General features: G+C 44.3%; 2 protein-coding genes across 4 annotated transcripts; both read right to left on the bottom strand.

Annotated features, from left to right (window-relative positions):
* Positions 1-59,170: 59,170 nt before the first annotated feature.
* On the bottom strand, positions 59,171-62,733 carry RASSF10 (Ras association domain family member 10). Its single transcript, XM_054635796.2, has one exon. It carries the CDS (start codon positions 62,211-62,213, stop codon positions 60,882-60,884), a length of 1,332 nt encoding a protein of 443 aa, XP_054491771.1. The 5' UTR covers positions 62,214-62,733; the 3' UTR covers positions 59,171-60,881.
* A 42,202-nt stretch (positions 62,734-104,935) lies between these two features.
* TEAD1 (TEA domain transcription factor 1) lies at positions 104,936-264,172 on the bottom strand. 3 transcript variants are annotated; one of them, XM_077179480.1, is made up of 14 exons: positions 263,878-264,172; positions 263,162-263,308; positions 209,449-209,702; positions 150,292-150,356; positions 147,422-147,484; positions 147,271-147,333; positions 137,544-137,678; positions 137,317-137,363; positions 136,797-136,858; positions 134,661-134,785; positions 125,316-125,489; positions 113,151-113,291; positions 111,855-112,007; positions 104,936-110,765 (listed from the first exon to the last, which is right to left on the bottom strand). In XM_077179480.1, exons 3-14 carry the CDS (start codon positions 209,594-209,596, stop codon positions 110,652-110,654), a joined length of 1,290 nt encoding a protein of 429 aa, XP_077035595.1. In that variant the 5' UTR covers positions 209,597-209,702; positions 263,162-263,308; positions 263,878-264,172; the 3' UTR covers positions 104,936-110,651. The 3 variants fall into 3 exon arrangements, with proteins under 3 accessions (XP_077035595.1, XP_077035596.1, XP_077035597.1); XM_077179481.1 differs by lacking the exon at positions 263,162-263,308; XM_077179482.1 differs by lacking the exon at positions 147,422-147,484 and having other exon boundaries at positions 263,878-264,171.
* Positions 264,173-288,358: the final 24,186 nt, after the last annotated feature.

Below are 288,358 nucleotides of genomic sequence, written 5' to 3'. Positions count from 1 at the left end.
ATATTATATATAAAATTTATATTATATTATATATTATATATAAAACTTATATTATATTATATTATATATGAATATATATTCTTATAATATAAATATATAATAATAAATATATATAATATTATGTAATATATAATAATATATAATATATAAAATATAATATATAAATATATAAAAATATAAAATATATATGATATGATATGATATGATATGATATGATATAATATAATAATATAATATAATATAATATAATATAATATAATATAATATAATATAATATAATATAATATAATATAATATAATATAATATAATATAAACAGAACTACAAATAAAAGCTTTGATAGCTGCCTTTGATAATTCTGGCACAGGCTATTGGTAGAGAAGGGCAAGAACCCCTGGAGCAAGGAGGATGCACAGGAAGTGGAATTCCTGCCTAGAACAGGCACCTCACACTGTGCAAGCTTTAACACTGCTCTTAGCAAAGGCTCTTTAGTGCAGGCAGTAACCAGAGAACTCAGCAGCTCCATTTCTGCTGCTCTGCCCAGCCCTTCTGGGCCCTTCTGACTCCCCAGCAGAGGTCAGGTAAAATCCCTTCAAAAGCCTTGCTCTGACAAGAATTACAACTGCTGCACCATGGGCAGGGGGGCAGCCAGAGGGAACTTCTCCTCCAGTGGGGCTTTGGGCTGCTGTCTGTCTGTGCAGTGGCCACACAGTGTTAGCTGTGTCAGAAATACAGATTTGTGCTGGACCTGGCAGAGTCAGCATCACAGCAGAGCTTTCAGTTTGTGCTCTTGCCCTTTTCTGTAGTTAGTCCATCAAGAAGAGAGCTAGAAATAATTGAAGCAGTGGGATTTTCCTTTTCCTGGGTGTGAGTTGCTAAGCAGACACTTTTGGTATCTTAACACATTTATTTAGTCCCTCAGGTCTGTTTAATGTTGCCAGTGCTGCCTGCCCTGGAGAAGACCTGGAGGTGTTTGGGATCTCTGGGGGTGTTGAGGTGTTCCAGAGCCAGCCCTGAGGAACTGTGTAGGAGATTTCCCTTTGCTCCATGGAAATGGCCTCCCCAGAGCTGCTCAGGTGCAAGCACAGACATGCTCCTGTGTGAAGTGTTAATGCATGGATAGATACTCTTTGGAATAATTGCTTGCACTGTATTAAAAAAAGGAATGGGCCACAAAACAGCTGGTGAGAAACCAGTAGTTGATCTGTAGTAGAGCTGTGATTGTTCAGGTACATTTTAGAATAACTTCTGGGCCAGAAAGAGTTCAAAACACACTCTAAAATCTGCTGTGCAGGAAATAGTAGTGCTAAAAAGTTTGTGTGGGGTAATAAGCCCTGACTTTGTTGTGGAGAATTCTCCGGTGTTTGTCCATGAGTCACTGCAGAATAAATTTCTGAGAGCTTTACCTGCTCAGATTGTTATACCCCTTCAACCTGCCCAGCTTTCCATGTGTGTGATAACTCAGCATTGGCATTTTTGATGTTTCTCTTTGCAGTGGCAGCATCAGCCTGGGGACACCTCTGTGTCTTGCTCTGTAACCTGTGACCTCCCTGCCTGGCTTTGTGCCCCCCTGGCTCCTGCAGGGTTCCTTCCCTTGAACCCCAAAGAAATCAAGCTCTCTGATTGATTTATTTTGCATCCTTTGGATCCAGAGACCTACTCAGAACTGGGAAGGCCTGACTTGCTGGTTTGCTGATCTTACCCTGATGAGCAGGGATGTGCCTGGGGATCAAGGGCAGGCTCTGGGATCTATAATTGGCATCTAGGGGAAAGGTTCAGGCTCCGAGAGCTGTCTGGGTTTGTCTGCATCTGATTGAAACAATGAATGTATTTTGCTTTGTTATTGCTCCTCGAGAAACACTGTGTCCCCAAACTTACTCCAAGTTTCATAGAAAGATTCTCCAGTATGGCCAAGCTCTGGAAATTTCTTTTCTGGGAATGTTTGGTACCAGTGGTGGATTCATCAGTCACCAATCCTCTACTAATCCTCTTGGAACATGACAATTATCACTTCTAATATCACATAAACGTTGAGTTATGTTCAGAAAAGTTTGTCACCTCTCCCTCTTCCTGGTTTGAGCTGGGAAGAAGCAAAGCAAATTCCACTACTATGGAGGAGGAGGAAGAAGGTGGAATTCCTGCTTTTGCAGCAGCTGCTGGTAGGAAGGAGTGAAACAAAAAAAGCTGATGGCTCTGGGGTTGGGCTGGCTGCTGCTGCTGCTGCTGCTGCTGCTGCTGCTGCTGCTGCTGCTGCTGCTGCTGCTGCTTAGGGGAGCAAAGCTTTGAGTGTCTTGTGGGGACACACAAATACCACTTTATCCACTGCTCCCGTGTCAGTTGAAACTGAAGAAAACTACAGAGCACCTCAAATCCATCAAAAAACCAAAAGAGGCTTCTCAGCCCATTTTCCTTGAAACGCCATCCACAGTAGTGTCACGTTTTGTTGTGTGTGGTGTTGTTAGTGGTTTTTTTAAGGGGCAGTAAGGCTATAAAATGTTTCTCGTAGTTCTCATTTTTGTTGTGATAGGATTTAACATGAAATTCTGGTTTGTTTCACCCTTTGATAGCCCGTCCGAGTGATTTACAGAAATTGTACAGAGGCACCACCATCTCCGGTGCTTTGTTAGGAAGCCAAATCCCTCCAGGTGGCTCAGGCAGATGCTCACACCTCGGCGACGCCCTAGTTTGTATACTGCTCTAATAGTTACTAATTACCTATTCAATGTCATTACCACGTTGCTGCTTTTGGCACAGAATTGCAGAGCAAGTTGCAACAGTCCCACAGCAGCAGCACTGGGGATTCTGCCAGCACCAGAAAATAAGGATTGTTAGGGTGCTTGCAAGGTACGTTGAGCAGGCAGTGTGTGTACTCAGCTCTTAGAGTGTGTGCTTGTTTTGGGCTTTCTGCATTCTTTGTGATTTGTTTCTTGGCTGCAATTGAAGAGTGCTTGCTCCTTTCTGAGAGCTGGAGAGCACATCTGCTTTGGGAAAACGGCTTTGCTGCTTTTTTTTTTTTTTTTTTTTTTTTTTACAGTTCGAGATCACTCGGTGAACAAAATGAAATTCCCCGGTGTCCCTGGGGCATTCTTCAGAAATCTCTGAATTTTCAGAAGGTGTATGCTGAATATTATTCCAAGTCAAAGTTACTAGGAAATAAAACAAAAAATCCCACCCCAAACCACATATAACTCAGTTGCTTATATTGTTAGAAAATATTTATTGTGAAAGGAAGTAATTTTTAAGAAGATATAAAGGAGAGTAAGGTATTTTTCATTTATTGCCCTGATCCTGCCATGTGTGTGAGACCCATTTCTCATCAGGGTTTTAAACCCTCTTAATCCCCTTGTTCCTGCTCCTTTCTGAAAAGGGGCTTGTGGTGAAGGCCCCATAGAGGGAGGTGAATCCAACAGGGCCAAATACCTGGGACAGAGCCCTCTGTTAAGGCAGATTCTCCTGGGTTTGGTGCTGAACAGCCCCAAGCTGCTCTGCACAGGATAACCACACATAAAATGCTTCATCTCACAGGCTGGGCAGAACTCCTGCTCTGATTAATTGTACATCTGCAGCAGGAAGTTTTCCTGGCATGGGATGATTAGTGGTGTAATTTGTCTTGGGAGCATTGCTATGCTGATAACAAGACTGGTTTATTTTTATAAAAAGCAGCAGTGTTGAACACTTAAGAGAGTTTGGCTGGCTTTGTTAAACAGAAAAAAGATTAGAGCAAGGAGTCAACCAGTCCCCCTCTAGTAAGATCTTATCTAGAGTGGAATACTTAATTTTTACATTTAAATTGCTGTTTAGTTTTCAGAGTTCACTTCCACGTGAAAGATGCAATTAATAATTACCAAAGCTATTGTCTGGACTGTCTTTGGGGCAAAAATCCTTGTGTTTGAATTTATCTACTCGTAGAAAACTCACATTTTGAAATGTCTTTTGTGTCTGTGCCATCTAGTGACTGATTCCTTTGTCCTTCTTGGTTTACAAATAATCCCTGGAAGAATAAGAGTAGTGCTCAGTGTGAATAAGAGTAAAGGAATCAAGCCCATCATCTATGAAAGAAAGTACAAATTCCACATCACAGGACTTGAACCCAGCCCTTTGCTGCTGCCGGTAGGGAGCAATGTGTGTCAGCCAGGACAGCCCAATCCCATGTCTTAATCATCATGTTACAGAGATTTATTTGACTTATGGCATCTCCAGTGGTGATGCTCTGTGTGCCATCAGTGCTTCTGGGAATGTAACTCTTTTCTTCTGCACAGGAAACAACAATCAAAGCTTCCTTATGTTGTTTGGCACACTGAACTGTGGGGAAAGTTCATTTCCTTGTGAGTTCATTGGGGAAATTTTGTGAGAGGTCAAGTAACAACAATGTTCAGACTTAGGTTTTTAGTCCTTTTAAATATGAAAGGAAGATTTATTGGTTTTTTTGTGGGTGAGAAAGGGCAGCAGCCAAATTGGTAACTCTGCAGTGAGTGTCCTTGGGGTCAGCACTGCCAAGAGCACTGGACACTCTTCTCTGCTGTGCTTCTTTTTGGACAGTGTCCTCTGATTTATGGACTCATATTCACTCAAGGGCTAAGTCAGAATATAAAATTTAATTATTCTGAAGTGGGAATACATGAAATTCACCTTTCAGGCTAAAAAGCAATGTGTATTTTGTTCTAAAATACACAGAAAAATCTTTTTGCTCCCTTTTAGAACAAAGCTGTTGGCTTAAACCTTCATTTTAAAACATTACAATTTTATAATTCCTGCCTGTTTCTTGGCTAGGTTAGGAGCATGCAGATGCAGAATGCCCCATGGCTTTAATGGAAGCAGGAATTTGCAGCACTTGGAGCCAGTTGTGTTTGTAGTTACCCAGTCAAGGAAGCTGGCAGATGATGTTACAAATTTTGGGAGAATTGTGGTTTTGCAGACAATGGAGGCAGCAGTTAGAGCACACAGAGTGGAGATAGCACTGCTGAGAACATAATTACCATCAGCTTTCCTCTGCTCAGCTGATAAGTGATACTAAAACCTCAAATAAATCATAGTTGTAGGGCCATAAAGCAAACTGCCCTGAAGTCTGACATTTGCAAGATCAAAAAAGCCATGTGAGACCTTGCATACTTTTTTATTTAAAGCAACAGTTCCACGACACAGGAACTGTGGGCACTGAACCATCCAGGCAAACAAACCTCACAAAGACACTGGTTTTGAAGTAACAGTTTGCCAGACAAGCTCTGAAAATCCAACAGAATTTGCTTAAAGTGTTGGCATTTGGAAATTGTTCATTTCTATGGTAATATTATTGATTTTTATTTTTTAACATGTGCTCTATTTTTATGTTCTTTTTAAAGTTATATTTACATCACCCAGAAGACTTTCAACTATTCTGAGTGCTGGCTGGGATGTTCTTAATAGTATGTTTTTAATGGTATGTTTTAATGTTTTCAAAATTAAAATTTTAATGTTTTTAAAATTTAACGTTTTATAAAATTATATGCAGCAACACGGTTGTGGCTTAAAATGTTCCTTTCTAGTCTATTTATTCATATAGGGCTAGTTGCAATTTTTCTTGTACAAGATTTTCTTTTTATTTTTGTACTTGGAAGTTGGAAGTCTTCTAAGAATTAAAGATTCTCACTGGAGAATTAGATACCCTCAGTACTTTTGTGTTGCTTTAGCTATTGTAGAAAAGAGTAAAAGATGGGAAAATGGGGACAAGAGCTCTTGAGAGCTGCAGGTGTTCTCTTGTGCTTGGCACCTGGCATGAAAGGATTGCTTGAGAGCAGAGGGATGCCCACAATGCCTCCAGAAAATTCAGATTGTAGCAAGGATATCTGATTTTCTGAACAGTTACCGCTTTGGTGGGAAAAAGTTATTTGTTCTTACTGCCTTCTCTGTGATGAGAATGGAACAGGCAAGCTCAGCTCTTCAAAATTTCCTGATTTTATTTGTAGCTGATCTTGGCTTGCCTGGCAAACGTTTTCATTGCTGTCTGCACTTAAAATTAAATTTCAGTGCTCTAATACCAAGCAGGGATCAGTTCCAGAGTGCTGGCCAGGAGCCAGGGCACTGCAGGAGGTGAGACAGGGCCTGTGGTAGGAAGGTAGATAAAACACACCTGGCTAGAAGGGAAGAAAGGCTATTAGAACATAATTTCTGGGACTCTTGTCATTTTAAGAGAGTGATTTTGCATCGTGCTCAAAGTGCTAATTCTTGGCAGAAGCACCTTGTAATACTCTTAAGTTAGTTGAGCATCCTGCTGTCCACCTTCAGCTGGTGTTTACCTGGATGATTTTTGAAAGAGAGAAAATATAAGATTAGATACCTAAAAATGCAAAATAACTGCTTGAGACCTAGAGACAGAAGTGACAAAAGTTTTCATAAACTGGGCAAATGGGGGCCTCTTGAGATACTAAGCCTAAGTGTTCCCATAAATATCATAAAACCGCTTCAGAACTTGAAATTTGAGTTCTTCCGTGGTGGAAAAATGTTGATTCAAAGGAAGATGGGTAATATTAAATATCTTGACTTCATTCAGTGTTTCAACACATTTCAATATGATTATTTCCTAGATTTTACTCACGTGCTATGTGTTATTAAGGCTTCTTTCCATCTAAAATCCCAAGCATGCGTGCACATAAACCTAATTTCACAGCAGATTTGAAGCAGTGTGCCCCCAGCACGTGTGCAAACATTTCCTTGTCCCATCAGCAGCACCCACATGAAGTGTACAAACAGAATGAAAGCAGCAGGGAGAACTGGGATGTGGTAGGGAAAGGGTTAATTAATGACAGGAATAGCTTCTGCATTTCAAGGGATAAATCAAAGAAACTGTTGGGGTCTAACAGCTGGCCAAGTACGTGGCGTTCACATTTTCTGGAGAAATCCCTTCTCCCAGGATTTTCTCCTGGGAAGCTGAGAAGCCTCCAAGAAAAAGGAAAACAACAATTTCTGATTGCTGCTCCTGTGTTTTGCTGCTTTGGAATGATTTTGGAGATTGTTTACCCACAGGTGATTGTTCCATTGCATTCTGCTGTGAGTTGTTTTCACTCTTTGGCCAATCAGGGCCAAGCTGTGTCGGGGCTCTGGAGAGAGTCAGGACTTTTCATTATTATCTTTTTAGCCTTCTGTCTGTATCCTTTCTCTAGTCTTTAGTATAGTTTAGTGTAGTATTCTTTAATATAATATAGCATCATAAAGTAATAAATCAGCCTTCTGAGAACATGGAGTCAGATTCATCATTCCTGCCTTTGTCAGGACATTCCCAGCAAACACAATACAAGTATGTCCAGGAAGACTTGCAAGCTCCCACAGCAATTAATCCATATCAGGAGAAGAATGAATTTGAAGTTTAAATCATCCTCCATGCCCGAGGAGGGACCAGTGAAGTGCTCATGAGTGGAGTAAAAAGCTGTTTTGTAAGAGTGGGGGTTAAGTTATGGATGTGAAATCTGATTTTTTGAATTTCCAGGCTGGACTTTTATATCTTAGTCTTCTGTAGTAGATCAGTAGCCTGAGTGAATATGGAGTGAAAAATATCATAGATCATCTTAGGTTAGTATAGACCATAAGAAATGTAAATTACTTGACTTTCTATATTTATTGCCAGCTCCAGAAGTTTGAGTTCTTCTACCTATGGTAATCAAGATTTCTTAAGTAGACCAACAGCTTGAAGAATTTAAACTCTTTTGGTATTCTTTTACAATTTCACTCTATTTTAGGTCAGAAATGAAGTTAATTTGTTTTGAAAGGAACTCTTGGGTGTTGGGCAAACATTTATAATGAGCAGAATATGTTGTTCACTGTAGACTAAAAATTGGAAATTTACCTGCAAGTGTATTGGTAAATTTGTTGTAAATTTCTGAAGATTAATTTATTTTTTTTTCAGGAAGTAAAACTGCAATAGATTATTAAAACCAAAAAAGTTAATTGAGATAATAATGTGTATTATAATATCAACCACAGTAAATAACCAGCCATATGGGTAAGATTATATTTTTTCTATTTGACTGATCCAAACCCCAAAATTATAGTGAGATTTTCACATTTGAGTAGGAAACTTCCTCCAGCCCTCCTGTTGTGGCTTTGCATTTTGATGGGAATATTCTGTTCTGAATTTTTGCCACTCTTTGCCTTTCCTACCATGATTTTTGGTCTTACAACAATGAAATGCCCTCTGCCCTCTTCATCCATTTCACATCTTCCCTCCTCCCTTCAAAAGCCCAGAGTGAAGCTCCTAAGCAGAGGGAACTGAATCCTCTGACAGCCTTCCCCTGAAGACCAAAAGCAGCTCAATTTTTGCCTTCCACATGAAATTCTGCTGTCTTTTCTCCCCTGGGTGTATCCTCCTGTAAAAGTCTTGTGCACCTTGATGAAATATTGCCTGCTTCTCTGTTTATAACAATATGAATTTTTGCATACTTGGCTGTAAGGCCAAGAGCCTCTCATGACAAGAGAAAATTGAGGAGAGGTGGTTGGGAGCAAACAGCTGAGCTCAAACAACACCTGAGCTCAAACAGCTGAGCTCAAACAACTCCTGAGCTCAAACAGCTGGGCTCAAACAACACCTGAGCTCAAACACCTGAGCTCAAACAAACTCTTGAGCTCAAACAGCTGAGCTCAATCAGCTGAGCTCAATCAAACTCCTGGGCTCAAACAGCTGAGCTCAATTAAACAGCTGGGCTCAATCAGCTGGGCTCAAACCCCTGAGCTCAAACAAACACCTGAACTCAAACAAACTCCTAAGCTCAAACTCCTGAGCTCAAACACTTGAGCTCAAACTCCTGAGCTCACCTGGCCCAAAAGGACAGAGGTGGCTCAGAAAACTCCTCAGGGATAGAGCCACACAGCTAAGAGCTTGGGCTGACCAAGATCCTGGGGGAAAACGAAATCTTACTGCCTAGTACAAGCTAGAATTGCTTTTTCTTCTTTCATTTCCCTTTCTGCAGAGTAACATTTTGCTGTGGTAGACTGGGACTCACATTTCCTTGTGTGAACATCTCACAGGGTATGGTCTTGGGTGAAGCTAGCAGGATTTTCCCTACTGTTGCCTGAATCTAGACTCCCTATTAGGTCTATGCCATAACATGCTCCAGAATCCCCTACGGAAGGTCTTCTGAGCAGGATTTTCAGAGGTGTCCTGCTGGACACCTCTGGGGGGATTTGCTCAGGAGGTGGGAGGGTCTTCTGAGCAGGGAGGGGAATTTGCTCAGGAGGTGGCTGTTAATCAGTTTTGGGCTAGAGAAGAATATTTGTGCTAGAAAATAATATTTGTGCTCCCCCAGTTTGGGATAAAACAGAGGCCTTTGAGGAATGAAACTGCCTTGGAGTCTTGCCCAGTCCAGAGAGCTGCTGGGTTTGAGGGCTGATGTTGCTGAGAAACATCAGAACTTTCCTGTGTGGGAATGCCCTGCTTGAGGAGAAGGAGTGAACCCTTCAAGCTTCTGGCAACAACTCACACAGTTGTTATTGTTTCCCATTTTAAATATATTTTCTTTTCTAATCTGCAAGATGAGTTAAATAGATTTTATGCAACTATAGCATTTTTTTATGTCAACTCTGCACCAAGTGATTTATCTTTATCACCCACTAAAGCCTGAAAATTTGCACTTACTTTTCATGTTATTTATTTTGGAAAATACACCAAATTGCTCTTCTATCACTAGTTTAAATAAAAGAGAACAATTTGGCATCTGTAATAATCAAACTGACTGACTTAGGGTGGAATAGCAATTCCTTCAGCACAAGCCTAAACCAGAGGATTTCAGAAAAGTCAGCACCACCATGCACTGAGAGAAGCCACACCAGTTCAGGAATACAAATATTTTAAAAGAAATATTGGCCTGTACTGTGTATTAGCCCCTGGCTGGCTTAATTTATCTGGCACATGCTCAACTCTGACACTAGCTGATTATACCAGTCAAAAATAAAAATAAAAGAGGGAGGAAGTATAAAATGTCTGCACTGTTGTTTTTATATTCATACCCCTTCTGTGTCATGGAATGAGATGCTGACAATGGTACTTAGTCACCTGTTATGTCTGTTGATTAAATGCTTTGATCTAAAATTTATTTTGCTCTTCTTGGCAGCTGAGCTGCTCCTTAATCCACTGATAAAACCTGCTTAATAAGCACTTGCAAAGACTCTGACATCACTGCACCGCTGAAATCATGACATGATGCCCATAAACCCTGGAGAAGCCTTGGATTCAAGGCTTGAAGCAAAATGATTTTTGGGAAGCAAGTAACAAGCAGTTTTAATCTTGCTTGGGGTAGTTGAAGTCTGATGCTTCCTTGTATTTGTTTGAAATGTATCAGTAAGGAGAGGACAGGTCAAATGGCTGCTTTCCTGTGAAGAACTTGGATTTGCCATGCTTTTCTGTGTATTGGGACTCTCAGAAACCTTGTTTCCTCTTCCTTAATTATGTGTGTAAATACAATTTTCCTGCCATGGGACAGTTTTGAGAGCCATTACCTTGTCCTGAGGTGACTCTCAGTGCCCAAACAGAGCTGACAGCTTGCCATGAGAACATAGGGACATAAAATGTGCTGTTTGGGGGTTTTTTACCTCTTTTGGGGGGTTTTGTTTGGTTTTGTTGGGGTTTTCTGCAAAAGGTAAAGCTTTCTGGGTTTTTGGTTTGAAGATCCTGTCACTCATTAAATTCATGACTAATAAGAACCAGTTAAAGTAATCTTAATATACAAACCTTGGCAGGGGGAGAGGTCTAAATTTCTGCTATCTTGAGGACTTTCTTGCATCAGCACTTTAGCACAATCAGGTCTTTCCTCCTAAGCTGCTTGGCCATCTCTGGGCAGCTCTTGCTGTCACCAGGCTGCCCTGAGAAGGTCCCAGGGCCCCTTGCCATCAGCTGTCCCCTCATTCCATGACCAGGCCAGCATGGAAGCAGCGTCTCCTCCCAGCCTTGGGAGTTTCCCAGTCCTGGAGGCCTGCAGGGCTGCAGGGTAGGGAAAGTGGCATTTTTTTTTAGCATTCTCTTTGTCTGACAGCTTGCTGGGTGTCCTGTGAAGGAGCCTGTGTAATTAATTTGAGCTAGGTGGGTAAAACCAAGGGGCACAACACCATCAGGGACTGGCTCCTCTTCAATGGCCCAGCCTCTGACAAAATAGTGAAGTATCAATGGAGTGTGGCAGACATCTTTTCATTAAAAAGCTTTTCCTTAAGGTTTTTTCCTCCTGAGAAGCTGGGAGGCCTCAGGGACAGAATGTAAGCAATGGTTATCTGCTGCTGTGCAATGCAACAGGTGCATCTGGGATTGGTCTCATGTGGTTGTTTCTGATTAATGGCCAATCACAGCCCAGCTGGCTCGGACAGAGAGTCTGAGGCAGCTGCCTTTGTTATCATTCTTGCCTTTATATTCTATTCTTAGCCAGCCTTCTGAGGACTTTTTCTTCTACTCTTTTAGTATAGTTTGAATGTAATATAGATCATAAAATAATAAATCAGCCTTCAGTAACATGGAGTCAGATCCTCATCTCTTCCCTCATCCTCAGACCCTTGTGAACACGGTCACAATGGAGATTATATATTAACTGTGGACAGAATTCTGGGCTATTTAATTCTGAGTCTGGCTATAACAACAGATGGAGTTGCTGCTCAGATTCTCACTGAGTTCAGAAGAGCTCTTCTGTCCTCTAAGCTAAAGTGACAAGGAATTAGAGTGTCTTTATTGACCCTGTGACTGTTCACTTGAAAATAAAAATGAAGTATTTTTATAAATTTTGTCCTATATAATTATGTAAGGGATGACTTTATAGGCATCTTTGTTCCTATAATCTTATTTTATTTTGATAAAGCTAAATCCAATAAAATCCCTGAGCAAATATTAAAAATTAGTAGAAATTTTACAATTAAAAAAAATTACTTTTTTTTCTGGCAGAGGAAAGGCCAATAAGAATAGGCTACAGGACTGATGGTTAAACTGTAAATTACAGAAAAGCATGTTAAGGCATGACATTGTTGCACAGCTAATGATCATTCTTTTTTGGCCTGTTGCCTCTAGAGGCATACTAAAAAGGGGAGGAGAGGGGGCGTGAAGCAAGCAAAGCAAGCAATTTAGAACTTATACTAAATAAATACTGATAGGTTTGAAAAAGAAAAGCAAATAAAAAAAAAACCCCAAACACAAAAGCCAACAAACACAGCCCTCCAGTGACTCTCCAGCCCCTGGAAATCCAGGAGAGAAACAGTCCCAGAACAGAAAATGCTGCTCCCCATCAGAGAGCTGGGCCTGCCAGGCCTGGGGACATGTGAGGTGCCAGACATGCCATCTGTCACACAGCCCTGGCACTGCCAGGAGAGGCTGCACAGCTCTCACAGGGGACACCAGGGCTGCAGGAGGGCTGGCAGGGGCAATGCTCAGCTGAAACTTGCTGCTTCTGAGGGAAGGAAAAGGGATTTCCATGCGTGTGTTAGGGGAGAAGGTAATGTGTTTTATCTATCTCAGGAAGTTCTCAACTGAAGAAAGAGACTTTGTGAGTTTTTTCTTGCCTTCTTCTTGGGAAGGCTTTGGGCTTCCATGTGAGATGATGTGATAAACATGAGAGAAAAAAAATCCAACCCACTATTCAAACATACAATTCATGTATTTTTAAAAATCATTTACAATAAATGTTCATCCTCCTTACTGTAAATGTCCATTACTATGAATTAATCTGACCTTTAACTTCTGGATAAGAATATACACATTTAAGTGGTATAAGAAAGTTAATTAATTGGGGAAGTTTCAGAATTGTTCCTTCTCTCCTTGCTTTGGTTATGATAGTAACCCCTGACATAGTGAGCCAGAGGAAGAGAGATTTTCTTCCTCCCTGTCTACCACTCCTTGCACCAACCTCCCAGCTCTTCTTTCTGAGTCCTTTGTGTGAGGAATCCCTTCCTGCTGTCCCCCAGCTGCCCTCCCCTCCCACACCCACACTTGGATCTGCAGCCAGGTCTGTCCTTGCTCTCCTGCCCATGGAGTGCCCAGCTGCTGCTCCTCTCTTCCCCACACATCTCCACAAGCCCCAGGGGATTTCTTTCCCTCTCTGCCCCACAGCATCTCTCCCTTCATCCTGCTCGTGCCTGCTCTGCTGCCAGGGCAGCACTGAATTCTGCCAGAAAAATCTAAATTTATCCATGTCTACAGGAGTCAGTTCCAGGTGGAGCTGCAGGGACCTCAGCTCCCCTTTGGTGCTGATGCAGTTCAGTGCCCACAAAGTGAACATCCTTATTTTAAAGCTGCAGTGGAAAGGGACCCCAGTGAGCCAGTCCCCAGTTTACAGGCAAGGAATTACAGATTTTCAGGGCTTTGGATGAGGACAGCTATGTAGTTCCATATGAAAGATCTTAATGAGAAGATGAAGTGGTAAATAAGCAATTGATGCTGTAATTCTGTATCATCTAATTTATTTTTTTTTCTTGATGGTGCTCCCACCCGCAGGGAGATGTAAAAGTTTTAACTTCAACATTTTCTAAATAATAAGTGGTCATGATTGCTGTTTTAGCATCTAAAAAAAGATGGAAAAAATTGAGATCGTGGTATAAACCAGATTCTTAGCTAAATGTTGTTGTGAGCAATTTTACACTTTGTCACTGGAGTTGTCATCTTGGATTCCACCACTGGCAGTCCTCTCAGATGATTGAGCCAATTCACTTTCCCAGAGTGTCTTAAAAATAGAATATCTTGTCTACCACCATCTTCTGATTAGAAAGTATTGTTTTACAGCTGTAAAAAAAACCAAAAAGGAAATGTTTCAAGCTCAGATTGAAAACACATGTTCAGCTGGAGAGAATGCAGGGATAAATTCACCAGCTGTGGATTTGCCATATATCTAGGGCTATGACCATGAAAACTTGAAGTAGTATTTTTGGTTTGGGTTTTGTTGGTGGTGTTTGGTTTTGTCTTATTCCTTTTAGATAAGCAGATCTTAATAAAAACTTCTGGTTTTTTCCTCTCTTTACAACATTAATGATGAATGTGACACAGTAACAGGCAAACGCGTTGCAATGCACTTGGTGAGGAAGGAGGCCTCAGCCAGGAGTCAAACATTCCACATCAGCCTGAAGATTAAAATGTTTGTAGTTTAGCATTTTACAGTTTTGATTGGAGTCTATCCAGATATTTGCATGCAAAGAATTATTGCTCAATGACAAATTGTGTTGATACAATCTCGTATGTCAGGAAATTTCCACTCTAGCATGGTTGCGTTCCAAGTATGATACCTCTTGGGAATGGTACAATAAATGATGTATTTGGGCCTTGAAAGATCACTGGACAGCAAAAGCAATTTTCTAAAATTTGGAAGAGCCACAGTTTCTGTATCTCTAATCAGAGGTGATTGTCATTTTTGCAAGTTTGTGCTAAGATTTTAATACAAAAAGGTGAAACCCTGAACCCTCTTACAGGGTTTGTGGAATACTCCTGCCCTTAGGAAGAAGGGTCTGTGAAATAGCATTACTTGGGTTATTGTGCTCCAAAGTGTCATTCTGAATATGTGGTGCTAAACAGCATCTTCCTAGAAAGATCAGATACCACTGAGAAAATTTCTGCTATTTAAAAATTCCATTTAAAACCTGATCTTTTCCCCTTTATCCTGTATATGTCCTACCTGAAACCAACACTGTTTTCTACTCTGTACATACTTCTGTGGAGTTTGTTTGTTCTCAGCCTCCCTCACCTCCCAGAGCTCTGCTTCTCATCATGGCAAAGCCCCTGCAACCTTTGGGTGACAATCACCTTCCCTTCAAGGGAATGCAGCACCTCTGGGAGCACAGAGAGGTTGTTCCACACCGTTCAGAATAAACCCTGGGCAAGATTCAATACTTGGGAGGAGCAATCTGATGCTGAAGTGCCTCTGTAGGAACACTCTGCTTTAGACAGCCTGAGCTTACTGGCCTGATGTGGTTTTGACAAAAATTATTTGAAGGAATGCAGATCTGGATTTTAGCACCAGCTACTGAAAATAAGTGACACAAGATCAGTCAGGAAGTTTTGGTATGAAGTCCTTAAGAGCTCCTCAATGAACTAGACTTAGAGCTAGTAGTGATTGGCTTCCTACAGTTTTCCTTTCTCCTCTTTCCTTTGCAGCAGAATCTGGATGGAGGAAATTAAGCCTGGAAGAGAGATGTGAAAATTAAGTGTATTTGTTGTATATAACATCAGCATTCATCGGCCTTTTTGAGAAAGAAAACATGTCAACTACATAAAATGCTAGTTCTTAAGATGACTGGCTACAAAAGAAGGCATCTCACACTTTTCAAATTGAGTTTTGAGTCTGAAAATTCATTTTTCTTAACTGGACAGGTGATATCTGCAATTTCAGCACTAACTACAGTGGGAATCTTTCAGATTATTTCATCCACTTGTACTCTTTGCAAAGGTTTTTTCTTTTGGCAGTAAACCAACGGTAGGAACAAGGATTATGTCGTGTGTTTTGTGATGAGATTAAACTTAACATTTATGGCATTTCATGTTCCTGTTGGAATATCACTGACATCATGAAGTAAGTTGAAAAGGCTTAACTTTGAAAATGACAGCTGAAGTCTTAACACCAAAATCTCTCTGATGATTAGCTGAAATGTTCTCTGTTGAGAAAGAGCGATATGGGAAAGGAGAAAGGTGCTAGGGGGATTTAGGTCTCTGTCAACATTTTAATTGCTCAGCTCATGGGTTTTAGTAACTCTCCCTGATCTTGCTTGGTGCACAGCTTCTCTCTGCTCCCGTTACATCCTCGTGTGCTGCTGCCTGCTGATCTCTGGGCAGGTCACACTAGTGCAGGGAGCAACAGGGTCAGCACTGCTTTAAAGAGACCTGGGATTTGTTTTGGTCTTGGTTTGGTGTTTTGGGGGGTTTGTCCTTTTTTAGGCACAGGGAAGGGAAAAGTTTTCCAAGTAACTTCTTAGTAGCTGGCAGGCAGAGGATTATAGATGTTTTGTCAAGTCCTGTGTAAACTCCCACTTTGTGGTCTGTTCTGTGTTTTGAGCTTTATTTTGTTGGCCAGTCTGGATGGTGATAGCTCTCATGTGGTGTGTCCCATGGTTGCATTTGTTTCTTAAAATACTTTTCCTTGTGAGAAAAAGAAGTGTCTTCGCTTTCAAGGGCTAGTTTTGAGGAACAGAGACAGTGATAACACTTTTAACCTGTTCAATACCTTCCTCAAAACAGCAGCTAGGCTCTCTGCCTGTCATGAAGCGCTTTGGCTGTGCTGAGAGCACAGAAACAGCTAATAAATCTGTCAGGCTCTTAGGACACTGTTTTTAAGCAGGGATAATAAATATAAGTATAAATATGCACAATCCCATGTCCCTTGTCTAGCAATCCTGAAAGGCTGGAAATACCCACATTTAAACTCAGTAAATACACCACATGTATCAGTGGAAATGCAGTTTTAGTAGCTCTCCAACAGTTCAAGGTAGTTTATTTACACACTGAACTCCACAAACTCCAATTTCAACTATTCATAAACAGGATGTGAAGAGGCCACTGCAGAAATCTCTCTGAGAGTGATGGAAACTGGTTAAAACAGAAGAAAATCAGAACAGTGGGAGTTTACAGTGTTTAGTAGCTTAGAGTCAGTCAATCTCATAGCTGTGATGATGTGAGCACAGCAGCTTGTATTTTCACAGACTAGGCTGAGCTTCCTTGTAACACAATGCATTTTTCTATTTGTGTTGTCCTTTGAAATGTGAATCTTTTTTCTACATTTATATTGCTTTTTTACTCTGTTATCCTAATTTTTGATGTCTTCCCCAAAATCTTTCTGCCCCATTCTTTTTCCCCCAACTCTTGTCATTCCTCTGTGTCTACTGAGAAGATTTTGCTGACTGCTGGCCCAGAGGTTCCTGTGAAACGAGTTCCTGGCTTTTCTGCTTCCTCCAAGGCAGTGGTCACTTCCCAGCTGCCATGAACTGTGTAAATAAAATAGCTGGGAGCTCTAGGAGCAGAGGGAGGAAGCAGGAAAACTCCACGAGCTTGTGGTTCAGCCCAGGGCAATGCAGCCAGTGTTGGGAACAAGGCTTTTGGCTTTTCCTCTGCTTCAGGAGCTGGGGTGAGCAGCCTCGTGCCTGCTCTCCACAGCATGCAGGCAGGGAAAAAATCCAATATCCCACCTCCTTGGTCTCTATAGATGGCATCACAAAGTGCTGGCACCACCAGGCATTTCTCCACGTGGTGTTATTTCACAGACTTTGCTGCAGGATATTTCAATAAGAGGGATAATAACTGGTTTGGACTGACTGGTTTAAGATCTGGTTTTGTTATGGACTGAATGACCAGTTGCAATTTTCTGTAATTGCCTGTAGTTTTCCTTGGACTTATGCAAGCTCTTTTCAATTAGCCTGCTTTCTGAAGACTTTTCAGGAAACAAATCTCTTTATGTGCAAGAAGAGCAAGAAGTCAGATCTATGAGGAACTGGGAAATAAAAACCAACAATAAACCAGCAATAACCCAACATTCTGTGTAATGCAAAACACTGCTGCTGTCATTTTTGCTGAATATCATGGAAGGATGTGACAGGGATACATAAAAAAAAGCTGCTTATTTTTCAATAGTAGATCTCATAGCATTTTTCTCGGAGATTGTACTCCTCCTCCTCCTCTTACAGATAATTTTTTTAGACAAATACCTTTGCTCCTTCAGGATACAATTTCTTCTTTAGTGGGCTCTCCTAACATGACCTAGCATTTCTGGCTGCAGAAGTTGGTAACACTATCAAAACTTCCCTCAGTTACTCACCCTCATGAAAAAGTGTTGCTCTGTTTTTTCTTCCTGCTGTGGGGTTTTTCAGTGATTCATTTCTCTTTGGAAGTATTATTGGGCTTGATCTCATCCTTAATTTGCTCTGCATTTCTCATAAGCTCACAGCCTGTTGGTTTCAGAAAGGTGCCAGTGTTCATTTTTCATTTGAATTGGTTGCTGTTTACAAGCCAAGTGCTGACAGATGTGGTTATGAGAGCCTCACTGTTTTCTTTCAGCAAAGAATGTTGATTTTTTTTTTGGGGGGGGTGATGTTTATGGATATATTGATACCAGGCCTGTTGGTGTGCACAGCAGAGCCTGCACAAGGGATGCAGGACAAGACCTCCATGGAGTTCCAAGACCTTTTGAGGAAAGTTCCAGCTCCTTGACGAGGGCTTGGGCAAAGCTGCTCACTGGTAAAACTTCCACAAGTGGAAACTTGTTGGGAGGAAAGCAGATCCAGGTGGCTGTTGTGTAAATGTGGGGAGACCTTGTCTGAAAGGTTGTTAAACAGAGGGAAAATTAGAAGAGGGCAAGTAGATGTTTTAGCTTGTCCTCAGTTCCAGGTGCCTGTACAGAGGGAGAGTTGTCTGTGAGAAATTGGCCATGGAGATAATTTTGCACTTGTGACCGAATAAATTTAATTAAAGTGATTTATTCCTCCTTCTCCCATAAACCTTTAGTATCTTTCTGTGCCTGTTAGGGGCTCGCTAGAGTAGAAGCATATGATTTATCCCCCCTTTCTCTTTTACTAGAATTAATAAAGATGTCAGATTTCAGATGTGCTCCAAAACACTGGGGACATGGGAGTGACCATTGATGGGGAGATGGCTTCCCCTTGTAACTGGCTGTTGGATAGAGCAGCTTTTCAGCCCACTTTGATCAGAGATGTTGTAAAGAAATTTTTCTTATTACTACATTGTTTTTAGGATTAGTTGGAGATATCATACACTTTTTAGATTTTTTTTTAATTTTAGGAACTACTCAACTTCATCCCTCAGTGAGATGAAGTTCCACCTGGGTGGTTGTAGTTTCATTTTGTGCAAAATATGGTTTTTACTTTGTCACCTCACACAAAAATACCCACATCAGCCTTAAGGCAAAATATCACTTTGCTTTCCAGAACCTTAGTCAGAAGATGATGCTCCTCCAGCCCCAGTCACAAAGCTGTAAGGATTTCAGAATTTTCCTATCATCTCTGTTGTTGACAATTATTTTCCTTCCTACAGCATGGAGAATTTGGATATGAAAAGTTTCCATCCCTAAAAGAAATTTTTGGTGAATTTTGTATTGATTTGATTTTGAGGACATAAAAATTCATGAGTAAATGAAAAAGGCACCTGAAATATGATAATAGCTTTCTGAATATATTCAAAAGTATAACAAGTTGACTTAACTTTGGCTTCAGACAATGAACTAATAGTGAGAGAATGTCAGAATGTTGACCTTGTTAATTTTTAAAGCATTCTGATGGCAGAGTTTAGTCCATGGCATTTAGTAGCTAAGTAGCTTTGCCTTTTCTCCATGTCTTTTTGGATTGTGGAGCAGACTTTCTGGGACATAACCTTCAGAGAGCTGTGGGCTGTGATTGCCAGGTTACCACTCTCTGGTCTGAGTTTATCAACACAGCTTCACTTTTTGCTCCTGTTTATCCTGCAGGAGGGTGGGAAAAGGAGGAACAGCTCAAGGTGGGCTCAGTTCCTGCTGAATTAAAGAGGAACAGCTCAAGGTGGGCTCAGTTCCTGCTGAATTAAAGAAAGAACAGCTCAAGGTGGGCTCAGTTCCTGCTGAATTAAAGAGGAATGGTTCAAGGTGGGCTCAGTTCCTGCTGAATTAAAGAGGAACGGCTCAAGGTGGGCTCAGTTCCTGCTGAATTAAAGAGGAACAGCTCAAGGTGGGCTCAGTTCCTGCTGAATTAAAGAGGAACAGCTCAAGGTGGGCTCAGTTCCTGCTGAATTAAAGAGGAACGGCTCAAGGTGGGCTCAGTTCCTGCTGAATTAAAGAGGAACAGCTCAAGGTGGGCTCAGTTCCTGCTGAATTAAAGAGGAACGGCTCAAGGTGGGCTCAGTTCCTGCTGAATTAAAGAGGAACAGCTCAAGGTGGGCTCAGTTCCTGCTGAATTAAAGGAGGAACAGCCCAAGGTGGGCTCAGTTCCTGCTGAATTAAAAGAGGAACAGCTCAAGGTGGGCTCAGTTCCTGCTGAATTAAAAGAACCCTCCCCTCATGACTGAGATGAGTACAAGCAAAGCACAGAATCTGCTCAGGTTTCCCCTGGGCTGGTGAGCTGTGCAGTGTGTGGCTGCCTGAGCAGCAGCTGTGCCATGCCCTGGGAGCCCCAGTTTCAGGTCAATAACCCTTTCTCTGCACAGCACACAGGAATTCCAGAGCATGCCATCCCCTCAGCTGAAATCAATATGGGCTCTGCCACTTTTGAGCAATACACTGAATAAGGAACCATGCAAGGCAATCCCCTGGGGGGGTTGTGTTTGGTTATCACTCAAACCATTTGTAACAAGAACCACAGGGAAAACCCCAGCTTTTCAAAGAGCATATTCACTGCACTCCTCGGTGGGTTTCAGCTTTGCCTTGAAGGACAGGGTGTAAACCATCTGAAAAGTGCAGGGGGAGGAGGGAGGCACACAGAAGCTGATTGTAGCCAGTCACCTGAGACAAGTGTCAACAGCTCCACGCCACCTGAGCCAGGTATTTCTGTCCTGATCCTTACATCAGACAAAAATAAGTGTTTTCTTTCAGGGTGGTGTATACAAGGTATAGAAAGATTAAATCACTGGCTGCAATTGCTGTTAAAAAATAAATACAAGTGCAGCAAGACAAAGGATTGCTGCATTATCTTATTGTTCACATCCCACGGACAAAAGTACTTCTACCTTTGGTGCCAAAGGTTGGGCTGGCTGATCTTGGAGGTCTTTTGCAACCTAAATGTTTCTAAAGTTCTGTGTTAAAAGGGATTGTGTAGTTCAATTTATAGCAACAAAGTGAATTTAAACAGAAAACATCTGCTGTTTATCAAGTGCTTCCAAAACTTGTGTTTTGAGGAGGTACAGAGCAGTTAACAGCAAACAGAAGAGAGTGGTCTTGCATCTAATAGTGCCATCTGAGCCCTGTGCTAGCAAACTTGGACACTGTCATTTGAGCAGAGATGCAGAATGCAGGTTTTTAGAGCTCTGAAAGGGTGTTTCACTAGGATAGTAACTACTGCAGCAAATAATTTTTATTTATTTTGATGAGGGTGATTTTGAATCCTTTTTGTTTGTTGTATTTCCAGCTGTGCTCATGCTCTGCCCTTCAGATAGCTGCTCCCCAGCAGAAGAACACATGGCTTGCATATCTGAATCAACTGTGAATTTTTGGCAACAAAGCTGTTCTCTTGCACCAGGATAACGAGTTATATTCAAACAAATTCTATTCAGGAAAATGGCTTGGCCTTAGAGATAGGTGGTGTGGCTGTAAATTCACTTTTCTGGCTAACTGGTGACTTCCCACTGGACATGAGGAATTGTGGGACACTGCCTCCATATGTTCCTCTCCTGAGAAAATGCTTTTCCAGAGCTGATGTATGGGATCAAATCTGAAATGGGCAAGACATTTTCTTCCAGTCAGTGAAAAGTCACTGGATATTTCAAACATTGTTCTGGGGATTTGGGGAATAAAAAAAATTTCATTTGAATGCACAGATTTTCTTTTGTGAAATATGGGAAGGCCATGTGTGGAATCTGGTGTTGTTCTCATTGGAAGAGCTCTGGGATTTTTCTCATGCTAAGACTTTGGCTTATTTCCAAAAATGTTTTTCTATTTCTCATATATGGAAATATTTTAATCTGTTCTTTAATATCTTTTTAAAATTATGTTGGTTCACTATTGTCTTTTTCCCTGGAGGTCACATATTTTAGCTCTTCTCAGATAGTAAATTATATCTGTATAGACATTCAGATCATGCTTTCTAGTGTTTGTCATTGTATGGAAAAATGTGGGGTCCACAAGTTGATAACTGAGAAAATTTACCACAGCTTTGATTTTTCAAAATGGAGAATGAATTGCTTCATTTCTCTTGTGAAACTTCTCAGTTTTGTGGTGTAAATGCTTTCCCTAAGTTATTTATACTTCTTTGAGAAGAAGGATAAATTAAGGACTTGAAAGATTGGGACTTCAGTGACAGAAGCACTGCCACCCAAAATAAACTGGTAATGAGATAATCAATGTGACAACCAAATGCAATTAATTGCAAAAGAAATTTATTCATAAAATACAACCTTAAGTCAAATAATTTCTATTCAGGTTCATGAATGACTTATAAAAATACAGAAGGGCTTTGTGATATTTAGGTTATTTCAGTTGTGAAAGTGAGATAAGTGAGTTCTTCATGGGTTCTTTAGGAGAGAGAATTTTTTTATGATAATGCAAATATCAGTGGTTTGAAAGGAACCAAGAATGTGTTTCTCACATCAGGCTCTTCCTCTGTGTATGCTTTTGGTTTCAGATTTCCTCACTATTTCCTCTGTTTAGTATTTCCAGATATTAAGTGTTTTTCACAAATTGCTTGCTGTAATGCAATTGGAAATATGTATTCTATTATTAGCGTTATTGGAATAATAGAAAATTGGAAGAACATAAAATAGCATAAATATGTTTTGCAAGTGCCTTGAAATGAAGTTCCCCCTTTCATCATGCTCAGCAAACACCAGAATGGTTTTTCCCAGCAGTCTTGAACACAAATCTATAAAATCGTGAATTCTCATAGGCATTTACTGTTAATAATCTTCAATACAGCTATATCAGGAAAAAAACCCAAAAAACTGTTAGGTGATAATAGCAGAAAATAACCAAAATCAGCTGAAGTGTATTTAAATATAGGTTAATGTTTAGGGAAAACCGATTCACTTTAGTCAGGTTGGAAAATTAAAGGCAGTGTTTGTGCATGGTGCATCTTTTGGGGTTTGTTTGCTTTTTTTCTCTCATTCATCCCAGTCTCTGGATCTGAGCATTAGTTATGTTTATCCTTTAATCCCACTGTCTGGGTTTGTTTATGTAAGATTTATTATCTAGCCAGGGTGGGCAGTTAAATGAAAAACCAAAGCTGACCCCCAGTCAGTGCAAGAATACCTAGAGATTACATTGCTTTACACAGACAAGTTAAATTTATTCTCAATCCATTATGTAAGAGTTGGGCTCCACATTTCCTGAGCCACCAAGAGGCTGAAATTGCTGCCAGTTGCATCCATCTTTTTGCACTTCATTCTCCAAACCAAGGAGAAAAAGAAGCTGGGTGCATTTTCTACAAGTATTTCCTTGAGACAGAGCCTCACTTCATGGTCATGTTTCATGGTGCAGTTAAATAAACACTATCATAATTGAATGTGCTTGCTGCTGGCTCTGTACAAATCTTAGCCAGCAGGAGTTTTCTTGCTCCCTGGTGAACTTTACAGAAAATAATTGATAGATACCAGTAGCACAGGACTTGGGTGAATGAATAGAAAATTCACCACACTGGGAGTGCTCCCACATTTTTTGGACACAAACCCACTTTCAGAATGTATGAATACATTCAGTCCCTAATATAATTGATTTTAAAATACTTGTTGATGTTACAGCTTATTCTGCTAGGGCACTGTGGTTGGAGGGTGGCTTCCTGGTGCTTCCCATTGTTTTTTCCCTTTATTTGATGAATGTGCTGAAGCAGACTGGAAATAACTAGATTCTCTAGTTGTCTGGACAGTGTGCCTGAATTAACAGCTGTGGGAATCACAGATGTTTTCACTCCCTGCTTGCTGAATTCTGTACTCCTAGGGCAAGTATAGAAAAACGAGCTTGTCCTGATGTGCTGCTGGGAATTGCAGATTAAATTCATCCTGCTTTAAAAGACCTACATGAGGTTTATTAATCTTTAAAATCCCACTTAAATCCTGTTTTATTGTCTTAAGTAGGATTTAAATGATGTCTAGTACTGGCCCTTTGTAAAAAGGGGAAAGAAGTGACCCTGCAGGTTACTAGAAACATAATATTTTGCAATTTCATCAAACCATATTTAACAGGATTCCAGGGCCATTGATGGACTGACCTTTTGTGAGACTCAAACTGCATATTTTATGAGGAAATACATAATTTCTGCCTCAACAAAAAACCTAAAGGAATCCTAATGATTAAATGACCAAGGTTAAGCTCTTAAACAATGCTTAGTGCCAGCTCCAGATATTTGGCTACTCTCTGTGGCTCCCTGTACATTTATTTAATTTTAAAATGTTTCAGTTTGGTTTTAAATAATGCTTTGGGAGGTTTCTTGTTCCTGGAAGTTTTTTATTGCTGCTTGTGAAACATCTCTGCAAGCAAAAGACAAAGTACATTGATTCCAGCATTTCTCCTCCAGTTATGGGATTTTTTAAAAGCTGTATGAAGTTACTTGTGTAAAAGAACAAACAGGATCCTTTCCCCCAGCTCACTTGCTTTCATGCCTCTATCACTGATTATTCATAGAGCTCATGGAAAATCTAGGTGGAAATGCCAATTTTCACTCGTGGCACCATGAACTGGGAAACCAAGAGGTTAAAAACTCCAGAGAACACTGCAAACCTGACAGCAAATACCCAAGGTATACAGCTGGGCTTGGCTGCACAGGAGAGAGGAAACAAAAGCTTCACTGGAAATGGGTTTTCAGTGCAGGTTTGTGGGTGATGTGGGTAACAAAAGCTTCACTGGAAATGGGTTTTCTGTGCAGCTTTGTGGGTGGTGTGGGTAACAAAAGCTTCACTGGAAATGGGTTTTCAGTGCAGGTTTGTGGGTGATGTGGGTAACAAAAGCTTCACTGGAAATGGGTTTTCTGTGCAGCTTTGTGGGTGGTGTGGGTAACAAAAGCTTCACTGGAAATGGGTTTTCTGTGCAGCTTTGTGGGTGATGTGGGTAACAAAAGCTTCACTGGAAAGGGGTTTTCTGTGCAGGTTTGTGGGTGATGTGGGTAACAAAAGCTTCACTGGAAATGGGTTTTCTGTGCAGGTTTGTGGTCCTGTGGCCAGCACAGGCACAGCAGCAGCTCTGACTCTGCTCCAGCTCTGCCATTAATGCTGGGCAAACCCAAATCCTCTGCTGCTCAGCCAGACTGCATCAAATGCTGCCTGCAGGAAGGTCCCATGGCCTTCCTGAGCAGACATTTGGTTCTCACAGATGAGAGCTGTGGAAATTTCAAAAATACACATCATTATTCAACTAGGCTATAAAATTTTCTGATATCCCAGCACAGCTATGCAGTGAGCCACTCTGAATTTTCCTGCTGTACCAAGAGTAGGTAGTTTTGGCTTTCAAAAGCCAGAGGAGTGTTTGATTTGCAGTTCTGATGAATTAATTACTAAGTCCCCCATCTTTGCAGGGTATTATTACTATTACAAAAATATTTAGGTTAATATTGAGTACTTTTTGTCAGCTCATGGATCATTACAAAGTAGGTCTAATTAATTGCTGTCACACTCTTTAAGGTGTGGATGAGTGCAGGTTTAATTAATTTCTCCCCACAGGCAAAATATTTTCCCTAAGTATGTGTAATTTTTTACGTTTTTTGCTCATCATCTTGTACTAACAAACAAATCAGGACATATGTTTGTCAGCAGGAGCATGAACTGACAGAAGGATGACAAATCAGTGGGGAGAAGTGTGGAAAATGGGTTTTTTGAGGCTTTTTAGGCAGATAGATTTGAATTCCAAGACTGACTTTCTGTACCTGAAACAATTCCTGAAGTAATGAATCAATTTTGAGGCATAATTTAAAGGGAGGAGGGTTTTAACACAATGTAACAGGCCTACTAGGAAAACTAGGATGTGGGGGTGTGTATCCAAAATAGAAATGAACCCTGTCAGAGCAGGTGGGATGCTTTTTTTCTCCATTAATTATTCTGCTGAAAAGGAAAAAATACACATTTAACCAAATGGTCACTAAGGTATTAGGTCAAGACATAAAATAAGAAGAAGATGAAGTTATTACATCAGGAAAGAGTGATTAAATTTATTTGTGCCTTGCTAAATGCAGGTATTTTGTTGGGGGGGAGGGAGGAAATGTTGCTGATGGAGATTATTAAAACAGGATGGTAAAACAGGTTTTCTCCACGACTGCCTTTATTTGCTAATTAGTTAGAAAAGTGTGTTGCTGATTGTCTTAGGAAATTGGGCTGTAAATCATTAAAGTTTCAGATGCCCAGGAAGTTCCAAATCCAGGCTGTGATTGGCAAAGTCTCTGTTTGTGCCCCATGCAGCAATTTGGGTTTTACAGGATTGCAGTGCATCTGCCCTGACAACAGGAACTGCAGCTCCAGTAGTGCTCAGGCCACCGTGGGAGCATCACTGGGAGCAGGACAAAGTGTCCTGGCCCTGCCTGGAGGAGCCTGAAACTGCAAATGCACTGCCAGCCCCAAGGGCAAGGCAGCAAAGGGCTGCAGGCAGGGGTGAGATGTGTGTGCAAGAATAAAACTGCTCTGTGTCCTGGGTTTTTATAATTTCTCAAGGGCAGTCATTCTGTTGACACTCATGAGTTCCAGAGCAGGATGAGAAGAGGAAAATGGGAATGGGGATGTCAGGAAACACAGATTTTGAGAGGGGTAAGCATTTGGTGAGCTCTGGTGGAGCTGATGGCCTGACCTGGATGGCAGAGCCCTTTGCATGGCATGGTCACACCAACATCAGTTCCACAAAAGATCTGACAGCAGCAGCATCAGGGCAAGGAGGACATCTTTGGTAATTATTAGTATCTGCTGGATATTTGTACCTAATTATGTGTAATTTTCTACAGTTTTTGCTCATCATCTTGTACTAACAAACAAATCAGGACATGTTTGTCAGCAGGAGCATGAACTGACAGAAGAATGAAAAATCAGTGCGGGGGGGGAAGTGTGGAAAATGGGGTTTTTGAGGCTTTTTTGGCAGATAGATTTGAATTCCAAGACTGACTACTAATAATTATCCAGCAGATTCTAATAATTTGAAATCCAAACTAATAACTGGAAACCAGCTTGGCATTCTCTGGGAAAATGTAGGGGTGGCATGGATAGCAGAGCTCCCCTCCATACCAGGGAAGGTTTTTTACTCTGTCTTGCATCTTTATCAGGCACCACCTCATTTGTTACCTGGACTTGCTGAGGTGATTCTGAAATGCACATCCTGGTTGGCTGGCAGAGCATGGTCAAGAAGTTGCTGTCACTGATCCTTTGCCAAATGAGAAAGTTGTTTTAATGGCATTTCTGCAGGATTTCCCTTTTGGTTCTTGTACAATTCCATTATTTCCTTGGTGATAGGGATGGTAGCATAGAAAGAGTGCATCTTAAATTTACAGGTGATGCTATGCTACAAGCAATTGGAAAAACAGGGACAGCTTGGAAAACTATGTAGTAAAATAACATTGAGAAAAAGAAAATTATTAAGAAAAATGTCAGATTATGTCCTCAGGACCAGCTAGATGGGTATTTTGAAGAAAAAGGCATTAAAAATTGCTAGGGCTTCTGGTGGATTATGATGCAAATGGTGTTTAACATATTTTTTGTAAAAATTACAAGCAGTGATTTTTAAGTAAATGACTCATTTGCAGCAGATGTAAAGTAACCTTCCCCTCCATTTCATGCTCTTATAGTTTCATCTGAGCTGCTGTTTCCTGATGTTAGCCCCAAGTAGCTAAGAGAGGAGGAGGTTAAACATGAGGAGAGGTTTTTGTTAGTGCTAGGAGCAGTGTGCTGCTGGAGTGATTGCCAGGCTGTGGAGCTTCCACTGGAGAGCTCCAGAACTTGCTGGATTTTCTCTAGCCAGGTGTGAGCTGTCTGCACCTGAAAAGAAAGGGTGGGGGCAGCCCAATTGAAAATTTAAGCCTCCTTCATCCCTGTCTTCTGTGATCCTGGGTATCATTCACACACGGGTATGAAAACCCTGCCGTGGAGCTCCCTTTTAATCCACTGTGTGCGCTCAGCCTGCGGATTTGTGATTTCAGCAGGAGCCAAAGTGGGAATCCTGCCTGCATTGCCAGAAGGCACTGCTATTCTGACACTTCCATTCAGTAACATTGCCTGGGAACACTTCTGAGCAGTGACAGGCCAGCACACCTTGGATTGCACACATATATATATATATATGTGTGTGTGTGTATATATATTTACTGACACTGTACAAGCTGGGTGTATTTGGTTTGTGGCTCAAGTCATTGTGGTACACAAAGCTCTTTTATAGGTCCTGTGAATTCTGTGAACTTGCTAAGGGGATCCTCCCATGGCTCCACCAACATTCACATTTTTCCTGGGGTGTGATGTTTGTTTGGGGAAAGTTGGAAGTAAAACAAAATCATGTCTGAAGTGGGGATTTTCTTAACGCAGTGAAATATATTCCAGATAACTGAGATTTACTGCATTCTGAGGAGGGTGTGATTCTGTGTCTAATTCCTGTGGGAAAGGAAAGGAAATTTTCTTATATTTTTGCGATCTCAAGTGTAAATTCTCAGGTATTTCAACAGAGCAGCACTGAAGTTGTGTCAGGGGAGGTTTAGGTTGGGTATCAGGAAAAGGTTCTTCCCCAGAGGGTGGCTGGGCAGTGGTCACAGCACCAAGCCTGACAGAGCCCTAGAGAGGTTTGGGCAATGCTCTCAGGCACAGGGTGTGACTCTTGTGGTGTCCTGTGCAGGGCCAAGGGTTGGACTTTGGTGGTCCTTGGGCATCCCTTCCAACTCAGGCTATTCTGTTACTGAAGGTCTCTCAGCATCAACAAATCTGTGAAATACCATCAAATTAACTGTAGCTTTAAAATGTAATGTCATGTCTCCTGGATAATGCAGGGGGAAATGTCATTTCAAAGAGCTAATTAAACAGTGAGGACCTTCTGAGATGTTTTCACATCATATCTCTAATATCAACCAAGAAACTCAAGCAGAGATCCTTGTAAGGAAAGAATACGAGGAAGGCCAAGATGTGAAAATCTGGTTGGGTGGTAGCTGGCGTGTCAGAGCTGTCTCTGGAGCTCTGTCTTGTGCCTGGGAAGGGTAACTGCTAAGAAATTGTGTTTAACAAGGTTTAGCAAAAACTCTTCCCTAGCTGTGTGTCAGGCTTTTAGGTGGAGTTGCACGAGCTGGTTTGTCATTGTGTCCCTACTGCACTCTCCCAGCCTTCTCCATAACCCAGGCCATGAATTATAGATTATTTTATAGACATTGTTTCAAAGAACTCCTAATCCCCTAATAATTGCCTGCAGACATGCTGATACACATTGAGTTCTAAAAACCAAATAAAACAACCCATGGGTATGACCTGAAGAAAGCAGACCTTTGGACTGCTTCCCTTCAGGTTACATCAGGTAATACTTTGCTGCATTATGTCAATTGTTAGGAAGTTTAGGATGACACCATTTCCTAGGGTTTAAATGATTAATTAGAAGCCTGGGTTGAGATGTAAAATTAAATACTTGTACCAGTACAATCAGCTTTACTTTCTGTGCACTGGAGCTGTAATGAACTGCTTTGTAAGGCCAGACATTTCCTCTAGCAAAAGTGGAAATTCAGCTGGTATGCAACGCTTTGGCAAGAGATTAAACAAAACTAAATTGCTTAAGTTATATTTGCAAAATAATTCTAAACCACAGGACTGTTTCCCTTTTCATTTTTGCTACAAAATTTAAAGTTCTTTTCAGTGGGTTTTTGTTCTTCTTATCCCTATAATTTTATAGTATCTGATACATATTTAAAATGTCAAATTTCATCATCTTTATCACCATTGAGGTAGCCTTGATTTACAGTATGAAAAACCAAAGGAAAGCAAACTAGGGAAAATTCATGAAGAAGTTTCTTATAGTTTATTGAGCCTTATGGTTAATTTCTAATGGGAAAAACCCAATTGGAGCTGACAGTCATGGGATTTGAGTTTTTGTTTCTTTCTTTTATTTCATGTATTCAGAAAAACTTCTAGATCAAGCAATGTAACTTTCAAAGCAAGTACTTTATTTATCTAATTTTTTAAGGTTTTTCTTTTTTTTTTTAATGTACACAATGTGATGGTGCTGGCCATGGGTTTTAGAGGTGGCCTATCCATGCAAAACCTTGGACAAGTGAATAAGCACATTTCATGGATATGTCCATGAAGACCAGCAGCAAGGAGCTGGATTAAAAGAGGCAGTTTTGAGAATAAGCAAATCTGAAGCCACAGAAGTTTTCTTGCTGCTCTGGTGGAGTAACAGCTTAACCCCTGAGGACACTCCCTGACACTGAGAGAGGATTTTTGTGTGCTGCTCATGATTGCTGGAAGAGGAGCATCCTCCATGAGAGGTGGGGCTTGGCAGCGCTCTGGGGCAAAGCCTGGGCTCTTGGGACTTCTGCTGCCCCATTTGCTCTGCATTTCTGCTGGGGTTTTCTCTCCCTGCTCAGAGCCCTGGCATTGGTGGTGTGATTCAGGTGTCCTGAGCACCTCCATGCTCCTGATGGTTGGAGCATTGGAATGTGGTTGGTGGTGGGAATATTCCAAACAGTTTTCTAGGACACAAAGAGGCTGCTTTTCCCTGCCCAGTGTTTCAAGTGGAACACAACACTCAGTGGGGGCAGACAGGTATTCCTGTCATGCTGAGGAAGGGCAGCATGACAAAACCAAAGTCCATCATGGTTTAGTCTCTTCCCAACATCCCCCCAGCAGTAAGGGAACCTAGCCAAAGTCTTTTTTTTACAATTACTAGCTTTTTTCAATGCTGAAAACTACCTTGAGATTCCAGGCAAGTCTCATGCAGATGCAATTTTAAACCACAATAGAATGTCTGTTCCAGTTTAGAGAACCACAGAGGCAGCACACCAGAAGGTCGACATTGCAGAAATGGTGATTTTTGGAACAAGTAGTAGTTAATTTAGATGAATAGTTTTTACCAAACTGCCCCAGAGAAATTATCACTAACAATTAAGTATACTTCATGCTAGTGAATACATTTTCAAATATCAAAATGTTACTTACTATCAGTTATGCTTAATTTAGTGGTTCTTGATTAATTCATCAGTTAAATTAAGCTTCGTTAACTGATTCTTGCAGTGTCATTCAGAAATGTTATAATTATTTCTCTTTTAAATAGAGGGAAACCAAGATCAACAATTCAGGTGGTTTGCTGATGGCTGTGTCCAGAATGTACTCTATAAATAAAATTGAAGGTTAAGTTCCCACGGCTTCTCCTCTGGTATTAAAACCACTAGCCCTGATTTGATACCTATTTAAAAAAATAAACCAAAAATCCAACAAAGAAAAACACCACTTCAAGAAAAGACACACCACAACAAACAGACAAAACCCAAACACACTCCACAGAAAAACCCCAACCAAACCAACCAACCTTCAATCTTGCTTTACAAAATCATCAATTTCTGTACTGGCTACTCTAACAGTATCTGAAAATTATTACCATTAAATATATTTTAGAAAAGTCTTTGAAACCCAATAGAAATGAAACCAATAAACTTTTGGTTTTCAGATTTATTTTTATTAGTTCATGCTTTTCCCATTTGTTGACCCTATAGTGTTAGGTGTGTTTTACACCTGGTTTTTAGACTGGAATTGTAACACCTTTTCTGTCAGGAATATTTCTGTAAAGTCTGCATTTTAACCTTTCCCAAGTCATCATGGGAGTGAATCCAATTTATTTCCAGATTTTAAAAATCCCTGTGGCTGGATAAAAACTCCCACCACAGAGCTCACCTCCACCTCAGTGGAATGACCTGCAGAACTGGTAGCACTGAAGAGCTGAGAAACAGCCTCCTCAGTCTGATTTCCCCTACCACCCCTTTCAGATTTCCAGCCTGCTGTAAAAAGACAGCAGGACTGAACTTGTGCAGGCAGGCTGCTGCCTTTGAGTGGGGCAGAGAAGCACGATGGGGGAAGAGAAAGATGAATAGAATTTCTCTGGCTCTTGCGTAAGCGCATCCCGACCCGCTGGGATGGGCTGCCCCCATCCCTGGCAAAGCCAGCCAGAGCAGCAGGGCTGGACTGCTCCCCCTGCTCAGCCAGCACTGCCAGCATTGCCTCCTGCTCCTGACTCTCCCTTCCACACGAGGAAATCCACTCCTGGCTGAGGTCATACTGAAAAGCAGAATTTAAACCACAAATCAAGGCCGATTCTGTCTTTATTTAGTGACTAATATTGTTGTTTTCTAGAGCAGGGGGAGGCAGCAGCCTTTGAAAGCTGAGTCATTTCACCCCAAATTCAAATCAAAGTGAGTGGGAATCAGACTCACTCTCATCTATGAGAGTGACACAACTCCAAGTCAGGTCTTGGAGGACACCACAACTGCAAGCTGTTGGTGGTGTCATTGCTGCTGCTCAGTGAAGCTGCTGCTGAGAGTACAGAGCACCAGTCCTCAGTACATGTAACAAATTGTTACAATTCATATTTTGCAAGGCAGATATTGAATACTGCATGGAAAATAATAACCCTTTATTCTCCTGACCAGGGCTGCCAGCTGAATGCTCCCCATGTTGCCTGAAGCTGTTCTTGCTCCAGCTGTTTACATGTAAATAATTTGTATGCTTTGTTATTAGTGGAGTTGGAGTGGGGGGAGGGAACAGGCAAGGCAGACACACAACTTGTTTTCTTCTAAGTGGGAAGGAATTTTACTGTTCTTGGAGCCCTGGGGTTTGATACTTTACAGTGTTGACATCTCCAGGTTTCGACACTGCCCTTCTTATCAGGATGTTTTGCTTCAACACTGAGGAGGGCAAAATATCTGGAAAAGTCTATCACTTTGTAAAGAGCTATCTGAAAGAAAATGAAATATTTAAAGGCTTTTTAGGTAGATTGGTGAAGCACACCTGCCATGGTTCTAGTAGAGGTGCTTCTCACCTCACTCCATCATATCTTTGCCAGTGCTTGTTTCCAAAGAAGGGAAGGAAAACTTAAGTAGCTCAGGAAAGCACATAAATTACTGATATCCTTTTGTGTGGAGTTATTCCAGAGGTAATGCTTATATATTAATATGGTCTCCTTAAACCTTCTAAAAAGGCACTTAGCAGACCTCAGGTCCCCTGACTTGTACAGCTAAGCACGAAAAATGAGAATACCAAAGATCTGAAGGGCTTCCTCACACCTGATATCATGACTAGAGACATTCTAATTGTTACTGGTGAGATTATCATCATTACTGCAGCCAAGATGGATGTAGCATTCCTAATCAAAAGGAGCTGAGTGTTTGCAGACACAAGTGGCAAGGTTTACATTTCCTTTAGTGTTCTGGAATAATGCTTTATGTGTTAGGAGTCATGATGTGCACTTAGAAAGTCTGCAGAGTTCAGCAACAGAGCTGTCTGGACCAGGGCAGGAATATTGAAATCTATAAGGGATGTCCATGTTCTGGAGAAAAAAAAGCAAAGTGCAATTGTTCATCCCCACTGCTGCTTCAGCTGCCTGATATTCTGAAGCAGCCTGAAAAATTGCAGGTTACTGATTGTCTCTGTTTCTGTTCACTTGATCTTCCAAGGCTCTGGGTGTCAGGTGCTCTGGTGTTGGGTGCAATCACTGCTTCCATCTCCTCTTGCTGCCCCCATAAGCAGGGATCCCCCTTGCACGGCAGCATGGTTGAAATGCTTCAGCCAGAAGCTGTGGAAGATGTTTCCCAAGCTTCAAGAAGAGGGTGCTTTGCCTCCAAGGAACAAATGGTTTGCTGCCCTTTCCTTGTTACCAGGAATGTTAGAAAGTTAAAATGATGTTTCCTTCACATCCTTACCCTGGGTCAGTGATGGACCCAATCAATGATGTTGAGCTGAATTGCTGTGAATAAATAATGTGCTGCAGGACTGGGGACAGAGCCTGGCAGAGATCCTAGTCTCTTTCCATTCTCTTTCTATTTTAGAAAGAATTAAGCAGCTGGTGTTTTCCATCTGACTGGAACTAGGCTTTTACACATGCTTTTACAGTGCAATTTTGACTTTATGAAAATGGAATAAATTATTGTTGTCATGATTCTAGTTTCTGCTGCTAAAGCCAGGTTTGCAGTACCAAACCAACTCAAAACAACTTTTCTTTTAAGTAGCTGCTTGAAAATCTAGATTATGAAGTGGTATGTGGTAGTAAGTGTCTTAGAAACAACTGGAGATACTGCAAGAGCTGGTTCAGGTGCCCTTAAATCTGACAAGCTGAATTTGCTCTGTTGAAGGCCTTAAAGAGCTGTCAATCCTTTAAGTCTTACTGGATTGACTTGGAAGGCTGTGAAGATCACTCTTAAAAGGCAAATAAGAAAAAGTGTATTGTTGTTGAACTCTAGGGAGGAATTGCTTCAACAGATCCAGTTTAAAATGCAGGTTTCTTCTACCTGCATTATTTTTAAAGATTGGAGGTCTCAGCAGTTGGAGGCCAAAAGCAAAGCCTATATTTTAATTCTGAATGGCTGAGGATATTTCTTTAAATGGCTTATGTATTACAGCCAAGCTGTATTTCTTAATAATTTGAGAGCAAGTTTGGAGGATGCTGCTTGCAGGGGAACTGTAATTTACCCAGCCATCATAAATGTTTATGGACAGGACTCCTTTCAATGCTTTGATTACTGCAGAGCAATGAGGGTGAGGGAATAAATGCTGTTTGCCCAAAGTTTCCTTTTGCTGGAATGTTTATTGGAAGGAGTGAGCTGGAGGGGGATTATCAGGCACTCCATTGATCTGCTCCTGTAAGATCAGGAGTGTGGCAGGGAGAGCAGGAGGGCTTTGCAGCTGCCTCACTGTGGGGTGCTGCTCTGGGCCTCTATTTAAGCTCCTTAGGTGGCCACTTACAAAATAATGTCACTATAAAGTCACTGGCCTTCTGCCCCCACCAGTGTCCAGGCTTTGTCCCCTCCTCTTTGGCTTTTAGGGCAACAAAAGGCAAAGGAAGGCGTGGAAGCTCCTCAGTGATCCCTAATGACCTGTGCTGGAGCTTCCCCACTTTTAGGGATGGAGGGGCAGAACCAGGAATGTCAGCCTGGAGGAACAGATTGCTCCCATCTCTGCTGATGGGCATGTGCCCACCAGAGTCAGGGACCCTGCCTGCTGGAAGCCAGCCTTTGGCATCATTGAATCCCTTCAAATATCCTCAAAAAAAAAACTATCAAAAAAAAAATCAAATAAAATAAAAATAAAATAATCAAAAAAAATAAAAATATCAAAAAAACTGCTCAAAAATAAAACAGAATCTTAAATAACATTAATAATGAAAATACCACTATAAATATTCATATTAAATATTGTATTTTATTATATTTATCCCAGAATGAGGATGGAAAAAGATCTCCAAGATCATTGAGTCCAACCTGTGATTGATCCCACAGTGAATGGGAATGGTTATTTGACACAGAGCTAGGATAGGGTTAATATTGCTGTTTTATTTTAATATTATATATTATTATTTATATATTATCTATATACCAATCTATACTGTTTTATTATGTTATTTAAAATTTATTATATGAATTCTATTTATTATGTTTAAATATTATATTTTATTATATTTATCACAAAATCACTGAGGTTGGAAAAAACCTCCAAGATCATTAAGTCCAGCCTGTGATTGATCCCTACGTTGTCACCCAGCCCAGATCACTGAATGCCACATCTGATTTTTTATTATTATTATAATTAGCATTAGCATTATTAGCATTAGCATTTTTAGCATTATTAATATTATTTCTATTAATACTATTATTATTTTATGCCAGGAGTTGGACTCCATGATCCTGATGGGTCCTTTCCAACTCATCAAAGCTATTTTGCCGATTTGGGATGGAGTGTGTTGATTTATTATTTGCCCTCCTAGTGCTGGTAGTGTTTTTCACAAGTTTTTAGTGAAGGCAGAAAAGTTTTGGTGTCTGTCAAATATCTCTAAAAAGCTGTAAAATATCTCAAAATCTCAAGGCATTTTGTGTCCTTGGTCTAGGAGGTGGGAGCAGGAAAAGGAAACACTTGTCTTGTTGTCTTAACTGAATAAAGTACAAAAATAATGAATGAGCGTGGGAAATAGGGGAGTTTTTTCAGCATTTTAGTTTTAATAAACCCATGCTAGTGGTATTAGAAAATATTATTATACAGCTAAGATTCTGATTTGATTTTATTCACAAGAATATTATGTTCAGAGTGAGAAGACTTGGAACAAAATTTTCATCTCCTTGCTTGCTTCTGTGTCTTGGAAAAAAAAAAAGCCATTAATTTTAGGGAAGAATTACCAACTTCAGTTTGTTCTTTCTCACATAAAAATAAACATAGTGATTGTTCTGTGGAAAATATGTCTCTGGCCAGATGCTGTGTTTCCAGTTCAAGATTTTGTAGGCAGTCTTGCCAGCATAAGGACTGGAGAATTTGATTGGTGTTTAAAAAATGGATATATATATATATATATATATATAAAAATTGTCCTGCTTGCATGCAAAGCTTATTGCATTTATAAGCAATTATAGCTTATGATTGATTTGTTGTCTTTGCTCCAAGTAGTTCATCTGTTTAAATATCTTTCCAGAAATGGAGCTCTTTGATATTTAATATATTATTCATTATACTACTTCAAGAACAAATGCTTCATTTACATAACTCATGAAAAAAGAAAGAAAATAGGTGGTGGTTCTTCTTTTCAAGTGTTTTGAGTTAATTCCAGTGAAGATAAAATCATAACAGCATAATTCTGGAGTGTTTTAAATTAAGATATGAAAACCAGACCGTGGCCTTAATTTTAAAGAGAAATAAACATGAACACTGATTATAGAGTGTCTATGAGAACTCCATCTCTTTATATCAAGAAATCCTCTCTGTCCACAGCAGTCCCATTCTCCACCTAATTAGATCAAGTTAAGTACTCAAATCATTATGCTGTGAGTTTTATCTGATTAGAGACCTGATGTGTGACCTCCGACACCTCTTCAGTTATTTTCAAAATTATAGTAGAGAAGACACAATGCGACCTGAAAACTTTGTAAATTGGACAGTCTTTCTCTGTTTCAGTCAGATGAATTAAATTAATTTAAATTAATTAATTAATTATAAGTAATATTTAAATTAATATTTAAATTAATATATGCTCCACATTCTAAGGGATGAGTCAATTTTAAAATAGTTCTCTTGTTCATTTAAATGTTGGCTATTCCTGTGGTTTCCAGTCTGGTTTTTTAGCAGAGTTAGTATCCCACTGTTGAACTTGGACTGTTGTTTAGTGCAAAGGAACCAGCAGGAAGGATCAGCAGGAGCTGGAGCAGCTCTGGCAGCCCAGCAAACAAATGTGCCTGCAATTCTTGTTTCTCCTGCAGAGGAAGGAGCAGAGCTCGTTGGCTGGGTGCTGTTCAGTGCCCCAGGAGTGGCAGACACAGGCTCTGCAGGGCTGCAATCTCCTGCAGGGGCTGGTTGGTTCATCACCACCGTGGCATTCCTGCACTGACAGAGAGATAAAAGCTCAACTCATCCCCACTCCCACGGGCTGCCTGCAGAGGGTTTTGTTCTGCAGGTCCTCAGAAGCTGTGACCGTGTTCACAGGGGTGCTTGGATGAGGGAAGAGAGGAGGATCTGACTCCATGTTTCAGAAGGCTGATTTATTATTTTATGGTATATATTATATTAAACTATACTAAAAGAATAGAAGAAAGGATTTCATCAGAAGACTAGCTAAGAATAGAATAGGAAAGAATGATAACAAAGGTTTGTGGCTCGGACTCTCTGTCTGAGCCAGCTGGGCTGTGATTGGCCATTAATTAGAAACACCCACATGAGCCCAATCCCAGATGCACCTGTTGCATTCCACAGCAGCAGATAACCATTGTTTGCATTTTGTTCCTGAGGCCTCTCAGCTTCTCAGGAGGGAAAATCCCAAGGAAAGGATTTTCCATGAAAGATGTCTGCGACAGAAGTTATTGTAGGAAGATGCATCTGGGGGAGGGCTCAGCAAAGGAAACCCATCCTGGGCATTTTCTGGTTCTCACGAGGTCTCTGCAGGAGGCAAGAGGGGTCTGTCCCTTCTGGGGCAGCTGTGGCCATGGCAGCCTGAGGGACTGGGCAGAGAGTGACCCTGGGCACCTCTCTGTGCCACTCTGCCAGTAACAGACAGGAGAGGAGGACTCTGACCCTGCCAGAATCTGCTGGGATGTGCAGAGGAGAGCTGAGAACAACTGCTGCTGTTCTCAGTGCAGTTCTCCCCCCACAGGCAAGCACAGCAGGGTGGTGGGACTGACTCACAGGTTAGCAGTGCTGGGCACAGGCAGGTTTCGAGTAGAAACACTAGAAAACAAAATCTGCTTTTCTCCATTACAAAATCCTGCTCTTAAGTTCATTCTCCTGGGTGTTCCTCAGTGGCAGGGCTGCAGGCCCTTGCCAGTGCAGAGCCATAGGTGGGACATTGCACAGCTGCTGTTTGGAGGGCTACCAAGGAAACACTCTAAAATGTGAAAGGCTGAAAAGAGCTGCATCAAATGTTATCTGTTTATCATCATTCTGTCGTTCAAATTGCCTGGGCGTGACACTGGTCTCTTCCACAGACCACACCAGGAAAGATGAATCCTCTAAGACCTATTGCTTTATCTTAGTATTAGTTCATAATTTTTGCCTGATTTTGAAGTATTTGTGGCAGAGGTTTTCCTTCCTATCTCTTGCAATTCCTGCTGCTAAGTGATGAGGGCCACTGGCAGTGATCTTTTGTTACAATGGGCAGAATTTCTGTGCCAGTTCACTGCTGCTCTGCATGCAAAGATGTGCCACAACCTCCCTTCAGCACTAGATTGCCTAAATTGCACAATGTGAAACCCACAGTTTAAAGAGAATATACTGTTCTGCTAGGCAAGTGCTGACTGGAGTCTGAAGTGTGTTTTTAGACTAATCTTTGCTTGTGGGGGATCAGTTGTGACAAAGCAGGGGCCTTCCTGAGGAAGCCAACAAGCAGCTCATACTGCTGTTCATTAAATCCTCGCTGCTCCACAACAAGCATGACATTCATTCTCTTTGGTTAGTCCTGGTTCCCCTGACAGTGCAGGGCTTTCACTCCTCTCTGAGTGGCCATCCCTTCTCTACAGCTGCTAAAAAATGGGGCACCAACTGCTGGAAATTATCTACAGACTCAGCCACCACAGCTCCACCAATTTTAGCAAATATTACAATTAAAATGCCATTCAATGTGCTAATGAACTCTTAACCTACTAGTGAAGTTGCTGCAAACACCATTCTTATCTTGAGCTTCATGCATTAAAAAAAGGTTCTTTAGTGTGTAAAAATGATGCATAAATTATACAGTCAATGTTGTGTCTATAATTCAAAATTTCCTGTTTCATGCTGAGCTTTTGTTGCATCTTTGTGTTCATGTGTGCCATTTAACATTCTATTGAGCAATATTAAAATGCCAGAACCATTCAACAATACAAGTCATTCAGCAGAGGCAGCCAGAGCCTGTTCACATTTCACTGAAATCCAGCATTTCCCAGCTTGCTCATTACCAGTTGTTTGTGGTGCTTTCAGCTTCTGCACTGCACCTATTGCTATTTCTATTTGAGTGATTTACAAGAGATCACCAAATTTAGCAAATGTAGACGAAAAGTTTCAGACCAAAGTAGAAAAGACTGTTTGCATTCTCTCATTTTCTGTTCCTGAGGTGTTTGCACATGTTTCTTGGTGTTCTTGCTTATTGCCCTTTATCCTCCAGATTCACAGGCTTTGTTTCACACAGAATCAGCAAGATTAAAATATCAAAATCAGTCACTATTTTTAGTTTTGTCACTATTTTTCAGAAGCTGATCAATAAACAAATGAAAGCTTATCAATCTTTACAGATGTTGAAATCCAAAGCATATTTATACTTACAGTAAACATTAATTCTTGCAGGGTTTAAGCAAAATGCTCAGGACCGGTCCGTGTGAAAACATCTCATGACAATTGAAATTAATGAATTGATTTCCTACTTCATTTCCCACAGCCATGAGCCTCATCACATCCCTGACTGTGACATCTCCATTGCTGTTTCCATTTAACCTCAGCCAAGGGTTTGGCACAAAGGAGCAGCTGGAGCAGAATTTCTCTACGTGATGCTGGCCACCACCAAGGCCACCAGTGCCACGTTCCCTTCCCTGATGTGAAGTGCACCCTTTGTAATAACCAGGGCAGCAGAAGAACAGTGCACAAAGACCTCCTTCATCAGACTGTAATATAGTGCATTTCACGGTGCTGAAAGGGTTAAAAGTGGCTGTTTTCTGCTGGAAAAATAAATCAGAAATTTCTTGCTCTTTTAAAAAAATCCCCTCCAAAAAATCCTTCGCACTTTGCCAAGCTGGAGTTCTTTTCTTGTTTTGTATTTCAAATGGAATATTTTTGTCATTATTGGCAAAATTGGCAGAATTAATATTTCAGAATTTGCACATGTGTTCTGCATATAACAGGACTTTTATTTCCTTTGCACACTACTTGGCATTCTCATTTATTCATCCCTTTTGTTTTTTCCCAGTTTCTTTCATTGCAGGTACAGCCATTTGTCACCTGTTTATTTCCAGAATCTGCAGAAATTCCAGGCCCAAATGTTGTCAATTGTCTTTTTCCTAACATCAGTGTACAAGAAGTTATTCCAATATATCAATTTTTTTCTTACACTCAAGGTGAAAAGGAGATTTTTGCTGTCTCCTGGATGCTGCAGCACCAAAGATCTGAGCAGCACTGAATGAATTCATCTCGGGAGGTTTTAGGGGTCTTGTCCTGAAATCTGGGCCTGCTCATGGAGAAGGTTTTCCTGGATTTCCTGGATTCTGACCAGCATTTTTTTTTGCCTTTTTGGAGGGCTGACACATGACAAGTGATGCCTGAAGAGTGTCACTTTCTTTCTCTGAGACTCTACCATGCATCTGATATTTTTATTTCAATTTTGAAACTCCCCCACTACAGAGTGCTTTAATTCAACATTGGTTTCACATACCTGCTAGTGCTGCAAATGAAAACACTCACAAGAAAGGTGGTTTTTTTTTTTAAAGAAAGGCTTGGAAATGATTTTGTGGGAAGACATCCAGTTCCAGGGTGTGAAGGGGTTCATTCGGTGCGAAGAATTAATTTCTGTTCTTGTATTTTTTAATAGCCATACAAAGGGTGAGTAATGAGGGGAAACATAACGATCCAGTAAGGAATCTGGGACACTGTCTGCTGCTCTTAAATTGTCTCAGCAGCCACTCATCTCTGCTCTTGATTCTGTTTTTCCTGGTTTTCCTTTTGACAATGCCTTGCTCATTCAAGGAACTCTATTATGATTGCATTGCTTCACCTTCTTGTACCCACTACTTCTCTTTACGAGGTTTGTCTTGTCCATGCAAGCATCTTAAATAGATGAAAAATAGGAATATATGGTTTGAAATGATCTGATACAAATGGATTTAAAATACTGCACATCGGTGTATTTGTGCCAGTGACTTTTGAAGCATAGGAAACAAGCATTTTGTGACAATGATGTAAATTCAAATAAATACATCCACCAGGTTCAGAAGAGAGAAGGCTTTAGTTTTGCCTAGGACTGATTTGAAAGATTTCTCCTATATTTTGGAAACCCTCATGTAGAATTTGTTCTGATCTGGAAAAGTAGGTGCATGAAATCTGCATGTATAAGATCCAAAATGCTTTGTGATTAATACTCCATGATATAATCAACCAAAGCAATCTGAAAGCAAGATAAAATCAGGCACACTATGGCAAAACATTGATCTCTGGATGAGAGTTGTTTCAAGCTCAGTTTTGTAAGGCTTTAAACTGGAGATGGGGGAGGGAATAAGTTGTCAATGCTTTGGATCTCTTCTGGAGGTAATTCTCTCAAGCAGGTCTCTACTACTCTGTTTGTGAATTCTCACTGCTGGAAGCTGATCTTCATTACCCTGCTGCTTTATTCTCCAGATTGCTCTGGGATCTGAATGTCAGCTCAGTGTCCTGTGCAGGATGTTTCTGCCTCTGTGCCTGCCCCATTGTAGCTGTTGAAAGGATGGTTGTCTGCTTAAAATCCTTTCCCTTGCTCCTCTATTCAGAACCATCTTGTCCTTCTGCCATGTCAGATGGTAAGATTTCAGCTCCTGGCCATTACCAAATGAGAGGTATTCAGACAAGTTGTGGACAGTTACCAAGCAGAGGAACAATGAAATATCTGTTCTCTGGGTGGGAGGGAAGGGATTCATGCTCTTCCCTTTGTCAGCTGGAGAAACACACTAAGCTCCTGCAATTCAGATTTCTTGTTTTCTCCTTTGTCACTAATCTTTTAAGTAAGGCAAGAAAGAAGGTTGCTCGAGAGTTCATCTACATGACTGTGTCATTCAGACTGAGTAATAAATCTTTTGAGCCTGTTAACATATTTGTTTATGGGCATTAATAACAGAGTACTACAAAGGAATAAAACCCACCTTTTGATTTCCAGTACACAAATCCTTGAGAGGAAAAGTACTGAACCTACTGCGAGAAATTGGGTTACATTGAGATTGAAACATATCTTATTCAAAATGTCTTTTGGGTTTTTGTTTTTTTTTGGTTTTTTTTTTTTTTGTTTGGTTTTTTTTTTTTTTTTTGTTTTGTTTTTGGTTTTGGGTTTTTGTTTTTTTTTTGGTTTTTTTTTGTGGTAGGTTTTTATATCCATGTGAGCCTGAACCTGTACTCAGTAACAACAATTTTGCCATTGATTTCAGTGGGAACAGATTAGTACCAGTAACTATTAGAGCAGATAAGTAGATTTGATGGTGTTTCTAAACTAGGAGGAGTTCAGTGAGTGAAATGTATTCCTGAAGTTTTCAAAAGATTAAAAAAATAGAAAGTAACATCTCGTAATACCTATATTTTATTATGTTTATATTTATTATTATTTTATTATGCTAAGCAGAGCTAAAGGATAAGCACTGAGTCCATTAGTGGTACTTAACCCTTAACCAGACTTTTTCAAAATAAATTGGAAAAAAGAAATGTAATATATCCAAAGGAAAGCTCTTCTGTTGTAAGCAGGACATGTTCTTGTCACAAACATTTTGTGGGCTTCATCATTGCAGTCATATCACTTAAATAGACTGTGGCTAATGTAAACTGAACTTGTACTAATCAGCTGCCTTAATTTTGCATTCAGCAAAGCATATTGGCACAGAGAATAATCAGCCTGTGCAATTCAATGCCCTCAGAGGTGCTCCCAGCACCCTGCCTGTAACCTGAGAGTTGCTTTTCTGCTCCCCCCATAAGACTGGATGCAATTAACTCTGTGGGCTGGGATCCCTCCAAGGATGGCAGCTCCAAGGAAGGTTCCCTGTAGCCTGTGGCAGATCTCTTCTGGCACCTCTGCTCAGAGCCAGGCTGCTTTGGAGGTGCCATGTGGGGCACTCTTGTTTCTATCAATCCACCAGCCCTGTCAATATTTGTCTGTTTTCAGGGTATTTTATCTGCAGAAAACCTTGCTGGTTCAGTGAAGGGCCATTTCCCTTTGTTAGCAGGGTCCTGAGGCACACAGAAAAGGCTTGAGGTGAGCTGCAGAATCCAGGGCTCTGGAGCAGGGGCTGTGAGGGCACCTGGGGACAGCCTGGGGACAGAGCCACCCCAGGGATCAGCCCTGTGCACAGCCCTTAGGAAGAGCCATCAGGAGGCCCTGTGTGAGGGGTGTGGGTAAAACCACACCTCAGGGCGTGTGAGTGGGAGAGCAGGAGCAGTCCCAGCTTTGAAGTCTCATCCAGAAAGCAGGTTACCCAGGTTTAGGGCCCTCCTGTGCCTGAGGGGATCCAAACCCACTGCTCCCACCTCCTTTTGGAGCTCCCTAATCTCTGTGCTATGGGCTGCTCCTGGGTGGCAGTCACCTCCACCCTTCCTGCTGAAGCTGTGCCCACACCAGCTCCTCCAGAAACCACCCTGGCCGTTCCCTTCTCCCAGGCCTCCCAGGAGCTGCCCTGTGCTTCTGCTCCTTGTGGCAGGCTGAGCATATCCCAGAGTCCTGGAGGAGGTGGCTGGAGCTGGCCTGACCAAGCAGGATGCCAGCCTGGCAGCTGGGCATGGACAAGTTGGGAAAAAGAAAATTTCAGTACTGTCAGCACGCATTAAAGCATCCTTCAAGCATCCTTTTCTGCAGTGAAAAAGATGTGAAACAAACAGAACTTCTCCCCTTCCCAAGGTCTCAGAAGAATGAGCATTTCTTTTGAAGCACCTATGCAAACAATGAATTTTGACTTTTTGGCATATTTTATCCACAGAGATGTGGATTTGAGTACCTTGTTGTTCAAGTGGAACCCTACAATCTCAGGCTGCTAATGCCAGCATGGCAAAGGAAATGCATCCAGGACATTGCTCTGAGCACAGAGTTAATGTAGGTCTGAATACTGAATGCTTTGGATGGGGCACTGGGTGAAAACTTATGCCAGTAAAATTGGCTAAACCATGATGGTACAGCTGTTCTGGCAGATATTCTGCACCTTTTAGGCTTTTCATGTGAAGACCTAAGAGTGCTGTACAAACAGTAATTTGTTTGAATTTTCCTATGGCCTAAGAAATTTCAAATTTCAGCTTTTTAAGAAATAAAAGCAATAAGGTATATATTTCTCTAGCAAGTAGTTAAAATATATAACCTTAATTACACCACAGCAAGGTTCTATTTTTGTTCTTATTGAAAAGAAGTACATAGGGGGGGAAAGTGATTTTTTTTTTCCCTTCACACCCATCCTCCTAAAATCAGAAGTCAGCAGTTAATTGTGGAACATTCTGTCTGATTTCTATTGGCAAGAGCCACATAGTTATTGTACAAGTTGCATCGAATTCACTGCTGGGCCTCTGAACAGGTTTCCAGCCTTTTCCCCAGGTAGGAGCAGAGAGTAACACAATAAATTGCTTAATAAAAGGAGTTGTTGTTCCTCCTTGAGCTTTTCTTGCTGTTACTTCTCTCAAGTCCTGCAAACTCCTGTATAATCCTCGGGGATGTTTTGCATAGTCCTGCAAGCACAGCCCTTTTGCATGGCTGGAGCTCATCTGGGCATGGCAGGGATGCAAATGCTCAAAATGAGAGCGTGTTTTGATCATAACATCAAAGTGTGTCTGGGGCAGAGCAGCTACAGCAGCTGCCATGCAAAGCCACTGTCACACAGATCCCACCCAATGGCCAAGCACTGATTCCCTGCCCTGCTCAGGGAGGGGAGAGGCAGGGACTGCTTTACAGCAAACTAGGGAGAGGCTGATTCCTCCTTCTTCTCCTTGGAGTTGAGTTCATTGATGGTCTCTAGTGTGAAAAAACTTCTTGGCATTAATTTACACGGGCTGTTGTGAAAAGCCAACGTAACTGGCTTGCACATCCACCTCTTTTCAACTCTCTGCTTTTCATGGCTTGCAAAAGAGCACACCCCAAAAACACCAATCCAAGCTGTGCCAGGGGAGGAAAGGAAAGGAAAGGAAAGGAAAGGAAAGGAAAGGAAAGGAAAGGAAAGGAAAGGAAAGGAAAGGAAAGGAAAGGAAAGGAAAGGAAAGGAAAGGAAAGGAAAGGAAAGGAAAGGAAAGGAAAGGAAAGGAAAGGAAAGGAAAGGAAAGGAAAGGAAAGGAAAGGAAAGGAAAGGAAAGGAAAGGAAAGGAAAGGAAAGGAAAGGAAAGGAAAGGAAAGGAAAGGAAAGGAAAGGAAAGGAAAGGAAGGAAGTGGCAGAAGGAATTGGTGGAAGTGGCAGAAGGAAGTGGCGGAAGGAAGTGGCGGAAGTGGCGGAAGTGGCGGAAGTGGCGGAAGTGGCGGAAGTGGCGGAAGTGGCGGAAGGAAGTGGCGGAAGGAAGGAAGGAAGGAAGGAAGGAAGGAAGGAAGGAAGGCAGGCACTAGCAGAGTTCAGGGTGTATCTAGCCACTTTCATTTAAGCTGCATAAATGTTTAAGCTGCTGTGCTGAAATCAAACCAAGTTAGAATTATGGATTGGTTTATGGACCATAAATTGCACCTCAGATATATCCTCGAGATTGACTGGGAGTAGTGCCAGTGTCAGCACTTTGCTACAGAGTTCCTTTTTTAGCTGAACCATTGTGATTGGTTTAAGAGCTGCCACCTTTGTATTATGTTATAGCTAGCAACCATTGTTCATGCTGTGAAAGAAAGGGTCATAACTTTTTGGTGAAGGAGAGAGGAAAATAAAAGGAATTTTGGCTAAAGCCATAAGCTAAATCATTAGAAGATTCAACAATACCCTTAAGGCTTGCTTTTCCTAAGGTGGTGTATCTGAAAAATGCTCACCAAGACATGTTATATCATCTTTGTAGTTTCCTGTGGTTTCTCTCTCAACCCTTGCAGGAATTAAGTCATGAGACTGAGCTGCAGACAGCACTGCTCCAGGTCTGGAGCTCAATTAAGTGCCTGGTAAATTGCTCAGTTATGTGGTTCTGCTCCTGGTTTAACAGCAACAAAGTGGAGCTAAAAAGCATCTGAATGAATAATTAACATGCTCCCATAAAGGTGGAATCTCCTAGGGGGAGAGTCTCTATTCAGAAGAAGAAATATTGCTATGGCACTTGCACTGTGCTGTTCCAAGGCCTTGAATTCCTGAAGAAACCCAGAATTCTGGTGGAAGGATTTCCCTCTCCTACTGCTCACCTTCCCACAGGTTTCCTGCCTCTTTCTCCTTGCTCCCAGCCCCCCAAGGCCACTGGGACCCTGAGACATGATGAGGGAACTGGAGGAGGCCTGGAAAAGCAGGTGCCAAAGGCAGAAAGGGAATAAACACAGGAGGGAGAGACCCCACAGAGGAATGCAACTGCAAGGAGAAGGTGCAGCCATGTGAAGGCAGCAGATGTTATCCCTATGGCAGGGTGCTGGATGAGCAGATTCCATTGCTCAGTGGAGATTATATCTTGTAGGGAGCCATCACAGCCCCCAAATCCTTGTCAGAGTTGCCTGCACCACAGTGGATGTTTTACATAGAAGGTTAATATGAGGGGTTTTGCCTAATAAGGGCCTTTGCCGAGATGCTGCAGCTCCTTCATGTCTTGCCTTGGCTTCCCGAAGAAAGGAGATGAGGAGGAGGGCAGCTGTCAGTGTAACACACTCATGATGGAACAGTTGGCCTGCTGGCTGCTCCGTGCTGGGGAGGAGGAGGAGGAAACCCTTGGGCAGGCTGCTTTGGATGCTGGTTATAGCAGCTCACTCTTGTTAGAAAAGCCAGACACTTCCAGGCACTGGAACAATTAGCTGATGAGACTCCTAATAAGGAAGGAATAGTTTGGAACACATCAGAGCTGCTGCTGCAAATTCTACTCTGTGATGCTCCATCTCCACATTGCTTTCCTTGGATGCTGTGGTGCAGTTGCACAGGAAGAGAGCAGCAAGTGCCCCTGTGCCTGTTGGCTGTGTACCCTTTGTACCCTTGCACCCGTGGCTTTGCTGCTATGAAGCCCCATTTCTCCCCCTGTGGCTTTTCTTAGGGCAATGCATCTCCTGCAGGCTCCCCAGACTCTCTGCACTCAGCCTCAGTTCTCCTCTCAGCCCAAGGGAATGAAGCACAGCCTGGATTTGGGCATGTTTGCAGTGCAGTTTCACCTGGAGTTAAGTGTTTGCTGTTTAGAAAGGCCAGGTTGGACACTCCCTGAATGTTTGTTTTCAGGCTATAAAGGTTTGCTGCTCGTGCTGAAGATGAGGATGTAAGAGTTGTCAGTATACATAAAATTGAACATTTTTTAATATATGAATTAGTGGTGATATGGTCTTGCCTCTTTTAACTTGCTGACATAAAGTTTTGGCAGTGTTTTTTCTTCTGTGACTTTTTTTTCTGAGCTAAGAAAGATTTTTTTAATGTTTGTAGCAATCAGTTTTGGCTACAAGTCCACCCAGCAGTAATGACTAAGATTCTCCTCTTCCTTTTGTCAAATGATACAGGAAAAAGTTAAAAAAAAAGGAGATTGATATCAATGCCTTACATCTGAGTGCAATTTCTTCCCTCTAGCAAAATTTACCAGCATAAGATTAATGTCAAGGCTTACTATAAACATCTGTTTTCATGCAGTTTAACACCATAAGCATCTCAAAACTATCAATGTAGCACATCTTAGAGATCTCTGTGTGCATTTCTACTTCCAGATTTTATGCAGTGCAGTAAAGTCAGGACAAAAATAATGACAAAGATAAAAGTGGCACACCACAGAGCATGATTCTACAAAGTCAGGTTGCTCTGGCAGTGATGTGTGGCTGTCCTGGGGATCCATTCCTGATCTCACTCCATCAGGGAGGATGGATCTTCCTACGCCACAGCAGCAATTCTGTTATCAGCACCAGCACCGAGTGATGCTAATTGCAGCAGGTTAAAACCAGAGCAAGCCTGAATGCAAGATTGCAGAGCTGAGGTTTCTTCCTTGATCCAAGGCAGTGATAGGTTTGCAAAGTTGGGGAAGCAGCAGCTGAGGGTTCCTGGGCACTGCTGCTGCCTCCAACCACCTTTGGGGATGTCTCATGTTCATCCTGCTGGAGCATTAGAGATGCCCTTAGTTAGTCTTGGCAGCTCTTGACTTGGGTTTCATTCTGTGGAAGTAAATTGGATGCAGAAGCACTTCCTAGAAGGAGGTCAGCAGCTGTGACAATTGCTGGGGTTGTTTCCTTCCTGCAAATTTCACATCAGCTGAGCATCAGCTGGGTCAGGTATCTGGGTTTGTGGAAATTTAGGCTTTCACAATAAATCTTTAATATTGTCTTGCTCAATTACTCAGAGGAGCAGCTCAGATCTGACATGAGATGTGGATGCTCAGCCAGGAGAATGCTACAGTGTCATGAATGTGAGCCTTGAACAAACAGTTCAGTGGGACAGTGCTGGGTTAATTCACTTTCTACCCATGTATTGCTATGACCTAGAAAAGATGGGCCTAAGGAAGGAGCCCTTCTTTGACTGCAAGAAAGCCACCAGTTGTAACTCTGGGCAGGTCTCAGTGCATGAAATTGCAAAAGTTTTGTCCTGGTCTAAACCCATATGCTTCCCTTCTTATTGGTTTACAGCTTTAAGTATCAAAGACATAACATTTGAATTCTGTAGCAGGGCTGCAATTTTCAAGAGTCTAAGTGACTTTTTGGCCCGTGTCCATGTGTGATTTTCAAAAGCAACAGCATTTGAGGGACAGTTCTGCCTGGAAGCCACAGTCACTTAAACCTGTGCCCCTTCTGCCAGCGGGACTCGGGCTCCCGAAGACGAGGTGGCTCTCGGTGCCTCACCCACGGCCTCTCTCCCCCCAGCAAATCCTGCAAAGGAAGCCCCTGCGGGCACGTTCTGGGGTGGAGGTGATGTTTGATGTGAAGGCACGGTCTGTCAGCACTGCCAGACTGGTTGGCTCGTGCTGGTGCTGTTCCAGAAGCAGGGCCAAGCCGAGGCAGGACGGCGCGAGTGACGATGTTTGCTCAGCGCCACGGCCGAACGCGCTCTCAGGGACTGCCGTGCTGTTATTCCTTCCAGGAATAATAATGAGTAATTGCCCCAAGTGGGGGGTACAGAGCATCATGCTGCTTGCTGAAAAGAAAATTGGCCATGGGTGTGCCCCAGTGACAAGTGAGCATCGGAGAACGTCTCGTTGCAGGCTTGTGTTTGTTCATGGATACACCGTGCTCAAATGCCAACCTATGACACTCAGCAATGGCATCAGCACTTCAAGGTTTGTACCTTTGGGCTTGAGTTTGACCCTCCTTACACCTAGGGAAACATGCAGTGGGTTGTTCAGCTGCTGTTTCATGCCAGTAGGGGTTTTTAAAAATATAAAACCTCCCCCCAAAAAGCTCCCCCAGAAAAAAAAATATTTTTGGCCAATGTTACTGTACTAAAAGTTCTTTGCATTTGAATGCTGACTGGAGCTGGATCTTTTAGCTTTTGCACTTGTACATGTTTAGGCTCGATTTCCCACTGCACATAATAATAGATTATTTAATTAAGAATCATTTAAACTGAAGACTGATTACACACTGCTTACAAACGTTCCACTCTGAAATTAAGTTAATTTTGCTCCTTAGTAATTTGAATTTTTGCTTGTCCTTCATTGACATACTTTTTATCTACTGATGTCTAAATGATATTCATACTTTAATTATGACATCAGGAAAAAAAAATCAAATTAACCTTAGTCATCTTGTGTTTACCTGAGTAGATTATGAACATGTATTCTGATTTTTTGCAAACATTACACTGTTGAAAGAATTTGTTGAGATTGTGAGGTGCTTTTGAAGCCTCTTTCTGCAATTTGAAGTGCATGTTCCCATGCAAAGGAATTCTTGACTTCTAAAGAAATCTTTGACTACCTGTCAAATTTAAAGAAAAGGATAAAAAGAAGATATTATTTTCATTGCATCTCATCTTATGATTGAGCATGATTTTAGTTCTTTTGCTCGATAATTGACTACATCATGATTAATATGAATAGTTATATTAATAATCATGTTCTGTTAATCCAGATTCAGATATATTTCTTGCATTTGAGGCTAATTGTTAATAAAGATTTTGCAAGGCCCTAATCTGTTTCAGGCAGTGTCTCTGCTGTAAGAGGAGACACAAAGCAGTAGGAAAAGGGCTTATGCATGTCATGTGCTAAATATTTATAAAGCCATGTGAAATGTTGAATGCAAGTTCCAATTGCACCATTTTCCCATGACTTCCATTATTTCTGCTTTTCCATCCAGTCAGTAACTATTCAGGGCCTGCTCTTATTAAAGCTCATAATTCAATATCTAAAATAATTTCAGACTTAGACACCAGGTTTTTTACTTTCCATTCTTGTGTCTGATGTTATTTTGTTCATTAGCAATTTGAATGAAATGTAAATTTCTCAAGTTAATTACATACTTTGTATCACAGCTACCTTCCCACATACAAGCTTTTGATGAGGGACTAAACTTTGTGGAACTTGTGGAGCACTAATCACAGTGGGTTTCTAGACAACAGAACCAGGCCTAATGTTCACTTGTACTCCATAATGGTTAGGGCTTTCATCTAGGCAGATCAAAAAATGCATGATAAAATGTCTTTGGAGCCCTTCCTTTTGAGCCCTAATGAAAGATACATTCTTTCTCAGCATCAAATATTTGTGTAAGAAAGCCTTTTGTGGCAGTACAGATCTCCATAGCATTTTCCTTCAGTCATCTAAAACACTCTGTTTATATGGCTTTTTTGAAGTAAAGATGAAAACCTCAGGACTGAGGTCAGGTCAAAATGCTCTACTGGCAACAATCTAAATAAAAAAGGAAATAAAATATCTAAATAAAACAAAGAAATAATCTAAAGTTCCCTAGACCTCCTTACCTGAAATTGCCAGGTATGGCACATGGAAAAGGAGAATGTGTTCATGTTGGCAGAGTGTCCCAGGCAGACAGCAGTGGCTGGAGAGCTCACCTGTGAGGAAGCCAGGCAGGTTTTGGAGCAGTACCAGCCCACCTGGTGATGGACCTTTGTCAGAGCCACGCTTCACAAAGTGCTTCACTTTTGTCAAATAGGAAAATTAAAATACACCTAACAGTATCAGGGAAAAAAACTGTTGGAAAATTTTGCTTGTGGACAGATCTTTACAGTATGTGTGGTTTTCTTTACTGCAGAAAGAAATGCAGATGTCCAGGAAATGGAGAATGAAACCTGTTTATAGATACAGCAGCAATTTATGCCACTAACATGTAAATTAATCAAAAATCTTCCAGAAATCATAAATTCTCAGGCTATAAAATTATGGACTTGAGACTCTCAAGAAATGTGGCCATGGAGTGCAGTAGTCTAGTGCAATGCTTTCCTTATACTCCTTGACCTCCTTGAGCAGATCTCCACACCCTGCAGGGGGGGTACAGCTCCTGTGGCAGCCAGGGGTGGAGACAGATTTGTGCCTCCTCCTGCACTGCCTGTGCCACACCACAGGCTGCAGGTGTGGGTCTGGCAGGGAGGAAAACGGATGGGGAACTGGGAAATTGGCTTCTGTTCACACCTTTGCTGCTAACTCTCTGCAGACACAGGTCAAGCCTCTGCAGCTGCTGTGCCATCATCCCAGCTGGTGCTGCCTTGTCTGCCCCAGCTGGGCAAGGGCTGCCTTGCCCTCTGGCTCCTGAAAATACATGGCACAATAAGTTTCTGCCTTGTGTGGTCCTATTGCTGCATCAATTCTAATTAAAATATTAATTAGCTCTAGCTGAAAATGTGCAAATCACTGGGTTAGCTGGGCACATCTTCAGGGTTTCTAATTTGCCTCCTTTTACAAGTAGGCTCTGATATCCTGAGCAAAAGAGTGGAGCTTGTGCCCTTTTGCATAAGCTGGTTGTCTTACCCATCTTTGAGCTAGGAAAACACCCATTCTTTCCATTCTTTACTTTCATAAGGAAAAGAAATACCAGAATACTGGTGTGGCATCTTAGATTGAACACCTGTGACTGAGCAGTTGCAAGCCTTGAGTTGAAAGTGTGTGGCAGATGATTTCTGAGCAGGCAGTGTCTCTCACCTTTGTTAATGGCAAAGATGAAGCCCAATTGCTGGTGACTGGAGGAGAAGAGAAAGGCTTGGAAGTTCTGTGGGGAAAGGTATTGGAGGGAGGGGAAATGAAAGAGAAGTTAATACTGAAATATACATTCTATAACAGTAAACTGTTCCTTTAGGCATACTAAAGCTATAGGAGTTGCTAATTATGGAGGTGGTTATGAAGGTAAAATACAGAAAGGAGTATAAATAGAGGCCCAATTAATATTGTCAAAAATGGTAATTGTGTTCATTAACTAGATTAAGTGATCCACACGTGAATCACCCTGGTGACACATGATGAGAGACTTTAAACAATTGAAATTTCAGTCTCACTCAGCTGGCTTGTTTTACACAAACTAGTTTACAAAACATGCTTGCAAACCATGTGCAATGGTTTCTAATCTGGCTTGTGTAAACTGGAGTAATAGATCTGGATTTGCTTTTTCCTTAAGCTTGCCTATTAAGTTAAGCTAAAATAACCCATTTTCTTTGTGCCACAGTTTTTTGGCAAATCACGTAGGGAAGCAGAGAACACAACATGCCAGGTTACAAAAGCAGCAGCTCTAGGAAAGGAGTGTATTGCAGAGAAACTGATGATATAAACTATGTATCATCTAGGGAAACACTCATTCCTCCACATTTACCAAGTATAACTTGAAAGAAAAAAAAATTGAGAATGACATCCTCAAATTCTCAGCACACTTGTGTGTTGCAAAATCTGTAGCCCCTGGCCTTTACAACTGGGTGAACAGAACCTCAGGAAAACACAGGAGTTGTCGCCCTGATTTTTTAAGTTTTTCTAAGCCTTCTGATCTTGACATTCTTGTAACGAACTTTCTCACACCCTTTCTGTAAATAACTCATTGTTTTGCATTCTTTTATGGAGGAGGAGAAATTTGATGGACTCTTGGTCTGTCCAGTGTCATTGGAGAGGTGGCACTGTCACCCTCCAATCCACTGTCACTTTTAGAAATCTATAAACGTTGGAGTCAGAAATTAAACTTCCCCTTTTACCTTGAGAACAGCAGTGTGTGTGTGTGTGTGTGTGGTGTTATTTCGTGTCCTGTAGTGACAGGGGTTCCCCTGATGTCTCTTTGCCCCTGTTCACCTGGCTGCAGTGTTCATTACTCTGTTATAGGCAGTGCTGTTATAGGCAGTGCTGTTATAGGCAGTTATGCTGTGAAGATGCTGTGGCCGATGTCCTGTCCCTCCCAGCTGGATGGTGGCAGTGGAACAGCTCGACACCCACGAGCTGTGGTGGCTATGACAGACTCACTGCAGGAGCTCATTCCTGCTCCCTGCTGCTTTCCTACTGCCCAGGCTTCTTGTGGGCTTTTTGTCCTTTCCTGTTGGTTCCCTCCAGGAAGCTCCTCTCCAGCTGGTGAGATCTGGGCTCAGTTCACTTCTCTTCTGGCACAGTTTCACTCTCCACACTCTGGTCCATCCCCTCTTCACTTAGGCAGTGCAGAGGCAGGAAAGCTTTCATTCCCCACCAGAACAGAAAGCAGCAAGGCCCATGCTCATTACTACCCTGACTGTTCATAAATCCCTCTAAGCCAGAATGCCATTTTCTTTTCTAAGTGTACACCTGACAGGTAGGGAGCAGGAGATGCTGTTATTAAAAATCCGCACCGTGAAATCAGAGACTCTGTCAAAATTAATTTCAAATATTCAGATTATTAGGTTACTTTATTTCCCATCGGAATCACCTGCTGAAGAGCCTTAGCCACCCCTGCTGGGGCTCAGAGTGAGCAGTTTATAATACAGTGACTTCAAACCTGTCTTTTGCTGTATGGGCTGAGGAAAGGCACTTCTGGTCAGCTCATTCCTGTGGATGGGCGCAGCTGTATGGAGCATTCTGTGTGCTACAGGACACCTGAAGCTCTCTGTGCTCCATCTTCCTGTGAAGGATGGCAAAATTTGAGTGCCTGACTCTATTTCCTGGCCAGGGTAATGCTTTTTGAAATGAAAGACAGAAAGTGGAGAACACAGAAAATGTGCAGGAACAGAATTATAGAAAAAGATGACAACCTGGTTTTAAACTTCTAACCTGTTGGTGATTCGTGATTCCTGTCATTGGTCACTCTAAAAGGAAACCAATAACAGAATTACAAAGAAACCCTTCAGTGTGAAAGAAAGAGAAACAGAAATTCGAGACATCTACCATTAAAACCAAATAATTTTCTTCTATGCTTGTGGTAGGAAAATAGGCACAAATGTTTTCAGAAAGTGATCCATGTCTCCTAATTTCCAAAGTTACTTTTCATGTGTTCATAAGGTATGTCTGTTAAGGGGAGATTCAGTGGAAGGCAGAAAATAACCATATAAGGCTACCCTGATAATTAAATGCATAAACTAATAGCCTGCTTGCATGTAAAAAACTACACTGTAAGAGATTAAAACAAGGGGATTACATTAAATTGAAACAAGGATTAAATATTTTTCCTAGAGGCTTTTAACACATTATCCAAAGACCTGCTCATGAGCACAATTTGACTGATGAAAATAGGTTCTTTTGGAGATAATAGACTAAATAATCACATAATTAAGCCATGTGAAGTGCAGCACAAGTAAGCTGATGATAGTATGTTTCAGACACGTAAGTGCTCTTTCCATGAGTCACAGATTTTTGTTTGGGCTTTTTTGTTGTTTTGTTTCTTTTTCCCCAGTCAACTCTATAAAATCCTGAGACTGCCTTAGCAGGATGCTGTTCTGAGATCACTCTGCAGTGCTTCCACGGAGCTAATAAATGGGAAAGGCTGTTTGTAAGCACTCAGAGAAGGGGAGGAGGGCACACACTGCAGTGCCCGGGAGCTGAGGCACAGCAGACTGACATTGTTCAATGTTTTTATTACGGAAAGTAGCCAGGAGGCCTTGGGCAGACGAGGCCTCCTCCTGCCAGGTGGTGCACGATCCCACAGGAAATACCTGCATCAAAAGCTCGCTCTGCCAGGGAAATCAGACACCACTCCCTGCCCAGGTTATTCTTCAATAGAAACTGTATCTTCCCAGCCCAAAGCCCCACAGCAGTGTCACCCAGAGTGTCACCCCAGGAGAGGTGCTCCCTTCCTCTGTGCTCGCCTCCAAGAAGGAGAAGGGCAAAATTCCAAAGGTAGCTTGGAAACAAGTTAAAAGGAGATTAAAAAAAAAGGTCCGGGGAGAGGGGACAAGGAAGTTGAGCAAGACCAGCACCAAAGAGCTGGTGGGAGTGAGTCCTTAATCCATATGGCAACTACAAAAATACTGCTGAGCTTGCCAGGTACTACACAAAGACAGAGTTTTTGCCAAGACACAGAAAGACTTTTCTTTTTCTCTTTCTTTCTTTCTTTCTTTCTTTCTTTCTTTCTTTCTTTCTTTCTTTCTTTCTTTCTTTCTTTCTTTCTTTCTTTCTTTCTTTCTTTCTTTCTTTCTTTCTTTCTTTCTTTCTTTCTTTCTTTCTTTCTTTCTTTCTTTCTTTCTTTCTTTCTTTCTTTCTTTCTTTCTTTCTTTCTTTCTTTCTTTCTTTCTTTCTTTCTTTCTTTCTTTCTTTCTTTCTTTCTTTCTTTCTTTCTTTCTTTCTTTCTTTCTTTCTTTCTTTCTTTCTTTCTTTCTTTCTTTCTTTCTTTCTTTCTTTCTTTCTTTCTTTCTTTCTTTCTTTCTTTCTTTCTTTCTTTCTTTCTTTCTTTCTTTCTTTCTTTCTTTCTTTCTTTTCTTTCTTTTCGCCACTTCTGCCACTTCCTTCTGCCACTTCCTTCCGCCACTTCCTTCCTTCCGCCACTTCCTTCCTTCCTTGTAGGGTTCCAATTCTGAACCCGTGTAGTCCCAGCAATTTGAACAAAGCTATTCATGAAATTCAGAGCAGGTGCTGATGAATAGGGGAGGAGCAGGTTGGCAGGAAGCAGGAAAGAAGTTATTGGGAGTGAAAACTGTTTTTTCATGGAACATCAATGACTTTCTGGAACATTTTTGACTAAGGGGATTGTAAGGTAAGGGGATTGTAATAAAACTTTCCAAATAAAGCTTGAAGTGTAAACAAACTGATATGAAGGGAGTGTGTAAAGGCTGCACAAGTTGTATTTTGAGGGTGCACTGTAATGCCCCAGCAGAATTAGAGCTGTAACACTCTAAGGAATCAGTGGCCAGCTCTGTGTGTCATTCAGCATGTGACAGCGTGTGACAATCCACCCTGCATGGAAGGTTCTGCTCTGGTGCATTTACACAGGTGATGTAGTAAATTATGTGAACAGTGTTTCTCAGAATACCATTTGACAATTCTGCTTGAAGATAGTTGGCTAATTTGCACACAGAGCCAAGACTTGCTTTGAGTTTATTAATTTTTTCCTTTCTGTTAAGCTTCCAAGTTCATTTAGCAATGAGAGTTTATAGAAAAGGAGTGACATCCATGTACGGCTCCCTGCACTTTGCCATGCTCATTTCTCTAAACTTTGTGTGTGCCAGCTCAGGAGCAATAATATCAAGTGACTTCAAAGGACAACTGCTCCCAACAATCCACAATGGCTTGTATTTCAACTTGTTAACCAGCACAGCTCACCAGACCTGTTATTTCAAGGCCTCTGCTGCTCTTTTCATGCATTAAGCTGCATTCCCAGCTCAGTGAAAATTAAAGAGGGGAGAAAAAATCCTGAAGTTGTGTAGAACTGGGAGGGAGGCTGATTTCTGCACACGTGTCTCCAGACATAGGAACACAGATTATTTTTAAAGTAAACCTGGGATGTATGTTTCATGCAAGGAGTTAATAATAAAGCTTAATGACATGTTTTCCTTTTCTCACACCCACCTACCTGCTTCCCTCCTTTGACTGTATCTTGTTTGAAACCTGGACCAGAGGTTCTTTGGAAAAAGATCTGTCACCATAAAACAACCAGACTGTGATTTGGCTGCCTACATGCTGCTTTGGAATCTATGGCAATAATTAATAGGTCATTCATTTTGCATGTCAGTGGTGTTCATTACAGTAAATGTATTTTCCTCCCCTCTTGAAGGCATCAAATGATATTCCCACAAAGTGCTCATTCAAACTGGCAGATCTCTTACACAGGCTAAGAACTAGAAATATATCAAATTCGACACAGAGTTTTCATTCTGATAATATTGCTTGATAGTGGGTTTTTGAAACAAGGTCAAGGCTAAGAGCTGTGCTGTTTGGCTTATTTTGAGTTTAATATAGGTGAGTGTAATTGATGCCAAAGAAGTTTCAGCTCCAGCCTCAGTTCCCACTTTCCAAACCTTCACTTAGACTGTGAGTGGGGCATATTTACAGCCTGAAGGAAGCTTTTACCAGCATGCAAGTCAGCATAAAACAGTGTCCATTGCTGAAAGGATCAGCTCCACCTTTCCAAGGGCCTTCAATTTCTCATTTTTACCACCCTACTTTGTCGTTGCCAAAAACATTTGTGTGACTGCACATTGAGCCCCATCAGAGCCTCACCTGAATTAAAGTTCATCTTTTTTTTTCACTACCTGCTCCCATGAACTCCTGTATAGGCACAACAGAAAGTGCCATGTAGGGTCAGAAAAAACATGGCCAAGGGCAGCAAACGCACAGGACCTGTGTGTAGGAGTGCTTTGTAATTCTTGGTAAAAGGGTGCCTGAAACGAAGGCCTGATGGTACTGTGATTTATATCTCCTGGACAAAAGTTTTGATTTCTGGAGCTATTGTCTGAGAAAAGCCTGATGGCCTCAGTCCATGATGATTCCTTTGAGAAGCAGGCTGTTGAATAGATAGGGCAACCTGATACCATACACGATTTGTAGTGCTGTTAGGTTTTTATTTAATTCATGGCTATCTATATCTGTCTTAGGAACAGAGAAAGATTAGGTTGGAATCGACTCTGAAAGACAGAAGAGAATGGTATTAAAATATCCCCAAGCCTGTGTTTGTTTGATCTCTCTTGGTGGTGCTGGAAGGTAGATTTTCTCTCATGGTGCTGGTCAGGGTTTTTTTTTCTGCTGCTATCTCCCTCTCCCATTCTGCCTGAACTGCAAAGGAGATAAAAATTCTGCCCTTCTACCTGTGGTTCTGAATCAGCTCTCCTAACCCTTGGCTATGTGCCCAGCAAAACCCCAGAGCCAAATTCCCTGACAAGCATCCTGTGGCTTGTCTCTATTATCTGAGTGAGGATATACAAGCCCAGAAGAAGGGAAGGGAGAAGTGCCTGGTCCAAGGCAAACAGTGATTTCCTCTTCTATACTAATGTTTTAATAATGATTTGAGAGAGATAGGGATTTGTGAGCATGTTGGAGTTCAATCTGTGAGCATCTTGCACTTGTAACTATTTGAACATCAAATAAATTTACCAGATTTCACCTGCAAGAACACACTCCAATAGGTGCCCCAAAGAATTCACTGTAGCTCCCACCCAACCCCTGAGACTGCAGTGCCACCTGCAGCGTTCTCAGCCCTGTCCTCACAGGGGTGCAGGGCCAGCAGAGAAGCCCTTGAGAGCAAGCACCACACGGTGCCCACAAGCCTGGCCCTCAGCAGCCTAAAGCAGAAGTGGGTTTGTCCTGATTTGATGGATTTTCCCAGCCAAGGATGAGTAGGCAGACTCTGCTTTACAACTTGGACAACAATTCCCTGCCTGCCTTCCCCTCGTGCTGCACAGAGGAGCTGCCTGATGCCTGCTCTATCAGCAGCTCAGTGATGTGCAGCCTCTTGCAGCTCATTTCTACAGCTGCTCACTTTTTATTGGCTCAGTGTGGTAATGGAGAGCTTGCACAAAGCCAGCTGAGGTTTATTGCTCACATCAGTGCCTGGGGAAGCTGTGAGCAGGTCCTTGCACCACCCAGCCCTTACAGCAGTGGGGCTCCCCCACCCCAAGTTGTTCTTCAGCTCTGCTTCCACAAAAATCCAAATTCCTCACTCTGGACATGTGCTGATGCTTCCAAATGCCACTGCACTGCCCCTGCATGGCCAGAGCTGAGGACAGTGCACTGCTGCTTGTACCTGAGGGAGCCCCTTGTGCCATCAGAAAGTGAAGGGACGATGCCATCATCCCTTGGTGTATCTTTCTACTTGCTTTGCACACAGGGTAACACCACAGAATCTCAGTCCTGGCACGATTTTTAAATCACACTCAATTGGGAACACTTTTTTTAGCCTTATTAAGAGTTTTATTAGCTCTAAAAAATAGGTTCTTAAATATTTTCCAAGGTTGACTAAATATGAAAAACAATTATATAGTCAGTGTTTAAAATAAACCACAGTTTGTTACAACTGAGACCCATTCAGTGGAATAACATTTATCAAGAGTCATAGCATATAGAAAATTGTACAGCCTCTGCAAATCCACAGACAGTATTTCTCTGCTTGCTTTCAAACTGAGCAGCTCCTGAACCTAATTTTCTGATGTCCATCAGAATTCCTACCAACAAGAACACTGCAAGCATGGAATGCAGTCTTTGGGTGAGAAGGCTGCAAGGTTTTTAATGAAAATAAAGAACTGGTCTATTGGTGTACCCCTTTTTTATATACCATTTCTTATTGTTAAATGAAAACTTTTATAAATAATCTTACATAAATAATAATCTCAGAAGTTTTAAAAAGTTCACACCATCAGTGGGACCTGACTCAACATTCTCTGGTCTCTCACCGCTTAAAGTAATTCTGCAATTATTCTGGAATACAAGAATCCTGGATGTCTCTTATTGCAAGAGCAGACCATATATTTTGGGCAAGAGTTAAGCTGCAGAGGAAGATTTGGCAGTTAGGTGAAATGCATGTTACAGCTGATGGCTGCTTTTTTGTTTTATTGGACTAACTGAAAAGATTAAGCTGTAGTGCAGGTAGGGCTTGAGTCATGCTTTTATCGTTGCATCTCTTGGCCTGATATGAACTGTGTTATTAAAAACGGTAGCTCAACCTGATTCTGTACTTTGGTTATCTACAACCAAGCTCAGCCAAAGATCAGCTAGCCTAGTGAAAAAATGTAGTTGAAGGCTGTGTACATACAGGCACTGCTAATTGCCTTCCATGACTGTCAAACGACTACAGATACAAACAGATTTCTTAGTATGCCTTTAAACAAAGCACTCTTATCTATGCATAAGGAAAAGCACTAGCAGAGCAGAGTTAATACATGTTAACCTACATCTTGATTTAGTCTGTTGTTCAGAAAAAGAAAAAAAGGAAGTGATTTATCACCCCTTTTCGTTGCCAAAAGGAACTGCAGTACCGTCCAAAAGCTGGTGCCCTGCGAGATCCCAGTGTCAGTAGGACCGACGCCTCTTTCCCTCCGTAGTGTTTAAATGATCAGCAGCTTTGGTGTAGCGACTTTTTGCCTGTATAGGAGCCGAGTGCATTTGTGACGGCCATAGAGCCCAGTATAACCCACCACGAGGCTCCATGTGAGTCTGCAATGCCGAGAACCTGTCCGGGAGATGCTGATCCCCGCTCGGGAGCGCGTCCCGGCCCTTTGCTCGGGAAGGGCTCACCCGGAGCAGCGCTGGGCTACAGCGGGCAGATCGCGGGCAGCCGGAGGACTAAAAGGCCCTGCAAGATAAGCTTCGGAGGGAAGCAAGCGGCAGGGTTTAAGGAACGAGCAACCCCAGACGTGAATGAAACACAAACACGCTGTGGGTTTTCTCTTCCTTAGATAAAAGCACCGGCGAGCCAGCCTAAATGCTGCCCGCGGACGACTAGTCAGAACAAGTTCAAACTGCAGAGCTCAAATTAAAAGGTTTCCTCTGTGTGACTGCCTCCCGCGCCGGGAGGTTCCCCACCTGCCCCACACTTGCCTGCAGTCCTCCGCCGCCCTCTGCCCCGGCATCCCGCCCGGGGTGGCTGCGGCGGGGCGGCCGGCCGGGCGCTACACGAGGGACTCGCACACGGGCAGCGAGTCCGAGTCCTGGCTGTGCATGGAGCTCAGCCCCGTGTCCGAGTCCTCGTCGTTGTCGGCGCGGTCCTTGCGCAGCGCCCGCGCCTGCTCCACCCAGCCGCCCCCCGCCGCCGCCGGCCGCCCCCCGCCCGCCGCCCCGCGCGGCTCCGCCGCCGCCTCCGCCACGTCCAGCGTGCCCAGCGTCTCCAGCAGCCGCTGCAGCTCCCGCTCCTTGTCCTCCCACGCCCGCTGCGTGCAGTCCAGGTCGCTCTTGACGGCCTCCAGGTCCGTGCTCAGCTTGAGGCCGATGTAGAGGCTGGTGCTCAGCTGGGTCTTGACCCGCTCGTGCTCCAGGTGCAGCTCGCCCTCGCCGCCGCTCAGCTCCGTGGTGTCGCAGTCCGTGTCGGCCAGCCCGGGCCCCGCTGCCAGCTCCAGCTCCTCCCGCCGCCTCTTCATCCAGCGCTCGTTGAGCTCCTCCTGGATCTCGGCGGCCAGGTGCTCCAGCAGCTCCTCCTGCTGCGCCCGCTGCTCCTGCAGCTGCAGCACCTCCTCGCACTTCCTGGCGTAGTCCTCCTCGGGGCGGCCGGCGGCGGGCTGGCCCGGCTCCCGGCCCGCCTCGGGCTCGCCCGTGCCCACCAGGTAGGTGTCCTGCACGTAGTTGACGCCGTGCCGCTTCATGCGGTCCAGGTGGATCTTGGCCTCGTACCTGTCGATCTCGCGGTCCAGCTCGCGGAGCCGCTGGATCTGCTGTCGGATGGTGTGGTCCTGCGAGAGCACCAGGTGCACCAGCGTCTCCATCCTCTCCGCCGACGAGGCCTCCCGGGCCAGCGGCTGCTGCCGCTTCTTGTTGATCTTGGCCAGTTTGCGGAAGGCTTTCCGCACCACCCGCCGCTGCCGCTCCTGCGTGAGCGCCAGGCTGGCGCGGGCCGCCCCCAGGCCGCGGCCGGGGCGCTCCTTGCTCAGCACCACCCGCGCCTCGGCGCTGCGCGGCCCGGCGTTGGGCAGCGAAGCCTCGCTGCGCACCAGCACGAAGCGCACGTTCTCCTGCTCGTCCCCCCACGCCACCCAGAGCCGCAGGATCTTCGTCTTGTTGGGCAGGATCCTCTCGAAGCCGCGCCACTTCTCCACGATGCAGTAGGAGTGCGGCGGCCCCGACAGCATCCCGCCGGCGGGCTCGGGCGGCGCCGGGCGCTGCCGCCGGTGGTGGCTGTCCTCCAGCAGCACCCGCACCACGTCCGAGCAGGTGGTCCGCCGGGAGAGCCCGGAGATCAGCTTCTCCTCCTGGCAGATCCACACCGAGATCTTCCGCTCCTCGGGCTCCATCGGGGGAGGCTGCGGGCGGGCGGCCGGGGCCGCGGGCTCAGCGCTGGCCGGGCAGCCGCTCCATGGGGCGCGCTCGGCGGAGGCGCGGCGCTGCCCGTCCGCCCGGCTCGCAGCGGCCGGGATGCCTTGCCGTCCCCTCCCCGCCCGCGGCACCCCGCCCGTGCGCTCCGCCGGCCGCTCCACCCCTTCCTGCCCGGTGCGGCGAGGCCGCCGGGGGCGGGGGGGCCCGGCCCGGTGCCCCGGGAGCCGCCGCGGTCCCCCCGGGATTTGCTGTCCCCGCGTGGGCGCCCCGCGGCTCACGGCCCGCGGCCCGCGCAGAGATCCGCCGGCGCGGACACTTCGGGGCAGGTCGCCGTCGCCTCCGTGTTCTCCCTCCTTCTCCGTGCCCTGCCTGTGCCGCGAACGAGCGAGCGAGCGAGCGAGCGAGCGGCGTCGGGGACCTTCCAAAGTGCCGAGGGACAAGAGCGAATCCTGGAGCTTCAAAGGGAAAGCCAGAACTAGTGAGGAATTTCCAGTTTTAGTAAATCATCCGCCTGTAATTAGGAAATTCATGTTTGTGAAGCACTTTGCAGATGAAATATGCAAAGGACGGGAATGTCTCTAAGTGTTATTAAAATACTAGCTGAGCCAGATTTTAATGGGAGCTTGCTGTGTACTTTGATGGGAACGGGATCGCTCTCGGAGTGCCGATTAAAATTAGAAGATGGGAAAAATAGTAATAAAAGGCAGGCTTATAGCACTGATTTTCACTGATTGCATCACAGGGTTCACGGACTTAGGCTTTTCTAAGTGATTAAAAAAGTACTACAATGGGCAAAGAAAGAAAACTGTCTCAAACCTGAAGGCTGATCTGTACCTTCCGAGGGAGTTTCAGAGCCAATAAAATCGGTGTGCTGTGTGGAGAAAGTTTTTGCCTGGACAAGGTTTGTGTTCCAGTCAGTGGAACAGAACGGAGTCCTGGTATTGCAGCCTAACTCCTGTCATTCTGCTGTTAGAAACAGAGGAGCTGGGGCACACCAAACAGCGAGGCAGCAGTTATGTAGCCTAATGTCCTCTTTTCCCCTAAAGTAACAGGCTCGCTGTGGGCAGTGCCTGTACTGCCACGGAAGGACCAGTCCTGGGGAAGGAATCCTGCCCCTGTCCTGGCTGTGTCATTCAGCTAATTGCGGTGCTGGGGTGTGACGTGCAGCCTCCTGTCCCCAAGGAAGTGGGCTGAGGGACCACCGAGTGCCAGCATTCCTGCAGCTGCAGATCCCAGGGATCCTGCCCTGCTGCCAGCGTCCCTTCCTGTACTGCTGCCGGTCACAGGATCCCAAACCGAGCTGGCCACTGTGTGTTGCAATGAGGGCACATGAGATAGGGGTGATGGTAACAGGCTGGATTTGCTTCCTGACCACAGCCACCTTGCCTTAAAGCTGCATATTCCTGTCCAACGGCAAAGCCTGGCACTGCCAGTTCCAAGGGCAAGGTGTTTTGCTGTCAGGATGTGTCAGAAGTGCTGGATGGCTGTGCTTTGTGCAGAGCAAAGTGTTTGCTGATGGCAGGGTATTCCCAAGGTGTGCAGGTTTTGTGTTCAGTGGGTTGGTTATGGCTAAAAGCATCATCCCATCTGGGTCAGAGGAAGGTGGGTCCAGCAGTGGCAGTCCTGTAAGAGAACAAAATGACCTTAACAAGGGGGTGGTCAGGACTCTGGGGCGCCCCTGACAGCTCACACTGCAGGAAGGGGATGTGAAACAGGACACTGTCATTCAGCTTTGACTCTGGGAGGTTCAAAATTTTAAAAACCCTTCAGGAGAGTAGGAGAAGAAGCCTTGTTGCTTTCATCAGGCTGGTAGAAAGTTGGAAGAACAGACCATTCCTTGTTGTCTTCTGAAGATTCAGGTGCAGCAAAGGGATTCGTGAGGCAGTGAGAAACTGTCCAACTCCTTTACCGGTGGTTCCTTGCCTTTCCCATTTAGTTTTGATCTTATTTTACATGTGTTTTCTATGAGAATGTCTTTGTACCTATTTTCTTTTGGCAAAGAACAGTACAGGAAGAGCAGGTTGTGATGTGAAGAGGCATCTTATGCTCCCCACAGGTCAAGCTGCTCCAACTTGTCTGACTGCCTGTGTCTATCCGGTATCCAAGCCTGGCTTTGTGCAATGAAATTGCCAGATGATCATTCCATCTTTCCATGACCACATCTCTGTGGATGGAAAGCTGGCTCTGCCTCCCCAGTGAAGCCCCCAAGGCAGCATTGCCAGAGAGAGGATGAAGATGTTGGTGGTTTGGTTGGAAGCAGCACAGTACAATTAAGATTAAGAAGGCAAACATTTGATTTTGGTAGGATATACCTGTTAGATGTGTGTGTGTGTGTGTGTGTGTGTGTGTGTGTATAGTCCACGGTTTAAAAGATGGCATTCAAAATTCTCGTTGCTGCATCTCATGTTTGACCCTCAGGAATCTGGGTTTAGTCTGTCTGCAAACTCAGGGAACTGCTGGCAAAGCTTCAAAAGTTTGTAGTGCTGTATTTGAAGCAAAGTTTGGGCCCTGTTGTGCTGAATCCCAAAAGGCAACTGAAGGCAGGCAACCTTTTGCCTTTCTTCCCAGGATCCTAAAGCATCCTGCAGAGGAAGGTGGAGCTCTTATCTCATTTTAAATATAAGAATGCTCTGGCATGAAGGAATCGAGAGCCTTGCCTCAGGTTGTGCAGCAGGGCAGTGAAGCAAATCAGGTTCCTTCACTCTGCACCATTAGGCACTGAACTCCATCCTCTCCTCTTCTCCTCCATCAGAAAGGGAGGGGAGGAGGAATACGGCTACAGATGGTGACAGAACCAAAGTGCAAGCTCAGCAGACAGTATTTCCCTCTGGTGAGGCAATGGGAGAAGGTGGCACACGGGCTCCTTCAAACATCTCCTCCCTGGTGGAGGCAAATCTCCTCCAGCTGACTGTGCCTGCAGACCAGCACCACTCAACAGCACCATTGGAATGGCAAAATGAGGAGAAGGACTGCTGCTCTCCTCTCCACTCCCTTCCCCACAGAGCAGGGATGCATGACGTCTTCTACAGCTTCTGCAACAAGCATATCACATAATTAAAATTTAAAATGTAGTAGCTGTGGCCTCCTGAAATGCAGAGGCTGTTTCTGTGCTGCCTTATCAATGCACAGCTGACAGCTCTTTTTCAGAAGCACAAACTTCCTTGGCAGAATGCTATCCAGAACTTCATTCATGGCCTGTATGTTTTTGGAAAAATTGCAAAAATTCAAAGTTGATGATACTCTTAAGAGCTGCCTAAGCCCCAAAAGGAGACTTTTGAGCTTAATATTTTAGGCTGTATTGAAAAGTTCAAGTCCAGGTATAGACTAGTTTATTTTTATGAACTACAGGAGATTTCCAAGGCCAAGGGATGAGAAATCATATATATTTTGGCATTTCACGTGACATTCTTTCTATTCTTTCTTTTTCATTGAGGTGTGCAATTTACTTACCAAATATGTTGTGATAAGAAGGGCATTCCTATTAGGGGGTTGGATGGTGAGGTGTCTGTTTCTGGTTTGTTGGCTTTTTTTCTTTTTTTTTACTTTGACCTGAACTATCACAATGAAATTGCAGCCCTGATTTTTTTTTTTTAATAAACAAAATTATACAAGACCTTATCTTTAATTCTTTGAAACTAAACCAAATAAATACAAATGTACTTTCTGCTTCCATAAATCATATAGCAGGAATGAGGAGGAAGTCTTAGAGCCCTCTATTTCAGACACAGAATTAATTTATTTTAAATGTGTTTAAATGGAGAAAGGCTACCGAGTCACATTCAGGGTATTTTTTCTTTTTTTCCACAGTGAAGTTGCTTTTATTTTTTAGATCACTCTCAGGACAATTTACTTATTTTTCCTGAGGTTACAGTTCAAAAGAATACAGCCTAGGTGGATGAGCAAAGGCAGGCTGGAACTGGTAATCTTTTGAGCCATCACTGTCTGGAGAAGCTGCTCTTTGTTGTGATGCTGAGCAGCCACGCTGCTTTCCCACTCCTCTTCCTCTGTTCCTGTTCATCTCATTTTGGGAGCTTATCTCTTTTATTTGTTGCTCTCCAACACTTTGCCTCATCAAACATGGATGGAGTCCTGGGACAGAATCTGACTGGGAGTGTTACAAGCTTCTGGCCTTTACAGTGTTACAAGTGGCTGCTGGCCTTTACAGAACAGGGAAGGGGCTGCTTCAGCTTGCAGGTCACTCTCTCACGGGTGCTTTTCTCTTTTGTACCCAGTTTTTCCTGATGGTATAAAGCTGAATAACCAAATCATGCTGTGAATAACCAAATCATCCCTGGTTAGCATGCACAGAATGAAACACTTGAAAAACTACCCCTGTGTTAGCAGCAGTATGCAGACTCCAGTCAAAGCAGTTGGTAAGCTCAGACTTTGACTTGGAAGAAAATTGTTCAGTTTGTATCTGAGCAGCTTTAGACTGGAGAGGGCTTTTTACTTTCAGGTGTTCTGCTGAAGACAATGAAGGAATTGCCACTTCTGTTAAAGATGACTCGTAAGAAGTGTAATGAACAGCTGAAGAGCTTCTTCAATAAGCAATAAGCTCTGTGACCTCTTGACCTGTTTCCTTCAGTTCCTGGCAGCTGAAGGGCGCTGTCCTGCTTCTGAATTCCACCTGTGCAACCAGTACAGGTGACACATCTGGAAATCTGGAGTCATTCCTTGCCTCACATGGCTGGTGGTACCTCCATCCTCTTGGGAGATCCTTTTGGGAAGACTGTGGTGTGGCCCTTTTGCATAATGGCAGCTGATACTGGGTTATATTGCTTTGACTGCTTCGTCCAACGTCTTCTTTTTTCATGTGCACACACCCAGAGTACAAACAGGTATGTCAGAAGGAAACTATCTCCAGTGAAATCAGTGGGGGCTGGCTGCATGGGTAAATCCCTCTGCAGTGCTTTCAAAGGGCAGGTATGTCTATAGACTGCCATTAAAGAAAATTGTCAAGACATATATTTATGTTAAAGTGCAGCCTGGCAGTCTTGATGGGCTAGATGTGATGTAAATGCATGGGAGGAGGCTATTCCTGCCTTGAAGGCTCAGCCAATGTCATGCAGCAGGGTGGGGGCACAGCAGAGATCAGTGCTATGAATCCAGATTTCCAGCTTCTCATCTTTGAACAGAATCTTTAGCAATTTGTGTTTGTTTCTTTGTTATATAGACTCTTGGGACAGAAAAGAATCCTTCTCCCTTCGCACCTTCTGTTTCAGATTTTCTTTTGATATAAATGAAGAGGACAGAAATAGTTGAACGGAGCAGAAAACTTTTTCCCTCTCATGTGCATAATAGGCACACAAAGCTTTGATCCTAAGGAAGTCAGCAGAGCTGCACCTGTAAGCTTTGGGGGAAAATACAAGAAAGATCAGACTCAAATGATAGCTATAACCATCCTTTTCCAAAAAGTATTAAGTGTATTTGAAAATGGTTTATTATTCCTCTAATAGATTGGTCTTGGTTTGGGTACTGCAGCCTTGGCTGCAGATGTCATGAAATGGTGGGGGGCAGCAAGGAGGGTGTGCAGGAGAGTAAAATTTGGCCTCTTCAGGGATCTTCTTGGTCAAGTCCCATGGGATAAAGCCCTGCAGGCAAGATGGGCCCAAAAAGGCTGGTTAATATTTAAGGATTGCCTCCTCAAAGCTCAGGTGTGATGTATCCCAACAAATTAAAAGTCAGACAAAAATATGAGGGCACTTGCTTGGATGAACAAGGAGCTCCTGGACAAACACAAGTGCCAAAAGGAAGCCTACAGAGGGCAGAAACAAGGACAGGTTGACTGTGAGGAATGCAGAGAGACTGTCCAAGCATCCAGGGATCAGGTTAGGAAAGCCAAAGCCTTGACAGAGTTGAAGATGACCAGGGACATCAAGGATGACAAGAGAGCTTGTATAGGTACGTTGGTGATAAAAGGAAGACTGGGGAAACGGGGGTAGTCTCCATAAGGGAAAGGACACCTGGTTACCTGGGACATGGAGAGGGCTGAGGTACCCAATGACACTTCTGCCTTGATTTTCACCAGCAAGGGCTCCAGACACACCCCCTGAGTTGCAGAAAGGGACTGGGGTGATGTAGAACCTCCCACTGCAGGCGACCAGGGTCAAGACCATCTAAGGAACTTGGAGGTGGACAAGTCCACAGGACCTGATGAGATGCAGGCACAGGTCCCAAGGGAACTGGCAGATGAAGTTGTTAATCTGCTATCCATCACCATCAGATTTGAGAAGTCATGGCTAGTCCAGTGAAGCTGCCACTGACAGAAAACAGGGAAGTATAACCCACAGACTTTGCCACTGAGGGCAAATCGTGCCAGGAGAGTGACTGACATCATCTGCCTGGGCTTGTGCAAAGCATCTGACTCTGTCCCACACAACACCCTCGTGGCCTTCCCCAGGGCTGCTGTTGGGACAGGTTTCATTTCACATCTCCCTTGGCAAAAAGGGCAGTGGGACCAGTGCACTCTCAGCAGGTTTGCCACAGCACCAAGCTGTGAGATGGAGGCAGTGTGCTGGAGGGAAGGGATTTCATCCAAAGGAACCTTGGCAGCTTGAGGGGTGGGCTCAGGCAAACCTCATGAAGTTCAGCAAGGCCAAGAAGCAGGTCCTGCAGAGCAATCCCAGGGGAAAATAAAGGTTGGGAGGAGAGCAGACCTGATTTGAGGATGCTGGTGGATGAGAAGCTCACCATGAGCCAGCCATGTGCACCTGCAGCCCAGAAAGCCAAACAATCTGGGCTGCACCCACAGCAGCCTGGCCAGAAGGTGGAGGGAGGGGATCCTGCCCCTCTGCTCTGCTGAGATCCCAGCTGAAACACTGCACCAGCTCTGGGGTCTCCAACATAAGGACATGGACCTGTTGGAGCAAGTCCAGAGGAGGGTGATGGTGATGCTTAGAGGGCTGCAGCACCTCTGCTGTGGAGACAGGCTGGGAGAGCTGGGGCTCTTCAGCCTGGAGAAGACTCCAGGGAGACCTTATAGCACCTTCCAGGCCTAAAGAGCTACAAGAGAGCTGGAAAGGGACTTTTTACAAGATCATGCAGTGATAGGACATGGGGTAATGGCTTTTATTGGAATATGATCCCAATATTACCAGACGGAACGTGCCTGGGCTCTTCTGGCCCTTGCTGCTTGGCCAGAGGTGGCAGCTGTGGTGTTTCACCTCAGAGACACCTTTGGCTGGCTGGATGCTGCAGCTGGCACTTGGAACAAGTCCAGGCAGGCAGGAATTCAGTTTTTACCTCTGGTGGAAAGGCTTTAGGCGAGATGAAGAGGAAAAGGAGACAGATTCTGCCGGAGGGTTAATCCAGAGTTTATTCCATGGTCACAGATCTCCGAATATTGGTAACAGCCCCACAGAATCCCGACCACATGGTCTCAGTGTACTTGTAAGCTTGGGGGCAAGGGGAGGGAAGGGACAGGTGTGGCACCAACCAGGTGGGAGGGGCAGGGTCTCAGGGGACAAGTGGCACTTGGCTAACCCAATGACCCCAGGGCTGAGGGGCATCTTTTGAAATTCACCAACCAGACGATGCCCTTGCTGGAATGTTAAGATTGACAGAGAGCACTTAGCAAGGGGGTAAGGGGGAGGGGAAGGGAGAGGTTGGCACACCTGAGGGACTGGGAAAGGTGAAACAGGATATTGCTTCACAGCGCAACAGGCTTTAAACAGAAAGAGAGTAGGTTTCGATGTACAGAAGAGGCTCTGCACTATGACAGTGGTGCAGCACTGGCACAGGTTGCCCAGAGAAGCTGTGGCTGCATCATTCTTGGAAGTGTTCATGGCCAGGTTGGGTGAAGTTTTGAGCAACCTAGTCTAGAGGTCTTCTACTCATGGCAGAAGTGTTGGAATTAGATGGTCTATAAGGTCCTTTCCCACCCAAAACAGTCTACAATTCTGAAATACTCAGTGCAAATATGGTAATTATTTAGCACTTGTAACTTCTTTGCTTTAACGTTAAACAGTTCTCTAACCCCTTGAGAACACGTTCCAGCGTCTCACTTCTCAAGTGCTTCTTTCTTTGCTTTTGACCATGAAGCTCAAAAGAGATGAACTAGGTCATTCATTACCTTCTTGAGATTTATCATGAAGGCTTTTAACTACTCCAAATACTCTTGTGGATTCTCCCCAAGCCAACTTGTGAATTTCCTTTGGAGTCCACCTTGTCTTCTGAGTAAGGAAACTCTGTGTTCCCAGCAGCACAGAGGATACAGAGTTTCCCATAGAAATACTCAGATGAACTCTTTTTCAGATCACTTTTACATTTGTGGAAGGGACTGGAGCTTTCTGGCCTGAGTGGGGGTGATGGTTAGTGAAGAGTTCTCCTGTTGTTTTTACTGTAGAGGCTGGGTAGAGGAGTTGCTCTCTGTCTGCTGGGATCAGTGACAAAACTCTTCACCTTTGGCTTTAGGCTTTGCTGGGAGCTGGCCCTGGAGTGCTGGGGGTTGGAACCATCAGTTAGACATGAGCAAACATCTGTTTTTGTGCTGGCAGTGTGAGTGATGTGGCTCCTGAGCATCACTGCCATGGAGGAAGAGATCAGCCTTGGCATCAGGTCTTGGCAAACGCGTCCAGCTCGCATGTGCTCACAGGCAGGCTCTGTGCAATGCCTTCTGTGAGGCAATTCCTGCAGGTACAAAGAGAGGGTTTGGGTTTAATTGCATATTATTTGAGCTGGAGAACACTCAGTGACGTGTGTTCCTGTCTGTGGCTATGAAATGGGTATGCTCATCCTATCACCCCACAAACATGTTCACCTGGAAATCTGTAAGAATCAAAAGCTCTGTGTGCACATGGGGCCCTATTTCTATATTAGCTGGGGACCTCCCTTGTGTTTAGATTAGTGACATCTTTTTCTCCAGAGAAATATCTCACTACAATATATTTTTAGAAATATTTTCTAAAAGCTCAGAAACCTCCCTGAAGTGAGTTATGGTACAAGCAGAATGCATTATTGCAGTAGGATGTTGTGGCAGATTGGAATGAGGACACATGAATTCTCAGTGCTTGAATGAACAGAACTTTCAGTATTGCCAGTATTACCACAAAATTGTTTGAAGTCTGTCCTATAAATGTACTAAGCAGGCAAATCTGTTTTACCTGTTCTGTTTTTATGATCAGTAGTTGATTTCAGCTTTTGTAGCACAGAACTGTATTCAGATAAGGTTTAAATACACAGCCATGAATCACAGGTAAGAGGTGTAATTTACCTTTCAGTTATAATGAAATCCTTACTGGATTAAGACTGTGTAGTTATGATCTTCTCCAGCCTCATTCTCTCCAGTTGTGATCTTCTAACTCTTTGCAGGAAACATTCCCAAAGCCTTTCTTCTGAATTTTTGTATTATTTCTTCACGACATTTGTATCTTTGACCCATTTCTAAATACTTTTCTTTTGTATTCATGGTAGATCATCATGCTGCCCTTGAATCAAGCCTCTATGGGGAGTTCCAATGAGTAAATAAAATTTATAGGTTAATAAATACATATGCTTAAAAAAATTTCAACAAAACATAATGCAAAAGGACTTAAAGGGAGTATGTACTGGATATAGACAGTGTATATTCACTGACCCCATCCTGGCACTGGCAGTGGCAACAGAATTAGGTCCAGAGGCCAGAAGTCTCTTTAGAAAGCAAGATTTCTATGGTGCCTTTCTTTCCCTGGAGCAAATACATCCCGAATGGCAGAAAATAAAATGAGGGGCAGCCCAAGCTGGTGAAAAAACATGACTGGTAATATGCAGTGTGAGAAAGGAGCCTAAGTTAAAGTCATATGGGAAAAGCCCTGGAGTTGGGTGCATGCAGCAGGGAAAATGAGATGTGTTATTCTTTGGAGCCTGGCTTTCCTGAGAGCCCTAAGAGGATGGTGAGATCTCAGGAAATTATGGGTTTCCCTCAGGATGGCCCAGCACAGGTCTCAACAGGAACATTGGAGGAGACACCTGAATTGTTTAGAACCTGTTGCATTGCTGTTTATATTTAAAAATACTTTGCTTTCTCCTTTTCCTTCAGCTTAGTAAGACAGTGTGAGCCCCAGCTAAGGAGTATGTATGAAACTGCAGTGGAAGTGAGGGAGAGATGACATCAAATGCAATGCAAGGAAAATATGAAAAGAGAAATTCAGGGGATGTCGAGAAAATCAGTCTGCTCTGACAATTTCTAGAGCTTTGTTCTAAAGAAAGTGACAGCAACATTGACAGGAAAAAGAATTGACACAGCACTGTAGAATATAGTGAATGATCTTGGCAGAAGTGGGGACCAGATCAAGAGCCTGAGTGTCTGCAATGGCAAATCCTCACAAAAACATGCAGGTATTACCTGCAACAAGTGGAGAAGAGGCTGATTATCACTGTGCCTGCCTTTCTGTGCAATGCTGGGCTTTTTGCACAAGGGTCTTTTCAGCTGAGTTTATGAATTGACAATGGTGTTAAAAGTAAGGTTGCGTCTAGCTCATTCCCTTGTCACTGGGGAAAGAATGATGCTCCATCCATCAGCAGCTCCTTGAGCTGCACTGGTCTCTGCATTGTCATTCCCCTGTTACTGTGAAGAGCCTCCAGCCTCAGCCTTTACTTTACACACAATTCCCAGGGAGTCCCGTGGGGCTTCAGAGGTGGGTGGAGGTTCTGCTGGCAGCTGATTGCTCTGCATGCCTTGCATGCATTTCTCCTCAGTGCTTAGAAAGTCAGTTGTCAAAAGCTGACTCTTCAGTGGGAAAAACAGCACCAGAAGGCCACATTTCTGGTGTTTCCTGGCCATTAATGACTGAAGAGCAGTAATTTTTTAATGATTTAATATGTGCCATCTGCAAAGGCTGCTGTTGTAATGGCCCATATATATATTTTACATCCAGTGTGGACTTGAGACTTATGTGTCACTAATGAGTACATGAAATAATAAATAAAGTTAATTTGGATGTGCTTTATATGCAGAAAACAAATGAGTCTGCTACTTCTACTAGGAATATTCATCATAAATCAGATTTTTAGTAGCTTAAAGTCAATTAACTTCTTAAAGCTGTGATGGCTTACATCAGCCTAAGCTTTGGTTCAGGCATCTTTTTGAAGCTGTACTGCCTTCAGTTTTTTGTTGTAATTCATGGCAACTTTTCAACCCCATAGACTTTGTTTTAGCAAGGAAATTTAATTCTATCAGGAGAAAATGCAATTTTCCCTCCAAAACTTGATCAGCTCATTGTTTTTAAGTAAGGGGCGCTGTGTAAACTGAGACTAAAAAATTCTCGACTTCAAAACTTAAATCCCTCATTGTTATGACAAGTACTCTATTCTTTTCAGCCTTTCATTCCTGCATTTCACTTCTATCCTCCTTGTGCCAACATCAGTCATTGGTTTTGGCAGTGTTTCTTAACCTTTGAGCAGGAAAATTAAGTGATTTTTCTCCATCTTAGAGTTTTAGCACTCTTGACAGCTCAAGGCCTGTTTTTCCTAAGGAACTTGTCAGTGTTCAGTGTTCTGCTCAGAGGCACAACCTCAGCCTTGTCGAGTTGTTTATGGCTTCAGAGCTGGGTGCTTTGGGTCTAGTCTCAGAACATGCTGTCCAGCCACTGCTGTGCATCATCCAGCTCCACCAACACTCTCCTCCTGGGGACTGGGGAAGGTGCTATACAAAATCAACAAAGCAAACCAATCCATTAAAAAAGAAAAAAAAAAAAAAAGAAAGGGAAAACTGAAGCCTTCACTGTGGGGTTGTTCCTTTGCTTGAAAGGAAAAGGAAGATAAAAAGAGAGAAGCCACACATATTTGGCAGAAACTCTGACATTAGTAGCATAGAAGCAGTGTCAGGAGTGAAAAATAGACCTTACTGAGAATCCTGGGAGAATTACACTCTGAATAAGTGAAGACTTGATCCTGGGCTGCTGCCACAGGTGTCAAGGAAAGCTGGAGGTGCTCAGAGCTGTAGGGCACAATCCTGGAATCTTCTCAGCCCAGGACAGTTCCAGCCCCATCTTTGCCTTGTTAGAATCCCTGCTCACTCATCCTGCAGCCCCAGTGAGTGATATGGAGCCTCTTGGCTGGAAGCTGAAATCCTAGATCAGCATGTTGGACAGGCAGGGCCCTGAAGTACAGCAGACTAAATCCTGGGAAGTGGAGCAGCTGGTTGGTGTGCTAGAAATATCTGGATATCCACAAACCTCCCACCATCTTTAATTAGAGAGGATTTGGATGAAAACTTTTAATCTGAGGATTGATATGAAACCTGAGTGCAGGATTTGCTCAATTCTTAAACTTTCTGTTAGATTTAGTTCTCTTTATTCACTAATAGGGATAATCATTGTTTCCAAATGGGGGGTTGGAGGTCTTCAGGTAAGCAGAGCTCTGGCCTGGGGTCCTGTGAGGCTGTGTAGGCAGAAAATTGACTTGAATTCTCTCTAGCATTATTTGGCTCCCACCTCCCTTCTCCTTTTCAATCAGTACAGTAGAAAGTTTGTTTGAAGGGAGATAATTTTACAAAGTGCTGAGTTCAGTGTTCCAGAGCCTCTGGCATTCAGCAGGAGACCTGCATGCTTTTAATCTATCTCCTGTGTTCCTATATTAAAGGAAATGTTTTCAAAGTGATTTGAGCAAGTTACCTGTGTGAAACCTGCTAACAAATAATAGGATATATGTGTGTGTAACAGTTACTTCACTTTCAAAGTTTGCCCTTAGGAGCAGAAAAGATTTCTCATGGCTAGAAATACTTCTCTTTTCTTAAAAAAAAAAAAAAAAAAAAAAAAAAAAAAAAAAAAAAAAAAAAAAAAAAAAAAAGGAAGAGAAGAGAAGAAAAGAAAGGCTCTTGCATGTGATTTTTCATTGCTGTCTCTCTTCTGCTGGCTTTAATTATGTAAGCCTCCCACCAAGGTCAGGGGGAGTTCTGGCTGATTTACAGGCTACAGGAACTGGGAACTGATGCAGATTTAGTGACTATTTCCATAGGACCAAAGGAAACAGTGGAGGCAAGAAGCAAATCCCAAACCCAGGAACCTCCTCAGTCATTTCCTCTTCACCACCAATGTTTCACTCCTTGAGACAGAAGATCCCCACGGATTTGAAGGGTGAATTCTTGGAGAGATCCTGCTCCTGATTGCAGCATTATCCTGTCAAAAAGCAGATCCTGCAATCCTGTGTTTGGGCTGGTGAATGCTCCCATTTCCCAGGGGCTTGGAGATTGCTGAAGAGATTCAGGCAGCTGCAGCTCTGAGCCAAGACTCTGCTGCCCCTCAGCGCTTAGCAGCATCTCATTTATTCTGTACGGTGCAAACCTGCAGAGCTGTGACCAGTCTTAGAGCACCGTGATTCCGAGTCCCCATTCATTTCCTTCAGCTGCTGGAATGCTCTCTAGGGATGCAGCAGCAGGGAGCAGCAGTGGGGCACGGAGCTGTTTGCTGTGCAGCCCGGCGCTTCTGTTGTCAGGATCTCCCTCTGCTGCCCTCCCCTGTCTGTGCTCAGCACTGGGCTCCCCTCTGGGCTTGTCTCACACTCCAGCAGGAAGGCTGAGGTCAGCTTTGGCTCTGGGAAAAGCACCGTGCCAGAGCCCAGGAGAGCTTTGTGAGTGAAAGAGATGGCCACCCAGGGAACGAGCAGCCTCTCTAGCACAGTGTCACCCTGTCTCTGAGATTTTGTAAGGGATAATCCTAAGATTATTTGAGGTTTTGTAAGAGATAATCGTAAGAGAAAAGTGAAGAGTCCGCAGAGAAAGAGAAAAAATGGGAGAGAAAGAGATATTGCTGCTTGGGAATTTGGACTATGAGCTTCTGCTGAGCAGTGTGTATGCACTGTTGGTTAACTATTTTTGCATGAGTTATTTGATCTTTCCAGTTTTACTCAAGTATATTTGTAGTGACAAAACGTGGCAATGTAACTCATCAGTCCTTCCTCCTGGAAAGCTGATTTCCTTATTCCCCTTTCTATCAGTACCTCTGCTACCACTGTTTCCTGTCAAAGTAATTTTTCTGCAAGCCTCTTCCATCATTAGAGCTCCTTCTAATTTGAACAGCTGCTTGCACAGGTTGGGCTAAGATCTAGGCCCACAGTAATAGGATCTCCTTCCTAACAGGTATTGGGGGAGAATTTCCCCCATCTTCCCTTCCACTTTGACCTGGCACCTTCATCCCACCTTGCTCTGCTCCGTAGTGTTTAGCTCTTTCTTCAACCTAGCATTGCAGCTCCTGTTGCCTTATAGATGTTTTTCCATTTTGGCTTAGTGTGAGTTAAAAATAGGCACAATCTGTTCCATTTCAGGTGTCAGAACAAGTGGAGGGAGTGGTGTCACTCCATGGCTCCCAGAGGGTATTGACCTCTCCCCAAGCCTGCTCCAAAGCCCAGTGTGGTCACTGCAAGTCTGGGGGTGCTTGGATCCACAATCCTCCTGTTCTATGGAATTAATGCATCAGTTCTGAGGTTTGTGTTTCAAAGTACATTAAATGCTTGTTCTCCAGCCCCTTCTAACACCAACAGCCAACAGGTTCCTCTGGGCCTCTGCTCAGAGGATTTTGCCAGTTTGGTGAAATACATTCCATACAGGTGTGTGTGGGAGCTGCCCTCCCAGGAGTGGTGCCCCACCAAGCTTTAACTGGCTCAGTGTCCTTTGGACACTGCTGCTGGCTGGATCACTGCACCTCTGATTTCAGAGTCCTGACAGAGCTTTGTGTCTCCTGCCTGCAGCTCCTTAGAGTCACTAACCCTGTACACATGTAATTCCTCACAGGTCTCAGAGCTCTGTAGGGTTAGATTTGATTTTGGGAGGAACTTCTCCCCTGTGAGGGTGGCAAGGTGCTGGCACAGGGTCCTTAGATGTCAGAATTCAGGATATCCCTCTGTCTGTCCTGGATTGCCAGGACCGCTGCCAGGAGGCTCAGAGACCCTGGCACAGAGCCCAAGACACCTGTGACTTTGATTATGACCCATGGGAAAAGTTATCAACCCTATATGAGGATCTGAAAGCCATGAAAGTCTAAGTAGAATAATAGGTTGTCACGGGGAGAAAAATAGATTTTTTGGGGGTTTTTAGAATGGTGGTTCAGGGGGCAAAATGGAGTAATCTGGGTGTGTCCAGCCTTTCTCCTCCTTCTTCTTGGCCTCCATCTTCTGCTGTGATGCTGGCACTTTCAGATTGGTTTACAGTAGAAGCTCACTGTCTAACATAGGTGATAGGTATTGGGAAGTTATGGTAAATAATGTATGCATAGTTTTTAGTACAAAAAGATAACACCTGTGAAAAATGTGTATTTTATGATTGGCTTTTTGCAAATATTGAAATGAATATTATATGGGTTATGTTAGAAAGTTTTGCTGTATTAATTCTCTTAAGTAGTGTGGTAAATATAATTTTAGGTTATAACATAATGTTAAAATAGAATCTAGGCTACATAGGATACTTTTTTTCTCTAAAGAAAGGACTGGCAGTGAGATAGCAGCCACAGGACACCTGAATCTTTCAGAGAAAGAGAATTTATTGCTCCATTATCAGAACGAACAAACTTCTTCCTGCCTCGCTCAGGCAGAATGATACTGTCAGGATTGAGAGGAAGAAGCTGACACTGCCCAGACAGAATCCTGTGTTTGAATGGAATTTATGCATCATGTATGAGGTGTATGAATATGCAACAGGTTATTGCTTTTAAGGGTTAATCCTCTGTTAACGTGGGTCCTTTTTCGGGCTTGTGTGGCCCAGAAATGGTACCTGGACTGTCCATAACTCTTTGTTTCTATTGTCTTATATTGTCCTAATCCAAATTGTCCAAATTATTATTACTCTAATTGTATCACTATTTTTTAAACCATCTTATTACTATAAACTTTTAAAATTTTAAAAACAAGTGATTGGCGTTTTTCACAACACTGCCCTGAGAGCAGTCAGTGTGCCACTGTCTGTCCTGCTGAACGGACCTCGGCAGGCCAGAGAAAGAATTTTATAGGTAAGAAACCATAAACAACCTTGAGAATGAGAACTGAAGAGTTCTGACTCCTTCTTCGACAGCCGGGCTGGGAAAAGAGACTTTTTAACCCATCTCGGGGTCACTGTGACCAGCAGCAGTCCCCAGACGCAGAGCAGCTGCGGCTGCCCCGGGGAGTGCCCAGGCCCAGGCTGGACACTGGGGCTCTGGGCAGCCCGGGATAGCAGGAGCTGTCCCTGTCCTTGGCAGAGGGACACATCTGGGTGATGTCCCTCCCAGCCCAGGCTATCCATGTCCCTGGTGCTGCGGGTGCCAGCACGCTCTGGCTGAGCTGGCAGTGCCCGCCTGTCGCGACAGCAGCATCGCGACCCCACCGCCGCCCGGGCCCTGCGGTCTCTGTCGGGCCCTGCGGCCTCTGTCGGCCCCCGCCGGGCCCTGCGGTCTCTGTCGGCCCCTGCCGGGCACTGCAGGCGCCGCTGCCGTCCGGTTGTGCCTCCTCGGCTCCCCCCCGAGGGTACAAAGCGGGCAATCCCTTCCCAGGGGCAGGAAAACCAAACCCCCTGCCCGCCGTGCCCTCATCGTACCCAGGGGTGCGCCCTGCCCGCTCCGCCCGCCCGGCGCTGGGCTTGGTCCGCGCCCGCCCGGGCCTCCACAGCGCTCACAGCCGGGCAAAAGCGGCAGGAAAAGTCGCCTCCTGATGCCACAGGAACGGGTTTTCCTAGCAGAGTCGCCAGAGTTCAGAATGCTGGTTCCTTGGTGTCTTTTTCCAGGCTGAGAAAGGCAGGGGATCAGCCGATTGCCAAGGGAAGAGGTGACTTGACAAGAACAGCTCCTGCTTGTGCTGGGAGAGTTCCAAACTCAGCCTCATCACAGGACCCCAAAGGGTTCATGTTGGCTTGGGAGGCTCTCTGCCATGCTAGAGTTTTCCCCTGTAACCCAGCCTGGAGAAAGCTATCGAAGTTGAAAGCTGTGTTTTGTCTTCAGTGTACCTTCACGTTACTGAGATTAACCCTGGTGATGGAGCACATCATCTTCTGGCATCAGGTAACAGCTGTGAGCGCCACAAGGGTTAACTAAAGAGCACAGCCTGCACATTTTGATCCAAACTCTTGCCTCTTCACCAAAGAAGTTTATTCTGAGACCTTGCAAAGGTGGGTAACTGGCTGCAGGTGACAAGGGAGGGTCAGGAGAGTCATTAGGGCACGGGAGTCCAGCTCTGCCTGATCCCAGAACCTGCATCCACCCACATGCTCAGGGCAGGTCCCCACAACTCCATCAGACACACACTGGCAGCAGGGAGATTTGCATAAATTTTACTGGTAATGAAGTGAAGTGAAATAGAATGTATAAACAGGAGAAGAAATTAAGGCTGGTAAATATGATTGCAAGGAAAAATTTATTCATGAAAGTAGAGAAGCGAAGCAAATCCATTTCTCATTTAGTTTTCCATGTGTTTTGCTCTGAGGATGGTCACCTCAGTTGCAGACTGCTTTGACAGTAAGCTGATTCTTACTTTACAATGTGTCACCTGTAAATCAAAGCGGACTTTTGAAATTTGTGAATTGTATATTTAAAGTTAAGGATTTGGTCAAATATTTTGACAGGCAGCCAGTTTTTGTGGTTTTCTGTTCAGCATCAGTGGGTGTTTTCTGTGTTGGAAGTGAGCTCTGTGCTTCTTAGAGCTCATGATGGTTAAAGGAAGTGCTTTTACTCTCCTAATCACATCTCTCACTCATTCTTCTTATCCTCTCTGACCTCTAGCAGATGGACAATAATTTTTATATAGCTCCAAGCTTTTTGTCCCTAGGGAGTCCTATATGATAAGAGTCAAAAGAATTTTGAGAAATATCTCTCTGTAAAAGGCTGAGTATAGCAAACTGATGACAGGATGCTTCTTGGAACTGTTAAATGGAGAAGGATCAGAAAAATCTTTATTTTGTTACAGAACATATGAGGTTTCCCACCATTTCCTATTCCTTCTTCAAATCAAACACAACTTTCTAAGAAACTCTATTTAGGATCTTAACTAGGAAAAGGACAGGAATTGATGCCTGCAAGGATGTATCAAGTGACTTTCTGTCTGCAGTTAAAGATTCATACTCTGGTACCTCTCCCAGATAGTGGAATTTTTCTCTCACAGTCATTATCTATGGTGTAGATAATTTCCTTTGTGCACACAGACTTTCATCTGCTTCCAAATCCATCTTATTTTGTGGCAGTGTGTAACACTTGACAGTGGACTCGCTGTCACACAAAATTAACCTCTCCTGTGTCACCATGATATTTTCTAAAAATCCTCTTTGCCCAGGATTTTCTCCTGGGAAGCTGAGAAGCCTCAGAGAGGAATGAAAACAATAATTATCTGATGGCTGCTCCTGTGTTTGCTGCTTTGGAATGTGGCTTGGGCATTGTTTACCAACAGGTGAATGTTTGATTGGTTCCATGTGAATTGTTTTTAATTAGTGACCAATCACAGCCAGCTGTGTCAGGCTCTCTGAGTCAGTCATGAGTTTTTATTATTTCATTCTTGTGAAGCCTTCTGATGTATCCTTTCTCTTTCTTTAGTATAGTTTTAGTGTAGCATTCTTTAATATAATATAATGTCATGAAATAATAAATCAGCCTTCTGAGAACATGGAGTCAGATTCTCATCTCTCACCTTGTCCTGGGGACCTCACAAGCACCACACTCCTGTTCCATATGTTGTTGTGGAGAAACACAGAACTGAGCAAATTTTGTGTAACTATTTAGATGTAGTACTCCACGTGGCCAGGGAGTGCCCCTTCCTTTAACTGGCCCTTTCCCTGCTTTGTAGCTCTATTAATTTTATTTAGATTTCCTAACTGAGACAGGCGCTAGCAGTCCCTGCTGGGCTGCATTAGACTCTCACCTCCTCTAACACTTCCCTGCTGATCATTATCCTTTGTTTATGGAGCTTCTGCCAATTTTCCATCCTCTGACTGCTTGTGTCTGAGGCAGTTTGAGCTGAGTACAACGGGGAGCTGCTGCAGGAAATGCCTCAGTAAAACCCCAGCTCACGAGCCTGTCCTTTTCTCTGCACCACTGATTCTGCAGTTCCAGTAGAACTGAAGTTTGTGCAACAGAATTCTCCACAAGTGCACACTGTTCATTGCTCAGAGCAGTCTGGAGGATGTGTAAATTTTGGCTCTCAGTTTTGCTGATGTTTTGCAGCTGTCTGGAGTAACTCTGGGGGCTGCTGATGCTGTCCTGGCTTTGTTCCTCTGTGGCTCATACTGTACTGAAGGTAATTTCACTGCAGTATGAGATTCCAATGAGACTCACAGTGATGCACTTCAAGGTTGATGGAGTTGTTAGGAACTGACATTAGTGTGAGGTCAGAATTTAATCCCCTGGTGCACAAGTGTTTATTTCCTGTGAATTTTACAGTATTTTTGACCTGAAACAGCTTTGGACGTGAGGCAGAGCTCCCACACTTGTGCCTACAGCCTTATCAAGAGTTCTTATTCACTGCTTTTGTAGGTTACTCTGTTGAGTAGTTTTTCATGACTATCTCACAAGTGCTCAGACACAAGCAAAACAAGCTTAATAGTCAGACACACAGACAACAAAAATCCCTGTCTTATTCCATCATCTGCCCCACTTCTAGAGTTTCGATTATTTGATACTATTTTGGCTCATGTAATTCTTTCCATCTGAAAGTACTTTATAAACATTATTAATTCCTATTGCTGGTAACCAATCCAATCTTTTTCTGTTTCCAGCCCCTTCTTCTCTCCACCCACCAAGACATGGGGATCAGTTTCTTGACACTTCACTAGAATAGGAGCTGCACTGACTAAGCAGTCAAAACATTTGCATGACAGGTTTACCAATCATCTCTGCCAAAAAACACCCACCCTTGTCTTGGTATTCAAGGCACAAAGGTGACAAAACTGAGGGTAAGTTGCTTTGGTTTGGTGTCACCAGAGAAAAGGCTAATAAACACACTCTGTGAGGGCTGGCCCATAATTACCATGGGAGCAAATTGTTATACCTTAAGGCAGATACAATTTCATTGTGGCTGTTGCTGCTGCACATTCATATAAAACTCCTTTTCTGTTTTGTTTGTTGGGGGTTTTTGAAGCAGAAATTGGGCATTGCTAAATTAAACTTACTAAATAACATCATCTTTCTTTAAAAGGAAAAAAAAAGAAAAGTTAAATTTGTCATAAAATACCTAAATATCCTAAAGGAAAGAATAATTCCTATGTGTTTGTTCTGACACTGCACCTCATCAGAGCTGGAGCTGGGGGTTCCTGTTTGCTGCTCTCTCTATCTGCTGGCATCCACAGCAGGATGTCATAGCCAGGGGTGCCTGTGAGGCAGCTGTTCCTGGACACCTGGGCAGGGCAGGATAGGGAAGAGAGTAGGACCCCCACTGCTAGGAGATTTAAATAGATCATGAGAGCCCAGTATATTTTTTTTTTCTTTTTACTACCCCATCTCTATTAGAAAATGGGACCTATTTTTAATTTATCATGTGTAACGAGGTTAAGTCATAAATGCTGGTATGCTTTTCCAAAGGTTTATACCTCTTAAGAAAGCTGTAATATATTTCTAATGTGGAAGAAATATGTAACAGCCTGTATTTAGCGAATTACCCATCACAGCCCAAGTGATCTTCAATTTCACTGCTGCTTGAGATGAAATCTACTGTCTGTAACACTTGGACTAAACCAGTAAAACTCCTGGGTGGTACAACCATGTTCCAACAGCTAATATTAAGTTCGATTTAACTATGAGCCAAATCCTTCTCTGTAACACGTCGGGCATGCTGGCTGTGAAGTTTTTGGGAGCTGTGGGTACAACATCACTGCAGCCTCGTGGTTTGTGAGCAGGCCAGCTGTGCAGGGGAGCCAAAAGCCCAAGAGAGATGCACCTGAGCAGTCTGTTTGTGCTGTGTCCCTGCAGCTGTGAGTTTGCAGAGGTGCCTGGCACACCAGGAAAGTGAGCATCCAGATCAGCAGGAAATTGCTGTGGCAAAAGAAGAATAATGCATCCCATTTGGCATTTCAGGTCAGATTTGGGATTTGATGTCAGAGTCAGAGAAGGCAATGCCATGTGAGATGTCTGACAACCCACACTGTCACTTTGGAGTGAGGGCTCAGGGTGCAGGTGGGTGCATGTTGTGCTCATTGCTTCGTGCTACTATCAGCACCACCTCAGAGGAAAACTGCACTGCAGCACAGGCATTAAGCAAGGCTCCTGCCCTGGTTTTCCCATTCATTCCCAGTACACAGCAATGACTGGCTATGGATTCTTTCAGCACCCACACCTGACAAGCAGGAGTAATTTCCCTCCTGGGAACAAAGGCACTGAGGGAGACAGGCAGGCTTCAGCATGTCAGAGGATGCTGCCCACTGGAAACTTGCAGCATCTCAGGGTCAGGAACCAGGAATGTCCTTTTCAGCCTTCTCTGTGTGCTCACCCAGGCAGTCTGCAGAAGGGACAGGGTGCTTTAGCAAGAGGCCCCAGCCTGAGGGTTTAATTGCTCCTAAGCAGACCCCTGGAATGAACAGGCTGAAGAGTGCTGCTGCCAGGTCTGAGGGAGCAGTGCTGGGAGCAGCCTCAGAGTCTCATGGGACTGGACACAGCATTCTGCAGGGATTCCATGATAGTATTCCAGCATTCTGCAGGGCTTCCATGGTATTTTTTGTTTCTGTTCCCTGCTTGATTGATGCCTGTGTGCATAAACAGTGGGAGGACAGACCTCAGGCCTTTGGGGAGTTCAGTACAGTAAATTCTTCATTTTGGTTTTTGTTTGTTTGTTTGTTTTGGTTTGGCTGTTTTGTTTTTTTTAAATATTTGAATATTAGGCATATCTGTATGTGGGTGTTGGGAGCTTTTCATGGCTTCCTGACTACACTGAAGTCTGCTGTGTTGGTACATTTTGGTCAGCTCAGGGAACTTCCCATCTTTCAGCACAGAGAAAAAGGTGGAAAACCTTTCTCTGGAGAAACATTAAAACACCATCTTTGATGGTTCCTCCGTCAAGCCATGAAGTAACCACGGGGCTCACTCCAGCCCCCCTCACTGTCCTCCCCTGCATGGTTCAGGGCTCTTCACAGCCTCAGCTGTATCAGGAAAGTTGCTGGGGGTGGGAGGGAAGAACTCCCAGTTCCAGCACTTCGACTGAAGAGCCTCCAAAGAGTTTGGAGAGGCTGACAGCTCACAGGCCAAAGCTGGAACCCAAATGCAGACGTTTTCCACACGGCTCCTGCTGAGGACAGACTCTGGAATTTGGCACTGCTGCCTCGGGCTCTCCAGGATTTCAACAGATGTAGTGCATTGATTTAATGTTTAAAAGGGAACCCTGCTGTGGCTTCCACAGCTTGTTTCATCGCTTTAGAAATCAAGCAGTAACATACAAACAATACAAGCAATTTTGTGTTATAAACAACATCCAATGTTTAGGGAATTGGGATTAAAATAAAACGTCCTCAAGACTTCTGGCATTCCCCTGTCCTCCATCTGGAGATCGTTCTCTTTTTTCCAGATTCTTCTTGCTTTTGTCTCTTTGTGAATTTTCAGTATTTTCCTTGCAGCTTGGAAATACCTCCAATTTGCTCTTTTTTAAGCCACACAACAACCTTGATAGGGCTTGTTGTTTGCCCCAAGTAATTCAGAGCTAATAAAAACTCTGACTTCCCACCTCTGAGAGAGCAGGGCTTGTGCAATGTGCACTCCACAGTGCTCCCTGCATTGGACAGTGTTCATAAGCCAAAAGGCAGCCCATAATAAGACCATTTCTGGGTTGACATCCATGCTTTTGTTTGTATATTCTGGGACCTGAAGCTTATCCTAGGCTCTCACTTTGTATGTGGGATGGGGAGGAGGTCACTGTGCTTCTGAAAACGCTTCCAGAAACATAAAAGTGTGGTGATTTGCTAAATCTTCTACTATTTGGTTTCAAGGAATAGCTTTTCAGAAGCATTCAAAGGAATGTGAGGAAATAAATTGAGGTTCCTTTATTGCTGTGTTATTGACATGATTACACCTCCAAAGAAAGATTGTAGAGCTAGAAAAGATACAGGCAGATGGAGTAATAAAAGATATCCCCCCCTTTCTGTGCTGACCATGACATGAAGTTTTTACCTTAGGAAAAAAACAACTGAATGGGCATGAGATAAAATAGTATAAAAATCATGAATGTGATTAGAAAAACATCATTTGGGATTTCTCATATTTCAAGAAATATGTGGCAAACCTGAAAGAAATTCAGACATGCTTTTTCAAAAGCAGCATAGGTACACCTGTAAGCATTCCTGCCAGAGGGTGTTGTCAATGCCAAAAGTGTACCTGGATTCAGACTAGACCTGTTTACAGAAGCAAACTCCACCAAATGCTGTGAAATACACTTGTTACCATCTGGTTCTGAGCTTATGACCCTGTGCATCTTAAAACAGAAAGAGTTTGCCAGGGAAAAGTGTATGAACTTCTGTTTTCTTACTCTTCCATCAGTCATTCAGCCCTGCTGAGACAGGATACTGGGCTGTACCTGCTGTAAAGTCCAGCAATTCTTATGTTTCTAGTCTGAAACTTTACTTCCTTCAAGTCAGCTTCTTTTCTCTCTATCTTATGTTTTGTTCTATCACTCTCCTTGGTTTTTCCACCTATCAGGCTGTGTTCTCTGCCATCCTGCCTACCTCTGCTATTTTCTACTTCCTTTAGGTCCTCCTCAGAGATTAATTTTTTTGGCCTGCAGTAAATCCTTACTGTGAGACCTCGAAAGGATTTTATCAGCTTGACACCCTTCTATATTTTCGAGTTACCAGTGATTTGGGGGTTAAGAAAGAAGCACCTTAAAGAGCAGTTGGAGCATTCCCTCCCCTCCTTGTTTAAGGAGTTTCCAACCACTTACTAAGTGCCATTACTATAATGGTAAATAATGTGCAAGAATTTTGTTGCTGCTACTATTTCACTTGTTCAAGTGCTTGTTGCATTTTATGCCTTTGGCTGAGTGGTGGTTTTTAAAAAGCAAGGTGTTGTGACTGCATATTGGGCACAGTGGGGATCATGAAAAATGCCAGATGGAACAAAATTATTCTGATTTTTGATCCACAAAGAGCCTAACTGTCAGTCATGCTGGGCATCCAGCAGCTCCCATTGAAATCAGTGGCCCCAGGCCAATCCTGCAAGAAGTGCTTGGTTCAGTTCACAGGATTGGCAGTGCTGCAGAACCTGCCTCACACCACAGCTGAGCTTTAAGAACACAGAAGGAGATGATAGTGTCAATAAGATCAGAACATGCAAAGAAGCCCTGGGGAAAGGCAAGAGATTGATGCCCTCCTGTTCCCTCCTTTTTCTTTTGAAGCTTCTTTTTGCATTTTTCATTCAAGTGCTGAGTGTCTTCTCTGTTAACCACAGCTCCACTCTGTTAGCTCTATTTTGCTTTAGTAGCTCCTGGCAGGAAACTGATTTGTAAATATAAATTTACATCTCGGATCTCAGTCTGAAGTCATACTTGTTGAATCTTTTCTCTATTTTGTAGCAAATTCTTATGGGGGAAAAAATGCTCTTGATCATTCTTACTTGTGGTACACTGAAGGGCATGGCTACCACCAGTGGAACAGCTCCTAAAAATATACTTAGGATTCACTCATGAAGTTTATTCAGGGGATTGTTTGGTCTTCTGGTTTGGCTTAGAGTGTCTTTCAGCCAGCAGTTCATTTTATTCAGAAGCACATCAAAATTCAAATCAAAACATCTGAAATTAAAATAGCAAACTTCAAACTTTAAAGTGAGATTATTTGGATGTTTGTGTCCATGTCTGGATTTACCCACTCTTGAGAACAGCAGACCTGTGATGCACATTTGAAGCACAAACCTAATGATTTTATTTTAATCTCTCTCTGTATTAAGATATTAAACCAGTTGCTGATATGTTTAGAAGAATAAGTGTACATTCTCTGTTGAAAGTGGTCTGCTGCTCTCTCTGCATAAAATAAATTGTTTGCAGAACAGGAAGATCCCCTTCAAAAGATTAACAAGCAACAGAGGATAGATAAACTTCAAAGAATGAGGCTAGAATAATAAAGAAGAAGGAAAAAAATGAAAATAGCCAGAAACCTGAAAACTTTAGTCACTGCAGCTTCTGGGTGTAATTCTCTTTCACAGGTGCACTCCAGAGTATCGACAGGTTCAGATCCTTGTTAACAGAAATGTAATCCTGTGCTCCCCTGTGAGCAGGGACATAAATCCACAGCTCAGTGAACAGAATGCTTTCTTTCAGTACCAGCTGGCTTGAATTCTGCAATCCGCGTGGTGAGACCCTTACCTGAGATGACACCATCACCCCATGGAACTCCTGCAGAAGCAGGAAAGTGGTTGATGGATTTCCCACGACGTTGGAGTTTCCATTGCTTACAAACACACACGTTTAAGCCTTCCAGCCTGGACCACATGCACTCAGGTTTGTGGTGCAAGTGTCTCCTGCTTTGTGCTGCTTGGTGGAGCTGTCTGGAGGGTGGCAAAGGTGCTGCCAGCCCAGGTGTGTGTTCTGTGTGTGCTGGAGGCCAGGCCACCGTGGCAGGAGGAGGCTGCCACCCAAGCCAGCAGATGGGATTGTCCCCAGAGCCCTGAAGCCAGGTGGCTGAGAAGTCCATGCTGGCCACCTGGAGCTAGGGATGGTCTGGCTGGAGGAGCCAAACCTGCTGCTTTATCCCAACGTTTTTTGGAGGCTACATGCAGCTCCACAAAAGGGAAGACAAGTGGGAATTAGCATGATAGCAGGTTTGTATTTTGCCAGGCTGTTTGCTTTATTTTTTGATGTCATAGAACATTATGAACAATTTCTCCAGATGGTCAGGCCTCCTTCCAACCGTCCTTTGAAGGTGAACTGTAGGAGAATGGGATCTTCTGGCAAGTAGCTGGCTCATAGGGAGCCTATACTGGAATCTCCTAACTGTCCATTTGCAGTTTTCAGCTGCCAAGCTCGGACAGGACACTTTGGCTGTGCTGGTGCCAATTTGCAGCTTGATGTCAAAAGTCAGCTTGTTCTTCAGCCTTCCTCCAGCCTTGCTCTCACCTGGAAAAGGTGGTCTGTGCAAAGTGCTGTTGTCACAGTGTTGCTAATGAGCTTTTACTCCCGTGGGAGGCACTGAAAGGGCCTGGCTTTTTTCACCTGGCTTTAATAAGTGTGTCTACAGATGAAACACAGATAAGAGGTGTGATGGCTAAAGCCAATTTACAATATTGATAGTTGGCAGCAGATAAAGAGGTGATGTGTTCAGAACTAGGCTTTGTATTATACCAGTTTGGATTTTATTTTTCTACAGCAAATAAGCAATTTATGCTACCAGGCAGGGAGGTTTTTTTCCCCTTTTGTGGGGACACGATGCAGCCTTTTCACTTTGTGGGCAGTGTTTTGAACCTTCAGAACCATTACTCGGGTTTTCTTCTGACTCTTAGCTAGCCAAAGTATGTATAATAACTATGTCTAATAACTATCCATCCATCCAGCTGCCATGAGTGGCTGTTGAAATATCCAGACACAAATCCTGAAGAGAGCAAACAGAGAAAAACATGCTTTTATTTCAGGAATAGATGAGCCCTGGACTCTTCAGGCAGCCAAGCAAATGTGGCATCTCCTTCTAAGTGCTCTAGCTGTCCTGCTTGCATTGACGCATTGTACTCTGACTATTGCTCTGGGCTGATGGTTTTTTGGGCTCTCAACACTGAGTCTAGAGCTTGGAAGAGGCACTCACCAATGAACTGGCTGCTGCCCAGCAAAGAAAGGGGCTTTTTTGTGTCTGCCTGCATGGGGTTGTTTGTCTCCATAAATGTTCACTCTATTCAGTGCTGACAATTCCCACAGTTTTATGATATAGCTCAATATTTAGCACTGGCCTAAGAGCCAGGCCTGGGATGCTGTGTGGGATGTGTAGAAGTCATATGGTTATAAATGTAAAATGGGATGGTTTCCATTTTGGGGTACAGTGGTTTGGAAGCACCAAAAAGGTAACAGCAAAGTTTCCCTTGGAATTTTTTCTTTTGAAAAATTCTACCGCATGTTTTTTGGGGTGCATGAGATGGTTTGTGGCGGGCAGAAGTTGACAAAACTTCACTCATCTGTTCCAGTGAAACTGTGGCAAAGGCAGAGCCTGCCTTGGCAGTGCCTGCAGCTCTGGGCTCCACTGTGCTCAGAGCACAGACCCAGCAGCTCAGGGCTCCTCCGTGCTGCTCTGGGCTCACTGGCTTGGCAAGGGGCTTGCGCTGGCCCCATCCCACGGCAGCTGCAGCTTCTGCTCAGCACAAACCGCCGGGGCTGCTGGATGTGAGGGCTTTGGGGGCAGAAGGGACACGGGGAGAAGTGTCCTGCCTGCTGGCCTGGCGGGGGAAGCACTGCCACAGCCGGAGGGAGTTTGTTAACTCCTCTCCTCACCCCGCGGTGCGTGCCAGGGGGATGAGGACTGAGCGGCGTGGCCAGCAGGAGGCACGGGGTGCTGTGTGATAAAGAGAGTGAGCGCCCCAAAACAGGTCCGTGGGGCACGCAGCGAGCGTTTCACTCTCGGGAAAGGAAGTGCAGGAGCTATTAGCCTGCGGCTGATTCACAGCTCTGAGCCCTGCAGCATCCTCAGCGATAATCTGATTTCCCGTGTAATACAGGCTGTGGAGTTTCCATGGTTTAACCCCTGCCCCGTGCTCTCCCTCGATGCCAGCGAGAACACGCCTGTGAGAGATGGGCCCGGTGGCAATTCCCACACTTCGAGCGGCGGCGGCTCCCCCGCGGGTCTCGTCGGTGCGGGACTGTCCCCGTGCGGTGTCGCTGCGGGGCCGCCGGGACATGAGGGACACGAGGGACATGAGGGATGTGAGGGATATGAGGGATGTGAGGGATATGAGGGATGTGAGAGACACGAGGGACATGAGGGATGTGAGGGATATGAGGGACATGAGGGACACGAGAGACATGAGGGATGTGAGGGACATGAGGGAGCTGTGGGACATGAGGGACATGCGGGACATGCGGGACATGAGGGACATGAGGGATGTGAGGGACATGAGGGATGTGAGGGACACGAGAGACATGAGGGATATGAGGGATGTGAGGGATATGAGGGATGTGAGGGAGCTGCGGGACGTGAGGGAGCTACGGGAGCTGTGGGAAATGCAGGAGATGCGGGACGTGAGGGACATGAGGGACATGCGGGAGCTGTGGGAAATGCAGGAGCTGCGGGACGTGAGGGACATGAGGCAGCTGCGGGAGCTGTGGGAAATGCAGGAGATGCGGGACGTGAGGGAGACATGCGGGACATGAGGGATATGAGGGAGCTGCGGGACATGCGGGAGCTGCGGGAAATGCAGGAGATGCGGAACATGAGGGAGATGAGGAACATGCGGGAGATGCAGGACATGAGGGACATGCGGGACATGAGGGACATGCGGGACATGAGGGAGCTGAGGGAGCTGCGGGAGCTGTGGGAGATGCAGGAGATGCGGGACGTGAGGGACATGAGGCAGCTGCGGGAGCTGTGGGAGATGCAGGAGATGCGGGACGTGAGGGAGACATGCGGGACATGAGGGATATGAGGGAGCTGCGGGAGCTGTGGGAAATGCAGGAGATGCGGGACATGAGGGAGATGAGGAACATGCGGGACATGAGGGACATGTGGGACATGAGGGAGGTGCAGAAGATGCGGGACATGAGGGAGCTGCGGGACATGAGGGAGATACGGGAGCTGCGGGACGTGAGGGAGCTGCGGGAGCTGTGGGAAATGCAGGAGAAGCGGGACGTGAGGGAGACATGCGGGACATGAGGGATATGAGGGAGCTGCGGGACATGCGGGAGCTGTGGGAATTGCAGGAGATGCGGAACATGAGGGAGATGAGGAACATGCGGGAGCTGCAGGACATGAGGGACATGAGGGAATTGCGGGAGCTGCGGGAGCTGTGGGAATTGCAGGAGATGCGGAACATACGGGAGCTGCAGGACATGAGGGACATGAGGGAATTGCGGGAGGTGCCCTCGGCCGCGCTCCGCTCTGCCGTTTCCGCTCTGCCGTTCCCTCTGTGGAGAAGCGCCCAGCAGGAAGGATTTGAAGAACTGGGAAGCGCTGCAAAAGGTTTGCACGGTCTGTTTGGTAAAGATCTGTCTGCTCTTCGTTATTCCAGGAAACTCAGAAATTGCCTCTTTTTTTACCACCTGGTTAGGAGATTTTGGTGTGACTTTTTTCCAGTGCCGTGACTTTAACTTGAAAGTCCGCCTGCTTTTTCACTGGGGTAGTTTATCCACCATCCCTGTGATATTGTCAAGCATAACACGAGCTAATGACCTGATGGGGAGCACGGATTTCCCACGCTTAGCCCATTCATTCCCAGAAGGTTTTCCCGCTGTGAGTAGCAGTGAAACAAATGTCTAAAAGGATACGCCACGTTCAGGATGCTGAGATCCGGCTGCAGAGGGAGCCAGTCCCCAGGTAAAGCTCTTCCTACGCACACCCTTTCCCTGTAAGGTTGTTCTCAATGTCACAGAAACTACTGAAAATCTAGTTTCCCCCGAAACTGTGTTTCTTTTTCCCCACACAACTGTTTTGCAGGCCGAGTTTGAGGGCTGAGGCTGTTTGTCTGGGATTTTGCAGTGAAGGAGGGGGTGAAACAGCAGTTTTGAGCGATGAGCCAGTCAGCCAGACGTATTGGCTGAGCTCTGAAGTGTGAGCACCAGCACACAGTGCAGGTCCAGAGGGTCTGGAGCAGCTTTGGCTGGGTTGGACAGATGGCTGGAGCTTGCCCAGCACGATGGAGTCAGAGCTACTCAGACCTATTGCATGTGCTTGACCTTCTGAGGGCAAATGCAGCAACTCAGAGACCCACGAGGGCCACAGTGGCCAATTAGTTTGGGATCCCAGAGTCAGCACAGCTCAGCCCTCTGGGCAGCCTCGTGGTTTCTGCTTTGCTTCTTCCTTCTGCAACGTGGTGGCAGCAGCTTGCTCTGTGTCCCTTGACTTTGGGCCTGGCTACTCCACAGCCCCAGTCCGGGGCAATGTGTTTGCTTCACTAGCTCTTAAAGAGCAAAAGGAGCAGAAAGCAGAGAAAACTGCTCTCAAGCTGCTCTCTTGGGGGTGGTGGTGGCTGCCAGCTCCATGTCCCAGTTCTGCACCTTGGGCTCTGCTCAAGCAGAAATCTGTGGAGGGCAAGAGTCTGTACCAGGTCCCAGCCCATGGCACGAAGCAGTGCTTAGTTTTCCTCTGGCTTTGGTTGCTTGGCCCCTGACTGTGTGTCTGTGTGCAAAGTGTTTTCAGTCTATGTGGGCTTGGATCCCTCTTCACCATGGAAACACATAAAATGACAAGTGAGCAAAGACTGATAGTGCCAGCAAGAGGGAATAAAATGCAAAGATTTTGTCCTCGGCTTGGAGGATGCTGTTCCTGTTTGGTGAGGCTCCTGTGGCCCACGTGGAAGGAGTCAGTGTTGTAAGGTCATGGTCTGCCCCACAGCTAGCAGGCCTTTGCAAACTATGCATTGGGAGGAGTCTCATGTCTTTATTTCATGTTGGGCTGAAGGGATTTCTGTGGTCACACAGGTGCTCAGTGGCAGAGATAAGAGCAGGTCTCTGTATTTCAGTCCCAGCCCTGTGCTGGAGTTCCCAGAGTGTGTTTGTCTCATGGCTCTGCACAGGTGAGCACAGCTGTGACCCATGCTGGCATTTCAAAACCTTCCCTCATGTTTTTCCTGCACAGGCAAGCTGATAGAACCTCTTTTTTATTTTGTCTCAGTCCCATAGCCAGGAAATCATCATTTTGTTTTGCTCTTTTTAACCTCAGCTTAAACTTTTGCTTAAAAGGGTTGAAAAAATAATATATATGTCAGTATTTATCACCATCTAGCTTTCTCTTTGTATCATTAATAGCAAGAAACTATTGACAGCAAAGCTTTTAATGGAAAAGTAAACAGTTTTAGGAGTAGTTTGTTTCAAGCTGTGGTATTTTATATATATGTGTCGCTCTAGAGCACGGCACAGCACAAAACACCAAGACTCCCTCAGAAAGGTGCATAAGAGAGATTTATTATGCAATATGTTGCCTTTATACTTTTTCAAGACATTTACATTTACTTAACAGACACATTCACTGCCCATTGGTCATAAGAAAGAAACAAGGTTCTCAAAAGGTGAACAAGGAGCCATGTCACTCTGTAAGCCAGCTAAAGTCCGTATCTTTTAACTTTCTTCCATCACATTGTCATGGGGATAGCCTTGGTGTCTTCCTCCAGAGAGATACGGGTCTTTCCTTATCTTTAGGAAGCCTTCCCTGGCTCACAGGAACAGCACAAAATGCCTTTCCCTCGTATATGTGGGTAGAAAACCAAATGCAAAGGAGTTGAAACAGGAGTCCACCTCAGGCTTATTGCTAAATGTGAAAAACAACAATCACTTGTTTTTAAGAAAGTTTAATAGTAATAAAATGGTTATAAGAATAGTAATACTATTAGAGTAATAATAATTTGGACAATTTGAATTAGGACAATATGAGACAATAGAAACAAAGAGTTATGGACAGTCCGGGTACCTTTTCTGGGCAGCACAAGCCCGAAAAAGGCCCCGCGTTAACAGAGGATTAACCCTTAAAAGCAACAGCCTGTTGTATATCCATACACCTCATCCATGATGCATAAATTCCATTCAAACACAGGATTCTGTCTGGGCAGTGTCAGCTTCTTCCTCTCAATCCTGACGGCGTCACCTGCCCGAGCAAAGCAGGAAGAATTTCGTTTGTTCTGATAATGGGGCAATAAATTCTCTTTCTCTGAAAGATTCAGGTGTCCTGTGGCTGCTATCTCACTGCGAGTCCTTTCTTTAGAAAAAAAAAGTATCCTATGTAGCCTAGATTCTATTTTAACATTATGTTATAACCTAAAACTATATTTACCACACTACTTAAGAGAATTAATGCAGCATCACTTTCTAACACAACACATATACTATTCATTTCAATATTCGCGAAAAGCCAATCACAGAACACGCATTTTTCACACGAAATGAAACCCGCTTCTCAGCGTGCTCTGGCTCGTGGGCAGAGCCCAGCACTGCCGGAGCCGGGGGTGGGGGAGCGCTGCTGGCAGCCGCGCCGCTGGACCCGCTCCGCGCTCCGCTGCCAGACAAAGCCCCTCGGCATCTGCGCCGGGCAGTCACCAATTGCCATATGTCGCTGTGCTCTGCACATGTTGGGAGGGCGCGGGCACGGCGCTCCCTGCGGCTCGCTGTCCCGCACAAAGGCTGCGCTCCGCAATCTGCCCGCCGCCTCCCCGAGCCCCGGCCCCCGAGCCCCGCGGCCCCGGCCCGGCCCGGAGCTCGGCAGCTGTCGCTCGGGGAGCCCGGCCCCGCTGGCGCCGATTGCGCGGCCCCAAAAGGACCGGGAGGGACCGGGACCGCGAGCAGAGCGAGCAAACTGCGCGCTCCGGCCTCAGCCCGCGGGAAAAATGCCTGGTTAATGATTGGCTTTTGGCAAATATTAAAATGAATAGTATACGTGTTGTGTTAGAAAGTGATGCTGTATTAATTCTCTGAAGTAGTGTGTTAAATATAGTTTTATGTTATAACATATTGTTAAAATAGAATCTATGCTATGTAAGATACTTTTTTTAAAGAGAGGACTCACAGTGAGATAGCAGCCACAGGAAACCTGAATCTTTCAGAGAAAGAGAGTTTATTGCTCCATTATCAGAACAAATCAAATTCTTCCTGCCTTGCTTGGGCAGGATGGTGCTGTCAGGATTGAGAGGAAGAAGCTGACACTGCCCAGACAGAATCCTGTGTTTGAATGGAATTTATGCATCATGGATGAGGTGTATGAATATACAACAGGCTGTTGCTTTTAAGGGTTAATCCTCTGTTAACGTGGGGCCTTTTTTGGGCTTATTTTGCCCAGAAAAGGTACCCGGACTGTCCATAACTCTTTGTTTTTATTGTCTCATATTGTCCTAATCCCAATTGTCCAACATTTTTATTACTCTAATTATATTGCTATTTTAATAACCATTTTATTACTATTACACTTTTATAATTTTAAAAGCAAGTGATTGGCGTTTTTCACAGCCCGTCACTAATCCTGCCAGAGCCTTGAGGAGCTCTGTCTGTGTCTGCTTTGTGCATCACCAGCTGAGAGTCACTCAAGCTTCCAAAATGGAAAGGAATGGGATCTTTCCTTAAGTCACATGAAGCAAATCCTATGCAAAAGGCTGGTATAGGTGAGGTGAGGAGTGGTGCAATATTTTTCCCAAAAATAGGGCTCACTGCAAGACTTCCTTCAGAAACCCTTCAGTTCAGGCCTAGGAGTCATTAAAATTGTCTGCAGTGTGAACTTCTCTCCAGCAAGCCTTGGAGTGGCACTTGCCACTTGGTGGAGAGGCCACCAAGCCCTGCTGGGGATTGCAGGCTGAGCTGCTGCTCAGAGGAGCCCCAGGAAAATCAACCCCTGCTCCTGAAGGATTCACATCCCACAGGCCTACTCAGGACACAGTAAACGGTACCAAGGCCACCTGCTGAGCAGTGAGGATCTGACAAAGTACTGAAGAACTTAAGTTCTGTGCCTTCAGATGTACCACCAACCCCAGCAGCATCCCTTGGGAGACTGCAGAAAAGTGTGTGTGTGTGTACATGGAACTGAAATTAAGTCAGGGTAGAGAGTTTTATTTTCATATTTATTTAATTCTTTATTTACTTTTTTTAATATAGGTAAAACTGGGTGCTTGTTTCACAGGCTGAAATTCCTTATGCTAACTTCTCCCAATGCAAAGCACTTGGCCCTCTGGCCTGAAGTGTCTTTTGACATACAACTTGTACAAAGCCATAAAAAAGCCTGATGTGGCAGCTTAATTTTATAACATTCACACATCTGTTTCCAGTGATGGCTTTGAAGCCCAGTAAAATGGCTAAGTTAGAAAAGAAAAAGAGGGGAAAAAAACCACCACCATGTTTGTAGAAATATGACTAATGCCCAGACCTGCCTGTACTTGTTAAAATGTGCTAGAATGACAATGTTAACAGCTTGGCCAAACAGAAAATCACTGCTTCATCTGATGCTATTAGCTGAGTTATTCAGTAAAGGCAGAGCTGGAAAAATAGTGATGCTTCCCTGGGCCTCAGGGTGGAGTGGCAGAGATCTCCCACTCATGACTGAGAGATGTGGCAAGAACCTGACCCTGTGCACAGGCTGCCCATGCTGCTGCCACCCTGCTCTGAGTGGCCTGGGAGGCTTCCTGCACCTCTCAGCCAGCAATCTGGGAGATGTGCACATGAGGGACCCCTTCTGGAATGCACCCCAAAAAGAGCCAAAATGACACTTTATATTTGGCTTGTGAGGCCATCGTGGGGCTGCACAAGCTCTGCCCAGTGTGAGTCGCCAGCCACTGCAAATGAGCTGCATGCCTGATAATCTTTCAATCTTTCAATCTTATCATGCTTGATAATCTTACAATCTTTCAAATGCCCCTCTTCCCTGAGGGTGGATTCTTTTCATTAGTCCCCATAAGCTTCTGTGGTTTAACTTGGACAGTTTTATTCCTGCAGCACTGACACCACCAGCAGGATGTGTCTCTGTGGTGTTCATCTTTGCACACCTTCAGGAGCTGAAGGAATTGATCTTTGGATTTGTGTCCCACAGCTGTCCTGATGTGCTGTGCTCTGCCTTCAGGTGACAGGCTCTGCCACAGCTCCCACTGCCTGGCTGAGAGAGGGGACATCCACCAGGTTGTGCTCATGCTAAATCCCATCCACCCAAGTGTCATCTCCTGAGCAAAAAGTGGCACAGCAGAGGGGATCTGTGATAAAACCAGAGGTGCTCTGCACTGCAGTTTCACCTTCCCTGGAAATGGCTCTAGGAATAAAGGACAGTGCTTCAAACAGCCCTTGCTGCAGGCATGTAATTCATTATGCTCTTCATGCAGGGACACATTGAAATTCAGTTCAAAGAGAAAGGAAAACCCTTCTGCACAAAGCAGAGATCAGATTATTTGGTAAGCACAAAAACCTTTTGAGTAATAACTTTTCTGTGGAGAGTCAGATGGTTTCTGTATGCTTAGCAGTCCTAGTTTCCCTTGAACTGTGTAATTCAATTGAGGTGCCTCACTCAGCTGTTAAACCATCTCATGCACAGCTGTATTCCCAGGCTGGCAAAGCCACTGGAGCATCTCTCGCAGAGCCAGTGTCTGTGGCATTTGGCCTTGATCCTGGAGGGGTACAAGGGCAGTCTGACTCAAACTGAGGTCAGTCTCCTCCAGTGACCTGCCTTCACCAGCAGCTGGGAGTAAAGCTGGAGGTAAACTGGCACTTTAAATTGCTTTTTATTCCTAGATGTCTCCAGGAGAGGCAGAGCCTCTCTCATTGTGTGTGCACAGGGTATCACACAGGCCAGGTGGCAGAGGATTCAGATTACTGTACTGGCAGTGAAGAAATACAGAGAGATAAGCAATTGACCTGAAATAAAATCAGCAGAAGTCAAGATGTTATGGTAACTGGTACAGTTTTCCCTCTTTTCAGCAGAGCTGAATGTTTAATTGATTTAGCAACTGAAAGTGACAGGGAGGATGATGATGGTGCAGAGGAGAGCTTTGCAAGAGGATGGAAAAGACAATGTATTGCATTTACTTATATTGGTAGCTTCCTAAAAATCTATATAGACTGGGGTAGCAGATACAAGCTGTTCCCAAGCACCAAACTGAGTTTCTGAGCCAGATGACAGCAGGGAGTACAAACAGGCATTTTTGTTCAGGTGAATCAAATCATTCCAATCTTGGGGCCTAATTTATGCTGATGGATGAATTTCTACTTTATGTATTCAGACTGTGCACCAGAGAAGACTGAGAAGTCCAAAAATCTTACAAAGAATCATACCAAATCCTTTTTGTTCAGAGTCCTGCTTGATATGCTCTTAATTAGGCGGGGAGGAGAAAATCCCTGTCCAAAGGAGACTCAGAAGGAGCTGCTGTGCATAGTTATCCATGATGAATGCTGCAGCTCTTCCTCCTGAGCAGAGAGCCAGAGAGGAGAAGGGAGACAAACTTCCAGGTTTACAGCAGATCAAAGGGACGTCAGTGGCTGGCAGGAGTATGGGAGGGGGAAAGAAAGGTGAGAACTTAAGAATCTCTTAAAAATCAGTGACTGCCTCTGCCTACAGGTCACAAGCATCTCTAAATTGGTAGTTCTTTTCTCTTCTGCTAATTACTAGTGGCTACAGTGGGAGTGCATATTCTGTCAGACTGAATTTAGTTAGCTGAGAAGGTAGACTGTGCCTTTTAGGTATTCTTTTTAGGGTAAACTCTTCCTATTGGGCATGCTTTCTTGTCTTGGGATCCATCCTTCAACGGCTTGATATTGTGGCAAATTTCCTGTGTCCCAGCTGAGGTCACAAGAGTGTCCAGAAAAGCCTATTGCTTTCCAGGATATCCTAGCACTGAGGGCATGCTGAACAGATGGGTCATGGTTTGTTTGTACAATCTATATGTCCTATATATCTCTATGCTTCTTATTTATCTCTGTATATATTTATTAATTCAAAGACCATTTACAATGATTCCCTTTATTTAAACCTCCACTGGATTCTATCTGCTTGTTTGTGCCTCCAGGAAAATCGATCTGTGCAGGGTGGTGAGCACAGCTGCAATAAAGGACAAAGAAATAAAGCAGACAGTGAAATACGATGTGTTCTCTCCAGAAGGGAAAGAGAAGCCTCAAGCCAAAGTCCAAAGGTTACACATGGTGGTAATGCTCCAGTCTAACCTGGTTATACCTGCTGCTTGCAGGTAAATGGATTGAGCCATTCTGCAGTCATGAAATGAGCACAGCAGGGCCTGATGAGCCTCACTGCTACCCTGTGCCCCCCTGACACTGCAAAGCACACAGCACAACCCTTCAGGGCAGAGCTGCTGCCCCCCCTGACACTGCAGTGCAGAGCACACAGCACAATCCTTCAGGGCAGAGCTGCTCTCTGGTGCCACATCATGTCCTTGGGCATCCCCAGATATCTGGGCCTCTGCAGTGGAAGGGCTGAGGAGAAAATGTGGAGCCTTCTGGGCTCCTCAGATGTTCAGATCACAATCTGGTGTGTGACCGTGTTCACAGGGGTCCCAGGATGAGGGAAGAGATGAGGGTCTGACTCCATGTTTCAGAAGGCTGATTTATTATTTTATGATATATATTATATTAAAACTATACTAAAAGAATAGAAGAAAGGATTTCATCAGAAGGTTAGCTAAGAATAGAATAAGAAAGAATGATAACAAAGGCTTGTGTCTTGGACAGAGAGTCTGAGCCAGCTGGACTGTGATTTGCCATTAATTAGAAACAGCCACATGAGACCAATCCCAAGATGTACTCGTTGCATTCCACAGCAGCAGATAACCATTGTTTACATTTTGTTCCTGAGGCCTCTCAGCTTCTCAGGAGAAAAGATCCTAAGGAAAGGATTTTTCATAAAAGATGTCTGTGACACGTGTCTGGTACTTCATAAAAGCCCAAACCTTGACTTGGTTATCACATGGAGAGACAATCCAGGTGTTACAGGGATTGATACAATCTTGAAATGGAAGGATGGAAGAATGGATGTTTCTTTTAAAGACATTTTGGCTTGTTTCTTGGTCTGACTTTCAAGCTTTTTCATTCACTTGCTGGCAGAGAAGTTTCTACTCCTTTGGCTCTTGCCAAGGCCTCTCTATGCTTAGTGTTTCCTATACTGTATTTTCCTAAATATTTCCCATATTCTCCCTCGTGTGGGGCTGTGCACTCTGTCAACACCAGGGCTGTTTCCTAGTTTTCAGCAGAGCTGAGCAGCACATGCTCTCAGGCCAGAGTTCCAGCTTCTCCTTGGGTACTTTTCTAATGGCTGAACAGCATCTTTGTATTTCACCTTTGAACAAAAAAAGCTTAAATATTGTACAGAATTCCTCTGTTTCTATTTGTTAAAGAAACTGTGCACATCCACCCCCCAGTGCCTGCTTGCATGCCTGTTATTTGGGCACTCCAAGGATGACAAAACCCCAGAGATGCCCTCTGTGATCCTGACCATCTCTTGTGCAGAAATACTCATCTCTCCTGCCAGCGGGCAGCCGAGCACGAGCTGCAGGTGATGTCCTGTTCCCTGAGCCCTGAGTGTGTGTCTGGAGGGCTGTCAGTCCCCTGCTCCCCTGTTCTGCAGGCAGGAGCAGCCACCACACCCTCCCAGTCAGGAGGGGCTGGTGGCTGGAGCTGACAGAGCCTTCACAGTTCCAAACTGAGCAGAGCTACCTGCAAGGCTTTCATTTCCTTGCTCATTTCATTCCCATCCATCTCCATTCATAGGAAACCTGTGGGCAGCCCTGATCTTGGATTCTCCACCCCCTCCCAGATCTCTCTTATCTGTACATCTGTCTGCTGCTGCATCCACAGCTTTCCCCGCACAGACACACCCACAAAAGCCCCATTTGTGCAGAGAGTTGTGATGTTGGCAGTGGTCACTTGCAGGGATCCACCTGCCCAAACCCAGAGAGCTCTGCAGCTGTTCTCTCAGCATTTCAGGTGTTCTCTGATGTTCTTCTCCTCTTCCCTAACAGCTCATTGGCCATACACAGATTAATTCATAATAATGAGCACCCTGTACTCTTTCCTCTGGCTTCATTCCTCTTTCCCAGATACATTTCCAGCTGACCAACACTGACTTTGGCTCTGCCTTTTGATGCATCTGACCAGAAGTGGTGGAAAACACTTCTCTGCAGCTCTCTGGAACAGCCTTTACCCTATCTCCTGCTTCATCAGCTTCATCTTCAGAGCATGGCTAATCCCTATGGCTAATTCTTCCTTCCCATTACTACTCCTGTACCTTCAAGCTAATTTCCTCCATTGTGCTTGCACTTATTCACTGGGTGCTGCAGGTTGCAGGGGTAGAGGGTTCTCCTTCCATCTCCTCCCCAGCTGAGAAACCACACTGGCCTAGAGCAGGACACGTGGAGAGCCTTCCTGGCCACCTGTGTGGGTCCTCTCAGTGGCTCCTGAGCCCTTAGCCTTGCTCTCTTGGAGTTCCTGTTACCTTTGTACCATTTCAGCACTGATGTTCTTAATGGGAAGTTGTTTTGTTTGCGTGGGATAAAAAAATGCTGAGCTGCTGCCATAGCTCTGTCTGAGTGCTCTGCAAGCACTGCAGTGCAGAGGAATTGTGGAGCCTGGTGACCAAGGAATAGCCTTTCAGAGAAGGGCCCAGTTGCAGAGGAGGATTCTGCAAAAATGAGGTGAGGCTGTCCAAGGTCTCAAGACACCCCTTTCATGTAATTCCTGCTCACAGGACACTGTGTCCTTTGTCATCTGGGAAATGTGTAAAAGCAGGCCGGGAGAAGAAGAGCTTGGAGGAAGTTTGGTGTTTCCTTTTTCCTGCCCCAGATCTTCCCCCTGTTCATTCAATTACCCAGAGCCTGTCCCTGGGAGTCTGGGGCACTTCCCAGGTATTACTCACCACCTCCTCCCTCCAACAGGAGATCACTGCAGGAGATAGGCAGTGTGAGCCCTGCTGAGACTGCTGTTCTGTCTCCCAGGTTACTGCTGGGAGAAGTTCCCACCCACCATGGTGTTCTGGCAATAAAACTTAGCTTAAACCCTTTTGATATTAACCAAAAATATCACATAATCATAGTAAAACCAATACAGATATTTCACAAAGAAGCCATCAGGTTCTCTGTGCTGTGGAATGCTGTGATGTGTGTGCAGTGTCTGAGTTTTTAATGTGGGTTCATGTTAAACCCAATGGAAGGGCCAAACAATAAGATCCCATTCCCCCCATCTCCTCCAATCAGGATAAAGCTGTGTCAAAAAGGAAGTGGTTATAACCTGGATGCTGTTCTTGTCCATTTTGCCAAGTAGGAACTTTTGCACACTAAAAAGTCCAACATCACAGGTGAAAGGATAAGAAAAGACAAGTATCTTGGAAAAAAAATTAAATCTCTGATAACACTGCAGAGAATATATGATTTAAGCTGAAAGGAATTTTTAGAAGCCTAGAAAAAAACCCACTTTATTCTTTGGTCTCTGCCAACAGAAAAAAAAAAAAAAATGGAGAAGTACCTTTAAATATGGCTAATAAACGTAGCTGCTTGGGGCAGGAAAGGGAATCAGTTTGCAGTTTGTCAAGCCCCTGCACAGTCAGCTGCTCATGCAGCTCAGTGCTCTGCTCAAACACAGGGCAGGTTTGAAGCTGCTGCCAGACCCTGTCTGCTCTGCCCTGAGGGGCATTGCAAGGCAAGGACTGATGCTCTCATGGACCTGTACAAGTAAGAGGAATCAAAAGGGACTCACATATTAATCACAGCTCCTGCACCTTTTCCTTTGATGGCCCCAACCACCATCCATAGTGGGACACTGCCTTGAACAGAGCTGGGAGACAGCCATGGTGCCAAGGGCTCCAAAGCTCTGTGTGTGGACACCTTTTAAAGCTGATAAAGAGGTTTAAAGGCAGATTTATAAAAAAAAATGGTTTTTGGCTTCCTGTTCCCATTTGATAACATCAAAGTTACACTTTTGTGCTCTTAGCTCTAGGACAGTGAGGGGCATGGAAATCAGTAGTTTTGAAATTCATCAACCTAAACCTATAATGGGCTCTGTGCATGCAGCCAAAGCCACAAATCTGTGGAAAGAAGGTGGTTTGAGAAATCCCCAGGGATGGGTAAATTGGGAGTGCTCACTTGCACTCAGGTGTCTTTGTTTCAGATACTCTTCTGGCCATTGCTCATTTTGCTCTTTCTCTCTCCCCAAAATGGAGCTGACAGCTCTTTATCTGTCAGGGAGGCTACAGGGTACCTTGCTGAGCTTTTTTGGGCTTTGTTGAGTCTCTCCAGTGAAGCCCACAAGAATGGAGTCTCCAGCACCCCTTTCCCTTAATCTTAAAGAGGATATGTCCCAAATTAGAAAAGGCTGATAATAAAAAGTAACATAGGAGGGGAAAAAAAACCCAACCCAAAAAGCAGCAAATTATTTTTACTTAGGTGAATATTTGTCTGTTTTGTTGTAGCTTTTATTTTACTCTGATTCTCCTGCCTCCTTCTGATGGACAGTGTTTTGATGGTGGTAGTCTCTAAATGATCCTTTTCCACCCTTTCTCCTATTTTGTGCTGTCTTCAGCTTTGCATTTTCTTTGAAAAGCAATGCCCTGCTATTCATTTTCTCACAGTCACTTGCACTCTGGTTTTGTACCATTTTCCTTTTCCTTTTCACTCCCTGCTGCCCTTCCCACCTTGCAGCATTCCCAGCAGAGCTCCAGCTCTGAGGGAACGTCAGCAATCACAGGACAATAATTCCCAGCCATTAACCAGTTCAGTGCCACACCTCCCTACAAGGCAGGGAATTATTTATGAACATTTTGGAGCTGCCTCTGCTCAGGGTAACAGATTGTTCAGCTGTTCCTGCTCAAGGGGCCCCCCACAACAATAGCGAGGCTGCAAAAGGTCAGGGTTGGGATGAACAGCTAGAGCTGGGTGTGGGGACTGCAGACATCTGCTAACACATTGCTGAGCTCTGAGCCCTCCTTTTAGGGTCTGTCAGCATGAAATGTCTCGTGGATCTGTGGGGTCAAACAGGCTGTATCTTAAATTAAAATCCACAGGAAAGTCCATGGAGCACACTTGGATTCTGTGCTCCATAAAAAAGGCACAGGGTAACTGGCCTGGCTTCTTTGTTCCCTGCCCAAGCAAACCAGCCCAGAGCCACGCTCTGCCAGGGAGGGGCTGTGGCTCCCACTGGAACCAGCTCTTCAGTAAACTCATGGTGACACTGCTGGGGACACCCAGCCCAAAATGCTGCGTGACATCTTCCCAAAGGTGGAAGATTTATGGGTTCAACTTAAATTAATTAAGAAGCAGAACCTTAATTAAGAAGCAGGTTGCTTCTGAAACAGCTAGCACACTTCAAAGGGCTGAAGCCATATACTTAATGGGAACAAAGAAGAGAAAACATGGTCAAAACAGACCATATCTGTGCCTTGTTCTCACCCCATTCATCTTGCACACGGGGGGTGCTCTGCTGACATTTTAAAAAGAGCAGTGGAACATCTGCCACCCAAAGGAGAATTGGGGAGTGTGGGAGGGGCATGTGGTTTATTCAAAAAATAAATTCTGCTCCCCCATGGAAGCAGAAGATGAGTCAGATGTACTTTTTTTCCCCTCTACCAAGTCCTGGTCTTTTTCCCATTGATTTCATTTGATCCAGAATATCCCTTTTATTTATTTTTTTCCCCCTAGCTAGGTGGTTTCACTTTGTGAATGCCAGAGGCAAATTGATCCTGTTCCACCCTCTCATCATACCAGGTACAGCTGTCAGCTGAGGGGCAGGTGGTTTAAGAAAAACAAGAAGTGAGTCTCCTGAAAACATGGCACATTTTCAGGACACCTCAGTTCCCCCAGAGCTCAGTGTCCTGGAAGAAACAACCTCAGCTAACTCCCATGCTCATCAGTTCTAGTTGCTTTGGTAATGATGTCTTTGTACCATTTATTCTGGAACATTCTGAACAGGTCATTCCTGCTTCTGCAATTCAGAGAGATGGGTGGCTTTTCCCATTGCCATGGTGTGGTTTAAAGGGGTTTCACAAAAATCCACCACCATTTTTTTAGGAAGACACACAGGCAAGAATTAGGATGATGGACTCTTCATGGAACACCAGATGTGTGTTCTTCCAGATGTGCCAGCCCTCCAGGCCTCTGCAGATCCTGCTGCATCTCCCTCACACCTTGAGGAAGGTGCACAGGCATCTCTGCAAGTCTGGCCCTGTGCTATTTTGGAAAAAGGTTCTGAAAGCTACACCCAACATTAAGAAGAGATTGAGGTAAGAGATTACGACAAATGCACAAAACACTTTCATTTTCTTTATTTTCAATTGATACTGTATGAATACAAAGTTTCTAGAAAGCTACAAAAATTCTACCACTTTATCAAGAAGGCATCAAAATGTGTCACTTTGCAAAGACATGAAAACACCTGCAGTAACCGACACAAAAATAGCATTTTTAGAGTGATGAAATAATTGCACTTAACTGTCATGGATATTAAAGTTATCACACATATGTACCGCGAAAGCTAGAATACATTTTTTTTTTTTACAAAGCACTTTATAAAAAAATTCTCTGCACACAAAACCTATAATTTTCATATTACTATCATACTAAAGATAAATTCACTTTAAAGCCAACACTTAAAACATTTTAAACAAAAAAAAAAAAGGTACCAGTACCTACACACAGACAATAACAAATACAAGAATACTGTACTGCCAAGAGGTTTGACTGAAACTCCTTTTGAAAGCTTCTGCAAATATGTTAAGAAAACATTGGAGAACATTCAGTTTTTTCCAAGAGCCTTCCCTCACTGTCTAACCTAGAGGTACTTTATCATCAAAAGGCAAGTTCTACATGAAAAGTTACCAGCAGCAGTACAATATTAAAGTAACCACTGACCATATATGAATATGCTTAAGTCACAAACCCATTTTATACACATTACACAAATAAACATAAAGTGAGAATTCCATTAAGTCATTTACAAATGTGAACAAATGCACATGGCAAAAAAACCCCAAAACAAAACAAAAACCCAACCTGTTTTACATAAAATGTACTGAAGAATTAAAGGCTATTCAGGTTTTCAATGTTATAAAATTCTTTTGTCTTTTTTTTTTTCAGGCACATATTGTATTTTTTGTCTGCAGTCATGAGCCTGAATCAGAGGCCCATAAAACAAAACAAAACAAAAACAAAAACACATATTCTGTAAGGAGGTAACAGGGATCCATCTCCTTTTAGTCAACTGAGTGCATTTAAGATTTAATTTACACACTAAAACTAATTACATGACCTCAGCAAGAATGACCTGAAAAGTTAAAAGATGAAGATGTCCAGAGTGTTTCTTGTACTTTGACTTATCCAGCCTCAATCTTTCTTGGGGGGGCTAAACATCTGGTTATGAAAGATAAGAGGGGGAAAGGAGATCATCCTGAGCAAAGGACAAAGCCGGGCCCTGCTCCACACCCACCTGTGCCCAGGCACATGTATCCTCATGGGAAAAGGAAAGGGGGGACAACACCAGGGCTCTCAGTGGGACTGACTGAGGCCTCCAGGAAACCCCCAGGGCTGCTGCTTCAGGCTGCAGGCACGCCCTGGGACTCGCAGTGGAAAAATAAATAGCTATGGATTAGCACATCAAATGTCCTATCTGCCTTGGACTGGCCAGTTCCTTACATTCAACAGTAATGTACACCCTTCATTATTCCCAGGAGCCCGTCCCGTGGGGGCTCCACGGGACAAGCCACTGCCAAGCTGAGCTGTAGCTGTGGTGGAGAGGGAAAGAGAGAAACAGGCATTGGATCTGCGATTCCTTCAAAATAGTGGTGCAGTACCTAAACAAAATCAGTTTGGAATTCAAGTAAGTAAAACTACATTTGTTAGTAGTAATTTTTAACAGCCCCTAATGGTACCATTATGCTTGTTTGAATGAGACAGAGGTGTAGCTTGTCACAAACACTGACTGGTACAGCCAAAATGTTTGGCAACGACTGAAAAGGTATGTTCTGCTTGTGGGCCAAAAGGGTCTTTGCCCTACCTCAGTCTCATTGAGTTCAACAGATTTATTTGTCTTATAGAGGTAAGTGAGATTCAGACCTTGAAGGAATAACAAAAATAATATTTTAGAGAAAGGGAATTTGAATTATCACAATATTTACCACACAGTGTCACAATATTTCTCTATATAAAAAGTTAATCTTAGTTTTCATCAAATACTTTAAAAATCAAGTTAACAATGTATTCACAACTATATAATCCCTCTGACAGCTTTTGGTTTTGCTGATATTTGTTCTTTCTAAAATGTTGCTCCTCTTCCCATTGATTTCAGTTGTGGTGGAGAGTATGGCCCCCGTTCACAGAAGGTATCAAAAACAGACACATTATTAAGAGGAGCTAATTTTTTTCCCCCAAGACATCAAGTGGGAGGAAAACAAAACAACCCTGTGTTTTGAGTCGTGCTGGCCAGAGTTTCCCCAGCAGCACCTTCATGCACAACGCTCACCCTCAACATTTCAATGCTTAAAGCCACACGATTGCATTCACCCTCGCTATGCTCAGCTCTCCTGCTCCTCTGTTCTGTGCATCTGACCTTCAGCATGCACAACTTTGTAAACAAAATCTGCTGTCTAAGCAAAGAATCTCCACAGATACCAAAATATTGTTAGAGGAGATCAACGAAGCCATGCTTGTCCACTGAAATTCTGTAGGATATGGATCTCTCATTATGCAGATGCGTGACTGGATGAAGAGAATATAAATGGGAATATTTTCATTTTTATATCACAGACGAATCAGTTGCTGGTTTGCAATGCTGTCAGAAATGGCAAACAGTAGATTTTTCTTCAGCAGGCTGATCATTAGCAAAATCCCTTTGCTATGAATGGTGCTCTTTTGTGAATGGAGGCCTGTAGATTCAACTTATTCCAATAAACCAAAGGCATTACGGTGATTAACTAAATATTTTTGGTCTCTCTACAAATTGTCATTATTATGGCAGCACTTTTCTAAGCTGGAATTTCAAACCAAAGGCACTTTCATGCTAGAGTGCAGAAGAGTCACAATTAATTATTTGGTCATGAAATTTAAAAAGGCAGCATTCATTAATACAATTCACTTTTCACGGAGAACTAGGGATCTGTAACCTTTCCTTTTGGTATAGGCATCTCACTGCAATGGGACTGACTTGTACAGACAGCTGGTTCACACCAAGCAGTCAAAGAGCATTTCTGCAGGGAAAAATACGGATATTTTAAAAATGGAACCAATTAAGAAAACAATGTATAAAATTTAATGTTAAGAGGCTAAAAGTTACTTCTAATATAATGCTAAGGCACTGCATATTGTAATGCTTTGGCAGCTCTCAATTAAAAGGTTCCTACAAAAAAGTAACAGTAACAAGATAAGTACTTCCAGCTTACAAAAGAGCTCACAGTTTACAGGCAGCCTGTTGGACTACACACCCCACACTCAACAGTTGAAGGATTAAGGCTTTTAAGAATTAACATATACAGGGTATGGATCATTTACAGAATTGTAAAGAAAAGACGATGGAAGTAGTTTCCCTAACATTACATATGTGAACACCAATAAACATTGTGACTGTTTATACCCTATAGTTATGGCATATGTAGTGTGCCAGATCCTACAAAAAAAATCAAACTGTACCTGGATTTGCAAATTGACTTACATACTTTATATGCCTTAAAGAGTTTGCTTGTTATTAAAAAAAAAAATAAAAAAATCACCAAACCCACAATTCAAACCCTAAATAAAAGACAACTTTAGAACAAAAACCAAAAAGTAGTTTTTGACTTGTAACACCAAGTGCTTAGAATAAAGGGCTACCGTTAGGCTGTTACAATGCAGTGCTTTTCCTGATGTGATTGTTAGTGTTAAAAATGAGCGTTAAAAGAGACCTTGCCATGGACATGTTCCTCTGTTCACTTCACAGAGTATCAACTGAAAGATCATCAGCCCTAATATCCACAAGCAGGTGACAGCTAGGCATCACAGCAACCACCCAAAGCATGCACCTCGTGCAGTCAGACCAGGCTGAGGGATTGAAGCAGTCTCCCTTGCCCTGGGTGATGCTTGCATCCTCCTCGAGCCCCAGACCTCCCCAGCGTTAGGGATGGTTCCTGGTCTGACCTCACCTAGGCTCCAGTCTAGTCCACACATTCCAGCAGTGGGCAATTCTAACTGAAAGGACTATGCAGGAATATATAATTTAAAGAAAAGGAATAGAGTTGCTTGTTTGAAGACTACAGCACTGGGCCTGGGAGTGAACTTGATGCTTACACTGTGCATGGGAACTGTGCTGGTTACAGGAACAAATCACAAGGGGTAGGGAGGAGGGGCCTGCTAAGCCTGACCTTTGAGTCAGGACTGCAGGAAACTCCCCTAAGAGCCCTCTTTGCTGATAACTCATCTCTGATCCCTAAGGTGGCTTGTGCCTGGCCAGGCAGCCCTCAGCCTTTCAGACAAATGTTCTGCCTGAGAAGCCTCTGCTGGCCCAGCACCTGCCCAAACAATTTGTGCTTGGGCAGTGAGGGGCAGCAGGAGGAGAGGAGCTGAGCAACACCCCCTGTCCCGAGCAGGAGGGCTGAGGCTGCTGCTCTCACCTGTGCACACCCCAGACAAACGCTCACAGCCGTGGTGCAAAGCCTTTCAGTGTTCAATATCTCCAGCTGTGCCTCACTTCCTGGAGTCTTCCCTGAATTTGTCAGAAGGATGAACACTACCACCTGCATGAACGCTTTCCAAGAGGACAGCAGGCCCCATGTGGTAGGTGTGTGTTTGTTTCAGATAGGGCCTTTGCCAGACCTGGAGAGACAACTGGGAGAGGTGTAAGAGCACCATGATTAAGAGGAAAAAGGAGAAAAAAAAATTAAATTCTCCACTTTCCAATCTGCTTTGCCTGATGCTGGTTGTGATTCTCTAGCGTCTCACAGATATTAAAGCTGCTGATCCTTTCAGAGATGTACACACTCTTCTTTCAAACACATCAGTGTTTTGCTCTCTGTTTTGAATGACTCAATGCTGTTGCAATGTCAGTTGTTTCCATTCATCTCTTGATTTCAGAGTTGCAAGTTTTTTGCTCAACTTATTAGAAAACATAGTTGTCCATATAAAATATAACCGCACACACAAGACTACATATAATGCAAGTCTAAATCTTCAGTATTTACCTACTTATTGCAAAATGAGCCATCTTTTTCATTAAATAATCAAATTTTCATATTAGTACAATACAACTTTATACTCTTTTAAAATACACTAGATATGTTAAGGGTAAGGGGTGATGTTTTCTTTCTCTGCAATACCTGTTTGAAAGTTTAATGGATTAGAAGATTAGTTTTAGCGTTGAGAAAAAAATACAAAATTTGCCTAATTTTAGGACCTGTCTGTTTCTATCAGGCATTTCTTAAGGCTATATTTTTCATTTGGTTTCAAACAGAAAAATGTTTCATTTTAAAAAATAATTTAGTGAATTACATTCGTCCATATCTTTCACCCTAATTAGTTACAAAGATAATTCTATAAAGATTATTAACTTTGTGTACTCATTTACAGTTATAGCTAAAGATTCGTTTCAATTTCACTTGCATTGTAAAACAAGTATTTCATGTTGGAAAAAAACCCAAAATAAATTCTTATAAATGCTGTCAGTTTTTCCCCATGGCAAATGCTCTGTCATACATTTTTCTATCAGAATTAAAAATAGGCCTCCACAGACAGAGGCATTAGGTTCTTAAATACAGTCTTCCCAAAGAACTGTGGTGTACAAATTTGAAGAACACTTAGTTTTAGAAATAATTTTTACAACTGTACCAGAATTTCACAGCTACAATTATATATGAACACATTAAAAATGACTTCACTAAAACAGGATTTAGAAAAATGTGGGTGAAAGTTGGGCCAGAGGCACTGCCACTTAGTGTTGAGGTTTACAGTCTGTGTTTTGATAAAGAAGTGAAATGAAGTGTATATATAAATAACTGCTCAGTCCTTTACAAGCCTGTAGATGTGATGCTGTGCTCCATGTTCGCTGTTCGACACTTCGAATACACAAGCCATGCAGAGCAGGGTTTCTTGTGTATCCCTGTTTGTTACCACCTGTGTGGGGAAAGAAGAGGCAGACAGAACATCACACACCTGGAAGCAGCAGGGCTGTACTGTATTTGCAGGGTGCCCCGTGGCAGGGAGGAGTGATGCATCTGACTCCATGTTCTCAAAAGGGTAATTTATTATTTTATGATATTATATTATATTAAAGAATACTGTACTATACTGTACTATGCTACACTATACTAAAGAATACAGGAAAGATACTTACTAAATGCTAAAAACCTAATAAAGAAAACTCCTGACTCTCTCCAGAGCCCTGACACAGCTTGGCCCTGATTGGCCAAAGAGTGAAAACAGCTCACAGCCAGAATGGAACAATCACCTGTGGGTAAACAATCTCCAAACACATTCCACATGAGGAAAAACAGGAGAAGCAAATGAGATAAAAATTGTTTTCATTTTCTCTGAGGCTCCTCAGTTTCCCAGGAGAAAAATCCTGGGTGAAGGGATGTTTTAAGAAAATGTGAGTGCCACGGGTCTGAAGCGAGGAGTGACCCGTGTCACCTCGGTGCTGCCGAATCCCCTGGTGGTAGCGGCACGTGGCTCTGAGAGCTTGGCTGGGGTGACACCACAGAGCAACAGGGAAAGCAAGCTGGGTGACTGGATGAAACTGGCTCAAAGGCCACCACGTGGCCCATTCTCTGTGCTTTAGGTCACCTGTTGGGCGTTTGCTGCCTGTTTTCCCTGCCCAAGAACTAATTAATGCCACTAACACCTGCAGCACTGTAACCCAGCCCCGCTAAGGTAAGGACACATCAGATGAACGCAGTGGTTCAAAGTTACTGCCTCAGGCTCTCTGCAAACCCCAGACTCGAATGGAAAAAACAGAAGTAAGCTGAAATTTGTGGAGAATAACAAAGATGTTTGTTCACACTCACAGCCAGCTGAGCCTTTTCATCCTGAGCGTCTTTAGTGCCCAATTCCAGGAGAATTATTCTGAAGTCAGTGGGATGGTTGCTTTGGTAAGCAACAATGACTTAGGGATTTGGAAACTGGTTCCCAACACTACCAGCTGAGCAAGCCATACAAAGCCTGAGAGTATTTTAGAAGTGGAAAAATAAAAAAGCCAGTCCATACCAATAAAATTGTGAAGTTTTCCAAGACGCTGTTCATCATGTATTTCTCTGGTAAATGCTTCAGCTTGTGTATGAAGTTGATCATGTATTCACACATGGGAGAGCGGTTTATCCTGTACACAAACCGACCATTCTCAAACCTTGCATATTCAGTCTAAAAAACATAAAAACCATTTAGAATGTCATCATTCAGAGACAGGAAGAAAGTGACTGGTAAATCTGTTTTTCCTTTTTTTTTTGTTTGGTTTGTTTTTGTTTTTGTTTTGTTTTTTTTGTTTTGTTTTTTTGTGTAGACAGGAGAAAGAGAAGTGGCTCAGACACACTCACACACTGCTTGCTGACTCCCTGCCTTACCTGTGCTATGCCTTGCTAAAAATGCAAGGGATCTTATTATATGATTATAATATCACTACTTGTTATCTAACCTGCAAATTAACCAACTGATGAGGATTATAAAGTCCCAAACTGAGTAGAAATTAATTAAGCCAAAAACTGTGATAAGATGATTTTATAGGAATTTTGAGGCACCTGTCTGCAAAGGGAACAGCAAAAATAAGCTAATATATTTGCACTGAAGTGTGCACATATGTCCTGTGTTTCCCTGCACAGTTTTTGTTTGTCATCTCTTTTGGAGCAGCAAGGGGTTTGATTGTTTAATATTGTTTAGGTTTCATTGTTTATTAAACAGGTTTTTTCCACTTTTCTCCAAGGAGGTATTTTCTCCAAGACCAGTTGGGTGAGAGGCCAAGTGAATCTGCTTTCCTAGAGGACCCCCTTTGGAGGTTCTCTCCCAAATTTGCCCTGAACCAGGACAACATACAAACATAGATATATTATTGCATGACTTAATAGGCAATTCATGAACTACAGAAAGATGTAGGACTACAGCTGGAAGAAAAGCAGACAGACTTAGATTGCTGAGGGAGGGTAAGGCTGTGACTCTTGGACTTCTGCTGTCCAGCTACCAACTGCTCAGATGGTGGTTTCTGAGGATTTTTGGCTTTCTCTAAGCTTGGAACAATAGAAATTATTAAAACATTTTTTTGTTATGGTCAGAAAACATACTTAGTTTAAGAAGGACGTAAACAGGAATCAGGACATCTGTAAAAGCTCAGCCTTCAGCTCTAGGCTAAAATTCCCCCCCCAAAACTGATTTGTACATGACAGATATGGGTCTGGGGCTTAGCCCTGAGCTGCAATATCACTGTGCAGCAAACCAAGCAGAGACCTGGCCACAGCCCACAGGTCTGGAAAGGTAAGAAATGACTAAAGGCACGTATCCCATCACAACACCCACCTCTACTTTTTCTACTACTTGCTTTCCAAAGGAGCAGACTTTGGTGGAACAGGTGATTGTCATGTTTTCCGAGCTCTCGTACTGACTGGTGACTCCGTAAAACGCTCCTGTATCATCTTGGATGTTGCAGTTTAAGTCAGCCTGTGGGGAAAAAGGTGGAAATTTGATTTTTTTATTTGACAGTGTGAATAGCATAAGCTGTCACTAGCTCACCATTCTTTTCAGAAATGACGGGGGAAGCTTAATGGTGATGACAGTGACAGTGAAAAAAGTCTGTCAGGGAAGTAGCTGCCTAACTGTTGCAGTAAAAACCTTAGGAAATCAGCAATTTATTCAAATTTTAGACAACAAAAGATGTCCCAGTATTTCTGTGTGCTACAGGTAACATTCTTGTCTGGCAGATGGCTGATGAAATCCCTGGAGCAAAGGAATGATCACCTGAGAGGAGCCTGGCTCCAGAGCCAGCCCCTCTGAAGTGAAGCTGCCTTCAGATTCAAATTCAGCCACCCCACTCCAGAGAGGCCACAGGTCACTTTCTCCTGCTCTTGTCTTAAAGCAATGAAACCCTCATGGCAGAGGAGACAGCTGGGCAACACAGGACGGGTTTCTGATAAGGCTCTGCCAGGCCATATGGCACCGGCTCAGCAGAGCACAGGACTCCAGGCAGAGGCTGACACAAGCCCCAGTTTCCCATGTGCCATGCCCAGCAAACACTGCTGCAAGGATCTGCTGGCTCCCAGCATTTCCCTGCAGCCTCAGAAACCATCCAGCTGCCTTTGATAGGCAGCACCAGAGACCAGGACTCACAGGATCAAGTGAGGAGCTGCTCTACCTTCAATTATTCATTATCCAAGCCCTGTGCACAGCAGGATTAATTTGGCTACAAGCAAGCACACAGGTCACCTGCTGAATGCAGCCTCCTGGGCCCACAGCAGTGCTGGAGCTGTTCTGCCACTCTGCCCTTTGACATCACAGACCCATTCCTGCTCACATCAGAGCCCTCCACTTAAAAGCACACTGATATGGGATATGGGTACAGGCAGACCCTAGGGATATGCACAGCTGGATTTGTTGATTCAGGCTTTAGCTCTACTGACATCTTTGATGCCCAGGGAGAGAGTGAGCAGGGTTTTCCTTTTATGTGGAAATAGCTGATCAGCTACTGCAGCATGGCAGCAAAGAATCACCTGAACTGGAAAGTTAGGCCAAGGTGAGCATTTTAGCAGGGAAATGCACTTCTGCAGCTGCTTCACTTGCAAGTCCAGCTCTGCTTGGTTCTATTCCTAATATAGAAATGGAATACATAATACTTGACAGGTACCTTCATGTTTACCCTCAGACTTTTTAAAAAACCTTATTTACAGCTATGCTTACCTGTGCCCCATCCCTGGAAGTGTTCAAGGCCAGAGTGAATGGGACTTTGAGTAACCAGGTCTAGTGGAAGGTGTTGGATTTAGGTGATCTCTAAGTGACCAAATGAATGACCAAACCATTCTATGATTCTGGTGTGGAGCACTCTCCACAGTTCAGGTCATTTGTAACTGATACTTAATTTTTAACTTGGCAACAACTCATTCATCCCCCTTAGTGTCTGCAATCCTTATTTGTGGTGCGGCCTCGTGAGGCAATATTTGATAACAGCACACACTGAGCTAGTCTGTGGCACACAGAAGACACGGGTCTAGGATTACTTGGGGCTGGCTTTGTAAATGAACCAGCAGAGCAGCCTCCTGAGGTTTGCACACAGTGACACAAGCAGCCCCACAGTCAGGTATTTTGTACAAGGGGAAGAAATCCTATCTCTGTTCCACCTTGTTCCTTGTGCCAGGCCAGCAGGTAATGTTAAATGTGCACCTAAAGCAGGGCTGCCACGGGGAGCTGTGAGGAACTGGTCACATTTATCACAGCAAATAAGCAATTTGTCATCACAGCTGGCCTGCAATCAGAGCATGGCAAACATCTCAACATGGAGAGGGGCAGCAGCCACCGGCCGTGCCACCGCTGCTCCACCGGGATTCCTGAAGGAGAGGGATTGCTCCTGAAACAGTGGCACTGCTGCCATTAATGATAATGATAATTGTGAAAAATGCATGTATTTTATGATTGGCTTTTTGCAAATATTAAAATGAACATTATATGTGTTGTGTTAGAAAGTGATGCTGTATTAATTCTCTTAAGTACTGTGGTAAATATAGTTTTAGGTTATAAAAATTGTTAAAATAGAATCTATGCTATGTAAGATATTTTTTTAAAAGAAAGGACTCGCAGTGAGATAGCAGCCACAGGACACCTGAATCTTTCAGAGAAGAAGAATTTATTGCCCCATTATCAGAAGACCCGAACTTCTTCCTGCCTCGAAGGTGCTGTCAGGATTCAGAGGAAGCAGCTGACACTGCCCAGCCAGAATCCTGTGTTTGAATGGAATTTATGCATCATGGATGAGGTATATGAATATACAACAGGCTGTTGCTTTTAAGGGTTAATCCTCTGTTAACGTGGGGCCTTTTTCGGGCTCTTGCTGCCCAGAAAAGGTACCCGGACTGTCCGTAACTCTTTGTTTCTATTGTCTCATATTGTCCTAATCCAAATTGGTCAAATTATTATTACTGTAATTGTATTACTATTTTAATAACCATTTTATTACTATTAAACTTTTAAAAATTTAAAAAACAAGTGATTGGCATTTTAAATAATAATAATAATAATAATAATAATAATAATAATAATAATAATAATAATAATAGTAATAATAGAAGCAATCTCTAGAATGCAATTATTCCTGCTGCTACCACAATTGCAGTTTTACCAGCAAAGCATTTTCTTTCTTTTCAGATATGAGCAAAATATTTGAGAAGTCCTAACTAAACCACCCCTCACAGTTGTCAAAAATCCCCTGCACAGACCTTGCATTTCGAGCTGCAGCAGCAAATGTTTAGAGTTAAAAAAGGATAACATTTTATCTGCTGCCTTCTGATTTTGAAGCCTGCTGAAAAAAAGTACCGGATTGTTCTATTTGCATGCTGACATTTAACCTGGAGAAGTAGCACATGTGGCCATCTGTCACCCTGTTGTTCACTCCCACAGCTCTTGCAGCCCTTGCTGAGATCACTGGGAGTTCTGTGTACACAACACATCCAGGCTGGGGCCTGATGTTGCAGTGAGGAAACACTGCAACATCACTCAGTTGTCATGATTTATCCTTATGCAATCACAACATGGTTGCAAAAGTCCCACGATGATGATCATACAGATGAGAATTACCTTTATTTACTTGCTTGCTCCTGGATTTTAATTTTTTTTTTTTGAGTCTAGCACACAGTAAAGGTGTTTTCAAGGAAGGAAAGAATTCTCTTTGTAAACAGTTTTCATATTCATCTAATTGCTGAGATTGCTAAGAGCTGAAGACTCTTCAAAACAGTCTAACACCAGCATTAAAAAATCATATGAGTTGGCAAGCAAATGCTTTTAAATGAAGGCTTCACCAAAGCCTCTTTTACTACTAAAACAACTTTGTCTTAAGGACTTAAGAATATTATTATGGCTTAAATAGCAAGGGATTTGTCTAAACATATACATCTGAAAGCTAAATTGTATTTTTCAAACTGATGAAATTAAAATAAATTTTTTTTGCTGGTTTTTTTCCCTTCTCCAAAAGGCTATGAGTACCCACATGGCTGTGAGAGTTGTAGATGTGGGAACAAGGTGATGTGTTATAAATGAATGCCCTGGTATTCAGCTTTAGCTCCTAACTACAGCACTGATTCCAGGCCTCGTGTCTACATTTTAGAAGGGATGTTGGAAAATTGGAAAGTGTTCAGCAAAGAGCTACAAGAATTATTTAAGGTCTGGAAAACATCCTTTGTAGTGAATGACTAATGAAACTCCATCTACTTACTTTTTCCAAGGGAAGTTTTTCCACAACCTTGTCATAGCCTACAAGTTGCTACACGGGGAAGAGCCTTCTCCTAGATTAAATCTTGCAGAAAAGGGCATTAAAAGGCAGAAAGCTAAAGCTAAGCAAAAGCAAAATGAGAAACAAGGCAGGGGCTGATAACCCTGATGGCCATGGAATGCTGGAATCATTCCCAGATGAGGAGAAATCACCTTGGGGTCTTTCTTCCCCACCTGAGTATCTGGCAAGGATGCTCTGGTTTGAGTAGCCTGGTCCTGTCCAAAGGCAAACATTACTTAGTGAGGTTCACTGCCTGAGCTACCTATGGCAGGTAGGGCTGCATAAATATAACAACAAAATTGAAATACAGAAATTGATCTTATTAGTCCTCTCCTTAGAATTTCCTGTTTCAATGATCCTTGTGAAAAAGGTGACAACAGCCAAGCCTCTGGAGTGCTGTCACCAGCTCTGGTGCATCATTTCCATGGTGCTCTGTCTCCAGCATTCCAGACACAGGTTGCAAGCCCTCCTGGGCTATAAAACAGCTTCCCTCCTGTACAGCCTCTCAGGCAGCTGTGCTCTGGGCTCCAGGCACTGGCCCTGGGGAGCACTCTTGCTGCCTATACAGATAAATAACTTTTTCAATGGTGACTTCAAATATATTGGTGTGAGTTCAAATGTTATGGCATTTCAAACATTATTGGATGATCACATGTAATGAACAGGAGTCCATTTACTCATTGAGTTTTAAAGATCAATACAATTTAGGGGGGAAAAAACCCAAAACCACAAATGGAATTTTTAATTTTTTTTTTTTTTTTTTTTTAACTTTCAAGAGTAAAACTCTAATTTAGATTTATTTCCAGGCACTGACACTGAGTTTCATATGAATGCACTTGGAGGTGGAAGAGGCACTTAGATTTCTGGCACCTTATCTCCAGTGCAAGAGCATGATTAATTCATTAATAAAGCACAGCTTGTCAATGGGTGGCACTGGAAATATTGCATATTAAGAGCACCAAGTGTTCAACACACTGAATGGAGAAGCCTCTGCCAGTGTATGGAGCTTGCACCTACAGAGAGATGGCTGCAACCCAAATAAAGAGTAAAAATAAATTTAAAATAAATTAAAAAACCCATTCCCTTCCCCAGAGCTCTCAGGCTCTGTGCTACAGGCAGGGGCAGAGGGCAGAGTGCTTGTGGAATAATAACAGCTTTGGCTAACACAAAAGCAACTCCAGCAAAAATTGCTGAGAAGAGCCTAAATCCATGCTGCTGAGTAGAAGGAAAGCAGCGCCCACTGGAAGCAGTGGGACCTGGGGAGGGCCAGGGCAGTTTGCAGTGGCCCTCAGCAGCTCCCATTGGGCACATAAATAATAAGGTCACTAATTAGCAGCACCTAGGGCTGAGCAGCTGCAGGCGGGTCACTCAGCACCCTGCCTCCTCCTCCTCCTCTCCAGAGCTCCACCAAGGAGCAGCCATCCCAAACTGTGAAGCAATTTTTTCCAGAGGGAGCATCTGGGCTGTTGGCTGTGCAGGAATTGTGTCCAGGGCTGGGTTTGGGATGGGCAGCCCGAGCTGCTCCGGACCCTGCCCCTTACCCTGCTCTGCGTCCTCCTCTCTGTGCCACGGAGTGCCCTGGGGAAAGCACAGTGCAGGGCTGCTCTCTTCCACAGCTCGCTGCTTTGCATACATTTGCATGCTGGCCTTGGAGCCATTCATGCTATAGGCCCCAGTCGTGAGGGCAGATCGTTTGGCAGTCACACTGTGTGTGTGTGTGTGTGTGTGTGGAGGGAAGTCCCAGATTCTGGATTATGCAATATAAATTACAAGAAAGAAAGGAGAGAAAGGAAGAGAGAAAGAGAAGAAAAGAAAGAAAGAGACAAAGAGAGAAAGAAAAGAAAGAGAAAAGAAAGAGAAAAAGAAAGGACGAGAGAGAGAAAGAGAGAAAAGGAAGAGAAAAAGAGAAAGCAAGAAAGTGAGAAAGAAAGTGAGAAAGAAAGAAAGAAAGAAAGAAAGAAAGAGAAAGAAAAAGAAAAGAGAGAAAGAAAGAAAGAAAGAAAGAAAGAAAGAAAGAGAAAGAGAAAGAGAGAAAAGAAAGAAAAAGAGAAAGTGAGAAAGAAAGAACAAAAGAAAGAAAGAAAGAGAGAGAAAGAAAGAAAGAAAGAAAGAAAAAGAAAGAAAGAAAGAAAGAAAGAAAGAAAGAAAAAGAAAGGAAGAAAGAAAAGAGAAAAGAAAAGAAAAAAGAAAATAAAAGAAAAGAAAAGAAAAGAGAAAAGAAGTCACAATTGTGCGTGAATGAAGGGCACAAAGAATCTCTGCACCTTTTAAGGAGGCTGGAGGCACATGGGGATAAATTCAGGAGGGGGTGGGAGGAGACCACAGGCACAAGCCATTTCTGAACACTGATTACATGGGTAAATTGTTTGTTCCAGTGTATCACAAAGAGAAGGAGCATTATTTTTCATGCCACAGCTGTTTTGAATAAGAATAGGAATAAACTTAACTATCCTCCTCATGTTACTTACCACTAATTATGGCATATATTTACATCTATAAAACAGTGAAATTTTGGGAGACATAATTTAATGCCCCTTTATTGTGTAGATTCCTTTATTTCCATCCCACATTTGAATTTCAAAAATGTTTAGGACTTCAAAGCATCTTTAAAAGCTTGCCCTAATTATAATATGCATTACTTTCTAAAACTCCTAGTTTGCATTGCAGATTCCTGCAAATAGAGGCATTCATTTTAAACATCAATTAATATCATCCACACATCTTCAGATGAGTTTGGGTCTTGGTTTCAGAGTTGCAGTCAGCTCTGGCTAAGCTTTCCTCAGTTAGAAGAATACTTCAAGCTACTGCAAACACAAAATTAAGTCAGTGGATCAGATCCATAGAAAGCCTGACAGGCCAATATTAATTGATATCAGTTGTTTTTTTCCTATGTCACCAATGAGAGGACAACCATTCTCCTTTCAGACATATTTGGTTCCCAGACCTGTCCCTGTAGCTGCAGAAATCAGAGTTCAGGCTGGCACAGAGCATTTGGCAGTGTGAGAGACACAAAACCCCAGAATTTTATTGCAAGGTGTGCTTACACCAGCACTGAGGATCCCAATGGAGGCAGGACCCACTGCACAGTGCTGTGGGTTACATGGAAAAGTCATGCAAAATTTGCCTCAAAATTTGCACTTGGGGTTGAGGCAAAACCTGAGAGAGAAATAACAAAGTTACAGCAGCAGAATTCAGTCTAGGAGGCCCAAGTGTATTGCTTAGAATTAGAGAATTTAGGAATAGGAGTGAGCAATCAGTGGGGCTAGCACTAGATATGAACATGGATAGAACCAATAAAAGAAAGCAGCACAGGCACCCTGTGTTGACTGAACTTTTAGTCAGGCTAACTGGAACTTCAAAGAGCAGAAAACTTTGGGGCTATTCCCAAGTCACAAAAGCGTTTAAATACAAACTGACCACCAGGAATATTGACCATCCTCAGATTAAGGTTAGATGGCACAAATCACTCCTGGTTGTTTTGCACAGATTGGGCTTAGCCCCATAAGGTGAGAGAAGCAGGATTGTGCAATTAACCTGCACCCAGGGAAAGGTTTCCTCCACAGATACTCTTCAGCCTTCTCTGAATTCTGCATCAGTGTTCTAGGACAGCTTTTACATTTGTTTAGCCACCTTTATTTTTGTTTTAATTCTATAACCCAGTAATCTCCAGTCTCACACCCCTGTCACACAAACTTGCTGTGCCACACCATCAGGATGTTGTTCCTTATTTACAGCCCACCAAGTGAAACTCCCCCTGTTAGTGTAAAAATCTGTATCTGTGGCAATTTCCCTGAACTCTGGGGTGCCAGTGCCTCTCTGGGACAAAGCAGAGGAACAGCCATTACATTCCAGGTGCAAGGCAAGGACCAGGGCATTGCATTGCAGGGTGTGGGGTTGCTGGTTTGAGGTGGTGTAGGAGGAGGAGTCTCTTCCTTTTGTACCTCCTGCACTTCTAGGTAGGCAGAGGCCCAGAAGTGTGACATCCAGATGTGTCACCAGGAGCAGGGCCAGAAGCTTATCCATTCCCAGCATCAGGCTGTGTTTCCCATGAGATACAATCTGCACAAACCAATAAAGCTCTGCAAAGCAAAGCAAACTTTGCTTTGTACCCCATCCCAGGGCTGCCTGGGTAGGTCAACTCCACAACTGGCAGATGTCTTCTTGCAAGATCTCAGACCTTTCCCTCCCATCTTTTTTGTAGTCAAGCCTTATTACTGAAACCAGGACAAGAGGGAAAGCTGTGCTGGTGAGCAGCCTGAGGCAGAACTAAAGGGGAAAGAGCCAGAGGAGTATTCTTTCCAGCTACCAGAGCTCAGCTGCCTTCTGCCTTAGTCATCCTCAGCACAAATACTCATCTGTGGTCTTCCTGTTTCCCATATTCCCATTCCACAGCACAATTAATGTCTAAACAAAACTCCCTTTGTGCTACCTCCAGTGGCATGCTGACTTCCCTTAAATCCATTTGCAGGGTCACCATTCCTTCTGGCACCAAATCCTCACCTTCACTTTCAAGCTTCTCACTCTCCAGCTTCCCTTCTCTGGTTTGCTTTGGCTTCTTTTCACTCAGACCCTGCCTTTTGTTCACTGACTGTCCTCAGAGTGCTTTCACACCTGTAATTATTTGCCCAAGCAAAATTCACTTTCCTCTTTTGCCCACCCAAACAAGGACTGCCACCATCACCTGGGATGCAGCAGCTTACAGTGCTGAGCAAATGATTGATGGCACAAAGGATGGGAAATGGGAAATAAATGGTGTGAGACAGAGTATTGGGACTAAGCAATAACCACACATCATGAACAGAAGCAGGGAGGAGGTGAACTTACAGAGTAGGAGGAGCTAGCAGATGATGAGAGAGTAGACACTAATTCAGATACTTAATTCAGCCAAAATGAATCTCTGCCTATATGAATATATTTGAGATTACTTACAGGGTCAAAAAACACTGTCAGCAACTTGTGCCAGCTTTTTCCTGGTGATATTATGACTTTAAAAGAGTTGAAAAGAGTTTTTAACACTCCCCATAAAAAAGGGAATGGCATCCTTTTTTTCCTAATGCCCTATTGGGGTGAAAGTAATAAAGGACACTGAGCTGATAGTTTAGGATCTAATTCTCATGACTAGCTATCTTCTGGTTTTCCTGGACATATTCCTACATATGTTTAGGACTGGGGGCCACTGGTGTGAAGTTTTTCCTAGAAGAGCATTCCTTGTGACTCTTGCAACACTCAAACACCACCCCAGGCACCTTCTCTCTGCCTCACTCACTTGATGAGAGAGAAAATCCACTGGTTTATTTTAAGATCATGGCTCAGGAAAGTGTTCTCACCACGTTTTTAATGTATAACTGAGAAGGATGTTAGCACTGTATGTTTTTTAACCTCTCAGTTAATACAGCACAAAATTGTGTTAAAAAGCCATTATGTTGGAAGGCACAGTGAGGTTAGGAAATGTTGGATTGAAGTTGCCTGCACATCCTGACTGCTGAACTGTATCACGTCACAGGCTTTTGCTACACACCTGCACACCCACCCTCTGAACATCCTCACAACCTTCCTTTGTCTCTGCTGCTCCCTGTGCTGTTCCCTGAGCTCCCCAGGAGCTGTGCTGAGCACAGAGTCACACATTTCACAGAGGTGTTTTTCATGGCACCACCTCGAGGCCTTGCAGCAGCCATGAGTCTGATGTGACAGTGAGCCCCTGAGGTGAAGGGGCTGTCAGCCCCACAGATGTGTCACAGATGTGGGGCTGGGACAGGAGTGTTAGAGGGGAGCACTGCTGGGAGGAGACAGAGCAGAGAAGGCTGGCACTTGGATTTCCAAAGTCAGGAGAACACCACAGACCTCAATGACCCAAAGAAGGTCTCTACTGGCTTTAGGTATAACTCTGAGCATTCAGTGTGCCTGAAAATCAATTTCCACATGGAGGAAAAGCAGAACACACAATTCCTCAATTACCATATCATAAATCTCTGCTGCATCCACATCTAGTATAAAGTCTGAGGCTTATCATCCTCTGTGGGAAATGAGAACAGGCATGTGAAGTGACATTCATTTTTGCCAGTGTGCTCTGCAAATATTTATTACACAGAGTGGATTGGTGAGATGATGGCCTCAGGTCAAGGCAAATTTCTCAAGGAAATGTATTTAGTGGTCACAGACCCTTAACTCCAAGCTCTGCTCCACTGCAGCCAGATTTCTCCTGCTGTTATGTTTGTCCTTTTCTCACCTCCCAGAAACCTTCTTTGCTGTACTTCATCCCTGTGTTTTCTTATCCCAAATGCTCTCTCTTCCCATTGCCTCCCTCTTTTTGACCCCACATTCTCACCTGCCTGTTCCAGACCACTGGCACCACTGTGTTTCAGCTCCCACTGCTCTGCTCTCTGCTCTTTCTGGCCTCTTTGCTCAGCCAGCCCTCAAACACTTGGTCTACAGCTCACAGGCCCAGTTTTAAGCCCTGTGAATTTCTCAATGGGTTTCTTCTGCAGTCCAACACAGCTTCTGCTCAGTGGCTTAGTCCTTCTACATCCAGATTTGAGAAAAAAAGAGTTTCCCTCATTCCAGTTTCCACTCCTAAATCTGGTGCTACAGAAGCTCTTGGAAAGATATGAAGTCTGGGGGACTGATGAGGTGTAGAGTATTTCAAATCCCATAGATAAACTCAAGGAAATCTGATCACAAGCAGTGGTTCCAGATCAACCTATTCTGGTTTCAGCCTCAACCTGTCCACCCTGTAATTAAACCCTGAATATGTCTCCCTTTTAGTGAAGTTTTAAAAGAAAAAAAAAAAAAAGCTTAGATGCTAACTGCTGCTATGAAAATGAGTATGCCACAAAATAGTACCCAAACAAATTAGTGAGCATAAAAAGCTTTAGTATAAGCATGAGGCTCAGCCTGCAGATTTGCTGATCATTTTGGATGAAACTTTTAGTAGTTTAGTGGTGGATTTGGCTGATGGTTGAACTCAGTGATCTTAGAGACCTTTTCCAACCGAAATGATTTTATTATTTTATGATCATGTCGCTAACATGATAATTCGCAAATGCAATAAGAAAAACCTGGCTTATCAATTAAATTCATCACTACTAGATCAATATGCAGCATCCCAGCCTTCCATTCCAATTATTCTTTCACCCTTGCTCTGAACATGAAAAGTTATGGAGCAGAATCCTATGGCTGACTAACAGCAAGGCAAGGAGAAAGTAGATGTGCTTCAAGAAAACAGCCCTGAGAGCCTCCCAGGCTCAGAGCTGTCTCAGCTTGGATGTCTCTGCACAAGCACAGGCTGACGGCAGGGCTGATCCTCAACACCCCCTGCACCTGGCAGCAGCTGCACCTGGGAAATACCCCAAAGCAGGCCCCACTCCCTGCCTTTTCCTGCACCACTAGATGGCAGTTCCCATCTCCAAACGGGGCTCTGGGTACCTGCTGGCTGCTGCCTGCAGTGCAGAGCCAGGCAGAGCTGGGGCACATCTGCCCTGGCCGCTGGCAGCTGCCAGCTCTGTGCAAACAGCTCTGCACGGCAACAGAGGCAACTTCCACAGGAGCAAACACCTCCCCCAGCCTGCTGGGCAGCAGAGTCCTCCCCTCCACGCCTCATGTGAAAAATGCATGTATCTTATGATTGGCTTTTCACAAATATTGAAATGAATATTATATGTGTTGTGTTAGAAAGTGATGCTGTATTAATTCTCTTGAGTAGTGTGTTAAATATAGTTTTAGGTTATAACATAATGTTAAAATAGAAACTATGCTGTGTAGGATATATTTTTTTACAGAAAGGACTCACAGTGAGATAGCAGCCACAGGACACCTGAATCTTTCAGAGAAAGAGAATTTATTGCTCCATTATGAGAAGAAATTAACTTCTTCCCACCTCGAAGGCGCTGTTAGGATTGAGAGGAAGAAGCTGACACTGCCCAGAGAGAATCCTGTGTTTGAATGGAATTTATCCATCATGGATGAGGTGTATGGATATACAACAGGCTGTTGCTTTTAAGGGTTAATCCTCTGTTAACGTGGGGCCTTTTTCGGGCTTGTGCTGCCCAGAAAAGGTACCTGGACTGTCCATAACTCTTTGTTTCTATTGCCTCATATTGTCCTAATTCAGATTGTCCAAATTACTATTACTCTAATTGTATTACTATTTGTATAACCATTTTATTACTATTAAACTCTTAAAAACAAGTGATTGGCGTTTTTCACGCCTGACTCACCCAGAACTTGACGAGGAAGAAAGCGTTCTGAGGCCCCTTCCCAAACAGCTCCTTCAGGCCGCCCTTCTTCTCGGGGAATTTGTCGTAGATCTGGCGGATGTCCACCGACTCCAGCAAGGGGTCGCTGTAAGAATGGTTGGCGTGTCCAATGTGCACGAAGAGGTGTTTGTTGTACTGCAAGGGAGGAACAGGGAAATCGGTGAGAGGAACAGAGCGGGGCTGTGCTCCAATGGACTGCAGGACTGGCTCCTGGCACGGGGATTTTCTGCAGTATGGCTCCCAGGAACAGCTTCACTGATTGTGACACACACCCTTGTGAACAAGGGTCAACATCAAAAAAACCCCACTGCGTCCCCACTGCAGGCCCCAAAACACAGGCCTCTGCAAGGGGGTCATTTACACTGCAAGGCCCAGTGGCAGCAGGGTGATAAAGAGCCCTTCACTGGGCATAAAAAGATGAATGTGCTCGGGAGGAAAGCCTATTTTTGCTCCTTTAAACAGTGATTTTTAATGGCCTGTGTCCTCAGAGCCTGAATTTCTGCTTGTGCCACAGAGCCCACTCCTGCACGCTGCAAGCCTCTAACTGCAGCACATCTCAACTAAAAGAGATGGAGGGCATTTCCTTTTGACTGCAGGATGACAAGAAGGCCAGTTACTCTGCACTGCTGTTCCTACAGACATTGTCCTCCTGTATTTCAACCCATGTAATATTAAAGAGCCCAACTTTTCCCCCTTCCCTCGGGAGCCAGCTCTGTAGATGACCATCCCTGCCAAAACACATTCAGCCTCAATTTCCTATTTCTTAACTTCATCCCATCACACCTCATTGTAATCACAGCAATCGCCTCAGCAGTGCCTCTCCTGCCTGGGGGACATCCTTGGCCCAGTGAAGTCCACCCCAAAGGAGTCCAACATGATCTTTTTGGGGGCTGCCATTCCTCCGAGAGAACCTTTCAGCACCCGAAACAAAACTGGAAGGATGGACATGAAAGACCCTCCAGCAGTCAATCAGCATCTCCCAGAGTCACCAGAGCAGAGTCAAGGAGCTCTAGAGTGGCAGGATTAAACACTTGGGGCTTTCCCCATACAGATCACAAAATTTTTTGCTAACTCAGTCAAGGGAAAGCTGATACACAGTCAATGAACACTAGAGAACCCTGTCACATTGAACAGATGCTGTACATAAGGGGCAATTCCCAAAAGCTAGGCCCAAATAAAATATTTAAAACCCCAAAGCAAACCTCATTTAAGCTATTTTGTTTACAATGTACCTGCTGAATGAACAAATTGAAGTGACAAATCTAAATGAATTGGGCAACCACTCAGAGCCTTCCTTCGGTGTGAGCAAAGTCTTCCCTAGCAGATGTCCAAAACTCTGGGGAAAAGGAAATGGACTGGCTGGATTTCTGCACTTAGGAAATGAAATTGAAATCTATTAAAAAATCATCTAGCACAGTGAAATCTGAATTTAGAACCAGAGAACACTCATCTGGGTATGGGGCCAAAAACGAGATACAGCCTCTGTTTTCTTGCAGGGTTGTATTTCTTTCTAAATTTTGTAGAAGGGAAAAGGAAAACATAACATCTCATTAAGGCATTTCCACAAGCAAAAAAAAAAATAAAAATTGGGGATTGTTTCCTCTCAGTCTTCTCTGCTGGAGTTGTTCCAGGTTGTATAAATAACCACATTTTTATGGAAACAGAACCGAGGGCTCAGATTCTCCTAATTGTCCTCCTCCCCAAAAGGGTGTCTCTCTCCCAGCCCAAAGATGGCTGGGGAGGGAAGGGGGAAGGGAGAGCTGCATTTTACAGTTTGACCACTGCAAACTCCCAAGACAATTCACACACTGTGCCTTATTCTGCAAGCCAGACAAATATACAAATTGCTTAGGATCCAAACTTCAGTAAAGGCAAACACATTTATAGGGGCATGGAGCATGAAGTCTTAATACTCTTTAAATATAAAAGCAGTTGGAGGCAGCTGCAAAGCTGCCACAGTTGTCTGCAGAGCTTGCCAAAGCACCAGATGCTGCTGCAGCAAAATTTCTGAGCGGGTACAGTAGGACAGATGGTATGACATCACCTGACAACATTCTTAGGACAGAAATGTTTATTTTGATATTGCAATGTGTGATTATTTTCTCCTTATGTTGCTGCAATTCCTATGCTAAGTACAATCATTACTAAGCTAATTAGACATGGCATATTTCTGCAAGCTAACAAATGATAATGCAGCACTGGAGCAGGGCAAATGGATACTGAAATGATCCCTATCGCTCTTAGACAAGCACGCTCCACGATAACAACTGATGCATGGATAAAGGCAAAGGAGCAAAGTTTTCTGCCTGTATTTTTGAGCCCATTGGTGCCTGAGAAGCTTAAAAACATCCTCATTATATTGAGAATTCACTGCTGATTTAGACTGAGTATCCCAGAGTCATTGAAGTACATTAGTTGCTGAGGAATTTACTCACGCCGAAGCATTTAAAGGATTTGCATCTGGCATAGGGGCAATAATGTGCTTTAGATGTCATAAACCAGCACAAATCAAATCCTGTATTTTCTGAGTACACAAGAATAGGAAGAACATTTCCAGCTCTGTCTCCTGTGTCTGCATTACACGACATGCCCTGGAGATGGCCGCCTCTTAAAGCTGAGCTCCTTCCCTTAGAAAAATTCTAACTATCCAAAGAATGCAGTAAAGCCATGAAATATGACTGTTGTCAAATAATACCACGAGAAAAATTATAATCCACTTAGGAATTTAAAAGAACCAAGACAAATTGCCAATGGCAGGGGATGCAAGCATTTAAGCTGGTGCAGAACAAAGACAAACCACCTACATCTGCTCCATCAGCCAGCACGTGTATTTGCAAAAGCTCCTCACCAGTTTTGCCCTTATATTCTGGCACAAGCACACAGATCAGCACATGAGGGGGTGAATGGCTCCCCATCCACAGGGGGATGTAGATGCTAAGCAAGGAGGAAGGCAGCTGTTTCTGTGGGGATGACCTTGCTCATGGGCACAGCACCCCAGAGCAAGGGTGCTGCACCCTCCTGCTGTGCTTTAATGCTCCCAAATCCCACTGGCACGCCTGCCCTAGCAGGGGCTGTGCTTCTGGGGGAGCCAGGTGGGGTGGGCTGCCTGGGAGCCAGGCACTGGGGTATCAGCAGTCTGTGTGCAGCTCTAACCCAAACCCTGCTCAGCCTCAGCTCTGCTGCCGTATCTCATAAATCTGAAACACTTTAATTTCCTGCTGATGTAAGAAAATCACTTGGTCTGCCAACAAGTTTTCTTATTTCTACCAAAACACTAGTAACTGAATATTTAATTCCTGCTGCTGTTGTCCTCCACTGAAGCAGATTGGGAGTTATAAACATGACATTTTAATGCTATAACTGGAGTCTGTACCAAGTCCTGTTGTTAAGGTTTTTAACACATTCCTGTGGAATGTTAACTGAACTTTCTGTGCTGTATGCTACCATACAGCTGCATGGGCAACCTGGTTCTTCATGGACCTCCCTGCATTCAGACTCCTGCCTGGATCTGCTCAGGGATTGAATCGGAAATGTGAAGTAAAAGGGGGTTTTGGGTGACTTTATGGTTGCAGAAGTGGAGAGGTAGGTGAAGAGGGAAGGCAGTTCCCTGAGACCTCAGTGTTGCCCAGCACTTCCCAGCAGAGCAGTCAGAGCAGTCCCAGCGTGAAACTGGGACTGGCTGGTTGGGCAAGCTGCTTACACAACGTTTCCATCAGCTTTTCTGCAACAGTGAAGATACATCTTCCACTTCTGGCCTGCCTGATTTAAGACCCTGCAGTCCCAGTTCCAGCAGTGCTGAGTGCTCAGATGGGAAAATTATGCCTGACTAAAGGAAGCTCTCAATAATGTTAAGTATTCTGCAAAATCAAGCTCATGACAAATCAAAGGGGACCCTCAAAATCAGTGGCCCATTCATTCTTTTGCACCTGAACTTCTTGGTTTGTCAATTGTGAGTAATAATGCTCCTTCATCCAAAAAGACTGCACCAGCACATCTGTGAAATGCAAATGGAGGGAATTATTAATTCCATTTGGAAGGGAGGTTAGACAGTGCACAGCGAGCAGGGCACGGGGCCACGCATTTCAACAGGAGAAGAAAACAAACTACTGAATAGTTGCTTATCAAAGAAGGGCCATCTACATCTCCACTGAATGCAGCAGAGGAACAAATGAGCACGTGAGCATGTCATTATCTGCTCTCTGCAGAGCAGAGCAGGGGATATTGCCCAACTCCTGGGAGCCTGGCTCTGGTTTTGGGCTGGGGGCAGGGGAAGCTGCAGGACGAGTTGGGGAGGTGCAGGGCAGAGGCACAGGCAGCTGCAAAGCCCTTGGGGCGAGCCAGGACAGCTGCTGGGGGCAGGCAGAGTGGGGAATTCACAGCCACAGCCACCCCACTCCAGTGCCAGCCCACCCTGCGTGTCCCCTGCACTTCCAGTTTTGCTGGGAGATCTCCCTGGCAGCGGGTTTGAGGAGAGGAAGAGAGGCCCATGAGGGCAGCAGTGAGAGCACAGCCAGGGGCCAGCAGGCTTTCCAGCTGTGGGCTGGCTTTGGGGGATCAATGGTGCTGGGCTCCCAACACACCTGGCCCTGCTCTGGCCCCAGCACCCTCCCTGCAGAGTCCATGTCCTGCCACGGCTGGGCTGGGGAAGCTGCCCTGGAATTCCTCCAAGAATCCATGGGGTGCCCCAGGAATCCTGCAGGATGGGAAATCTGCTGCCACGCCACAGCTTCACAACTGGAGCCTGTGTCAACACTGGACCTCTTTAAAGTGCTTTCTTGGGACTTCTAACTATGGAGACCCAAAAATGAACATTTCACAGAGGTGAATATCTGCATCCCACGGCCAACGAGCAGCTCTCCAGCACGGCAAAATAAATGAGCCTTGTGCTCAGCAAAACTTTTTCTGGTTCCAGATTAAAATGACCTCCAGTCCAGAGTCTGCAGCTCTGAGACATTCATCCTAATGTGAGTTTGCTTTCTTGTCCTTTCACATCACAAAGACACTAAAGCAAGGACTTCCTTGTGACTGAAATGCTGGACTGCTTTTTATACTGTTTACAGGGAGTACAGAAAGGATAAACAATCCTTGCAACAATGGATATTGTTCAAGGATGGAGGGCTTCTTTTGAAAAGATCTCATTTATTTTTCATCACTTAGGTGGTTTGATTAACTTTGGTGCGTTTTACTGCGTTTGGCTAATGATGGCAGGCTGGTTTTATGGCCCTTGAGCAATTGCTTTCCCTTTCTGGTTCTCAGGCACAATTCTCCCCGGGCTCACAAAGTCTTTTTACAACAACAATAAAACCTGAATTAAAACATAAAGAATGTTTTATTTCTTCACCACTTTTTAAAATACACTTTGAAATTTGGACCTAACACAATCTGACAGTTTGGATGGGTGGACTAATACTGAAAATGTCCATCAGCCATGTTCTTTATGGCCCTATATAGATATTTTAAATGTAAAGCTGTCTGAAGTGCTCACAATTTAAATAAATGTGACAGCAAGAGCAAGAAGCCTCAAAAAAGAAGAAAGGGCTTTTTTTGTTGGGTGGTGATAGAGCTTTCTCTCTGATTGAAAATCAAACTTGAGTATGTGTGTATATATATATATATATAAAGATTTTGAATTATTTTCATTTCAGTTCTAGTCTTTGAATTTTATATCTACTTGTGTAGCAGTCAGTTGCTTAGATCCTTTCTAACCTGCCTGCATGCTCAGTTTATATTTGTTAGGAAATATGGGATTGCTTGGTTTAGCATTTGTCCTGAACTTCCACAGAACCACTAGGCTAAAAATGGGAAGTCCCCATTAAGGAAAACCTGTCTTGGAAGCAACAGATGGGCCCAAAACCTGCTCCATCTGCTGAGAACAGAGTTACACAGGGCAGGGAATATTCAAAGGTAGCTGAAATGCTTGGGCCTGCAAGGGAAGCTCCTATGCACCATTTAGGAATTGCACTTAAGCACAAAATGCCACAAAATGAAAATACAGCCTGACATTTGTAAACTGAATTGATTTTCATGAAAAAGGTGGAGCAATTTCACCCATCCTCAGCTGCAGAGTCAGTGTTCCAATATTTTGCCATCTTGTGTTCCCCAGACTATCTTCTGCCATGCAGAGTTACAGTGAGGGCTGCTTATTGTTTCCTTTCTATATTTTTCTCTTTTGCAAATGGAACAATTTTGTGTCTAAACAAGGAAAAAGATCAACAGATCAACAGCTGTCCACAAGTGAGGGGACTCTATGGAGCTGATTTCCAACCCTCCAGAATGCCCAATCTAAACTAACCTCTTAAACTGCCTGGCATTGAGCTTTTAAAAAAGCTTTTAAACACCATTTGCCATTGCAAGAGCCACAGAAATGCTGCAGGCCCCACTCCTACCAGGAATTATTCCCTGTGGTTGGACCTTTGTGCCCATGCACAGCCCCACTGCAGGCTGTGGGAGTCACCACGGGTGACAAAGCTAAATTTCTCATTTCTGGCCAGGAATAGGGACTGCAAGAGGTCTGCCAGGACCAAGTCCTGTCCCCAAATACACAGTTTTCAATAAACTTCCAGGCTACAGTTTGATGTGGAATTGGTCTACTTGCCTCTAGCACTATGAGGCTTTCTGGCCTGGTTTTGTGTTGGGGGAGAGAGGGAGGAAGGGTCACCTGTGTTTAATGAAATGTTGGAAGCACATTTGATGAAGATACTAATTTGTGTAGTTTTCTGTGAAAAGTCAGCAATGTAATGAATCTATAAGTGTTCTTTTTCAGAAGATAGAGGAGAACTCCTACACATGTCTCCTGCAGCAGCACACAAATGCATTCATTTCTGAGGCCAGCAGAGGCACAAAGGGGATGCTGCAATCACAGCACATGCCTACAGGACTTCATGTGCACATTGTGGTAACACACTCAGGTCACATGCCTTGCTGGTTTCATGTGAAAAGTAATAAAACCCCATTTTTCCTCTGCTGTGCAAACTGTACCTGCAGTAAAACAGCCCCACACAGAAAGGTGTGCAAAGCTGCAGGCAGAATTCACGTTTTCTGCAGTGGCATTCCTCTGGGGTTGCTCTCACCAAGGAGAGCTCTTGGTGCCTGTTGGAGAGCTCTGAGCACTGGAGACAGGGCAGGCTGGCAGCAGGCCCACAGCTGCCCCTGCACACCAGAGCCTCTGCCCAGAAACACCCTGGGAACTGCCCACACTGCCCTGGGGGCTTTTCCCAATGCCCTCTCAATGCCAAATAACCAAATTTACTTAATTCAGTGTAAGGAACCCTTCTCCTGCTCCTGACTCCCCTTTCCCAGGCAGTGATGCTCACTCAGTGCCACAGGGGCTCATCCTTTGGGGGCCCATGGCAGCTGCCTGGATGCTGCAGGCTGTTCCCATGCAGAGCCCTGCCCCACCTGGATGAGCTAAATTGGGAATTGACTTTGCCTAAAGTCTCGTTTTTGCAGTGTTACAGCACACAAGTAACTGCTTTTTTTAAAACAAGTCTGGGTAGTTTGATGCTCTTGCTTGTCCTGTAAACCCTCCTGCATAAATGCATTTGAAGGGTGGGTTTCTCAGCAGGCTTCCTGCAAGCTGGGACAAGACCCAGTGGGCCTCTGCACCCTCAGGAATTTCAAATAATATCAGTTTACTCCAAAGAAGGCTTCACAGTGCTGGTGGGGCCATCCTGGGTAACCATGCTTCTGTTCACACCTCCACTGTCTCCCTGCAAGGCCAGAGCTGCTCAGCTGCCCAGCCCCTGCTTGCCCCCTCTGACATCAAACCCAGATACAGAGGCACCCCAGGAGTTTTGTATATAGATTTATGTCATAAAAACCTCCAGAAAAGGGAAAATTCGGTGGCAAAACAGCCAATGAGACTGCACAGAAGTAAGATTTCATTCACACACAGGCAGCAAGACAGGCTGAGCATCACGTGGCCACACCCTGTTCTCCCAGTAACCTGGAGCACACACACACATGCTGGTGTGGGGCAGGCTGGGGATGGCAGAGCCCAGAAATCAGTAGGACATGTTCCATGGGGTCAGCAAGGGCTGGGGAATCTGTGCATGGCTAAGGGTCACTGTGGGGAGACCGGGATGTTGCACCCAGGCAGCAGAAATCCAAATTGTTGCCCAGAGGGACTCAGGGCTGGGGTGGAGGGGTGCTCCAGAGGGGCCTGGAAGACTCTGAGGTGAAGCCCACTAGAGGCAGGGTTGCCATGAGACCATGGGAAGGCAAAGGGATTCCAGGGAAGCCAGGAATGCCCGGCAGTCAGGTGAGCACCGAGAGAACTGTACCTGCTGCCAAACATTTGCTGCACCCCAAAGCCCGTTCAGGCTGGCAAAGCTGCCACTCAGCAAAGCAGCACCCTGCCACGTGGTGGGTGCATGGACAGCTGAGCCAGGGTGTGTTTTCACAGGGATGTGTCCCTGCCAGGAGCATTCCTCTGTTGTAAGGTTTCTGGGCTATGTCTCCAATGCCCACAGTGCAGGGTAAACACTCCTTGGATAACACCCCTGGCCAGAGCCCATTAATGCTATGGTTTCCAGTGCTGGATTATAAAAAGAAAATGATAGCTTCTCTCTTCTCCAGGCTACTGTATTTTGCCAGGAATCTGAACAAAAATGGCCTGTCCATATCGCCCATTCAGGAGAGTATTTGCTTTTCAGAAATTATCTCAAAAAAAATTCTCAGGTTCCAGCTGAAAGAAGTTCTTTCAATTTATTTGCAATGCAGTAGAATCAGTGCTAAGCTACCTAGCTCTTGGTAAATATATGGGGATTAATGTCAAGGTTTAAGGCTTACTGGAGCAATGACACATTACAGCCAACTTCAGAAACTACCCTTGCAGGTATAGTATACAGACTAAAAATTAAAAGAAAATTTAAAACCTCATTAAAAAAAATCCAATATGCAATATGCACTCTTTCTGGGCAAGTCCTTAATTTTGTTTTGGTTAGGAAACAGATTAGGCTTTAACTTAGAGTTCAAGCACTGAATTCTTGCCAAGAACACAATGCAATTTGGTACACCTGCTAAACTAGGTCAGCAGTGAGACAGGCGCCAGAGCAAACCCTGCCTGCTTTCACAGAGGCCTCTGGCTGCTGCAAATGGGGAAAAAGAGGGCAAGAAAGGAAAACACAGTCCTAGGGTGAGAGGAATATTGCACAGAGCAGCAGTGAGCACAGAGACACCGGGAGTATTCCGTCATACGTGATGGAAGGCATGCCCAGAGGGTGGGGAGCAAAGGAGAAAAGCTGAAGATCAGGAGTAGAGGAGCAAAGCTGAGGATCAGTGGACACAAGGGCAATAAATACTCACTGATTCAGGGTCCCTCTGCTGCTCAAGGAAAGCTGAAAACTCCACCAGCCTGAGCTTGGTCGTACCGATGGACCGGCCCTGCCACGCAGGCACGGAGGGGGCTGGAGCTGATGTGGGCTCAAAGCCTGGAACACAGGAAACATCTTCATCAGGAAGCTGACACTTCCTCAGCTCATATTTTCTCAATTAAAAATAATTGGGAATTATGCATGGGGCCCTTGGATATTTATATTAATTTTAGCAAGTAATTAATTCAGGATGAGTTAAAATTGGAAAAACTCAGGGTAACGTGCAGAAAAAGAGGTGGCAGCCCAGCAATCTAATAGTGGCAGAAAGAAAATTACTACTGCTACTTTGTTTCCTTGGGGCTGTAACTGACGATTACACCGAGTCTTAAAACTTCCTGCAGAAGTTTTGTTTAAATTATGTACTAGATTACAGAGATTTATAGAGACTTCACCTGGACCTACAGCTGCACCCTTCCTTGGAAACTGGCATCAAGGCACACAGGAGACATTACTGCCTTGGGAGTCAGAGAACTGACTCCATTTCTGGCTCCTAATGTGCCACATGTTACAGGTAAATCACCCCTCTTTTTGCCTGTTTCTGCTGCCACTCTCAATTCCCCTCTCCTATTTAGAGTACAAGCTCTCCAAGGCAGGGACTGTCTCTTACTATGTATTTGCACATTGGGTCTTGACTTCTTTTGGAGCTTTTAGGCATCATTATGATACAGCTAATAATAAATAATTACTGTAGAGAGCTGAATCATACCCTAAAAAGAAAAAAAAATGTTTCAAATTGATAATAAAGAGAGAATGACATGATCTAGATAGAGAAGGGATGTTAACCACCCTCTCTAATTCACCTCAAGAGAAGGAATAAATGCTCTCTCTTGGTCCTCATTGTAGAAAATTGGACAAGAAGGAAAGAAAACTGTAAAGGAGGAGGAAAAGGCAGTAGCTCACAGGCAAAACTCATCCTGGGAGAGACACAGGCACAAGAAAGGCAGGGGAGAGGCACCAAAAGTACGAGAATAAAGATTATCCTGGACTAGGCTGAGAAGCAGGGAGGGAGCAGAGGCAGGGTGTGAACATATCCCATAAAAGGAATGTGGTACCTGACCCCAACCCTCAAATTCAGGCAATGAAGGTGTAAGGCTTGTGCAAAACAGGGAATTACAAAAGTCACTGGCTAGACATGAACAGGAATTGCAATGGAGCAAAAACTCATGCACGAGTTTTGTCTGATTTAGAAATACTGATGTTCCTATTCTGACAGAAAATATGGATGGCTAAAAGAAGACAATAGAAAATACCTGTCTTAGAAAATAATGTTATAAATTAGGGATGTTAAGAAAAGGTCATTCTCATGAATGCAGAAAAATAGCTTTAGTTCAAAGCATTAAATAGCAGCAAGTTAGAAAATCATAAAGAATTGGGTAAGGGTCAAAAACTTGCTGCACAGAGTCAGAAGCATTGGGGGCATTTGGCAAGGGAGACATAACATGAGAAATCATCTGCAAATAAATAATGAGCTTTCATGAAGTCAGGCATGGAAGGAACCTGGGAAAAGTAGCAGGGAAGTAGCCATGGGAAGGGCTTGATCAATTTGAGCAATGAAATTCAGAATAAAATTAGGTACTTATCAAAGTGGTACCAGGCAAAGCAGGACCTCCAGGAGGGCATGAGTTATAAACAACCTGATACATAGAGAAGTTTTATACTTAAGGCTAAGCATATATGATGTTGGGAGGGGTTTTAGGCTCAGTTTAAAATAAATTAAGGTGTATTCTTGTTACAGAGCTATTCTAAAGGAAACATTCATCCTATTACTCATTTTTTACAGTAATTCCTACAATACAGAGTGCTGACTGGAAATCACACATCACAACTCCTTGCATATGCATTAGTGCTTCCTACCTAAAAAAACCCCAAACACAATGATTTTCCCTAAGATATAATATAGGACACTACATATATATATACATATAATAGGACACTGGGATTGATGTTTCCTTTGGCTGGAGGACACATGAGATCCTGAGCAGTGGCTCTGCCCAGGGCAGAAGTTAATAAATCACATTCAGCACAAAATTCAAGTAATTTTAAGGCAGAGGATAAATGGGAGGATTACCTGAAATGGGAGCTGTGACTGATGGCTGTATAGGATAGGCCTGCTGAACGAATGGCTTGACACTGCAATAAAGAGGTGCACAAAAATCACACACTGTGCCATGCACAGGAAATTCCATCAGAGTCACACAGTATAGGAAAATAGGTGCCTGATGACCTTTACCCACAAACCTGTCTCTTCCTTGCAGAGCATATTTAACAGACAGACAGCACAGAGGGAATAGAGGGGGTGAGAATGACACCCAGGGTGGGCACTGCTGGGACTCCCAGAGGACACTGAACTATGGGGACACAAAGGAGGGTGCCCATCTGGTATTCAGCCTCAGTTTTGAGGTTTGGGATCCCTTATAACTTTTTGAAAGTGAGTTCACATCACTATAAAGGCTCTTTCTTTCCCTGAAACTGTCTTTACCTCCTTTTTGGAAAAATTTGCAAGTTCTTGCTTTGCTGATCTCCCAGAGTGCACAAGCCACCCTTCACACTGCATAGAGAAAAAAACACTTTTGAATTTTCAGACTTACTCTTGTGAGGATCCAGGCTGCCCCGTTTGAATCATGCCCGGCCAAAACTGAAAGAGGAAAAACAAACAAACAGGGCCACAGTTGTTCTCTTTGTTGGAAGGACTTGGGGTATTTTTGAACAAGCACCATTCCTTTTGCAAACTCAAGTCAAAGCATTATTCCACTCATTCCATCTTAGTTTTCTACTGAACGTTGTTAGGGAATACAGGGATTTTTTTGGGACTTACCCCAGGTGCCCCAGGAAATGTAGGACGGGGAATTCCTGGCAGGCCCAGCTTGTTGTGAATAGCAGTAGCTGAGACTATCTGAGCTGATGACATTGCTGCCATGTGCTGGAGTGCTTTGTCCTTTGCTGTCTGATCCTTTAATATGACAATTACACGGAGTCTTAAAATGTTTGGCACAACAAATGACATTAAATAACTGCAGCTACAAGCATGAAACTAAAAACTTAAAAAGCCACACAGAAAATGCAAAAATAGCAAACCATGCAGGGAAAAAAAAAAAAATACAGCACGGAGGCTAACACTCAAACTACCTCAAGGCAAAACCTCCTCTCAGACATGCATGGTAGACCTGAATTCTCACAGTCTGCTCTGCCAACACACAGGAAGCTCTGGCAGAGCAAACTACTGCCCAGTTGTTTATCTGGGCAAATTCTGATTTTAAATCAGGCTGGGCTAAACAGGGCGTGCTCCTGAGGCTCAGCTCTGCCTGCAGGACAGGGAGCACTGAGATTTGAGCTCTATCATTTCCATCTAGGAGAAGTCTGTCTTTCGTATTGCCCTGTAAAATGAGAACACAGAACTGCGGCTGACTCGCAAACAGGGACAGGGTTTTCTTCATGCTTAGGGACATTTTGGATTCAGCTTTACGACAAGCATTTCCAAAGTTAGGTCACAAACAGGTAAATGACATCTTAAATGTTCAATTGTGGCATTTGACTGATTTACAGTGTTCCCACAGAGAGCTACCAGCCATAAAATCCCTGCTTTTTTCCAGCCCACAGGAAGGAGTTTAGGAAAAGGTGGCTTGTAATCAGTTACTTGTGTTAGAGCAGCACTTGGAGTCCCAGCCACTGCCAGTCAGGGATGGCCACAGGACAGAAAGGGAAGGCCTCTTAATGCACAGAGTTAACCAGGGGGATGTCTTAGGTCAGGGAAGATGAGAAAACCACAGACTGCTACACGCTGGTACAGCAGGGTTCCTCATCCAGAAGTACTGGATTAATAACTACCAATATTTAGGTGTGTCACTTAGAATGAAGGAACACGAGCAGTATTAGGCAAGGATGTTTTGGGTTGGGTTTTCTTTTTTTTTTTTTCTGCTTTTATTTTACAAGCAAAGTAGCAAGCATGCTGGCAAGAGGTGCATGCTCTTATTTTTGACATATGACTTTGCACATATGCTCCCTCCAAAGCTTGTATGTAGTAGTACTATAGGTGAGCAGTTTCTTCCTTTGAATAGCTCCTTTAGAAACAGCACAGGCTGAAAGTACAGGAAAAGCTAGCCAAAAAATTCTGCCAAGCACAGCTAAGGTACATAATACTTGGTTTAGTCAAAATACTTACCATGCTTGTTACCTGGATACAACAACAAACAGTTTATTAAAATGCTTGTGTAGAATAGCAGAGTCTTAGCAAAATATGAACAAAATAGTAACAGACAAAGGAAGAGCAGTTTGCTCAACATTAAATATCAGCTTTAAACAAATGCATTATTTTCACCCAGGGTCTGATTCATTAAAAGGGGGGGGGGGGAATGGTTTAAAAAGAAAAAAAAAAACAATAAAGCCCTGGGGAGAAACAACCCCCAGCTCCCTGTGTGAAAGCTGTGGATACTGGAGGAGAGGGATTGTTGCTGAGTGTGTTTCCCTGAGCTGTGCCAGGAGCCCTGTGGGACACAGCCTGGAGAGCAGCAGGTGGAGCAGGGCAGGAGCTGCTCCAGCACCATTCCCTATGCCCAGCACCATTCCCTGTGCCCAGCACCATTCCCTGTGCCCAGCATCATTCCCTGTGCTCCCTGCAGGACAGCCCTGTGCTCAGCACCATTCCCTGTGCTCCCTACAGGGTGTGAGCCTGCAGGACAGCCCTGTGCCCAGCTGCCTGAGCAGCTCTAACACCCTGGGCTCGCCTGTGCTTGGGGACACATCCCTCAGTGCAGGGACCAACTCAGTCCTTTCACAAAACTTGCAGCTTTCCAATAGAAGCACAAGCAGCTCTCTGGCTGAGAGCTGGAGGTCAGCCCTGGCTCTCAGCCCTGCCTGCCCCAGGTGGGAGGCTGTGCACAGGAGGTTTTTGCATGGCATGTTTCACTGGCTGCCTTTGGATGTCTGCAGGCTAAAGAGATGTTCAGCTGGGTGCTAAGGAGTGGCAGAACCCCGAGGTTCATGCAGCTCCCCAGACCCCTGTACACTCTTGCACAGCAAGAAGGACCCTCCATCATGAAAAGATGGAAGTGAGATTTCCTGAAGCAATATGGAGACCTAGCCCTACCAGATTTCTCTGTTCCACCCTTTTCTTGTAAGCAGAGCTGGCTTGGAAATGCCAAACCATGAGAGTTTCACACAGCCTGCTAGATCCTACCAAAAACCAACATTCAGGGCATCTGTGTCCTGTGTGTAAAGTAAATGATACAGGAGACATGTGCCTCTGGGTCCTAGCAATCTCCAGAAGCATGTGAGGCTGCTTTTGTCACTACCTTGTTATCCTCCAGACCTGCTGGGGCACTACAGGCTCCCCTCCTGCTCTCCTGCCTGCCCCCAGCCCTGCCTGTGCCACCACATCAAGATGTGCCTGTGCCTCTGCCAAGGGGACAGACTCTTCTGGATCCACTATCAGATGGAGCTAAACCAAAGGAGAATTTAAAAGTAAAAGCTTTGTCAGGGCTATCAAAGTCCGTTCCTGGGAGTTGAGGTAGGTTATGTCTATGAAATTGTTCTTCTTGCCTTGCTTTATCCCTCCTAAGTCTCTGGCTATTTCTCTGCTAGTGTTAGTGCAGTCCAGGAGGAGCTGTATTTATTTCTGCCTTGTGAGGCACAGAAAGTGCATTACTTTCTGTAATGTTATTGCCATCCAAGGACTAGAATAGGAGCCTGGACACCCAGCAACAGTTACAGCATGCAAATCCCACCCTAACAGATGAACTAAGAAAAATTTTTGAAGATTTACACTTCCTTCAAAATATTCTGGGGAGCTCTTAGTCATCATTACAGTGAATCTGCTGATCCTGAATTCTGGGGACAGTGACAGGGATTTTTGGAGGGAGAAAACATTTTTTTCTTTTGTGACACAAAATGATATGTGCCTTCCTTCTTACCAATTGCTGCTTTTCACCCTAGAATGATCTGTGTTTTGTGGGGCCATTCCTCTCATCCTCTTTGGCTGATTACATTTTCAGGAGGGTGGAGAGAAAGGGAAAAACCTTTAGAATGACAGCTCAGAAAGGCAATCCTTGCTACAGGGCTAGTTTTGAGGTGTTTCAACAACCCCCACAGAGCTTCCCCGTGGTGACAAATCTGATCTGTACATCAGGCCAGTACACTCCAACGGGAAGTTTCACCTTTTATAGGCTTAGGAATTTTTGCATAGTGGAAAGATCAGCTTTTCCCAAAGAAACCTTACATTCAAACATGACAGAAATCAAATTCAAAGTCAAATACAGACACTTTTGAGGTCTTGAGTTGCATTGGCAAAAAAGCACCTTCAGCTCCGGATTCTCTTGGAGAGCTGCAAGCTGCCTGTGCTTGTATAATCAAGCAGACTTCATGGTCTTCAAAATAAATGGGATAGCCACATATTTAGATTGCATTATCAGCTTGTCTGCCACTTAAAAACAAGTGTATGTTGGGGATTTTCATGTTGTAATAGAGAGCACTCCTAACCAGGAGGGAATGAGGCTCTCTACCCATCACTTCTGGGATGAAACCTGGTAACTGATTAATAACACACAATGGTATTACATCACACTTTAGGCAACAAGAGAAGGAATATATCCAATTAAAACGGCAGGGGTAATTTACACAGGCAGATTACAGTAATTACCCAGGTTGGAATTTGGCCAGGACAAATGGGTTAACACCCCTACTCTAAAACAGGAACGTTGTGAGATTTTTAATCACTGCAAATAGTTAAGATTTTGATTTCCTATCTTGTCCAAGACAGAAAGGGGTTTGTTTTGCTCTCACTTGTGCTGGTTTGTAAAGCTGGAATAATGTCTTTCAGCCCAATGTGGTTTACACTGATGTAGTAAAATAAAAGTTTGGCCCAGCAAGCTGCAGTCCCGTGCTGAGATTCAGCAGAGGCCTGGGGGGGACAGCATCTCCTACTGGATCATTAAACCCTGCTGGAGCTTAAGGTATTCCTTGGATAGGTCCCATCTGGCCCTGACCTGGTTTGACCCTACTTAATTGATGAGCTCAGATGGGATTGCTGTGGCCCAGGAATGACACTGGAGTGAGCCAACAGGCTGCACTCACACCCCTGCATTGCCCTCCTCTTGGAAAAGTCTTCTGCACTGTGGTACATAATTAGTAATGAATGTTACCGGGGTGGGTTTAGAGCCCAGTCAGTGGAAAACTGGTCTAGTTCCACTAAATCCCTGAAATATCATCTCTGCAGGGGAGACCAAGATGTGCCTCGTGTTTTAGCTGACTGCTTCTGGCTGCAGTTGCACACACTTTGGTTCTGGAAGATGCAAGCTCTAAGCATCTAATGCAAGAAGACTACAACTTTTAATGAATCAGGCCCTTGAGGTTTGCTTTTCACAATTCATTTTGGAATGCAAAATACATAGTTAAATGAGATAATAATAATTCAGTATAATTCATTTATAAATCTTAATATCTATAAAAGCCCTGCATGAAACAAGAGTTTTAAATGACAAGCACAAAAGGATTTGTGCTTGACTTTCTTTTAATCCAACATAAACAGAAGAATAATTCAATCAATCAGTTCAAACAAGTTCTTAAGCAAAAAAATGAAAACTGTTATCTTAGAATGATAAATGGGGTTTTGAATACCATGTTATCTATGACTTTGGGAGTAAAAAAATCTAAGACAGTATGAGAAAAAGTAAGCACAACAGAGCAGTATTAATTCAAGCCCTAAAAACCTGTACCAGTATTTAAAATGCAAAACTTTTCATGTAAGAAAAAAAAAAAAGACATAAGAAACAACAATTTGTTCACAAAATGTTACAGTAACACTAGCATAAAATAGCTTCCTAATAAGCAATTTTGCAGATGTTATTTCTTCTCAGATCTCATATTGATTCAAATAACCTTTACAATAATTAGCTGTAGCTCAAAAAAGATAAACAAATCATGACAATATACAATTGTTCTGGACAAAAGATAGAGAGCATTTCAGTGTTTCTAGCCCTGATCTCCAATTTGCTTATTATTAGAGAAGACAGGAGTAAATACAAAAGCTGGCTATTTCAGCCAGGCAATAGCTAATGCCAAGAAGAGAATGCGCATTCAAAGCTGTCCCAACTTGCTGCCTAATGAGTAGCAATTAATCCATCTTATTGTATTTCAAAATGCTGAAGACTCCATTCACATCAAAGGGAATTTTTCAAGGCTTTTATCATTGTTCATTTAAAAAAGTATAGAGCTATCTTTAGCATTTTATAATTGACAACAATATTTTCTTTTTATCCCTAAATGCGGAATGTAGAATAATAGATTTAAAAGCATGTAATAGATGTGAACTGTAGGCATTTTAATGTGTCATTTTAATTTTTTGTCTCTGTCTAATTAATCTTGCACTATGAAGAAAATCTGATATGAAAGCCTAAGATAGATGCACATCCTGCTGTGAACACCTTTACTCTCTGTTTATGTACAGCTTCCAATCCATCCTTTGTCCTGAGTGGACAGAGGTGACTTTGGCTCCCTGTCAGTGCAAAGGTGGGGATGCTGTGACCTGACACTGTGGGCTGGTGTTCTTGACACAGAAGCACAGCACTGGAGTGCCAAACCTCTGCTTTGCCTCCTGCAGCCTCTGCCTGAGAGGAAATGCCATGAAGAGCAGCTGCCTTTCAGATCTGTCTCCAAGGACAATATCTCAGCCTCTCTTCCCGTTTTCATGAGATTTAATTACTCTGACCTCAGGAAGATTCTAATGACATCAAGTATATTAGGATTAAAATCGCTAAAATAGGTGTATTTTCCTGCTGCAAAGAGAATTAAAATGTGTGACATCCCTGGAAGGGCTGGGGGGACATTCTTTACTGGTGGTCTTGAAAGGCAGCAATAGCATTTATGGGTGAAACTTCACTTCCTTGCAGGCTAAGGATCCATCCTTCCATCCTTCCATCCATGCTCAGTGATTGCAGGCACTTCTCATTGAAGAAAAGGGACTTTGCTGGACCAAGCAGAGTTTATGGCATGCAGGTGAGATTGCTGCCTCTTAGGACAGCTTCCAATGCCATGTGTGCAGATAGCTCTGAGATCCTTCCATCCTTGTGGATTTTTGCAGAAGATTAACACAAGAAGATTTGCCTGAGTCCTCTCCTCTCCAAGAGCAGACCCAGGCAGGACAGTAAGATCTCTTGGTACAGAATAAACTCAGCAGCTACTTGGGGAAAAAGGGTTATTTGTATAAACACTGTCAAACTGAGAGGACAGGAGCAGGGGCCAGTGGGACAGGTTGGATCAGACACATCTCAAAAGAAAGTTGACACCAGATCCATAGGGGATTTTTTTTTTTTTTTAAGTAGTAACTGCTTCCCTGGATGCCACCAATCGTAGAATTTACAAGTGGCAGCTCACTGCTAAAAGGGTGAGTTGGCCTGGGTGGGAAGCATAGGATTATAGAATAGTTTGGGTTAGAAGGGACCTGAAAAACCATCTAGTTCCAAGCCCACTGCTAGTGGGACTTTTTTAAAAGGTCACCTCCCACTAGACCAGGTGGCTTAAAGCACCATCCAGCCTGGCCTTGAAGACTGCCAGGGCTGAGGCACCCACAGCTTCTCTGGGCAACCTCTTCCAGAGCCTCACCACCCTCACAGTAATATTTTCTCCTAATATCTAGTCTAAACCTATTCTCTTTCAGTTTGAAGCCATTCCTCCTTGTCCTGTCAGTACATGCTTGCATTAAAAAAAAACTGTGCCAAAAACTGTGCATTTAATCTTCTCCTTGGTCACCCCTTCACCAGGGAATGCAGAATACAAGCACTCACTCCAGGACAGCAAGAGCCCATCATCTTTCCAAGGACGTTGATGGGGCTCTTCAGGCTGCTGCCAAAATTGCTCCCTGTTGAAGCGATGACCACTCAGATGTGCTGGAATGTGTTCACCTTGTCTTCCTTTTGCACCAGTGATGTCCTTCTCAGGCAGCTTTTGAAGTCCTCTGCAAACTGCTTTGGCAGGGGGAAGTTGGGCTAAATGATCTCCAGAGGTGCCTTTCAAACCTAAATAGTCCATGATTCCAGGTGATTCTGAGTGACAGTGGGCCTTACAGATGGTTCAACACAGAAATAGTGAGCAAAAGGGGCAGTAGCACTAACAAAATGTCTGAAAAAGTGAAGTTCCATCTCAGGTTCAAAACCAGCACCTTCTGCCACCTCCAGGGAGCAATTGCATGAGGCAAGAGGAACGAGAGCTTTCTTCTTCCTAAGGCAGCTCCCTTATGGCACCTTCTACATCAAAGTTTCACCTCTTCCATGTGGGAGGACAAGGCCTGTGGGAGGCTGTCCCTTCTCCAGGAGGGACCAGTGCAGGGGGACAGGGGTCATGCCATGGCTCCTGTTCACTGGGACCAACACTGGCAAGGCTGAGAAGAGGGAGGTGGGGAGGGCCTGGCTCCTTCACCCTTGCTGGGCACTCCTCAGCTGAGCTGGGGCTGTGCAGGAGTAGCTGGGGAGGTTCAGGGCTCTGAGGGAGCTCATCCCAGGGGCAGCATGGACACTCAGCTAGGACAGGCAGCTCCGCACCCACGGGCCAGCCAGCCCCACTGGGGGAGGCCTGGAGGGGCTTGTGTCAGCAGGGACAGGGGCCAGCAAAGCTCCGTCACCTGTGTGCAGTCTGTCCCCACCGTGGTGTGGCAGAGAGGTGAAGCAAATGGCCCTGCAGAGCTGGGCATCTTCCTGAGGCCATCAGTTCCCAGCAGTGACACAGCAGCTGCTCCACTTTCCACTCAGCACCGGGGGAGCTGCAGCCCATGGGCAGGTGGGAAAAGGGCAACCAGGTATGAAGCCCTTACAAAATATCTTCTTGTCCAAACAGATCTTCTCTTCTTCAGGCGACTGCTTAAAATGAAAATTCCTCCCAGATGTCTATTTACTGAAAATGCCATCTAGACTAGATGAAATATGCTTAAGAGTTGGCTACCTCTCTGTTCTTTGGAAAGCTTCAATAAAAGTACAGCAGGTGCAGTACTTTAAAATGTTTTTTAATGCTTTGTAAGTGTCTTCACATTTTAAGGTATTTTGGGCATTCAGAAATGGAAACATTTTAGAGCAGCAAATCCAATAATTGTGTTTGACTCCTAGGCCTGTATTTGGTACCTATGTGGGCTTCCTGATTTTTGCAGCCCTGAGCTCTCACCAGTCCTCTAAAACTCCAGGAGCTGCTGGTGCTGAGCACCTCTGAAAGTAGGGCCACCTACTTAGATACTTAATTTTAGGCATCAAGGCTTGACAATTTGAGCTTAAAATGCTACATATCTCTGTATTATTGCACCCTGGGTTAAGAAGCAGTACGTTTAAGTTGTCTTAGTCGTTCTTTACGAACCCCAACTGCTCAGCCAGTGCAGCTAAAAAGCCAGCCACCAACAGCCAGACAAGCTTGCCAGCATGCTGCCCATGAAAAACCCAGTGCTTCTGTCAGGGAGGCCTGTTACAAAGGCAGGCTGTTATTCCTATTCTGCAGTTCCAGGATGGGGGTGAGCATCCGCAGTGCTCACTGCTCAGGGCCGGGAAAGCACTGCCCGAAACGTTTTGCTTTCCAGCTAGAACAAAAACGTGATTTGTTCTCATATCTGGGTGAAGAAAAAAAAATCCACTCACACTAAAAGGAGGAAAAAAAAAAAAAAAAAGGAGGCAAGTAAGAGATTTACAAGTTCCTTCGGTTCTTATTTTAAAAAATCGACAGTGAAAAAACTGCAAAACTCCCTCTTCCACTTTTAAATGGTGTGGGAAGAAAATCCCAAAAAATCTCAAGATCTCTGCTGAAAAACTTGAAAAAACAAGCAATCCAAGAAACCCCTATTAAGCATTTCCAAGAGGTTCTTTTCAGCCTTAGAATATATTTTATGGAAGGCAGAGAAAATGGGGACATGTACAATTCATCATGTCAGATTAAGCAAACATACTTAATATTCCCTGAACAGGACTGACTGAGGCTTTCCAAAGATTACATGTCAATAATTTACTTTAAAAAAAATTAAATTTCAGGGAATCTTGTAAATAGTGTGTAACTTGAGGTGATACTAGTTTGTAGTCTAGAAACACCATAGAGCAATCTGGATAAGCTGTGCTCTCTGGCACTTGGAATAAATGATCTGGTTTAAGTATTCCTGATATCAGTTCAGAAGCACGGACAAAAAACATTTGGGAATGGAAAACAATTACCCCAATTACTCCTCTGGAAAAAGCAAAAAAAAAAAGCTAAAAAGCATCTACACAACTATGCAAAACTCCTGTGTACTTAAATACACTGCTAGGACCGTTAAAAAGCAAAACAAAAAAATGGACTAAGGGGTTAAAAATGAGGTTTAGGTGCTGAGCTGTTACAAAGAGGAGTTCACTCGGCATTTGGACAGTGTTAAAACAACGTTTTTAATGTGGATGCTAGTGCAGAACCCGGGGGTTAAACACAAAGAGAGGCAGAGAGCTCCCACATGCAGGAGAAGGAGGTTACGGCACAGCAGCCCCAGCTCGCCCATCACCGCGGGGAGGAGGGAGGGACAGGCATAGCAACCACAAGCCCAAAAGCAGAAAAGCGCATACCTTCAGCTTGGAATGAAAATCACGAGATTTCCTTCTGGCAAGAACCTGAATGTGACTAGACACCTGCAGGGTAGGGGAAGGGAGGAAACAAAGGAAAAGCCTGTAACCATGGAGATGAAAAGCCCCCTACAACTGGGCAAGCCAAACGTACCTTAATGGCGGCTTGAATTTCTCGAACTTTCTTTCTTGCTAAGACCTGTATGTGACTAGACACCTACATTGTTCAGGTTTATAGGGGGGAAAAAAAACAACAAACAAAAGAAAAACAAAAAGCAAATCAAATTTTAAATGTCTATTTTTTTTCTTAAAAAAAAAAATAAAAAAAAGAAACTTTTCTGAGGGGAGGAAGTTATTTGCACCTTCAGTAAGCTCTGCTGTTAAAGATACCACATTCCCAGCCAGATACCAAGCTCTTAGCACCAAGGCTTAACAATACAGGTCAAGTCACTGCAGTGACTTGATTAAGGAAATAAAAAAAAAAAAAAAGAGAAAGGAAAAAAAGAAGTGTAACCCACCAGGTTGTGCATTCAGCTACAAGATAGAAGACACAGTTCACAGCTGGACGCAGCCCGCGTGCTTTGGTACCGATCCCATCCATGCCCAGGCCCTGAGCTCTCATGTGGGGAGCCCAAAGGATTTCCACCCCATCTGCTGGGGATGCAGAAGCCCACTCTGACCATTTGCCACTAGGCTTGAGATGTAACTTGGCACCAAGAAATTTTATCCATTATTTATTGTGCTCTGCAGCTCCAGTGAGGAGATTCGGGCTGCATTTTGAGTCCACTGAAATGCTTTAAATTCTGGCACAAATGATAAAACACTGGCACAACACAGGTCCCTGAACCCCTGCTGGTTTCCTTGGTAATCTCAGCATCAAGTCTGCCCACAAAACATTTGTGTAACTGGGGACCAGCAACTTGACATCAGCTTGAGTGATGCCCAGGCCTGGCCCAGGGCTGTGTTGCTGAGAAATTTGTGCAAACCCAGTCCTACCCTACACCAGTTACTGGTCAGATGCTGCTGCCTGTGCTGTGAAGGGTCTGGGCCCAAATTCGCATTCCTCTTTACCCAGGGACATAATCCATGCTGCTGCTGCTGAGGGTTTAATGATGCTGCCCAGCAACACTTGGTAGCACTCAGCATCCTTCATCCTTCTGTGTGAAGGTTTAAAACCTGAAGTGATGGCAAAAACCACTAAAGGGAAATCTCTGATTCTTGTCTGACTCCAGACATACCATATAAGGTGGTGCACATTTTTCCTACATTAGTTACAATTCCTGTCTGGGAAAGAACAAAGCAAAAGAAAAGGAGAAACAATGATTTCCTCCTCTGTAAGACTGTTCTGTGACAGTAGTACCAAAAAGCCTGCATTTTAGTAGGGAAGCAAACCATGATGCATCAATGAGCACAGTCCCCGAAGGCCACCTTCGAGAAGCAGCTCAGGAACCAGTTTGCAGCAATTCAGAGTTATACTGCTGCTTACTGAGCAATTTTGCAGTCAAACACCTACTAGACTGAGTTTTCACACAGGTTCATTTGTTTTGCTTTCAGTGGAATATTAGTGGTGTTGAAGGTTATACAAGAAGAACAATCGTTAGCATTTAATCACTCGGTTAAAACTCCAGAGCAGCCACAAACCAACTTTTGTAAGCAGTTTAAAGTGATTTATGCCTCACTACAGAGGGATGTACAAGCATGGAGGCAGACATTGCACACATCACAGCCCTCCTGCTTTCTTGGTACATGCTGGCCAAGGATCTAACCCCAAGCTCTGCATTTTGACTCCTGAGGCAACTTTATGATCCCAGCATAACTTCCAGCTCCTGGAGCTTGCACGGGCAAGGCAGAGCAGAAGTGGGGACTCTGCCTTTAGTTTGTGGTTTCTGTGCCAGTCTTTGGTTTGCTCCCTTTCCACGTGCTGCAGTTCTCCTCCTTTCTGATGCTTTTTTCCATCCCTTGCACACGTGCTTTCCTCCCGGCTGACAAGGGACACCACCCAGGGCAAAGCAGCACCCAAAGTGCTTCAAACCCGAGTGCTGGCAGCTCTGTGTGACCCAGTGCCACCTCCCTCTGCCCTGCAGGACATGCACAGCGTGCCATGGGCCAGCCCCTGCCCGCCCCCTGGCACACACCTGCAGGGCCACGAGGGGAATCTCACACCTGACCCTAAAGCCAAGGGACCTCTGCCATGTGTGGAGTGGTTTTAAACTCTGCAGTAACCACTGCACAAACTGCACACAAACTGTGCTTTCTGCAAGGCTGCTGATTGCTGTGAATACTATGAATTAAAGGACTTAGTAATAGGAGATAAATTAATGGCTATGTGGTAATCATGTAAAACAAACTTAAGGGAGTTTTAAGGTTTATTCAGATTCTTACATGAATGAAATCTTACCATGGTCAAAGACCAGGAACCTGAAGGCTCTTAGGGGAAATTTTAAAATTATTTATTTTATTATTATTTTATATTTTTAATTATTTATTTTTAATTATTTATTTTTTATTATTTTATATTTTAAATTATTTTAAAATTATTTTAATTATTATTTTGTTTATTTATTTTATGGCAACTACAGGCCATAACCTGAGAGCATGATTACGATTAGTTCATTTTTATATGGTTACCTCTCATATCCAAGAATCATAATCTCTATTGTACAGCCAAATTCTCTTAACTTTTAAGTTCCATTATTTATCATCTCAAAATAATAATTATATTATAATATTACATAGAGAAATAAGGCACAATACTTTATGGTTTTGCTTCAACTTTTGAATTTTTTTATAAAATATGGGGGGATAATAGCTTCATTTACCGACAGATTAATATAATATGAATCCTCACACCACCACAACATAAACCCCAAAGTGTTAAATATTCTCTAAACAGCATGTGTTTAATCTGAATAGTGAAGTCAATACATCATCCCATCAGAGCTGAAGCACAGACAGCCACTGCAGCCAAAAATGCCAGGTTTTGTCATTCATTGACATGCATACTTCCCCACTGGGTTATTTTACCTGCTTCCTGGTCCGTGTCTTCCCTGTCCTAAGTTTGATGTATCTGGCTATCAATTCATTCCTACCTGAAACAAAGAGAAATTCATGGTAAGGGACAAGCAGCATCACAGCCATCAAAAACCACATTTGAACACACGAGCTCCATGCACATCAGGTTTGTTATCTTACATGTACTCCACTTTTCTGTGCAAACAATCTCCCAGTATTTCTCATTGTTCACCAGTATTTCTCTCCCATCTCCTCCTTCCATCTCCCTTCTCTCCCTTGCATTTGCCAGTATTTCTCATTGTGTACCAGTATTTCTCTTCCATCTTTCCCCGTGCCACAGGACCTGTGCAGAGCACCACGAGTTCAGTGTCTGCCCACCCAAGCCCTGCAGCCCTTTACAGGCAGAGAGGCACCTCCTTGGCCAGCAGCAGTGCCCAGCATGATCCCTCACTGGAGAACTCCCACCCTGGGGCTGACACAAGGTCTGGGCTCCTCCAGGTGTTTTTTGTCCCCCTGGAGCCCTGAGGGGAGGAGAGGCTGCTCTTGAGAAGGTCGTGTGCTACCTGAGCCTAACCTAAGGGTTAATAATCACCCAGATGTGCCAGCTCCTCTCCAAGTTTTAACTCTGCAAGGAGGACAGCAAAACCAGTCCTTCCTGCCAGAAAGCCTCCTCCAGAGATGGAAATCACTGTCCCAGTCCAGCAGATTGTCAATCAATAACTCACAAGAGTGGCTGCCCTGCAGTGCTGATGCCCCTGTGGGAGCAGGGCCCATAAACACAGTGGTTTGTTATTCAGAGCTCTGTTTCTCTTGGAAATGTGAAATACTTCCAAGTATCTAAAATGGCTATTTGACTCTTCTTCAGTCACACATTATGCTACCTAATGCAAACTAACATTTTCTATCCAAATAATTTCCTTCCCAAGTATTGCTGACATCGAAGATAACATGAGTTTTATGTGGTGTCCTGTTTATTTTCACTGCATATTATGTTTCCTCTCTATGGGTTGCAATAACTTAAATATACTTGTTCAACAACTTCTAAGTTACAGAGCTATTTGCATTCAGCACAGGGGAAAAGCAGCCTGTGTGTAGAAAATGAGAAAACTGAATTAACAGTGAGCTGAAAATGGGGAGGTTAAGAAAATAACTTGTCACCTACCAAGCTATTTTGAAGTGGATGAGTACATAGCTGGGGAATGCAGAAAATTATTTTATCAGCCAGGGCTTCAAACCCTTACAGCTTTAATGTTGTGGGGGAGAGACAGGGACATCTTGAAGTAGCCTGAATATGTTTGAAATGTATTTTGTCGACTGAAAGATTGAACACATTTAGTCAAACTAGACTTTTTCTTCTGTCTCCCCCTGTAAGCCTTATTGTATCAAATGCCTCATGGTTCCTGCCTCTTTCATGTTTGCTAAATGGGTACCAGAACATGAAATACCAACTCAGAGCAGAGCTGCGTTTTTGTTTTGGTCTGGCCTGTGTGCCACGTTTCCCACAACATGCCACTGGTTTGGAGCTCTCCAGCAGGTCTCCTCAGGACAAACTTCAAGAGGTAAATTTTGCGTGAGCAAACAGTTACACAAAGCAGCCACATTTCTGCACACAAATGAGGGATTTCCGTATGCAAACAGACGAGCAGGTAGTTACCTAATTTCATGCAAAGGCCTTGTCTTTAGGCTGAACACGAGTTCTGCAGCCTGTTGTGCTCACTAAATACTTGCCATTTGAAGTGAGCATGTGCCTTTGTGTTCATGGGGTGAAACCAGGGCATGCTCCACCTCTGTATCTCCCTGGTCTCGTGCTCTTTCCCATAACCCAAACAGAAGCCTGCAAGGAGGCTCTGCAGCCGGCTGAGATGCAGAGATCACCACATTCCTGCAATCACCACTGTGATAGGTGATATGGACATTTTCCTATTTCTAAATGCACATTTTGATTTAATCGGGGAATGCCCCCCCTCCAGAAAGTACCTGCTTTGCACATGTTTAAGTATGTGCACACATTAATACCCAGAGTGGGCTCTTTTTGCTGCAGCAATATTGTCAGGCTGTTCTGATCAGCAGCAGGTGACTGTGCCAGGTCAGTGATGCTATAAGGTCATGTAAAGGATGCAATGCCGTCTCTTGTCCTTCTGCCTGTGCTGCAGATGTTTCAAATACCTGGGCACAGCACAGGTCACTCCAGCCACCCTGTGCCCATTAAGGCAGCCCTATGCAATCCCTGGCCACAGCTGAGGTTTCACAGCTCTCCTCCCAGACAAGAGAGCTAAAAGCTACTTTTAAAGGAAAGCTCAGGCTCCCAGGCAGCCATATGACAAGAAAAGCATCCTTATTAAAAACACCAAGCACTGAAAGTCTAGACTGTATTATTTGAGTGCTGTCTCTGGTTGAGCCCCAGCCCACCCATGAAATACTCACAGGGCATTTCTGTAGCCATTGTCTGGCTGGCCAGGGCTATGACTAACAAGACTGCAGCTTTGGCAAGTGCCTGCTTCCCTTAAGCTGAAGGCTACCCAGAGCCTAACTCCAGAAGACTCAACAGGGTGGAATAATTTGCCTCAACTTGCAGGGAGGAGGAGCTCCACCAGGAGCCATAGAAAGTGGCAGAGGTAAAAGCCCAAGCCATGTTTTCCATACCATCGTGTTTTCAACACAGCAAAGACACAAGCATCAGGTTTAGCCAGAGCAGGAGATACTGAAGGCTCACTAAATACCTTCTCCCTGGCCACAGCAATCTGAAAAGACACAAATTCCTTCTTGGGCTACCAAAAGCCATAAACACAAACAGAAGCACTGCCTGATATAAACAAGATAGATGGCCCCAGCTAAAAGTTTACAACCTTAATGTTATCTACCTAACACTGGTGCTCTTCTTTACCAACTCTGACAGATAGGGACAGAAATGATCTTATCTCCAGATCAACTGAAGTCCAAAGAGGATTTTAAAGAAAGGAAAGCTTAATCATCCTAAAATCACCCTTTCCTGTTCTTGGGAATGAGAAGAGTCTGAAACAAAATGAGGCTCATGGAACTTCTTTAACTGGCCATTAGAAACCTTAGGGTGAAAAATGCTTACTAATAAATAGATCTGTTTTCTCTAGAAGAGCTCAGCTGCAGAAATACATTCCATACACACCCTCCCTCTGTCTCCTTATCATATAGATCTGGGAAATTGCCTGGCAGAAGAGAAGAGGTCAGATTTATGAACTGTAAATTTTCAGCTCTTTTTTCCTGTCATTTGCTGTGACAGTCTCCTATTTTGAATGTTTTGGTTCAGGTATCAAAGAGAGGCATGGGGAGGTGCCTGGTTAGATAAAACATCTTCACAGCACAGGAATCTTTTCCAAGGATCTTGAAAAGATCAAGAGAGGACCACAACAAAAATTTTACATAGGCTGCTGTTTGGGTTTGCTTTTTTCCCCGTTAATTCAGGCTTTATCTGTCATATCCTTCTGTGACATCAGTGCATTGCAAACTATAATTCTCCCTGGACTGATGCTGTGGAAGAGGCATTTTGTGCAAAGGAACATCTTCTTTAATCATGGCATGGAGTAAAAAGCGAGTTCAGCTAGCAAACAGTGCAGATGCTAAAATCCTGTGAGGCTTTGTGGACACCAAAGCTCTCAAAGCTCCACCGTGGCCCCTCCAAGGGCGCAGCCGAGTCCCCAGGGCAGCCCTGCTCCAGCCAAGCCTCGGCACACAGGCTCCCTCCACCTTCCCACTCCACTGCCCCATCCCTGAGCACCCTCAGCAGGGGAGGGTGTGGAGATCCTGGACACCTCCCAGGCAGTAGGGAGCTGACACTTCTGCTCCTCTTGCTCTGAACAAGCAGGAGCAGCTGCAGAGTGGGGCAGCTCCCCTCCCACTGCTCTGCCCGGGGGAGGCAGTTGTTGCTCTAACAGAGGGCCCTTGTGCAGGGAGCCTCCCCCACCAACACTGTCTCCAAGAACAGCCCAAAGCAGGCAAGCATCAGCCCCCACAAAGGTCTGTGTCAGGCTCCTGGCTTTGCCCTTGGTGCCAATGGTGTGTTTGTCCCCCCTCACCCAGCACCAGTGAGGCCCTAAAGGTGAAAATCCACCCCTGACTGAGGAAGGCAGAACTGGCATCCCTTTCATGGGCCAGAAAGAGCACCAGCACCAGAGCATCACAGGCAGCTCGACCAGCACCTGCACAGCTGTGGGCATGCTCCTGGCCACGCTGTGTCCCTTTCCTGTGTCCCTCCTGTCTGAGCATCAGTGCTCAAAGCCAGGCAACAGGGCAGGGAGCTGGTGCATCATGTCCCTGAGCAGCCGTGAGGCCGGTGGGCGTCTTCATTCAGAACATTAATGACACAAATTAAACCTCTGCCCTCCCAGCTCCCAGTCATAGGCACTATCCAGTTGGGATAAAAATAGGCAAGTGTGGGAAATAAAGCCAGCTAGCAACTTGAAAATGCACAGCTAATTTTAAAAAGTTTTCATACTCAGCCACATAATTCAAGTTACAACCAAGTAGAAAAGCCTACTTTTTTCAGATAATGAAACAGTATTAATCTCTTCAAATTCGACAAGACTGTGGCTCAGAACAGTTATCTCCCATCCTGACTGAGAAGTCTGGGAACAGACCTGCACAATTTCATCTCTCAAATCATTCTCACAGCCATGTTTACACCATAACACAGGTTTGTTCAGCCAGTTTTGGTCAACTCCACTTCTGCTTGGCCTGCTGAACGCACAGTGCTGCCTGGGGGCTAGATTTGGAGAACTGGTGGGACTTTTTCTCCATGAGGAAGCAGCTGTGAGTGCTCTCCTGGGAGCAGCACCCAGCTCTTTGTCTGGCTACTGAGCAGGAGCTGGATGCAGATCCCAGCCCAGGCATGGACACCGTCAGCAGGGATGTGCTGCTTTGAACTCTCTCCCCACCAGAAAGTGGGTACGGGGCCCTTGGGAGAGAGCTCCCAGCCTGTGGGGGAAAGCTGCTCTTCGTGGTGCTCAGCCCCAGCACTTTTCCACTCTGTTTTGCTGGTGGAACATCCGGCTTTGGGAGACCTCGCCTCAAATTCGGCAGCGCCGCTTCCCAAAGGCGCCTCACGGCTAAACGGGCTAACAAAAAGCCTCTTGTAGATAAAAGAGTTCTGCGAGTCAACAACTGGCTAAGCAGTTTAAACCTCTAAGTAAGGCATCCTCTATTTAAACGTTATAGGCAAATCTAATTTAAGCTTTTAAAAATATTATGGGCAGGTGTTTAAGTGGCGGGCACAGGGCTGGGCTGGGCGCCGCTTCCCAGGCGGGCAGCATTTTGTTCAGCCAGGCTTTCTGCAGAAGGGCCACGTGACAGAGGCCAAATAAACAGCATCTGGGGATTTTCAATTACAGACCTTCACCCAGCATGCCTGCACTGTAATCTCTACCAGATGAGGCTCAGGCCTCACTATTTTCAATAATTCACACACTGTGTACACATAACATGACAATAAGGGCATTCATGCAACCGCCTGATTCGCACATCAAAGCTCCCAAATGGCCAGCTGTAAGCATGCTTACTGCTGAATAATTCATTCTTTTCACAGGCTTGAAAAAACGCTCAGCGGGAGTTGGCAAGCTTGTGTTCTTTCCTGTGTGGTATGCTAAACTCAAATTTTGAAAGAGGTACAGCCCCAGTAAAAAGAGTCAGAGATACAACTATTTAAATGTGCATATGCGAGCTTTCGGATGGCTGCTCACAGAAAAAAAAAAAAAAAAAGGAGGAAAAAAAACCAGCTCTACATTTTTAAGTGGATAGCAGAGATAAGAGGAAATAACCTACACCTCCTCTGAGGCAGGTGGTTAATAGAAATAAAATGATAAAGCTGTTTTCTGGCTGGTATTTTTACACGTATTATTCCTGGCAAAAAATCTTGGATATACCAGGCACATAATAATCAACAAGTTCAGCAGACTTGAAATTTCCTCATACTTAGCATAAATTTTCTAGTAGATGGCAAAGAGCAGTTTTGTTAAGACTGACACATGTGAAAAAGGCAAACACAGAAACACCAGAGCTAATTCTGTAACTTCTATTTACCATTCTCACCGATATGGGTTGAATACTAATTCCTACATGATATTTTAACAACTTCAAACTTGCAGCTGTGCCTCTGAACATTTAGCTCGCAACAAGTGAGAGTGTTCCAGATTTTGTAATACTTTGACTTAACACAACAGAACCATCTTTTCTTTAGGAGATTAAAAAAAAGGGAGAAAACAGAAGGGTCTGCTTCATAATATCAAGTTTTCTTGACTGTCAATCAGTGCCTGAACCAGCAGGATCAACTAGTCATGACCTCTCCTTATAGCAAACACATGCTGCTTACCAGCTGTGGGCTGTGTTTTTTACATCCTTTTCTCTATCATTCAGAATGGCTTCCTCCTAATCACAATAATCCCAAAAGTGCTAAAACATATCAATCGTCCTCTAAGCCCTGCCTACAAAAGGCCAGCCGTCCGACCTTTATGGGCTTGTCCCACAGCAGCTGATACTTCATTCAACTACAAATCCAATTTAGCAGTTACAAGAGGTTTAGCATCACTGGAAAAATATTGGTGTTGATCCTGCACTCTTAAGTCAGCAAATATTCCTTTGCCATATTGTTTAGCTTTTTCTGCCATATTTACACTTTGCTGGATTTCCCTGAGTGCCTTTAACAACAGCATTTAACCTCTGAACTGGTAATATTTATAGTTGATCAAACAGCGATTTTTAAAATATGTTTACCACAAATACAGAAACATAAGCCTATTTCAATTCCAGCTGCTATAATTCTGAAAAAATCCCCAGCCAACAAGCCTAAAAACAAACACAGTCATTTCACTCAAAACCATTGAGCACCCTTTATATACCAGTTATGCAGGATGTTATTTATTATAGCCCTTCGGGCAAGTTCATGGCAATTCTCTCACTTATGTATTTTTAATTGTCAAGTGAGCCAAGGCAAACACTCCCTTGATCTCCCCCCTCCCCACCTTTGCTTTTTCTTTTATTTTTTCCCCCTATTTTTCTAGGTTTTTTTGTTGTTGTTTTTTTCCTCTTTCTTTTTCTCCTCTTTAAGCAGCAGTAAGTGTCAGAGGGCTGGGGCCCAGGACACAGGCAGGGCTCACAGTCCCCAGGGAATGGGATAGGAGCAAAAAACAATTAACTATGTGTCTTTGACTTGTTGGAGCTTGTTGGTGCTCTGGATCCTTTGGGAGCCAAGGGTCTGGCTCAGAATTTGGGTAAGGACCATGTACAGAAGTGGCTGCACAAGGACAGGACCAGGAGGGGACAAAGACCTCAGGGTTCCTAAAACAGGTTTTAAGGGCTGCCCCAGGGTGAGGCTGTGTGTATGCACGCACACAAAAAACTACAATAACACACTTAAATACTATTATACACAAATTAACTGTTTGCCAGGCACACCCTAACTGGGCTGCCCAGGAGGAGAGGGGAAAGAAAAGATCCCAGACACAAAATAACCAAAATAATCCCTTCAGATGCTAATGAGTGAACAATTACAATGAGTCATTTAAGTTATATCATAATCATACTTCCAAAGAAAAGAACTTTTTGTGTATTGTATTAAAACCAACAACAATAAAATGATCCCAGATTGAATCAAGACCACAATTTAATTTACACAGCAAAAGGGAAATGACCTAATAGTAGCACAGAAAGATATTCTCCTCATGTCAAGTCTTAATCTTTGGGTTTTATCCCAGCTTCAGTTTTAGAGAAAACAATGAAAAAGACCCATAGACACATCTGGTTCTAAAGTGTTCATTGACATTAATGCAATGCATTAGATTCTGTTTGGCAGGTCTTCATACTGGGAAATATTCCACATAAGCAATGTTTATTAATTTTCTTCTGATTTTTTAAAAACAGAGGCAGAACATATTTCAAAAAGAGAGGAGTGATCCAGAGAGCTCTCTGAATATTCATTAATTAATATTTTGTCAGTGTCAGTTGTCTCAACAAAAGAAGGTTTTACAATTTACTCTAAGACCCATTTAATTAAAATTTAAATGCTACAAAAATACATGGCTTTTTTTTTTTTTTTTGCCCCTAGTAATAATTTTCCACTTACAATAAACTGTATTTTACTGCAACCAAAAATGCATTTCAAAACAAATAGCAATTTTTAGGCTTCAGAATATACAAAGAAATCCCCACAGGAGAAAAAAAAAATCCCTAAACTTTGACCTTTGCCATATCTCTGGATCAGCTACAGATGTTTAGCAGATTATACAAAAACCTAGATGTCCTCAATCTGACATTGTGGGGTTTTTTCCCCTGCTCTGATAGGAATTGTCAGTACCATCTCTGCAAAAACCCTGTGCGAATTCCACGTGCAATTCCCGGGCTGTTTTCCAAGGTGGCTGCAGGGACATTCAAATTTCTCAGGGACAGGAGCAGCCCAAGAAAGGAGCAGACTCTTGCCCAGCAGAAAGTCTGATTTGGACAGGAATCCTTCAAACACACAGACAATGGGCTGGCTGACCTGTCATGCATGATGGATGAGTTAAGGGGATTAAAACCACTATTTGCATTCGAATAGATAAAAATTAGCAAAATAGAATTTCTCAGTAGGTGGCTTCAGTTCTGTTTGTTCTCATAGGCAAAATGAAGTTCATTTTTAAAGGAATTACGGCTGTTTAAGTAATGCTTGTTTGCAGAGAAGAAATTCTGGGTGCTGGTTTGCTTCCTATTGTTTATTCTTTAAGAAAGGCACTTTAACTATCACAAAAGTATCCTTTTCTCCCCGTGTTTATTATTAGAGCATTACACAACCACAGTGCTCTAACCACTTTACATTCTATGTATTCCTTAATGCTTACATGCTTCTAAGCTGCATATACCCCCAAAAAAGTAGTTTGAGTTCAGGCAGAGATAATCAAAAAGACCAAAAAATTACATTAAATTGTGTATTGATGCTTCAGTGAGGTCCTGAGTACGAGGCTGTGACTCAGAAACTGTAAAAGGCAGATGCTTGAATCACTGCATCACAAAAATTCCTTTTGACCAGATTCATATTGCACACAGTGATGGTACTTAAAAGACTCAGAGATGGCTGCACAAAGTGGCCTAATGAAAGGCTGGCCTGGCAGAACAGCATGATATTGTTTATACAACATATCCACCAGAGAAATCCGTACGGACAAACGGGCGCACACAGGCAGGCAAGCGGGTGTAGGAACTGCAGAAACACCCAGGGACCATCTGAGAACAACCAAGACCTGTCTGTCTGTCTGTCTGTCTGTCACACCAGAGCTGTGGAAGTCCTGCTCCTTGCAAGGCTCTCAGAGCCAGGAGCCCCCAGAAAAGCCAGCACTTTCTAAAACACACATCTGTGTAGTGCCAGACACGCTGCTGAGCTCTGCCTGCTGTACAGTGAGCTGCAGCCAGACCAGTGAGACACTGCACCGTGCCCTACAGCAGCACCAACAGACAGCAAAGCTGAGCACCGAGGAGGCACATCTATCTCACAGAAGAATGAATTATTCAGCAGATTTCTTCCAGAGATGGCAGCAACCAACAGGAAAAGCTGTGACACAATTTCTCAGCTCAGCACTGGCTGTAAGGAGATTTTAAGAGAGCAGGGCACTTGTGCCGCTCAGTGATGGGACTCTGGCCACATCCAGAGGCTGTCTAAAACAGGGCAGTGCCAGAGCCTGCAGCCATACGGCTCCATGCATCCACAGGCAAGAGAACACCTGGTGAGCTGCCTTCATTTGCAGCCCTGCACTGGGATTTCATGCAACTCTTTGCAAAAACTGTTTGCTTAGCTCACGACTTACGTGGTGTCTGCCTCTCATGCAGTTAAGATGCTTTATTTTCACAGCAGGTGCAAAGAGGTATTTAAATTTTCATTATGTCCAGGGTATTTGGCCTTGGTTTCTGTTAGATGACAGCTTCTGACACCAGATGGGCCAAGTGGAGAAACGGCATATGAAAGAGCTTGGGACACATCCAACACCAACCTTGGTTTCCAAGTTATTTCACAGGCACAAAGTAGCATTTTGTGGAGATTTTACAGCTAACAGTGTCATTCTAGCTACAGTACAATAAACATTTTGCACCAATTACGAACCCACAAGAGAGACCTACAACATACTTGAGTTACAGGGTAAGTAATTTCTTACAAACTCAGTCTCAAAATATGTTTAAAATTGAGACTCCTTTAGCTCTTTTTTTTCAGCCAAAAGAAAGACCTGTCCATGGCTCTTTTCCATTGGATCAGCTGCCCATTCCTGCCTTCCTGCAGAACCTAACTGGGTCACTGATGTTCCAGCTAAAGTGGAGGAGAACAACATTGCTGCACTTCTGAAGGATTCCCAAGACACCAGTCCAAGGGGAGAAAAAGAAACCTTAATGTCATCACAAACTCGGGTATCAGAACACCACAAGCTGTCAGAACAGAAGACATCACTGCTTATTTTGAAACCCAGCTAAGAGATACAATAATGAAAAGCTGACTAATCAAATAATACTGCACCATAATGCATTTTGTTTGGAAGTGTTCCTCATAACCTACCCATTTGTCAGAGATAAAAATGCCTGCCTGGCTCTCCCTGCCTCTCTGCCCCAGGCTCCAGCATCCCACTGTACATCCCAAGCAGGGTAAATACCATGCTGCTGATTTCATTATCACTGAAAACACCCATTCATGCCTTTCAAAATCTGCAGGGCTGCCTTGGAGAATCATAAGAAAATTTTGCTTTGCGTAGCCACCAAATGTTTTAGAACCCTAATATTTGTAATCTCTGTGACATTTTGTTTTTAGTCAAAGTGGTTGCTTTGGTTGATGAGAGGGCTCTTTAAAGAAAATAATTTAAGGGGTAGCACATGCCAGAGAACAGAAAGAAAATCACAGTTATTTATCATCTTTTTACCATTTATTTGTTTCTATGATAAATCACTGCTTTCTTTTGCTTCTCAGCTCATGGCTTTACTTTACATAACATTTATTCAAAACATGTACATTTGGAAACCTTTTCTTTGTTTGTTTTGGATAAATGAGTAATGAAGCGCAAACACAGTTCCACACATAATTCCTAATCCCACTTTAGGCCTGATGCAGTGGGAGAGAAAATTTACAGGTTGTTTTGTGCCATGGACATGGGGCTGAAGAGGAGACTGGGCTTCCAGCGGCAGCTCTGCCCAGCGCCTGTGCTCCCCTCACAGTTTTTTTGCCTGTTGCAGATTTAGATAATTGTGCGCTCCCCTCACAGTTTTGTGTGCTACAGATGTAACTGTGTGCTCCCCTCACAGTTTTTCCTGTTACAGATGTAACTGTGTTCTCCCCTCACAGTTTTTCCTGTTACAGATGTAACTGTGTTCTCCCCTCACAGTTTTCTTACCTGTTGCAGATGTAACTGTGTGCTCCCCTCACAGTGCCTGTTCTCCCCTCACAGTTTTTCCTGTTGCAGACGTAATTGTGTACTCCCCTCACAGTTTTGTGTGTTGCAGATGTAACTGTGTGCTCCCCTCACAGTTTTCCCTGTTGTAGATGTAACTGTGCACTCCCCTCACAGTTTTCTTACCGGTTGCAGATGTAACTGTGTGCTCCCCTCACAGTTTTTCCCTGTTCTAGATGTAACTGTGTGCTCCCCTCACAGTTTTCCCTGTTGCAGATGTAATTGTGTGCTCCCCTCACAGTTTTGTGTGCTACCGATGTAATTGTGTGCTCCCCTCACAGTTTTCTTACCGGTTGCAGATGTAACTGCGCGATCCCCTCACAGTTTTCCCTGTTCTAGATGTAACTGTGTGCTCCCCTCACAGTTTTTCCTGTTGCAGGTGTAACTGTGCACTCCCCTCACAGTTTTCCTTGTTACAGATGTAACTGCGTGCTCCCCTCACAGTTTTCTTACCGGTTCTAGATGTAACTGAGTGCTCCCCTCACAGTTTTCCCTGTTCTAGATGTAACTGTGTGCTCCCCTCACAGTTTTCTTGCCTGTTGCAGATGTAACTGTGTGCTCCCCTCACAGTTTTGTGTGCTACCGATGTAATTGTGTGCTCCCCTCACAGTTTTCTTACCGGTTGCAGATGTAACTGCGCGATCCCCTCACAGTTTTCCCTGTTCTAGATGTAACTGTGTGCTCCCCTCACAGTTTTCCCTGTTCTAGATGTAACTGTGTGCTCCCCTCACAGTTTTTCCTGTTGCAGGTGTAACCGTGCACTCCCCTCAGTTTTCCTTGTTACAGATGTAACTGCGTGCTCCCCTCACAGTTTTCTTACCGGTTCTAGATGTAACTGTGTGCTCCCCTCACAGTTTTCCCTGTTCTAGATGTAACTGTGTGCTCCCCTCACAGTTTTCCCTGTTCTAGATGTAACTGTGTGCTCCCCTCACAGTTTTTCCCGTTGCAGATGTAACTGCGTGCTCCCCTCACAGTGCCTGTTCTCCCCTCACAGTTTTCTTGCCTGTTGCAGATGTAACTGTGTGCTCCCCTCACAGTGCCTGTTCTCCCCTCACAGTTTTTCCTGTTACAGATGTTAGCTCTCAACATATGGTGGTGAAAAAGGTCCCTGAGAGCTGCCTGCCCTCCACCCACACCTATGAGTGGCAATCCTGTGGAGCAGCTCCAGACACCAGTGGTTTCTAATCCTGACAGCAGCAATAGACATTTCACAAGGAGCAGAAGGATTTTGCTTCTCGGTTCCACCACAGACTCACAGATTCATTAAGGCTGGGAAAGATCTCTGAGACCCCTGAGCCCATTAATCCAGCGCTGCCATGCTCACCCCCAAACCTTATCCCCAGGTGCCACATCCACGTGCCTTTTGAGCTCTTCCAGGAGCTCAGGGCTGGCATTAGGACCAGGATGGGGGCACATGTCCCAGCCCAGCCCCACTGCTGGCATCGCCAGACACTCTGGCAGGAGCCATGAGCAGGGCAGCTTCACACAGCAGAGGAGCAATGTTTAAATACACACACATCTGGAACTGAAGTCAACATTATTAATGTAGCTTAGAGATTTATGCCCCTACCAAGCTCACAGTTTGCTCATAAGACTTTATCATCTGTTTAGTCTAACCTGCTGGTATGGTAATCAGCAATCTCCGGTGCATAAAATTATTTTATTTCTCTTCTAATTGTTGGCACTTTATGCATTCTTCCCTCTCCTCTTTCAATGTGCTGTCTCTCCTACTGTCTCCCTCCCTCCTTCTCCTCCCCCAGCCCTTCTTCAACAGTAAGGACAAGTAACACCAGTCCTTCCCCTTTCCTGGCTCTTTCCAGGACAACCCTCCATTCCACATGGGTCCATCTTGGAAGAGCCCTTCCCTTCTGCCTGGCCCATGGTGTGCAGTCTCCACACCACAGCAAGTTTTAGGGGTGTTACTGTCTGCTGGGCAAAGCCCTGACCAAGACTCCTGCATCTGACTTCTGCCTTGGCCAAGGCTGGCTGGATGCATCTTGACACATGGAGAAGAGTTTCCAGTGAGGAAAAGGGCCTGAGTCCATCACAGCTGAGAGCAACAAATGAAAAAGGGTTTTAAAGTGTTAAATACTCCACATTTGGGTTCACCCAATTATTGCCAAAACACAGGCAGTGTACAGACTACTACACTGTACCTAAACTTCTACCAACTCCACAGAGCACCAAATTTCTTACTTTTTCAAACTTTGAAGCACTGCACTGCATTTTAAACTTTATATGTTTTGGTTGTAAAGGCATTTTCCCTTAGGCAGCTGGCAAATCCATCCCAAACATGGCTATGACACCAGGATCAACATTTTAGCACACACGAGGTTCTTGCTACTAAAAGGCAAAAAAATGGGCATTGGGTCAGCCAAAGGAACTGCATCTGACACCAGGCTTAGCTATCACATGTGCACAAAGAGAATAAATTAGTGCTGCAGAGACTTATCAAGAGAGCTTGCAAGAGCGACACCCCTTTCATCTTTGTGAGATGCATATGAATACGTCAGGACTCACCACTGCAGACACTAAATTGAGCTATAGACTGATTTTCCATAAGGACTGGTGGACATGGCAGAGCTAGGTTAACAGCTGGACTCCATGACCTTAGGGATCTTTTCTAACCTAATTGATTCAGTGAGTCTGTGACATAAGAACAAGAAGTAAAAATATACTTACTTACCTCAGAGGCTCACAAACGTTTATATGAAGCTATTAAAAAGCTGAGATTTAAAACAACACATCCATTTAAGAGAAAATGAAAGGTTGTTTCTGGTACAGCTGATGCAGTTACACGTTTTCTGCTGGGGGAAATTTACAGCCACATTATTGCTGTCAAGGAGGGTAGTGAGCCACAAGGATTTCCAGATGCCATGTGTGAAGTTTCTCATTTCCCCTACCATACTGAAGTACATTATCACCCAAACACAAACAAGCTTTAAAAAGTGTCTGTCACTAAAACATGTGTGGCCCCCTTCTTTCCTGGACTTCAGAGATTTGGGGTTTTTTCTTCTCTTTTGCTTTCTTTTCAAGCCAGATGGGAGAGGGCAGTGCAGCAGAGCCAGGGGCCCAGTTCTGATGACATTGATGCTGTGTCATGGTTTGACTCCCAAAAAACTCCCTTTTCAAACCAGGACATGCTGACAGCAACACTTTAGGCTGCACCCAGAGTGAGAGGCACTCTGTCAGAGAGAAACCTGGCTCTGCCAAACAGCAACATTTCACTTGCTGAAAGTCAGGCAAAGGAGGGAAGAAATGCTGCCACACATTGCTCAGAGCAGCCATGAACATGCATACGTTTAGGAGGAACACAGAAGTGCACTGGGCTGGCGTGGCCAGGCTTTGGCAGCGTGGGGCTGCAGGGGTGGCTGCTGTGAGGAGCTGCCAGCAGGTTCCTGGTGTCCAGCAGTGCCAGTGCCAGCCAGCTGTGAGATGGACATACCTCTGGCCAAGGCTGGGCCAAGCAGAAATGGTGGCAACACCTCTGTGATAACAGATTTAAGAAGGAAAAAAAAAAAAGAAAGTTATTGGAGTGATGTAAGTGATGTAAGTGCAGTGAGACAGGAGCAGAGTGAGGTGTGTGAGAGGAGCAGCCCTGCAGACAGCCAGGACAGAGCAGGAGGGGCAGGAGGTGCTCCAGGGGCTGGGACTGAGACTGCCCTGCAGCCCTGGGGAGGCAGCTGAGCCCCTGCAGCCCACACTGGGTCATTTTAGGGAGAGCTCTTGGTTGTGACATGCATTTACCCTGGAGAAGTTCCTGGAGAACTGTCTCCTGAGGGAAGGAGCCCATGCTGGAGCAGGGGAAGAGCTCTTCTCCCTGAGCAGCTGCAGAAACACCGTGTGGTGAAATGACCACAACTCCCATTCCCTGTCTCCCTGCCCCTCTGGGGGAGAAGGGAGAGCTGGGAAGGAAGGAGGGAGAGGTGTGGGGAAAGTGTTTTTAGGATCTCATTTTACTTCTCAGTATTCTGCTCTGGTTTTGTTAGCAATAAATTCAAGTAATATCTCTGATTAGAGCCTGTTTTGCCCATGACAGAAATTGGTGAGCAATCCCCCCTAGTCCTTATGTCAACTCATTAACCCTTTGTTATATTTTCTCTCCCCTGTCCAGCTGCAGAGGTGGGTGATAGACTTTGGTAGGCACCTGGAATCCAGCCAGGTTCAACCCACCACAAGAAGATAAAAGGAAAAACACATTCAAGTTTCTCCTGTACCCAACCAAGTTTCTCCTGTACCTATAAACCAAACTTGCCACAGCAGCAGGCAGCTGAGGGACCTGTCCCATTGTATGGACACCAGTGGGCAGCTGGGACAGCTGCCTGCACAGGAGACCACCCTCACACCTACAGAGAAGGGAATGCCCTGCCAAAAGGACTTTTAAAGGCTTCTGCAAGCCTGGACAGAACGACCTCTCCCAGGGCTGTCTGGGACTGCTGCACACAAGCGTGAGGCTTTCAAGGGGCAACAAATGCCTTGCAATCAATCACCTTTCCAGCTCTTAGCAGAATGGTAGGAGAATTAAAGATAGAAAATCTTGTCAGCGATGTTTTGCTGCCAACTGGAATTGTTTTTAAAAAAGGAACCACAGAATTCATGCAAAGGTCCAGCACAATGGTGCTGAAAAGAAGATAGAGGGGGAAACAGCAGAAGGCTGATGCTATATAGTCCCCACTGATTTCTTCTTTGTTACATGATGTTAACTGGAATCTTTTGCTGAAAATGAAAACTAAACAGGAGATATTGAATTCAAAGCAGAGCTGACCCTTCTGACACATCTGGGAACGCACCAGCAACAAGAGAGGAGCACGGTTTGGAATGGTTTTGCTCAAAACAATGAATGAAAAAAGTTAGAAAGAAATGTGTGTGCTAAAGAATGAAGCAAAGTTAAGGAAAGAGGGCATGCTGGAATCCCTCACTGCAGCTGGAGAACTTCCCCTCTCCCACAAGCCATGGGCACCAAGTGGCACCTGATTCTGATATAGGCTCAGCAGAGCAGCCCCGTGCCAGTGCCAACCAGACTGATTGGAAGCCTCTTTTATGACACAACCTTTCATCCATCACTGCCAGAACCATCTCCCATGCCTTCACAATCCTTTCTTATGGTCCTCCCTGAGAGGGTATTTACAACATAAGCCTCAGCTATCAAAAGGACACTCGGAGACACAGTAAACAAGTCCCTGAAGCCACACTGATCACATCAGATGCTTGGCTTGAAATTATAACACAGCATTTTCTGAGAGAAATATAGATCTGAGTAACAAAAAGTGAGTTCCCTCAGGAACTCACACACTCCACATTAATACTGCAGAAAAACTGAATTTCTTCAGCTACAGCAACTGCTGCTGAAGGCTCCAGTGCAGGGTGTGCATGTGTGATGGAACAGAAACAGCCAACGCAATTATCTCTGGAAACTTAGGACAATCCAATATGGACAAATCCCTTTTCAAACCTGCACAGGGTGAATCATTGCCTTGCTGATCTGTCTGAGACTTCATGGCACTCACTCACAGAGAAAGAAACTCATCCACAGTGTCTTCTGCACTTGTCAGTGCTTGATACTCCGACCGTGTTAAAAAAACAAGTTCATAGATTGAAAACAAAAGTGTGTTACTGTGCTTTTGAAACAATCACCCTGGCTTCTCCTTCATCTTTTCATTTCCACTAGATTAATGAAACACTTCAATTAAAATGTAAGCCAATTTATAAAAGATTTTAAAATTCAGTAACTCAGATCTAGCATTTATTTTCTATTGTAACATCTGCCATTCCAGCAGGCTTTTGTTTGCATCTTGTCCCATTCTTACCTGGACAAAAGGCTCTTTTATATTCTCCAGAATAAAAAAAAAAGTGAAGATGACAGATATTTCTGTGTGCATAAGTAAGCTCATTCAAGAGTGATCATGAGCTAAATATTCTTAGCAGCTATAAAGTTAGACCACAAACTTTTATGCCTGAATTATTTGCTGATTCTCTGAGCACTGGAAATACTTTGACTTGTGCACCTGAGAAAGTGAATCTGCACAGAAATCAGATCTCAGTCAGTTTTCTTTCTGTACATTCTTAAGCAAGACCCCCAAAAGAAGACCTCTGGGTCAACTCCTTGTTGGATTTCTCCCCCATCTGCCTGCCTGTTTTCAAGAAGTCTCTAAAGGTGTTTCCCAAAGAACATCACCCCTCCAGTCAATGCTTATAAGGGATTTGCAGAAGTGACTGGGGGGAACAGGCAGGCAGACACTTGTGGGCCACTTTGGAGCTGTAGGCAAAAGAAAAATCCAAGCAAGGGAGTCTTGTTTCACTGCTGCACTCAAATTTGAATCTGAAGCCCAGCTGCTCATGGCATTTGAACGTGAATGCAAACAGCAGGCTCAGAAAATTAATCTCAGCCCTCTAGATCCTCTATCCCTGTGGTAAGCAGTAAAGATCACAGGAAAAGAACAACAGGGACCAAAGTGGATCAAGTTTTCCTCTTCTAAGCTTGGAGTTTCATGGTTGTGCTTGAACAGAGGAGGTAACAGAAACCTGCAATAAAGCTTTTTATGCTGGAGACATTAGAGGGCAAAAATAAAAAATTCTGTCCCACTTCCTACCTCTGTTCTTTTATAGAGCTGATGGCTCATACTCAATCCATACATTTTACTAAACGTAGGTTTAAAATAGTTTGGGATTAAGTAGAAATTACTAATATTTTACCATGGTAAAATCTTTATGGGTTAAAAGATTTGAGTTGGTAAAATTGTTGACTTTTGGTTAAATAAATATTTACCTGGCTTTAGGAATTAGTAAATGGCATTAAGCTAAATTAGTAAATTGCATTAACTATTATAACTTATTCTAATTTGAGAAGCTTTAAACCAGTGCAAATTATATAAATTAGGCAAACTTAATCCCTGTTCTTAAGCTTCCTTAAAGTCAATTGCATTCCTTAGTATTTGAAAAGCTAAATTGAAGTTGTCATCAGTGACATCTTTAGGTGTATGTAAAATGAAAACCTTGATTTTAGATGTAGGTTAATTTTCACTGCTGTCATGAAATAAAGTACACTTTTTAAAAAGTTCTGGTTTTTTTCACATAAATGTCTTGTCTTTTTCCTAAAATGTGGGAAATAAAACCAGCTAGCATTCAGTTCTGGGCTCAGTAGAAATCATTGGCCTGAAAGTTCAGCATTGCTTTCTTCAACAGAAAATCCAATACCTCCAATAGCAGATCACATTAATTTGACCTAACCTGTGGGCAGGGTTCTTTACCCAGAAATAACACCCCTTTGCACAAAATCCATGTTCTGAAGGATCATAATCTTAATGTGGCCTGTGGGAAATACAACACCTCCTGTCTGCCTGAGAAGATCTCACTTCCAAAGGATGCTCACATCCAACAGGGCAGACACACCCTCTGAGCCACGCGGGACTGCTCTCATGTATAAACACCCAGGGGTTTTTCCAGGAACAAAGAAACTACACCACTCCATCTAGGAACAGCCTCATCTGAATGCAGCTTAGTCTGTAAAAACAGAGAAATGGACCCATTTCACAAGAAAAAGGATCAGTTCCCAGAAGACTTTCTTCAGTCAAGATTTTCCTACTTTTCCTGTATCAACCCACTCAACCTGCAACACAAATGCAGGTGTCAATTCCAAAAATAAAAAAACCATACCAGCATGCTGAAGGCATCTGGGAGAGCAGTAAATTACTAGCAGATTGGAAAGATTGATTTGTGAAGAAGTTACAAGGAAGTGCAGACATTGCAATCAGCATGTACATGGTGTAAAGGCTGAGTTTCCCAGCAATCCCTGAATGCCCTCAATTCCCACTAGAAGGCTGAAATCAGTGGGAGCTCAGGACATTCAACAATTCATAAAAATTAAAGCAGGGCAACAACTGGTTTTATTGTTTGTTCTTGGCAGTCCCCACCAAGAGCGCGACGCCGAAGGAATGCATGATCGATGTTGTGACAACTTTGCAATTTGGAAAGATTTAAGCAAAAGGGATAGGGCACTGAAAAGGGGTGTAGCAGGGAATGAAGTGATCCAAGCTGATGGTGGCTGGCATTCTTTACTAACCCAGCAATCTCTGCATTTTGGGTAGAGACTGTTCCCAGAGCAGCTCAGCCTACCTGCTATGGGCATCCTCATTCCCTACAAATCCCCAGAGAAGCCTCTCCCGTGCTGCAGAGAGCTGTAACCAACAGGGGGATGTGGGGAGGCTTGTGGGGCAGCTCTGGCAGGGCACTGCACTCATGAACACGCTGCTGGTGGAATGAAAGGGGCTGATAAATGGGCTGGGAGAGCAGCACAGGGGGCCAGGGGCTGCCTCGTGGGCACAGGGAAAAGTGCTGCAATCTGCAGGGGCAGCAAAGACATCTGAGCTGTATAAAGACAGGAGAGGAACTGATTTTTAATTGGTTTTTTGTTTTTTTTTTTTTTTGGTGAGAATAAACACAGAGGAATGATCTTAACAAAACGAAGTTTAAACTTTGGGCAAGAAAATACCTTCCAGATTTAAAACAAGCTCCAAAGAACATCCCATGTTAAGGCACTAAAAACTAAATTGGCAATATTCTGACAGAAAGAAAAAATACACTGATAGGAGGAATGCTTGACCAATTCTTTTTTTCCCCCCACTAGATGTATGTTTGATATTTTCTTTCTGTATGACCTAAAAACCTGTAAACACAGCCCCAGGTGCTGGGTACACCATGAACTGTGTGATAGGCCTGCAAGACAAATATCCCTGACCCAGTCCAAACAGAACCCCCCGCGACACCAGCACTGTTCCCTGCTTCAGCTCATGTGGTCCAGCTTTGGTCATCCTGTGGAGAACAGGGAGTTCAGCTCCACAATCCTTATGGGTCCCTTTGAACTCAGAACATTCCCTGACTCTGGGTCTCTTTTCAGTCACATTCCTCTAAACCTGAGCCACGCCCAGCAGACCCTCCTGGCTTATCTTTATGGCTTTCTTACACAAAACAGAGAGTTAGAAAAGCAGGTGATAACCAGCACGATCATTACTCCCCAAGAGGAGCTGTGGCCAGCTAGTATTGTTTGGACGTCACTTTTCTTGTTTATCTCACTTTTTCTAATAAATTACACTTTTTATTTGAGCACAGGCTCTGCATTTCTTGGACACCTGGAATATGTAAAAATAATCCCACAAGTTATCTCCTTTTCTGGGAGGGAAAAATAAAGTAAAATAAGAGCTTTCTGTAAATGCAACCTTTAACTTCCTTGGAACACACAACACCAGGCTGAAAATTGTACCATATCAGCACAGAGAAGCTGAAATACCACGAGCAGCCCTTCCACCTACTTTGCTTTACACATTAAACCACGATTCAAGTAGAGTCCATTAAGGCATCTAAATGTGACTTACCACATGTGTTAATTGGGTGGGGAGGAAAAAAAAAAGAAAACACAACCCTTGGATGTGGACATTTATGTATTCTCATTATTCAGACCCTCCTGATGCCACAATCTCCCACTTCTATAGTTTATAAATGTTTGATTTAAAATATAGCCATTTTATCATTTGTACCACATTTACCTCATCTTACCACTGTTCTGACTGGATGAGAAGCTAATGTAGTCTACACTGTCTGGTCAATTATTGCATGGACACCAGGGACCAATTAATGCCATCCATAAAAGCCTGAATCATTCTGTCAATTAACTAGAACTAACTATGTCATCAGATATATTACTGGTGAGCAAGTCTATTTGGTTGCAATATGTCTTGAAGGAGAGCAGTATCAAATGAATCACAATTGACTTGGACAACTGCTAGCATAATTTCAGAAGATGAAAAGACAAATGTGGTAGTTATTAGTGGTCCCCTGAGGAATTACGGCCAAGCAATTGTAATGTGCTAAGACTGTACTAGCAGGTGCCCACAGCACAAACCAGGCAGAGGGTTAAATCAATATTTTCAATTTCTTGGGATCAATTCAGTGTTTGAACAAGATGGAAACTTGTTAGCAATTGGCAGAATGTGTAAATGAAAAGCCAAACTTCTTATTATTTGTTAAAAAGGAATCGGTGCTCTGCATCATGCCCTTGGCACAAGGTAATGCTTTCATGATCCAGTTGCTTGGGCATTCACTAAAAATCTAGCAGTTCTTAAATTTTAATAGAGTGCAAAAGGTTACTTTAATACATGCTGAACATTCAGGATCTTTAAAAATGATTGAAGTGTCAATAGGAAAGTTTTTGAGCTGTGACAACAGCATAGCTATTAACGATTAGTGCAAGAAGCAGAAGAAACCTTGATTGCTTTAGAAAAGTCTCACCAGGAATGCAGCTGGACACCCTTGGTACAACTTCACATTTATTCTGTTTCATGCAGGAGAACATTTGGATCATCAAGTCATCCTTTACCAATTAAAGAAAACGAAAAAGCCACCTTACACAAATTGATTTCATTTATCACTGCTGGGTTTAAGGATGCCTGTAGCAGGACCTAAAGCATTGGCATCATATGTTTTACTTTTAACACAAAGGTGTAAAAATGAACTGCTACATCTTAGCATTGGTTTACAAAAAGGCACCTCCAGCCACCCTGATGATCAGGGTTTGAAAAATACACCTTATTTTGAGTGAGGGAGGCACACCCTTAAAAGGACACCTTAGACAGGGCAGAGTAAAATCTCTGGGATGTGGAAGCAGAAAACTGGCAAGTAATGCTATTGTACCTGGGGAAAAACCACGTGATCCATGGAAAGCTATTTCCATGGTGCTCACACAGTGCTGTAAGTCAATTATTTCAAACAGATCAAAAACATGAACCATTTTTCATGCTACAAAACTACAGCAATATTTATTAGGAAAACAAAAAGAAAGCCCTGATGGTTAATTAGAAAGAGGAAACTTAACAAAACACTTCTGAAAAATGCCTGAAGAAGGCACCTATGCTTCAAACATGAATACTTTTCTCTCTGTGTTGGGCTGGCATAGGAATTCTTTGAATTGTCTCCAGTGTTTGGACTTCCCCTCATGGGCACAGACAAGTGAAGAGGTAGGTGAAGCTCCTCTTTCACAATTGCTTGGCATAGAGACATTCCTTTTAATATACTTTGTTCTTTAATTGTGGAGATAACAATGTTTACAACATTGGAAAAATGGTTCAACTGTCTGAAGCATCTTCACCCAAAGGACCTCAAAGCACTCTGAACACAAAGCAGGGAAATGACCCCTTGCCCAGCATATGGTCAGCCTGGGAACTCACTGTGACAGAAAGTTATTACCAGCAACTCTCTAGCTGCTGCTTTTACATAACAGTAGCAGCTTCACTGGTGCAAGCCAAAATGAAGAGCACTTGAACTTCAAGAAACTGCAAACCCTCTTAAATCTTTACATTAGGTGCTGCAGATGAAGTAGGAGATATTTCTCATTTCTCAGTCTTTTCACAGGAAAAGAATGGTGCCAAGTCAAATGAAATAATGAAAAAAATAAAATCAGAATGGATTTCCCTGTTTCAGGGTTGGCCCAGATAATCTATTGTCAGTGTCTAAGTCACTGCAGCTTTGTCTGATTTGTGCAATGCATTTGTCAAGAAGACCTTTCTCTTGAAATGCATTTAGCACAACATGGGGGATATGCTCCACACCACAGGAGAGCAGGTCCAGAGCAGGCAGACACACCATCAGTGTCAGACCAGAAAACACAGGGAACACAAAGCATCCTACTGAATTGGCCCACATTAATTGCAAAAATAAGTAAGAGGAAGAACTCATTAGAGTAATGTTACAGTGAATTTTTTGAAGAATAACCCAGGGAAAATAAACCTTTTCATCCAAGACTCACAGCCAATAGATTTTCCCTTGCCCAGCCCCTCTACCTATGCACTGTGTGTCAGTAACAAGATGGTTTTGGCTCCCTGTACACACCCTCGGGTGAAACCACTCCCAGGCTGTGAGGAGGACACAGGGAACGTGCAGTTCCTTGTGCAGGCTGGGGAGCAGAACCCGTGTCTTTAAGAAGCACAGAGAACCAGCACAATGATCTGAAACCCAGCTTCAGCAAACAGGAGACAATGAAACATGGAGTAACTTGAAACCACCCACGAGCTGCCCAAGAGGAACCTCCAGCTTGTCTGGCTCTCAGACACACCCTGCAGCTCTTCTGCAGAGCTGGGCCCTGTCTGTAACATAGGGAGCTAATTAATGGCATCATCTGAGTGTGCAAGGACAAACTGATTGCAGGGAGGACAGAGGGACACACAGCCCCACTGACAGACTCTGCTGTGTGACAGCAAGGACAAACTGATCGCAGGGAGGACAGAGGGACACACAGCCCCACTGACAGACTCTGCTGTGTGACAGCAAGGACAAACTGATTGCAGGGAGGACAGAGGGACACACAGCCCCACTGACAGTGCTGACAGACTCTCCTGACAGCAAGGACAAGCTGACAGGCAGGGAGGACAGAGGGACACACAGCCCCGCTGACAGTGCTGACAGACTCTCCTGACAGCAAGGACAAACTGACAGGCAGGGAGGACAGAGGGACACACAGCCCCGCTGACAGTGCTGACAGACAGACAGACTCTGCTCTCTCACAGCATGCTGGGCGCAGAACAAGCGCCGCGATTGTTCCTGCCAGACGCCATGGGACCCACGATGCATAATTGCAGTGGCTGCATGTCCAAGTGCAGGATGTGCTGGCAGCAGGACAGCAAACTGGAGTTCAGTACTGGTAACATTTTTCTCTGCCATCCCTGGAGCTGCTGAGACATTGCAGAAGCGGGGCTGGTTCATCCTCTGCCACCAGCTCGCACACCTGCCGGAACGTCTCCCCTCCCTGCGCACTGAAACAGACTTTCCTCTTCACAAAGTAGCTTTTTTTAAATTCCCCATCTAGGAATTATCTCCATTAACTTCCTCTGTAACAGCCTCTGAGTTGTGGTTTCCACAGAACCAGAGTAAACAAAGTCAGTCTTTGCAGACTGAAACCGATACGCTCAGTGCGTCCCTTTGGTTTCTTTCACAGCGTGATTTATCTCAGAGTCTTTCTAATTCAGTAAATCTCACCAGACTGGAGGAAACTCTGAGGCTGGGTCTGTATGAAAGCTCCTGGCGAGTCATGTGCCAGAGGAACACAAGGAGAACACCTCTGCAGTGCTCAGCCAGAGGTGATGGATGCAGGGGCTTTCCCATTTCATCTCTTCTGAACCATGTGCTTAAAAGCAAAATGGCATGACATGCACTTCAAGCAGAGCGAGAAACGTGCTGTCTTTGTATGCACGTGGCAATCTTTCTGCTAAGCAAAGACATCAATCAATTCCACTAATGATAAAAGGGAGAAATTTTATGTCAGAGCCCATTCTGCAAACATGGAATTCAAACACTGCTCTTAGATCACAAACACAACAGAAGCCACTGTTAATTAGGAATAAACTATATAAAGCTATGTACTAAATGAGCCTAAAAACACAAGGCTCATGATACCTTTGAAATGATTTTTTTTCTCCAGAAATAATAATACAAAAAAATATGTAGTGTGTATTTATTTTGTGTACAAAAAACCCTATTTAAAATTCTGAAAATCTAAGGAAAAAACATACAGCAGGAAAATAAGTCCAAGCCACTTCACACACAGTCATTGAGCTTCTCATATGATTATTTCTGATTTAAATATGGAGCAATTTCATCAAACACTGTAACAAAGTCATACTGATGTAAAACTGCAGTCCGTCTGTATTTATCTATCAGTATTTATCAGATCTCACAGTATTTATAGATTTCACAGATTTTGGACACATCATTTATAAACCCCATGAATACAATTTAGTAGGGAATCAGCAGTTCTCTAGCAGATAAATAGGAGCTAAGGCTTTGATCAAGCTAGAATTGAATTTTCAGGTCTTGGCTGAATAAACTGAGTAAACCCTAAAGACAACAGTAGCCTATGAATGTCACACCCAACAAGAAGCAATATCTGGCCAGAAGTCCCCATGGACTTCATGAGAGGATTTTACCTCTGGGTCTCAGTTACCCCTGTCCCAGAAATGAGTGACTTCTCCTCAAGTCACCAGCAATGTAACAACCTGATTCACTGAGTTCTTGCAGGCAGTTAAAATCAGACAAATTCTGCAATAAAGGCAGGGCTTGAGGATCACATCACAGGCAGAAATATTTACATGCTGCACCTGACCTCACATTGGTTTGAGCTCACTGAATTCAAAGGACTTGGTGACAGTTTGATCACAAAATAGGGAACTTGTGTTTTTTCTTTCCTTGCCTCTTTGGTCAAGCCCAGCCCCTACGGCAGCAAAAGGCTCCCCTCATAACAACAACCAGCAAATAGGTCTCCACATCCACACCCAAAAGAACATCTGCAAAGAAAATAAAGGCAACATTCTCAAGCTTGCTGCTGCACATAATCTATTATTTCTCATACTTACTATTATTATTACTGTAGTTTTAATTGTGTTACCAATATATTTCTGCCATGTAAAGAAATACACTCAAGTAAAAGGATTTAAATATTTTGTTTCTAACGTTACTTGTTTGAAAAGCAGAAACCCAACTCTGTACACTTGTCTTCAACTAGAATTTCCCTCCCATCGTGCTGCAAAGCAGCAACTGGCATTTTACCATGATCTCTTAATTTTGCTTGGATGTGGTGCTGCTGTTAGCTAAAATGAAGCACCTCAGTGGCCCTGATCATCACTCAGAAAAGACACCAGAACCAGGAAAACCACTGTAGCTATATAAGAATAAAAACCTAAACGCAATCATCTTGTGATAAATTTTGTCTCTAACATTTAATTAGAATAGTCACAAAAATGTATCTGGTTATTTACAATTAAAACCTAGCATGCAAGGTAAAAGTGGAACCTCCTGTGTCCAAAATGCTGTAGCTTTGAAATCAGTTGGGAAGTTACTCATGCTCCTACATGACGGATCCTGAACCCTCTATACTTTAGATCATGCACTCAGTCTACAAATGCTTGTTAATTCTTATTTTATTCACAAGGCAGTGCCAGATTTAAACAAATGAGTTGCAAACAATTTTGATGAGGATGTTGAATTGTGTTTATGATTGTGCTGCTTGTGTTTATGATGTAGTGCAAGACAGTTGTGTACAGCCTGAGTGATTTAGGCTTAGCATAATAAATATTATATTCTTATGTACTATAGGAGTACATCAGTGAAACCTATGCTAATTCTATCTAAGGCAATGAAATCATCTGCCTGGTTATTCATGGAAATATGAGTCCAGCCACTTTTGGACTCATGCAGATTTTATGCTTATGCAGAAGAGGTGACTTCCATAATCCATAATTATAGGTGCAATACCATTTGCTGAGCAACACAGCTTTTCAAATTTAATTATAAACCCCAAACGTACTTGGCTAATCGGATCAATTGCAAGTCACAGCAAAGCACATTCTAATTTTCAAGACAGATGAAATTTTGCCACCTCTCAGCTGCTGTGAGAGCCAATGTCAGGTGAAAAGTAAGAGAAAACAGACAAGCATGTTTTCCAAGAACCATTACAGCAAATTTTATGGCTGTGTTTGCAGACATGTTCCCTGCAGATCTTTGATTTGCTAAGGCTGCTTTTATCTTGCTGAGCCTCTGCTGAGCAGCAACCACCATTTTGAGGAGGCAACAATGCCTTTTCTGACAGGTCCCATTATCCTTTCTTGCCACACAAATGCAACAGGCCAGCCCTCAAAAGCTTCTTTATGAATTTATGGGGATGAAATGAAACTTCTACATAGAGGAACATAGGTTCAATCCCAAAATAGCCCCTGAAAGGCCACAATTGCTGCTCTTACTCTGACAGACCTGCAGCAGAGACTGAAGTCAGGGACTTGCTCCAGCACCCTGACTTTGCCCCTGTTCTCCCCATGGTGCTGAGCTGAGGCTGTGCTGCTCCAGCTCAGCTCTGTGGGATCTCTGCTGGGTTCAGATGTTGTGACTCCAGATCATCCAACCCTTCTGCCTTCCCTTATTTTTTCTGTCATACAAATCCTCTCTCTGTTTTGCAGCAGTGAGTTCTTTCAATGAGCACCATCTCCTCCCTGTGAGGTGCAGTGATCAGTATAATGAAAAATAGAGCTTAGACTACTGCAAAACAATCACATTTTCAGTGCTCCAGCTACCTAAGGGGAGCCACCAGAATGTGGGATACACAGCAGCTCCCTTCAGAGGCCTGAGGTAATTCTGCTTTGGTTGCACATACTATGATTCACGTGAATGGTCTTGAGGGTACTCTGAGCAAAAAAGGCAAACCTCAGCCCAAAACAACAGGTTTGGAAAGGCTCAGATCAATACTGCAGTCAGTACACTGGAAATAGAAGGCATAAATTAGGATATACAATAATCACCAGTTTGTTCTAGGGTTGTGCTTCCCTTTGCTGTAAACATAATCACAAAAGCTCCTGATGACACAGCAGCTGCAAAATGAACTGCTCGGGTCACAGCCACAGCACATTCTCAGGCTGACCCTTATAAGGAATTAAGTATCATGTTATAATTGCACAGCTATAATATTATTTATTATTTGCAACATTTGCAGTTGCTTTGAAGTGTCAGTTCCACGGTACAGGCTGTTTAAAAACACAGTTTCTCAAAGAGCTTGCTTAGCACAGAAAATCAGAGACTACAGGTAGGTGTAATGGGCTGCTGAAAGGCACAGCAGAGGGGTAAGAGCAACCCAGCAGCTGTGCCACATAAAGTAACTGGTATTTCCCTCTCTTCAAATAAATTTTGGCACACATAGGGGCAGGCAAATCAAAGCAATTCAAACACTGCCAGAGTCCTATTGACATCTATACAGTGTGCTGCTTCTCTGTGGAAAAACTGAATTTCCTCTCAAACACTCCACAGCCTCCAAGGACAGGGAACGTGCCCTGCCACCTCCCCCCCTCATCTCTGACAAACAGAGGATGGGAGAAAGGAACTAAGAAAGGAGAGGATCCTGAGGGAAGACAATCAGGTGGATGACCAGGAGCAGAACAGCAAGGAGAGCCCTGGTGTACAGGAGCACTGAAGAGCAAAATAGTCCCAGAGAGAGAAGAGGTGCCAGGCCTGAGCAAAGCCCAGCGAGGGCAGCATCTCACCCTGCACCAAAGGAGGGGAAATGCAGGGACAGCTCGAGAAACTTCTCCTGAATTCAAATAAGTTGCACACACTCAACTGTGTCCTGAGTCAGAAACCTCTGGCTATTACAGGGAATTTTTGCTTTCTACATAAATATACAGCTTCCACTGTATTTTTCAAAGGGATTCACAGCTGCACCAGAGCTTGTCCCCAGAGCTCGTGCCTTTTGTTTGCTTTGAGCCTCTCACCTAAACCTTAAACTTGCTGCAGAAGAAGCAGCGAGCAGCTGCTACTCATTCCCCTTCTCTGTGCAACTCAGTTCTACAGATTTCAGCCCTGTCTGCCCTGAGTCACCACTCCTGGACAAAGAGCTGCAGTCCACTGAGTCACTGCTTGTGCTGAAGCTGTTCTCAGGAAGATTCTTTGATCCTCCTTGTTACACTCTTTGAATCTTATCCAGGCCTGCTGCTGCTCTCCTTTTTGAGGGAAGGAATTGAAGTGCACAGAGCATGCAGGGCTGCCCTGGCTCCCACACACCACCAACCCTCACTCCTGCAGCACCAAGTTTGAAAAGCCAGGCTTCTCAAAAAGAAATTCTGCAGTCCTGCCATGAAGATTCTAATTTCTATCACCTAATAAAACTTAAGGCTAAAAATCAAATAATCACTTGCCACTTTTATTTCTTCACTTTTTTTTTTTTTTTGTTTGTTCATTTACTTGCAAGTATGGGAACATTAGCATAGACTGGAGCGTTTCAGGTTTTGAAATGTGAAGTCCTCTCACAACATCTTTTGAAGTTTTATGGACTGCCAGACATGCACAGACCACATGCTGGGTAACACTGCTGTTCAGTGCTGCAGCAAACAGCCAAACAGGAGTTGAGAGGACAAAACAAGTTTGACTCAAAGTGCCCTCCTCAGTGCGAGTAACTGCTCAGGAATTCCCTGTGCACATCCAAAACCACCTGCACACCAGCTGACGCTCATTTCCCATGCTGCAGCTCACACGTGTGTGCCCAGGAGGGGTTCAGTGCTTCGGACCTTGCAGAGGATGGGAGGCAAACCCAAGAGCCACGGGGCTGGTGGCTGAACTGGCTCTGACCCCCCAGACACAGCATGAGGGATATGGCCAAGCCCCTGAGAGACCTCGTGCCTGGGCTTTTAGGGCAAATACCAACAAACAGCAACTATTTTCTCACAGTAGCTGACCTATGTGCAATATTTTATGACTCATGGAAAACTTGGAACAGCTGTAAGGAACAGTCAGTAAATTTAAGCAAGACCAGAGTGGGTCGGCAATTGTACTGAATCAAAAAGGTGCAAACCTGGGTGATAAATTGCATGACATGCCCCATAATGGAAGGCTTGAGGCTGCTGCTGCAAAGGATCACCCATGAAGACAGAACCACTGGACAAGGGACAAAGCCAATATATTCCTATGGATTTAACTATTTTACTGCTTCTAACTAGTCCTGCCTAACTTTCTGTATCATAAACTGTAACCATTTCAGTTGCATCTTCTTTATGATTGAAAGAATGAAAATTGAGCATTTGCTTGAATTTATTACTAACTGACATCACAATCTCAACAATTCATAAATTTCCACACAGGTCAGCAAACTGCGACCCACAGAGAAAATGTCATGCTGACCTCACTGCATCAGCAGTGCTAAAACTAAGAAGACTCAGAGTTACCAGTATTTTAGCAAAGGCTTTTAGATGGATTCTACTAGTTGAAAAGCTAGCATGATACTCTTAAGTAAATGCTGAGGGTATGGAAAATGTTAAAAAAATTAAGATTGAGTCTCTACATTGTGGACAAATACATAGGATACCAGCTCCTTGGGAGAAAGGCTGCAGAGACTAAATAAGACACAATCTACATATCTAGAGTTTATAAATATTCATTTTACATTATTTAGACTGCTTGTAGATCTAAGGAAGCTGCAGAAAATAAATTTATACTGAGAGAAAGTTGGGTGAAGGAAAACAATCCAAACAAAGTCCCCAAACTCTACAACGGAGGAGCATGGTAAGACTTTTAGCATTTGATTTCACGTAGCATCTTGAAAACCTAAGAACTCCTATTCTGCCTCAAGTGGCAGCTCCCCACATTTAATGCCCTGTTCTTGTTAGTTATGAGTCAGTTTTACTGCAGGGAGGGGGAAGGAGATCTCAAGGCCTCCCAGCCCAGGAAGCCACTGCAGGCACTTTATTCTGAGTGCACACCAGCACTCAGCCAGCCTTAACTAGGGGTGGCACTTCCAGGCAGTGAGAGCACAGATGCACCCAGTAACAAAGCAGCCATCCCAAATGGCAAATAGTTAAACAGAACTGTCTCTGGGGGCTGGGGGCCAGAGCCATCCCCACGAGCTGCTGGGTGTGTGTGGAGCTGTGTCCAGCAGCTCCCAGCCAGCCAAACCCTGGCAGTGCAGGGACAGGGAGCACCCAGCTGTGCTGGGACCTCCAGTGGCAGCCCTGTCCCCAGGGCTGAGCACCCCACTGCTCTTTCTGCAGGGTTTGTACCCATTTAACTGGGGCATGTGCCAGGGGAGAGCTCAGCACGGCGTTTCCCCCTTTCTTGCCTTGTTTTATTTTGCAATACTTAATGTTCCATAATCAATTAGATGCAATTTGTCCCAGCTGTAGCTGCAAGGTTCTGCAGGCCCACTTTGGGTGAAGAGGCAGTGAAATCAGAAATGCTCAGACACCAGAGCAATTCAGTGAACACGTCTGCCAAGAAGGAACCAAAGAATGAATGCACTGGAGACTAACCTTTCAGGAACAGGGCAGGTTTACTCTGAGCATTAATTCTGAAAGTAATGAGGTTGTGGTTTTTGGTTCAGTCTTTAATAGTCTTCATCATAAAAGCACTACAGTTAATATCCCATAATCGGTGCTTTCTGATCAGGAGAGTCCAATAAGCAATTTTCCATCACATACTGGAACTCAGCTACTGCTGCAATCTGAACAAAACAAACAAAACAATGCTCCAGTCTACATCTAGCAACAGGAAACACAGACAAAGCAACTTAAATGTTTCGGCTGTGGAGCCATTTGAGGGTCTAGCCACATCTTCCATTAAATTTAGCAGCCAAGAACTCCAGTTCTGCTTGGGAGTCTTCCTCATTTGGAGTTTTTAGTGTGTTCAAACATTATCTTTTATTGTTGCTTAGCAGTGGTGACTCCCTCGCCACCACTCTTGGTTCAGAAAAGTAAAAGTATTCCAATTTAACACAAATTAGTTTTTTATCTGTTTTCCTGGAAAAACTGTTGGGAAAAAAGCCAGTTTGAATTAAAATCAGTTCAGCAGGAAAGCTCAATTTTATATCTCCTGCTTAAAATCAGTGTATATGGTTATTATTAATTTCTGAATCACACCATGTGCTCCTTCCTACAGTAATTGCTAACTGAAGTCAACAGCAGTACTGTCATCCATTTTAATGGGCTGGGATCACGCCACAAGACACAAAATAAAGACACTTCTTGTTTCAAAATGCTCAGGATCAAAACAAGAAAAACACAAGAGACACGCTGGGAAACCCAAAGGGATGAATTACTAGGAATTTAATTTCTCATTTATTGCTAATATTATTGTTGACTCGCTTGTTAATGTAATGTAGCACTTACATTAAGGGATCTGTGTCAGAGTGACCCACTAATGATGATTTGTATCTGCTGCCAGGGTAGGCAGACATAGAGTTTGGTGGTGTTCAGGGGCTATTTCCCTGTCATTTAGGGGATGTAAGGCTTTTAAGCAGTTACAGGCTTGTTTATTTTTTAATAATTAGAGCTGGTTGAATTGTAACTCAAAGAAGACAGGCAGGATAAGGGGCCTCTGCTCTCTGTAGGGCAATTGCTGCACAAAAGAGGAGGCAGGAGGGACGGGGCTGGTTTTCCTCCCCTCCTCACCAGCTGGGGAGGCTGGAAGAGCCTCCCAAGTCCTTTGCACAGTGCCCCAGCCAGCCCAGCTCCATCCCTCTGCAGGTACAGCACTCCCTCACCACCAAAGCACAGTGAAAACCAGGATTTCCTGAGCCTCAGCTCTCTCAGGGTGTGTGGCACTGGTATTTTCTCCTCACACAGGGGCCACCAGAGCTCCCTGCTGCATGTTTCCTGCACTGCTGTGCCAGGCTCTGTCACCAACGATGCTCTTGGCCCTGTGCTCACAGAGCTGCTGGACCTGGGCTGCCACAGGAGCACATCCCAGAGCAGGGAGCTCCCTGCTTGCAGATTTCATACCTTTTGTGCCATGCTGACACATCCTCCCAGCTTCCAGGGTGGCTGGGCCAGCCACTGGGAAGCCCTGGCAGTGGATCAAGGGCGACGGGGGGAGAGAGAGAAACCTCAACTTTGCATAACTGAACTAGACTCAAAATGGGATCCAATGAAGCCACAAATACTGGCAAAAAGGGACTATCAAAAAACAAAAAAGCCCCACAGCAGATCTATGTTTCCTGAAGTACAAGCATCAGGTACAAGCAAACGCCCTGCTCTGCCAGAACAAGCTGCATTCCCTGTGAGGGCTTACCAGCACAGTGTCCCAGCAGACCTCTCCTGGTGTGCATGGACTGAGAGAGCCACGGGGATACACCTCCAGCCAGGCTGCTCAACACCTCTTCCACCACATTTATTCTGTGTTAGGGGTCAGTGATCCTGACTGCACAACAAAGAGCACACATTTAGAAACATCAGTTTGTAAGATGAGGCAAAAACAGCTGCTTGTAATGGCAGGCATGGCTGGATGCATAGGGAAGACAGTCCTAATTCCAGTTTGGATTGGTTTTGTCTGGTTGCTTTTCCAAACAGTTTCCACCTAGGAAACTGGAATTGCTTCCTGATGGCATCTGTAACCCTTTACTGCACCTAGCATTTGTGGACACCAGCCTCCAAGCAGAGCAGGCTGATCAAAATAGGCACAACTAAAATATTTGAGTGGCAAATAAACAACTGCTGCTTTTAATCATGGGTGATGTTTCTATCCGTGCAAGTGGGAGTAAAATTCTTCTGTTATTAAGGCAAAGCAGTGAGGAACCAAGCCTGTGGCTCACTCTTGTTATCCTGTCTCCCATCCCTGGCCTCTGCTACGTCTGTGAGAGCCAAGACCAGCAACACATCAATAAGTCCCTACCCTCACATCTGGGTGTTTGTTTGTTTGTTTCCCAGTCAGGATCATACAGAAGCCCTCACGTATCTATAGCAAACACTGGAAGGAGAACTGGGCAAGAGATACCATCCAGGCCCTTGCAGGGCAGATGCAAAGCCACAGCATTTCTTGCTGCTCTCTCCTCAGCTGGGCTGGGGCTTTATCCTCTCCATCTCTGACTATTTAGACTGCAGGGCCAGGGACCACCTACTGCGTGCGTGTTTCTGCAGCCTCCGGAACAACACTTCCATTTCTGCTGGTTCTCCCTAGGCTAGACCATAATAAATATGATTGCTTTAACAATAACACACATTAATAATCGTTAATGCACTGCTTGGATTTTCCTTTGAAATGCAATCTGTGCTCTCCTCCCTCTCAGCAGCCTAATCGCTGGCTGAACTTTCCAAGCTAACTGAAAGTGCCATAGGTAAGATATTTTTCCCACTATCAGCACTTTCAATCTTTGTGTAATTTAAAGCAAATACATCTTTCTTTGTGAATGCAAATGAGCCCAACTGTTGGGGGTTTTCTTTGTGGCTTTTGTTTTTGTTTTGGGGTTTGGGTTTTTTTTTTTTAAACTTTTCTGAACTTTTAAGTTATTTTCTAACAGCAACCTGGCCTGGCAGCAGTAAGGCAGACATGACATAATGCTGGCTGTTAATGGCTTCCTCACCCTGGCTGTCAGCTCTCCCAGCCAGTGAGTGCTCTCAGAGCCTCTCGTGCCTCCCAAACCCACTGTGCTCCTGTGCTGGGCCTAAGTCCCAGCTCTGCATAAGAATCAGAGAGTGGTTTAGACTGGAGAGGACCTTCAAAGCCCATCTAGTCGAACCCCTCTGCAATAAGGGATGTCTTAAACTGGATTAGATTGCTCTGTCCAGCCTGGGCTTCAATGTTTGCAGGCATGGAGCATCTACAGCCTCTCTAGGCAATCTGTTCCAGAGTTTCCACCTGTCCTGGTTTGAGAGGAAGTGAGTTTTATGGGATGCTGTGGTCAAACCAGTAGGTGCTCAGATTTGGATAGTGGCACCTGGTGTGGCCACTGGGGACATGGATACACCTCTGAGAACACAGGGGGTTAAAAGCAGAGAACTCCCAGGGGAATTCTCTCTTGGTTCTGGTTGGTGAAAGAGGTCAGGCCTCCAGGGAGGTCTCACCTCATTTTAATAACTTTATAGAGATAACCTAAATCAACCCTTCTTCAGTCCAAAGCCATCCCTGCTTTTCCAACCAGCTCCTTTTAAAGCCTGTGTGCTCCTGGGCTCAGGAATGGGGCTCTGCCTTGTTTCAGGGCTCCAGCCGTCCCACCCATGGCTGCATCTCCATGCCGGGCTGTCGGGGGCACGGGTGGGCAGCTGCCTGCCCAGAGTGATCACATTTGGGGCAGCCACAAAAATCTGCCTTGTTCCCAGCCTGGCTGCTGGGCTGGGGAGAGGAGGAGAGTCAAGCAAACCTCCCTGGCCCTGGAAACAGCCCCGCTCCTGGTGCTGCTGTCCGTGCCCCGCGCGCCTGCTGGATGGTGTCGCCACAGTTCTTCTCACAGGGAAAAGCAAGGCACAATTCTTCCCAAGAATATTTCTGGGACTCACATTCTCTGAACCTCAGAGAAAGGAAAAACAATTCTTATCTCACTGGCTGCTCCTGTGTTGTGCCACAGCAGAATGCAATATGGAGATTGTTCACCCACAGTGATGGTGTTCTGTTCCCTTGGCCTGTCAGGGCCAGGTGGGTGTGGGTGTGTGGGGACTGTGGGTGACAGCCACGAGATTCTGGGCAATGTGATCTTGGCAGATTCAGTTTAGATGTAATGTAAAATAATGTAAAATAACATAGAATAATATAGTATAATGAAGTAATTAATTAGCCTTCTGATAAGATGGAGTCCTGCTCACCATTCCTCTCTGCCATGGGGTTGTCCTGTTTTGATAGGACACCAGCAGGGAAAATGGCCAGTCCCCTCCAGGAGGAAAAACCCAGCATTGGAGCTGCCTGTCTGGCCTTCAGAGAATGATCTACCTGACACAAAGCACTCCCCTCACCTTGCTTCACATCACCGTGATTATTTCTCAGATGGGATGGAGAGGAGGGAGCAGAGCCCCACTGTGCCAGCACAAAGCACAGAGATGATCCTCTCCCCAAAGAGCTTACAACTAAGCATAACACCGAAAAAATCTCATTATTGACAGATTAATGGCAATCTGTCAGGGCATCCGCTCCTATTAGGAGTTTCTTGAGCACAAAAGAATTACAGGGCCCTTATAATTAGCTAAGGATACCTAAACTGATCCAAACATTCAACAGTTAAAATTAAGGACTCACCTCCACAGAAATAGAACATTAAAATTGTGAGTGTGGGATGAGTACACGGGGGGAACATTTTAAACAGAACATACAGATGGGTAACCCCCAGGGAAGAGGTCAATGCATAGATTTCTTTTGTGTACTTCATAAAAAAATGCAGCATCTATGATCTTAGAATGGGTGCTTTTAAATAACATCTGGGGATTTTCCTCTTTCAACCCAGTTCACAGAGCCAGTTTTAATACTAATGCTAGAAAAACAATTAAATCACTGACAGGCTGTGAGTTGGGTTTGGGTTTATTTTTTCATATTAATACCACCTTACATACATTTGTGAAAAGAAGTTTTTCCTCAAATTAATTCCACTTTTGCTTGATTATCTATAATTCATTCATAATTATTAAACATTGGCCATTCACACTGCTTAACTTCCTGAGTCAGAGAGCTTTCCTAATTGCAAGAAGTTAGCACAGGAAAGGTCACAAGTATTTGCTCTGCACATACAAATCACATCCACACATGGGTCTCACCACAGCCCAACCACCCTGGCTCACTCTCCCAGCTGCCACCTGAGATGGAGGAGCCTTTTGACATGCAATACAATATCTGACAGGGCCAGCACTTAGATGGTAACTAAGTACATGTCAAGAAACACAACCAGAGGGAGCTTCAGAAAAAAAAAACCAAAAAACCAACAACTTCCATCCTCCTGTGGTGTAGATGGGCATGCACTCATGCATGCCAGTGAAAATCACACTGATTTACATGATGTGAGCATCTGGCTCTTTTCCAAGGCTAAGGACTTAGTGCCCAAGGGCAAGAAGCAGCCCATGACATTATTCCACATGGGCAGATGATTTCCCCTGCATTATTACTGTGTAGCTCCCATGTGCCTTCTCCCACCCTCAGGAAGGAAAGATTCTGACCTCAGCTTCAAATGGAATTATTCAGATCAAAATGAGCTTGTCCGTGAAATGTTCAGGCCCCCAGTCAGGGCCCACAGAACTGCAGTTGTACCATCAATTCCTGCCTTTGAGCATTAAGAGTTCTGAATTCTCACACATTTATTGTGACCAGATTTGCTCCTTGTCCTGTTACACAAACACCAGGATACACAGGGTGTTTTGGCCTAATGCTGCAGCCCTGACATAAAAAAAAAACCTAGCCCAAGCACTCAAAATTCTATTTCAATACTGCATTTAGCCATCCACTACAGACTTGGAAAAAGTGGCCAAAACCAAACACAGAATCAAGAAAACTCTTTTGGACAGAAATGCTAAAGAAATGCATTTCCAGTAGTTTAATAAAACAATACAATCATTACAAACTACTTCCTGACCAATAGGGTGAAATCAGGTTTTTAATATGAGAAGAAGCTTGGAATTAACTGAAAGCATATGACAGAACACAAATGGAGCAAATTCTACTTCTGAAAAAGTTAAGATCTGTAAATTCTGGAAATGACAACCGTTGGTACTTAGAGAAATCTACTTATGGCTTATGCACTGCTTGAAGAAACTTCCAAAGCTGGATAAACTGTTCCAGATTTCATAGAGTTAATGCATTCCACCAGAAAATGTCTATTTCTGATGTTTTTCATTGACACACACTGATATACATTATGCCATTTGAAAAAATGGCAGCTTTGTCTGTACTTAATAACTACAAGGCGTGGGTACAAGACAACTAAAGCACAAAACCCTAAGGACAAGGCTTCATTGTAAGCATTAAATAATTATTACAATGCAAAATTAGTCAGAGTAATATCTCTGTTTTACTTCAAGCCATATGAAGTCCAATCCAGGGCTGAATTTACTGTCAACCCCTGTCACAATGGCATTTCACACTGTGCTTTTTGCTTATCATTTAAGGGACAAAATCCATTTTGATTTTTAACCATCCCTTTTCACTTACTAAATCCAGTTTCTGATGTATTTTTAGACTTCAGACTTACTATGGCTTTATTTGTAAGTATATTCAAATTTGTTTCTTATGTGAAAAGCTCTTTACCATAAGAAATTGACTGCACAGGGGAAAAACTGTGGGGTTTCTGTCTGATCTCCCCCAAAAGTGACACATAAATACTATTAGGAGTTTTAAAATTAATAATTTTGAGAGGAAAATAATGTTCTTTTAACTACCCATTATAATTCTTACACAATAGGGTCTTGCAGCTGGCACTATACTTTCAAGTAATGCCTACATTTAAATTCAGTCAGCCTCTATATTTGCCAAAAGAAACCTGCTACATAAATTCTCCTTGGCAGAGGAGCTGCGGAAATGATTCATGAGAAACGCTGCATTAAGCTGAATGTTAGCACTGAGAAACCTGTTACATACCTATCTGATTATTATTTACATTAAACAGCACCCCCATTTCAAAGCCAAGAGCAGAACCTCACTGTGCTAGATTAAAATAAATGAATAAATAAATGAATAAATACACCAATTGTCAGGGCCTCCTACTCCTGCCACAGCTATAGAATAGAAAAGCCTGCAGTGAAAACAAGGCAGAAAAATCCTGCCAGGATCTGCCACGAGTGGCCCAGCACCCAGAGCCTCCAGTGGAGGGTCTTGCCATGCTGCAGCCTTTTCCTGGAGGAGAGGAAAAGCTCCTTTTTCCTGGAGTGCACAGATCCAAAGGGGCGACAGCTGAGATGTGTGTCATTCTAATGGGTTCTGCCACAGCTGGGCACAACACAGCCATGTTACAAAGCATTTATCAAAGATTTGACAGGGCTTCCCAATTATGCTGCCTTTCAACCCACTGCTTAATAAAAATGTGCAAAGTGATAGAACACTTTGATAGCTCACCAACATCACAGGCAGCCGCAGACTTTCTTCAGGGAGCAATTATTCAAAAGTAACTCCACTGAACTTCAGAGCCACAATTACAGAAAGTGCAGGGATTCAAAGAAAAACCCACCTGTGCAACAAAATAATTCTGTAAACTAATTTGTCTTTAAAGCACACATTGCATCTCTAATGAAGTTGCTTGCTTTCCTTGCCAAGAGGGGCAGGTTTGCTCTGTGTCAGTCCTCCTGCAGCTCCCAGGCAAGAGAGGGCAGCCTGGCCTGAGCAGGGGCTGGAGCAAGGCAATTCAGCTGGATTTCCCACCCACACCTGGATGCCAAACTCTGCCGAGCTTTCAGCTCCACTCAGTGTTCCTTACATGAGGCCTCAGCACAAGTAAGAGTAGAGAATACATTTCTGTAAGTTTTCAGAAGCTTACCATGAAGAGCACCCTTCAGAGCCTCTGCCATGCAGTTTTTGCACTGATTTGAGGAGGGTCAGGAGGAGCTGCAGAAACTCATGTGCCACCAAAGACACTGCCAAGTTTCCACTAAACTCAGCTACAGAACAAGCCCCCACCTTGAGCCAGCCTCCAAGCACACACCAAACATCACTCAGCTTTCTCACATCACTCAGCTTTCTCACATCACTCAGCTTTCTCACACACACAAGAAATCCCCAAAGTCTGCAGATTTCAGTGAAACCAGGAGCTCATCAACAGTGCTTTGTTTTGGTAGACTGCAGGTCAGCAAAGTGTGCAAGAACATGTCCAGCATTAGTTGCTTGGAGGTTTCCTGGCTGGCTTTTGGGATGTGGAATGACCTCAGCTACAACCTTCTGTGAGGCAGCTGTTTGTAAAGCTCAGGTTACTGAGGTGGCACAGCAACGTGCTGTGAGCATCTTTGTCAGGCAGGTCCTTTTTACACCTTGCCTGTTCATGGATTTAGAGGTCTAAATTGAAGCAATTTTGTATAGATATTTTGCCTTTTGGGTCTGAATCTAGGTGCTACTGCAAATATTCACTGTGATTTAAAGGGTTAAGGAATACAGCTCATGAAAAATCTGATTATTACCTTATTTTTTATACAAGAACTCCACTGCTTACAAATACTCATATGTTTCCTTACCTAGCAACTCTGTGTGTTATGGACATCTTCGCTCTCTCTGTTTAGTGTCAGCCTGGATAACCAAACACCAAATTTCCATTGCTTAAGCTCCAAATGCTTTACATTTCCCTTGTGACCATTTCACGCTCTCTCTTCTACTTACAGCACAAAAATAAAGTCAAACTCGACGAAATTTCCTCCTCCAGTCCCCTATTTCTTTATTTCTCTGTTATTACACACAGAGTTGCATTTGCCTCTAAGTGAGACATCAGTGCAGGAAGCTTGGACAAAAAAAAATACATCTCTCTCTGGCTTTCATGTTTATTACCCTGGGCACCACTCCTCTTGTGGTGCCCAGGAGATCCAAGGGTCCACTTTTTGTGCCAGCACACCACAGGACTTCAGCCTCCACCACAGCCTTGGTATCTGAAGTTTCTGAACCAGGAGGGCGATGCTGTAAAATAAACTCACCAGCCACGTGTCTCTTCCTGGCTGATTCCTCCCAGAGCTCCCAATAAGTGTTCAAACACACACAGGGACAGGCACACACCCCTCTTTATTAGGCACAGTGGCTTTGTTTTTAAGGCAGCATCTCAGAGCCCTGCACAGAATTTTGAACTCCTGAATCAAACAGTTACTTCTTTGGCAAGAAAAATGGATTTGAGCCTCCCTTTTCAACAGGTTGTTGATTTTGTGTGGGTTTTCCAGGGGTATTTCAGCTAAACCACGTGTGGCAGAGGTGTTCAGCCCCAGCTGCCTGAAGGGACCTCCAGCAGAGCAGCAGCTACCCAGACACAGGATCACTGTGTCAAAATCAAATTCAAATTCTGATTTGAATTGCACAGAGTGGGCTCATGCATGCAGCACCCTCATACCCACAAACCTAATTTGGATGGAATGCCATTGCAAATCACCTCGGTTCTGCCTTCCATGGCCACACAGCCTTGCCTCAGAGTGGTCTTTTTCTAATATTCTATATGTGAAATAAAATAAACCACCCTCACAGTTTTCAGGACAAGGTGAAATCCTGGCTTGTGACTTGCCAAAACAGAACAGGAAGAATATATGCAAAAAATCCTTGTCAGCACTCTCCTGACTGCAGTGGCTACAAGCCAGATTTTTCATGATGCAGTTCCCCAGAGGAGCTGCTTTTCTGGCCAGAGCCTCACCTCATCTGTGCTCAAGAAACTCTGGGGAGCTGCACAGGTGAATCTGGCTTTTCATGCGTAACCTGCTATTACGTTTTTGTCCAGAGAATTTTGTTCTGTATTTCAGCACCATTCTTCTTAACAGCCTGTAAGGACAATTTTCTACAAGGAAAGCTCTTATTAGGCTTTATATCAATGACCTTAGGTTATCTTTTATAGTTTAATCTACACAACCTCAGAAATCAAGCTTTGCCTGTGGTAGCCAGCCCATCAAGTCATTCGATTGTCCAGCACAACTTTCAATTCTCACAAGCAATTTGACAATTGCAAGTCTTTTGCACTGCATATTATGAAGTCTAGTGCTGCAAAAATAATAAGACCTGAAATTACACACAGCACCAAAAGTCGACTCATTTAACCATGAATTCTCAGGTCATTTAGATGTTTCAATATCAGACATGCTATAGGCCAAGCTGTCATATTACTCTTATCACAGAAATGTTCCCTAGCTTGCACACATGCCAGCTCTCAGGCTCCCATCAAACCTTCCCTAACTCCACGGATACACGAGCAAAATACTTTATTTTAATGGATGGTTTCATAAACAGCAGAGCCCTAGAGCCACTAAATAGTGCTCTCAAGTCATTTACTATGGTTTGTAATTTATTAATAGGGATATATGAATCTTCCTTGAGGGGAAAAATGGAAGAAGCCAGCTTAGCCTGCTGGAGGCACAGGGCTGGATTCTGCTCCTGCTGGCTTCTGCCTCCAGCAGGTGAGAAGAGGGGTGCCCCACCTTTCCCCCCCAAGGCCCCTTGCTTGGCTGTCCTGGGGTGAAATGCCAGCACAGGCTGGAAAGTTCCCACTGTGCTCACCCATGTCAACCCCCTGCCCCAGGTTTGGAGACTTGTCACAGTGGCAGATGTCACTGCTGATGATCAGACTGGCCACAGCACACCTTGTGCACATCCACTGCTGAGGAGATGACTTAAAGGTGACCCAGGAGGGGACAGGAATGGCTGGGGCCTCAGTCACCACTGCAGGGCAGCAAGGCCCCGTTGCTGCTGGGACCAGGGCAGGAGGAGGTGGCAGGATGGGACCAGGGCAGGAGGAGGAGGCAGGATGGGACCAGGGCAAGAGGAGGTGGCAGGATGGGACCAGGGCAGGAGGAGGTGGCAGGAAGGAGTGCCCAGGTGTCCCTGGTGAGACCCAGGCTCCCAGCAGCATCCACAGCTGCAGGTGGCAGCATCACAAGGAACAGAAAGTGTAACTGACTGTAAATCACACGATTTATGGAATGCGAAGAATTTGTGAAATGTCACGTGGTTATAGGAAATTATAAAATAAATCTTAACTAAATAGAAAACAATGAAGAAGGCAGCCCTGGCCACACCCAGGCAGGGGTGCTGGCTGTGCCCCACCACCAGCCACAATTCCTCTCCCACTTTCTCCTCCTTCACCCTCTGCCCCAGTCACCACGTGCCCCGTGGGTGGGAGCAGGACAGGCTGGCTCAGCACAGCTCCAGAAATGTGACTTCACAACAGTCTGCAGGGCCCAAGTTTAGCAACCTGTAACAATATCTCAAATCCCTCTCACTGATGTATTTAAAGTTAGCTTTCCTTCTTGCTGCTTTTATTTCTGCACTAATCTGCAGCATGAAGCCAGTGTACTCTGAAGCCTCACAACATTCTCTAGTATGGGGTTAACCTGCAGTAGCTCCTTAAATTACACAGATTGTTTAATACAAAGAAAAGTGAGCAGGTACAGAAAAGCCAGTCTGAAAGCAGATTGTGAGCATTGCATTGCTTTCAGCAAGTTCAGTTCACTTCCAATTCTGACCCAATTCTTTTATAGATTTAATGAATCTGTCAGGTTGACACCATGAAATGGGACAAGTGAGCAGTCAGCTTTGTTGTAAGGCTTTGTTTTCATGTCTCCAAATAAAAACAAAACAAAACAGAATACAAGCAATTAATGGGAAACATTATTATGTAAGAATGCAACAGCTTTTAAACATATGGGAGATTTCATCTGAGCAAGAATTTTTGCTGGAAAAGATTGAGGTGAGCTCACAACTTTCAATCAAAGTTCCATGCATCGAAAGAACTTAGTTAAAGTTGGACAGGGTTGTCACGTAAGAGATGAATTTACACAGCTCTAGAGACTGGCTTCACTAGAATGAATTATTGATGTCTCACTTTCATAAGTGAATGACTTGCAGAAACCAGCACAGAGTACGTCACACTGCTGCAAGGTCTGCAGACTTAATGCAGCTTTGGCAAAGCCAGCCAAATTCTTTCTCTGAATGGCACATCAACAAATACAGGACTGTAAAAGAGACAATTGCTTTGGAAGTGGATAAGTCTTTAAAGCATTAAAAACAACTCTGTACCTGAACCCCATTGATATATCTGTGGTCTTACAGCTGTTTTTCCTGTTTTCAGAAGTTTTTCTCTTCCCTGCTAATTGCCAGAAGCTGAACATCTATTTCAGTGGAGCTCTGCCAGTTTATACAAGCTGAGGATGTGGCCCATATTTTTATAAAGGGAGGTCCTTTCCACTGTTTTGCCATCTGCCAAGCTCTACTTTCAGCTAATTAAATAACGTCAAGTTCTAGCAGGCTTTTTCAGGCCATTAGAGTTTTCCATTTCTGGACCCCTAAGGGTACCTAGCAAGTCTGGCTTCAGGAGAACTGAGATGTGGATTCAAAGGTGCTGACAGTGCTAAGAGCATTTCTAAAAGCTGGAAAACACCCTGACAGTTTGGACACTCTTTGTGGTTTGCACACAAAGAGAGTTTGTGGAGGATCTGTGAATGTGAGCAAACAACCTTACACACTCAGAGGAAGTGGGGATTGACTCCAAGCATCTGTTGTTTCAGCATGTCAGTGACCAAGAGGGTTCAGCAGAGCCTGTGTGGCAGCCTGGAGGTGCAGGCAGCTTGCTCTGGACAAACACTGAGGCCATTTATCACAGGGAATTTTTATCCCCACTTCAGCAGCCCTTTTGTCGCCAGCCTCACCCACCCTTTGGTCTGGCACCTCCTCAGGTCCTCTGCCCACCTCCCCTTGCCACCCCAAGCCCTCCTGCTGCCCCACACTGCCCTGTGGCCACGGTGCTGCCTGTGGGGAGGAGCAGCAAAAAATAAAAGCATTGCATTTACCTTCAACTCTACACCTACAGGTGTAACAAACATCCTCCAAAGTCCCTGAGATACAAAAATGAGCAGTTCCAAAAATGTAACCAGGGGTGTCCTGTGGTTTGTAGCATTTTCTCTCCCTCTCTGCTCCCCCTATGATAAACATGACTGGCCTTAAAACAGATTGTCACCAGCCAGAGCAGAGATTGTCTCATCTTGTGAGCACAAGACCTGCTACAATGGAGCCTTTATCCTGCCTGCAGACTTGCAGCACTGCTATAATTCAAACACTGCTAGTAACGATGGGGAATGTGCAATAGCATGAGCAGGGAACACGAGCAGAGAATAAACCTCTATCAACCAGAAGCTCCACAGGATTATTGGACTATTGTTATTATTATTATTATTATTATTATTATTATTATTATTATTATTATTATTATTATTATTATTATTTACTGCTGGACTAGCAGTAATCAATAATACCAGCAGTACTGGCAGCCTTTGCAATCTTCCTGCTTTTTATCCTGAGAGAGCCCAAAACACCTTCTCATGTCTGTGGAGAGACTGTTTCAAACAGGGAAAGGGAAAGGGAAAGGGAAAGGGAAAAGGAAAGGGAAAGGGAAAGGGAAAGGGAAAGGGAAAGGGAAAGGGAAAAGAGGCCATGCATGGTGGTGTGGCTGAAGGACAAGTTCTGCTTTCTGCTCTGCCTAGGATAAAATGAGAATTACCTCAGTCTAGATCAGCCTCTCATCCACCCCACTGCAACTTAGGGAAAAAAAAAAAAAAGACAACAAACAAACCAACACAAATCAAGGATTAATGAGCAAGAAAACAGTTCTTCTCACATGGCCTCTCGTGCAGTACCGCCCTGGTGTGAGGCCAGACACAGATATTGGATTGAGACACCAGTTAAATTTCACTGCCATTTCAATGACACATCACACCTCCCAGGCAGCCTCTTCAGAGGTGTGTGAATATGTGGGCACACCTCTGTCTAAAGTTCAAACATGATTTAAACACGTCATCCTACACCAACAAAGTGGTATTAGCACAAATCTGAGCCCATTGTAGCTGCCTGAGTCATAGGAGTACACAGCAGGTATTTTAACACCACTGTGATGGCTGGCATGAATAAATCTCAATCTCCAGCATATTATATGGCCACAATAGATCTTCCTCTTCCCTTCCTAACTCATTTATCATGTGGAACCAGCACTCACAGATTTCCCTTGAAATGTTACTAGTATAAAGGGAAATGGATGGACACAGCTGACCAGGGTACAGCAGCATCCTCCTAAGAAGAATTTGGACCTGCCTGAAAGGGCCCAGGTTTGGAGGGAGGCAGGTTTCCTGATGGCCCTGGATGAAGGTCTGTGCCTCTGAGGGCTTGAGAGGATGTTACAGGCAAGGGAACACCACGTAGGGCAGCCTGTGAAGCAGGCCCACGGCTACAGCAGTACTTCAAAATGCACTGTGTTCCTGGCAAGTCACGTGCCTTAAAACTGGACATAAATCATTGCAAACTTCAACTTTTGTTTCCACAGAACTTATTCAATGTTTTTGGTTCCACACAGAGGGCCCTGTTCAGCATCTTGCTGCCATGGTGTTTTTCTATCTTGACAATTCACTTCCATGAGCAGGCACGTAGCCAACTCAAATGAGACCGAACACAGTGAAAAGCCCTTCAGGTAAACAGTGTGATAAGCTAAACTGCAAAAACGAGACAATGTTTTTGTACTATGAGGCAGTTGCTATGGAGACTGTTGCTAATTAACTGCATTCAGCCAAGAGAACAAAGGGTTTAAGGGCAGGCAGGACTCTGTATCTTAGAGAGAGCAATGCATAATGTCTTATGCAATCTGCACATCTATCATATCTGGAATACCTGAGCCTTTGCTTAGGCTGCAGAATACCTCAGTGACAACAAGGGGGGTTTATTCCTTTAAATTTCAACTAATTTTTAGGTAGTTAATGACTTGCCAGTATTTAAAAAACAAACAAAACCCATACTTAAAAGTAACAGTTATCATGAATCAATGCATCAAGTCAGGACTGCACTAAACACTGAACTGTTTTATGTTCATTCAGAGCTACTGTTTTCACAGGGTCTGCATGGCCAGGTTGGGCACTGAGGGGCTGCAGGGGTGGCTGTTGTGAGAAGCTGCCAGGAGCTGCCCTCATACCTCACAGAGCCACTGGCAGCTGTGAGACTGGCACTGCTGGCCCACCGGTGACAGGGCTGCTGCTCCTGAGAGAACAGATTTGGGAGGGAGGGAACAACCCTGGGCAGCTGCAGCCAAAGAGAGGAGTGAGGTGTGTGAGAGGAGCAGCCCTGCAGACAGCCAGGCCAGAGCAGGAGGGGCAGGAGGTGCTCCAGGGGCTGGGACTGAGGCTGCCCTGCAGCCCTGGGGAGGCAGCTGAGCACAGGGAGGGCACAGGGATGCTGAGATTGCCCTGCAGCCCTGAGCACAGGGAGAGCACAGGGATGCTGAGACCCACCATGAGGATGGACATTGAGCAGGTGGATGCCTGAAGGAGGCTGTGACCCCAGGAGAAGCCCATGCTGGAGCAGGTTTGTGGGCAGGACTTGTGACCCTCATGCTGGAGCAGCCTGTTCCTGAAGGACTGAACCCTTCTCAGCCTATCCTCCAGGGATAGCTGCCCGTGGGAAGGAATCACTTTGGAGAAGTGGTGTCCCATGGGTGGGACCCCCCCACTGGAGCAGGAGAAGAGGATAAGGAGCCTCCCCCTGAGGTGGAAGGAGCAGAAGCAAAGGTGTGTGATGAACTGATCACAGCCCTCATGCCCCATCCCCCTGCACCACTGAGGAAGAGGAAGTAGAGAAACTGGGGGCAAAGCTACAATAATTAACTCTTCAATCCATTCCTAAAAAAAGCTCCTAAAAATGTACCTCGGACCTAAATACTGTGTTTAAATTAAAACTGGCAGTTCTGAACAGATAGTGAATAACATCATCTCCAAGGGATCATATTTTGGTCTAGTTTTCTATTATAACTCCTTTTGATGTCCACAATGCACTGCAGGCCTACAGCCCTCTAGAAAAAGCATGAACTCATCAGAAGTGCTGTGAATCCCAGAGCAGCACACCTGCACTCACAGAGTGTGTTCCTGGGGAAGCTGCCCGTGCCCTCAGCATCCCCTGCAGCCCCCAGCAGGGACCAGGGCCCCCCGAGCTGCTCAGCCTGTGGGGTGGGCGAGGGTTTGCCCACACACACTGTGCCAGAGCAGGCACCTCCAAACAGGACACAGGCACAGCCTAACTCACCTCTGAAATCCCCCACAGGTCAGCTCTTTTCCTAAGTGCAAGCTGAGGAAAACAATCCAGAGCCCAATAGAAAGACCCTTCCTTCAGAGATGATAAGTGGCTAAAATAGACCTGCTCTAACACAAGATTTCCTTAGGTCAGGATAAACATGGCAGTATTTTTCCTTTTTAAGTCATTATACACATGATTTAAATAAAACCAAAACTGGGATTTTTTTTAAAAAACAGGATTTAGATGCTGTCAGGCTGTAAAGAGTCACATTCAATGTTGAATTTAAGTCCTTACTAAGGGGAATGGGATGAGTTCACACCTCATATGAGGGTATTACTTCAGCAAAGCCTGCTGCACACTGAACACACAGTATATTAATTTACTACATGAAGGCCTAAGGTTTGGGGTTTTTTTTGACATTTTGAATTATGAGGCATCTGCAAACAGATCCTAAATCTGAATTGCACATGGATTTTCCACACCAGCCAACTCCGATTGCCCCTAGACATCCCCTCCAGCATTAATCACTCACCCACACTACTGTAGTTCATATTTCTTTTACAGAAACAGAGGTCTGCAAAATTCTTAAACTCTTGCCTAGAAAACAGGAATTATTACTTCTGTGGCAAACTAAGTTTTAAACATAAGGGACCCAATTCTGCCTTCAGTTATACTGCCATAAATCTTTAACAATTCCATTAGATTTATAACAGTGCAACTGAGGAGGAAATTGAGCCCAAGATATTTTCTAAATCAGTAATTAAATAGCAGAATTTTAGTTTGGCACAGAGTAAAGACCTCTTAGATTGCTTCTTTGGATAAGGCTACATACTTTTTTGTTCCTTGAATAATAATGTTATGAACAAATTAAATCATCCTATTTTCAGCAGCCTCTCTCTTATTCTGTACAAGGACCACATCATCTCATGGAGCATCAATATGAGGCTAAATATTGCCTCAGTTTCCCATCCACTTTCTCTCTCTCTCTTCTCCATATTTAGAGTCCTTGTGGCTCTCCATTATTTGAACATAGTATACAGCACCTCGAAGACCTTTTCTTGTTTGGTTTCAAAGAACTACTGTATTAAGCAAATGTCTAATAATAATAAAATGGCATTTAGTCAACTCCCTTATTACAGGAGCAAGGCATCCTGTGGTCACATTATGCAGAGATTGCACTCTCAGGAAGATGCAGCTCTCCCCCCACACAGGATGTGGAGCAGGAACATGGATTTGCCACAGTTGCCCTAAACTCCCCAAGGGTCACTGGATAAGCTGTGAAAGGACCCCCTTCAGCATTAAAGCTTAGATGGCACTGGGGGGAAGAGGGCTCAATTCCCAGCTCTGCTATAAAACCCTTGATGACATCAGACAAGTTATTCAGTCCCTCTAGGCTGCTTTTCTTCATTGGGCAAGGGCAGCTTGTAAAATTTCCTGTCTCGTAATTTTAACAGAAGTGGGTTTTTAATGGCTATTTTACCTCATTTTAATTTTTGCTCAGTATTTCCAGCCCTAATGCATCTTCCCCATTATTGACCACTTTGCTGACCTCCCGTGCCAGGCTCCGGGCCGTGCCCTGCGTGTATCAGCTCACGGGGCTCAGTGGGAGGCTGGAACCTGGGACAACTGCTCCCAAATGGGGGCTGAGGGAGATCAAGAGCCAGGCCAAAGGGCTTTCTGAGCTATCCCACCTGTTAATGGCACTCCTCTGGCCACCCAGCTATGCAGCTCCAGTGGCCTTTGCTTGCTGCCTGGCAGGATGGAAAATTCTGCGGGCGGCTCCTGCGAGCGCTATCCCTTACAGCAATTCTCCTCAGCACGCTGCTGATTGGGCCTCCTGCAGCTAAAAATACCCCTGCAGCCTAAATATGCAGCACACAATGTATGCCTGCATACCTCACCTATCTAAATATATGCCCACATGCCTACCTAATAACAGCTACAAATATGAATCACACTATTTCTTCACAGAGCGCTCTCAGGGGAGGCTGCTTTCAGTTGCCAAAGCAAAGGAAGGTCCCAGCTGAGAGGTAGCCAATTCCTTGTGGATACACCTCCTGCTTGAGGACTCCTAAATACATTTTAATTGGCTGGAACACATTTTATTTACACACACAAACCTATTTGCACATACAGGTATGTGCATATATTTATATACAGCTATTAGGAAACACTTCTTTCACCATTAGTTGTACTGAAAGGTTTATTGTTGACAGCCCATCCAAGGAAGAACCAAAGAAATGAAAACGCAATTCTTGTGCAAAGAATTAAATGCTGAAGTTACCAGGCCACATGAAAGCACCTGCTAAAATGATCCAAAGACTACTTTCACTATGAAAAATTATTATTTGTCAACTGTACCCAGCCTGCTGCCCCCAAGTCTCAGAAACTGGGACCCATCTGGGCTAACATTTTCCTGTTCTCAATGTCTAAAAGAGCAGTGTTACCTGCTAGTTTAGGAGCAAAACTGCTGCTGAATCCAAACAGCAAAGATGAGTTTCATATCTGTGTTCCCTACTCACTTGCATTGCTAGCATGACAAAAACCACAATTTAAACTGTGATTTTTATTTCATTAACCCTTTTCTTTCCATGTTAACCAAACACCAGTTGATCTTAAGGTAGAAGTAAGAAAAAGCAAAGCAGCTTCAGGCAAATAAGCTTCAGATGTTTGAGCTCTGCTGCAATGATTAGGCAAACTGAAAAAGCATTTTCTTTGTTATATGCAAACTTGGCATACTCTACCTCACCTACTTCCACTCAGATTACTGCAATATGCTCCCGAACACCTCCAGGCATGTTTTTTGTGCTGCTGTCCCCAAAACTGTCAGGCATCAAAGGTGATATGGTTGCCTACAGAGAAACCAAGACCCCACCCAAGCCAAATCCATCCCTGCCTGTTGGGTCCCTTCCTCCAAGGAGGGCAACAAAACAAGGAGCTGGGTTGATGACCTGATCTTCCTTGAAGGCCTAAACACCTGGAAACCTCTGGCAAGCTGACTGCCCCCTTCAAGGCAGAAAGGAGCTCTCAATACAAGCATGAAATCCAGAAACTCCTCGGGAGGCCTGGCCCAGCTGGGGATGGCTGCTGGGGGAGGCTGTAATTGTGCAGTTGCAGTAGTGACACTGACTCCTCACTCCAGACAAGGTGTGTGTTGGTCACAGTTCCTACTCACAGTGCCTGAGTAGCCTGCAGGTAAAACTGTGCTGGTGTTTGACTGACATCCCAGCAACTCCCACAGTGTGCAGTGCCCTCTCAGGGATCCAATTCCCTCCTGATTTTGGGATGTATTGCTGTCCCTTTTACATGAGCTTTAACAAGCCATCCCACTTCTGTGTGTTTAAAAGAGCGTTCATGAAGTGGAATTATGACAATCATAACCCAAATTTGTATTATTTTTGCTTACAAAAGCATGTTCCTTAGTCAAACAGTGTAAACAATTTTATGCCCAGAACAAATCCAGAAAAATTCAAGAGGAGCTTTTTTCTACTAACTAAACCATTACTTCTACTGAAAGTCTGTAAACTCTTAATCCATTAGTGTCTAATTTCTTAAACTCAAATTCCAGACTTGAATCATCTGGAAGCCCAGAGCCTGAAGTGTTTCTGTCTGATGTTCCAGACCAAGTGCCCCACATGAAATTGTTTGTAGGATAGGAAAATATTCATACAATGGTATTAATGCAACTTCTCAAGGGCACCACAAAAAAAAAAAAAAAAAAAGGAAGAAAATCCTTCATGCATCTGTTAGGAAATCCCCATAAGACCCAGATAAGATACATATTAATTTTGAATAGCAGGCCCTTGGGGAATTGTGTAAGACTCATGTCACAACTACCACAGCATTTACTCTCCAAGAATTAGCCCAGGATCCCCCCCTTGAGGTGTGGGGTGGGACACAAACCCACTTCTCAGGAGACTGCATGTTCCCAGAAAACCAAAGATGCAGTGAAATTTCTTTGTGTCCCCACTGCTCCTTGTTCCCCACAGTGTTATTTGTTATCACACCATGGAGCAAACCCCCTGAGGGAACAGTGGGAACATTAGGATGAAATTTCCCTTCCAGTATGGCTCAGATGTCTGGTTTTCACCACTCATCTCACTGGCCCCTAGTCCATGCTGAACAGCCATCTAGGACTTCCCAAATCCAGCACTCTTAGGTGCAGGTGCAAACCATGGTGATGGTGCTGGCAGCTAAGGAGTCAAATTTTGATCAATATTTTTTTCTGTTGCTCGTCGTGTAAGATGCTCCCTGCACTGTCCAAGTCTCTCTCTTCAAAACAAACCCAATATTTAAGTTTTTCACCTCTTCTGCTTCCATAAGGGTGCCCAGAACAAGAGTGTCAACATGGATATAACTTACCCTCCCCATGCCCATGTTAGGTTCTGGGGAAGATGAAACAGGAAAGCCTTATAAATATGATTGCCTGGCAAAAGATTTTGAGAATATGGAAACTTTTAGTGAGATTGAAATGAAAGCAAACTTTGAGATCCCTCAGTTACTGAACAACTGGAAAACAATGGTGTGGCCGGCTGAAGGTGATCCCCTTTTGATGAAACAATTCCCTCTGCTTGCAGACAGCTCCAAGGGTCAGAGCAGACCCTACAGCTTGGCAGAAGGGGCCCAAAGAGGAGTTTTTAGGGTTTAAAATGTAACACAGTGTGGTAAGTGTGGTAATGTAGTGATTCTTATAGGCTGTATGTAAAAGCTAGAGGATTTGTATCTTGTACTAGATTGGCTAGTGAGAATTAGAATATTCAACACAGAAGAAGATTTATTGTATTGTAACGGGAACCTCACTCTCTTACCCTCTTACTCTCTTATCCTCTCATCCTCTCTCTCTCTCTCATTCTCTTTGCCACTGTCTTCTCTTCTCTGGGCTCTGCTCTGAGCTGTGCCTGGCAGCTCCCAGCAGGGCCCTGCACCCAGGCCCTTTGCAATAAACCCAAGTTCCTGACCTGGCTGCAGAGATCTCTGGTGTCCGTCTGTCCTGCCTGTCCTACCCCTGGCACTCCTACAGTCAGGCCTTCCTGGGGATGTGGGTCACTGCTCTGCTCCAGGACTGAGTGACATAGCTCAGCTGCTGTTTGAGTGCAGACACTTGTACCACAGTCCCATACTGGCCCCATGAAGAGGAATTCAAACCTTACAGCCCATCATTAATGCCCAAGTGGGCCTTACTTGTCCAACTCAAGCTGTCCCCAGGTTGCCTGAATGAGAAGGTGTTTGCCCCAGGAGCGAACCCTGTTCTACAAGGAATGAGATCAGATCAACAAGTCAATTTTCTTTCCTGCTATCTACATGCAGGCTTTTCAATTATCTTGATCTCTCAGTACTGTGCAACCAACTAACACACTCCATCAGCCTGATCAAGGCTGTTTGAACTACCTCCTAGCACGACAGCTATTTCTTAAAGCTGCAAAACTCTGCCTTCTGCAATGACAGGATCACAAGTTCACCTGGAGAAACCAGTGCTGGGAGAAAAACAAGCTAATACAAATGACACTAGACAACCACCTAAATGTATCCTGGATGTTCCAGTGAGGTTGCATCACTTCAGTGCTCTCATGTTAACGTGTGTCAGTTCTAAACAAGGGTATTACCAAAGGAACAATGTCATAAAGGAAAGGCACAGCCTTACGCTGCTTTGTATGGCTGTTTAAATAGAATTAGCCACTAAATGACTCTGAAGTGGACAAATGCCTGATCTGAACCTACCCTGGTAGCTTCTACTCAGTTTCAGGAACTCCATGCAGTACCTACTGAGCACTGGCAGCCTGGGGCAGCAGCCACACTTTTGTCTTTCCCATACACAGGCTACACACAACTTTCTGCCATTAAGTTCCCTTTAAAATGGGTGACTGAAGTGAACATGTTTAGTAGAGAGAGGACAAAGCACAAGTGCTAAAAATAACTTTCAAAGGATGTCCTGCTCTTTCTGATGCATAATTTTTCAGCAAAACTTTTTAGTATACTTTCCCATTTCCTTTGGAATACATCATCCTCCCAGCTCAACACAGCCAATGGATCCATGGCTGTGCCGTGTACCTTCCACAACATTACTGACACTTTCAGCTGTGGTGCTTACACAGCCTGCTCCCCAAGTAGGAGTTGAGACCCTCATCACACACAGCTCTCACTGTCCCACCTCGATTTTCTCTTTAGGATAGCAGGTTATGGTGGAGAGGAAAAAAAAAAAGAAAAAAATTCTCTGTCTTATGAAGACTCTGTCTCTTTATCTCAAAGCACTGACAATTTACTCTTGAAAGCCCTAGGAGAAAGACTAAACCCTGTTCCCCCACATTTCAGAAATCCTCGAGATCGAGCAACAACCCCTCCTTTGCACGGGCTGGGCTCACAGAACCAGATCTTGCACGGCCTGCTGATGTAGCAAGAGCATCAGCACATTGCAGAAATGATCTCAGGCAGATCTGCTCCCAACCCAAGCAATTGCAGTAGTGACTTCTCCAGCAGACACCTCTCTGTGGCCCTTCCTGCCCTTCCCTGCTGGCGGGGGCTCAGCACGGGTGCCACGCGTGCGCCGTGACGTGGCACCGAGCAAGCCCAGAGTGCTTTGGACACTTTTGTTTACAACCTAAAACACCAAAGAGTGGCTTTCAGAATAGGAGTCCCATCTCCACTGCGTTCATTGGGTGCGTGTTGCTGAGAGAACAAAAAAGGGCAAAAAAAAAAAATACAAGAGCGTATCTTTGTACAATGATTGCAGGAACAGATGAATAAACATGAAACCTGATACTTCACATCTGGTATTTCATCACTGCAAATACCTTATTCACATTCAAATATATTTAACACTGTGGAAACTTTATAAGGTAACAATGTCTTTATGGAGGCAGCAACTTGCATGGAACTTTTAAAATTAAAAGTAACGGTAAAAATAATTTGTAACATGTTACTGTACTCTTCATAAAGCTATTTACCTCACATTTTCCTAACAGAAACACAGAAAAACACCAAATAATGGCAGTTAAGTACAGAATCAGGCATGCCCACAGAATAGGATTTCTTTTGTCAATGTTCTAGTTCAAAGTTCAATTTTAATACCCAATTTGCACAAGGTGCTTTGGAAATGAAGACTATTATTACTCATCATACAAAAATTCTATTATCTGAGCAGAAATTTTCATGAAAGTTTCCTTTTCCCTTAACAGTGCATGCCAAGAGATTTTATATATAACCTAATAAACATACACAGTCCTGAAAGGCCACTGTGCAATTTCTCACATTAATTAGTACTCCTTCTTCTCTGCAAAACTACTAATCATGCTAAAAAACTTCCTTTTAATAATCACTACATACTCATAAGCACTTTTGTTGTAGAGATGAATACCTTCAATACAAACTTGCAACTGAAAGGCAGTTTACAGGTCTCAAAATTTTTTATGAAATTATTTTCTTGTCTTTAAGGCAAAAAGCCACCTTTACTAAATTGCGGCTAATTTAGCAAACATAACAAAATGTCTGGGGACATATTCCACTTGCTAGCACTTATGGCACTTCAGCATTGTCCCTAGAGCTGCACTAAAGCTCTATCTAAATTTTTTTAAAAAGGGAAAAAAAAGGAAAATGTGCAGACAGAGCCAAATCCCAAATCCAATCCCGTGGTAACTCCAGTGACTTCAGTGTTACACCAGGGATAAAAGTAGGGCTGCATTTCACAGCAGCTTTCATTCTTGTAATCTTTTCCAAAACACTCTCTCAGGAGCAAAGACAAGCACAGGCAAATATCTTGCCAATAAGTGAGTTCACAGGGATTGCTACAAGTTACTAAACTGTCAGCAGTAACAGACCAACAAGGGGAACAAAGAACAAACACAGGACAGCCAATGCCCTCTAATGGGCTGGAGTTTCACTATGAGCTGCATAAACAAGGACATGGAAATTCATTGGAATGGATCTCTGAGGCACAAGGCAAAGCACAGGGCTTGCACCAGAGGACGATATTTGTGTCTGATCAATACTTCTGAGACAGTGCAGATGAAAAAAGCCTTACCAATGCCTTGGCAAGGCAGGTGAAAATGTGTTCAAGGACTCAGTCTTTCCTCCGTGGCCTACACTGGACTGCTTCCACAAACGGTGTGAGATCAATGTATAGGTGTGTTCCTCTATCCTCCTTCAAGCCTCCACATTTATACCCTCTTCACCTTTTTTTAATTGTCCTTACTTTTAGTCAATACTGTGCTAGGAGCAAAACCAGCACTATAAGTCCTTCACAACCTCCCTCACAAAGGAAAAGGGAAAAGGAGTGATGGATAGAGCTTTCCTGCAGGAAACTTATCACATGTCCCTTGGCTTTATCATGTACTCCCTTTCTCTCTCAAGAATTTCAAAACTAGTTGCTGGAATTTCTCCATCCAAACCAAAACAAGCATCTTTGCTTCTTACCCAATCATTCCCTACAAATTTAAAACCAAGAGTTTCCTTAAGCTTTCATTTTGTTTTCTGAGGGTTCCTTCAAGGAGTCATAACCCTGGGCCAGCCTGAAATGCTCCTGATCTTGCACAGGTCACAGTTTTGTCTTTGCAGCCTGAGGATGCCCCAAGGCAAGAACAAAAATGTTAGGACATCCCCTTTTCTCTCCCCAGCCAGGGGCCCCTGTAACCCTTTTCGGTGGGGATAGGATCAAAAGTCTTTTGTTCTTGTCATTCTCTTGTGTCTTAAGTTACATTTTTGGGAAGGCAGGGGGAGAGGGAAACATCCTTCCCTCCTTCATCCGAGGTCTCAGCTGTAGAGGAGCAGCTGAAGGGACTCAGGCTGTCTGCAGAAGTCACAGATGTCCCCCAGTGCCACTGGGGCAGCTCTCCCATCACATCCCTGCTCTCACCCAGGTGGCACCGCAGGCAGGAGCCTCTTGGCCACCCCTCACCCACAGATCCCAGTGCTCTCAGTCACCCTTGAGCAATCCCCTGGGTGCCCTGGAGCCAGCTGGACACAAACCTCTTAGAAATCATTTAAGGATGATTTTTAGACCACCACAAAGAACTGTGAAGAAACTCTGGCTGCTTGCTTACATGAATGTCGCAAAGCTCTCATTAAATCAAAGGCAGAGACTTAAAATATTTCTTCAAGCAAAATCTCTGCCCTTCTCACAGTCTCCCTCCAAAGATCAAAAACTACAATTGCTTAACTTAATCCACACAGAGTGATCATTATATTTGCTTCCATAAAGATCAGATTTGTTCTGGTGCCCATATCTAAAGGTAATTTCAGTTAGAAAATGAAATGGTGCTCTCTTGACCTTTTGTCTTACGTGGCCCATGAATTACTGACACATTACAGTATCCCCCAACACTATGGAAGCTTGGCCATATTGCAATGTCTCTCTTGTAAGTGAAATAAACTTGGTATGCCACTAAAAGGCATTAAATTATTTTCATTATGCCACACAGAATGTAAAACACTTACACTGTTTTGATTTCAAAATCCTTGGAGAACAATTATGCTCTCAGGGCCATAAGACTCTATTAGGAAGTCCTCAGAAACCTAGCATGGTTTCAATAAATCCTCAAACACTACAAAGCAGTCACTCAGTTTGAAGAATGAAAACATGAGTTCATCCACTGCAAAGTCAGGATGTAAATTCTGCTCATACAGTACCCCTGCACTTCCTAACACATTTCTTCCTGCCCAGTCAGGGCAACACTTTAAGTGAAGTTTTCAGCATCAAGCAAGCATAGCTCCTTTTTTGATTGAAAATTAACTATATTTGATTTAGGATTAGCATAAATAGGAGATGTGCCTATGCTTATGGTGTTACTAGCTACCAGTATTAATCAGCAATTAGATATGCACAAATAGTTTTATACATATATAATTCAACAAATGTTAACATTCCGGATTAGGAACCATTAAACGAAATCAGAGATTGTCACAATGAATGGATAAATATGTTAATTTCTTTAATTTATACAATGGCACCAAAAAAAATGCTTCAAAACACTAAAATGTAGATTTCAGGGGTGACTAGTGTGGTTGTAGGGATCCTGATTTAAAAAAAACCAAACAGTACAACCACCCTTATTTTGGCTGATGGGCTGTTCCAGCCTAAGTAAGGCTTTAGAGCACAAATACACAATGAGCCTGTTTGTATATACATGCTTATGTACTCCAAGAAGGAGCACAACCTCCTAATTAGGCAAATCATCTGCCCTTTCCATAGGAGAATAGCCCAGAAATAGCTGCTTCTCCATAGGAAAGCACCGAGAAGCAATCCCAACAGGGGGAGAGGGGCAAGCAGGGAGCCCCGCAGAGATTCCACGCCCTGGGGCAGGGGGCGAAGGGGCGAGCGGGAGAACGAGGAGGGGGAAAAGGGAACACCCAGGCAGGAAACCCGGCCCGGCAACTTTCTGCCCATGGCAGCTGAGACGCTTCATCCCGACCCTTTCTTTTCCCGGCCAGGACGTGTGGCGTGGCCGCGGGGGTGACACGGCAGCTGCGGAGGGACCGAGCGGGGCACCCAGCAGTGCCCGTGGCCTCAGCCGGGCACAGCTGGCGGCAGCTGCGGCAACATCTGTCCGGGGCCGGGCCCTCTGCCCCGCCAGGTAGCGGTGAGCGACGGGGGTATATCCTTGGGGCATTGCTACCCATCCCCTGGCACTGCCATCCATTCCCGAGGCACGGCCACCCATCCCCTGGCACTGCCACCCATTCCAGGGCACTGCCACCCACCTCTGGGGCACTGCCACCCATCCTCTGGGGCACCACCACCCACCTCTGGGACACTGCCACCCACCCCTGGGGCACTGCCATCCATTCCCTGGGCACTGCCACCCACCTCTGGGACACAGCCACCCACCCCTGGGGCACTGCCATCCATTCCCAGGGCACTGCCACGCACCTCCGGGCACTGCCACCCATCCCCGGGCACTGCCATCCATTCCCAGGGCACTGCCACGCACCTCCGGGCACTGCCACCCATCCCCGGGCACTGCCATCCATTCCCAGGGCACTGCCACCCACCTCCAGGCACTGCCACCCATCCCCGGGCATGGGCACACAGGCAAGGGCTGTGCCAGCCCCAAGGAGGAGTGTGGAAAATGGAAACAAGGAAGGGATGGGGCGAGAGAGAGCTCGGAGCAGCGGCCGAGAGCTGTCACACGAGAGCTGTCACACGGAAATGTCACACAGAAATGTCACACGGAGCTGTCACACGAGAGCTGTCACACGGAAATGTCACACGGAGCTGTCACACGGAGGTGCCGCCATCCCTCCGCGGAGCAGCGCGTATTTACAGAGTGTTGGCATCTGATGGAGAGCAGTTTGCACGCAGGGAAAGGGGAAAACAGCAGTGAGAAAAGACACAAAAGCACCTCTAACTTGCCTTGTTCATGGGGAGGCTCCTGAACACAACAAGAACTTTGACACCTTGCAGTTCAGGACTGCATAATCTGCCACACCACCACACAGTCTGCACTTCGCATTTCCCTGTCTTCACTATTCAGTGAAAAATAGAGAAAAATGCCTGATTTTTTTTTTGTGTACCCGAGGAGCGACACAATTAAATGCTTGTTTTGAATATTCACATTTGGCCATGCTGCGATAACTAATAAGACAATTCTGTATCAATAGTGCTTTCCTAGTGCCAGCAGAGAAGGAAATGGCTTGGACAGTCCTGAACACAGCACCAGTTCAGCTGAGCTCTCTCAGCTTCACAGATTTCTTCATGATTTGCTCCAAAAGCACCAAAATCAGAACCAGGAACACTGTGTAGAAACAAGCTGGGCTTTACAGTTCTCATGTTGAAACAATTATTTCCAAAGGCTAAATGTGCACCACTTACCATACATTTTGCCTTCATCTGATAAGATGATTTTCCTCCTCCCACATGGTGGATAGATAGCTAGAGCCTCCTGAAAGCTCTGTTCAATGTCAGGGCTCCAGACACCTTCTGCATCGTTGTCAATAGGTTTATCTGCAGAATCACTCATTCTTTCAATGTCCTCGGCAGGGCTCTCGCTGCCGCTCCAGCTGCTGGGCTCAATGGTGATGGCTGGGGTCTCCAAGCCTAAGCCTGGAGTCTTCAAGGGAATAAACCTGCAACACAAACAACCAACCCAGAGAGGCATTAAAGGCATGGAACTCCAGGCAAACATTCCTGCCTGCTTCTGATGCTAAGAGAACAGCAGCTGAGCAGTACCAGCAGCAAGGCGAGCACGGGATGCACCCAGGAAAAGCGAAAAGTTAATAACCATTCTACCTCAAATGAGCTGAGGTGGAGCAAGAATGCTGGCAGAAGGGCAACTCCACTGCATTTTCTGTTGCAATTACATGAGGGCATAGAGAATCAGAGTATTTTTCATAAGTAGTCAAAGTGGGGGAAAACTCTCCAGCCACATTGCATCTGGCTGAAGACTGGCACCCTTAAAATAAAAAGCCCTCAGGCAGGGGGAAATCAGAATACTGCCACTGCCAGAAGGGGAGCACACTGATTTATGCCAGAGTGACCACCAAAGCTTAAAACCATTTGAACCTAAAAACAAAAGCAAAAACTATTGTTCGCATTCATCTGGATGTCAGTGGATTAAATGGAATTATAGCAGTGATGCCACAGCTCAATGTAATTAACTGGAAAAAGCTTTAATTTTCAAACAAATAATACAATCAGAATCCAAGCTACATACAAAAAGAAATCTTAAAAATGATAGTACCAGAGCAAGGAATTACAAGAGAAGATATATGCTTTGTCTGATTTAAAAGGTCTCTGTCACAGAACCATAGCAGAACAAAAATTACAAGCTTCAAGTTGCTGAATCAATTTAATAAGAAATAATTTAATATAGCTGCACCTGCTCACACCAGCAGAGCTGCAGATCTGTCAGTGTTCCTTTTATATTTTTGAGAGAAATACAACTCTGCTGTAAAGACTTGCTCCAGGCAAAAAAGCTGCTATACCAGACCACGTTCACCTCTGGTGTAATTCTTTGGGAAGTCAGTGAAATAACACCAGGAACAGATTTGGCTCAACATGTCTAGGCATAATGCAGTTTTATTGTGAAAAAAAGAAGAAGTTTGGTGACTCTAACTGATCTAAATGGATGGGAGTGTTCAAACACGCATGCACGAGCTGCAAACACAGTTAAAAATCCAGTTCCCTGGCTAAACACTCAAAACCCCTAAACTATAAGATTTTTATTCTGCTAGGGCAGAAGAGAGGGGCTTTCCCTTGCACAGACCTCCATCCTCCACGCCTCTCACTGGGGTCTCAGGACAGGTGAAAAGCAGCAGAACAGCCTTCACCCCATGGAGGGAGAAGGGGAAGGTGTATGTGGAAGGCCATGACACCTCTGACTAAACACCTTTGGGCAGGAGAACTGCCTGAAAGGGGAAATATTTACAGCAGCCCTCACCAGCCAGCCAATCACTAGAGATAACCAAAACCTGACGGTCTGGTCCGGTCCCTTGGAGGCCAAGGTGTCTTGCAAAAAAACAGAGCTGCAGCTGGGGAACCTGGGAGCAGGCTCTCACAAACCAACAGGACCAGTTTGACATCCAAAGCACAGGGTATTTCCACTTCTCCAGGCTCTAACCCGAGCTCAGAGGGATCAGTACGTGTGAAAGGGGCTCCCATGAACTCGATTTTCCCTGCTTGCCTGTCTCTGCAGAGAGGCATTGCTTGACTTTGCATTGGTTGGAACATTTCAGCACAGCTTAGGAAAATGTTAGTGCCTCCCCATCCTAACAGCCAGGCTAATCACTGTCCCAAATGCCTTTTAATAACTGATAATGAGGGAGCAGATGGATTCACAGGGAACCACACACGTGTAATGGGTGAGAACTCTGGCCAAATGCACCACTTATTGTCCAGGAAATCCAAAGGGCACAAAATTTTTAAGTTGTCATCATACAAAGGGAGATGTAAACCTTGGTAAAATAGTGAAACTCTGTCCTTCATAGTCCTCAGAAGAGTTGAATTTTGTATGCAAGATTTACCCAAGCATGAGCACAGCGATACTGGGAAACTACTGACAAAAACAATCACATCCACTTAAGCCTTCACAGAGAAGGGGAATCTTTGGTAAATGAGAGGTAATTGAATGTTGATGGGGATAATTAGGGGGAGGGGTCAGTTTTATTGCAATAGTGCAGGGGAAAATGGCTGCTGCAGGATTTATTGGCCTCACATGACTGAACCACAAGGAGCATTTCAGCAGAAGACAGCAGAGGGTGGGACACATCACTGGCTCTGTTTTCCAAAGGTGACTCCAGCAGGAAATCCTTCCCCTCCCTGAGCCTGTGGCTTGCATTGCACAGCACAGCCACAGGCAGCTTCTGCCCAGCTCAACCACCCTCTGCTTACAAAACCTGCCACAGTCATAGCCTCGAGTCCCATTATCATCTCACAAACCAGCCCTTGTTATTACATTATGCTGAAATAATAATTAAAATGCACAAGGAACACAGTGAGGCTCTAAAGTAATTAATGTTACTTGATAGTCATGTCATATCTTGCGTTGTGTTTACGGGTGAATTTTCACTTACGTGCTATCTCCCTTCCCATTCCTCTTTACCTACTTGGATATCATCTTGAGGCACTCATAGCTGCTATTCCAGCCTCTACAATGTAAGATAACCAAGTGTTCCTTGCAGAACATCTCTACAAGAGGGGCGTGGAGCAGCCTGCTGGAAGAAAACCTCTCCTATTAAAGGTTATTTGGAGCAATTTCCATTTTGGTGAATGCTGACACTGCAGATCAAGCCAGAGGGCCAAGGAGGAAAAAACCTTGTATGACAACTGCTAAATGGCTCCCTCTTACTTCAGGAAAAAAATGAGCTAATTCAGTTAATCATTTCCAGCTCAGTTCTATGTATCAAAAGGCAATTCCACCTCCTCCTCAGCTTGAATTCTGAGGACTCAGCTGTGATGAAGAACTTCAGAACTTCAGTTATGCTGGAGTTCAACACAATTATCAAAAATAATACAAGCCGTCAACAGATGAGCTTTTTTGCACGTTTCTAATGAGCTCTAAATCTCATATGAAAAATGTCAATTTACAATCCAATTTAAAATTATAAAAAACTTTAAAAAGTGAGCCTAGTTTATATTAGTAAACTCCAAATCTCGCAATGCCAGTTTTCAGCAGAGGAAGAGCTGAGCTCCTGGGGCCAATTAGCCCCACCTCCCCTGGCCAAAACCAGAGATTGTACACATGACTGATCAAGTTGAAGAGATCTGTATTTGCTTTTTATCATGTTAACTTTCAGAGATCCAATTCCCTGTTTGCACTTTCTGTTAACAAAATTAAAATACATCAACACTACCTAGAAAAAACCAACCAAAAAAAAAAGTCCCAAACCCACAAAAAATAGAGAAGAAAAAAAAAAACACAACAAAACCAAAAAAACAAACAACAACCCAAACCCAAAAGATTTTGGCTCACTTTTTTGTACATTCTAAGATTAAAGCACACTGCTGCAGTTTAGGTGGTCTCTCTCCAGAGTTTTCCTTTTAACACCAGCCTCACACATTTCAAGGCAGCTTCCCCTGTGCATAAAACTCTTTGAGCTGCACACCAAATGCATCTGTCTTGCAGTTGCTTTCTACTCTGTGCAGTTAAGTCAGTTCTAAATATATCTGTTTTTCTCATGCAGTCATTAAGACACTTTTTCTCTGTGTGATGGAGGTATGTCCCCCCTGTCAAACAGCACAATGTCACAGAGAAACCATTAGGGGCAACAGAGGATTTTATAAATATGTTTTATAGCCAGGCCATCCAAGACAGCTTGGGGAGCTACAAGATATGACTTACTGTAATTATGTTCACTCACTGCAGAAACTTGAGAAATAACTTTAAAATCTCAGAGAAAGCAGGCTAGCTGTTGTCAGAGCCCATCAAACCAAAGTGTTTAACTCAAAGCAAATGGTAGCCTGCAACTGCTTCTCAAGGGAATGGCTTATTTACCCACACAAAACATTCTCTTATGCCTTTCACTTCATGAGCCATGCAAACCTGGACTTGCCCAGAAAGCTGCTGCTCACAGACCAACACCTGAGATCAGTGGCTCCTCACAGAGCATACAACAAGTGCAGATCCACAGCCTTGATACTCTCATATCCTTCAATATTTGCACAATGAACTAACATGGAAACGCTCTTTTTCAAAAGTCACTAGAGCTGGGTCTTATTTTACAGCGTCTTCCAAAAGTTAATTTGTTTTCTCTGTTTGTTTGATTAATTTACTTCCTTGAATTTCAGTGTGCAGGTGCCTTCTCTGTACCATCAGACAACTCCAGCCTGGAAAAGGATGAATGCTCTGCAGATATTGCAGCAGGAGCACAAGAATGACTGAAAACACGCCTTGAATCTGTGAGCTGTCTGAGGAAAAAGCCCATTATGTCTCCCAAGTCTTCTAAACTGTGTGTGCTCAAAGGGGATCAAGTGCAGGTGTTTTGAGACTGAACACCAGTGTTGTTATCCACACTGATCTTCTCACTATAAATAGATGCAGACTGCTACCAAATCATTCTTACAGCCAGATCTATCCTTCTAAAACCTGTCTTTCAGAAAAAAAAATCTTAATTCTTGAGGTAGAGATTTCAAGTGTTGAAGGGGTAAATTACATTTTAAAGAATACATTATATTTTTAGTTCATGAACAACCTCTTCTTAGCCTCAGTTATGTAAAAACAATGGAACAAGGAATCCAACAAGCTTTTTATAAACATGAAGATGGCAATGAGCAGATGAGTGCAAACCAACTAATTCTAAATTTGCAGATGGCAGATTTTCTCTGAAGGCTTGAAAAGTTGCAGGCCCATGGGATTTTCCTTCTGCTTTGTTCAGCAGTGCAAATCCACAGCTGGAGCGCCAAAGCTCTGGAGAGGATCCAGAGGAAGAAAGTTATCAGATCTAGAAAACATGACCTACCAGGAAAGGAATTGGGTTTGTTTAAATTTAGAGAAGACTGATGTGAGAAGATAACCACTTTCAAATAAGGAAAAGGTAAGAGCAAAGCAGAGAAGCAGCTCTTAGCCATTCCTACCAAGGACAGGATATGAAGCAAAGAACTTGAGCTGCAGCAAGGAAACCACAGGTGGGGCATCTGGGGGATTGTTCTGACCCCCCAACAGTCACACACCAGGAGTGATCAGCTCGAGGTTGCTCCCAGCAGGTGACACCAGCATTTCCCAGGGAGCAGCTCACACTCTGTGGGGCAGAGGCATGACCCAGATGATGCCATGAGCCGGAGCAGTAAAAGGCCCCAGAAGAAGGAAGCCTGCAGTGGGAGCACATCCTGGGCTAAGCACAAGGGATTCCAGCTGCCTGAGGGACTTCCCAGATGGCCCAGTGAGCAGACAGCTTTGTCAGCTGCAGGGCAGGAATCCAAGCACAGCCAGGCTTCCTCCTGTAAGGAGCTCCTGAGGGGTTCCTCTGCCCTGCACAGCTGCTGGACACTGCTGCAGGCACCTGTGGGCAGCTTGTCAAGGCAGCCAGCATGGGAAGGAAGAGCAGGAGAAGCTCCACCTTCTGCTGGTGCTGTCCATGGGAGCTTTGGGAAATGAGGCTGCCCCATCCCCAGACACCCCATTCCACCCCACATCTGTTGAACCCCCTGAGCCTCCCTACCTCATCCAGATTCCCCAAGCTCTTTTCTGCACTGATTAAAGTAAATATGGAATTGGTGGGAGGCCTGAATTTCTCTAGGATTTTATCTTTCTACTTTGCCAGTGAAAGTATATTTGCAGTGTTTATGCAAGCACGCAAAGAAATTACTTTTTTATTTACAAACAAATTCAGTGTGGATTTTGTAGCTGTGATGTGTAACTGTGTATGGATTTTTATGATTCTCTAAGGCATTCAAATGGCATTACTTTCAGGAAAACACTATATTTAAGACACTTTTTATCTAATTTCTTCTTATGAGGAATGGATATAGCACAGTACGAAGAATAAAAATATAAATAATTTACAGAGCATCCAATGGTGAAATCATTAGATTAAAATTACTTCATATTGTATTTTTGTTACAAGTTCCACTTATCAGCAATTATTCCCTCTAGGAAGAAAGAGCACAGGAGAGAGAAGCAGCCCATTTCTAGGATAAAGTATTCCTTTAAAACTCAGTCAGACTAATTCAGCCATTCGTATTTGACACTGAAATGAGAAAAAGAGGTTTTCTCTGACTGTGAGAACACTTCAGGAAGAAATTCTGATGCTTTGCTTTTCTGGTGATCAAATACTTGCATGCAGTGGTGCTTCCATGTCCTTCCTAACATTCATATAACCTAACTATGTTGTCCTAATACTGAATTTACCATTTCTTGCTTGGGATTCAAGCTATTTATTACCTGCCAGCTGCCTGTTTCAGATTTGTCTTTGGGATCTGTGCAGGAATAACATGATTAGTCCAACTACAGCCACAGAGCACCTATGAAAGGCATATGATGGTTTTTTCCTGAGGCGAGTGCATTGTGCAGTGAATTTGGATGCCCTTCCTTCTCCTCAGCTACCACACTCAGGGTACAAACAAAAGTAGTAGGAGGACAGTGCCATGCTAGTGTGTAAAATAACAGAAACATGTAACTTAACATCAGTAAAGTGATGGTTTTCTTTCAGCAGAAGTCAGCAGCCTGCTCATCTGAGAAGATTTACACATGTACTTTCACAAACCATTAGGAAACTTACTGAACAAAGGGGGACTTAGACCAGCAAGAGTAGGCAGCAGATAGGCCTAAATGTGAAATTAGGATTATAGGGACTATTTATAAAGAGAAACAATGCATTCTCCTTGAATTGCCTTTTTTTTTTGCTTATAGAAACAGATTACTCAGCAAAGAGTGGGTTGATGCTAATACATGGGAATTTTTCCCTTTGGAAACAGCTTTCATCTCTGCACTCTTTATGCAAGTGAAAAGTCTATTTGGTACCACTCTGAGAGCTTCATTTATTTATTTTTCCAAAGGCTGCTTTTGTTGATAGATATAATTATTGTCATAAGGATGTTGAGTCATTAGCTCCAACCCAGTTTTCTTGTCCATTAGTTTTAATTTCATACCATTAATAAAATGGCTCATCTTCTCAGTGGGGAAATGACTGGATTCTGACTGTGCCTACGCCACACTCACGGGCTCGGGAGCTTTGTGCTCTGCATTCTGCAGGCAGCTCCAGCTTCAAACCATGTGTTACTGGGCTAGTGACCAGCAATCCAGCATGCCAAGGTGCTTCCTAAGTGGCTGCACATCTCTTGTGGTCCATGGTCTGTGCTGATTGCCACGTTATCACCAGGGAGGGGAATCTCAGCATACCACTGGTGAATCCCCATCTCATTAGGGTCACAGCTGCTCCAGATACAGCTCCTTCCCCATGTGACACCGGGGCAGGCACACTCATCCTGGGTGCTAGTGCTCATTTACACCCAGCTGGTGTCAATTATAAGGGTGTTCCTGGGATTTAACCCAGCTCCAACACTGCACTGAGGTGCCAACCAACAAAGAATATTCTGAGCGTGACCTGGTGCTCAGTGGAACGCAGAGCAGTGAGCAGCACCACCTCTGCCTTGCTTCTGCTGATTGCCAGCACACAGCAAAGGAAAGGATAAAACATTTAGCTCCCAGAAGGAGAAGCCATTCTCCCTGCACTAACCCAGCTCCTGTGCTGTGCAGCTCCCAGCTGCTGTCACCGTGCTCCTCTGTCACCCAGCGGCTTGGCTTGAGAGCAGAAACATCCATGGCCAGTGCAGCACCATGGGCTGCTCAGCCCACTTGTGGTCCAGCTGGGCCTTCTTCATGGCAAAAGCTGCTGGACTGTGCAGTGGGGATTACCAAGATTTCACTCATCCACCAGTGATCCAGCTCTGAGGAGAATGGTCCATGACTGAGGTGGCTCTGTCCATGTGGGGCAGGGGGCTCCCAGAGCAAGTGAAACAGCTTGGGCTGGCCAAGGGCTGTCCTTTGGTCTGTAAGAAACATTGCCAGCCCCAAAACTCCTAGCTAGAGGTGACAGAAGGTCCCTCAGGGCAAGGTCTGCAGCCACAGCTTTGCTTGGGGCATGCACATGGACTGTGTGTTTGGCAGGGCACTGTGATCCATCCCGCTGCCAACACGTGTGAACAGAAAATAAAAACTGGTATGTGTGACTGTCAGGACAATAAGGTTCTTTGGAGCACAAGAACTGGGAAATGGGACAGAAAAACAGGTGCAATAACTGTATTTTCTATTGCTTATGTGCAATAACTCTATTTCTTGAATGCCTTAAGTTCAATCACCCCGTGGAGGCTGAGGCAGGAATTCAGAGTGCACAGAGGCTCTGTGCCTGCCCAGTGGCTCCACAAATGGCCAGTCACAGCAAAAAAGCCCAAAGAAAAGAGACACTGGCCCTTCTTCAGCTCCATTACCTCTCCATACACACAGCTTTGGGATCCAGACCTGCATCCAGGCACAAACACAATACCATTGGAACCATCCATCTTCTGCATCTACTGGTGCTTTTCCCATCTGCCCCATCTACCTGGGAGTAGATGAATGTTGCAAATGCAGTCCATGGCTTTCACATGGGCAAACAGAGGATCTCTTCTTTGTAGTTTGCTGTAACTGCCTTCCCACAGGCATCATGGAGCAATTATTTTCATTTTGTGCCCAAAAACCAAAGTGGAACTATAAATACCACCTACCAAGTGCTATAAATACCAGAATGAGGTACACCCTTGATCTCTGGTGTGTTACTACCTTCCTTTTGGTACCACATATGAACCATGGCTCACACAAATGATGGACTTGGCAGCCAGTTGCTCTGTCTAGATGTAGCTCTGAAACTCAATTTTCCCCCCGACTCCCTGAGCCTCACTAGTTTTGCTGGAGTTCCCATGCCACACATTTGCAAAACCAGGTGGAATCCTTCACATTCATAGCTCTCTTACCCTATTTCTGGCATATGACCAACTGGGTTTGTACTCCAGCTTTAGATTTTTCTCTTTTCTTTCTTTTTTTTTTTTTTTTTAATGACTTGTTTTCAGGATGAAAGGTTTTTTTCCACAATGGCTGCAAAAACATGAGAGTTCACTCTAACAGCTCTGAGTGAGCTGGGGAAAGGGACAGAAAACCACCTGCTTGAAGAACTTTATCTAAGTTCAGTGAGGAAAGGGAAAACCAATGCTATTTGAAGGGTGGTCCAACATCTGACTGGTTCATATGTAACATAAAACTGTCACCTATATAAAAAATATTTTATATAATGATTTAAGTATTCTGTTAAACAGGTACAAAAAAGGCACAGTAAAGTAAAAGGTTCATTAATTTACTCAGGTGCATTTGTTTAAACAAGAAACAGCCACAAAATTAACCCTTTCCCTATTCCAAGCTGAAGAAGGTCCCTTCTCCCTTTATGAAGCAGGAGAAAAGCAAATTTTGGACAAACTGCAACCTCCAATTGGCCAAAGCCACCCCTGGAATCCAGCGCTGGCACCTTTTACCCCTCAAGCCCACTTGTTCTCTGCTTTGCAGATGTTATACAAACACTCCTTTGTGTAAATGCAAACACACACACGCACGCACAGACCTTCTCAAACATTTGTTGGAAGAGTTAAATTGCCACTGAAATTCATTTTACAAGTTTAGAAACTCTACCAAGCACTCTCTGTGAGCTCTATCCCTCTAAGGCTCCTGCAGAGCCTGTGAATGTCTCATGCTTACCTGATTGTGCTGGTTTTGTACCAGGCAACACCAGGAGAAAACCATTTTATTCTGCTTTGGTGTTACTACTCCAGCTACAGCCCCGGGCTCTGATTCTGACAACACAGAGCCATTTTGTACATATGAATAATCACTCCAAGTTTAATGAAGCTCCTCACATCTCCATTAGCAATTCTTTTGGCTGCAAAAAGACCCTGCCTATCAGCCCTGGAGGAAACAGAGGAGTGATAATACTGGGAGGCTCACTTTGGGAAAGGCTGTGGTTTTCTGGTGATGGCACACAGAACGGCAAGACAAAAAAAAAACCCAACAAAAAATCCTGAAGGGGTGCAATCTCCGTGCCACAGCCCTCCACAAGGCTAAAATTTAATCCCAGTTTTCTGGCCTTGTTCTCACCAATTCTAAACAGAAAGGGATTTGAGAAACCAGTGTGTGAGATCAGACAGGATTGGGGTCCATGTCAACCAGTCACAACATGTCTACAGCCTTCATCACACGCCAGCACTGCAAAACCCACCTCGGGTTTTTGTGTATACAGAAAAATCAAAGCAGCAATTTTGTTTGCAAGCGCAGTAGCTGTCAAATAAAAGTATTTTAACTCATTTTGTTTTCCCAACTGCTAGCAGTGCTGTTTTGGGCAAATTACCCACCAAATTAAATTTTAAGTCTGAGTTGTTTGTCTGTCTACTACAAAGGAAGCCTTCTCTGCAAGGAAATGAGCATTACTAATAGAGCACTTCTACACTGCAGCTTCTTTCTTCCATCTCACTCTTGCCTCCACCACCTGTCCTTGCACAGGTGGGGAATGCATTGGCTCTCTCTCAATGCCCATATGACTGTTTCACAGAGATAATGACAGATCTGTGGATTGCACTTGGCCCACAATGGGAAATTTATTTCTTGCATCTAATTTAAGATGAGAATTTAGGATGCTGTTATGCAGCAGAACTTGCATCTTCTGCAAGGGAGTAGTAGAAAACACTTTCCTGCTGAGATCCTGAAACAATCCCAAACTGTGGCAATCTTTAATTGCCATTGGACATAAGTAAAACCTGCAATAACTGGCTATAGCCTTTTCAAAACTCAATATAATAGTTATGCAGTTATTCTGTACTTCTCTTGTAGTTATTGCCTGTTGAGGAAGCAATTTCTGTCTTAAGCTCTGACTTAATATTTCCAGTCTATTTCAACTCCTTGTTCACTGTAGTTTAATCCTGCTTCAGGGGGTGTCAATCTTCCACAAAAATAACTTTGCTGGCAACCATTAGAATTGTGAATTCACTGGACGCCAGTGGAGCTAAAGAAGAAAACAGAACATCAAAAAACCCAAACAAAAAGCACAAGTCTAGGAACTAATCCTGAAGAGAATTACCTCCTGGACTTTAAAAATCTCAAATTTAGCAGAAGCAGTGATTTCACAGCACACTCATTTCTGCCACAGCACCCCTTCCTCCCCCCCTGTGCTCCCCATTCCTATTTTCATGGGCAATCATCAGCTGCCTCAGGAGCAGCCCCTGCTCCTGGCTCCCCGCTCTGACTCCAGCCCTGGGTGTCCCTCTCAGGAGTGTCCCACAAAGCTGTGGTGCCTTCTGGAGAGGCAGAGGCCATCAGCTGCCCTGGATGTGCCTGAGCTCAGCAGCCCCTGGGCCATCTCCTGCCGGAGCTGCGCCGGGAGGGCAGTGCTGGACTCACCCAGCCCCACTGGAGATCTGGGCTGGCCATTTGCACCAGCAGCAATCCTTGCAGAGAGCAGCCTCTCCAAGGAGATGAGAGCTTTGTGGCAATATGAAAATACATTCAATTCTACAGATTCCCCAGGGAAAGGAGAATGTACAACAAAATGCCAATAATGTTTTCAAATGACAAAAGGAAAGTGGTCTCTGCCCACAGTGGTCAAAAGCACCTTGCTACAACCAGCCAATAATTGAAATTTCTGATATAAATAGAATGCCTCTAACACATTCCATTCTCTCTAACACAGACTAATAGTATCTGAAGGTTACTATCAAAATCTGTTTAGGAAGAACAGTTAATGCTCAAGCATGCACACAGTTCTATTCAAAATGTTTAGTCAAGCTCAGAAAAAGACCAACTCAATTATTTATACATTTAAATTATGTTCAATCACACTAGCTCTTCAAAATTACCTCTGTTTTTCCTAAAATCTGTAAACAAGTGTTCATTGAAGGCCATTTATTGTAGTGAAAACTGAGCACCTGTAGCATGGCTTCTCCAGTATGTTTGGAATTACAGGTTCAGGGTGGCTTCATGTTGACAGCTGAGACTTCAAATTACACAATTTAATTCACCACCACCAAACACCACTAAAACCCTGCACTTTTTTTTCTTTTTAAATTTCAGGCTTCAATCTTTTCAGTCCTTGCAGGGCCGGCCTCTCTTTAAGCCAGAACAAATTTCTGGACTTGCAGGGCAAGCAAATGTCAGAATGGGAGATCTGACCATCAACCCTGAGCTACTTAGTGCTGTTGCTAGTGAATCCAACACTTCAGGAAAAGTATTAGAGTGCTCTTGGTTCTTCTCCTGCTCAGCCATTGATTTGCTGTGTGGTTCTTTAAACCTTTCTGTGCTTTTCCATTTGTCACATCCTCTTCACTGAGAAGCTCAGTCAGGCTGTGATCCAGTAGCCTCAAACCTTACTGCTAGTTAAATCCTTGGAAATCCTGGGCAAATATATTTCATTTGACTATTTTTGCTATTATTAATATTAAATGAATACAAATAAGAAGGGGGGAGTGACCCAGGCAAAAAAGGATGACCCAGAAAGGGAATGAGCCAGCAAATGACCCAGAGAAAAGAAATTATTTTGGCTTTCTTCCTGACAATAGCTGTTGGTTTCCTCAAATGAAATTTTTTAAATTTTATTTGAAAGCATTAAAAAAATGCTGATGAGCATTACAGTAGAAGCAAGCTTGGCTCTTGGTAGAGAAACATTATGACTTAGAGCCAAGGACTTATTTTTCACATATGAATTATTTTTTGAACAGCATTTCCTGGCTCAATGTCACTGCACAACAGATAGATATGACAGCAGATAAGTGTATGAGATTTTAGATCAACAAGAGTGTTACTTTTACAATGAATACATTTGTAGTCAGAGCTCAAAAATGGGTTTATTTCTGCTGTGCATGAAAGATGTATTGCACACTGTTTTATTAATACACTTTTCTTCTTAAAATGGAATGTAATTCAAATTTTCTGACACTGCAGCTGCAATTTGATGGTTGGGTTTCCTAACCATGTGGATTTACAGCAACAAACTCTTCAATTTTCTTTCCCCCTCCAGCTCACCTTTCTGCCACCTTGATTTATTTCTGTTTCACAGCTGTGCCCACCAAATTATTCTTGCTCTCACTCCACACTTCTCCCTCTCTTCCTGCAGCTGATCCAAACTAAAACACAAATTTTCTGGCAATGTGAAATTAAAGAGCACTCAGAGCAAGAATACAATATCCAGAATTGAAGGGAACAATTAACTAGAGGGTGGGGGGAACAGCCTGAACGCTAGAGGTTCAAACTAAGAAAAATTTTAAAACTCTCAGCTCTGATTCCACCATCAGTAGTCACTACAGCCCACCAGGAACTCTTCTCTTCCATGAGATTTACCCACCTCTGGGATTTACAGCACTAACCACCAGCAGCAGCAATTGCTTGAGTTACACAAATAAAGCCCCAAATACTCTCAAAATGAGTGCTGCTGCTTTTAAAACTGGCACCAGAAAACCTTAGTAGCACAAACATTATCCAAAAGGCAAACCAATCCAAATAAACAATGAAAACCAGACCGAAGCAGGGAACAAGGGCACACACCAAGGACTAGCAAATGGGTAAAATAATGCAGAAAACCCAGGGAGCCTGCCCTCACTCAGCTCCTTCCCCTCTCCAGGGCAGCACAGATGTGAAGGAGAGCTGGGTGCTGTGCCCCATCCAGCAGAGAGCTTCCCTTTCCCAGTGTTCCACAGGGATCCAAAGCACGAAACCATAGCCCTGTGTTTATGTATTAACTACTGAAAAGTTTCTTAACCTTCAGCCATATCCCCAGGAAACGAGCTTGATTCTCTCAGAAAGGGGGCTGAAGCAAACCCTCTGGCTGCTCTGTGCTCAGGAGCACCCATGCCCTGGGTGCTGGGGGGGCTGTCTGGGCACTGCCCGCCAGGGACGGGCTCTGGGGGAGCAGCAGGGTGTGCACACTCCAATTCCAGGGATGCTGCACTTCCAGGGCAGCCCAGCTGCCAACCCCACAGAGATCTGCAGCGATAACAATGGCACTTAAAAGCCTCACTACACGTCTGAATGCATTTACACATTCTCCTTTTACTCTCTATTTATTATTAATGGCAGCTCAGCTAATATCAGGACCCCAGTGTGTTTGGCACTGTAGGTGCACAGAAGGGCAGCAAGTTCTTGCTCTGAGGAGTTTGCAGCCTAATTATAAATGACAGCAGATGGAGGGTAAACATTGTGAGCCCTTCTGCTTTTCATTAGGAAACTTAACTCAGGTAACAATTTACAACCAGACAGAAACAATTGCACCTTCAGCCATGTGCCACAGCCCAGGCTGCAGCATATCCCAGCCAGTCTCACACACCAGGTGACAGTGGCCACTCCCAGGACAGAACACTGGGCCCCAGGAGACTGGGGGCTTTACAGACCACCACCTGTATGGAGATTTTGCAGGAAGCCAACAGGAAAGCGTGCATTTAAATCTACATCTCTTCACCAAAGGACCTCATGTGTAAGCCCAGGACATGCATCTGATGGCATTTTACCCTTCCTAATATTTTAGGTGTCATTCCTGAGTCCACCTTACATTGGCTGCCTGTGTAACTTCATATTAATCACCTGTGAAGTCACTGCAGTCACAGGTTACCTTTATAGCTCTCCACAAAAAGAGGAGGCTGTAACTGATAAATTTTGTCCACCTGAGGACCATACTGGTAATTCAGCAGGAAGCTGCAGCCTCATGTGTTTTACACACCTTGAACCTCTTGCTGTGGCAGCAGACCCACACCAGAGGCACCAGCTCTGTGGGGCCGAGCTGTACATGGACATTTGAGGCCTCCTGAGCTGTAGGAAAGTGCTGGGGACTGAGCTGAGCAGGTGAGGGACAGCTCCCATGGCCAGCCCAAAGGGGAGGATATTCAATAATACTGCACAGAGGCCTGGCAGGAGCAGGTTCAAGTGAGCAAGGAGCCCTGGATCTTGCAGAGCACGGCTGAGCCTTGAGCCCTGGGTGGCAAACAAAGCTCTCCCCTCCCTGGGATGGCCTCAGCAGGATGGTTTTGCATTCAGCCCTCCCGGAGGCCATGCCTCGGTGCTGAAGGGCTCCAGAGCCCCACCAGCTGTGCTTCAGGTCTCAGAGATTGATGTCAGGCTGAGACTGCATCTGCTGCATTTCCTTCTGCAGACTGCACCTGCTACATTTCCCACTGCAGACTGCACCTGCTGCATTTCCTACTGCAGACTGCATCTGCTGCATTTCCCACTGCAGACTGCATCTGCTGCATTTCCTACTGCAGACTGCATCCGCTGCATTTCCCACTGCAGACTGCATCTGCTGCATTTCCTACTGCAGACCTCACCTGCTGCATTTCCTCCTGCAGACTGCATCTGCTGCATTTCCTACTGCTTCACAAGGAGACTGGGACTCGGCTCTGCAGCCTAGCCTGTAGGATTGGCAGGCTGTAGGATTGGATTGGCAGCCTGCTGATCCCTGCCTGGGGCCCTGGGAGGACACCCTGGGAGTTCCTCCTGAGCAGAACCTCCTGTGCAGAACTTCTTGATCAGTACCTCCTGTGCAGAACTCTTGATCAGTACCTCCTGTGCAGAACCTCCTGAGCAGAACCTCCTGTGCAGAACCTCCTGTGCAGAACTCTTGATCAGTACCTCCTGTGCAGAACCTCCTGAGCAGAACCTCATGCTTGCCCTTGCTCACAGACGCTCAAGATCAGGAAGGGCCAGGCCCCACACATTCCCCTGGAGCCACCCAGTGCCACAGGGGACTCACAGCCCCAAATTCAGAACAAGAAGTGGATTTGCTAACACGAGGTACAGAATCACTTCCCAGATCTGACAGAAAATGGGCATGGAAAGGCCAGATTCCCACAGGGGCACACAGCTGTTTTAGGAAGGCAGAAGTACCTAGCAAGCTACTGATTACCAGCCCCATCCATGTGGAAGAAAGGTTATTTATTGCACCACACTGTGGGGATGACTGCATCAGCAGAGTCCTGGGCTTCTAAATCATTTTGTTCCCGTTAGTAAATTCACAAACAACTCGTAGAACAGGAGCAAAGGTCTGATACCACCAGAACCAAACCCTTTCTGGTCATTCTCTATTCTCAAACAGATGAGGGCTCACACAGGAAGACGGGCAGGTCTGCCCAGGAGCCCCAGCCCCTAGGGAGCAGATGCAGGCACAGGGGAGCTCAGGGTGTGGAGGGTTGGCTCTCACATGCAGGCTTCTTCTTGTGGAGCCCAAACAGGGAGTCCAGCCATTGTTCTGGAGTAATAGTACAAATTGGGGATACATTTTGCAGCACAAAAGGGTGAGAAAACCATTTTGCTACTGCAAAAAATTAAAAAGTTTACTTAGAATTGCACAATCAATCTTCTCAGATTTTGTCTTGTCAAACATAGCTTCTGTGTCTTATGGAGATTCTGCAAACTTCTTTATGCCACAGCCACTTGAAATATGAGAGAAAAAAGGAAGCCAAGTCAGCAATAAATACTCTGTATTTCAGGCTTCTCCTTCCTAATGAGCAAAATCCTTGAGCCAGGCTACAAGAATGATGCACAAGGGCTGCAGAAACTCTGAATGCCTCTCGAGGATCCTGATGATTCTCCCTCAGAGAAACCACCACGGATCAGCTAAAGAAGAAATTTGAGGAGGAAACTGCTTCATGTCCAGATTACACTCCTTTCTAGATATTGTGCAGAGGGGGAAAAAAAAAGGTTTATACCCTTGGAAGACAGAATAATAATTTGAATTATAGGTCTCTCCTCCCAGGCAGCATCAGGATTAGACAACTGACGTAGAAAGCAAAAGATTTGAGGATGGTTTGAGACTTTACCACAGCAAATTTATGGCAAATTTTGAATAAAAATCCTCAAGTAATCCTTGTATCTTCTGTTCCTTTCTTCAAATTATTTCAGATATTCCAGCAGGCCAGGGGAGAAGGCAATGAGTACGTGGGCACTGGTGACTTCAAGCTTGCCTGCACAGCAAATCAGCACCAGAAAAAGAGGGTGAAATCTCAAAGGCAAGGAGGGTGCTTTCTATCCCCCACACTCAATGTAATTTAAACTAGATTTTCAGGGGCTCCTGTCTCTGCTGTAAGACCCACAGCAGCTGGTGGCAGCCCAGGAGGGATCCAGAGGCAGAGAAGCTCCACTCCAGCAGCTGAGGGCTGAGAGGGATTTCTCACCAGAGCTCAAAGCAGAGCTCCACAGCAGCACTGGGGGATGCAGATTAAGGAAGCCACAAGTGGTTTCTTGTTGCCCTGCACCCTCCACTACATCAGGCAGGAGCTGGCAAAAAACCTTCCCCTCTGGCTTTCTCAGGCTTTCAGCATATTCCAAGCAGGGGAAGGGCACCTTGGCTTGCAGCCTGGCCTCCTCTCAGGCAGTGGAGCTCCTGAAGGACTGCTGGGCTCAGGGCATCAGCCACGCAGCTCTGGGACAGCTGCACAGGACATGGCTGTCCCTGGGCCTGCTGGGGCAGGCAGAGCTGATCCTCAGGGGCTCCTCCCCATCCCAGAGTGAACTCTGCAGCTGACAGGGCACTGTTGGGAAGCAGCCCCCAGAGACACAGCACTCCACGTGGATGGTCTCAGTGCTGGGGGCTCCACAGCCTCACCCAGCCTGGGAGATCTCTATGGAGGCACACGGCCCTGGCAGCACACAAAAGTTCTCTTTAACATGTGCTGTGATTTCATGGGAAACAAAGGAAAAAAAACAAATCCGTGTACACATTCATGCACAGCTGGAAAAAAAGAGTTTAATCTTGCAAAGTGAAGAAAGTGTCAGATCTTGTCAGTGACTTCATACTCGTTGGGAAGCACAGAAGGTTCAATTTCTACATCCTATTCCAACAAAGTTGCTCTGATTTTCAGGGAGCTTGGCTTTCAAAATTGGACCAACGTGATTATGAATGATTTGCATGAGGGACTTTCCCAGGCATGCTTTATAAGCTCAGTCAGACTGCAGAAATCGTGTCAGTCTTTTCTGTCTTACAGTAAAACTTTAGGATTTCTTTCCCAGGCACTTGAAACTGTGTGCACAGTATTTTGTTATTTAGTGAAAACCTTTCCTAAAACAAAATCAGAGTATCTGGATTGCTGTATCTTCTACATCTTCCTAGAGCCTTTCTCCCACCATGTTAATGTTGTATGTTCTGCAAACAACAGTTCTTTGGGCAAAAATTAGGAAATGTTCTTTCCAGGCATTTAGCACTGAATTGTTATCTGTGTCTATGAGCCCTCTGAGAGTTTCACATAAATTCCAATTGCTTTTCCACTTCATTCTTTTTTCCATTCTTGAAGATGGTTGTTGCATAAAGGTCTTCAAGATTCTATTTTTTTATTATTATTTTTGATTTTTTTCCCCTGTTCTATAAATTATCTATCTGGTAGTCTTTTCCTTTCAATGATTTACTTTCCTGTGAAGAGGAAGAAGGAAAGAGCAAGTCTCAAATATGCAAGTAAATGCCTAGATAACTGCAGAAATAGTCCAGTAACTACATGCTGTGAGATGGAAATCAGAAATAAAAATAAGAAGAATTATGTAGATAATAAAAACTGTCACTTGTTAGACACATCAGGAGACTGCTGTGACCTCAGGCCTGTGGTCACAGAAGCCAAAATCAGTAAAAACCTGCAGAGAGCATTGCAGATTGTATTCAGGATTACCACTGAGAACTCCACATTAGAAACTCTGCTATTATTTTAATTCTCGATTGATGATCGAATGTTTAACTTCATTTTGGCTTTTGCTGGTTTGAAAATGAAACCTAACTAATGGTTTCACTGCAGTCTTAAGGAAGGCTTTGTTTCATGTGCAAAGCAAACACTCAGCGAAGGGTATGATTAAAGCCAGACAAGTAAATGTTTTACAGAGATAGTTTAGAAGCTACAGCACAGCAAAACATGTATTTAGTAAAATGCTGAAAATCTGACCTGTGTGCATAGATGTTCCTTTTGTCCCTGCATTTTCTTTTCTTTTTTTTTTTTCCTGGGGGGGTGGGGGGTGTTTGTTTTGTTTTGGGTTTTTTTTATTCTGTTCTTTTGTTTTGGATTTTATTCAAAACCACAAAGAGATTCTCTACAGCCCCAAAACAAGTTCTGGTGCCCAGTTTTTTAAGAGGATGTTGCCAGTAATGAGCAGGCTAAACACAGTTTACTGAAACTGCTTCAGCAACCAAGTGCAAAAGGGGGCTAAGGGGAAAAATCCATGTCTTGAGGCTCTCTGCAACTGCTGGGACAGCAGAGGGGACAGCAGAGCATCATTTTACCTTAAGTGCTCACCTAATAACTCAGCAGGAAGCAAACAGGCATCTCAGATGGGCACTCATGCCCAGACATCAGATTAGCAGAGGGCATTTGGGGAGGAGCTCACAGCCATTGCTCCAGGTGCAGACGCACAGAGCCAGGACACAGAGAGATGCAGTGTTAAAAATAGGTTAGAAACTGTTGTAAAATAGCTGATAGATCATTAAGCATGTACTGTTAGTTTGGTTATTATATTGTAAAGGGGGTTAAAAGGGTAGTTATAAGAAATAGGGTACTCAATATACCATATTACACCTTAGTGCACCACGCCCAGTGAAACGAGCCAGCCAGGACAGAACTCTAATGGGGCAATCCAGAGCCTTAAACCTTCATGCAAATGAAGGATCCAAACAGAAACCAACCAAAGGGACAAAAAACAGGATAAAAAGGAGCTTCTGACCCACTGAATGTGTGCTGCTCCATCTGGGACATCGCTACATTGCTGCTGGAAAGAGCGATGGCATTGCAGCATCCTCAACAGGAATGCTCCTGCTTGGCCCAGGCCCCCTGCTTTAGGCCCTTCTTTTTATTCTACTAAAAGCTGAAATCCTTTTAGTACTGGGAGCTTGCTCTCGTTTTTATCATGCAGCACACCCGGACCTTTCCCCATGGGTTTCGCCCTTTCCCGGAGCAGGATCCTTCTCCAGCGCGATCCTTCTGCGCTACATTTGTGTATGATGGTGTACGAAGCAAAGAGGCAAAGGGACAAAGAGGTGACAAGAGCGGGGCAGAGGTGGGGACACCCAGCTCAAGAGCCTTAAATTGGCATTCGAATAAACTTAGGGACACTTGGCAGCAGCGATCCCTCAGCGCTGGCACTCGGGGCTGAGCTGGGGCAGGTCCCGGCCCAGGCTGGGCCATCTGTGCCTGCAGAGCCCCCTTTGTGTGGGAGCAGCGACCCAGGCACCATCCCTCTGCAGGAAAAGGCTGGATTGCTGCTACCAACGGGGGATCCCTCTGCAGGAAAAGGCTGGATTCCTGCTATCAGGGGGGATCCCTCTGCAGGAAAAGGCTGGATTGCTGCTATCAGGGGGGATCCCTCTGCAGGAAAAGCCTGGATTGCTGCTATCAGGGGGGATCCCTCTGCAGGAAAAGCCTGGATTGCTGCTATCAACGAGGGGGGGGATCCCTCTGCAGGAAAAGGCTGGATTGCTGCTACCAACGTGGGGGGATCCCTCTGCAGGAAAAGCCTGGATTGCTGCTATCAGGGGGGGATCCCTCTGCAGGAAAAGGCTGGATTCCTGCTACCAACGGGGGGATCCCTCTGCAGGAAAAGGCTGGATTGCTGCTACCAACGTGGGGGGATCCCTCTGCAGGAAAAGGCTGGATTGCTGCTATCAGGGGGGGATCCCTCTGCAGGAAAAGGCTGGATTGCTGCTATCAACGGGGGGATCCCTCTGCAGGAAAAGGCTGGATTCCTGCTATCAGGGGGGATCCCTCTGCAGGAAAAGGCTGGATTCCTGCTACCAACGGGGGATCCCTCTGCAGGAAAAGGCTGGATTCCTGCTATCAGGGGGGATCCCTCTGCAGGAAAAGGCTGGATTCCTGCTATCAGGGGGGATCCCTCTGCAGGAAAAGGCTGGATTGCTGCTATCAGGGGGGGATCCCTCTGCAGGAAAAGGCTGGATTGCTGCTATCAACGGGGGGATCCCTCTGCAGGAAAAGCCTGGATTCCTGCTACCAACGGGGGGATCCCTCTGCAGGAAAAGGCTGGATTGCTGCTATCAGGGGGGGATCCCTCTGCAGGAAAAGGCTGGATTGCTGCTATCAACGGGGGGATCCCTCTGCAGGAAAAGGCTGGATTCCTGCTATCAGGGGGAAGCAGTGCTGTGCAAAGCCACTTGCTGCACTTTTACATCTGAGGGGTTCTCCTCTCCCCTCGGGAAAGAAAAAGTTTCCAAGAAATGCTCGCTGCTGCTGTCTGTAAATGGTGGTTTATGGAGAGGAGGGGAAATGCAGGACGGGCAGTAAATCAGGCACTAAGCCATCCAGAGTCCATCACCAAATGTTTTTCATTACATGTATGGCTTCGCTAATTTCTGCAATGCGTTGTAGGCTATTTCTGGAAGCTTTAAAAATGCATGATGCTTCTGCATTTTAATACTTAACAGTATGGCTATTTCAGTTTAATAAGAAAAAAAAAAAAAAAAAAAAAGGGGGAATCTGCTTAACTGCAATTGGTTTTCATGCCACAAAAGGACTAAGGCAGTGCAAAAGCGTCCAAGCAGGAACCCTATTTAAGTCCAGCATGAAGAAAACCCTTCCAACCTCTTACACCAATTAGGATAATCTGGGTCTTTTGATGTTAAAATCCCCAAGAATCATATGGAAATCATAAAAAGTACTTAAAACAGACTCAGAATGCAGATAAAATCATTTTTCCTTCTTAACATTTGGGTTTGCTCTTGGACAGGGATGGTGAGGGAGGCTGTCCCTAAAAGCAGCCAATCCTAAAACAAGGGAGCACCTGGGAGGCAAGGCTGGGATGCAGCTGGAGCTGGACCAGGCAGGCTCAGCCCCGGGCCCTGGCTGGGAACTGCTCCCAGCCAAGGGAAAGGAGACTGAGCAAGGACACAATGAGATCCAGAGGACAGCCTCTGGAATCCCAGCCCCTGGAAGCCTTGGTGGGCTCATACAGCCTTCCCTGGGGGAATGGCATCCTCCAGGACCATAAACCAGGCTAAGGGAATTGAAATAACATGCTCAAATCTGTGCAATCAATTATCCTTAGGTGAAAAGTACTTCAGCCTAGCATTGCTGCTTTATATTGGACTATTTCTGAGGCATCCAAATTTCACCAAGTGTCTTGCTTCCAAGGAATCTCAGGGCAAGAATTCTGTTTGCCTTGACGATTTAAAAAAAGGCCACGGGCAGGAAAACAAGGGATGTTTTGCTGGATGCAATTCTGCAATGCTGGAGGGATGTTTTATTCTCTTCAAATCAAATCCTGATCAACATATTTTGCTGTGAAATCTGACACACAGCAACGAACCTTTATCAAAGCCACGTACATATTGAGAGAGACAGAGAAGGTGATTTTACAATATTCTCCCAGACCATTACATTGTACTGTCTGGAGCTGGTTACATATCACTGCTACCTTTGTGTACGATGTTGTACAAAGAAAAGAGGCAAAGGGACAAGGAGGTGACAAGAGCGGGGCAGAGGTGGGGACACCCAGCTCAAGAACCTTAAATTGGCATTCGAATAAACTGAAAAGTAAGCAAAACTGCCCGTGTTTATACAAGCAACTTGACTGTACTCTAAGAGAGGACAAGGGTATGAAATTATGTCCTTATAAAGTAACGCTCATCTTTTACTTATCTAACAAAAAGAAACACAGGAGAGAGGTCAGAGGCTGCTGAAGGAAAAAAACCCAAAGTGTTAAGGCCAGAGAAATGGAAAACAAAGTTTCACAAAGATAGGAATATTTGCAGATGGAGCAGACAGAAAACCCCCTTAAACACAGCTTGTTTTTCTACTAAAATAACCATGGAATATTGCTGTCAGTGGCATGCACACCTCTATGAGAACCTGATATTGAAATTGTCAGTTTGGCAACAAATCAAAATAACAGTAAAAAAAAAAAGAGTAGCATTACAGTTCTCATACATCTATAAAAAGGAAATTGGTATTAGTGTTAAATATGAATGTGAAATCAGCCTTCTAGCTAATTATCACAAATTTCTGTTGTGTTACAAAATTCTCATAGAGATTTTGAATTTACTTTTACGTCTTAGAGTAATACCAGAACCGTAATTAATATTAATTACAACTTCCACAATATCACCGTGCCTGAATTGCTTGCTATTCCTAGTATTTGTAGGAAACAAGCCACGCAGTTCCTGGCACAAATATAATTCCTTATTAGTTTTGCAGCTGAATAATATTCAGCCTGTAACAGAATCCTCCTAGGACTGAAAAGTACTCTTGTGCACACGGATACACGCACAAAAACAACAACCAAAAGCTAAAAGCAAACTTGCCGAGAACTTCTGGGTCAGCTTTTGACATCACCCATAGGAATGAAATCAGACACCGACCAATCCGGCACCATGAGGCTGGCAGCACAAAATAAACAAAAGCCGGGCCCAGGGCTCCACAATGAGGAAGGGAAGTGGAAGAGACCATTGTTCCGAAAGCTTTCAAACGATGCTGCTTTGTTTATTTCTTTGGACAATGCCTGAACTGAATCTTTAAAAAGGGAAAGGAGCCTGGCCGCCCTGACCCCCGGGGTCTGTTCCAGCGCAGCGTGGGGGCTCTTTCCCTGTTGTGGGGTTCTTTCCCTGTTGTGGGGCTCTTTCCCCTGCCTTGGGGGGCTTTTCCCTGTTGTGGGGGTTCTTTCCCTGCCGTGGGGTTTTTCCCCTGCCGTGGGGGGTTCTTTACCTGTTGTGGGGGGCTCTTTCCCTATTGTGGGGTTTTTCCCTATTGTGGGCTTTTTCCCCTGCCGTGGGGGGTTCTTTACCTGTTGTGGGGTTTTTCCCCTTCCCTGGGGGGTTCTTTACCTGTTGTGGGGGGTTCTTTACCTGTTGTGGGGGTTCTTTCCCTGCCGTGGGGGGCTCTTTCCCTGTTGTGGGGTTTTTCCCCTGCTGTGGAGGGTTCTTTCCCTGTTGTGGGGTTTTTCCCCTGCTGTGGAGGGTTCTTTCCCTGTTGTGGGGTTTTTCCCCTGCCGTGGGGGGTTCTTTACCTGTTGTGGGTTTTTTCCCCTGCCCTGGGGGGTTCTTTCCCTGGCTCTGTCGTTTCTCCCGGCCTGTGCTGTGAGGGCGAGCCCCTCATGGCGCATGGCGCTGGCCCGGCGTGAGGGAAGGCCGCGCTCCTCCAGCATCCCCAGCAAGCCCCAGCTCTGACACTCGCTGCCAGACTCTCTGAAAAGCTGGCCAGGCTGGGTGCTAAGCTCTTTTCAAAACCTGACCCTTATTTAGGTGCCTTCCACGAAGCGGAGGTCTGCAGAAATCTGGCAGCGAGCGCAGATCGAGAGCATGTCAGGAAGCTGGGCCGGTGAAACCGCTGGGTCTGGCTGATCCTCCCGGGGTAAAGTGACACAGAAAAGGCTCTGCTGCTCCCTGGGCTCCGTGCAGAGCTGATCCTGCCCGAGCTGAGCCCCCTGAGTGAGCCCATGGGTAATTATTGACACGAGTGGGCCGAGGAGACAATGCCCTGTCGCACAGCCCATGGATGATTCACTCCTTGGACACTGGAACCTGTCACTGAACTCCTAAGATTCAGCATTTGGCCCAGAGGTCACTAAAAGCACACATGGCATGGGTTTTTTGTTTTGTTTTTGTTTTTTTCGAAGTTCAGCTCAGCTGAACAAAGCTGGCTGAATGACTTCAATCCTCTCAGTGCTTCTCCAAGGGAAAGAAAAACCAACATGTGTCTGCAGCTCAGAGTGAGCAAGCTGCCCCTCTCCCATCCCTCACCACGCTGCACAGACAAGTGCACAGGGACAAGTACCTGCATTCCAGAGGGAAAAGATAAACCTGGACCCTGCAGTTGTACAGCTAAAGGATATCAGTCATTCTTACATCTTTAATAAAGTAGACCTTTTTCTACTCCTGCCAAGAAAATTAGTCCTAAGGTGCACACAAATAATTACATATTGTGGAACAGTAAATTATTACAAATGCCACAGAATTCAAGCAGCCCCAAGTCTGGGCCAGATTTTCAAATGTTTTGCAGATGTTTATGGTTTGCTGCAAAACTTTTGTCAAGTTACCCACACAACACAGCATTTACTGAAGGATTTTGGCATGTCGTAATTCATTTTCTTTGCACAGGTGTTGCATTCCAGAAATATTTTGTCTTCTTATAGAACACTGGTGGAATTCTACTTTAAAAAAGCTCATCATGAAAGAAACCAGATCATCTCATCTGGGAGAGGAAAAAAAAAAAAGCCCCCCAAAATCACTTCATTTGCCTTTTCTTTCTTTTCAGGTAAAGAAAACCTCTGTAACAGGTAAAGATACATTCAAAATATGTTGCAGATGCCTGGTATTTCTGCAAAACTCACAAACTGGGAGAGCACAGGGTGATTAAGAGATATTGGGGTCCCAGTAGAGTCCCAGGGGTTAGTTTCATTCCCTGGAGCTCAGAGCTGGGATTGCTGGGGTTTGCCATCACTGGAGCTCAGCAGAGAGCCAGGCCCAGGGGCACAGGGCAGGGTGGGCAGCACAGCAGCAGCATCCCCACTGCCTCCACCACCTCTCCCCCTCTGTCCCCCCACCAAGGCACCACCCACACCCTTTTGTCCCCAGCTTTTATTCCACACGGCGTGGGGCAGGAAGCAAAACACAAAAAAGGGGCTCTGCAGCACTTTTGGACCTTGCCTAGACTGAAAGCTTCCCTGGAGGCGAAGTGAAATGAAACCCTTAGGATTGGACAACTTTCCCTTTTAAGCATATGGAAATTAAACATTAAGCCTAAAAATTTTTCCAGGAGCAGATATGAATCCAGATATAACATTGCTTTGTAGATATGGAAAAATACAACCAGCTATCTTCAACTTCCTAGGCGTGCAAGGCACTAAGTTTTCCTTCAGGGTAGGAAAGCAAAGATGAAAATGCCAAAGGACTGTTAACCTTTAGAGACACATTTTAAGAGATAACATGACTGAACACAGATAAATGGGAATTAAATTTAATCAACCTCCCACTCCTTAGCTACACTATCAGAAGAAAAAAATCTACAATTAGGGAAGAAACAGAAAGAAATTCAGACATCTTAAACTGAGCAAGCTTCCATCTCTGCTGTGCAACTTCCTGATGATACTAAATACTGCAATTCCCATGTGCAGTATTACAGACTTGCTGTCTTAACAGTCCTCTTATGAGTAATCAGTGGAAGGGAACATTTAAATAATGTTTTGGAGTGCATCTTTTCTAGATTTGGTTGTTGTTCTCTCATTTAGAGCAAAATGAGTCTAAATTTACAATTTAAATGCTTTGCGTTAAATCCTTGAACCACACTTCTCTCCTTCTGTGAATGGAGCTGTTAACATTTTTTGCTCCACTACAGCACCTAGGAATGGATAATCCTTTAATCTTTTGCTCTCTGACTCCACCCCCAAGTCCCTGGCAGTAATTTCAGAGTACAGACTGGGATGTTTCTAATGAGCTGAGCATTAGGGTAAGATGGACTGTCACAGCCAGGAACGTGTGGCCAAAAGTGCTGCCATGAAATTAGGTGTGAAGATACCTACAACAGGAATCTTGGTTTCTAAGGGATGGATGAGGAGTGTTCCAGCATCAACATTAAAGCCTGTATTAAAAAAAGTGTAAAAGAAGTTTAAATATATATTATTAAAATACTTACCCTCTTATCCACTGCACTTTTTTGTTTTTCCAAATTAAACTATTAAGTTATGATAACCTTAACCACTTCTATCTTATCCTAAACTTGTTTCTAAAAAAAATTCACATGATTTCATGCACGTGTCACTGCTCACTCTTAATTTTCCTGGAGAAAGCCAGGCCACTGAGTGGACACCTTTCACTGCCTAGGCATCTAAAACAGCTTACTGAAGCTTTGCCCTGGGGTTTTTTTAAACAGTATTTTTTTCTGCAAGTTACAGCAACAGCTCTCCTAATTTTCAGGTAGTTCAGTTTATAATTAGTTCACTGTAAGTTAGGAAAACAATTAGAAAAGCAGGAAAGTTTGTTTTCCTCTTTGCATTAATGAATAAAATGGACATGTGCAATTACAGACTACATAAGTGGCTCACAAATTTCGAGGCACTTGGTGTTCAGAACCAATGGGCTCAATGCCTTAGCTTAGATATTAGCTTGATGTAACGGATCAGCTTTAAAAGCTCAACATATTTCAGGAAAAATTTTTGCCTTGTATTCTGAAACATTAAACATAGACCACTAAAGCAGTCTTGAAACATCACTCTTGAGTACTTTAATTGAATTCAAATTACTATGAATGAATCACATGAGACTAAAAGATCTATTATTTCTACTAAGAAATGTGAATCACTGTTTTCTAGCAAAAGGAGAGTGTAAAAATGTAGAATGTGAGTAAATGTCCATAAGCAGTGCACGCGTGCCTAGAGAAACCCAACTGTGAATAACAAACAGCTCTGACTAGCAAATTATATTGACCAATAAAATTGAGCCTTTGTTTAGGAAAGTAACTGGAAAGCAAAAATGCAAAACAAGATTACACTTAATTATTTAAATCAAAGTGCTCTGCTTGTTGATTTAAATTGTGATTAAAATCAGGGATTTAAATTAATCCACTCTGGATTGCATAAGCACCACCTTAATAAGAGGGAGCAGTAGCTTCATCACCCAAGTCATTCAGAAAGAGAACTGTGATGGAGCACAAAGGAGACTGAGAAGTTCATTCATAGGCATCCCTCTGCTGCCCAAACTCTCTCATTTTGCCCAAAGAGAGAGAGCAAATGTGTGAGTGGGAGAAGTGTGGACAGGAGTGTGCATGTGTAAAAACATGCACAGGTACTATGAGGTAAAATAACGGTGGCAATTTTGCATTAAAAGCTGGATTTCTCTCTCACACAAAATAAAGCAATTACCCATGCATTCTCCCTTGGTTTAGCACTGAGGTCCCTTGGTCAGTCCATGCTCACACTTGTCCATCTGCAGGAAGATGAAGCACACTCTCTGTCTGCCTGATAGTGACATTTAGCCAGTGTCACTCCAACAGCAGTACTAAGTGTATAAATAGTATATAATGTATACTAAACCAGAACAAAGGATTTACCTCTGCACTCAGATACCCACACCCAACCCCTCTTCCAGCTTCTACCAAACCCTGGACTCAACATTTTTTCCTAGACAGCAGGGAGGCGAACAGCACAAGCCAACAGTAAACTTACTGACAAGGGAGATCTGCTGCAACCTCACTGCACGTCCAGTGCATTGCCAGGGTGATCAAAACACCAATATAACAACAAAGCAGCATAAACTCAGGTACTTGACAATGCAACCTACAGCACATTTACTGCAAGGACACTTTAATATCTTAAATGAGAAGATCCTCCCAAATAATACGATTCCATTTTCAGCAAAGGTCCAATTACAACTAAATGAAAGCAGCTAAGCCTTTCTTCTTTCTGCTTTGCAGCTCCATTTTGAAGGACAAACTACTCTAGTTGAGCCAACTTCTAAGGAACTACTTTTCTTCTTTGATTTTACAAGAAAGTGTTTTACAATCCAGAGAGGATGAGTCATCAGAAAATCCTTGTCTCGTTGCCAAAAACCTGCCCCTCTTCATTATGAACATAAAGATAAAAGCTCTTACAGTACATTAGCTGGCATACGCCTACACAGACAGTACAAATAAATTAATTGTGCCTAGCCTCAAACATCCAGAGAGGTGTAGTAGGAGCTCAGTCCATCTTGTTTCATTAACAAATTAAATTGTAATAGAGCATCAACAAGTTCTCTTATGTACATAAGCTTGGCTGTTGTATAGAAAGGTTTTGCAGGTATCGTGACTCTTTACAAATGTTCATGGCAACTCTTCAGCTATTCACATTAGCTTGCATAGACTACATAAACACCAATAAAAATTGTATATGCTGGAAAAAACTTATTAAAGTTGGAGTAAGGATATGGGATGTTGGTCTATTCAGAGACTGCACAGGATTTTGGAACCCAAGAGTGAGGTAGTGGTGTTTATTAAAAAGAGAATTTTGAGTATGACACTATTGCACACAGGCAAAATGTACAAATTGTCTTGCATCTGACAAGAATGGCAAGTGTATTTGGAAGTGTGAGCTGGACTGTGTCCACTCTGCTACATTCAGGTTTATAATTCAGAATATGAAAATCTGCACTACCTGCAAACATCAGGGTTATTTCATAAAAATATTCACACAGGTGTATTGTACAACTCAGACAATAAGAAAACAGATCGAAAGGGAAGCCACTGAGTAAAGCACTGTACATGGAGCAGGGGCCAGAATTACTGGAGATAATCAACATTTACCATCAAACTTCTGCTACAGATGAACTGTTTTCCTTCTGGAATGCTCACAATCTTTAGCATGAGAAAGTTATACACAACCAACTTGAAAAACAAGTTTAACTCTACTTAGCCACAAGCTAAGATTACACCCTCAAACACACCTTTCTAAGATTTCTTATGAGAGGTTTGTTTGTGCAATACAGTTAAGGGCAATTTGTTAAAATTGCTCTGTGATTTTCTTTATCCTTTAACTGCATAATTTAAGCAAACGGCATTTTATAAGTTCAAAGAAATTTTTTTTGTAAGTACGTATTCCTGCTTTTACCTCCTGAAAATAGAAAAGCTGTAGAGAGAAAATATAGAAAAAAGAACGGATGAGAAAAGTGGAGCTCAATCTAGCACAGAAACCGACTTTTTAATTAATGAGAGCAGAAAGTGAGTTAACATAAAGCACGAGGGTTCAAAAATCCCTGCAGTGTGTGCTACTGCTGCTCTGTCTCTGTGGCCTCTGGCCCCAGGGCTGGGAAAAGCCAGAGAGAAAGGCAAGGCACAGCAGTGCTGGTGGCCAAAGGCCAGCACCTGCCTGAAGCCCCAGAGACCGCTCCACAGAGGATTTCACCCCCCGTGCTTTGGCCAGGCAGTTGTCAAGGCCCAGGCAGGGTCCAGCAGGGCATGGCCATGGCTGTGACACTCTGGACAGCTCTCAGCCAGGGTGCTTCCAGCTCCATCCCTCCTGGAGTTCCATTTCAGCCAGGGACATTTAAACCAGGGACAGTTTCCCTTCTCCTGCTGCCTGAGGGAAGCACACTGCTGCTACCTGATGATAGAAGCTCCACCATGGTATTGCACACATGGACACAGCTCCCAAACAAGCTGCAAACCCCCTCTGCAGAGGCCAGTGCTTTTCCTGAGGTGTGACCAGAGGCACGGATGCACACCTTGGAGCAGGCTGTGGCTCCCTGCTCCCACTGCACATGCACTTTGGTTTTTTCCAGAGATCAGTTTTGACAGGCACCAAGGCCAGTGCAGACACACTGGCCCAGACTCGTGACATCACCTGATTAATAAATCCAAGGAAGGTTTGGCAGCTCTGGCTACGGGCAGCCAGCCCATGGGAGAGCAGCAGCCACACATCAGATAATGCAGTGCTGACTACTGCCCTGTGCACTAATTCCATCAATCAATAAACAACTTTCTCACCAGCCCCCTGCACTGACCATCTCCTTACAGGGCCTCTTCTGCAAGCCCCAAGGGCCCCTCACAGCAGCCACCAAACCTTGCTGTCAGAGCTCCCACATTAATAAGAGGGAGCAGTAGCTTCATCACCAGGGCCAGGGGGACACAGGGGGGGCTGAGGATGTCATCCTGACCCGGCCATGGCAGTGCCACACAGGGAGGTGACACAGAGTCTGTGACAGCCCCTGCCAACCACAGGGGAGCCTCAGCGAGCACCCTGCGCCCCACGAGAGCACAGCCAGGCTCGTGGCCCTCAAAAATGAGGCCATTGCAAGTCCTTTTCTTTCCCCATTCCTTTATGAAGAACACCTCATTACTGCAGAGTGATAGGAGCACCTAATTAGTGCTATGGGTTAATCACCCTGCCCAAGGAGTTCCCTCTGCCCCATGAGTAAAGGAAGCCAGGCCAGGTTCCCGTTATCCAGCTCTAGGAAAGCTCCATCCCCAGCCAAAGCCAACCACAGCCATCACACAGATACACCATGGCTGATGCATAACTGGTGATATCCTCTCTTTTATGGGGTTAATACTTGCCCTTGGGGATAATTGTGCAGGACTTGAGATGAGAGATTCCCATAAAAGGCAGTAAGAGTCACCCAGCTCAAACCACACATAACTCAAGCTAGTTTACCCCTTTGCATTATTTAAATGTCTCTCTTTAATGTGAATGCATCAATTTAAAGGCACAGTGCTGCTCCAGGCAGGCAGTTCTTCTCTGGCCACCAAATGTGTCTGTTCAGAATGCACATTTGCATGCATTTCAGAAATGTGCCTATTCTTAGGCCTCCTGGCTGTCAGGGCACACAGGCAGGATCCTGCCATTCCCCCTGCTCTCAGGGAAGGCCAGGGGTCAGGTTTGCTGTACCTGGGTGCCAGGCAGGTGGGGCTGAGCCCTCTGACAGCTGCAGACACTGCAATCCAACACGGTGCCGGCAGCTCATCACTGGTGCTGGCAGCTCCCCTGACTCCAGGAGAGCACCTGGACACCCCAGTGCACCCAGAGAAGGGAGAGAAGCTCCTGGCCCTCCCACTCTTATTCCCTGTTCCTGGCTTGTCCTTGCAGGAGCTTCTGCTAAATCAAAATTTCCACCAGTCCATGCAGGTAACCGGAGACTTTTCCCAATCACAGCTTGGCCTTCCATCCTAAGATTACAATTCTTCTTTCCCCACAGGTTTCTATTGGTACAAAGACTACCACAAGGTTCAAGTTACAGCAATTAATGAAATTTAACTACATTAATAGGGAGAGAGCCTTTTTAAGAACAATTTTGGTTTTAATGTTAAAAAAAATGCAGTAATAAGAGTGAGGTAGAATATTTTAATTTGATTGCCTGTTTCTTTCTCTGGCTACATGTATGAACTTGTTTCCTGGTCAAGGGGAATTTTTGCAGGCAGAAAAAAATCATTCTGTCATCCACTCAGTCCTTGAGTGTCTTGTTTTTGCAAGACAGAAAGGGTTTGTCAGCCAGGTTACCTAGGAGTGAAAGTTATGTCTCATAATCCATAATTCTATTGCCCATTACACACCATCTGGTGACACAGTCAAAGATAATCTGATTCTTGTCTTTCAAAAACATCACATAGCTCTATTGTATGGTGCATGCAACATGATAAATGACTTATTTAAATATGCTATTTCTGTGCAGTTTACAATTTCATGGTCACTCTCAGCTAATGTGAAAGCAGCTTTCAACATGGTTTTTATTGATTGGCATTTCAAATATCTGAATCCTTAACTGAGATTTTCTACCTATTTACCATTACACCTAAAATTGTATGATTAAACAGTTAACATCTAGCCAACCTTTAAAAAGCTTTGATTGGAATTGAAAGCTTTGCATCTATGATGGAACAAACATCATGACTTAGCTGTTCCATGTCCTAAAACCAGCAATCCCTTTTCACAGTGTCCTTACCAGGAAGAGCCTGATATAATTTAACTCCAGACTACTCAGTCTGATGCAGGAGTTCTCAAGTATTTCCACAGATTCTGGGAGTCTACCCAGAAAAAGCTCCTTGCAAGGTAATTGTCCATCAATACACCTGTGGGTTTGCAGCAGGTTTGCTTTTGTCACTTTATTTTCAGGCTCCAAAATAGTTAAGTGAGCTGCCAAAAGTTGAATCCTCACAAAATAAATCAAAAAAAGAGAATCAATCATGCTGGGCAGAAGAAAGCTCTTACACAACTAACCTGGTGAAAGGAAATAGACCATTTGCTGTTGCTTAACTCCTCTGCCAAACCATTTCAGTGGCCCTTGCATTCTCCAAGGCCAAACCTTCAAACAACAATCTCATCCCCTTCTGATGCACAAGACACACCCAAGACATTTTCAGGAGGGGTGGAAAGTAGTAAAAGAAGATTTCTGTGATTTGCAGTCAGGTTCTTCTGGGAAGATTACATATTTCTAGGAGACTGTGATGTACACATGCATGTGTGCCTCTGATACAATCACATAATCACCAGTCAGATCTAAAGAACTATTTTTCCATACAGATTTTTATGACTTTCTCTTCCTGGAATAATTAACCACTTTCAGATTTTTTTTTTTTTTTTTAACATAGGAGAAGACTTCATTTTCAACTGCCTCTTCAATTACAACCCTGAATAATTCCCATTTTCCTAGCAGACTGTCAGGCTGCTGTGCCTTTTGCACCGGTAGGTTTTGTTCACAGCAGAGCCTCTGGGCAGAGCACAAGCCTACAATAATCTCATTTATTGATCCACCTGCACCACTCACCAGGATTTTCCACAGTCTCAGGCTTCCTTTGGAGAAGAGGAAGGCAGCAGTGCTCCACTGAAAGCCAATTCCTGCAGAGTTTCCTGTGGGGCCCAGCTGCTGGGATGCTCCATGGGGAGGCAGGGAGCATTCCCCAAACCTGGCAGGATGGGATGGCACAGGAGCCCCAGGTGTGAGGTCACAGCTGCTCCACTGCACTGCTCCTCTCCCCCAAGCACCTGCAGAGCCCTGAGAGCACCAGAGCTCACCCACAGAGCCCAGGAAGCTCATGCCATTCCTCTGCCCCCCAGTCCTATCCCTGCTCCCTCTGAGCTGGCTGCCCAGCTGCCCTTGCCTGTCAGGTACATTCTGCTACTAGGAGGGATTTGGGTAAAGCACTGAAGTATCTGGCAAGCGTTTTCTTCAATGAAGACATGCTAGGAGCTAGGCAATCATATTTTTAACTGTGCTGCCTGCCAGAAAAGTGCACAAACTTCCAATAGCAAAGAAATGAGGTCATTTTGGTCATCTGCCAAAATCAGCACATTTCCTCTTTTGGTTCTGGATGCTGCACTTCCATACTCCACAGAGTGTGACAAGTCGTGAGCGGGAGGTGTAGTCTCTCAGGAAAAAAAACTAAAAGTAAAAAAAGGGAGGGGGGAAGGAAAAGAGAGGGGGAAAAAACATCATGAAGTGTCCTGATGTCACATGACTTCCTCCTGCAGATCTATTTAATTGGAATCTGGTGTAACCTTCCTAAGAAGATGTCAATACCTTGTCCTGATGTTGCAGCAGCGTAAAGCCTCATCCTGTTAAGGAATTTGAAAGGCTTACAGCAGGGATGCAGCTTTTGGTTAGAAGGCTGGGCTGGAATTGAGCAGATCAGGATTAAACCCTGATTTTGCCACAAGTTCCTGTGGGGCTTTAAGCAAGACTCCTGAATTGCTTTGCCTTGAGACCCTATCTCGATCCTGGTCTTTGTCTTTAAAAACTAAGTTTTCCTGAGCTGGGAATATCTCTTTGCAGCAGAGCAGATTCTGGAACAGTGGATTTTGGATGCTCATTTAGGCCTCTTAATGCTAATGCAGCACAAACCCAAATGACAGCAGTAGTAGTAATAATAATAATAATTATCTTTTGGTCTTTATTTTCAAGTTAATGTCTGCCAAAAATGTTAGAGAAGTTTCTCATTGTGGCAGCTACTGTATTTATGGGCATAATTTACAAGCAGCTCATCTGAATAATTTGAATTTTTTATTAAGATTATTTTCTCATTTTCCATTGAGAAGCCTTCTTAGATACTGACTCACTTTCGGCCTTGTAGGGAAAAGTGCCAAGCATTTGTTTTTCTTCTGTCTGCAGCAGTTATTTGACTCCTACATTAAACTCAGCAAAGCCAAAACTGAAAAGGAACAATCTCAATTTAATTATTAAATATATTTCAAGCTTTGCTGTGATTTTAAAAAGCACTTTCATGTGGGGTAGTGGAAATGTGCCAGGGAAATCTAAAAGAACTATGTAATCCTCTGTCCCTACCCCTCCTTTCTTCCAGCCTCTCTCAGAGGAGGATAGGTGAACCCAAACCAAGCGGAGTCAGGGTGAGACAGTTTCACTTTAGGTTTGCTTGGCAAAAAGTTACCAGGGCATCCTGCCAAGCCTGCCACTTTTGAGATAAATATGACTTTCTTTCAGGGCAGTTTTATGAGGGGCACAGCAAGAGGCTCGTCTACTCTGGCAATTCACTTGCAGATGGAGCTATGCAGCAGCTGCTGCTGCTCCATTATAAACAACAGCTCGCTCTGAAGTTCTCTTCACAAGTTTACAAAAGGGACAGTGTATTTATCTGAGTCTGTTACAGTGCTGGGCAGATCCACAGATGGCCTTTGACTCTCACCTTCTGCATCACACCCAGCCAAAGCCCGGCCCACAGACAGGGTTAGGCTGTAAATTTCCCTGCTCTTTTCCCTTCATCTGCCTGACAATCAGAGCCAGCTTACTTTCCTTGGGAGGGTCAGATTGGCAGATGAACTGCAGGGAAGAGAGGAAACATGTTAAGTATGAAAACATTCTCCTAAGCTCTCACAGGAAAAGGATGTAGCTAACAATAAAAGAGAACCACGCATTTCTCTGCCAAACTTCATCGTACAAGATTATGCATTTCCAAAACTTACATTTATACCACTCACATTTCAGTCATGCTGCATCCACAGGAGGCACGTTCCAAAGTGCTCTTCCTATGCTGCCCATAGTCAGTTCTGGAGGTTCCTTTGGAGGTCAGCAGCAGGCACACGGATCACCCCAGGATAGGCAGTCCCATGGAGGGGAACTGGAGTGTAACTCCCACCAGAGTGCTGCAAAGTGCAGAGCTCCAGCACCGAGCAGTGCCATGAGTGATCCCTCAGAGAACTCCTCCAGGAGCCACAGGGCTCTCAGGGAGTGCTGGAAGCAAGCTCCCATCACCCCTGTGCTGATGGCTTGGCCTCATGGTGGGCACCAACACCCCTTGCTTTGCAGTTGGGGGGACAATTACTCAAAGTTTGTCCTTCCTGCTCTGGAGTCCCCTGCACTTCCTCAGTTTTGCACAGCTGGAACAGTAAGGCCAAGGAGCTGATAGAAGGATGGTCTGGGCATGGCTTTGGACAGCTTGCCTTTTCCTGGCTCAGTGACCACATCATCTGCAGTTTCACTGAAAATCCCCAGCTCTGCCTGTCCTGGCCAAGTTTCATGGCTTTTTGTACATTTTCAGGGAGCAGCCAGAATGAGCTTTTTGGTGGCCCATCCCCAGTCCAAGCATTACTCCCAGAAACACACCAGTCAGCACAGACCCCCTGACCTTTCTTTGGCTTCCCCAGTCCCGTCTGGGCAGCTGATTGTGCTTGCTCCTCACTCTGTTCACCTGTGGACAAGTCTGCCAAACAGGCAGCACAAGTGGGTTTTGCTGCACACAGGCTGCTGGGCAGACTTTTGCAAGCAGCCCTTGGTTCACATTCAGTGTCTGACCAGCGGGGTGAATTCCCAGGCCAACACCTGCACTCAATTCTACCAACACAAAACAAAAAAGAAAAGTTGCTGGTGTGGGTCATTCTCAGAAGGGATCCAGGGCTCTGTGAGCTGCCTTCTTCTCATGGATCTGGAATCACTGCATATGATGAAAGCAGTCTATTAACAGTTCATCATAAAACAGTCTCTGAGATTTTATGTTCTGAATTATGTGTATGATTGTTTGGCCTGTTTGGTGACTTAGTGTAGTGGGAAATCTAAATCATTGTTGTTACACCTCTAACCGAGGATTTTTAAACAATTATTTTAATTAAAGACGGGAAAAAAATTAAAAAGACAAGTTCTCAGGAAAAAAAAAAACCCTTCAAAAAAGCTGTGGTCATTCTTTGAGCAGCCTTAAATATGGACATGATTTTTTTTTACTAGTCCTGGGACACACCAGTGTCAGTATGTTACTTCAGAGGAGAATCAGCTTGTCTGCAAGGACTGAGACCTATGCAGTCATTTCTGCACTTAAAAATGGTTCTTCACATGCATTTGCATAATAAAGCACTTTATAACTGTTACCCAATTATTGCTTGGAGCATTAAGTAACAAGGTATTATTACTCCAATTTCACAGAAGGGAACAAATCATGGAATCTGAAAAACTTATTCTGCTTTTGCGTAGGCTTGCTCATATTAATTAATTATGAGACCTAATTACATTCAATCTCACCACTTCAAGCCAATTATGGAAAATTGGGTAAAGTACAGAAGCAGGGAAATCTGTCTTGGAGACAATCACTTACACTGACAACATTTCCACACAGGTATGTAAGACAACTTTGCAAATACTGACTTGAAGCATCAGGATGGATTTTTCTCTGATTTTTCCCAACTGTCCCTACACCAGTAATCTGAGCTGGGATCACTTCTCTCAGCTTCCTCTCTCAACTCTGCCCCAGAAACCAAATGCAAATCTCTGCTCCCTGACTTGGGCCTTAATCACATGATCACCTTCCTTCCCAGAAGCAGTAAAAAAAAATCTCCAGGCATGTTAAAATCACCAGATTAGAAGAGCTCTAATCCAATGATTTTAAGGGTTGGTCAAAATTGGTATATTAGATAGACAGACAGAGATAAATATTTCTAGCTTTCTATTTATTTTGAATCTACAGCAATTTTATTCACTGAAGCTTTTCCCACAAGGGGAATGGTAAATCCTCTAAAGCATCACTTTAGAAGTTTTTCTTACACTGAAGTATCTGTGAACACCCTCTGCTGAAACATTAATTCACTATTTCCCACAGCACTCAGCCACAGGGACTCACAACACATTTCAATGCCTTCAACAGCAGCAGCATTCCACAGGGAACCATTCTCCAATTTCCAAGTCAAGGCTCTTACAAAGATGGACTAAGCCAAGGCAAACTGGCCTTTTTATATTACTACCAACTGATCTTCCCATAAAATGTGCACATTTAAAACCAGAGAAACCAGAACAACTATGTTTTGCAGTTTGTCTGAAGAGGGCTATGAGTTCAAGTGAGTCTACTTAATTAAAATTGGGGAAAGATATTGAACAGACTGGATTTTTCCTTAATTTTTCACTGTGTTTGCCAGTGAGTAAAGTCTTCTACAAAAGAATAAAGGTGGAAATGCAAGCGGAGGAAACTCCGTGCATTTATGACTTTGACTCCTCTGGAGCCAAGATCTCACCCAGTCTTCACAGTTGTGACATTTTGTGCTCAGTCTGGCCTATTCCAGCAGAACATGCAGTCTGTGCTCGTGGCAATTATGCCTCGTTTGCATCACACCCTGACACGCGTGCCACAAGAGTTTCACACGCTGTAGTGCACCACAGTTTATTTTAAATATTCTCCAGCTCCCCAAGTGAGCCTCATGGCATGGCAGCAGAATCCAATACAATGGGATCTGGCAGGCTGCATTCACAGGACTGCCTTGTAAAATAAATAAATTAATTAAAAGCAAAATAAACACTAGCGTTTTGACTGTTTCTTGTAGTTTTTCTGAACATTCTAAAGTAAAACTTTGCTGAGCCTGAAAGACCAAAGGATTTGCAGATGCAGTCAAATGAGGCAGTTTTCAAACGTACATTCTTCCTTAGCCAGCAAAGCATTCCCCCTTCCTTGCCCAGTGACATTTCCACTGGGCTGGCAAGGGCAGCTACAGTGTCAAACATTCAGAGACAACCTGGCCACTCAGAGGACTGAGATGTTCAAGCCCTCACCTGAATGAGTCCCCACCCCTAATGAGAGCTTTACCCTCTCCCAAGTAACCTTCTGCATCTCCTAAGGCCCACCCACCTTCCTTCAGGCACAGAGGGTGGGGGTCAGGATCTCCCTCTGGAAGCCTTCACAGGCACACAGCTCTCTCCTCTGAATATGCTGACAATTAGAAACTCTCCTGGCTAAGACTGGCTTACCGTGCACCACAATATTCTGCAATAATTTCAGCACACAGTCCTCTTAGTTTGGTTCCATCTTCCAAGCTTCAGAACAGACACGTCCCTCCAATATGGAAGTTACAAATTGAATTGTTAAAACAAATATCAGCACAAATTCCGTGTTAATGAGAATCATGTCTCTTCCATGCTTTTAATACTAACCCCCGAGATTAATTATTATATTTAGTGTCTAGGACAGCAACACTTCCTACTCAGCACCTGTCATGGGTCCAGCAATTAATTGCATACCACTGACCTTCACAGAACACCATGGAAATTTTATTACTGTACAACTCAATTGCAGTCATACAACACTGCCACAGAACTATGCCTTATTACCAAAAAAATCATGTGCTTACAAAAGGGATAGTTGAGCCAACTGAACTATTTATAATTTGCAGAATAAAAAACATTTCACAAGGTTTACAACATACACACAAAAAATATTTGCAGCCTTAATACAAGACAAATGTTACCAAGATTCACGTTATAGACAAAAGCAGAATGGAAAATATTCCCCAAAGCCATAATGGCAGGGTTATGTAGTATGCTGTTTAAAAGCTATTCACCAATGTCTTCTTCCTGTTAGCCAGAACTCCATGGCAGAGAACAAATTGAAGAAAGCCAATTAATTGAAATCGTGGTTCTACAACAGAGGGATTGGATGTGTAAGGAGGAAGCAGAGGAAGGCCAGGACTACACTGGCACACCTGACCCAGTGCTAGGCCCAGGTTTGCCACCTTGGAGTTCCCTCTCTGCCAATTTGCTGCTTTGAGGGGGCTACATCCTGCTTATGTAATGTTGCTGTGGGTGAACCCCAGCTGACAAACCCAAAACACAGCCCCACACCAACATGATAAGGAGAATTAACCCCATCCCAGCCGAGAGCAGCACATCTGCCTTACTCTCTTCTAAGAAAATGCTGCAACTCAGCACATTTCTTCAAAGCTCAGGAGTCTCCTTGCTCCTTTCCAAACCAAAGGGTTCACAAAATACATAACTGTTGCATGACTACTCTAATTTCAAACTGGCATGCTAATGTAAGACCTGATGGAAGTCAGGACTTTCTCCCTGGTTTCAAGGGCTGTGTCCAGGATGAAATAACTCGTCATGCCCAGAATTCCAGCAATGCCTTCCAAGTTCCCAGGCTGGAGTGACCCAGCCACAAACCTCCACAAAACTCACACATCTGCACCTGCTGCACACTCAGGGAGGGAAAGGATGGTGCAGGCAGGGTCTCAGGCTTTGTCAAAGGTGCACATGTGCAAGAGCTGCTGCTTTTATAGCTGGCACTGTCCCTGTGCACTTCCAAGGCGTTATCCAAATTTCCTACTGGAGTGATTGATGGGCAGCAGTGCACAGTGAGGCAAAACACCCATCCCCTACAGTCAAACCCCAGAGAGTACCAAGAGATAACCATGGAGCAAATTGGAGGCCACTGCCAAGACTTCATGCAGTATTTTAATGGAAGTGTGATATTTACTGAATTTGCACGTCCCAAACACCTTGTTTGATTTTCCACAAGCAATGAAAAATGCTTCCTGCCATGACAAATTCCTCACATCTCAGCCAATGTGTTTCATTTCACCAAAATGCAGTTACAGTTGGGTTTACCACATCAATCCAGTTTCACATCTTTTTTGGTTAAAGATTTGTAATCTCTGTGGCCAATGACAGTAAGATTACCTAGCAAACAAGGCTCACCAACAATGCTTTGCTTTGAAGGATCACCTACACATGGAATGGACGATATCTGCAAGGCAATTCAAGGCTCTGTGATGGCTGAGATTTTGTTGTGAGAGTTTGTTTTTTTCCTAAAAAGTTCATTAAAATTTTTCAGTTGATATAATAGATTCTTCCACCTCTTCAATACAGCAGAGGAAATGAAGTGAAACTAGCTTCATTGTAATGGAAAAGTGATCTCATAATTTAATTCACTTTGCTCCCTAATCACAAATGCTCAGAGAGCACAAGCTAAGGAGGGAAGGTGTAAAGTGATGCTGCAACCTAGCTCCCAGTTAAAAATCTCCTTTCCTGAAGGAGTCTGGGTTGCAGACCAGAATGAAGCACACATGGTACCGAGATTACTGAAAAGTTGTGGGCAAGGCTATGGTTCAGAGGCAACAACCCTGCTCTGTTTGAAACTAAATCCGAAATTCCTCTAGTTTTGCTGACACCTTGGCTTAGATATCCTTGAGGCCTGATCACAGAGCATATTAATGCACACAGAGGTGCCTGCAATGACTTGTTATACAGCCTGATGTAAAAAAGAAGCTACAAAATGAAGGCAAAGATGACAGACAAGCCTCCCCTCTCCCAGCCAGGAAAGCTTTTGTTGCCCCCTCTTCAACACTTTCACTTCTGCCAGAAGTGCCCTCTGCCCGCCTGGCCCCTCCAGCTGTCCAAAGTGTCTCCTGCAGACAGCACTGCTAAGCAGGCAGAGCATGGATTAAACAGCATTACGTGCTCTTTCTGTCATTTTGTTTCCACTAATTTAGAAAATCATTTTTATCCTTGTGGATATTTTTCCATAAGGCAAGGGAGATGTTACAGAAAAAAAAAAAATTAAAATCTCCAAGATCAGAATATATCAGAAACTTGAGAATACTTAATGTGTCATTGTGACCATGAATATGGACAGAAACACACACACACAATTAAAGTCAAGTATTTCAGAGGAGGTTTAAAAAAATAAAATATGTTCAACAGGAAGAGTCTGTTTAATGTAGGATTTAAGCAAGGCTCTTCCATTTGCATAGATCACTTACAGCAGCAGCAATTCATTAAATTCTCCCATAAAATCATGCTATATTTTGTCTAAAGCGACAGATTCCTTGCAGATCACAGTGCCTTTCTCATGCTGCTAATAAGATAATCTGTTACATGAGGCTTACAAATCCATTTAAATTTATTTTAATTAATGAATCAATCACTAGCCACTGATGACTTGGTCTACAGACAGCAAGCAATTCAAAGCCCCAGGCTTCTAATCCAAAACCAAAATCCACATTAGAGCAACAGGACATCTCTCTGATCGATGGCAGCACAAAGATGTTCAGTTCATACACATTTAAAGTGTATGAACCTAATCAAAATGTATCTCCAGATCTTATGCATTACAATTCCCAAATTCAGGACTGTTCAACTAGAAAAGCAATATTAAGTCATTTACATTTCTTTGCAAAGGGAAAAAAATTAAATCAAGCACAACTATAACCTGATTCTAAACTTTAGATGCTTATTCCACTTGAAGGTTCCTCCCTTTGTTCTCCTTCCCAGTGTTAAACAATCTGTTGTTTAACATTAATTAATAGAAAATTGCACTTCTTATGATCACAAACACGAACAATTCTTTTTACATTTGCTTTGATGCTGTGAAAAGCCACTGCTGTTCTCCACTGCTCAAGTGCTTACAGTTTCCCTCAAACAGAAAACAGGAAAGAAGTGAGATTTCTGTCCCAAAATCAGCGAGCAGGAGCAGCGGGAAGAACATCCTTGTTATTGTAGTAAGTTAATTATTATAATTATTGTTATGACAAGGAGTTAATTACAATGCAGCAAGCTAAACCCACAATGGGCTGTGTGATGCCCAGCACTGCAATCCCTGGAGCACCAGCATCTGCCTCCATGGCACAGGGGACACACCTGAGGGAGGCTTCTCCTCCCCTGAGCACCAACAGCTGGGGCTCCAGCACAGCCCCTGGGGCTCCAGCAGCCCTTGTACCAGCCCAGAGCAAGGAAGGAATGGTGCCTGCCTCCCCAGGAGCCTCCTGCAGGGGTGCAAGCATCTTCCAGAGGAGCGTGACAGAGAAGGAAGGTGAGACAGCAGGGCAGCCTGGCTCCACAAGTCTCATGTTGCTGCAGCTGCCCTGTGCCAAGGCTGCTGTGCACTGCTCAGCCTCATGCCCTCATCTCTGCAGGTCTGGGCTGGCACTGCCCTCCCTCCTCAGCCTCACAGCCAACCCTGCCCTCAGAAGCAGAGCAGGAGGCACTTGGAGATCACTCTGAGCTCCCTGCAGCAGAGAAGCTGCAATCATGGAGCAGTTACTCTGGTTTTGATTTCTTCAAACGCTCTCTGCACCACTAGCATCCCTTTAAATATTCTGAGAGAAATCCCGGCCCCTCAAATTCAACAAAGCAGCTTGCTTGGATGCTCACTGTCATGCCAAAAATCTCAGTTCTGCCTGTTTAAAAGAAGAGCTCTGCATTTGTTTTTAACCAATTCTGCATATACAGTTTAACTAACCCTGTCAAAAGTAGACTTCCTTTTTTTAATGTAGTACCTACTAATCTTTTGCTCTCAATACTCTTATTCTTCCTGGTTTGTAAAAAACAAATGATATTTTGGAGGGAAGAATAAAAAGAATAATTAAAGAAGATAGGTTTGGCCTTTATGTGCTGCTAATTAATTTGAGTTAAATTAACCAAATTATAAGTACAAGATACCAAACTATCTTTCATAATATTTAAGAAAAGCATAAAGGGTTGAACACTTTCCAGGTGAAAACACATTAAGACCAGCGTTGTACCAAGCCTGAATCTGGCCCCATTAGCTCCAAAAGGTAAATAGTTCATCCCCTTGCACAGATGTCAGAGCATACAGGCACTCCAACACGATTCTGCAGCCAACAATGCTCCACTGACACAGAGACAATCAATGTGTCCTTGATTATGAGGAGGCAAACAGTTTTCACTGAAAAAAAAAAGGAAAAAAAAAAAAAAAAAGAGAGAGAGAGAGAGAGACTGAGAACAAATCATGTGTTTTTATTTTATAGGTTCCAAGTTGAGGTTGGGTTTTTTTCTAGCCCTTTTGGAGCACTGAAACAGAATAAAAATAGCTTGTTGCACAAGCATAAAACAAAGTAACTGCTAAATAAACATTTTAAATTTACTCCTATGTGCTCAGTTCTCACTCCCATTAGTCTTCAGGAGTTGGATGACTTCACAAAAACATCTTCCCGTTTTCTGGAAAACTGATTAGATGGGTTTTGTCCAAGGATTGTCCCATAATGTGTTCCCTTTATTTCACATGCTGAATATGACTGCTGGAAAATGTACTGCAGCACAGAAGGCAGTATATGCCAGTGCATCCTGACATTCAAATCAAGACCACAAATTATAAACAGTTTCAGCAAATTGACTCGAGTGCCTTTGTTCCTCAGACATACATCTTCCTATTGCTTACAAAAGCAGCATATACTAACCACGAAGGCTGCTATAGCCAGTACTGGGAAAGGAAGTTATTGAAGCCTGGATTTCCTGCTTTCAGCCCAAGCCAAGAACTGCAAGGCTTGTAGTGGTTTCAGGAACTGACTCATCTAATGATTCATGGATAAGATACTGGTTTTAATATATTTCTGATCATAAGACTCAAACTTCAAAAACAGTGATGCTTAGTTTTTATTTTAAAGTAAAAAAAAAAAAAAAAAAAAAGTACATCAATCAAGCAAACAAATATTGTCATGGGACAAATGAGCTAATAATTATTAATGTGTTTTACAGTGAATTCTGCTTTTTAAAAATGGTGTGTTAAACATCCTGGAAATTCATTTCAAGAGAATGTTGACAACTGAATTAAAAATCCACTGTCTAAAACTTGAGTACTTTCATTGCAGTCCTGACAGAGCTGAAATCCAAGTGGAGAGCAGCTGGGATATCAATGCATTTTTAGAGATACCCTTAGGTACAGGTATGACTGCTACACCCTAATCAGTGATTAGAGGTAGTCTAGTCAATGATTAGAGCTAGAGCTGCCACTGTTAATGCACCTGGTGTCTTCAGCCGTGCACACAAAGCACCATCAGAGACTGGCTGGTAACAAACAGCCAGGGAAGTTTTGTTCCAGGAGCGAGTGAAACTGCTGAGGTCAATCCTAAAGCAATGACTAACACTGGATTTTAAGTGCTCTCACACACCCCCCTGCATTTTGTGCTAATTCAGAATTCAAGCCCAGGCGTTTTTATGCACTGAGCTCTTCCAGAGGAAAGCACGCCTTCCAGAGCATCAAAACCCTTTTTGCCCACAACACAAATCTCATCAGTATGCTGTAACTTGAACTGGCAGGCTCTTGCACCTAAAAAATAGCTGGTGATGGAAGCTGAATTCTGCCAGGCTCATGTATGGAAAAGTACTGGTTTACTTTTTAATTTTTGAACTGCAAGCTGCAGCCACTCGCAGCATGCTGGGGACGGAGGGGGATGTTGGCATTTCTGTATTTCACCCCTGTGCACAACCAGCAAAGGGGGGAAGAAAAAAAAACCCCAAAACAAAATGCATCGTGCTCAGAGGAAAATAAAAAAGGAAAGCAAAGAAAAAAGCAGCAGTTAAAACACTTGACAAGAAAAGGCCAAAGTGCGCTCAGTGGCTGGCAGTCATTTTATGGCTATAGTCCTACAGCAGATTTACTCAGATGACGTCAGTGGCTCCAATCCAGCTTTTCTTTGGTAGCATTTACCACTTGCCTCTTGAAGCCTCCACTATGCTACAGAGCAGTAGACCATAATCAAAATTCCCTTTGTGAAATAGAGTTTACCTCAGGGCACAGAGGCATTGCAAGCTGAATTGCAGGCTCTTCACCCTGTACTGCATGCCCAGAAATAAATAACCTACAATACTGTACTCTCCTTAATACAGGAGAACCATTAAAAGCTGCCTGCTACCTAAAAAAAAGGGTTCTTTAATTTGTTTCCAAAATCTCAGAAGCCAGAATGTTAGTTAATTTTCCAAGCAACCAAGAAATATTATAATTCTACTACCCTTTGGACTTCTTCATATTGTTTTTAGAGATTTTGGATGATAAAGTTATTTATGGGTCACCGTTTCACCAGCAAAAAAATATTGCTAATGCTAGAGGCTAAAGTGAATCTGTATAGGAAGCTGCATACTTAAAACTGTCTTCCAAATGCGCCCCTTCAACTGCTTATCTACAGCTGCTCAGTAAGCATACAGAAAATATGCCAAGAAGCAGAAAAAGAAATTACTGTGCATAAGTAATAGTCAATTTAATGAGCAAAATGCACATTATTTGGAGCTGTGCATTTCCTATCACAAAGCAGTGGCTGAAACCAATGGAACACCAGTAAAGCCAAGTTGAGGAGATACCAAATAAACTAAAACTTCACAGGCTCTGGAGTTTAATCAAAATAACCCCCACAAAGATGTGTCCTATGGTACTCAATAAACATAGATTTGTTATGTTTTAAGGGAGCCAGCAATCCAAAGACAGCTATACCCATTATGGGTGGTAACTGGATACATCAGTGAACTGAAAATTGCCTCTCACAGGCACTTAGAAATAACTCCCAGGGAAGATGCACACATGCCTCAGAGAGCTGAAAGGCTCAAGAGCCCTCCTTTCCCAGGCTCTTTGCTTACCTTGCCCCTAATCACACCAGGATGGCAGATCACAGCTCTAACCTGCAATGCCCAGGAGCCAAAAAACGCTGCTGTCACCAAACTGCACGAGCCACACCATGGCCCTCAGCTCTAAATCTGAGATTTACAGATTTTAAAACAGATTTAAAATTTGGGGGCAAGCCCCAAACCAGCTGGAAGTGGACAGACACGCACATTTCACGTCCCTGCAGAGAAACCAGAAGCCCTGCAGCAGGCTCAGATGCCAAGCCAAGAGCAGGGAGCCTTTCTCATTTTGTGCAGGTGCCAACATCAGCTGAGGCAGAGCAGCAAGGTGGGAGCATCACCTCTCATTTCACTGCCCACCCAGCTGGCCCCTGGGTGCTTTGTCAGCTCCTGGCAGTTCAGCTGGCTGGACTTCAGTGAAATGGTAAAGAGTGGCCACTGCTCAAATTGCTCACATTTCTCTGCTTCAAATGGAGAATAATTTGCTTCTCTTTGCTAAAAAAAAAAAAAGTGGTGTCAGCAAACAGGTTCAGAAGATGACTGTAAATTTCTTTAGAGAGAATCTAAGTCCGTTTCTTGGTCGTTAAGGACCTGGACATGAAAGGCATGGCAAGCACAAGTGGCCCTTTCTTTTCAATGTCCAGGGCAAGGAAGGGCTGGGAGCAGCAGGAAAGGGACCCCACAGGGACACCACGTCCATGGGCAGCAGCAGAGGGCACGGGGAAGGAGCACCTGGCAAGCTGCACTGCAAAAGGAGAGAAACAAAAAAATCCCAGGGATCCAAGGGCAGGAGAGCTGAACCAAGAGCAAGAATGTGCTCCCAAGGAAAGAGGAGGCTCCAGGCAGCCAGGGACAGCTGGGGTGCCCTGCAAGGAACAGGCAGGCCCAGCCTGTGGGGCAGGAGACAGGAATGTGCTGCAAGGTCAGAGAGCAGCACAGGCACATCCAGCCCTAAGGACACCACAGAGAACTGAATGGAAGACCCTATTTATGGCTGGAAACTTCTCCTGCTACAAAATAATTACTCCCAAAGAAAGGCAGCGCTAGGGGGAAGATGAAGGAACTTCCAGTGACTCTTCCAGTCTTCTTGTCTTTCAGTTGATTGTGGAAAAAGCAGGGGAAAAAAATCTTCAAAGATCAGCTGACAGCAGATATAGGGACATGACTGGTTTTAAAGGCTAATTTTTTTTGAAAGAATGAAGGCAAAACCAGGGATGTGGAAACTGTTTACAGAGTTTTGCCTTTTTATTTTAAGCTGTAAAGCACCTTTAGGACAAGACAAAAAGTATGCACTGATATTGGCGATAGATTAGGTGTGAATAAAATTTCCTTTTTCCCATTAACTATTGTCCCAGACCATCATATTTTTTTCAATTGATATACACATAACAGAAGCCTTAATCCCCTAAACCTCTATGAATTTACCTTTTCTTCCAAAGTCTTTTCTGACATTTTCTCCCCTCAAAACCAAAATGTCATTCCTGAATTATAATCTCCCAATAGAAAGACAACCATGGAAAAAAAAAAAAAAAACAACAACAACAACAAAAAAAAACCCAAACAAACCATGCCAACTAATTCCAAAAATAAGCATTGCTGTTCACAGCACCGTGAGGTGAATGAATGGTGAGAGATTCCACCAAGGGAATAATTGTGATGTCTATAATGTTAAGGAATAATTTGGCACCAAAAGTACCCAAGGCCATACTGGTTGGCGATTCAAACACGAAGCATATCAAACCACCACTGATAAGCTAAATTAACAGATAGCTTATCTGAAGCATATACCGGCCATATGGTGCCACAACTTCTGTTGCCTGTTGCTGGCATAACAATAGGCCACTGCAGTCTTAGACTAGAAGCACTATTTGACAAACTGTCAACAGCATTTTTATTTTTTTTTTGCAGAGCTCTAGGGCAATGGCACACTCGCCTATTTGCATTTTTTTTTTAAACAGGTGAACAAAGAGTAAACCAGATGTCGACTTTAGAAATCGAGCTGTCTGGATCAGGAGATTTAACAGAGGCAGGCATACTGCTACAGCTCAAATCTAGACAATGAGCTTTTCTAAAAACACTCTGGCCTAGGGGAGTGGCTATTTAAAACACTTGGCTTCTTTTATTTCAGCACTATGGAAGTGAATTCTACTCTTAAGTGCCAGCTCAAATGAAGTCATTTTGTTTCACTGGGGCTTTCTTTGCATTTCAGAAATGTAGCATGTACTGTAGTAACGGAAAAGACCAAAAATGGTGGGGAGTGTGTGATGTGGAAACCAGCAATTTGATCACATTCAAAAAAAAAATTGAAAGGACAATTAAAGCGCAAGTTACATGAAATTTACTGTTCCTTCTCAAAAAAAAAAAAATAAAAAACAAACCAACACAACCAAAACAAAACTAACAACAAAAAATAAAACCCAAACCACTTCTGAGTGCTTTAGAAAAACCTGATATTTCAACAACCCCCTCAAGTTCCACAAAGACAAGCAAAACTGACCAGTAACAACCATTTGCAAGGGGACTTGAATATGTTACAGGAACACATTAAGACCAAATGTATCATGAAAGTTGTCTTCCTGCTTTATCTAAAAAACTAAATCTTACTATTTGAGGAGAAATAATCTTTTCATAACAACACAGCAATCTACTCAATCATTACAAAAATTGACAAAATAAAAACTACTGTCAATCAATATATAGTAGGTCTGTCTATGATATTCAATTATGAAAATGTGCTTTTAGCTGTGTTCTGTAGGAGTGTGAAAGACATAATGAGAAAAATAGATAACTTTCTGTTCTAATAATCTGTTCTGCTTTGATAGGCAGTTATGGGAACATATTTATTTCTGACTTATACCCAGCTAAGTATGTAGCATTTTTAGATTATCTTTTCAAATTGTTCTTGAACATTCTTAGTTAAAAAAAAAAAACAACTCCTTTCATGTTAAGTTGAGATTGCACTTGAACTCTTTCCAAAAGCCAGAGCTGTACTGAATTATGATAATTAGAAAGCTGTGCGCATAAAAGGCAGCACAGTTGATGCATTTAAAAAAGTTCATGCCAGAGAATATAAGTTCAATATGTTCTCACATAATTAACATTTCCCATCATTAGCAGCAGTTTTCAGTTCATGTATCTGTAAAAACAACAGCACTCGTCATTGTTTTAGATTCCCAGTCAATAGCATTTTAATAGTTTTACACATAATCCCAAACTTTCGTCCCTTCCCCCTCCCCACACATGGAGATTTCGCATTCTACCTCCTGACCTGCTAGCAAACACACTTGGATTCCGGGCTGGTGTGCTCCTGCAGCCACCCAGACGGGCTCTGACCCCCGGGTTTAGGGAAAGCCTAAGGGGAGCTGGAAAGCCCAGCAGGCGCTGCCAAGGTCCGGCAGGATGCAGGGGCAATAATCACGCTGCTCCAGTAAACAACGAGCAGAAGACAAAGAACAAAAAGTTGTAGGTGATACCTCGGACTGGACAGGAGCCAAACTAAAACAGGCTGCCTCTGACAAGCCAGGCACAGGCTGGAGGGACCAGGAAATGGGGTCAGAGCCCTGCGCCAACCGGGCAAGCCACTGCACACCCTTCCCACACTCGCAGATTTCCATCGCGTCCCGGACCCGCGCACCAAAATCCACCCCAGCAACGAGGGCATGGAGCTGTGGTGGGTTATTCTTTGAGAACTTCCTGGGCAGAATAACTCCAGTTAGTTGTTAGGAGCCAGGTTTTGAACTTTCTATCCCTGTATTTTGAAATTAATGTAATTCTGGTTGAATATTAATAACCTGATCCAGTATAAAAGTTGCTGACTCTGCATCAGCACAGACAGAAATTTTGGCTTTTCAAATGACAAGATGAAACTCACAGTGACTGCAGTGGGATCACAAAAACAAGAGGTTTCTTGTATTAAATCAGAAAACAGCTGAATTTTATGTGACAGATCTGAGGAACAAATTTGAAGTTGCTGCCTCAAAGGACTTAAGTGTGCAACTTTTCACTCTCTTCTGTTTTGGAAATGAGCAATCATTAAAACCAAACACAAAATTATTCCAGGAAATATTATTCCATCCTTGTTCCACTTGCAAAAGTCAAAAGGAGTTTTGCCCAAGAACAGAGAGCGAGATATGGTCATAAAGTGGGAATTTATTGCAGAGATTTTTTTCCTAAAACTATGTCTTCAGCACAGCTTAGAGTCAGTTGGCTTTACAATTAATAATGCCATTCATCTGTTCATACATCACAGGATGCAATCTAAATTATACAGCACTTGTACAAACTGCCACAAAACCTGTAACAGCCCTTGCTTGCAGGGAGATGATTTGCCTCCTGAAAGTTCTAAAATTTTGTTGAGATTCAAATAATTCTTCAACAGAAAAGGGCTGCGGTTTAGGAATATAAACCATCCCTGCTTGCGGCAAGCGTTCATGGCAGAGCGCAACACGGCGGCACAACAGAAATTAAACCTCAGGTCCCAGAAAAAAGGATTATTTCTCTCATGAAAAGGTAGGGCCCTCTGATGAGCTGGAGACTTCAAAATCATTTTTAAAGGGCCAATTTGCACCCTCATTACAGCCAATGTAATCCAGCAACAGGCTGTATGAAGTTGATGGAATTAACCTGAATTTAGACGAGATTTCTAAGAAGTCAGCCCTCGCCTCATATTTGCACATGCTATGAATAAGAGCCCGAATGGAATGAATGATCAGCTGTTAACAGAAATTTGCCTTCCAGTCTTAGGCAGATTACAAGTTAAGCAGAACATAAACCCCGAGCAGAAATCTGAAAAAGTATGTGTGTCAAATCAATATTCTTTTAAATCAAAGATGTCCTTCTTTAGACATCAAACATCACACCAACCATGGACATAAAGCATATGCTGTAAATATCTCAGTATTTGATCCAGCAAATGTTTATTCCTATGAGTCATCCTGGTCACTTTAACCTGAGCAAGGACTGGATCCAGCCAATACTTTCTTTTTGAATAAATGGAATCACTACAGAAAGACAGTTTTTAAACTGTCTCCAGAGGGGTACAGGGTTAATATTAATGACATGAAGAAATACCAGCTAGAATGAGTGATGTGCATATTTATATATATATATATATATATATTTATATGGTGTGTACCCAGTAAGAAACCAAGTGCTCATAACAGGTTTGAAAGTAATCTTCTCCCAAACACACACATCCAGAACTGTACAGTAAATCTCCATGTTTTGGGAACAATCTTAGGCACGTCCTAACAAAATGAGATTACTTCTGGTGAAATTCTTCCAGCAGTGTAACCATCCTACTTTACAGTCTGAAAACTGACAGCTGTATCATAATACACAACTGCATGTTTTTACCTTTCACTTTTTTTTAAAGCAAGTTGCCAGTATTTCTCAATAGCTCTGAAGTCTTTATTCCTGTATTGCCTGTACTGTACCTTGAAAGTTTGCTTACAACATTTTCACAAAGGCAGCTTAAACAGAAAGAAGGAAGAAATGGATTTTTCCCTCAGCATGTGACTCAACTGAAACTTAACTTTTTCAGGCATGGACAAACAAAGCCCAGAAACCACTTTAACAATATCCAAAACCACTACAGCATCCAGCAGCAGCAACAACAACAAAAACCCAGTGGTTCCAAGCGACACCAAACACAGCACACACATCCCCACACGCTATCATTGCTCAGCTGGACACTCAGGGCCGGGGCTACTTCGTAATTAAGTTTCTGCTGTTCTTTTCTGCCTGTTTAATTAAAACTCCTTTAAGTGCGCTCTGTCTTTACTGAGACTCCTGTCAAATCAACATTTTTCCTTGGCTTCAGTGCTCCTGTACATCCCACTCAGCACCGACTAAGAAACTGTGGAGAATATAAAACCACAATTTGAACCTCAAGAGCTGTTGCTTTGCTCTCCTGGCTGAAAAGGCCAATAATATTTACTTCACCAAAGTGGTGTAAGCAGGATGGATGCTCAAAATACATAGAATGTGTTTAGCAATAAAGAACTTCCCAAAGGTATTTCTAGATTGCTAAGAAGAAAAATGGAAAGAAATCCTTTGCATCCAAAATTTCTGCTTGGTCAGCTGATAAAAACCTGGAGCAAACAAAATACAGACTTATCCATATTGGTATAGGAAACTCTTTATGATCTAATTAAACACCAGTGCAGTGTGAAAAGATGTGTTTTCCCACAAAGGTAAAAAAATAAATGTGCCTCTAAAATGTTTATCCTTTGTGAAAATAATTTCAAAAAGTGGATTTTAAAAACTTGCAACTTCAGAATGTGACCCAAATATAAAATCTTCAGTTTTGTGTTTTAAGAACATCTGCTGTATTAATTCCGGTATTTCCATTCCCAAATAAAGTGTGCGCGTGTGTATACGTGTGTATATAAAAATACATATGTTCACATACAAACATGCAAGCTTCCCTCCCACCCCTAGAAGTAATTTAATATCCAGGTCTGTGTCATTTTTAACAGCACCATCTTACCATCAGTACAATCTAATATTCTGTAATGGTATTCCCCAACTATTTATAGAGGTAGAATACATCATACATTACAGACACACATTCCCAATCTAGGGTTGTAAGAAGAACCCTACATAATGTTAAATTAAGTCCTAATGTAATTATAATCATTTTTGTTTTCATATTCAATTGCAGGTAGCACGTAGTTATTTACATGAATTTTCCTGTTAGAGGCATTCCCACAGAGATTTCCATATTAGATGTGCTGCAGAATAACTGAGCATGCAGCCAGGCATGTTATCCACACACAGCTCCCAACTCAGCCCTTACCCAGCTCTGTGGAACCGCTAACCTGCACGATTGCATTTCCAAACTTTATCAGCACGAAGAGAAAGCAAACATGCTCCTGCTAATACAGGAATACAGCTGCATATGGACTTTTTCCTCCCTGAGGCTCTGCCATTTCGGCTTATATTTCTTATACACGCTACTTTAAGTCAGAAAACACCGGTACAATCTGATGTTTCTTGCCCTTTCTTGCCTAGAAAGGAGCAGTTTAAAAAAATCCTGGGAGCCATTTACATTCAGAGAGCGCAGGGCAGAACTGCTCCCTAACTTTCCAGCACTTCTGGAGGTCACTTTTCATTTCTTCATATCAAAGGCAGGCACTTGTTTCTAATAAGTTAACAACTCTCCTGAGAAACGTGGGTGGCTGGTATTTCATTGTTTCATAAATATTTTTACACTGGTAACACCGTTCAACTTAAAACAGATTTCAAGAGGAGAAAAATCACGACTAGGACCGTGCTCGACAGAGGCAGGAGCACAAACTTTTCTCCTTGGTGAAAACAGAGATATTTCCCCCCTCCTCTCGCTTTATTTCGCCTCGCTGTTTTTGTTTGGTTGTGTGGAGGGGGCCGCTTTGTTTTAATTTGGGTACAAAAGGCGCACTGTATAAGTTTTCCCTCCCCCTTGGAAGTGTACTTCCTTTGAAAGCGCTCCTCTGCGAACAAAGGCTGCCACCGGCCCTCCGCACCAGCTGTGCGATGGAGCTCTTCAAAACCTCGCCGAGAAATTTAAAAAAAAAAAAAAAAAAACATAAAAACCCAAAAAACCACCAAAAAAACCTTGCGGTTCCTACCGAAAGGAAGTTTTCCAGGGACAATCTCCTCGGTGTTGCTGCAACTGCGACTTTGTCTTTTTTGGATACAATGTTTCTGCTGACTCCCGAAAATTTTCCACTTGAATGTGCAATTAACCAGCAGCGGCGGCGGCAGCAGCAGCAGCTCTGGAGAAGGAGAAGCAGCAGCGAAAAAGGACATTCCTTCTTTCATCTTTTAGAGGAAAACAAGCCAGGGGAGGGAGGCAGAGCTGGGAGCTCCGCGCCAGGCCGGGCCGCCGGGGATGGCTGCTGAGCGCTGCGAGCCTCCGCGCCCGGCCCGGGGCTGCTCCCGGCTTGCGTGCTTCCCCGCGGGAAAAAAAACCAACAAAATATGTGAAAAATGCCAAGGATCGGTGCGCGCGTGTGCGAGGGGGAGAGCCTGTGTGTGTGCGAGAGAGAGAGTGAGAGAGTGAGAGAGTGCGAGCGGCGTGCGAGCGCGCCCGGTGCCGGGCGGTGACTCAGGCCACTGGGTGCGAGCGGGGGAGCGCAGCGGAGCGGGGCGGGCGGCAGCGCCTGTTGCAGCTCCGGCCGCGGCCCCGCAGCGCCACAACTCCGCGCCGAGCAACTTCTGCCCCCGCCGCGGCCCCCGGCCCGCCTGCCCCGGCACCTGCGGGGGCTCCGGGCCCCCCTCGGGCCGCCCCCGGCCAGGACGGGCCCCCCGCCCCGCCGCACAAAGCGCCCGCGGCCCCGCTTACCTCCGCGCCGCGGCCCCTGCGCGCACCGCCAGCGCGCCGCGCTCCGACGGCAAAACTTCGCCCGCCGCCCCCGGGCCGCCCCGGCTATTTATGGCCCCGCGCCTATTTTTAATCGGCCGCCCGGCTATTTATACCGCGGCCGTAGGTTGCCGCGGGCCGGCGGACGGAGCCCTCGGAGGATGAGTTGCTGCCCGGCCGGCGGCGGGGCGGGCCGGGCTCCCGGCCGGGCTGCGCGGCGCCAGCGATGCGAGGAATGCGCGGAATGAGGGGAGGAATGAAATGAACGCGGGAGCGGGGCGGCCGCGGGGCGGAGCGCGGCCCGCCGCCCCCTGCGGCCGCGGGCGGGCGGGCGGGGCCGCGGGCGGGGCCTCCGCGCCGCGCTGACCTCATAGGGGAGCCCGCGGGAGGGGGCCCGGCCGGGGCACCGCGGCACCACCGTGGCCCCGGGCTCGGGGGCACCGCCGGGCCGTGCCCGCCCGCTCCGGAGCGCCCGCAGGGTCCGCAAGGCAGCGGGCGGTGCTGCGGGACGGAGTTCGGAAGGGAAGGATGCGCGGGATGCGGCTCTGCCGCGGGGTCCGGCCGGGGAACCAGCGGGGAGGCTCCCCGGGGATGCTCGGTGTACACACTCTCGCATCCAACCCCCGGGTGCCCTGCAAAGCCCTGGGCAAAGCCTAAGGAACGTGGGTCTGAGTCCAAAACACCCAACAGTGCCCCACAGCACGGGATGAGAAGACATCACACCCCAAATTGACATGGGCATAGCATGGCCCAGGGGTCCAGTCTTCACCCTCACTCCAGATGCTGAGCTTTCTCACAAAACTGTCCCCGGATCCAGACTTCACAATGCCCATTTTGCACTGCTCTGAATGAGTGAGCCTGAGTGCCACTGGACTATCTGTACCCTTCTTGTCCTGTGTAACCCATCCCCCAGAAACACTCCCCAGGCAGCATCACAGGCACGTCTCCTTCAGTTAACAATCCGCTACCTTATGGAAATAATTGCAGGGAAGGCACAGCTGTTGTGCTTGTGACAATTCATATTTGCATAAGCAAAAGGGATAACTGGACACCTTGGTGTTTGTGAAATAAATTGCCTGCTTTGATGTGCAAACACACATTTCTACCCACCTTTGAAAGTTTGCCCAGCAGGGCTACGGCGTTGGGAGCGATCACAAAAATCACGTCCCAGCCTCAGAGGAGCAATGTGTCGGCATCACCAGGCAGCATTTACACGCACCTAAGTCCATGACATGCTGGTGGAATCCTCAATAAATGCCCTGCATATTAATTTTTTACAACTTAGAGAAGGGATGCTCAGCGTGTCGTTCTGGGAATGCCAGGAACGTGCTTGTCCCGCTGCTTTCCCAGTCCCAACCCCGTGAGACGGCCATGATGTTAGCAGACGTCCTTGCAGCCTGTGGCTGACCCCAGAGCCCCTTGAAAAGGAGCCACTTGAAGCTCACATTGCAGTTTACAGGGAGGCTGCAGCTGTTTTTTACCTTTGTAGAGCAGGCACAGAGTGTGTTTGATGGGCAGAAGGGGCAGGGTTCCCGCTGGTCACACACATGACACTGACTGAAACCTGCTAAAACAGCCCTGCAGAAAAGCCTGCAACAATAATTAACAATACCAAACAAAGCCAAAGTCTGAGCAAGTCTTGGTCAAAGGACTGTGAAAATGCACAACCAAATGTATTTTAGATTTTTTTCCCCCACACCATTCCACACTGGCTGAAAAATTCCTTCCCCAGAACAGGCTACAAGAAACCCCTTCACACATGCAGAATTTCTTTTCTCTCCAACTCCTTCTCTCCAAATAGCTCTGGCAATATTGTCTAATAAGTGTGTGAGTGCCTGCACAATTGGTAAAATTCAATCACTTTGCAGATGTCTGCACAAAAGCTATAGTCTCCTGAGTGCACTTAAAGATTACCAACTCTTTTCCAAAGTTGGAACAGAAAAACGGGACAAAACATTGCCCTCCAACACCTATAACACAGATTTATTTTTTTTAGTCACTAGGCTTTAAACTCCCTCTGCTATGCTCACTGCAAAAAGAAATGTGAAATGTCTTTAAATAAATATGATTTTTTTTCCCATAAGGCTTGCAGAGGAAGTACCAAGAATAGTGATCTTAAATTCTATGCATGTGCAGGGTCCAAAAGGTATCACAGCTCTCTACGTGTGGAGGGAGGGCAGCAAATCTTTGGACAATGGATAAATAGAGTTTGGAAACTTCTTACCTACAGCAGTTCTCACAAATGCAAGTGATGCAAATTTTGCAGGATCATGCTCTCCTCATGGAAAAGAAATAAAAAAAAAGAGAATTGCTTCTGCAGCCATCATCATGGATGAGCACAAATCAGACTCAAACAAGGTTGTAGCTGTTTGCTGTATCTGCAGACAGACAGTTCACTTCTGCAATTCAGAATTCAGAGGAATTGTGGAAGAATAATTAAATTTTCCTGATGCCTCCATATTTTCCTGTTAACTGCAAGGAGCAGGGAAGGCTCAGGCAATTCTGTCTGCTTCCCAGGTTCTGAAGTTTTCTCTTAGTGTCCTTCAGAGGAAGAAATTCTCCCGTGGAAGAAAAACAAAACCGAATGCTTGGGGGAGGCTGGAACCCTTGGAAAGGCTCCTCCACAATCCGCAGTTTTCAGCTGAAGGCTGGGTCCTGGCAGAATCTTGCTCCCAGGCTCTGCACATACCAATGAAACCACCAAAACTGAGGCCAGGCTGAGCAGCAAACCAGCGTGGTGACTGAACCTCAGCCCTTGAGAAGCACAGCCAGCAAGCTCCAGACAAAACCCACGTCCTCTGAACACGGAGGGAGGGAAATTCTGTCCAGCACGGGTCTCCCTGGCCTCCTGGCTCATAAACCCTGGAGATTATCCTGTCAAGCCACACCACATTGGCAGTCACTTCAAAAAACACATACCTGGAATGCCCATGACTTTCTGACAGGAAAAGAAGAGGTGTACTGGGGAGAGAGAGCCCTGTGCATTTTGACAGGTGGTAAAGACAAGGTAAAACAACATCAGGATCAGGCAGCCTGTCAGCCCAGCCACTGTCCCCGTGCCAGGGCAGGCTTTGGAGGCCCGATGGATAAAGAAGGAAAGCACACTGGCAGCACATTCATGGACAGAACTTTGATGAATTGCCTGCCCTCTGTTTATTGATGAATGGCTTCTTCAGGCACACAGGTGCGCTGAGAATCACAAAAGCTGCAGAAAACAAAGGGACAGTGGGACAAGCCCAGGCAGGGGCATTTCCTGGGGACAAATGCTTAGCTCAGCTAGAAACGAGACATACAAGTGGGGAATATGTGAAAATGTGGTAAGAAGGGGAAAGAATGGGATTCAAGAGACAGTCCAATAAATGGACTTCAGATAGAGAGACTGGGGAAAGAGAAAAGACAGAGAAAGTGAGAACAATTTTTGAAACTACAGACAGAAGACAGGAAAAAATGAAAGTTTTAAAAGGGTGATAAAAATGGAGAAAGGAAAAGCTGAAAAAGAAAAGGAATTCATGGGGCAGAAAGAACAGCTGAAAGGAAACCAGCTGGGAGAGCAAGGGAAACTGTAGTTTAGGAGAAGAAAAAATAGGAAGTAGCAGAAACAGGGGACAACAGTGAGGAAAGGGAATGAGCTTCACCATGAAAGAAGTAAGGTAAGGGAGGACAGAAAAAGCAAGGAAAAGAATTAGAGAATAAAGGTCTGCAGCACTATCAAGTCTTGATTTGTCAGTGAAAGACTGTTTAGAGTGCAAGTCCTATTGAGTCTGGGGCAGAGGCAAGTGTGAACATGCTTGGAGATAAGGTGGGGGCTGGACTGTGCCTTGCATGTAGGAACCACTTCTGTCTTTATTAATGAGAGCACTGATAGCAGGGGGCACTGGGTACAGGGAACATGACTTACACATTTCAGCCCTGCCACCCAAAACCAGAGGGTGCTTTGGGGCCTCCAGGAGATGAAACAGCACCCAAAGACACAGGGTTAACAGAATGCCTTGCTTACTCTAGGAATAAGTAAACTCTCATCTGCCTAGAGAGCACTGGCTGATGAAAACAAGATGGACTTTGCAAATTCTAGATCCAGAGCCCATTTTGGACTTGGAATGAACCTGAAAGCTCAACAACATTTGGACTCAGTGTTTTGGTTACAGATACTGCAAGAATTTTAAAACTTTGTCTTTGGATTGCAGTTCAGATAAGCAAAAATGCTAATCCCAAGAAATGCTTAAAGTACTGCATAGATTAGGATTAATCTATAGTGTGCAAAGAATTAAATATCCAAATCAATGTGCTGCTGAACATGCCAACAAAACAATGCTGTGGGGAGGCTGCAATGTAGTGGAACAGAGCTCCCCATATTACAAATCTAGCTGCTGAGCTTTGTAAAGCAGCAGACAGCATAAAGAATGAAAACAAATAACAATTTAATAATGAATTACAATAATTGAGTCGAGAGGAAGCCAGGACAAGAACCACGGCCTCAGAGCCCAACTGAGTTAAAATAGTACAGAGAGTGGAAATATATAATTTCAGACAATCCTGGGTGCTTTTTTCTAAAGGTGAACTGAGAGCTTTTTAAAAAGACATGAGCAGAGTGCAGGGCTGTGTATTTGTGCCATTGATGAAATCACTAACACCAACATGGGGTGGCTCTCGTCCTGCTTTACAGCAAACAATGCAGGCACAGCAGCCCCTTCCTTCTCCTGATAGCAATAATTCCCAGTGCCACTGATTGAAACAAATTGTTGTCAAAGCCACTTGTGTGGTTGGGCTTTTAAAAATATATTTTGCACCACAAATTTTGTGGTGTTACTGTCCTTTTGTGCTGGGAGAGGAAAAAAATAACAAAAAAGGGAAAAGAATTCCCATTCAAATTCCCAAAGTATCTCTTTGATTATAAAAATTTCAGGTTTATGAGCATTTCTCAGCCTGCCTAATATGCAAATGTTTTTGTTCTCTCCTTTCACTTCAGCCCAGATTCCTAATGGTGTTCAGATGTTTGATGTTAGGTGCAGGAATTTTTAATCCTCTTCAGTATCTAAGTACCTAATTTATTTTGGTTTGAATGGGGTTTAGGTGGTAGTTCTATTCTGGGAATTCTTCATGCTTACCTGGACACATGAACAATGATAATAATAATAGTAGAAACAGCAATAAAAATAACAGTAACAATAATAACAAAGATTAATTCTTATCTTAACCACTGAGGTCCCCTTAGAGGCTTCCTTTGGCTCATGGTTGACACCTACATCCAAGGAATATTTCAGAGCAGTGGAAGGCACCATCTGCTGTGAGATCTGTTGCACAAGGTCCTTCCCAAGCCTCCCCTCAGCTCACCAAAATGACTCCACAGGTGACTTCTGCAAGCAGGGGCATTCTGCCATCCCCACACAAGAAATGGAAGATGTTTCCCTGGAGAAAGGGCCAGGCAGCTTCCCCAGGGACATGAAGAGAGCCTGTCACACCAAAAGCAGCAGACACAGATTCCCTGGCTGCTGCTTCATCTAATCCCTGGAAAGCCACAAGCTAAGGGAGAAGTTGCCATTTGTTGGGAAAGGCCACCAAAACCAGTGGGCCACAAGTGACAGTGACTAAAGTGGAAACAAACTGCCCCAGGCATGAAAGAAGTGTTCAACAGTCCTTGTCCATGCAGAAACCAAAGTGTCCCTGGAAGTTCTGGTAAATACAAACCCAAACTTCATGTGAGTGGCAGGGGTACCCAATATATGATCAAGGCAGGTGGGACAGATTGCACACTGAAGGCACAACTAGAATACTGTTGTCATCCTTATTTTACACTGATTTTTCCATTTCTCCACTCATGCTGCAGGTGGAATCACACATGGTAAATAAAATGTGGAGAAAACAGAAGTGAGAAGGTCTGAGCTCTGCAGAGGTGTTAAGGGTGATGATGCTAAGAAGGAAGAAGCCAGAAGATAAGAAGATATCTGTCCTCTAGTCACACACAGTCTTCCATGCCATCTGCACCATGAGGCTTGCAAAAAGTACCTGAGTTTCTCACACTTCTTTTTTTTCTCTGTGTGTTTTCTTCTGCTCTAATAAAATACAAACCTGTCCCATACACCTGCACAGCTCAGAGTTTGTTCAGAGCAGAGCAGGGGAGCTCAGAGAGCACAGCACCAGTTCTCAGGCAGTATAAACTAGCAGGATGCAGTCTTTCCACTTTCCAAGGGGGAAGGAGGGAGAGGAGAGGCAAAGGAAGGGGACTCTTACAAGAATATGTTCCCATTTCCTGTTAGACTCGACTTTTTAGATGTTCAAGTGAGTATAAAAGGAAATCTAAAGAGAGGGAACCCATTCCCTACTGCAACCAATCCTTTAAGGCCAGATTCACATGGGGGCTTTTGTAGGAAAATTACAAAGAGTAATTTGCAGTTGATTGGCAATGAAAGAAGAAAAAATTGCCTAAAGCTGCTGGGAAACCCTGATGGTGTGTGGGTATGCAGTTAGATGGGCTCACTCAGAGGCATGAGCGGCACTGAGTTTCTGGAATGGCTGGTACAGAATCTGTGGCAGTAAATATCACCATGTAAATCCTGACCTTTCCTCCTCCCTCCCAGGGGGAACCACAAATGCTTTTCATCTAGCCAGTATTTAGGAAGACAGTTCAGAAACAGGGGTGGAAACAGAGTCAGCTGAAGATGTAGGAGCCACTGGGGCTGGCTGGACAGGATCATCAGAACAGGATAAACACTTCTCATTTCAGCATCAGACTGTCTCTTCTCTCACTGCTTTTCCTGTCATGTTCCAGAAATGACAAACACTAACTGGACTGACAGTGTCACTTGAAATTAAAACAACTCTTTAAGGCATTTGAAATTCCGAGTTCTGCAGCTTTGTGAGTGGATAGAGTGGCTGCTACAAAGCCTAATCCTGAGTGCAAACGCTCTCTCTGTCCTGGCTTTTCTGCTCCTGTGCCCATGATGTGTTCCATCCATCCCATGGAGAGCCAGCCAGGACACTCTGCCAGGGCTTGGCGTGCCCATGGAGGTGAAGCAGTGCCCCAGAGCAGAGTCCTGCAGGAAGAGCCGTGCCCCCAGGCTGGGGCAGAGCTGTGCACTCTGGATGGCCACTCTGTATGGCCACACTGGCCACCCTGGCCACTCTGTATGGCCAGGCTTTGTCAGCAGGGGGACGGGGATGATCCCCCTGCCCAGGGCACAGGCTGGCACAGGGAAGTGGGGCACACTCACACCTGGGAGCCACAGCCCTCTAGGTGCTCATTAAAGAGCTGGGCAGAGCAGTGTCAGACAATGAGGTGATGTCATGGACAAATGTTTATCATAAACACAGAGAATCCTGGCCTCATTTCACATGTGATTCCAGCTTAGGTGACCTCACAAGCCCTGTTACTCTACCACCTGCACAGCCCTGTCTGTTTCATGCTTCTTTTACCCTCTAGATCCTGAGGAAATTAATTAATTTGTTATTTTTCACAATCAGTCCCAGATGGATGATAACTGTCGGCATTTTCCAATTGCATTAATATTTATCATTTTCAAAGCACTCTATTCACACAAAGCAGTCCATCCTCACACCACCCCTGTGCCCTGAGCATTAGTATTTCCATTTTACCACCTGGAAATTGTAATGGGAAGTCAGAGCAATCCTCACAGTAGCTAAGGTAACAGCAAAATTCAGCACCATCCAAATACACCTGCAGCACATCAGACTTTCCTAATGCAAGTACACACACACCTCACTTCCTCCAAGTAGTTTTTCTTTCTTATTTACATACAAAAATCCTCTCAGCTCTGGTAGTTCTTCCAGCTTTCTGGTCTCTGGTAGAGTTGAAGAGCCAAGCTCCCAACCATTCCACAAATCAGGTTCCAAAACACTCTAAATGAGTTCAGCCTCTTTGTGCCCTAAGATATTATATCCCAAATGTATTCCAGGTACAACCAATAGTTTTAAAAAGCCATCCTTCTAATTTATTCACTTCCTACGAGGTCACAGAGTCATCTAAATTCCTTGTGGGTACAGAACTGAGGTTCACTGAAAATCAGGCCCCAGATGAGCTTTGGTGAAATTTTAAAGTAAGCAATTAAATGGCTTGTAAAAGAGAGGCATTTCCAAGCTGACATCAGTAACTCTTGGAAAGAACTGGAACTCAGAGGAGCTGTGTTCTCAGTTGCAGTAGAGCATTCAGCAATGTGAAACTCTTTCCAAGCACAGGCAATGGGGAGTAGTTTGATTTATTAACAACAATGGCCTTACATACACAGCTGTAGGCAGGTGAAGGCTTTGGAGTCACTTTTAGCAGCCAAAGGCAAGTAAAGAAGAAACCCTGGCCAGTAGTTGGACACAATTTGAATCCTGTAACCCTTCCTTGGGCAGTGTTTCCTCCTCTACTCCTCTCCCTACCAGCAAAGGGCACCTGGCTGAGCTCTGCCAGAACACCACCCCCTGCCACCCCCAGCACAAAAGGTTCTGTGACCCCTCTGCTCCTGTGAGTCCTTCACACAGGCAATTCCCTGAATAAAACCTTGACAAAACCACCTTTTTTCATATCTTTTCCTTCATTCCTTTCAAAAATGTTTTCCCTGCCTGGCCTGAGTGCCCCCAGAGCTGATGCTCCTCAGGATAACCCCCCCAGCTCGGGGTGTGCCAGCCCTGCTGATGCTCCATGTTGGACAATGCCTGGGAAGAGGCACTGGCCCCACACTGGGAGCCAGCCCAGGTACACGGGAGGTGCACAGGGCCAGCTAGGAGGGAAATCCTCAGGAGAGCAGGAGGCCTGCCCTCTGCCAGCACAAAGACCCCTGTGTGGCACGGGGGAGGTGTTCTCCTGCTGTCACTGGGGTGGCTGTCCCTGACCTGCCTCTCAGACTGACAGGTGCCCTCCATGCTCACAGAGAGGAAGAAGGGGACGTTGCCATCCACTCCCTTGCAGCAAGGCAGTCAAGCCTCAGCCCACTCAGCTCTGAAGGAAAATCAAGTTTAATGTCCTCCTCTGCCTGAGGTAAGTCCCCTGCCCCAAGCCCCACGGAGAGAGCACTGCCCAGCAGGGCTGCTCTAGGGCAGAATAGCCTCCAGGTTCTCCTCCAGAGACATTAACTGCATTTCACTGTGCTCCTGGCAGAAGAAAGCAGTGGGTTTCTCCCAGAATTTCTGTGCAAGATTGGTATTATATCCAATAGTGAATATTGCCCCTTAAGCTGGGACTGAAGTGGGATAGAATCTCCCTTTTCTATGAGACCAGGAGCATAGCCACCAGTGGACCTTTAGAGAGGCAAGGGGGCCCCATCAGTGGTGTGGCCTCAGTGTAGCCTGGGAAAAATGTCCTTGCTGGCTTCATCTGGGCTGGGATGGGGCATGAATGTACCTCTGCATTGTACCTGCTGCTCTCTCTGCTCCCTTTCGTAATAAAAGAATTAAAGGTTGAAAAAGGGCCAGAGGCAATGGGAAATCTAAAGGCAGCTGGAAGGAACAGCTGCTCAGAAGGAGCACTCATTGACTTCCCATCTCAGTCCCTGTGCTGGGCTCCGAACCAGGCATTATGGCAAAACAATGGGGAAAATTAACTTGCATGGGATGGAGTGGTTTCAGTAACACATCAACATAAACATCCTACCTGTGAAACACTGCCCACACCTCCTTGGTCTGCTCTCTTTTCTCTGGGTGACTGCTGTCTGAGCTGCCTCATTAATTCAGGCCAATAGAAAACTGTAAGTGAAAACAGTTTGTTTGAGATGTGGGCTTGTTCTTCTGGCCAGGTTTGAAGGGTTTGTGGCTATTTACCAACATCTCATGAGCACTGGCTCAGAAAAGTGGCTGCTCAGTTATGTCAGAGCTTTCCATGGCATCCATGTGAATCCTGCAAACAGGGAATGAACCTGGCATCCAGGCTGCAGCACTGGGGAGGGACTTCTATTTCTGCCTATTTTTTAATCTACAAAGGCATGAAAAGATCCATTAAAGTGTGGCAAATGGGCAACACGTGCTGTGCTCTTCGATGGCACCACCACCAACAAACTGATGGCTTATGTTATTGGTGAGGAGGAGAGCTGAGCTATTAACAAACCTAATTTATGTCTCTTTCCTCAGCATGTGACTCAAACCAGTTTTGCAATCAGTTACAGGTTAACTAGCCAGGGTTAGGCAGGGTGGGGCCTGCAGCAGATTGCAAAACTGGTTTATTCAATTCACAAGGTGAGAAAGCATCCTTAAAAACAGGCATTCTGGAAGAGGAGCAGATACCCTGCTGTCAACTACAGCACATGGTGCAACAAAGCAGATGCTGAGGCGCTGGCTGAGGCTCTGCCTGCACCACTGGGTGCCCCTGCAGTGCTGCAGCTGCAGAGCTGCCCTGCCTGCAGCCCTGGCAGTGCTCAGAGCAGCTGGGCAGTGCAGCACAGAGCATCCCTGCAGCCCTGGCAGTGCTCAGAGCAGCTGGGCAGTGCAGCACAGAGCATCCCTGCAGCCCTGGCAGTGCTCAGAGCAGCTGGGCAGTGCAGCACAGAGCATCCCTGCAGCCCTGGCAGTGCTCAGAGCAGCTGGGCAGTGCAGCACAGAGCATCCCTGCAGCCCTGGCAGTGCTCAGAGCAGCTGGGCAGTGCAGCACAGAGCACCCTGCAGCCCTGGCAGTGCTCAGAGCAGCTGGGCAGTGCAGCACAGAGCATCCCTGCAGCCCTGGCAGTGCTCAGAGCAGCTGGGCAGTGCAGCACAGAGCACCCTGCAGCCCTGGCAGTGCTCAGAGCAGCTGGGCAGTGCAGCACAGAGCATCCCTGCAGCCCTGGCAGTGCTCAGAGCAGCTGGGCAGTGCAGCACAGAGCATCCCTGCAGCCCTGGCAGTGCTCAGAGCAGCTGGGTAGTGCAGCACAGAGCATCCCTGCAGCCCTGGCAGTGCTCAGAGCAGCTGGGCAGTGCAGCACAGAGCACCCTGCAGCCCTGGCAGTGCCTGCACACAGGGAGCAGCTCTGGAGCTGCCAGAACATCCACAGGGAGGGATGCAGAGCCATGCAGAAGAGCTGTCCTGTTCTCAGCAAAAGCAGCCCCTGTTGTCTCCTGCAGGGGTCTGCAGGCAGCAAGGCAGAGGTGAGAGCTGCAGGATGTTTTCACCTGCACAGCCTCACATGGGTGAGGGCTGTACCACGGAGCTGCTGTGTCTGAAAGCTTTCCTTCAGCAGTCCTTCCTCCTCGCACTGAGGAAGGTGCAATACGGAAAAAAATAATTAAACTGTATCAAATGTCTCTTGTAAATGTGTTCAAATATGTGACAGATAGTTTCAGAATCTTGCACCCTCTCTTGTTATCAAGGCAGTTCTTTTTATCATTTCCAGACAATACAAATGTAGGCATTGTACAACACTCAGAGAAAAGGTGAAGTATATGATCTACTTTTCTTTATGCAGCCAATAACATCATTGTATTGGGAAGTTTTTCCAGTCTACAGCCTTAGAAAAGTCATCATAAACCAAGAACCCTGCTCTCACTTGCACTAGTGGGCCATTTGAGCTGCTCCAGCCATGTAAAAAGGTGCTAAATTTTAAGTTAAAAATGTACTTTAGCCAATTTCACAGGTATCACAGAGTATTCTGAGTTGGAGAGGACTCACAAGGATCATTGAGTCCAACTTTTAAGTGTAACATTGTCAGAGCAGTGAACATTTGTTGTGGTGAGACACCAGGACAGGCTGGTGGCTCAGAGGAGCTCCCTTCCCAGGAAGTTTTTGGGAAGTTGGGATGTGCATGTGCCAGGGTGGTCTGGGAGCATTTGATCCCATTTCAGTGCAGGGCTAGACTGAGTGATTTTCTGAAATCCCTCACAGTTCTGCAGTTCTAAACATTTCTGGTTTCCTAAGAGACAATTTCTTTGTGTGTCAGTCAGTGTGGTCTGGTTCTATCCCCAGAACATTGCTCTGTATTTTTGTAAAGGCTATCAGCTTACCCACTGTAGTAGTGAAAATTAAAAACTGCATTCCTGAAATTGGCCCATATCCTAACAACATACCTAAGAAAATATGCAGAAAAGGTATCACATATCATTTAATTGAGATTGTTTCCTCTGTGTTTGCTACAGTGTAAACATATTTTCACTTCTTGCTCCCCCAAGCTGTCCATCCCAGCTGAGTTGTGAGCTGTGATCCTAAGGACATCCCAATATTGTGCTTTAAAAAAAATGCCATTAAAGATTCCTCCTTTCATCTACAGATCTCCCACAACTGTTTGAAGTCCTGCTCTGTCTACATGGCAGACTGATTTTTTACTCAGAAGATGTCAGTTTTAAAATGAGGCTGCCACCTCTGGCTCTGAGCACAGGAGCCTCTGTTTGTTCCACAGTTACATCTGTTGGGAAGGCACCTTCACCAATGCTTCTTGGTGAAACTCCAGATGCACCTGCTGTAACATCTGGAACCAAGAACAGCATTCAGGGTGTTCAACCACAGCTCTCCTGGGCCTTGCCCATGGCTTTAAACCAAAGCTCTTCAGGTGTCCTCGTGCTGCCCCACAGAAGAGGCATGAGAATATCCTCACTGGGACCCCAGAGCAGCAGAGCCAGGGGAGCAGCCTGCCTTGGGAACTCCTTCCTGCCATCCCACAGAGCTGTTCTGCAGGGCAACAGCCCATACTGTGCCCTGGGCTCCAGCATCATCTCCTTAATGCCCATGCAGCATCTCCTCAGTGCCCATGCTGTGCCCTGGGCTCCAGCATCATCTCCTCACTGCCCATGCTGTGCCCTGGGCTCCAGCATCATCTCCTCACTGCCCATGCTGTGCTCTGGGCTCCAGTATCTCCCCAGTGCCCATGCTGTGCTCTGGGCTCCAGCAGCATCTCCTCAGTGCCCATGCTGTTCCCTGGGCTCCAGCATCATCTCCTCACTGCCCATGCTGTGCTCTGGGCTCCAGTATCTCCCCAGTGCCCATGCTGTGCTCTGGGCTCCAGCAGCATCTCCTCAGTGCCCATGCTGTGCCCTGGGCTCCAGCATCATCTCCTCAGTGCCCATGCTGTGCCCTGGGCTCCAGTATCTCCCCAGTGCCCATGCTGTGCTCTGGGCTCCAGCAGCATCTCCTCAGTGCCCATGCTGTGCCCTGGGCTCCAGCATCATCTCCTCACTGCCCATGCTGTGCCCTGGGCTCCAGCATCATCTCCTCACTGCCCATGCTGTGCTCTGGGCTCCAGTATCTCCCCAGTGCCCATGCTGTGCTCTGGGCTCCAGCAGCATCTCCTCAGTGCCCATGCTGTGCCCTGGGCTCCAGCATCATCTCCTCAGTGCCCATGCTGTGCCCTGGGCTCCAGTATCTCCCCAGTGCCCATGCTGTGCTCTGGGCTCCAGCAGCATCTCCTCAGTGCCCATGCTGTGCTCTGGGCTCCAGCAGCATCTCCTCAGTGCCCATGCTGTGCTCTGGGCTCCAGCAGCATCTCCTCAGTGCCCATGCTGTGCTCTGGGCTCCAGCAGCATCTCCTCAGTGCCCATGCTGTGCTCTGGGCTCCAGCAGCATCTCCTCAGTGCCCATGCTGTGCTCTGGGCTCCAGTATCTCCCCAGTGCCCATGCTGTGCTCTGGGCTCCAGCAGCATCTCCTCAGTGCCCATGCTGTGCTCTGGGCTCCAGCAGCATCTCCTCAGTGCCCATGCTGTGCTCTGGGCTCCAGCAGCATCTCCTCAGTGCCCATGCTGTGCCCTGGGCTGCAGCATCATCTCCTCAGTGCCCATGCTGTGCCCTGGGCTGCAGCATCATCTCCTCAGTGCCCATGCTGTTCCCTGGGCTCCAGCATCTCCTCAGTGCCCATGCAGCCCAGCTCCCAAATTTCCACCATGAAAAAGAAACTTCAGCTTGTGTAAACATTGCTGCCAGCATTTTGTAGTGCCCTATCCATGCTAGAGGCATCAGTCCCAAGGGAATCAGACCAGAGCTGGCATTTCCCTGCCCTGGAAGGGAAGGGGAGCAGCCACTCTGGGGACTGCAGTAATGAGGATCTGCAGTCCAGAACTTTGCACTGTGCATTTCCTCCCTCAGGAGCCACAGGCTGCTTTATTGAAATCACACACAAACAGGTCTCAGGGCACTTCTTGGTGGTAGATATTGGGGAGAAAACCTCAGATAATTGTGAAATGCTCTGGTGGGACCTGCAGAAATGTGGGCTTTATTCCTGGCCATGGGACCTGCTGGAAGATTGACTTCAAAGGAACCTTTTAACCCCTTTGTGTTCCAGTTCCCCTGGGCTGCAGAAGAGCCACACTGACCTGCTCTGTGCTGCTGCCATGCCACATGGGCTGAGCTCCTTCTGGGAGCAAGGCTGGCCAAGCCTGGTGTCACCTCCCTCCTGTCCCCTGCACAGCTGGGCAGCTCCAGCTCCAGGGGCAGCCAGGACAGACCTTAGCAGCACCCTCATCCCCAAAACAAGCAGGAGTTTTTATTGTTATTGTGGCTGCAGCTTCTTGACAGAAATCCCATAAAGCCCGAGGTTGTAAAAATAATAAAAAACATTTAAGGTTACAAAAAAGTTACTTTGATGCCAAGTGGGCGCGGCCAGAAGGGACCCAGCGCAAACACCAACACTGCTGCTGCTGCCTCCACTGATGGAGAGCCCTGGGTCACCCTGCACAGAGCCCTGACACACCTCAGCTCCCCCCTGCCCAGAGAAACCCTCAGCCAAACCTTCCTCCCCTCCCATCAGGCTGCTCCAGCCGCTCTGCAGGCGGCCCTGGGTTGTGCTGCCCAACCCCAATTCATGGGGCAAAAGTTCCTTTGCCAACACCTCACCCTCTGCACCCCCTGCACCCCCTGCCCATGGAATGCCTCTGTTTGATCCCTTCATGGAAGCCAAGCTCCTCGTTTTCAAATGCAAGTCATCATCAACTCTGATCTGCAGTTATGTCTCACCTTGGAATGCTCTATCCCAGCACATGGAGCATTATGGAAGTTAGTGTTTTACTTGGGCAGTAAAATCTGCCTCTCAGAAAATCTATGATGAAGATTTATGAAAAAAATTGGGTGAAGTTTAGTTGATTTTAATTTTTCTGACTCCTCTGGGTGGCAGGACAGCTGTATTGGCTGCATAACGTATTTTTTAGAGTAAGAAATATATAGCCATCTGTTCAGCTCATAACATTGCGTTAATAGGTATCTCAAATTTCAGCTCAAGAAATAAACATTTTAATAAATAACATAACAGCAAGAAAATTGGGTTAACTGATGGACACCTAGATGTAGTGGTAGTGCATCTGTTTGAGTTACTCATTACAGAAATATTCAGGTACAAAGTACTTGGCTAAATGGGACCTTTAGCTAAAAAGCATTAAAAAACTGCATTTCCTGGAAGCTTGTGACTGAGACTAGAAAAAAGACCTGGCAAAAAGATTTCCAGGTTTGTGTTGGCACTTGGACAGCTTTTAGAGAGATGAGAGACCTTCAGTAACCATTTACTCACCCAAGCTTCATAAACTTCTCCTGTGGTCTTGGTGGGCCAGGATGATCCTTTAGAGAACTTCACACCCATCTGGGTTTGGAGGTCAGGCCCCTAACTCAAGAGAAAGAAAAAGCCCTTGCAAAATTTGTGAGTTAAGAGCACCTTCAAATTAATCCCAAAATTGTGCAGCCCCTATAGGACAATATCCTGCTGAAGTGGTCCCAGTGCAGGCCACAGTCAGCTCAGAGCTTGTTGTGAGAGGTGAGTTAGCACTGGGTGATTGCACTGGGAAACCTTGCACAGGTAAGCATGAAACAACAAAATAAAAGTGTGGTTTGGGGATTTTTCTTCTTCAAAAGGTTCTTTTTGCTGCACAGTAAAAATTAGTGCAAAGAGCTCTAACTCCAGGTGTGGTTGCCAAGATGAAGAAAATGTCACCCTCAAGCAGATGGTGCTGCTGATGCAGAAGGTCAGAGACTTGGAAATTCATTTAAACAACCCAAAACAAAAGCAAGGGAATGGTAGAGACAGTCCATTATTATCTTTGAATATTAAAAAGAGGGTTGGGGAAGCAGAGCAGAAAACGAAAGCCAGTTGATCCTTAGATTAGCTGCAGAAAATATATTTGACTTCCTTAATAAGAACTTGAGGGAATCATAAGCCACCAAAATAAATCCTGGTCAGATCCTTGGGCTGACAGGTGCAGATCTCACCCGAGTGTGGGGAGCCACAGAGGACACAGCATCACCATAATGAATGTCTTCACACCAGGTCTCATTGCAGGGATTCCACTTCCCCACCAGCCACCTGGTGCTGGAGGGGGCCGAGTGCCCTGGCTGATGCTGTTCCTGGCCCAAGCTTTAATTTTAGGACTGGGAAGAGCACAGAGCAGCTGACACCTTCTCTGCCATCCCCAGACAGCTTCCAGCTCCAGCTCAGCAGGCTGGTGAGTTCCAGCCCTTTGTGGCTAGCACAGGTCAGATGTGACACTGGAGAAGTTACAAGAATATGGCTTTGTGATTTCATAAAGTACCTTCACAGGAACTAATTAGGGGGTAAGTTATTAACGGAGAAACCACCGAGTTATGAATGAACTGTCAGTGGCTGTGCCAAGCAGCTTGCATCAGCAATTACAGCCCTAAATGTTCTGGGTAAAAGCACACTTAATAGGACCCTTTCAGGGGCTGGGCAGTCTCTGTCACAGGAACAATTTAGTGGTTCCTTTGTCTGTGCCAGCCACAGAACGGCCTGGAAGATCTGTGATCTCTATTCAACTTCTGTGACATGAATTTGCACCCATCTTTGCTATTCATTAACCACTTCCTTCCCCTCCCCCAGCTTTTTAGCTCTTATGCCTGGGGAGAAAATGCGATTCAGACATATTTTGGAACAGCAAGATCTCCCTGAGTTTGCAAAGACCCTAATAGGAGGTTTGTGAATATGAACTGCCCTGTTCACTTTGATCAGTACCTTCACTGGTCTCACAACCACAGAACTGCTGATTTTTCAGCAATATACCAAAATTGATTGAATTTTTCATGTGGGCTTTCCCAGAGACACAGGACTCTACACTTTGTTTGTGTCCCCTGCTGCAATCTCCCAGCAGCAGTTCCTATTTCAGTGGTTTTCCTGGAGGCAGGAATCTGTGGGGTTGTGGTCCCACTCCCTCCATTCAGTCAGGCAGCTGCAGAACTCACTTGTGGTTCAGCCCCTGGTGGTGTGGCCACACAGAGGTGACACCAGGAGCCCACAGCAAAGTGGCAGCCCCTGGCACCCACACCTGCCTCTGGATCTCCAAGGTTGCTCAGAAATGGGTATTCCCACATGAAAACCTGCCAGCCCATCTATCTGCAGGAGGCAAAACCAACCAGTAAGCTGTATTTTTTCATGATCTGCTTATCCCTAGAACAGCTTGTCAAAATCCAAGCAGCTTTTAACAGTTGCACAGTAAAACACAAGCATCGACAAGCTTCTGCAAACACACAGCTCCAAACAGAAATAATTCCCACACAAATAGCCTGCCATAGCTCAGCAGCACACACAGAGTTTGAAAACTCTTGCAAACAGAAAGAGACGTGGCATCTGACTGGAAAGAACAACTTTCTATCTTGGTTTTAAAATGGAGTTGAAAAAAAAACCATCTTCCATTTTTATCTGTTCCTTATTAAGAATAACATCAAAAAAAACCCAGAAATATTCATCTTAAAGTTTCCTAAGTAAGAAGCTGGCTGTTGGTACAGTATTTCCTATGTGTTAGTATTCAAGTACTTCCAGATTATGATTAAAATATTATGAGCTGCTTTTATGAGAGCTGAAGTCATGTAAGGAGGTTTATATAGGCTATTGCAACCTTCCTATCAACTGCAACTTTGCTTAAGGCTACTGTTTATGCTTTCAGAAAATACTGGAGATATCCAAGGTCTAAGGCACCAGAAAAAAGGAAAAGCAGACAAGCATCTGTCATGCTACATGGAAAATGAATCCTTCTGGCAACTCCTGCCCAGCCCTAGATTAATATGGATTTACAATTAACATCATCAGTGAATCAAGCAGCGTTGTAATTGTTTTTGCAGCTATTCCAAAACTTTCTTCTGCACAGACATAACCTAATTCTAACTTAGTGAGACAGAACAGCTTGACACATTTGTTATCTAAAGACCACTTCAGCCAAAGAACATAATGAAAAAGCATGGGAACTTGACTCAGAAGCAAAGGCTCTTCTTTAATATTGGTTCTAAAAATAAAAAAGCCTCTCCCCCTTACAACTCTCATTATTTCTGATTCTTGAAGGTCTAATTTTGCCCCAAGGACTGCTTCAAAAATACATTCTCTTTGATAGGATTGCTTAATACTGCTCAGTCAAGTGGGATTAGAGCTTTCTGAGGAAAAGAACATATTTCTTATTCATTTTCTTGACTAATTAGCAAAGATGACTTTGGGAAACCTTAGCTGTAGATGTATCACTCAGCCCTTCTTCACAGTGGGGATTAACAAGCAGCGTAGGGCAGGGACATTCAGGTATTGGCACTTGAAATAAATTCTAGGGAAAATAAAAAGAAATTCTAGGGAAATAAATAAGGCAAAATCAGGTAATAAATAAAATAAATTCTAAATAAATCAGATAATAAAAATAAATTCTGACAAGACAAAATCAGACCCAGGGGTCTGAGTCTACAGTTCTCATTAAATCAAAAGCAGAATTGTTGTTGATATTTATGCTAAATAATGACTCGGACCTTAAAAAAACCTTGATATTGACTTACATTTGTAATTTTTTATTTTATATACCCAGCTGTGTTTAGAGTTCTGGACATAAGACTAGAATAATATTATAACATTATACAAGATATAATATAACATTATAATATAATATAATATAATATATGATATGATATGATATGATATATATGAATAATATAAATAATGTATAATATATAATATATATATATATATATATATATATATATATATATATATATATATATATATTATAATAACATTCTACAAGAATAAGACCTGGCCATTGCATTTCCTAAAGTTGACTTGTTGCAGTGTTTTTATAGTCCAGTAGGTGCAACTGTCAGGGTGTGAAGCAGAAGAACAGCTTTAGGAAGAAGGCATGAGCCAAAGCTGAAATGAACTGGCCAGCAGGAGGAGAAAGGGGTTTTTCCTGTTCCTCAGCACCACTGCCCAGCAGCTGAGCTGGGACAGCACCTGCAAAGAGCCACCTCAGGTGTTTGGTGGAGCCACAGGGCTACAGGAGATCTCCTGACTTCTTTGGAAGGCTGAACTTCTAAAATTGATTCTCTGGCTTTCTGGTCTAGCCATGGAAACTGTGGATATCAGACAGAATGTCAGAATTAAAAATACAACACAGATCCTGTAAGTTTCTTTTTTTTTTTTTTCCTTGAGAGAGAAAAGGATTCTAGAACAAAATCCCTGCACTTTGTGGCAGAGTTTCACCCTGAATTTCTGAAGAAAGGATTTCTTCCTTCGCCTAAGTATCTGGTTATTACAAACACACTGACAAGTGGTCTTTTCTGTGGAGAGCCATATGCACCAATCTAGGTAACAACAGGATAACATGTTAACATGTCAGGAATTGTCACTTCCTCGTGCCCAAAGAGCATTTGTCACTTGCTGGCAGAGGTCAGTAGATGCCAAAAAAAAAGAAAAAAAAGAAAAAAAAGAAAAAGAAATAAAAATAAAAACCAAAAGAATCCAGGAACATAATTCTTAAAGCACTGCCAGAGCTTCCATTTAGATAAGAGTAGTTGGGGTTGGGTCTATTACAGCAGGTGATGAAATCCATTCCTCTTCACTTGACAAAATGGGACCTGATCATAGGATTTAACTGCTTGTTTCTCTTTCTTGAAGGTATGTCCTAAAAAGATGTGTCTGAGCTTGACAGCATTAGTGATATTAATTCTGCCTGACAGTATTTTGGGACTTTTGCAAAGACTCCTCAACTAGAGCTGAGCTGTAAAGAAATCCTCCTTTTCCCTAAATGCAGCAGAATGTGATGTGTTGCCATGTCCACAAACTGCAGACACGATTTTTCAACAGCTCCAGGGATTGATGTAACACAGCTGTGACCATGAAGCTTCTGGGAAGCACAGAAGGACCTCTGGGACTCTGCAAGCCTCCCTGACACTTCCAGAGAGGGGGTCCATGTCCAGATTTCTCTCTCAGGGCTAAAACCACCACATCAGACAGCAAGGACTCTGTGAGGTCTGAAAGATTGCAAGGCAGCACTTTACCTTGCCCCAGAACAGCAGAGGGAGCGTGGAGAGGCTGCTGAGCAAACCCCTCAGCAGCACAAAGAGCATCCAGCAGGGCCAGTGGAGGCACTGGCACAGCTCAGGGTGTGGGGTGTCCCTGCAGGAGCCAGCAGCAATGGGAACAGCACATTTGGCTCTGCTTGGCTGCACACTCACCAGAGTTGATGTGAGTTTGCTGCAGTGGAAGCACAGCTGGCACCTCTGGAGCTCCTGCTGAGCTCTGTTCCAGGGAAGGGGCAGCCCCTGCTCCTGACAAGCACCCCTGGCACAGGCTGCTGCTCCCTGGGTGTGGAGGAACCAGGCTGAGCTGGAGGAAAGGGCAAGGGTTTTGCTGAACATCCTGTGAAACTCACGGGGAGTTAAATGTAGAAGACGTGTACGTTCAAAGGAGGCCTTGGCCTCCAAAGATGCTGAAGTATCAATCTAGAGGGCTGTGAACAAACAAAAGCCTAGTTCCTCAATTCTATCTGGGCAGCCAATTCCTACCAGTACTGGCAGGCAGGAGGCCTTTAAGGATGTAGGACAGCAATTCAGATTTCATTAGAGCAGTGACCACCAGAGTCCTACTGCTTCAAGCTCCTGCTTGACTCTGCCTTGAAGGCAGACATTAGGGAATGCCTGACACTGGCAGTGAAGTGGGCATATCTGAAAAATCCAAGTAAATTAGCCATGGTCTGAAGAGAAACATGGTGGCAGAGTAATGAAAGGAAATAATTTTATTTCTAGAGATATGGTTGAATGCCTAAACTTCAGTATGTACTTCATTTCAGAAGCTGTAAGCAGTCATGACAGAATAACTAAATCAATCAAAACCTTTTCAAAATGTTTCACTGATAAAAATGTAACTGTCTGGTTCCTTGCTACAACCAGAAACAGATGTAAATAAGAACAGTAATATGATGAATTGTTAGTACAAAATCAAGTTAAAACACTAATTAAACCCAAATCTCTATATAGAATGTACATTTGGTTATTTATCTTGCTGGGACAACGTTCTGGCCAGGAGGCAGTTAAACTTTTGTATTTTGAATTTGATCTTGCCTTGTCATGAAACAAATTTGAAAATTCTGTAGGTGGTATCTATTAAAAAACTTCCAGTCTGAAGCACATGGTTAGCACAGGACAAATGTTCTACATTGATAGGCGTGAAAGATTTTGCCTCAAAGATTTTCCTTAAATCAGAGCACTTTAATAAGCACATGTTCTCTGTCCCCCCGTTGGGAAGCAGGTCCTGTGGTCAGGTAGAGCACTCTGGGCAGTTTCATAAGAAAATGGTTAATGTGCATCACAACAAACTGTCACGCTTTTGGAAAAAGCAGCTCTGCCATGGTGTGTTCTGAATTACAGGCAGGCCTCAAATGGTCTCCAGATGCCAAGTCACCAGTTCAGATATCCCATCTGTCCCAATGTCTCTTGCATTTCTTCAGAAATTTGGGCACATGAAAAAAAGGGGGTTTTTGGTGCCTCTCTTTTCCCTCTCACCCTCCTCCACCAACATCACCTCCTTTAGGATGTGAAGCCTCCAAATGGCTTTGGGGGCAGCTTTTGCAGAGGAGTCCCAATTTGGATGCTGTTCTGACTCACCACAGTAAAAGAAATCGTTTTTTCTTCTCCTCACACAGTAGGGTCCACTCCTAATTTTGCAATACAGAATCCCTGATGCAGGTACATCCCTAATACAACTCTCCTGAAGTGAATGAAATGACTTCAAGAACTGTTTTGGCTGTTGATTTGAACACTAAAAAAAAGTGCCTCATCCAGTGAGAAAGTAGAAACTTAACACAAACCTCAGTGTGTTAGACAGCCCTGTCACCACAGCTCAGTGTTTGCTTTTGAATGGGTTCATTATCCACATCCGTTACTTCTAAATCTGGATATTGCATTTGTTACGCAAAAAAAGAGAATTGGTTTAACTGCTCGGGACAGGGAGTGCTGAGACAGCTGAGTTCCAGCATATGCTAACAGCCCAACTGCCCTCATTTAAAGAGATATTCAGACCTCTAATAAAATGTTGGTTTCTAAGGGTTTCCAACCCTAAAGCACACGTAACTACCATGTACCATTGCCATCTAGTGGAAAGGTAAGTAAGGACACAGGTTTTCTCCAGAGCTACCCGTGATGATCTCTGAAGATTATTTTAGCTAATTTGGAAAACCTCTAGGAAGTGTATTGTTGGAGCCCACACATGCCTCAGTGCCTGCCCTGCTCCCAGGGAAATCAGTACCTTTCCATTTTTCTTATCTTTTGGTACGATAAGGAGAAGTGTTTGATTGCTGTCAGCAATCTGCTGAGGTTGTTTTTTTTTTCCCTGAAACATGGTAAACTTAGCTTGTTTCCTTATCTTTGATTAAAAGTAATATTAAGTACCTTAAGAGAAATAAAGCATGCTAGTGGATACCCAGGGTCGATGAGGATGTATTTCAGACACAACTGCTATGACAGGGGAGGTGGTGGAACAGCAGAAATAGAAATAACACTGCAGTAATGCAGCTTCTCCCTGGCTTGTCTGAAAGAATGAAATTAACGCTGCTTTTTGCCATCCAAAGAGGATGGAAGTTTTGGGAAGGCTGGCAGATTAAGCAGCAAATTGAGGAGCTTCTATACAAAAACTCTAGTCAGGCTGGAAGACTTATTTCTTGTAGCCATTTGTTTAATGACTTTACATCTGCTGTAACATTCAAAGAAGTCAGCAGAGCTCAAGTGTTTGACAGCTGCTCTTAAAAAACCCAAGGAGAGTGCACTTTGCTCATCTTCCTCACAGCCTTCAGATAAGGATGAGAAATGTTACACAGACACACTGGAAAGCCTCAAAGGCAAAATACATGATATCTCGTTTTACTAGATTCTTATCATCTGCAGTTCACCCTAAAACTCCCACACATTTGTTTCTTAATGTCCCTCATGCTCCGTTAAACCTCACTACAGCAATGTTCCCATAGGAATGTGGCCACTTGCCAGACTCTCTCATGAACATTTCATTAATCTTCTTGGCTCTCATACAAACTACAAAACATTATTTGTTAGTAATTTAACTGTTTTGCTCCCAAATGTGCCAGAAATGTGATCTTTGCTATGCTTTCATTCAAGAATACACAAGGATAATTATAGAGTAAATGAAAAGAGGTTTTTTTGCATTTAGCAAGATACTGTGCCAAGAAAGGTGAACTGATTACATCTCGTTTCTGGAATTAATTCTCATGCTATCCTAGATGCCAAATCACTCTCAAATGTTAAGATCTAACTGAAACTTAGCAAAGTATATGTTTAGATACAGTTTTATTTCATTACATTACACAAATATCTCTGACTTCTTTGAATAATTCAGATCATACCATATAATCTACTTATTTCAGAGGATGATTTAACAGAAAATATAATTTCTGTTTTCTAGGAGTCTGGCCTGACCCATGCCCAGTGGTGTTGAGAAAAGACAATTGCTGGCTTTGCAGTAAGGAGGAAGAGTCTTGGAAAGCCTGCAAAGCTTTCAAAGCACGCATGACTAAAGAGAAGGAAAGAGATTTAAAGGAGCTTCATCTTCTGCAGAGCATGGGGAATTAATTCTAGACATGCAAATACACAACTTTTATTTCAGAAAATGGGAAACTTCAGAGTGGGATCTGTGGATAAAGCTGTCCTCAGGTGCATATGACACTGTTAGGAAAGACGTGGGTTTTATCACTCAGTTTTATGTGGGCTTAAAACCCAACAGTATCACACAGACAGAAATGCAACTCAACTTCAAGTGAGAAGTGGAACATCTTAATTTCCATTACCTTCATATGTGTAAACTCCCTGGGTTTTGATTTTTTTGGCTTTTTTTTAAACTAACTTATAAGAAGTAGAGTTAATGCCTCAAATCCCATGTTCCCTCTTTAACAAGGGGACTGTTTTCAACAATGTGCATCCATGGCACTGAATGTAAAGAAATGTGCATCAGCAATGGAGGGCTGAGGAGTAAAGAGAGAAATAAGACTACAGCCATTTAAATGGGCAGGAACAGAGAATTAAAGGGATAGGGATGAACAACAGCACTTTTATGGATCTGTTTTCTCTTCTGCCTTCTGTAAGTGCACACAAGACACCAAAACACTTGGGAGGTATCCAAGCTCAGGCTCTTTTGAGGTTTTCCCAGTACATTTTGGATTTAATATTGTTCTGCAGTGTAATGGGCAGAGACATGGAGCCACACTCTTCATGGTGTGCAGGCACTAAACTCCAGTCTGGGAGAGCAGACACGTATGTGACCAGCCAAGAATGAAGCTTTGCCCACAGCCTGTTTGCTGGCTCTGAATTTGGATATTTTTCTTAAAACAATCC

The sequence above is a fragment of the Agelaius phoeniceus genome, chromosome 6 (assembly GCF_051311805.1).
Source record: "Agelaius phoeniceus isolate bAgePho1 chromosome 6, bAgePho1.hap1, whole genome shotgun sequence".
NCBI lineage: Eukaryota > Metazoa > Chordata > Aves > Passeriformes > Icteridae > Agelaius > Agelaius phoeniceus.
Note: the sequence above shows the minus strand (reverse complement) of the source record. Positions and strands in the feature narration are given on the sequence as shown.

What these genes read in the sequence shown, in the direction of transcription:
- RASSF10 (XM_054635796.2), bottom strand. Translation starts at nt 62,213, where the DNA reads ATGGAGCCCGAGGAGCGGAAGATCTCGGTGTGGATCTGCCAGGAGGAG.
- TEAD1 (XM_077179480.1), bottom strand. Translation starts at nt 209,596, where the DNA reads ATGAGTGATTCTGCAGATAAACCTATTGACAACGATGCAGAAGGTGTC. An exon ending in AGACACGGACCAGGAAGCAG is followed by an intron (nt 147,485 to 150,291) that starts GTAAAATAACCC and finishes TGAACAATGTAG; the next exon opens with GTGTCTAGTCACATACAGGT. An exon ending in ATTTTCATTCCAAGCTGAAG is followed by an intron (nt 137,679 to 147,270) that starts GTATGCGCTTTT and finishes GTCATATTAAAG; the next exon opens with GATCAGACAGCAAAGGACAA.